This window comes from Leucoraja erinacea, chromosome 13 (assembly GCF_028641065.1).
Source record: "Leucoraja erinacea ecotype New England chromosome 13, Leri_hhj_1, whole genome shotgun sequence".
Taxonomy (NCBI): domain Eukaryota; kingdom Metazoa; phylum Chordata; class Chondrichthyes; order Rajiformes; family Rajidae; genus Leucoraja; species Leucoraja erinaceus.
The window spans coordinates 39,070,205-39,301,443 of NC_073389.1; the positions used below are offsets into that span (position 1 = coordinate 39,070,205).

The 231,239-nt window shown below is 41.3% G+C and overlaps 7 protein-coding genes across 10 annotated transcripts in view; 4 read left to right on the forward strand and 3 right to left on the reverse strand.

The window, feature by feature from the left end:
• The window catches only part of zbtb11 (zinc finger and BTB domain containing 11), a 26,206-nt gene extending 15,656 nt beyond the window's left edge, over nt 1-10,550 (forward strand). For both annotated transcript variants that reach the window (XM_055644971.1, XM_055644972.1), the window contains exons 7-11: nt 139-283; nt 2,297-2,414; nt 3,515-3,673; nt 5,294-5,469; nt 8,517-10,550. In XM_055644971.1, the coding sequence (XP_055500946.1) occupies nt 139-283; nt 2,297-2,414; nt 3,515-3,673; nt 5,294-5,469; nt 8,517-9,169 (1,251 nt within the window). In that variant the 3' untranslated portion in view covers nt 9,170-10,550. The remainder of the gene's footprint in view (nt 1-138; nt 284-2,296; nt 2,415-3,514; nt 3,674-5,293; nt 5,470-8,516) is intronic.
• A 10,322-nt stretch (nt 10,551-20,872) lies between these two features.
• LOC129702898 (PEST proteolytic signal-containing nuclear protein-like) lies at nt 20,873-37,779 on the reverse strand. Its single transcript, XM_055644977.1, has 5 exons — nt 37,627-37,779; nt 29,973-30,211; nt 26,878-26,952; nt 25,628-25,683; nt 20,873-24,994 (listed from the first exon to the last, which is right to left on the reverse strand). The coding sequence occupies exons 1-5, from the start codon at nt 37,670-37,672 to the stop codon at nt 24,871-24,873; spliced, it is 540 nt and encodes a 179-aa protein (XP_055500952.1). The 5' UTR covers nt 37,673-37,779; the 3' UTR covers nt 20,873-24,870.
• Nucleotides 37,780-41,545: 3,766 nt separating this feature from the next.
• Nucleotides 41,546-48,947, reverse strand: LOC129702897 (tRNA methyltransferase 10 homolog C-like). Of its 3 annotated transcripts, none has more exons than XM_055644974.1 (2): nt 48,792-48,947; nt 41,546-44,126 (listed from the first exon to the last, which is right to left on the reverse strand). In XM_055644974.1, exon 2 carries the CDS (start codon nt 44,044-44,046, stop codon nt 42,805-42,807), a length of 1,242 nt encoding a protein of 413 aa, XP_055500949.1. In that variant the 5' UTR covers nt 44,047-44,126; nt 48,792-48,947; the 3' UTR covers nt 41,546-42,804. The 3 variants fall into 3 exon arrangements, with proteins under 3 accessions (XP_055500949.1, XP_055500950.1, XP_055500951.1); XM_055644975.1 differs by lacking the exon at nt 48,792-48,947 and adding an exon at nt 48,305-48,549; XM_055644976.1 differs by lacking the exon at nt 48,792-48,947 and adding an exon at nt 48,119-48,282.
• Nucleotides 48,948-49,265: 318 nt separating this feature from the next.
• txnl4b (thioredoxin-like 4B) lies at nt 49,266-54,279 on the forward strand. The gene is made up of 3 exons (XM_055644978.1): nt 49,266-49,529; nt 52,408-52,559; nt 53,844-54,279. Exons 1-3 carry the CDS (start codon nt 49,398-49,400, stop codon nt 54,007-54,009), a joined length of 450 nt encoding a protein of 149 aa, XP_055500953.1. The 5' UTR covers nt 49,266-49,397; the 3' UTR covers nt 54,010-54,279.
• Nucleotides 54,280-70,872: 16,593 nt separating this feature from the next.
• On the reverse strand, nt 70,873-72,405 carry LOC129703115 (cotranscriptional regulator FAM172A-like). The gene is made up of 2 exons (XM_055645310.1): nt 71,878-72,405; nt 70,873-71,784 (listed from the first exon to the last, which is right to left on the reverse strand). The coding sequence occupies exons 1-2, from the start codon at nt 72,403-72,405 to the stop codon at nt 71,329-71,331; spliced, it is 984 nt and encodes a 327-aa protein (XP_055501285.1). The 3' UTR covers nt 70,873-71,328.
• A 5,817-nt stretch (nt 72,406-78,222) lies between these two features.
• On the forward strand, nt 78,223-159,848 carry senp7 (SUMO specific peptidase 7). The gene is given in 25 exon segments (XM_055644979.1): nt 78,223-78,674; nt 79,186-79,266; nt 95,430-95,497; nt 102,538-102,654; nt 106,136-106,251; nt 109,112-109,327; nt 113,044-113,159; nt 116,508-116,698; nt 116,987-117,139; nt 117,141-117,351; nt 123,029-123,219; nt 124,519-124,677; nt 127,546-127,579; nt 132,176-132,343; nt 132,776-133,047; nt 138,853-138,989; nt 148,327-148,443; nt 150,832-150,954; nt 151,283-151,375; nt 152,142-152,338; nt 153,441-153,502; nt 154,738-154,793; nt 156,739-156,807; nt 158,154-158,304; nt 159,538-159,848. Coding segments are annotated over 23 exon segments (3,144 nt in total). The 5' UTR covers nt 78,223-78,674; nt 79,186-79,266; nt 95,430-95,437; the 3' UTR covers nt 159,673-159,848.
• An 8,136-nt stretch (nt 159,849-167,984) lies between these two features.
• impg2a (interphotoreceptor matrix proteoglycan 2a) lies at nt 167,985-229,948 on the forward strand. The gene is made up of 16 exons (XM_055644213.1): nt 167,985-169,943; nt 171,845-172,066; nt 180,825-180,991; nt 184,932-184,963; nt 185,567-185,625; nt 186,799-186,857; nt 192,398-192,660; nt 198,949-198,969; nt 200,460-200,716; nt 200,829-200,888; nt 203,027-204,951; nt 206,241-206,460; nt 208,352-208,562; nt 223,974-224,162; nt 228,281-228,482; nt 229,501-229,948. The coding sequence occupies exons 1-16, from the start codon at nt 169,769-169,771 to the stop codon at nt 229,582-229,584; spliced, it is 4,146 nt and encodes a 1,381-aa protein (XP_055500188.1). The 5' UTR covers nt 167,985-169,768; the 3' UTR covers nt 229,585-229,948.
• Nucleotides 229,949-231,239: the final 1,291 nt, after the last annotated feature.

Sequence of the window (231,239 nt, forward strand, 5' to 3'; positions counted from 1 at the left end):
CCTACTGGTTGAACAAGGAACTGGAAGGTAAGCAGTGCCTAAGCAACCAACCTATGGAGGGAATTGATTTTGCAGACAGGAATAGGCTAGGTTGCTCAAAGAATTAAAACAATTATAATATTTTAACCTTATTTTTAGATATGTGGAAAGACTTTTGGCTACAAACATAGCCTAAGACTACACATGGCTCACCATGGAGGGAAAAGGGAATTTAGCTGTGATATATGTGAAAAACTATTTGCTACAAAGCGCAGTCTTCAGGAGCACAATAGTGTTCACACAGGTAAGGAAACAAAGAACTGATAATTCATGGTTGCTAGAAATGTATGAGATCCTAGTGTAATTTCTCCAATAACAGGAAATGTTTCAACAGTGTAATTTATTTCTTCTTGCTTCAGTTTCTGGTGGTATTTATGTTTCTACACCTAGAAAAATAAATATTGCCAACAATGTGTCTTATGCTGTGAAGAGGTGTTTAGCTGATTGACCCTGGAGGCTATTCTGTGCTAACATCCCTGCAATATTCCCGTTCTTTCACAAAGTTTGTGTCTATTATTGGCTATATGGAGTTATTAAAGTCTTAATTTACTTTGAGATAATAGTGAAGGGAAGTCAAATCCATGTTTTGGCTATCTTATCTCCAACAACTTGTTGTAATCTCTTTCATCACGTTTCTGTGCTATCCACAATAATGAAATAACCTCGATCAAAGTAACAAATGACAGCCAATATAATTATGACGAAGGTAATCTCTCCTCCATCCTTCTGAACCTGTTTATAACCTTTGATTTGGTTGATATCGTTTTCCAAAGCCACTGTCATCCAGTAGGATAGACCATACTCACCTGGTTCCTCTCTTGTCTCTCTGGTGGTAGCCTGACTATAGGCAATGTGGCTTCTCCAATCAGACCTTCTGATGTTCTCCCAATGATTTCTACATGGCCTCTTATTCCTCATCCAAATATTGCATTCTGTTGACATTATGGAGAGTCTTAGAGTCAATGATATACCCAATTCTACCTCAATTATCCCGACTCCTGCATTGTCTCTACATTGATAAATGATTGCCTGACAGCCATTATTGGATGAACATAATGTTTCCCTGGTTTGATAATGGAATCACCAATACTATCTACAATCCTCTGCAAAAAAAAATTGTTCGAAAGTCATCAAATCCAATTATCTCCTTATTTGTCTGAAATGAAACTAGGTAATTTGATCATCACACTATAGGAAGGGTATGATTGCACTTGAGAGATTGCAGGGGCAATTCACCAGAATGTTGCCTTGGATGAAGTGTTCCAGCTCATGAGGAGTACTTGTCAGCTGTGTTTGATTTCCTTGCAATGGAAGAAGCTGGAGGTGGGGTTGCTGATTAAGACATGCAAAGATGTGAACAGTGTGAAAAAGGACAGATTATCCAAAATTGGGTTTGTCAAAATTTGAAGATGTAGGTTTATGTTATTGGGAACCAGTTATAGGTTTAGGTTACAGTTTTAGATGGGATCAGAGGTATTTTTCACTCATTGTGGTTGGAAACTGAAAGCCGCTCTCAGATTGACCCAGACAATTTGCAACCTCAATGTAAACTTTTAGCCTTATTTATTTTCCATTGCTATGATCAACTGTTTGTTCATCGAACATAATTTGCCTCTCGCCTGCTTGAGGCACAGTGATGCACCTAACAGGGTTACTATCTCACAGTGCAAGAGAGCTTTAATCCTGATCTTGGGTGCTGCCGTTGTGGAGTTTGCACTTTCTTCCTTTAATTGCATACGTTTCCTCTGGGTGTTCCAGTTTCCCCCTACATCCTAAAGAATTGCAGGTTGGTGAGTTAATTGGTGGCAATTACTCCTAGTGTGTATGTGAGATTAGAATCTCGGAGAAATTGATGAATATATGGGAGATTAATATTATTGTAGGATTATTATAAATGAGTGGTTGATGGTTGGTGTGGACTCGGTTGAGGCCAAGGGAGCCTGTTTCTATCCTTTATTTTCCATTACTCTGGCCCTCTTTCCGTGGCACCTTTGTTCTATTTTCTGCTCAATCTTGTGAATAATTTGGGACTTCTTTGCAAGGTACAGATCAATTAATCAAAAAGCAGAATATTCTGAGCAAAAAGTACACAACTTTGCCTTTCCTTTACATACTTAACTACTTTTAGAAAATTGGGGGAAATTTCCCCATGGATATCTATGATTTGTATTTTCGGCTCCATTTCTAAAACAGTTTATTTGCACGTATTTAAAACATATTTTATGACATTTAGCTTGGTATTTGGTTAATATTTTAGGTGAATCCAAGTACCTCTGTCCGACTTGTGGAAAATGTTTTAAACGTGCCTCTGGCCTCAGCAAACATTTAAAGAGACATTTGCCGAAACCTGCAATCAGAAGCTTTCAATGCACCCAGTAAGTTGTGGTATTTATTTATTTTAAAATGGTCCTTTATGGTACCTATACATTTGCCATTGATAGTGAAATGGCAAACTGAGTTTAATCTGAGCAAATGTAAGCTGTTCTACTTTGTGTCAAATGCAAGATAAAAGTGTACTGTAAATTACAAGATCCATGCAAGCATTGATGTATTGAGGGATCTTGGGGTGCAAGTCCATAGTTCCTGAAAATTGAAATACAAGTAGATAGTGAGGTTAAGAAAACATATGGCATACCTGCCTTTAGGCACTGTGTGTAGAAGTTCATACGTCATGTTGCATCTTTACAGAACTTTAGTTTATCATGTGCAATTCGAGTCGCTGCATTTTTGGAAGGTTGCAGAGGCTTTGGAGTAGGTGCAAAGATGTTCCCCAGGATGTTATCTCGAGGATAGGGCTCAGTTAAAAGGAGAGGTGGTCAAATTTGGACTGTTTTCTGTGGAGGTTTGGAGGCTGAGGGGTGACCTGACAGAAGTATATAAAATTGTGAGAGGGATAGATAGTCGGTGACCTTTTTTCCTCATAGTGGAAATGTCAAATACTAGAGGAGAAAGATTTGAAGTGGGAAGGGGGAAATTTAAAGGAGATTTGCAAGGCAATTTTTTTTTTTACACAGAGAGATGAGCGGAATGCACTGCCAGGGAAGATAGTGGAATTAGATACGATAGAAATAGACTGGCACATCAATAGGCAGGGATGTAGAATGTGCAAGCAATGGGATCAGATTTAAATTGGTATCATGCTCGACACAGAATGGTGGGCCAATAAGCTCCTGTGCTGTGCTGTTCAAGGCTCCAGGTCAATTGGCACATCTAGCAAAATGAAAGTTTGACTGAATGGACACAAAGTAGAAAACTGGATAGCGATGATTGCACTTGGTTATGAGATATTTGGAGTAGGCAGTATTAGGATCCCCTATCATTGTGGATTTCTGAATTCATTTTTATTTTTACTGTTTAACTTAGTACTTCACATTAATCAATCAGATCATGGTATCGCAAATTAATTGGACGGCTAACTCATTACAGTTAAATTGAAACGAAAATTTCTTCTGAGAGGATATCTTCACTTTTGTAGGTGTGAACGAAGTTTTTATGAAGCACGTGATCTGCAGCAACACATGTACAAGCACCTTGGGGTTAAACCATTTCAGTGCCAGATCTGTGGGAAGTGTTACAGTTGGAAGAAGGACTGGTATTCTCATGTAAAAGCACATTCTGTTACAGAGCCATACAAGTGAGTTCAATTGATATTTACAAAGGGAGTATAATTTGTATGTCAGAGATGTTTAACCATTCCATTACAGGATATTTATATAAATATTAATTATATTACACTGATGTGCATAAATTATCAAATTAATACTGAAGAAGGTAGGTGTAGATTAATTTACTTGGATTATTGACTGAGGGTTGGCAAGAGTATGGGATTTATTGTTGAAATGGTCATAAGGGCATGTACTTTTTTTCCTATCATTGCTGGCATAACAGATTATCTTACCAGCATTGCAGAATGTCAGTTGAATAGTGGGTTGAAATGGCTGGGACAGTGATTCAATATAACAAACATCTCATTCAGCAGTCCCCATGTCCATACATAGCTAGCTTATCAAAAAGTGCTCTGCATCATTTGGTCTCTTTGGAGCAAAAAATGATTTCATTTTTGTTATTAGTGCATGAAAAATCGGTTGTCTTTATTAGGGAGAGATGGAGACCATCTCTCGGTAAATACAAATGAGAAATACTCCTTTAGGATCTTGCCCATCTCCTGTGGCTCTACACAGAGGTGACCAGTTTGATTCCTAAGAGGTCCCATTCTTTAGTTACCCTTTTCTCCCTTATGTATTTATAAAATCTTTTGCGATTGTCCTTAATGCTACCCACCAGATCTATCTCCTGGCCCCTTTTTGCGCTTCTGATTTCCTTTTTTAGTTTACTCCTTAGCTCCCGAAACTCATTCAGGGATGCACTTTATCCCAGCTGCCGATACCTGCCCCATGCAACCTTCTTGTTTTTGACTAATGTCTCAAATTCCCTCGTCAGACAAGCTCCCTTACGTTTGCCTGCACTCTAACGGGTACACATCCTGAGCTTTCTTCAGTACACTTTTAAAAACATCCCACTTGGCCGATGTTCCTTTCCCATTTGATGACCTGCCCCAGTCAACTTGAGCGAAACCTTCTCTTATACCCTCAAAGTTGGCCTTACCCCAGTTGAGCATTTTAACACGTGGACCTTATCTGTCCCTATCCATAATTATCTTAAACCTAATCGAACTGTGGTCACTGGTCCCAAAGGGCTCCTCCACACACACTTCATTAACTTGTCCTTCTCAATTTCCCAATACTAGATCCAGCGTTGCCCTCTCACATGTGGGGACCTCCACATACTGCTTAAGAAAACTCTCCTGAACACTTTTGAGAAATTGCACCCCATCTGAACCCTTCATGCTACGATTTTCCCAGTCTATATTGGGAAAGTTAAAATCCCCTACGACAACAACCTTATTTGACCTGCAGCTGCGTGCAATCTCTCGGCACATTTGTTCTTCTAATTCTTGTTGACCAATCTGGGGTTTGTAGTACACCCCAAACAAAGTGATCACCCAATTTGTTCCTCAGCTCTTCCTGAAAAGTAATTGTAATCTTTGTATGCTTACTAATGTATAGATATTTTAATGCCTTGTTAAATAATTAGAAACTTGAGTGATTAAAATTAATTCTGGTGAGGTTGTTACACATTTGCTGGAATTTCTGCAGTTTGAAGAAGTCTAAAATCCACATTTATCTCATGTGAAAATAATCACCTAGGACCTGTAGGAAATGATGAATCCAATCTTCATTCTTTCTATTTTCAGGTGTAATGTTTGTGGAAAAGAATTCTTTGAAAAAGCTCTTTTTAGACGACATGTCAAAAAGGCCACTCATGGCAAGAAAGGCAGAGCTAAACAGATGCTCGACCGTACCTGTGAGCACTGTGGGAAGAAGTTTTCACAACTTAGAGAATATCGGAGGCACATGAACAATCATCAAGGTAAATTATAGCAAAATTCACCAAAAGTAAAATTAATGTTGGCTTTACACCATGACTTTCTATTGTCACTTTTTTAAGAATGTGACAAAAATGAAATGCGGTGATAAATATTAAAAAAAATTGAAATTTAAAATAAATTCATTGTCAATATTCCTTTTACATCACATTCTTTAAAACATACATATGCTCCCCACCTGTTCAAAAATCCCGATGGTTTGCCATTTAGCTTGCGTGATGTCACTGGGGCCCTGTATCCCATGCTCCATTTTAACATGTTGAGGTTCTGTATCCAATGTTCCCTTTGCATTCTTTGAGGCCCTGTATCCAGTGCTCCAATTTGCAACTTGCTATGGCCCTGTTTTCCCATTAGACTTGCCTGGAGTTCTCTTTCTCATACCCCCTGTCAACCTATTGGGCCCCTGTTCCCATGTTCCCTTTAAACTTTGACGCAAGGAACTGTGGATGCTGGAATCTTGCATGGAACAGTGCTGGAGTAACACAGCGTGTCAAGCAGCATTTTTGGAGAACATGGATAAGCAATGTTTTGGGTCTGGACCCTTCCGACTGAAGAAGGGTCCTTACCGGAAACATTGCCTATCCTTGTCTTTCAGAAATGCTGCCTGCCCTGCTGAATTTTTCCAGTACTTTGTGTTCTACTCCCTTTAAACTTGCTTTGGTCCTCCTTCCTCCCCTTAGGTTATAGCCGGTGCTTACCGGTGACTTTCATCGGCTCATTGGGGGAAAAAACCGTAAGCAGTAGATTTCAGAACCAAGGATAACCGACCGGTTAAATGTCCGCCGAGCTTCACAGCCGTGGATCTCTGGCTTCGTAAAAGTTGTCTCCACTCCTTCTCTCCCCCACCATTTTAAAGGACTTACCGCACACTGTGTCTGACAGTTGCCGTTCCAGTTGTCGTTTTTTCAGGCGACTGCCGGCAACTTGACAGTCGCCGGCAATTCCCCTGAAAAATTGCCTAAGTGGGACAGGCCCATTAATCTCCCTACCCCAAAGAGACATGAAAGTGTTCAGGTAAAGTGTAATTCCAGTCAGTGTGTCAAGAAATTATCTTTGGGGGGGGGGGGGGGGGGAGTAAAGGTGGGGGAGGGTTTTGGGGAAGGGAGGGTGGGGGGGGGAGAGAGAGAGGGAGAGAGAGAGAGGGGGGAGAGTGGGGGGGCAGCGTCCCCCACTGGGCGGCAGCGTCCCGACCAGGACTATCTGGGCCGAGGACTCTCAAAAGCAGCGCGACAGGTGATCGGGCTGGGGAGACGGAGAGGAGGTCGTCCCCTGTGACGGCCGCCATGCCCACTTTTTCACTGCACTTCCCCGCTCCTGCGCTGCGATCACGACCGCCGCCGCCATGTTGTAAAACTTCAAGGAGCCCAGCGGCCGCGAGGAACAGAGCCATTGTGACGTCATCAGATCGCTTCAGCACATCTATATACTTTTAAAACTCTATGGGTGTACGGCATTTTGCATTTGATTCGTTACTCCGCGCAAACCAGACGCAAAAACTCCGACATTTTTTACCATTTCGTTAGCGATTTTACTTTTATATTCACACATCCGCTCCTTGGTCAATTATTTCCCCAGATGTTGAGTAAAATTGGTCACAAAACTCAAACAAAACTCAACTTTTAAGATCTGAACGCTCTTACCAGCTGCTGACGTCACAATGCCCACATGCCGACCAATCCAAGCTGCTTCTCTCAAGTCATTTGGCAGCCCGGCTCTCCTCCCCCCCCTCCCCTCTTCCCCCCCCCCCCCCCCTTCTCTCTCTGCCCTCACTGTCTACCCCCCCCCCCCCCCCCCCCCCCCCATCTAGAAGCGCCTGCGAGGGGCGCTATGCGTCAGTACATAGGCCGATTATGGGGTAAAAGAAGCAAATTAATAATATTAATATATTAACAAGGGGGGTTAGTTAGTGTGTGTGCGGGGGGGGTAGTTAATGTGTGTGGGGGGGTAGTTAATGTATGTGGGGGGGTGGTTAATGTGTGTGACGCCGCATGCCCCCCCCCCCCCCCCCCCCCCCCTCAAACGCACGTTGGGGGAACAGACCCAACGGGTCTGCACTTGGTCTAGTTAGATTTTAAAATTCTCAGATTGGTGAAGAATTTGAAGATATAACTTGGGAAATAATAAATAAAATTTTCAGATGAGGTGATTTTTGACATCATGAGGTAAATCTCTACCAGAATGTGTAAAAAAACCATTACCGCGTCGGGTTTTCAAGGAGATGTGAATCAAAGAAAAAGACTCAAGTAAACAGACACATTAGTAAACATCCAAGATCAGAGTTTTATAATAATACTAGACCAAGGGGAACCCGTTTGGTGCTGTCCCCTCAACGCGTGGTTGCGGGGAGGCGGCCTTTGGCGTCACGCACTAACCACCACACAAACACACCCCTTGATGTTATTAATATTATTCATTCGGTCCTTTTACCCCACCCCCCGCCCTATCCACTCACACATAACTCCCAACTGCGCAGGCATGGCTAAAGAGGGGGGTGGAGAGCGACTGGGAGAGGGGGTAGAGAGGGAGGGGGAGTAGAGATTGTGGGGTGGGGGGTGGCGCGGCATCATAGGGGAGGGCTGGTTCCCGAACGCAATACTCCACCACTCACCCATAGGTCCCAATATTCACAACTCCCTAGAGAGGTGGGGGCAGGGCAGAGAGAGAGGGAGGGGGGTAGGGGAGGGGGGGGGGGGGGGAGAGGAGGAGGGGGGGGGGGGGGGGCAGAGAGGGGGGGGGGGAGAGAGGAGGGGCTCCCTCCCCTCCCCCATCCTCTCCTCCCACCCCTCCTCTCCCTCCTTTCCTCATCCCACCCCCCTCCACCACCCCCTCTCCCCCCCTCCCTCCACAACCCCTCTCTTCCCCCCTCTCTCTCTTTCTCTGTCCCGGGGAGGGGGTATACAGGGAGGGGGAGGTGGTAGAGGCAGCAATATCCAATGGTATTGCAGCCTTCATGAAAAAGGAATAAACCTAAATAAAAATCATATTTTTAGTATAATATTATTTATTTTCTGCTTGAATTATTTTTTTTTAGGTGTGAAGCCATTTGAATGTTTGACCTGTGGAGTAGCCTGGGCTGATGCACGCTCACTTAAACGACATGTGCGGACACATACAGGAGAACGGCCTTATGTCTGCCCGATATGTAATGATGCCTACATCGATGCTCGTAGTTTACGTAAACATATGACTAAGTTTCATAAAGAACATGTTCCTGGCAAAATAATGTTAGAGAAAGACACTCTTCAGTTTCATAATCAAGGAACGCAAGTAGAACATGCCATCAGAATCTTAGCTGCAGAAATGCAAGATGAACTGGACAAATCGGATTTAGTTGGCGAGGAAATTGAGACTCTCATCGTGAGCGGAGAAGCTGTGGAGGCGGTTGAAGCGGTCGAGGCAGTGGAAGCAGTCGAGGCAGTGGAAGCGGTCGAGGCAGTGGAAGCTGCGGAGGCTGTGGAGGCAGTGGAAGCTGTGGAGGCAGTGACCGCAGTGGAATCTGTTGAAGCTGTTGGTGTGGAAAACCAGGACGAGACACTGCCCAGGCTAACGGATCATGGAATTATGCAGGTGGTTAACTATGTATTATCTCAACAACAAGGACAGAAGCTTAATGAAGTTGATGAAACTGTGGAAGTGGAGGTTGCTCAAATTGGAGAGGCTGAAGAAAATGTGCAAGAAAACTGAAAAGTTTGGGACATATCCTGAATATTGATTGTATACATTATCAAATGTGGGCACTTGTTTATGTTTAAACCATTCTTCCCTAATAACATCGTGGTCCTGCAATGGCTAGAAATAAGTAACTGGCAGACTTTTCTAAGTATTTCTTGGACTCCTCACAAAGCAGTAATTCAAAGTGGACAAGTAATAATGATAAAGGGAAGGTTTGAATATTGAAACCAAAAGATATTTCTTGCATTTGAGTGGTACTTGTAGCATTCTGCAGTAAAGCTTGAGCTACCAGCAATTTTAGCAGCAATCGCATTTTTTTTCCCATTGCTTCCTTGTTTTAAGCATTGATAAATTCAATGGAAACTATCCTTTATCAGTATTTTATGCAGGAGATCTGAATTTTGTAGATTGCAACTCATAAGCATCCATAAATTATTTAAACAGGCAAATATTTACCTGTGTAAAATTTGACTAATTTCTTGTGCACTATACCAGAAAGAATGGGTCAGATTGTAAAAACAAGGAACTGCAGATGCTGGTTAATACACCAGCAGTTCGTGTCCAATGGGTCAGATACATAACCTGAGCATGGAAGAGGGGAACTGGCCTCATTTACCATGTACCTTTTAGAAGAAATCAGTAGAATTTGAATTTAACTGGGTGAAAGATGTTTATAAGCACAATGTTTGTTCTGAATAAATAAAAAAATAAAGGTTAGATTTCTAAATTCTCAGTTCAATTTCAACATGAGGCCGGCCCTGTTGGGATTATTTAAGATTTTGACAAATGGTTCTTCATTTCCAAGTTGAGTCCTGATGATTCCATTACTGTTAACTTCCATAAAATTATTAGTATAGGAGAAACATAGGGCTGCCATCCATCCCATCATATGCTAGTCGTGCTAAATTGGCTAAGGTGAAGCTCATCTTGAATACATTTGGAAATCCCTTAAGGTTGTTACATTCTTCTGTGAAATTGCACAATTCGGTTGTAAGGAAAGTGTTGTAAATCTAGAAATACTGATCTTGGGTCACAACAAGAGCAAGTTTACCTTTTTTTTTTGTCCAATAGGAGGCCTTTGGTGGGCAAATGAGTGAAATGTGATTTATGTAAATAAATGGGGATATAATACGTTTATGCATGTCTACAAGTTTCCAAATTCAGTCACTGTTAAACTATGTATATGTGACTTTAAAAATAATTTGCAAAAAACCTCCATGTAATATAGAACACTGAGAAGTTGGCTGTTTTCCTAATGATCTTGAGGCATTCCAGAAATATATATTAGGCAAAAACAATTTAAAGGTGCAATCAGGATTTTTGTTTGGAAATTCTGTCTTGTCTGGCTATAAGCTTTCATGCACAATTATTAAAAAGAAACTATTAAGTCTCATTAGCTTAATTTTTCTTTATCAGAGAACACACCAATTTTATATTAAAATTGTTATTTTGGTTTCAGTAAAAGCTTAGTTTTCTTTAATGTTGAATTGAATTATACCTAAAGATATTCACAGGATGTTGATGTCAGTGTCTTAAATGCCCTTGTAGATGGTGCCACTTTGAATGATAGTACATTAAACCCTTGTTAATATGGACCTCTTTGTAACAGGATTTCGGTTATAGCAGATGAAGTTACTGACCATAACCGCCAGGCCAGACTGCCGACACAACCCCCAGACGCTTCCAGGCCACGCTGCCAACGCCAACCCCAGCCTGCACCATCTCCCCGACGCTGTCGGGCCAGACCTACTGTTGCCACTGCAGGTCCGCACAGTTTCCTCGGTCACTGACTTTTACTTGCACTCTGACCGCCCACGAGTCGCAACCAATCACTCCACCAATCCTTGCTTCTCCCCCCCCCCCCCCCGTCCATCAGCAGGCTACAGCCATCTATGTCACCTATCCATGTTCTCCAGAGATGCTGATTGACATGCTGAGTTACTCCAGCACTTTGTGTAATTTTGTGTGTTAACCAGCATCTGGAGTTGTTTGGTTCTACTGCGGTACTTATACTATGATAATTTCTTACTCAATTATAGCGGACAATTGGCAATAACGGATACCATTCCTCCAACTATAGTCTGTTATAATATGGGATTTCTGCATAGTCAAGAGAAATTCATAATTGTATGACATGGGATTGGGTTTCAGAATTTAAATTGGGCACCAAAAAATGAATTGCAGTATTTCTTTTCAAGGAAAATCTGACCGATCAACATTTCAGGTGCTGGCATTTCCCATTATCTTGTGGTATTGACCTACCTAATAAGAGTCAAGAGTCTCAGATAGAACAATGAAATTCGTACTTGCAGCAGCAAAACAGAATATGTAAACATACACTGTAAACAAAAAATAAACAAGGAATAAAAAGTTCACTGTGTATGTGTGTGTGTGTACACACACTAAGGGTCTTGACCCAAACCAGTTTTCAGGCTCCTGTACCTTTCTCCCGAAGGCAGGATAAAATTAGTCTGTGGCCAGGATGGGGTGGGTCTCTGATGATGTTGGCTGCCTTTTTGAGGCAGTGACTCCTGTAAATCCTTTCAATGGTGGGGAGGCCAGGACCAGTCCAGTCGACTGGGAACACAGGTTCACCACTTTTTGCAGTTGTCTTCCAGAGCATTCAAGTTGCTGAACCAGGCCGTGATGCAACCAGTCAATATGCTTTCTACTGTACACCTGTAGAGGTTCAAGAGTCCTCTGACATACAGAATCTCCTCAATCTTCTCGGGAAGTAGAGGCATTGATGGGCTTTCTTTATAATTGCATCAGTGTGCTGGGTCCAGGAAAGATCTTCAGAAATATGCGTACCCAGGAATTTGAAGCTTTTGACTATCCCCTCCTTCGTCCTGTCGATATAGACAGGTTTGTGAGTCGTCATTCTTCAGCTATGTGGTAAAGGCTTCGCGGTGCACTGACTGATATTTGCTGACCACAGCATGCAGCACCTCCAATGCTAGACGAATGTCTGCCTGGGGTGGAATATACACCGCGGTCAGGATGGAGGTGAATTCCCTCGGGAGGTAGAAAGGGCGACACTTTACCGCCAGGTGTTCCAGAGAGCAGAAGTTAAACAGGACTGCCACGCCTGAGCACCACGAAGAGTTGACCATGAGGCAGATGCCCCTGCCTCTTTCCCGATGTCTGTTCAGTCCATGCAATGAACGGAGAAACCTTCAGGCTGGATGGCTGAGTCCGGGGAGCTGGGGGATGACCCATGTCGCTGAAACAAAGCATTCCCTCAACTCCTTTTGATAAAGCAGCCTTGACCTTAAGTCCTCCAATTTATTTTCAAGTGACTGAACATTGGCTAGTAGAGTGGTAGAGAGAGAGGGGATCATAATCCTGTGCTTCAACCTGACGTAGTCCTGCCCATCAGCCACATTTCTGGACACAATGGAGGCCTCCCTGGTGTTTCCAGGTACTATACTCACTATTCCTCTGTGAGGTCGGGAATTCCCCTGCAATCGGAAATTCCCTTACAATCAGCAGCTCCGTTGCTTTTGGTCGAACGCAATAGTGATAATGCGTGTAAATGCGTTAGCTTAACATAGAAAATAGGTGTAGGAGTAGGCCATTTGACCCTTCGAGCCAGCACCGCCATTCAATATGATCATGGCTGATCATCCAAAATCAGTACTTTGTTACTTCTTTCTCCACATATCCCTTGATTCCTAACAGCTATATCTAACTTTCTCTTGAATACATCCAGTGAATTGGCCTCCACTGCCTTCTGTGGCAAAATTCCACAAGATTCACAACTCTGTGAAAAAGTCTTTCCTCATCTCAGTCCTAAATGGCCTACCCCTTATTCTTAGACTGTGACTCCTGGTTCTGGACTCCCCCAACATCGGAAACATTTTCCTGCATCTAGCCTATCCAATCCCTTAAGGATTTTATATGTTTCTATAAGATATCCTCTTGTCCTTCTAAATTGCAATTAATATAAGCCCAGTTGATCCATTCTTTCATCATGCATCTAGCTTGTTAGATACAGCACTGATTTGTGCTGTTTCCTTTATACAGGTAAGCTCAGAACTACCTGTACTATATTTGAATATTTAATGTTGTGCTTGCGTCATGTCGCTACAGACAGGCGGCAACTTCAAAGTATAAAATATCTCAAATAAAGTGGTTTGGAGAATTTGATAGATGGGTTATTCTGAAGTGATAATTTTTTGTGACTCGTAACACTGTTCAAAAGTGGTACTGGAAAAATATGAGAAAGCTGCACAAGGTCTACTTTGCAATCAAAATACTGGCTACAGAGGCCCAGAATCTGCCAATGATCATTGACCAGCATGCGGCCACTGCTCTCGACAAAAGAATGTCTTGATCCTTGTTGACTCAGTACAGTGAAAAAGCAGGATAGTGCATGAATGCTGTACTTGGGTGCAACCCATGAAACAGCTGAAAACTGCCTGAACTTTGCCCCCATGTAAAAACATTCAAATGTAAGCCATATATACAATTTAACACAAACAACCATAACTCATTAAAACATGCCTTTTATTTTAATCCCTTGCAGCACCAGTTTCAGTGGGTGGATTCCATAATTGTTATTATGGCTCTAAGAGTCCAACTTTAGACCAGTTTAGAAAAAGGATAAAAGGTCAGTAAAAGGTATTTGTCAAAGTTCAATCATCGTCGTGGCTATCCCTCGAGGTCGAGGATGATGGTCTACGTTCTGTTGAGCTGCTCACAGAACGAAGACCCCCTGTGCGTGTGTTTGTTTAACGTGTACTTGATGTTGCATTCCAAGAAGCACACGGTCCTTCACAAATCAATCAACTAGTTCCAATGGCAAGGGAACCAAAATGATTGGAGCTGATAGATCTGTTGCAGCCTTCATCCGCCTTCACAGCCATTGAGTTCAAGATAACTTCGTCCGTCTGGTCTGCCATTGAGGTTTTGTAGGTGGTATCGTTCTTAGTCTGGACCCTCATCCTCGACCTTACCACCATGGGTGTCCCAACCAGAAGCTTGTCCTTCCGACGGCATCACTCTCAGAATCATGAAGGACATGCAAGCATCTACACAACAACAAGGTAAATGATCCGAAGAGGGGTTCAATCATGCACAGCAATTGAAAGCTTAATGACATTTCCTTGCCATTTCCAGGCCTAGTCGGCAATGGCAATGATGACGTGGCCAAATCCTCATCCTGGGTGGGTGGGATACGATTGGCTGGAAGCCGTTCTAACACCATTGCTTCTATTCATCTTTGATGATGTTGGCTGCCATTTTGAGGCAGCTTAAATAAGTGGGGGTGTGAATAACTCGGGGGGGGGGGGTTGGCTGTCTTTTTGAGCTGGAGTTGTTGCTTCTTCTCCGTGCTGGCAGTGGGCCTGGGGTCACAGCCAGCGCGGAGAAGAAGAGGCAACCGCAGCTCAACTCCCGCCGGGCCAACCGGCAGGCCCGGACCCCACCACCGCCGTGAGGCCCCATCGTCACGATGCCTCACCGCTGCGGTCTCGATGTCTCCTTGATGGCTGCGGAAAACCCCAGCCGGGGCATCGCGGGTGGAAGCCCGGGTCGGGTAAAGCGGAACATTAATTTAAATGCAGCCCTCCTCCTGACCTCACTCGAAGCTCGTGGAATACTCTGTGTGTGAAACGGGCGCCAAGTCACCCGAGCCATCGTGGCCGCCCACCTCATTGTGACGTCATCAGTTGAAGCTTAAACGCCAGTTTGTTTGTTTTTTAACACAAATCACCAATGTCATGAAATACCACATCAAATCTTAAGTGAAGCTGATCTCTGCTTAGAGGGGAAAAATGTGAGTCAGAATATGTAAAAATGTTATTGTTACCGCGTAGCGTTTTGGCAAAAATATAAAGACACACACATCTACACACATACACATACAAGATGACAGTTTTAAAGTTATAGAGATATATCTCTTGAGGCAACTGTCAGATGTTTCTACGCAGCACTCCAACATATCCAAGTGCTCGGAGTGGCGCCATCCTGGAAGAATCAGCGTTAATTAATATCCGAAAGGTCAGAGCAGTGGAAGATCTACCCCTTTATTAATCTTTGGAATCCTGTGCTTGAGACCTGTTGGTCCTCAACAATTGTAATGACATATACCTGTACTGTCAAAGAATCAAGGTGCAGTTTAGAGAAGCAATACTGTGGAATGTCCATGACTTTCTTACTGAATGGCGGAGCAGAATTTGTGAGAATAACTACGGTCATGACAATCTACCTTCTCTGCTCCAGGGAAAATAAAGTCCCAGACTATCCTTATACCACCAAAGCATCCATCCTGGTAACATCTTTTTCACCTCCATCTTCACGTGTTGCCACTTTCAGAGAATGATGTGCCTGTACCAAGGTCTCTCTGTTATAAGGTCATAAGTGATAGGAGCAGAATTAGGCCATTCGGTCCATCGTCTGCCCCACCATTCAATCATGACTGATGTATCTCTCCCTCCTAACCCCATTCTCCTGCCTTTTTCCAATAACCCCCGACACCTGTTCTACAACACTCACTAAGGCCTTACTATTTACTGTCCAAGTCCTGCCAGATTCTTACAAAATACACTGGTCAAATACCATCTGCCAATCCTTGGCCCAATTTCCCAATTCATCTAGATCCTGTTGCAATCTTCAATGACCTTCTTTAATGTCGACCACACAATCAATTTTGGTGTCATCCATAACTTACTAACTATGCTAACTACATTCCCATCCAAATCAATATGAATGACAAACAGTGGACTCAGCTCTAATCTGTGTTACACTGCGGGTTACAGCCTCCTATCTTTTTTAAAACATTTTATGCACTCAAAATTTATTGACAAGACAAAATACACATACAAACAAAATATACAAGTAACCTAGCATCTATCAGCATCACATCAAATCATCTTAGCATTCTATCATAGAAGCATCCTATTCACAGGCACCAGAGCAAGCTCATCAAATCATGCCCTTAATCAAACTTGGCAATTGTAGTAATACCGGTGTCCAAATAATATTGAAAGTATCAGCCCTCAACTGGAGTTTAGCTGTTATACTTTCCATCAAATATACACTTTTCAGTCTTTCCCTCCACTGTTGAACATTTGGTGGCTTTTCATTTCTCCATGACACCGTGATCATCTTCTTTGCAATCAACAGCAACGCCCCAAGCAGGTGTTTCTGCTTTTTGGTATCTATCATTACTGGAGTATCTCCTAGTATGAAACATGCTGGCTCCAGAGGCAAGTCAATCCCCAAAATTAACAATCTCCACCTGAATGTCTCTCCAATATTGGTACAATTTGGGGCAATCCCAAAAAATATGGGTATGATCACCACTCTTCCCGCATTGTCTCCAGCATAAATCTGAGGTGTTGCTGTATCTTGCTAACATAAGAGGAGTCTTAAATACTCTCATTCTAGTTTTCCATTCAAACTCCCTCCAGGTGGGGCTATTTGTTAACTTGTGACCCAAAAGACATGTCTTTTCCCACGTTTCGTAAGTAATAATAATAATATTCATTTCCAATTCCCATTTCTGTTTCATTTCTATAGTGTTTCCTTTTACATAATCTTGAAGTCCTTTATATAAATGGGATATCAGATTCTTTTTTAAATCCCTCCATAGTCAACAGGAAGATATTTTCCAAATTAGAACATAATTTACATATCTGCTCCCAATCTACGTGTGTCTGCAAGTAATGCCGTATTTGGAGAAATCTAAAAAAGCCCGTCCCTGACAGTCCGAATTCTTTCTGAAGATGCTCATATGATTTCAAAACTCCCCCACAAAAAAGCTGATCCACAGCCCTTTGTCTGCCCAATTTCTGAAACCCTTATCAATTTTGCTGGGTAAAAAATAGCAGCTATCTTCAGTACTCTAGATATAGAATTGAAGAGATTTAGTTGCTTTCTTATCACCAGCCAAGTTTTCATTGTGAATTTAATACATTCATTATCTATTTTTAATTTCTTCCAGTTTGCTTGAATTAGAAATGGGAGCCCAGTCAGGGCAATACTGGGACATGAGTTTTGCTCTATTCTCACCCATCCCGTTTCCTTATCATTTGTTATCCATGATATCAGGGTTCTCAACTGCGCTGCCCAGTAATAATAATAATAATAAACTTTATTACGGACTCAAGGTCCAGACAAGGGGTAACATTACATTACAAATGCATTGCATATCAAATATCATAAATATATATAAAATCATGGTATATCACATAAAAACATCATTATTTATATATTTTTAAAACACACAATACTTAAGTTAAAAATCCAGATTAAAAGATGATCAATGTAGTATTTAATGTTGGGCATATTTAGGCCCCCTTTTTGTTTTGTAACAGTGTCTTAAGTCTAACTCTGGGTTTCTTATTTTGCCACACAAATCTTAATATCTTTTTGTCCAACGCTTTAAATGCCACTCCAGGGACCCCTACTGGCAAAGATTTAAATTTAAAAAAGCAGTCGGGGCAAAATATTCATTCGAACAACTTCAATTCAACCAATTAGAGATAGAGGGAGAATCTCCCATCTGAGCATATCTGCCTTTATCCCCTTTAGTAGCTTTCCATAGTTAGCTTCATACAATGTTGAAATGGAGGGGGTGATGACAATACCTAGGTATCTGAAACTTCCCTAGACCAATGGAACCTGACCTGATCATTTAGCTGCGAAGGCCATAGACCTGACAGCATCATTGCTTCCGATTTTGAATCATTTATTTTATAACCTGATATTCCTTTAAAACTCGCAATAGGCGAGGCACTGAGGAAATAGGATTGCTCACATACAGCATAACATCATCTGCAAATAATGAAATTTTATATTCCACCTCCCTATCATCTTTAATACTCTCTATATAATCCTCTTGCCTAATGGTTTCAGCGAGCGGCTCTAAACATAAATCAAAGAGCAGGGGACTCAAACTGTCCCCCTGTCTAACTCCCCGCTTCAATTAAAAAAACTCAGAGCAACATCCATTCACCGTCACTCTTGACTTTGGATTTAAATATAATGTTTTCACCCAATTTATAAATTTTATATGGAACCCCATCTTATCTAATGTACGTTCAAGATAGACCCAGTCTACTCTTGTCGAAAGCCTTTTGGGCATCTAAACTAAGTAACATTGAAGTCTGATGCTTCCTTTTTGCACATGCCATAATATTAAGGATACGCCTAATATTATTAGCTCCCTGTCTACCCGGTATGAACCCGGTTTGATCACGATGTATCAATTGTGTTATAACTTTTTGGATTCCTTAGTTAATATAGCACTAAGTATCTTTTGGTCATTGCATAAGAGACTTATCGGTCTATAGCCTTCGCATCTAGTGGGATCTTTCCCTTCCTTACGAATAACAGAAATTATAGCCTCAGCCCATGATCTAGGTGGGTTACCTTCAGACAAGGCATAATTATAGACTCTGGCCAAAATAGGAGAGAGCTCGTTCTTATAACACTTATAAAACTCTCCCGTCCCGGGGACTTGTTGTTCTTTATTTTTTTGATTACTTCTTTTATTTCCTGCTCTTCTATTTGCATTGTCATATTTATCGCTTCGTCTTGGGAAAGGGAGGGCATTTTTAATCCAGAAAAGAATGTCCTAATCTTTTCCTCCTTATATATTATTTCAGGAGAGATAAAAGGATGCAAACGCTTCTGCGATTTCTCATGGTTGTGAAACTAAATTTCTAGAAATCAGCTGTGAAACGTTTGAAACCACTCAATTAGCTTCCTCCTTATGCAGCTGAAATGCCAGAAGGCAACTAGCCCTGTTTCCCTTCTCATAGTATTTTTGGTTTAAAAATCGGAGGGCTCCTTCTGCTTTGTATGTTAGAAGCTCTTCTAATCATGTCTTTTTTGGTTTAGTTCGTTTAAAAGATTCTTATTTTTATTATTATTTTTGTGTTCTACTTCTAATACCTTTATTTTACTTTCCAGATCAGTTTGCTTCTTCACCCTGTTCTTTCTTACTCTACTCGATATTTCGATTATTTTACCCCTTATTACTGCTTTCGCACCATCCCAAAGAGTGAATGGTGTTACTTCACTATTATCATTGTTGTCAAAGTACTCTTCAATACCGTTCCAAATTTCCTGGGTCACTACAGTATCGGTCAGTAAATAAATGTTTGCTCTCCAGTATTTAAAGCACTTTTCTGTTCCTAGCTCCAGGATGAGAATTATGGGCGCATGGTCACTGATTGTTATTGAGCCTATTTTGCAATCTACCAGTTTATGTATATATTGTTTGGGGACACAAAACATATCTATACGTGAGTAGCTCCCATGCACGTTCGAAAATAAACTATAGTCCCTCCCCCTTGGGTTTTTATGTCTCCATGGGTCTACTAATCCTAACTCCCCTAGCATGTTATTTAGTGTTTTGGATTTTTTTGTTTGGTTGTACTCATCTGGTAATCTATCCAGCCTCCCATCGAGAACAGCATTAAAGTCTCCACCGAGTATTATCATACCATATAACAATAACCATATAACAATTACAGCATGGAAACAGGCCATCTCGGCCCTACAAGTCCGTGCCGAACAAATTTTTTTCCCCCTAGTCCCACCTGCCTGCACTCATACCATAACCCTCCATTCCCTTCTCATCCATATGCCTATCCAATTTATTTTTAAATGATACCAATGAACCTGCCTCCACCACTTCCACTGGAAGCTTATTCCACACCGCTACCACTCTCTGAGTAAAGAAGTTCCTTTGGCATTTTTTTGTTATTTTTAGTGTGTTTCAAAAGTATGTGTTAATGTTCTCTGGTTTGTTTTATGTGGGCTGGGGGGGGAACTTTTTATCAATCTCTTACCTTGCTGGAGATGCGATTGTTTTCCGGATCGTATCTCCGGTCGTTCTGCGGCCCAACATCATGGAGCTGGCATCCTTGCTCGAGACTGACTTTGAGCCCCATCGCGGGGACCTGGACTTACCATCAAAGCCTGTGATCCCTGCCTGGGATTGACACTCCAACCCCTGTGGATTTCACCATAGAGGAGCTTGCAGTAGAGTCTGATATCGGGAAGCTCCAATGTTGACCGGCCCCGACCCGGGATCTGAGATACCCCCGATGCGGGAGCTTGATCGCCCCGACGCGGAGGGCCTGACCGCCGGCTACGGGAGCCAAGATCGTCCCGTCAACGGAAGGCTCGAGGACAAAGAAGAAAGAGATTGAACCTTTTTTTTCGCCTTCCATCACAGTGAGGAATGTGGAGTCACTGTGGTGGATGTTTATGTTAAAATGTATTTTGTGTGTCTTGTTGCTTTTTATTGGTATGACTATGGCAAATCAAATTCCTCGTATGTTGCAAAACATGCTTGGCTAATAAAGTATGATTATGTTTTTCTACACATAAAGCCATATTTGGAAAGATAGGGCAGGATATGGATGGCACATCTCTGCCTCACAGCTCCAGGGGCCTGGGTTTGATCCTGACCTTAATTGCTGTCATTGCATCATGTTATCAATTGATTCTGCATCATGTTGGTTTGTTCATTGTCAGTTGCAAATTATCCCATGGTGCAGATATGCAGCAAAGTAAAATGATAGAGGAACAGGAAAGATGGGATTGCACTTCCCAAAGCCCTCCTTTTGTGGTGGTACAGAATTGCTTGATATTATTGAATCAATATCAGTCGCTAATGTTTCATACATGTTACGTATTTAGCATTATATCATAGAACTCATTGATAATTTTCATTTAAAAAAAATAAACAATAACTACTGATCCAGAAAGCATTTTATTTTCCCTGCCCAACCTGTAAAATTTGACGTTTTCAGTACAATAAAAATCACATTTCTTTAACAAAACAACCTCATAAGTAAACAGACAAGAAGCCATTTTTATATACACAGCAAAAGGCTTCCAGATGAAGGAAAACAATTCTAACATCTGAAAATACAGCAAGCTTTAACATTTAAATCCTGCACAGGATCTACATCTGCACCTGTGATTTACTGCTTGAAGTTCTTGAATTTATTTTGGCCATTAGGAGGGCACAGTTCGCACAGGGAGAATCTTGATAAGTCAGCAATTATTTCACCACATTTGCTGCAGCAATGACAACAAAATATATCAAAAGGCAGCTTGGATGTCCCAATAATCAAGAAATCATAAATAGTTTCTGTGATCGAAGAAATAACTGAAGGCAAATAATGGGATTAATGAACCACAGCAAGTATTCGTTTTAAATAGGCTTTGGCCATTTAAAAAGCTTTCTTCAAATAACCATTCACTTGAAATAAATTGCTAATTTTACATTGTTTCAATTCTCTAACTGCTGCAAAGTTTAAAATATTCTGCCTGCTATCTAGTAAAATGAAAATCAAAGTAAAATGTGATCAAGAATCACAATGTACAAAAATACTTCTGTATACTGTTTACTATGAATGCAAGGGTGCAAATTGTGTTTTTAACATAGCTCTTTTTAGAATGTATAGGTATATTACGAAGATGTTTTTCAACTCCCTCTCTTCAGTGAAAGGAAGTTTTTATAAACCTCCCTCCCCCACCAGATTTGCTACAATTTGTATAAAAAACTGAAAATTACATTTCCTTTTTTTGTTCCACAATGGGCAAGAGGGAGGACAGAAGAAGGAGATGAGCCTAATTTACAAACTCACCTATTCTCTCTGTCTAAATCAAAGAGCCCCATGAAAGCAATGTGATAGTTTTGAAATAATCTATGCTCAGCATAGTACCACAGATAGTGATGTGTGGTTCAACACTCAACACATAGTAAGTTGGATAAGTTACACAAAAAAATCATTTTAGTGTTTGGTTAAGATCTATAAAACTGAATTCCAACCTTCTAAGTTTAAGCATTCGGTTCATTCTGCAGTAAATGATGAAAACCAATAATGAAAATTGTAGCCAAATTGTAATGAAGCCCCTGTGCATAGCAGATGTACTGATTTGGAAAGGGTGTAACTGAAAAAGCAATGCCGCTTGACATTTTTGAACTGTTTCAAGCTTGATTGGATTAGAGAAGCTTTGATATACAGCCACTGAAAAAGCAAAATAAAATTTAAGTGTACTCTCACATTCTACCTCCTTTGATACTTCAACACCAGTCAATTTGTTAAAAAAATGAATGGAAGCAAATAAGAAATTACAGTGGCTTTGCAATCTATCTTTTTCCCCCTCCTCACCTTGTTGTAGAGCTTGGCTACCTAACCCAAGCCTTGAGGGTGTAAATAAGTGTCTATTATACTTGCCTGCATGTGTAACTTATACTCACAGCACTGCTTTGGCCAGATATGGAAAAGGCTAGGTTTTCATTGGCCATGGACAGGGCAGGTTTTAATATTATACCCTTATTTTTTCCCCTCCACAGGTTTTAAGCAACCTTACTATTGGATATTCAAGTCTCAACTGTGAGCTACTTCACAACTTCATCAGTTCCTTTCTAGGCTTGGCATTTACACATACGGGTTCATGACAATACTCATCTGAAATCCACTAAAGCAAATATCAATAATGGAGAGCTTTTGTTCAAAATTATTTCTCAATTCCAATTGAAAATATATAAATTTAAGATATTTTCCATCGTATTCAAGTTACTCAATTTAAGGAAACTTCCGCAGCATATCAAATTATTACACTAAGGAATGCATGTTTTACATCTGCCCGAGGAGAGTAGAGCACACTTGGCTGTCACGAGGGGGAAACAAAGTTAATCTCCTTTCCCGCTCCATCAGTTAATAGGAAATATTTCATGCAAAAAGATTTGGCCTTTGTAAATCTCCAACATCAATTAAAGACTCAATTCCTCACGTGCAAGCCCGATGGCAGGTTGGTCGGAGAGTATCACTCATTTGTCCGATATCTTCTTCAGAGGACACCAACAATAGATTCAGCCAACCCTAAAGCCACTGAATAACGAGGAAGAATATTTTGCTAATTTCTTAGCCTTTCTACAAATACTGAAGCAAACTATCAAAATTTTACTACCAACATCTCGTATCAGTGCCCAAATTACCCAGTGCAACAATGACTGCACAATCACTATCTCAGACTATATTAAGGTGACAAAATGACCAATTGCATGGCTAACAGCAAGAACTGTTACATTCAAAAATGTTTATAGGTCTCCAAGGTCGCAGATCATAAAAAATAAGGTAGCTGTGCTTTTGAATTAATGAGATATGAATAAACTTACAGAATATGAATATGAATAAATTTACAGAATTCTAGACATGGTGTGAAATGGAAACAATTGTCTATCGCCTCTAATATACAGGTTGTAAAGGGAAGATATCTATTTTTTTGCCAATTACAGTGTGAAACACTTAAAATCAATCAAACAAAAGTAGCAGATTAGGTGGAAAGCTTTTTTTCACTAGGCAAAAGTCTTGAAGGCCCAGTCTAATGATATTAGGATTGGAAAATTACATAACCACTATGTACAAGTACTAAATCCATTTCACAGCATTTAGATTTGAGATAATGCAGCACTTTCCCTTGATTTTTTAAATATTTCTGATAGATTTATACAACTGAAAAACTAAGCTGAGATGGAAGAAAGAAGAGTAAATCTCTGAATAAAGCATGCCAGTGATCGATTTTTGATAGGCTTTATGAAGGGCGAATCTTAAGATATAACTGGAATGCCCGATCTCAGACCATAAGATGAAATTACCAAAAAAGAGAATAGAGCAAATGCCTAAATTTGCAAATCTTAGCAAAACAGCCAGAGCTCAGAAGATGAGTGTCCAATGGCTTGAATGATTTGAATTAACAATAGTAAATGTCCTAAGTAGACTAGATCGGTAATTCTATTCTTCATTGTAATTTACTATTATCGTTGTTGTTCAACACAACCAATTCTAAACTTTTGAATGCAATGGTTAGGATAATAAAAGTTTCAGCAAAGATATGGCCAACTGATTCAATTTCATTGTTAATTTTAATTTTTAATTGTAGCAATTAATTCACAACATCACCGCCCTGCTAATTGTTTTGGTGCGATTTTGCTGCCTACATTTCTTATGGGAATAGGAATGACTATATTCACCACACTCTTAACAGGTATGTCATATGCAAAGTTATTCATTTATGTAAAATCATGACCCCCCTATTGATAATAATCTGGATTGAGATTGGAGCATCAATATGCACATTTCTCCTGTGTCATTCCAATACTCAATGATTTCATGCCTATTTATGTTTATCCACAATTTAGTAATGTATCACTAGCGCATCCTTTCTCTGGGAAGTAATGTTGCATTGTGAAATATAAATGCTTATAGTGGTCATCTTTAAATACTTGCACAATTAAAACAGCTCAAAACAAAAATGTCCCTCCCAAACATGAAGCATAAAACTGTTCTTAAGAGCTATGCAGTTAACGATCATGAACTTTTAAACGTTGTGAAAATTAAACTCTTCCTTGCTACTGTTATGTACTGATTTAAAGATATTTTAGTTTACAGCACTCCAAAACCAAATAGCACACTGTAACACTCTAAAAACAAATCAACGGTAGCTATGAAAAATGACAAAATCTAAATGTCAACTTCTGTCAGAATATTCTGCCGCTTGTATCAATGTTTACTAAACACATTGCACTCATTACAATTTATAGTGAAAACTTTTTAAGTGTACATTATACACCCATCATTGAATGGTTTCCATTTTTAAGCAATCTGAAGGGTTTTGAACATTTGTTAATCCCTAAATTTCTATTCCATCTCTCCATTTTATTTAATTCTGGTCATTTAGTCATCATCTCCAAAATTCCGTAGCTGACTCTTCATTTTCCGTTCCCATAACCTCTGGTTGTCAGAAAACCCTTGTTTTCCTTTGTTGAAAGAATTTGGTCCTGCTGATGTTGGTGTTTCCCTGTACAGAGAGGATACAAATAACCAAATGGACCAACTTAGTAGTTTATAATGGATCACTTTAAAAGAACCATGCTAAGTTTCCTACTTTAAATCATGCCAAACGAACACCAACATTATTTTAAAAAATGCAAGGATTGTAAGTTGAATACCACCCCCCACCCCACCCCCACGTTGTTGAGAGTTGAGTTCTCCACCGGCACTCCCTCTATTGAAAACAGTATAGATCTATGTAGGGCGAATCATCAAGGCAATGTGCAAGCCCCTAGGGATGGCTGTTATTGAGGACTGCAGCAAGTGGTGCAGTCACACAGTGCTGAGACACAAGGCTCAGGCAATCATTCCCAAATTCTGCTGGAAAGTAAAACCTAATTCCTTTCTAAAAAAAAACATCTGATGCTTTGATTTTTAATATTCAAGATGCTTGAACCATAATCATTTATAATCTTTCACAGTTCACCTCTTTGATTCGGTAATTTAGAGAATATCTTAATTTATCTCAATGCAAGAAAAACCCCAACAACTAAAACCCCTTAAGACAGCTTCTTAGCAATATCAAACTGATAGACAACAATGTGTAACATGATGTAACATCAAGGATTGAATTATAAAAAATGACATTTCTAAACCCTACCTTCCCATGTTCTTCATGCGCATTTTTGCTTCTGGGGGCATTTCTTCTGGTTCACTCTGGAAGCATGAAAATAAGTCCATTAAATAATCTTCTTTACAAATGTTAAGTTTCTTACCCGGATTGCCAGGAGCATCAGAGGTCAAGTGCAGACCTGATTAAGAGAGGCATAGATGAGGTAGACAGTCAGAACTTTTTCTCCCACAAGGTGAAAATGTCCATTACTAATGGGCACAGCTTAAAAGGGATGTGTGGGGCTTGTTTCTTTACAGTGGTAGGTGCCTAGAATGCTCGGCCAGGGTGATGGAAGAAGCAAATATGATAGTGACATTTAAAAGGCTTTTAGATAGGTACATGAATATGTAAAGAATGGAGAAAAATAGACAGCATGTTCGGCACAAACATCATGGGCTGAAAGGCCTGTTCCTGTGTGTTCTGCTATTAAGTCAATCTGTAAATTTTATAAAGATGCAAGAATTGAGTTTTATTGACACAAACCTTCTGATCTTATAAAATGATCCAAGTGAAATGCTGCACTCTTGCAGGATTCCTACAGCAATGATTTATTGAGGCACACTATTTAAAAACTAATCAGACCCTGTAAGAAATCGATTCTGCTTAGTATGCCAATTGACCAATTAGCTTTGACTCAATGAAAACAAAAGGTTTGAGCTGATATGAAATATTTTCATGAAAATGCTGGAAAGTGTATATATATATATAACAACAAAAAAAACAACTTTACTGGTCATTTGGGAAATCCACTTAGTAATGAATTGTGCAGCGTAGGTTCACAAGGTTAATTCCCGGGATGGCGGGACTGTCATATGTTGATAAAATGGAGTAGCTGGGCTTGTATACTCTGGCAAATGCGGCATGCAAGTGGGAAGTTAAAGAGATGCTGATCTTTATTGCAAGAGTAATTAAATAAAAGGGTATTAATGTTTTGCTCCACATATAGACCACTGTTAAGATTGTATGCACTACATTGTGTACAGGATTGATCACTCTACAAATTACATTATTTGGTAGAGGGAGGTGGAATAGTATAAAAATGTTCACATTAAAACAGACATTTTTTAAAAAGTGAGTTTACAAGCTTCCACCTTGTCAACCAAATAATGTGTTTCTTATGTTTTCATTGTCACTCTCCATGATAAAGCGTAGACCATTCTAGCCAGGAGGGCTGTGGAGATTCAGTTGTTGAGTATATTCAAAGCATACATTGGGAATTTTACATCACTTAAACTTACATCATCATCTTCATTGAAGACTGCAGCAACTGAAGGCTTCTTTGGAGCCAAGACAGGTGGATTTTCTTTTGGTTTCTGGGGACATTAATAGAATTAACATGAATTAATGCTAGCATTTAGCTTTTATAGAAGTCGGACACATAATATTGAAACTATGGTAACTTCTGGTTACTGGCTTCTTTACCATTGGAAGCCGTTTCTCCTTATTAATCAAATCTGTAAATAATTTTGAACACTTCAAGTTTTTGGACAAATGAAGTTTCCCTCTTCCAAAGAGAGTGACCTAGCTCAGTCACTCCCGATCATAATCTATCATCCAGACACCAATTGAATAAAGTCCTTTTGCATGCTCTCTAAGATCCTGGCATTATTCACAAGATATGGAATTTTTAAAAAACATAGAAAATAAGTGCAGGAGTAGGCCATTCGGCCCTTCGAACCAGCACTGACATTCAATATGATCATGGCTGATCATCCAAATCAGTACCCTGTTCCTGCTTTCTCCCCATATCTCTTGATTCCATTAGCCCTCAGTTACAGTGCCCTCCATAATGTTTGGGACAAAGACCCATCATTTATTTATTTGCCTCTGTACTCCACAATTTCAGATTTGTAATAGAAAAAAAAATCACATGTGGTTAAAGTGCACATAGTAAGATTTTATTAAAGGTATTTTTATACATTTTGGTTTCACCATGTAGAAATTAATGGGTGAGGGCAGATCCTGTGGGTTCCCCCATTTACTGAACCCCACTGACTGCCAGTGTGCAGAGTGGGGGTCATGGCCACAGTGGGACTGGGGCAGTGCCAGGCTGGGGGAAGACTAAAGCTTCTTCCACTGAGAGGAAAATGCCTAACCCTATAATAACCCTAACTCACCCCCCCTTCCAGAGCTGCCCACGGCTGGAGCTGGAGCTGCTTTGGGACCAGCTGCGGGGTCCGTACGTGTGGCCCCGCAGCTCATCCACCTCGGCCAGCATGCCCTTCTGGATCGTCGTGATTATGATGGTGGGGAGTAGCACCGCCTTGCAGACCGACCGGGATGCCTTCAGCACCCCCATAGCGCCGGCTCCGTCAGTCCGCCCGCTCGTTCGCTGCAACACCGGCCGGCCGGCACGGGATTGCTCAATTTGCGTCCGACCTCAATGTCAAACGTGCGTTGATTGGACAATTACTACCAGGAAATTGGAAGTTTTTGTCATATTTAATCAAAATGTGCAGGTTTTGTTCTTGACGAGTTTCAGGTAAGATTTATATATTTTTACACAATATGTTAAAAATGCAGGTAGTTCCATGAGTTGGGTCACGAACCTGAAGGAAAAAGCTCCTCGGCCCACAGCCTAATTTGCTTTCTTCTCTGCCAGCTGTACCTGCATGTTTACTTTCATTGACTGATGTAGAAGGACACCCAAGTCTCGTTGCACCTCCCCTTTTCCTTAACTGACACAATTCAGATAATAATCTGCCTTCTTGTTCTTGCCACCAAAGTGGATAACCTCATTTATCCACATTATACTGCATCTGCCCACTCACCCAACCTATCCAAGTCACCCTGCAGCCTGATAGCCTCCACCTTGCAGCTCACCCTGTCACCCAACATTGTGTCATCCGCAAACTTGGAGATGTAACATTTAATTCCTTTGTCTAATTCATTAATATGTATTGTAAATAACTGGGGTCCCAGCACCGAGCCTTATGACACCACATTAAACACAAAAATCAAGTTGAGACCTATCTCTGGTTAAACATAATATCCTTTGTCTATGAAGCCCTCTCTGTGGCTATGGAGCCACAGAGAGGGCTGAACAATGTACTTGCTAATGGTGAAAAGAAACATTGGAAAATAGATTTAATATCTGGTAAATCAGAATACAATGAAGTAAAAGTTATGTTACAGCTATATTAATTAAGTCCTGGTTGGACCACTTTAAAAAGAGTACAGACAATATTTTGGAAGAACATAATGGCCTTCGAGAAATGCAGAATAACTTTATGAGAATGATAATAGGAACTTCAAGAGTTAAATTATAAACAGGCATTAGGCAAACTTGTGGTGGAATTCTTTGATATTTTTAGGAACTAATAGAGTGGTAGTCCAAAGCCATAGGGTAGTCATCTAAAATCAGCCGTTTAAAAAAGAAAATTGAAAATTTCCACCCTATCCACAACAACAAATACGACACTAACAATCTAACAATGAAGAATTCTACTAATGAGGGACAAATCATACATTTATGCCGAAAGAACTTTCAAACCAGTCAGAATATTCTTATTCTGTTATTTAATTAGCAAAGTTATAATGTCAAAACTTTATACTGTTTGCAACCTTAAATCTACCAAAAATCTGATTTAAATACAAACTCATGTTTTCATACTTTGTAAGAATATCAAGTACAACATTGTGCAAATGATAACAAAATAGTCAAAAAATATTCACATATATTCAACTCCGTAATCCTGCTAAAAGTTATTAAAAAATTACAGGTTCATTTCAGCCTCAGAATCATGATCAGTTATTATTATAATGTTATTAAAACATTATAATGTTTTATCCTGATTTAACTGCTTACCCATTTTTGCCATTTCTAAACTTTACCTTCATTACTAGAATTACCTTTTAAACTATGAATTGTTTAACATCCAGGAACTGCACTGGTGAAGCTTTACTTAAAAGCATTAACAAACATTCTGGAGATGACTATATTCCAAAGCCAACGCGACTATTCTAAGAATACTTTGAACATTAACATTTTTTAATTCTGCACTGCTCACATGCCTTTGATTAATTCCATTAAATTAGAAGAATATTAGAATATCAAAATATAATAATTTTTTTGTCCTCAATACAATCTGTTAATATAATTTTAACATTATTCTAATGTTAAAGTGTTATTCTAATTCACATTCTAAAGTAGTATTCTTCTAACAGAGTTATACAGATTTCAGTTTATGTTCCATTTGCTTCTGAACTTTTGGCAAGGCATATCCCATGTTTCAAAGGTGCCACCCAATTTACTTAATTTAAATAAATTCAATGAATCCATTATCATTAGCTATCTTCCCCACACATTAAAAACAAAAATAAAATCACTTACATTTGCTCCCAATTTGATGGATATTGGGGTTGGCTTCTTTAAATTCATACTACCGATCGAAAATCCAATTTTTGACACTTTTGCAGGAGTGGGTTTGTTGTTTGCATCCCCAGCAGCTGAATCATCTTGATCTTTCTCATCAGCTGCTCTTTTCTCTGCATTTCGACTTGAACTTTCTCCTTCATTACTGGAAGAAACAGTCTTAGTTTTCACAGTTTTCTCTGCCTTCTCTTCTGGTCCTGGTGGAGTCGAAACAACTTACCAAGATGAGATACTTTTATCGAGCACTTTGACGACTGCAGCAACCTCAATAAGTATTTAAGGAGCTTCCGCGGCTGTGCCCTGACTGAACCAGTAGTCTCTTCCACTGTTTGTCAGATATAATAGATGCAGGCTCTGAGAAACCATTTCATAGATGGATAGACTATAAATTTCAGTTTCAGGGCAGGATTAATCCAGTGCTCCTGTTTCTTGGACCCCAGAAAAAATTCACAGGACCAAAACAGTACAGATTCTAGTAGACCAAAAGGTCCACAGTGAGCATACTTTCACCAAGTACTGTTCAAATTGTAGATTTTTTGTTGTTACATTTCAAACCATGGTATGGTCACAATTGCAACATCCCAAAACCACTTATGGCCACAATTGCAACATCCTAAAATAACTGGCAACCAAATGCAATGCCAGAATAGTTCCAGAGATTTAAATTTTCTACACTTTGATCCTTATTTTTCCATTGTCCAACAGAATACACGTGTTCCAGTGATATTAAATTTAAAATAAGACAATTTTTCAAATCTCCAACAATCAACTGAAATCTGATTTAGCTAATGCTAATTCTAGAGACAAAATTCAAAATAGTAAATGTCAAAAACGTAAGATTCAGTAGCTTTACATATGTCAATTTACTATAATATAATATAAAATTTTGTTTTAAAAGGCGATTACTTTCAATTTAATTTGAACTTTCTAGTTTAAAACAAATTCTTCCTTATTTTGCAGAAATATTTTTCAAATTCAAATGCTTGTAATAGATGCACCAACTAAGGGCCTTACTTTTATTTGCCCCAATGTCATATGTTTGATATTAAATACCCTGTTTCTCAACAAAACAACCAAGAGCCTAGCAAGCATCATTTTCTTTGGTGTGTTAATTAGCAGCCAGCAATGGATACAACATTGGACACATAGCATGCACAATACAAAAAAAACATTTTGACTCTAATCCCCAGCACTCTCCATTCATGCTTAATTTATTTCTGCAAGACTAATAGTATAAGACTTAAATAAAAAATTGTATGTCATTTAAGAAAATTGTGACTTCCACAACAGATTACTGACACAGTTTTAAACAGAATATAATCTATGCTTTATTTGAAAAATAACTTTAAATTTGCACAACAAAAATATACCACAGCAAATCCAAACTAACGAATGTCGGACATCTAAGAGAGCAACATTAAATGCTAAAATTATTCAGACCAGGTAGCAACTATGTGCAACTACCATTAAACAGAACTGGAAGTATGAATCAGCAGTCCTGATAAAAAAGTTACTAGTTTGCAAATATCTTAAATGCCCAACTATTTGTTTCTGTGAAGTGAACATTGCAATTTTCTCAAGCACATTGTACTAAAATTGAATATAACAAAGCAACACCAAGATTGCTTAATAATACTAGGCTATAGTTCAAACACTAGTACTGATTTGGTCCTACTGGATTTTTTGTGATGCCTAAACCTGAAATCACCTATGCATGCAGTGAATATAGATTTAAAAAATGGTACCAATTGAAAAAAACTACTGGACAAGTTAATAAGCCAAATCCAAAGGAACTAATGATCTGCATCTCAGTATTGAAAGAACTGACTATAGAAATGAAAGTTGCTCTGGTTATTATCTTGAAAATTTTAATTGAATTTGACTCCTGCAGATAGGAGGGTGGCAAATGTGACTATCATTTAAAAAAAGGAGAGTGGAAACAAATTATAAGCGTGATTTCAGTGGTTGGAAATTGTTGGAATATACAATAAAGGACATTATGGGAAGGCACTTAGAAAATATCAACACAAATAAGCAAAGTCAACATGGAGAAATTAGAAAGTGAAATTATATCTGACTAATTTACTGGAGTTCATTGAGATGTACAGTGCATACAGAAAGTATTCAGACCATGTCACTTTTTCCACATTTTGTTACAGCCTTATTTTATAATTGATTAAATTCATTTTTTTTATCATCAATCTACACACAATACCACAGAATGAAGAGGAAATAGGCGTTTAGAATTTTTTGCAAAATATCTAAAAATAACTGAAATATCACATTTACAAGTATTCAGACCCTTTGCTATGACACTCAAAATTGAGCTTAGGTTCATCCTGTTTCCATTGATTATCCTTAAGATGTTTCTACAACTTGATTGGAGTCCACGAGTGGTAAATTAAATTGATTGGACATGATTTGGAAAGGCACATAACTCTCTATATAAGGTCCCACAGTTGACAGTGCATGTCAGAGCAAAAAACAAGCCATGAAGACGAAGGAATTGTCCGTAGACCTCCGAGACAGGATTGGGTCAAGAAACAGATCTAGGGAAGGGTATAAAACAATTTCTGCAGCATTGCAGGTCCTGAAGAGCACAGTGGCCTCTGTCATTCTTAAATGGAAGAACTTTGGAACCACCAGGACTCTTCATAGAGCTGGCCGTCTGAGCAATCAGGGGAGAAGGACCTTGGTCAGGGAGGTGGCCAAGAATCAGATGGTCACTCTGACAGAGTTCCTCTGGGGAGATGGGAGAACGTTCCAGAAGGAGAACTATATCTGCAGCACTCCACCAATCAGGCCTTTATGGTAAGAGTGGCCAGATGGAAGCCACTCCTCAGTAAAAGGCACATGAGAGCCCGCTTGGAGTTTGGCAACAAGCACCTAAAGGACTCTCAGACCATGAGAAACAAGATTCTCTGGTCTGATGAAACTAAGATTCAACTCTCTGGCCTGAATGCCAAGTGTCACGTCTGGAGGAAACCACGCACCATTCATCACCTGGCCAATACCATACCTACGGTGAAGCATGGTGGTGGCAGCATCATATGGTGGGGATATTTTTCAGCAGCAGGAACCGGGAGACTAGTCAGGAACGAGGGAAAGATGAACGGAGCAAAGTACAGAGAGATCCTTGATGAATACCTGCTCCAGAGCGTTCTGGACCTCCGACTGGGATGGAGGTACACCTTCCAACAGGATAAGGACCCCAAGCACACAGCCAAGACAACGCAGGAGTGGCTTTGTAACAAGTCTGTGAATGTCCTTGAGTGGCCCAGCCAGAGCCCGGACTTGAACCCGATCGAACATCTCTGGCGTGAGCTGAAAATAGCTGTGCAACGACGCTCCCCATCCAACCTGACAGAGCTTGAGAGGATCTGCAGAGAAGAATGGGAGAAATTACCCAAATACAGGTTTGCCAAGCTTGTAGTGTCATACCTAAGAAGACCCGAGGCTGTAATCGCTGCCAAAGGTGCCTCAACAAAGTACTGAGTAAAGGGTCTGAATACTTATGTAAACGTAAGATTTCAGTTATTTCTTTTTAATTACTTAAATTTTCTAAACACCTGTTTTTGCTGTTTTATTATGGCGTATTGCGTGTAGATAGTTGATAAATAAAATAATTTAATTAATTTTAAAATAAGGCTGTAACATAACATAATGTGGAAAAAGTGAAGGGGTCTGAATGCTTTCTGAATGCACTGTATTGATAAAGTATATGAGAGTGTACCAGAGGATAAGATATTTAGATTTTCAGGAGCTTAAAGTTACACACAGAAGATTGGTAAACTAGTGCATGGAAATTTGGTTCATTGTGGTAGAGGCAAAAAATGGGATATGAATGGTGAGAGTGCAAACAGACTTCATGGAATTATAGACAAGCTGAGCAGGCAAAGCATAGCAGGTTAAGTCCTGTGGAAAAATATAAGATTACACTTTGATAGAAAATAGCAGAAATGTGGAGTCTTTTTTTAAATTGAGAGATTGGGAAAATTTATTTCAAAGGGACTCGGGTGGCCTTGTACATAAGAAATTGTGAGCAAACGTGTAGCTGGAGCAGGCAATTAGGAAGGCAAATTCTATATTGACCTTTACTGCAAGATGTTTTCAGTACAACAATAAAGGCAACATTCTTGTACTGAAATCCTAGTTATACAAGGCCTGATGAAACTAGACCTGGAATACCGATACAATTTTGGTCTCCTCGCCTTAAAAAAAAAGTAATGTATTTGCTTTAGGGAAAGTGCAGCAAAGGTTCAGCCGACTGGTTCTTGGCATGCCAGGTCTGTCATAAGGTCACAAAAAAAGCAGTAGAATTAGTCTATTTGGCCCATCGAGTCTACTCTGCCATTCAATCCTGGCTCATCAATCTCTCCCTCCTAACCGTTCTCCCCATATCCTCTGATACCTGTACTAATCAAGAATCTATCTCTGCCTTAAAAATATCCACTGAATTGGCCTCCATTGCCATCTGTGGCAAAGAACCCCAGATTCACCACCCTTTGACAAAATAAATTTCTAATTTCCTCCCTAAATGAATATCCTTTAATTCTGAGGCTATGACCTCTAGTCCTAGACTCTCCCACAAATGGAAACATCCTCTCCACATCCATGCCTTTCACTATTCAGTATGTTTCAACTAGGTTCCTCCTCATTGTTCTAAACTCCAGCGAGTACAGGCCCAATGCTGACAAAAACACATCATAGGTTAACCTACTAAGCCCTCTTGAAATAAATGCTAGCATTGAGTATGCTTTCCTTACTACAGATTTGACTTGCAGATTAACGTTTGGGGAATCCTGCACCATCACTACCAAGTCCATTTGCACTTCTGATTTCTGGATTCTCACCCCATTTAGAAAATAGTATATTGTCTTTATTCCTACGACCAAAACAGATTGCTCCACAATTTGCTACACTATATCCCATCTGCCACTTCTCTGACAAGTCCAAGTCCTTCTGCAGAGTCCCTGCTTTCTCTACACTACCTGCCCCTCCACCTATTTTCATATCATCTGCAAACTTTGCCACAAAGCCTTCAATCCCCTTATCCAAATCATGTGAATGTCATGAGAAGTGGGATTGAGTCCGATAGATCTCCAGTAGACAGTCACAGAGTGATACAGTGTAGAAACAGGCCCTTCGGCCCAACTCGCCCACACCGGCCAACAATGTTCCAGCTACACTAGTCCCACTTGCCTCCGCTTGGTCCATATCCCTCCAAACCTGTCCAATCTATGTACCTGTCTAACTGCTTCTTGACGATGGGATAGTCCCAGCCTCAACTACCTCCTCTGGCAGCTTGTTCCATACACCCACCACCCTTTGTGTGGAAAAAGTCACCCCTCATATTCCTACTAAATTTTTTTCCCTTCACTGTGAACCTATGTCCTCTGGTTCCCGATTCCTACTCTGGGCAAAAGACTCTGTACATCTACCCGATCTATTCCTCTCATGATTTTATATACCTCTACAAAATCTCCCCTCATCCTCCTGTGCTCCATGGAATAGAGACCCAGCCTAATCAACCTCTCCCTATAGCTCACACACTCTAGTCCTGGCAACATCCTCATAAATCTTTTCTGAACCCTTTCAAGGACAATATCTTTCCTATAACATGGTGCCCAGAACTGAACACAATATTCTAAATGCGGTCTCACCAACGTCTTATACAACTGCAACATGACCTCCCAACTTCTATACTCAATACTCGGACTGATGGCCAAAGTGCCAATAGCCTTTTTGACCACCTTATCTACCTGCGACTCGACCTTCGAGGAACCATGCATCTGTACTCCTAGATCCCTCCACTCTACACTACCCAGAGGCCTACCATTTACTATGTAGGTCCTGCCCTTGTTCGATGTCCCAAAATGCATAACTTCTTTGTATTAAATTCCATCAACCATTCCTCCGCCCACTTGGCCAATCGATCCAGATCCTGCTGCAATTGTTCATAACCATCTTCACTATCTGCAAAACCACTAACTTTTCATTCATCAGCAAACTTGCTAATTTTTCCCTGTATGTTCTCATCCAAATCATTGATGTAGATGACAAACAGTAACGGGCCCAGCACAGAACCCTGAGGCATACCACTAGTCACAGGCATCCAGTCTGGGAAGCAACCTTCCACCATTACCCTCTGCTTCCTTCCATGGAGCCAATTTGCTTTCCATTCATCTTTAGAGATTAGAAGAATGAGAAGTAACCTCATTGAAACATACCAAATTCTTAAGGGAGTCCTTAAGCGGGTAGATGCACGGAGAACATTTTCCACGACTGAGGTCACTAGAATTAGGGATTCAGTACTGTATTAGGGAGTACATGTGGCCATTTTGGATTTAACTGAGAAATGTCTTCACCAGACAGTGACAAATCTTTGGAATTTTCTCTCTGTGAAATGAGTTTATTACATTCAAAAGTCAGAATATCTGTATATTAAAGGATTCAAGAGATGGTGGGGGATAGAACTTAAAAATACCCATGAGAAAAAAACTAGCTGAAATCTTGTTGAATGGCCGTGCAAAATCAAGAGGCCAAATGGCATCTTCCTATTCCTATTTCTTATCTCACAATGTTTAGAGCAAGATTTAAAAAAATTAAATGTTTTATTTGGTGAGAAGTTAATTTGTTCATTAACAATTTTAGAATGACCAGGATTATGCTATCTACAAAATTACTATAATAAGAAAACTAGGATATACTTTCATAACGATTAAATAATTAAGATGTTTCTATTCAACAAAGCAGTTTAATACGAATCAGAACCAAATCAAATAAAATAAAAAAAGGAAAAAAACAATTTCAAATCGAGACATTAAGTAGGAAAATCAGATTAGAACGTGTTATGGCTCTTTGAGCGTTGCCTGATTAAGATCATGGCTGAAATTATTGAATATTTTTAAATTAATAACTTGAATTACAATTAAACATTCGTTAGCATATAGTCAGAGGGTTGCACTTTACATCACACTAAAAGTAATGGTAGTTGTCAGTTGCTGCATTTCTTTTGCAAAAAAATCTAGAATAGACATCAGGCCTGCCATTGGGTGTGCAGCAGAAATGATATCAAGCACCAAATATTTAAATAAAATCTAAATGCTGGTCTTTAATTAAATTTCTTGGGCTCGATAAATTTTCACTCGAACCCCAACATCTTGGTTTGATGGATTTAATTTAATAATAGATCTGGATATTATTGACAAGGCATGAATCGGTCCCTGAATTCGGTCATTTCGGGGTAGTTTGATTCAAAGCCCAATCATTGAGGATCTAAAGTTCGCAGATAGCAGAGGCCTGCTAACGTTAACAGAATTGCTCTCCTAAACATAACCCCATTAAATGATTCATTAAATTGAAAGATGAGGTTTTTTTTAAGCCAACATTACAAATAAGACGAGTTTGTTCTTGCGTGAAACAGTTTTAGCCCCTGAGCCCGCTCGAGGCCCGTCTGCTCGCCCTCCCGCACCGGCTGCAGAGCGCCTCCATCGAACGTTAAGGGCTTTGTAAACGATTTTCTTTCCTTCGCTAACGCGGTAGTGTATGTATATGTGTAGTATAGTACATCCTGCCGCGCTCTGTGTGGTAAAAGATTAGGAACCGGCACCTTCATCTTGTAGCTTCTCCTGCTCCAAACTCGTTTGCTCCGCCATTTTCAATCAACTTAAAACCGCCTGCAGCGCATTGGGGAGCGGGTGCAGATGTCACTTCCTGGCGCCATGTCATTGTAGGTGTGCTGCTGACGGCGGGCCATTGAAAGCAAAGATACTCTATCATATTTGATTGAAATACCCTCCATTTCTAATTCCTTGCGCAAATGTTGCTGGTCGAATTCAGCAATTCCAGCACAATCTACTATATTGCATGTGTGATGCTTGGGTTAGAGGGTACTAGCTACAGGGAGAGAAGATAGACACAAAAAGTAGGAGGCTTTTTTTAAATCTGGAACCGAAACGTCACCTATTCCTTTTCTCCAGAAATGCTGCCCGACTGGGCTGGACGGGATAGCATCTCTGGAGAAAAGGAATAGGTGACGTTTCGGGTCGAGACCCTTCTTTAGACTTTTTTTCCGCTGAGCTACCCCAGCTTTTTGTGTCTACGGTTTAAACCAGCATAGGCATTTTCTTCTTACACACGGCTACAGGGAGAGGATGGACAGACTTGGATGGTTTTCTTTGGAACGCTGGACGTTGAGGGGGAACCGGTAAGCATTCAGAATGGAAACACAAGGAACTGAGGATGCTGGTTTACAAAGTAAGACAATAAAGTGCTAAGAGTAACTCAGCAGGTCAGGCAGCATCTCTGTAGAATTTCTCCTCCCTCGTGGCCCCATGGTCCCCTTTATTCAACTGCAACACTGACACCTCCGATCTACTCTTCTCCCTCTCCAATTGTAGATTAAACCTAACCATGTTATGGTCACTGCCTCCTAATGGCTCATTAACCTCGAGGTCCTTTATCAAATCCGGTTCATTACATAACACTAAATCCAGAATTGCCTTCTCCCTGGTAGGCTCCAATACAAGCTGTTCAAAGAATCCATCACAAAGGCACTCTACAAAGTCCCTTTCTTGGGGTGCAGTACCAACCTGATTTTCCCAGTCTGCCTGCATGTTGAAATCTCCCATAACAACCACAGCATTACTTTTGCTACATGCCAATTTTAACTCCTGATTCAACTTGCGCCCTATGTCCAGGCTACTGTTTGGGGGCCTATAGATTAGTCCCATTAGGGTATTTTTACCCTTACAATTCCTTAGTTCTATCCATACTGACTCCACATCTCCTGTTTCAATGTCACCCCTTGCAAGGGACTGAATTTCATTCCTCACCAACAGGGCAACCCCACCCCCTCTTCCCACCTGTCTGTCTTTTCGATAGGAGGTATACCCTTGAATATTTCGTTCCCAGTCCTGGCCCTCTTGCAGCCATGTCTCAGTAATTCCCACAACATCATACTTGCCAGTTTCTAACTGAGCTTCAAGCTCGTTCACTTTATTCCTTATACTTTGAGCATTCATATACAGTACTTTGACCTCCGTATTCACTTCCCCCTCGCAATTGGCCCTGTCCTTACTCTGTAGGTGTGTCTCCTACTCTATAGGAGACAACAGGACCATTCAGGGTAGGCCCATTATTGTCTAGAAAAAGTGTGTTCTCAAGACAGAAACAATGTGGAGAACTGTGAAACAAGTAAAATGACTAGGGGAGGGAGAGTATATTTATTTTAAATGAGAAAATTCAATGCTCATACTGCTGGGTTGGATGCTAACCAAGCTAAATATGAGGTGCTATTCCTCCAATTTGCACGTGGCTTTACTCTGGCAATGGAGGCCCAGGACAGAAAGGTCAGTATGGGAAGGCGATTTGAAATGGTTGGCAACTGGAAGATCTCGTACGCTTGGTCCGCCTAGGCCAATGTGCTCAGCAAAAGTCGGCAAGTGTCCAGTTGGTCTTGCCAATGTACTGGACCCACATCAGGAACACAGGATGCAGTAAATGTGGTTAGAAGAGGTACATGTGAATGTATGTCTAACCTGAAAGAACTGTTTGGTCCCTGGAGTTGAGGGAGGAGGTTTAAGGCCAGGTGCATCGGCAAGACCAAACGTAAATCTCAATTGTCAACCATTTCATCCCCTTTCTGGTCCCATCTGTATTCTGTACCTTTCTGTACTGGGCCTCCTCCATTGCCAGAGTGAAGGATGGGGTCAGCATGACTTTGTGCGTGGGAGATCATGCGTGTGAGATCAAGTGGCGTGTCAGGTGGACAGTGCGGGGAGGATAGATAATGACGTTGTTGCTTTCATTGCGAGTACATAAGCCAGAACATCATGATGCACCTTCACAAGACGTTGGTGAGGATATACTTGGGAGTACCGTGTGCAGTTCTTGACACCCGTCTACGAACAATGTCATTGTTGGAAATGGTGCATAAGAGATTTGTCAGGATGTTACCTGGGCTGGCAGGCCCAAGTTATAGGGAGAGGTAGGACAAGCTGGGAATTTTTCTTTGGCGTATACGAGGCTGAGGTGACTTTACTGAGGTATACATGGTCATGAGGAGATTGGATTAAGTGAATGCTCAGTCTTTATTCAAGGTAGAGGGTTGTAAAACTTGTCAAAATTACATCATCAACAGATAGATTGGCGAGTACTGGGCATTCATCATGTTGGATCACTCACAACCGGCCACATACCCCATTTGACAGCTTTTCCTTCGACAGCCAGATCAGTCGTAGGTTCTGCTTCTAAGCCACTTGCTAATGCACATTGTGGTATGATGCACTTATCCTTTGCATCATTTTCTTTCATCAACAACTCCAGTCAACAAGTGTCTATACATGCCACAGTATGGTCTCCCTAAAGGCTATGTTCCATGTTCACGAGGATATACTCCCATTAATTAAACTTTTTATTTCTGATTCTAAAGCAAAATGTCTGTAAGAAATTATAGTTTGCATATCTTATACAACCTTGTCTCAGTCTGCCAAAGCCTACTCGATCTCCTGGTTGCCAACCATTTTGACTTATCTTCCCTTTACAATATTGACCCTTTTGTCCTCTGCTTTCTCCATTGCCAAAGTGAGACCACATGCAAACTGAGAAACAGCGCCTCATGTTCCACTTGGGTAGCCTACAAACCCTTCCCCACCTACCCTGTGCCCCACCTAGACTCGCACTAATTCTACCCTCCCCCTCTCCTACCTACATTCTTTCCTTTAACTTCAATTCCCAACACTTCAATCCGTTTGTCTCACATCTTCTGCCTTTTCATCTCTGGCCTTCATCCAACCACCTGCCAACCAACATCAACCTATTACCTGCTATGCTTTGTCCTGCTCCTCCTCTTTTCCAGCTTTCTTCCCCTCCTACTATTAGTCTGAAGAAGCGTCCCAACTCAAAACATTACCAATCTATATTCTCTTGAGATGGTGCCTAATCTGATGTTATTTTGGAACTGTATTTTTTTTGTCTATTGTCCAATGTTTTACAACTTTTGAAGCAGATGTTGCAAAACATTGCACAAATTGGATTTTTTTTGTTTGCATGGACATATGTTGTGCACTTTATTTATGCGTTCAACAGCAAAATCTCCTTCGAAAATAATTTATTAGATTAGACTATTGCATGTTCAGTAACTATTAGCTTGAATCTCATGAGCGAGACACTTGAGCCTAATTACAATATGTTAGTGTAAGAAGGAACTGCAGATGCTGGAAGATACACAAAAATGCTGGAGAAACTCAGGGGGGTGCAGCAGCATCTATGGAGCGAAGGAAATAGGCAACGTTTCGGGCCGAAACCCTTCTTCAGACGTTAGTGTGTCCCTTTTATTTTATTTTTTGTTTATCTTCAGTTTTCTTTAGTTATTCATTTTTTAAACAATGCAACTTACACTGATAACATTGTACACAGATACCAATGATCCTCTGATAGCTCATTTGAATGTATTCATTCTCCTGAAATACTTAGTGAATATCAGCAATTGTATTTACCATTATGTAAAAGCCAAATCACAATATTGTCTGATGATCACACTGAAGCAATTTTAATAGTGATCATTGAGCAGCAATCAACAATGAAAAGCCTTATGTTAGTGTTCTTCATTTAGAAGGACGTTAAGGACGTTTCTTCCCTGCTCCTTCCTTAACTATTTTGGAGAATATTTACTCACTGCAATTTAAAAAAGCCGTGTTATTTTATCCACCAATAACTTTTCTGGAATCGTTTTTTCTCCTCTGAAACATTTGACACTATGGTCACGTTTCAAATTATTCCCACACCAAACAAATACTACCCTTACTGGGATGCCAACTGGAATAATTGGCAATTGTAGCTAGCCTGATCCTATCTTCATTAACAGCAAGAGTTGCAAGGTAAAAAACATGATACTGATTGATTGTTGAAGAAAGAACTGCAGATGCTGGAAAAATCAAAGGTAGACAAAAATGCTGAAGAAACTCAGCGGGTGAGGCAGCATCTTTGAAGCGAAATAGGTGACAGTTCGGTTCGAGACCCTTGTTCAGACTGATGTGGGGGGGGGAAGAAAAAGGAAGAGGCGGATACAGTGGGCTGTGGGAGAGCTGGGAAGGGGAGGGGAAGGAGGGAGAAATCAAGGACTACCTGAAATTGGAGAAGGCAATGTTCATACTTCTGGGGGGTAAATTACCCAAGTGAAATATGAGGTGCTGCTCCTCCAATTTCCGGTGGGACTCACTCTGGCCATGGAGGAGCTCCAGCACAGAAAGGTCAGATACGGAATGGGCGGGGGAGTTGAAGTGCTGAGCTACCGGGAGATCGGGTTCGTTAATGCGAACTGTGCGGAGATGTTGGGTGAAGCAATCGTCAAGCCTGCGCTTGGTCTCACCGATGCAGAGCAGTTGACAATTAGAGCAGCGGATGCAATAGATGAGGTTGGAGGAGGTGCAGGTGAACCTCTGTCGCACCATCAGTTAATGCTCACTGATCAAAAGATAAAACTGAAATTTTCAATTATTTACTAATTAACTCATTGATCCATCAAGAAGAGGGGTGTGTAATATGAATTGTTTTGTTTTCCATTACAATTAAGATTTATAATCAGAACACTGAAGGGGCTAATGTGCTAATTGTTATATTTATATCATTTAATATAGCAATTCAACATAAAAATCAAAGTAACAACAAATATTTATTGTTACTGAATCAGTACTTAAAATATTTTCTGAATCTTTCATCTGCATCTATCCACCATTGTTTTATTTTATGACTACTTGAAACGATTTCTGCACTTTAATTTGAATTTTTAAGTGGACTTTTGCCACCTGGCTCTCTTTTCTGCTTCAAAGTTATTCCTCTGTTTTCTCATTCTGCTCCAGTATCTCTGTTCTGGTGGAACTGATAATAATCCGTCATGTTTCCTTGTTGGAACATATTTGAGGGCCTCTTGCCAGCTCCCTGTTTCTTTCACAGTCAACAAAATGTTGATCATTTGGTTCAGTGTAAGATTCTTTGCACCACAGTTCCACTTCAAATACTCATCCAAAGGAAGACGTGCAGTTGCCAACTTCAAACGCTTTGCATTTGCATGAGACAGTCCTGTCTGAAGAGACTTATCAACGAGGGATCCAATGATGTAGACTTTATCATGCTGAAATGTGTTCAATACAAAAGGTGAATCTGCAGTTAAATACACAAGCTTGTCTTTGGGAAAAATGTCAATATACGACTTATCCGTTGCTGTTATTAAGAGGTTATCCCAAGCATCTCCGTAACGTTTCAAAAGCTCCTTATAATAGCCTCCATGTAAGTCAAGGTTACAGAAATGCAAGTGAAATGGGTCCAAGGATCTCCTGTTGCACCCTTCACATTCCAATAATTGCGAGACAGTATTTTCCATTTCTCGACGGTTCATGTAGTTTTCATAACTCATATCAAATACCAGTGACTGGCCAAACACCATCGACTGAGCTGTCCGCCAACTGTACATTACATCAAAAGTCCTTTGCCAGATTTGTAAAAGAAAAGTGTTCTTTAACTCGACTCTTTCCTCATTTTTAACTTCTTTCTGCAAAATATTTGCTGTTTCTTGCTTTAATTTTTGTTTTTCTTTTCTGGCTTTCTTTTTACCCTCTTTGATTGCCAAGTATTTAAGAAACTTTTTCTTTGCAGATTTAGTAGCCAGTTCTTGAACTGTTCTTAGCTGTTCGTCAGTTATGTTCTCTGGTACTGTCTTTCCAGCTAGTTGCCACATTTGAACTAGCTCTCTTGTGGCAGCAAGGAATGAGTCTCCAGAGTCTTCAGAGGAGAGTGGGTCAGGAGTTTCAGTTGCATTTTCTTTCATGATCGTCTTCCAAATATCTAAATCTATTTTATCAGGGCTAACATTTTTTTCTTCAATTCTTGCACATGGCGTCAGAACCAGGCTTCTGCTGTGGAACATAAAGTGGTACCTGGCAAAACCCATTTTAGTTTTCACCCAATTATTTATTTGTAGAGTGCAATTCCTCCCAATGTTTTGGAAGAGATGAGTAACATGCAGCCACATATTACTGAAAACTGCAATAGCAGATTCCTGAAATCCAGTAATTGATAATGTTCAAAGAAATCAAAAGATAATATTTAATCCTGTAATGAGATAAAAGAATTGAGAATTACTAAAGATGTTTCAAAATTAAATCATAACAACCTCTTGCTGAATCTGTTACATCTGAAACCACCGTGCTCTCCATTTCCTTAAATCATAGATTTATAAAATAGTGCATGACTCAAAATGCTGGAGTAACTCTGCGGGTCAGGCAACAACTCTGGAGAAAAGGAATAGGTGATATTTCAGGTCAGGCCCCGGCTCCGTGTCCTTTAAACCCCGCGGATCAAGCAGGCCAACCAGCGGTCCAGCAATCCAACTGCAGCGTCTAGGCGAACTGGGGCTCCGATGTTAGAGCCCCCGGTGACGATGGTAAGTCCCCGTGGCCACTAACCCGCACTGGGCGATGTTAGGCCACGCTCCGTGTCCTTTCAACCCCGCTATTCCAGCGGGAGAAGCTGCCGTTGCGGGAGCTCCGAAAAGCCGTCTCCCACCAGGGGACCTGCGAGCTCCTGATGTTCCTGTCCACCAGGCCTGCAGCTGGAGCTTCCGAAGCTCCAAAGTCGGGTCGCAGCCGAGCGCCACCACAGCTCTTCCCGCTCCGAAGTCGGCCAGCTCCATGATGTCAGGTCCGCAGGCTCCGCGACTGGAGCCCTCAGGTTAGTCCCGGACGGAGGCCGCCGCCGGCTCCTCGATGTTAGGCCCACCGACACCGGAGACCCGACATGGAAAATGTCGGGTCCCCGTACAGAGAAGAGATTAAATGGTTTCCCCCACATCCCCCCCTCCACTCCACCTCCCACATATACACAGCTAAAAAATAATAAAAACTAAGCTCAAAACATACATTTAACAAGACAAAAATAAAAAAAAGACGAACGACTGTAGTCGAGCCGCTGCCGTTAGGCGCCGCCACAATGTGTATATGCTTCTAATAAAAATATATATTCTTGGATAGCTTACCTTCGTACCTCATCTTTTCTCCCCGTACTGTCTTTTTAGTTATCTTCTGTTGTTCTTTAAATATTACCCAATCCTCTTGCTCCCCGCTCATCTTTGCTACGTTGTACTTCTTCGCTTTAATTTTTTCACTGTCCCTGACGTCCCTTGTCAGCCATGGTCGCCCCTTACTCCCCTTGGAATCTTTCTTCCTCCTAGGAATGAACTGATCCTGCACCTTCTGTATTATTCCTAGAAATACCTGCCATTTTTGTTCCACTGTTATTCCTTGCTAGTGTATCTTTCCAGTCAACTTTGGCCAGTTCCTCCCTCATGGCCCAATAGTCCCCATTATTCAACTGTAACACTGACACCTCCGATCTAGCCTTCTCCCTCTCCAATTGTAGATTAAACCTGACCATGTTATGGTCACTACCCCCTAATGGCTCATTAACCTCGAGGTCCTTTATCAAATCCAGTTCATTACATAACACTAAATCAAGAATTGCCTTCTCCCTGGTAGGCTCCAATACAAGCTGTTCTAAGAATCCATCACAAAGGCACTCTACAAAGTCCCTTTCTTGGGGTCTAGTACCAACCTGATTTTCCCAATCTACCTGCATGTTGAAATCACCCATAACAACCACAGCATTACTTTTGCTACATGCCAATTTTACCTCCCGATTCAACTTGTGTCCAGTCTACTGTTTGGGGGCCTATAGATTAGTCCCATTAGGGTATTTTTACCCTTACAATTCCTTAGTTCTATCCATACTGACTCCACATCTTCTGTTTCAATGTCACCCCTTGCAAGGGACTGAATTTCATTCCTCACCAACAGAGCAACCCCACCCCCTCTGCCCACCTGTCTGTCTTTTCGATAGGAGGTATACCCTCAAATATTCAGTTCCCAGCCCTGGCCCTCTTACAGCCATGTCTCAGTAATTCCCACAACATCATACTTGCCAGTTTCTAACTGGGCCTCAAGCTCGTCCACTTTATTCCTTATACTTCGCGCATTCATATACAGCACTTTGACCTCCGTATTCACTTCCCCCCTCGCAGTGCTCCAATTGGCCCTGACCTTACTCTGTTGTCCCTACTCGAGCTTTCCTTCTCATTAATTCGAGAATCTTTTGTAATTTTTCCTGTAGCCACTTCCCCTTCAACTCCACTATACTCCCATTTTGTCAATCCATCCCCCCCACTATTTAGTTTAAACCCACACGTGTAGGCCTAGCAAACTTGCCTGCCAGAATGTCGGTCCCTCTCCAGTTAAGGTGTAACCCATCCCTTTTGTACAGGTCACCCCTACCCCAGAAGAAATCCCAGTGGTCTATAAATCTAAATCCTTGCTCCCTGCTCCAGCCCCTCAGCCACACATTCAGATTTCCTATCTCCCTGTTCCTGTCTTCACTAGCACAAAGTACTGGTAGCAATCCAGAGATAACCACCTTAGAAGTCCGGCATTTCAGTCTTCTTTCCAACTCTCTTAACTCATGTTGGAGAACCTCATTTCTCTTCTTCCCGATGTCGTTTGTGCCTACGTGCACAACTAATGCCTTCACCTTCTCCCTCGAGGATTTTCTGAATTCAGCTCGGACATCCTGAACCCTGGTGCCAGACCATCCTTGCATCTCGTCTGCCGCCACAGAATCTCCTGTCCGCTCCTCGGACAATGCAATCACCCACCACTAAGGCTCTGCCCGATGTCGATCTCGCCGGTCGAGTCCCATCTCTAGGATTGGAGCCACCGACGTGTCCGCCGCTCGGACTGGAAATATCATCTCCCCGGACAGTTCCCAAGAGGCGACCAGTTTTCATTAGGCACAACCACCTGGGTCTTCTACACTCCACAATTTCCACCCTTTCTCTCCGTCACACAGCTTGGTTCTTCCCGTATCCTCCGCGTGACTACCTCACTGAAGGTCCTGTCCAGGAAACTCTTGTTTTCCCGGATGGCCCTGAGGTCATCCAGCTGCTTCTCCAGTGCCCCAACACGGTTCTTCAGGAGCTGAAGCTGGATGCACTTGCCACAGTTGTAGCCAGAGGCTCCATCTGTGTTCCTGGGTTCCCACATTCTGCAAGCCTCACACTGTCTCATCTGCCCCATCATGTGTTCACCGCGTTCCGTCCTCTCGAGCTTTATGCGTAGCCTTCTCTCCGAAGACTCTCGAACCAAACACTCACACTTTACTCACAAGGCCGCTCCCTAAGAGCCGTCTTGCTTATATTGACTGATAAATTGCCTAATTTACCAATTTACAAACCAAATTCCTCAGTTTTAAACTGCCTGTCCCACTGAGTTACTCCAGCATTTTGTATCTACCTTTGCTTCCAACTATTCCTGAAATGTTAGGACATTAACCTGAAGATTTAATTACTTTTCTATTTCCAAGCTGTGGTTTGATCTATTCCCGTTCTATTTCCTGTTTCCTTTCCAATTTCTAATATCCAATGTATTTTTATTCCAACATCAATGCTTTTGTTTTGTTTCTAAAAAAACAAACACTTAAAAATAATGTCAATCATTATTTCTTGCTAATTTTGCTTCTTGTTCCTTATGTTCTGAAACTGTTAATTTATTACTGAAGTTTGGTTTCATTTAGTACTAATGTTCTTTGAGATCTTTTATTAGTTACAAGTGGGCCATGTTATCAGCATTATTAATTGAAAACTTCTAGGCTTTAACCATCCAGTCACAAACAGAAATCATTAATGATCAGGAGCATTAAATGTTGCTTATTTTCCTTTCTCTGTTTTTCAGACAACATAGTTTGTTATTTAATCTATTTATTTAAAAAGGAACTGCAGATGCTGGAAAATCGAAGGTAGACAAAAATGCTGGAGAAACTCAGTGGGTGAGGCAGCATCTATGGAGCGAAGGAAATAGGCAACGTTTCAGGCCGAAACCCTTCTTCAGACTACAAATTATAATCAAACTGCACAAGAATTATTTCTACCAAATACACGTATTACTCCCTTCCAATCTTCCCTTTGGGAGACCAAATAATGTTGTTGATTTTGGTCTAATGCAAATGTTGGCAGGGTATTATTTTTCCGGAAGCATATTACCGCCGCTGATTCTACTCACACGTTCGGATAAAACACAAAGTGCTGGAGCAACTCAATGGATCAGGGGGCGTCTCTGATGCATCCTGGACGATGTGTTACTCCAGCAGTTCGTGTCTCTTTTTTGTAAACGAGCATCTGCAGTTGCTTGTTTCTACGAGTTACTCCAACATACTGTGTTCTGCGCAATATTCCAGCATTTACATACTTGGATGTTCAGTAATGGCCGACGACTTGCCCTTGCCTTCTTTCCTTGGCCTTCAGTGTGTGTTTTGTTTCCACACAATCTAACGTTTTCGGCTTTGAATGTAACCAACGATGGCAAATGCAAGTATCGGAAGTTGCTGTATTGATGTCAGCTTCAAGAAAGCTGACTGATTTATTTCCGCTTCCTCCTCCTTTCCAGCAAAGATCTTAGAGCAAAGATCTTTGCTTTCCAGCGTAAAACACCAAATGCAACAGCAGCACCCAGCTGCTGCTCAGACAGACCAACCTGTCCAGCTGGGGATTCAGTAGGGAGTGGACTACAAAAGGTGATATCACGTCAAAAAGAAAAGCCTATAGAAGATAGTGTAGACTCACCAAATGAACATTTATGTACCTTGGTTTGCCTAGTTATATTAGCATATGCATTTTAATTACATAAATACAAGAACATATGGAGATAGTTTTTACAAAGACAAAATAATCCGAACCTGTTAGAAGATTAAATGAAGCCCTGCTGAGATGCGACTGATATGGAGCCCAGATCCTCTCCCGAGTCTCACTCCATCCGTCCTCACGTGGAGCTGAGAGTAGGCTGTCCGTCCGCTTCAGCTTCCCTTCTTTCCGCACGTCCTCTCCACAATCAAAATCAACACATAACGCATATTATCTTGCATCTTCTTTTCTTCTTTAAATTCCAAAAGCACAATTTCCTAAAATAACCAGTTACACAGTTATGGTAAACTTGCACTCCACGTGCCGGATAGTTTTTTTTACTAAGATTCCCAATGTGCTGTCATTATTTCAATATCAATCCGTGAGTGTTTATTTAATATGTGCATGCCGCATATTTTTCTTACATTTATATGAATTGACAGTATGTGTGCTAACTGGGTAATTTTTATGGAATCATTTGAGTGAACCATTTATTTTGTCCGAGTTGCCTTGCAATGTGTTTCTGGGGAATTATTTTCAAGCTGTCACGGGAGCGGAAGTACTTAATCCGGTTCAACCTTGCGTTTTCTCCGCCCAATTTATTGGAATAACTTTGTTTTAACTCCTCGTTTTACTTAGCGTCATCTCTTAAAACTGAGACAATGAGCTTCTTCTTGCCAAAGTTACAAACTAAGAAAGATATTGATCACATTATAAAGACTGTGGCGGAGAGGGTGTTAGTGCTGCGATTTGGCCGCGATCAGGACCCGGTCTGTCTGCAACTCGATGAAATTGTCAGTAAATTAAAAACATAATGTTTTTAATTGTTCTATTGTTTGCATTACCACTTCAATAATAGCACGTGAAAGTATTGAATATACGGTCTTTTAAAGAAAGAGGTACTCTAAAAGCCAGACCACCGGAAAATAATTACCCGGCATTTTAGTATCGTGCCCTGCTGTATGCAGATGTTTGTCTATAACAGTGAATATATTTCAAAAGTGAATTGTTGTGTGTGAATATTCGAAGGTTATTGGTAAAATGTAGCACGTTCATCCGTTGCAAACTTTCAGGCAGTTAGGCCGGTTTATCAATCTACATTGGTTCCTGAAAATGGCAACGCCTAAGTTTTAAACTTATAGTTGTTGTTTTCAAACTCCTTGGCGGTGTTACCCTTCACTATTTCTATCACCTTTCTCAGTGTCCAGCCCTCTGATCCTGGATATGTAAAACAGTACAGATGCTGGAATCATGAGTTGTGCTGGGGAGGGGGGAGAGAAGAAACAAGATGCTGGAAGAACTCAACAGCCCAAGCACCATCTTTGGAGGGAAATGACAGATGGGGTGGGAGATTACAACCTTCACGTGGTCAACCCTGTTTCGACGATGCAATCAACCTGGCGTGCACAGACGATCAAACAGAACAAGTTATCTTAATGGCGATCTCACTGGCTCTCTACTCCGCTCTGGACCACTTGAACAACAAAAACCAGTTTGTCAGGCTGTTGTTCATAGACTACAGCTTGGCATTTAATACCATCATCCCCTCCAAGCTGGTTACCAAGCTCACGGATCTGGGTCTCTGCGCATCCCTTTGCAATTGGATCCTCGACTTCTACATCCACTGACCACAGTCTGTCCGTATTGGTGGAAATATGTCATCCTCGATAACAATCAGCACGGGAGGACCTCAAGGCTGCGTGCTCAGCCCCCTGCTGTACTCACTCTACACTCATGACTGTGTAGCCGGACATAGTGCGAACTCCATCATCAAGTTCGCCAAAAACACCACGAATCACAGATGATGATGAGTCAGCATAGAAGTGAGATCGATCGATTGACCAAATGATGCCAGTAATAACATGGCTCTCAACACCAGCAAAACCAAGGAACTGATTGTGGACTTTGGAAGGGGTAGGATAGGGACCCACAATCCAGTTTATATCAACGGGACAATGGTGGAAAGGGTCAAAAACTTCAAATTACTAGGCATTCATATTTCCGAAGATCTTTCCTGGTCCCAGCATATTGATGCAATTATAAAGAAGGCACATTAATGCCTCTACTTCCTGAGAAGATTACGGAGAGTCGGTATGTCAAGGAGGACTCTCCCAAACTTCTACAGGTGCACAGTAGAGAGCATACTGACTGGCTGCATTGTGGCCTGGTATGGCAACTTGAACGTCCAGGAGCGGAAAAGAATGCAGAAAGTTGTGACCACTGCCCAGTCCATCACCGGCTCTGACCTCCCCACCATTGAAGGGATCTATCGCAGTCGCTGCCTGAAAAAGGCTGCAAACATCATCAAAGACCCATCCTGGTCACACACTCATCTCTCCGTTGCCATCCGGAAGAAGGTACAGGAGCCTAAAATCTGTAACATCCAGGTTCAGAAACAGCTTCTTCCTCACAGCCATCAGACTATTAAACACAACATCAAATAAGTTTCGAACAATAACAGTCTATTATTACTATTGCACTTTATCTGTTATTTATTGTGTATATGGTCTATGGTTTATAAACACATTGGACTTTTATCTCCCATTCTGTATTATGTTTACATTTTCTGTTGTGCTGCAGCGAGTAAGAATTTCATTGTTCTATCTGGGACACATGACAGTAAAACTCTCTTGACTCTTGACTTTAGGCTGTGCACGCCCTACGCAAGAAGAAGAAAGAACAGACATTTTGGGTTGAGACCTGACTTAAGACTGATGGAGTAGAGAGAAGAAAACTGATAAAGAGAGATTGGAGTGGGGCAAAAACTGGCAAGAAATATGTTTTTGCTCCACCACTACCTCTGGGATCCTTGTAATTCTCCAGTCCATATCCAGATTTCAATCATTCGATCATTTTTTATTTAGTATTAATCTTGGTAAACCGCTGGAATATTTTACTTTGTTTACAATATAGTAACATTAGATGTTAATAATAATACAAATGCAGGGGTATAATTTACCAAGCAAACTGCCATTATTTGAACTTGCTCTTGTGTGTTTAGGTTTGCGTAAACACTTGCAAATGAATGCTACTTGGGGCAAGGGTGTTGATGGAGCTTTACATTAGCAAACAGTCACTACTTTTCTGGGTGGAAGAAAATGAGTGGTTTAAAAATATCCCTTTTTTTTTTAATCAGTTTGTATCATTGTTACCCACAATACCTTTCATACATTAACAAATTCCTTACTCCTTCAGGGTCAGAGAAGATGTTTTTTAAATGCATTTTCTATTCTTAGGCCAGTTCTCTTTCATGTTCTGTGAAGTGATAAAGGTTTTACAATGTCTGAAACTACATTGTGCTTAACATGCACTTTTTGCAATACTTGACGTCCACAACATGCAATATATTATTTAAGTACAACTCAAGATTTATCAACTTTTTTGCACTCTTTAAAAAGTCAGAAGGCCTTAGCTCATTGGAGCAGGCAGCTTAGTTGGGTTTATTAAATCTAAATTGGAAAGGATAAATTGTAAAAAGTTGTCTGCAATTAGGATATTAGCCTGCATTTGTTTTATTTTTCAGACCATTCTACCAAAATGATTAAATATCAATTTTTTTTACAAAATGCCAATGTTTTTCTAATAGATCATGCTAGGTTTACCCTTCTGTGGTGAATATATTATTTCTTATAAATTCGTAATATCAAATTTATTTTCTCGTTGTTTCACCAGCTTTCAAAGACTGCTCACGATCTGAGTAAAATGGCAGCCATTTACCTGGTGGATGTTGACAGTGTACCTATATATACTCGCTACTTTGACATCAGTTACATTCCTTCTACAGTGTTCTTCTTCAATGGCCAGCATATGAAAGTGGATTATGGGTAAGATATTTTTGATACAATTAAAAAATGCAGGTGTAGGAGCAATAAGTAAGATTTCAGCAAACCAAGTTATAATATTGAATAGGACAAATAGATTATTTTAGATATTCCTGCTTTGTTTAGAATAACAATCTTGTTAACTACAGCATTTTTTTGTAACTGAAAACAATTGCTTAAATTCTCTACTTTTTAATATCCAGCTATTCAAAATCCATGATTGTAATGAAGCTCACATTTTGCCATTCAATTATGTCATAAATCAGCACACAAATATTTCTCTCCTCATTACTCATTCATTGCTCCCACTGTCATACCCTTCCACCTACATCCCTCATTCTGGCTTTTCTCTCCTTATCTGACACCACTGTATCCCCTTCTATCACTAACCTTTGTCACTTGCTCTATCCATCTGCGGGGCGGAAGATTGCAACCTTCACGTGGTCCGCCCCGTTTCAACAAATGCAATCAACATGGCTTGCACAATCAAATAAGATCAAATAGAACAAGTTGTCCTACAACTTTAGGCTGTGCACGCCATACGCAAGAAGAAGTACCCATCTACCAAGCTAACCCCTCTTACCTGTATCCTCCTACATGATTGACAGATGGGTTAGGACAGGTGACAAAGCCTGGAAGTGAAAAGGTGATAAAAGGATGTCAGATAAGGAGAGAAGGGGAGGAATAAAATGTAAAGTCAGAGGGTCAGAAATAGATGACAGGAGAGGGGAAAATGGGAGAAATCAAACCACCATACCTCTTATCTACCTCTTATCAGGCTATGTCCTGCACCCACCTCCCTTCCCGTTTTCGCTTCCCTATTACTAACCGTGTGAAACACAGAAACATAGAAAATAGGTGCGAAGATGGGTCTCAACCCAAAACATTATTTGTTCATTCCATTCACAGATGCTGCTTGACCCACTGAGCCCCTCCAGCACTTTGTGTTTTCCTCAAGATTACAGCATTTGCAGTTCCTTATATTTAATTCCTCTATCCCATGCCTCTTTCAACTTCTCATCCAAAATTCCCCTATTCGACCACGAACAACCACCATATCCCCAACCATTTTATATATAAATCCCACATTTACTGACTCTTTAATGCACTCAGCCTAATCATTCTCTCCTTTAGCTCCTTCGCTGTCTGCTTATTCATCACTGAAGTGCTTTGGATCTTTTTTTCTGATTCAATTTACAATAATAAATGCAAATTCTCAAGTTCTATTGGACTTCTTGGAAGAAATTGTGAATGCAATAGTGAAATCAAGTATTTACTTTTTTTTAGGTCTCCAGACCATACAAAGTTTGTTGGGTGTTTCAAAACAAAGCAAGACTTCATAGATTTAATTGAAGTAATATTCCGTGGAGCGATGCGTGGAAAACTAATAGTACACAGTCCTATTGATCCGAGGAACATCCCAAAGTATGAGCTCCTTTATCATGGCATCTGAATACATCGGCTGTTGGCTTATATCACAGCAAAAACTTTCAATTTCTCGTTGTTTTGAATCAAATGTTCCCCAGATATTGAGGAGCTTTGAAATGTTGGTTAAGTACTTATCTAGTTCATACAATTAATCAACACAAAATTCCTTCGAAGAGATTTGCAGGAACTATTTTGCAGAACTCCTGGTCCACCATTGTTTAGAATTTCACAATCCTGGAACTGCAAATTTCAGCTCATTATTAAAGCTGCTGCCTCGGGCTTGATTCAAAGACGACCTTTGGAGAAATGATTTGTGAAATGAGATGCTGAGAATCTGAAACTGAAAATAGTATGTCAGGCAACACCTGTGGAAAAAGAAAAAATGAATGGTTGAGGTGGATGACTGACTGTTCGGAATGACTGACGGAAGCTAGGAAGGCTAAAAAAAGAAAAGAGGTCCGGAAAGAAGAATTTAGGGAGTTAGGTAGAGAGTTAAGGAGAAGGACTGCAAAGGTAACAATCTCAGGATTACTGCCTGTGCCACGCGACAGTGAGAGTAGGAATGGAGCGAGGTGGAAGATAAATAAGTGGATGAGGGACTGGTGCAGTGGGTATGGATTCAAGTTTCTGGATCATTGGGACCTCTTTTGGGGAGGGTGCGACCTGTACAGAAAGGACGGGTTGCACTTGAACTCGAGGGGGACCAATATCCTGGCGGGGAGATTTGCAAAGGCTACTGGGGGGACTTTAAACTAGTATGGTTGGGGGGAGGGACTCAAATTGGGAAAGCTAGCAGTCAGTGTGTGAGGCAGGAGGCAGAGAATGGTAGCACTCTGACACAAAATGTAGGGGAGAGAGAAGAAAAAGAGAATAAACAGAGAATAATAGAGGGTGGGTTTCTTAAATGTGTATATTTTAATGTTAGGAGCATTGTAAGAAAGGTGGATGAACTTAGAGCCTGGATTGACACCTGGAAGTATGATGTTGTGGTGATCAGTGAAACATGGTTGCAGGAGGGCTGAGATTGGAAACTAAATATTCCAGGATTTCGTTGCTTCAGGTGTGATAGAATTGGAGGGGCAAGAGGTGGAGGTGTTGCATTGCTTGTCAGGGAAGATATTACAGCAGTGCTTTGGCAGGATAGATTAGAGGGCTCGTCTAGGGAGGCTATTTGGGTGGAACTGAGAAATGGGAAAGGGGTAGCAACACTTATAGGGGTGTATTATAGACCGCCAAATGGGGAGCGAGAATTGGAAGAGCAAATATGTAAGGAGATTGCAGATATTAGTAGTAAGCACAAGGTAGTGATTGTGGGAGATTTCAATTTTCCACACATAGACTGGGAAACACATTCTCTAAATGGGCTGGATGGGTTGGAGTTTGTAATATGTGTGCAGGATAGTTGTTTTGCAGCAATACATAGAAGTACCTACTAGAGAAGGGGCGGCGCTGGACCTCCTGTTAGGAAATGAGACGGGTCAGGTGGCAGAGGTATGCGTTGGGGAACAGTTCGGGACCAGTGATCACAATACCATTAGTTTCAATATAATTATGGAGAGGGTCAGAACTGGACCTAGGGTTGAGATTTTTGATTGGAGAAAGGCTAACTTTGAGGAGATGCGAAAGGATTTAAAAGGAGTAAATTGGGGACTGTTTGTTTTATGGGAAAGATGTGGAAGAGAAATGGAGTACATTTAAAGGTGAAATTTTAAGAGTACAGAATCTTTATGTCCCTGTTCGGTTGAAAGGAAATAGTAAAAATTGGAAAGAGCCATGGTTTTCAAGGGAAATTGGATACTTGGTTCGGAAAAAGAGAGAGATCTACAATAATTATAGGCAGCATGGAGTAAATGAGGTGCCTGAGGAGTATAAAGAATGTAAAACGAATCTTAAGAAAGAAATTAGAAAAGCTAAAAGAAGATATGAGGTTGCTTTGGCAAGTAAGGTGAAAGTCAATCCAAAGGGTTTCTACAGCTATATTAATAGCAAAAGGCTAACGAGGGATAAAATTGGTCCATTAGAGAGTCAGAGTGGACAGCTATCTGCAGAGCCAAAAGAGATGGGGGAGATATTGAACAATTTCTTTTCTTCGGTATTCACCAAGGAGAAGGATATTGAATTATGTGAGGTAAGGGAAACAAGTAGAGTAGCTATGGAAACTATGAGATTCAAAGAAGAGGAAGTACTGACACTTTTGAGAAATATAAAAGTGGATATGTCTCCAGGTCTGGACAGGATATTCCCTAGGACATTGAGGGAAGTTAGTGTAGAAATAGCAGGGGCTATGACAATAATATTTCAAATGTCATTAGAAACGGGAATAGTACCAGAGGATTGGCGTACTGCGCATGTTGTTCCATTGTTTAAAAAGGGTTCTAAGAGTAAACCTAGCAATCATAGACCTGTTAGTTTGACGTCAGTGGTGGGCAAATTAATGGAAAGGATACTTAGAGATAATATATATAAGCATCTGGATAAACAGGGTCTGATTAGGAACAGTCAACATGGATTTGTGCCTGGAAGGTCATGTTTGACTAATCTTCTTGAATTTTTTGAAGAGGTTATTCGGGAAATTGATGAGGGTAAAGCAGTGGATGTTGTATATATGGACTTCAGTAAGGCCTTTGACAAGGTTCCTCATGGAAGGTTGGTTAAGAAGGTTCAATGGTTGGGTATTAATGGTGAAGTAACAAGATGGATTCAACAGTGGCTGAATGGGAGATGCCAGAGAGTAATGGTGGATGGTTGTTTGTCAGGTTGGAGGCCAGTGACTAGTGGGGTGCCACAGGGATCTGTGTTGGGTCCACTGTTGTTTGTCATGTACATCAATGATCTGGATGATGGTGTGGTAAATTGGATTAGTAAGTATGCAGATGATACTAAGATAGGTGGGGTTGTGGATAATGAAGTAGATTTTCAAAGTCTACAGAGAGATTTGTGCCAGTTGGAAGAGTGGGCTGAAAGATGACAGATGGAGTTTAATGCTGATAAATGTGAGGTGCTACATCTTGGCAGGACAAATCAAAATAGGACGTACATGGTAAATGGTAGGGAATTGAAGAATGCAGGTGAACAGAGGGATCTGGGAATAACTGTGCACAGTTCCCTGAAAGTAGAATCTCATATAGATAGGATGGTAAAGAAAGCTTTTGGTGTGCTGGCCTTTATAAATCAGAGCATTGAATATAGAAGTTGGGATGTAAAGTTAAAATTGTACAAGGCATTGGCGAGGCCAATTCTGGAGTATGGTGTACACTTTTGGTTGCCTAATTATAGGAAGGATGTCAACAAAATAGAGAGAGTACAGAGGAGATTTACTAGAATGTTGCCTGGGTTTCAGCAACTAAGTTACAGAGAAAGGTTGAACAAGTTAGGGCTTTATTCTTTGGAGCGCAGAAGGTTAAGGGGGGACTTGATAGAGGTCTTTAAAATGATGAGAGGGATAGACAGAGTTGACATGGATAAGCTTTCCCCACTGAGAGTAGGGAAGATTCAAACAAGGGGACATGACGAGAATTAAGGGACTGAAGTTTAGGGGTAACATGAGGGGGAACTTCTTTACTCAGAGAGTGGTGGCTGTGTGGAATGAACTTCCAGTGAAGGTGGTGGAGGCAGGTTCGTTTTTATCATTTAAAAATAAATTGGATAGTTATATGGACAGGAAAGGAATGGAGGGTTATGGTCTGAGCGCAGGTATATGGGACTAGGGGAGAATACGTGTTCGGCACGGACTAGAAGGGTCGAGATGGCCTGTTTCCGTGCTGTAATTGTTATATGGTTATATGGCTGGATTATTAGAATTGTTCAATTAATGTTTAGTCCCAAAATGATAATGTGCCAGGTTGGGGGATAGGATTTTGTTTTTTTGTGTTTCAGACCCAAAGACCGAGATCGGAGTTTAGAGAGGACCACATTTTGACCACTAAGTGCAAACTGGAAAAAGTAGTAAAGAATCACGGTTACTCTTTGAAGTAGCATTTGAGTCCTTTTGTTGGGGAAGATGAGAAGAGATAAACAAGCCGGTACTGCATAACCTGCAATGAACTTCCGCCTCCTCTGTTGCTGTGTGAAAGGGAAGTTAGGAGGGGAAGAGTGAACCAGGAAATCACCAAGGGGGATCAATCCTTTTGGGAGATTAAAAGTGGGGAGAGAGGAAGATCAATGCAGTAAATGTGGAGGCTGAGAGGGTGGAAAGAGAGGATAAGGAAAACAATCCTTGTTCCAGGTGGGTTGAAAGGAAGTTGGAGCAAAAGTGAATGAAATGAAACAAGTACATTTGGAAAATGAACTTCCGCCTCCTCTGTTTGAATTCATCTCTTTATATTTATATGACATGCAGACTGATCAACTGCATTTAACATGGCATCACCACCCTATCAACCAGCAGCATCATATCTTTTGTCATTCAATCTCTCTTGGTTCCTACTCTATTGTAGACATTCCCTTTGTTCTCTACACAACCCCCCTCTGCAGCTCACAAAATACTGATTTCTAACTTCTCAGTTCCAACAAATAGTGATTGACCAAGAATTAGAATTAGAATTAAATCCTTTATTTGTCATTCAGACCTTTCGGTCTGAACGAAATGTCGTTGCCTGCAGCCATACATGTAATAATAAACAACAAAATACACAATAAACATCCACCACAGTGAGTTCACCAGGCACCTCCTCACTGTGATTGAGGCAAAAATCTTAGGGTTACTGTCTCTCTCTCTAGAGAAATTTTCTCTATCCAGCTGCAGCTTGACCTTTGAGTAATTCCAACATTCCTACACTTAGTTTTTACTGGTTCCGTGTCCCTATTTTTACATTACTCTGACAATCTAAAACAAACATTGTGCATAAAAAATGATATGAGAAAGAGAAACAAATGCTTTTCTATACATGTATAATTTCCTAATTAAGCAGTTAAGTAGCTAACTTAAGTCTCTGGTCCCCGCATTTTTAAGCTGGCAGGCAAATGATCTGTTAAAAAAAAAAATGTTCTCCTTTGAGTTGGAAACATCACTTTCTTGCCTGGGAATCTCCTACCCAGTTGAAATATAGATCAAATATAAGGATGCATCATGCCATCATGTGCCTTTGTTGAATCCACATTTCGTCGTTCGGCCCAATATTCTGTAAAAGGTCGCTCGAACTGTGATGTACTGCTCATGTGATGGCAGTATAATTGTGATACGTTGGGAACATGGTAATTCTTCAAGTGTGAATCCCCTGGTTCAGGAATATTTAATCACAGGAGCCATTACTTTCTGTCTGCCAACAAAAAGTCAGTGCTTTTTTTTCACGCTGGATCCCCAAGTAAAACCAATCTGGCAACACGTGACTTAATGTTCACACGATAGCAAGCACCGCTCCTTTTAACTTTGCATTTGAAAAATAAAACTGTTCTTCATTACAATTATTGTGTCCCCCTGGATATATTGCATTGAAGGAACAATAAATTCTGAAGTTACAAGAAATCAAACAAAAGCAGAAAATGTGAAGATGTTGCATCAGGCAAGGCAAAATATTTGGCATTTCAGTAAACAAGCCATTCCATGTGCTGAAAGTTATTGCAGATATATAGAGTTTAAGGAGTGACAGAAATGAGGGAATTGAGAATGGAGAAGACATTCCTCTCAATCGCAACCCAAGCAAAGAAGTGCTATGGTGTTGATCAGGAGTTAGTACAGTGTAGAACTGAAATAAACTGGTATAATGAGAGAAATAATTAAAAGACTTACTGTCACCAGTGTGAAGAGCTTAAAAGGACAAGTAAGTGAGTAGGGAAGAATAATTCTCAAAGTGGAGTGTGCATCAGGCGTCTGAGAAGAAAGAAATTAGAAAATAAAACAGTGGTGCCGCTAACAGAGCTGCTGTCTGAGTTTCAGTGACACACATTCAATCTTGATTTTGTCTGTGTAGAGTTTGCATTCTCTCCCTGTCACTACATGGTTTCCACAGGTTCTCTAGCTTCCAAACATCCCAAAGGCACGCTGGTTGGTATGTTAATAGACACTGTAATTACCCCTGGTATATATGCAAGAGGTAGACTTTGAGGGGAATTGAAGGGAATGTGAAAATAAAATATGACTAAATGAATGCTTAATAGTCAGTATGGAGCTGGAGGGCCAAAAACTGCTACTCTGATTCTAACATCATGAGTGCAGACTACCTGATCAAATACTAGTGGACTTGTTACTCCCCAACCACCAATGTAACCATCCAGCATTGCCATGGAATCTGTAATTATAAACATTTAAATCAGGCTAGAGTTTCAGTAGGAAGTGCTGTTCAAGGTTGCATGAGATTCATGGAACAACACGTGGTTAAAGTGAAATATAGAGAACCTCAATGGCCTGTTAGTGGCACTCAGGGTTATAATTAACAATAGGTTCAACATTTGTATTCTGTATATGATCAATGTATTTATGTTGACAGACCTCTAATCTGGAATTATCAGTGTAAAATATTCATTAATAAAGAGTGTGCCCAAGTAAACTGCATGCCAAATTATTCAAATTGGTATGCGTGTCTAGAAGTTTGTATAAAGATAAACATTGGGTGCTGCAAACCAAAATTATGCATTAATTATTAATTCATGAAATAAATGTAGTAAATATATATGGCTGTTTGAACATTTGGAGCAGCATTTAACAATTAATTATTCAGTGATGTTTTGAATTGGATCGCAATTGATCAGTCAATACAATTTCCATTTTACCCAGGTCCCATTACCTTTGGTATTTGTAGTGTTTGATAAATCACTGGATTCAGACAAGAGTTTGATTCACTAGGCATTTTATTACACTACCAAATAAGGCACATACACTAACATATCCCTGTATATCCCCAGTTCCTGTACTTGATCACTTGCCACCATTCGCGACACGGTCCAAGGATGATTGGTGCTCGCTCCTCGAAATGGTGCCAGCCATCATCCTTTATGGCATTTTTTAAATCAGTGCAGACCCTGCCACTGCCCCCTCCCGGAGCCAATCATAAGCACCCCATGCCTACAACGTTTCTGCACTATAAGCAGCAAGGAGCGCAGGTGGTCTATCCAACTATTGCTGTTGCGTTTTGCGCACCAACGCTACACTTTCCCATGGAATGGTGTGAGAAAATCTATGCTCCCAGGCATTGTGAACAGGTGCAAGGACATCTCTAGGAGACGTCCATTCGAGAGATGATAACAGCAGGATGCTTTCAAAGGGTATGGAATTCTGTGCTGCTAACCTAGCTGATTACTCAATTTTAACTGAAATTGTGTTTAACCCTTACACTACAGTATTGATTTATTGTCACACGTACCAAAATAGAGCCAAAACTGTTTCCATGCTTCCAGGCGTATCATACCATACATACATCAATATAACAGGTAGCCCGAAAAGAGAAAAGAAACAGTGTGAATAAGAGTTATAGTAACAATGAAAATGCAGAGAAAAAATGCTACAGGCTCAACGAGGTAAAGTGTAAGAGCAGTAATACATCATTAGCAACATGAGGCGTACATTCAAGAGATGATAACCGCAGGAAGAAGCTGTTTTTGTACCTAGTGATATGTAATTAAGAGAGCCAGGGTGTTTAGGCACTAAAAGACTGAAATAGGCAGGCAAAAAGACATAATAAAAATTACAAAAAAGTCATTTATTGACAAAAAAGGCATGTATTTCCACCACCAAACTATGGTAAAAAATGATAATATAAAGGTATACCTGTACTACATTAAATGACCAAAGTTGCCTGGCTGCACATAATTACTAGCATTTTTTTTCAAATTATCTGGTGTTAAACAATGCCGTCCATCACACAGAATATGCTTGTTGTGAAAAACATTTTTCTACCTCAGCTGAGGTCACTGGTGCATACCCGAAACAGTCTCTATATTCATGTCGATATCTTGTGCATTAGCACTTTAGCTATTTGTATTTCTTCAAGATCTTTGTTAGCTAAAATCACTCTCTCACATTTTCCTTGTATATCTTTACCTACATTGCCAGGAACTTTACGAATATCGTCTGTTGAAAACCTGCAAGTTATTCACTAATATTTCGCCACGTTTTTCAAGGCAAGTGATAGCTTGTGGGAACTTTGCAAAATTGGAAGCAATAAAAACAAGATCGCAGTGGAGGGATTTTTCTGCACGATTTCATTGATGATCCTGACTGCAGCAGATTCTTCTTCTTCGAAACAGTTGACGGTTTCTTTTATCTTTTCAAAGTTTGCAGCACGGTAGAGTACAGCAGAGAGCCATGTACCCCACCTGGTCAAAATGGGCTGAGGAGGTAGCGGAATCTCGGGTGCCATTTCCTTAAACAACTGCACATGTGACGGTGCTTTGAGGAAGATTCTCTTGACATTGGAGCCAGGATTTCTTAAAGGTTTCTTAAAGGTTGTGCTATTTTCTCTAGAACATATCTCCCCACAGCATCGGTTGTCTCGTCTATTGAGATCCATATTTTGTTGCATGCAACTTAATCGGCACAACAATGTTGAAGTAGCTGTCAACATAATTTTTCTTAAATGGCTGGAGGGAGTAATCTCTTGAACGATATAATAATTTGCCGCTACAGTTATGATGACTCACTCAGTATATGTTCCTCTGTGTATTTCTCTAAAAAACCTCTGAGAGATTTATTTTCTAATTTCCAGAGTGGAATTTCAGCATCAATGAATGCCTTGCACAGATCACTTGAAAACTCAGATTTGCGACTGGAGCCAGCAGTAGTGAGGAGACAAGCTTGGGTATTTTGCTTGGGTAGTCTACACCCCAGCAGTATCAACATGGACTTCTCTAATTTTAGATAGCCCTTGTCTTCTCACTTCTCCTTCTCCCCAGCCCTCCTTCTGGTCCTACTGTCTCCTTTCTTTTTCCCACCCCCACCATCAGTCTGAAGAAGGGTCTCGACCCGAAACATTGCCTATTCCTTCTCTCCATAGATGCTGCCTCACCCACTGAGTTTCTCCAGCATTTTTTGTCTACCTTTGATTTTTTCAGCATCTGCAGTTCTTTCTTAAATAGATCCTGGAGAAGATTGAACCAGCATGAACGAATGAATGACCGATGGTGGCGCCTCCGGTTTCGCCTGGGTGGTGGAAATTTTCTTGCAAGTTATACTATGTTAGCACATTAATAATAACATTAATATTAACATGTTAACGTAGAAAACATCATTGTAATCACGGTACAACTAGAGAAAATAGCACAACCGTTAAGAAAAATTCTCTGGAAGCTTTTAAGAGAGTGTTAGATACAACTCTTAAAGATAGTGGAGTCAAGTGATATGGTGAGAAGGCAGGAACGGGGTACTGATTGTGGATGATCAGCCATGGTCACTGTGAATGGCGGTGCTAGCTCAAAGAGCCGAATGACCTACTCCTGCACCTATTGGTCCCTGATTATGTTGGCAGCTTTCCAAGGCAGCATGGAGTGTGGGTGAAGCCGATTGGAATGGGGTGTGAGGAAGAGGGGGAGGCTGGTATGTATGATGGACTGGCCAGTGTCCCCAACTCTAATTTCTTATGGTCTTGTGCAAAGCTGTTGCAATGCCATCCCAATGCATCTGTAGAAATTAGATACTTATTGGAGATCTGCCAAATATCCTCAGGCTTCTGAGGAAGTAGAGGCATTGGTGTGCTCTCTTAGACATAGTTTCAATGTGGTTGGACTAGTTCAAAGTGTTGGTGGTATTTATAACAGGAATTTGAAGTTCTCAACCATCTCAATTTCAGCACCATTGATGCAGACTGGGGTGTTCACTCCACCTTGCTTCCTGAAGTCAGTGACAAATAGAAACATAGAAACATAGAAAGTAGGTGCGAGAGCAGACCACCAGGTCCATCGAGCCCGCACCGCCATTCGCTCATGGCTGAACACTAAACAGACACACTTACCCACAAACAGTAGGCACAAGACACAGAACACAAGACACTACCCTCCCCTTTATACCGCTATCACCCCTCTCCACCCCAAGAACCTCGTGATCTCCTGGGGGAGGCAAAAAAACGGATAAAAACCCAGGTCTAATTCGGGAAAAAAATCCGGGAAATTCCTCTCCGACCCCAATCTAGGCGATCGACACTTGTCCAGGAGATCACTCAGGTCTTACTATACTAACCATACCTAGGTCCATATCCCTGCCCTCTCCCCGTAGCCCCTTATCCCCTTGGCAGCTAAAAAACCATCTATTTTAGTCTTAAATATATTTAAAGTTTCTGCTTCCACTGCTCCCTGGGGCAGTGAATTCCATAAATTAACCACCCTCTGGGTGAAGAAGTTCTTCCTCATCTCAGTTTTAAAAGAGCCCCCCCTTATTCTGCAACTCTGTCCCCTAGTTCTAGTTTCCCCGATCATTGGGAACATCCTCGGTGCATCCACCCGATCAAGGCCCCTCACGATCTTATATGTTTCAATGAGATCGCCTCTCATTCTTCTAAACTCCAAAGAGTAGAGTTCCAGCCTACTTAACCTTTCCTCATATGTCAATCCCCTCATTGCAGGAATTAATCTTGTAAACCTTCGCTGCACTGCCTCCAGGGCTAGTACATCCTTTCTTAAGTATGGACCCCAGAACTGTACACAGTATTCCAAATGTGGTCTCACTAATACTGTGTACAGCTGCAGCAAGACCTCCGTGTTTTTATACTCAATCCCCCTAGCAATAAAGGCCAAAACTCCATTGGCCTTCCTGATTGCTTGCTGCACCTGCATACTAACTTTCAGTGATTCATGTACTAATACCCCTAGATCCCTTTGCGTTGCATTACAACGCAGCTCCTCCTCATTTAGAAAATAACTTGCCCTATCATTTTTTTTCCCAAAGTGAATGACTTCACATTTATTAGTATTAAATTTCATCTGCCAAGTTGTTGCCCACTCACCTAGCTTATCTATATCCTTTTGCAGACTCTTCCTATCCTCCTCATCCCCTACTTTTCCTCCCATTTTTGTATCGTCCGCAAATTTTGATATATTACACTTGGTTCCCTCCTCCAAATCATTTATATAAATTGTGAACAACTGGGGTCCCAGCACCGACCCTTGCGGAACCCCGCTAGTTACCGGTTGCCATCCCGAGTATGAACCATTTATCCCCTACTCTCTGCTTCCTATTTGTTAGCCAATCCTCTACCCATGCTAATATATTACCCCCAATCCCATAATTTTTTATTTTTAGCAATAGTCTCTTATGTGGCACCTTGTCAAAAGCCTTTTGGAAGTCCAAGTATACCACATCCACCGGTTCCCCTTTATCCACCCGGGTTGTTACTTCCTCAAAGAATTCGAGCAGATTCGTTAAACAGGACTTCCCCTTCACAAAACCATGCTGGTTCTGTCCGATGAAGTCATGTTTATCCAAGTGCCCCGTTAGTGTTTCTTTAATAATTGTCTCTAACATTTTACCCACCACCGATGTTAGACTAACCGGTCTATAGTTACCCGCCTTCTGTTTACTTCCTTTTTTAAATATAGGTGTTACATTGGCCATTTTCCAATCCACTGGGACCGTTCCTGCCTCCAGGGAGTTTTGGAAAATTATCACCAATGCATCCACAATCCCCACCGCTATCTCCCTCAAGACCCTTGGATGTAATCCAACAGGCCCAGGGGATTTATCCTCCTTCAGTCTCATTAATTTCCCTAATACCACCTCCTTGGTGATCTTAATAGTATTTAGCTCCTCCATTCCTACCGCCCCCTGTTTATCCAGCGTTGGAATATTTTTTGTGTCTTCTATGGTGAAGACTGATACAAAATACTCGTTTAATGCCTTTGCCATTTCCATGTTCCCCACCAACAACTCTCCAGTCTCACCCTCCAATGGACCAACGTTCACCTTAGCCACCCTTTTTCTTTTTATATAGCTATAAAAACTCTTACTATTAGTTTTTATGTTGTTCGCTAAATTCCTTTCATAGTCTATTTTCCCCGTCTTAATTAATCTCTTAGTTATTTTTTGCTGACCTTTAAATGCTTCCCAATCCTCTACCCTCCCACTATCTCTGGCTACCTTATATGCCCTTGCCTTTAGCCGAATACTATCCTTTATAGTTTTACTGAGCCATGGCTGACTGTTCTTACCCTTACCCCTTTTTTTCTTCATAGGAATAAATTTTTCTTGAAGGTTATACAGTATACCCTTAAACGTACACCACTGCTCATGTACCGTCTTATTCTTGAGTCTGCTATCCCAGTCAACTTTGATCAGCTCAGTCCTCATACCTTCATAATCCCCCTTATTTAGACTAAGCACCCTAGCCTGAGTTTCAAGCTGCTCCCCTTCTATTTGAATATGGAATTCGACCATATTGTGGTCACTTGTTCCCAACGAGTCCCTAACTATGACATTTTTAATTAATCCTGCTTCATTACATAGGACCAGATCCAAGATTGCCTCCCCCCTTGTCGGTTCTGTGACATACTGTTCTAGGAACCCGTCTCTAATACATTCTATAAACTCTTCCTCTAGTCTACCCTGCCCAGTTTGGTTTGCCCAATTAATATGAAAATTGAAGTCCCCCAAGATTACAGCAGTTCCCTTTTTACATGCGTCAACTATTTGCAGATTTATGTTCTGACTAACAGCGTCACAGCTATTTGGAGGTCTATAAATTACACCCACTAGTGTTTTTTTCCCCTTATTATTCTCTATCTGTACCCAAGCTGTTTCACTATCCTGATCCTTCAACGCAATATCCTTCCTCTCTATTGCCGTTATTCCCTCCCTTATTAAAAGGGCCACCCCTCCTCCCTTTCTTTCCTGTCTATCTTTCCTAATTGTCGAGTACCCCTCTATATTTAACTCCCAGTCCTGATCCCCTTGCAGCCATGTCTCCGTAATGGCCACGATATCATAACTATATATACTTAATTGCACCGTTAATTCATTTATCTTATTACGAATACTCCGTGCATTTAGATAAAGCACTTTCAGATGATTTTTACTACCCTTCCTTTCCGTTTTTGCCCCTTTTACATCTAAAGCTTTATCTTCACACATTCTGTCTCCTGTCACATTTTGACTTTCCGCTTCCCCACTGATACCCTGCTCTATTTCCTCTACCCCTGCCGTTATTACCCCCCTTGATACCTCCCCCCCTCTACTTAGTTTAAAGACCTCTCTACTGCCCTAGTTATATGATTTGCCAGGACCCCAGTCCCAGCACCGTTCAGGTGAAGTCCGTCCTTACAGAACAGATCCCCCCTGTCCCAGTACTGGTGCCAGTGGCCCAAGAAACCAAACCCATTATTCCCACACCAGTCTTTGAGCCACGCATTTAGCTTTTTAATTTTACGTACCCTCGCCGATTTGGCCCGTGGCTCAGGTAGCAATCCGGAGATCAGCACCCTCGAGGTTCTGCTTTTTAATTTATTCCCTAACTGCTCCTTCATCCTAAGCTATCTCCATCCTGTACTCGTTGTTCAAATTCCAGCACACTGCGGTGGTTAAGAAGGAACAGCAGATGCTGGAAAATCGAAGGTAGACAAAAATGCTGGAGAAACTCAGCAGGTGAGGCAGCATCTATGGACCGAAGGAAATAGGCAACGTTTCTGGTCTGAAGAAGGATTTCGACCCGAAACATTGTCTATTTCCTTCGCTCCATAGATGCTGCCTCACCCGCTGAGTTTCTCCAGCATTTTTGTCTACACTGCGGTGGTGTTGCCTGCAAACTTGTGAATGGAGTTAAAGCAGAATTTGACCACAGTTGTGAGTGTAGTAATGTGATGCAGCAACAAACTTGCAAAACATGGGTGTTGAGAATTATCGTGGAAAATGTTGTGTCGCCTATCTTACCGATTGTGGTCTATGGGTCAGGAAGTCAAGGATCCAGTTGCAGAGGACGGTGCTGAGTCTTATGTTCAGTAATTAGAAGATAAGAGTGATTGGAGTTATGGTGTTGAAAGCAGCGCTACAGTCAATAAATAGGAATCTGATGGTGTCTTTGTTATCCAGATGGTCCAGGGATGAGTTGAGGGCCTGGAAGGTGGCATCAAATGTGGACCTTGCAGTGGTAGGCAAATTGAAGTTGATCTTGGCGATCTGGGAGTTGTGCGCCATGACAAGCCTCTCAAAGCACTTCATGATGGCGGGTGTTAGAGCACTGGACGGCCCTCAAGCGGCAGGCTACTTTATTTTCCTTTGGCACCTGGATGATAGTGGTATTCTTAAACCAGGTGGAGACCACAGATTTGCGAGGTCAAAGTTGTCTGCAAATACTCGTAGCTGGTTCACACAGGTTCCAAGGACACAGCTAGGGACTCCAACCGGGCTAATGGCTTTCCATGGGTTAACTTTCAGGAGCATCAATCTGTCATCCATGATGATAACAGAGACACCTTCCAGAGAAGCCGAGGCCGCAGCCTTGCGGGTCGGAGCCCAGGCCTCGTGGGTTGGAAGTGGAGTGTAGTGGTTCATAGAATTGTAGACCAGAGCCTCGAGGGCCAGAGGTGGAGCCTCGCGAGTTGACAAAGCCCGTGGCCAACAGCCCCTCCGTCTGCGGAACCCGCAGCTGTGGCCTGGGTCGGCGCACAGAGGCGTCCAGAGAGGACCCGGCAGTGATAGTGGAGAGGTCAGTGTGACGGTCAATAATGGTGCCGACCAACAGACGTCCTCGTGGGGAAGTGACATGGGGAAGTGAGGACAAAGGAGGACCCGACATGGGGGAGCTGCTGTGAGGGAGGGGGAAGAACAATGGGGACCCGGTGTGGGGGGGGACCATCATGAGGAGGGAGAACAAAGGGGGACATGGCGCAAAGGTACTGTAACTTTGTGAGCATCCTTTATGAGCGACTATTTGCATTCCTTGGGTGTGTAAGCAAAGAATTTCACTGTGACTTGTCACATGTAACAATAAAGTATTCAATTCAATCATTGGTACCAGTACACATGAAGCTGTTGGGGTGGTTGATGTAAATTCAGTACCTTTTGTTCAAAACAAACCTAGAATATTTTGAGCTTCATCATGACTGGCATGAACTACAGGAGAGAATGTTCCAGAGTGTTCTTTTTAAAACTTATTTTGTAAAATTAAATTCAGTTTTTCTTTTGCTTAAAGACTTAAACTTAAATACACTATTTTCAGTCAGAGCTAAGTGGCTAATTAATTGTACTGTCCATCCCATCAACCCGATTTACCTGCTTTTAATAAGAAACAAAGCAGATGTTAATATCCCACACATTTTAATGCATACACCATTGGCAAAGGACCTAGGGACCGAGGAACTTACATTATTTTGTGCAGTTTCCATTAATAAGTGGCATACGTCAAGCACGAAAAAATTGTAAAAGAAAATTAGATTATAACAGTTCAAATGTACATCTATCAATTGATTTTCTGTAAATCGTTTGGCTGTGCACGAGTTCGGATTAAAGCAAAATGTCCTCCTAAATATTAGTGTAATGATCTATATGTGGAACCATGGGAAATGGGAGAGATCCTAAATCAATACATCTGTATTTACCATGGAGAAGGAAGCTAGTAAATTCAGGGGAGGAGAGAGTGATATTGTGGAGCATATCAACATTAGAAAAGGGAGTAGGTGTAACAGATCTTGAAATGTTTAGAGGCAGATAGTTTTCCAGGGCCTGACGAGGTGTATCCTAGGATGTTATTGGTTAAGTGAAAGGAAGGCGATTGCTGATATGTTGCAGAGATTATTATATCTTTGCTCGCCACTGGTAAGGTACCAGAGGACCTTATTGAGCCTTTATTTAAGAAGGGCAGCAAGGATAAGTCTGGACACTACAGGACGATGAGCTTCCAGTAACTTTCTAATCACATCAGTGGTTGGAAGAGATTATGAGGGACATGCCTTACTTGCATTTGGAAAGCCAGTTGATTAAGGATAGTCCATGTACATGAGAAATCATGACTCAGATACAATTGTGTTTTTTTGAAGAGGTCACCGACAGAATTGATGAGGGCAGGATGGTAGATATCATCTACATGGACTTTACCAAGGCCAGTGACAAGGTCTCACACAGTAGGCTAGCCTAGGTGGTTACAATGCATGGGATCCAAGATGAGCTAGCCAATTGGATACAAAATTGGTTTGGTTGTAGGAGGCAGAGGATGGTGAGGAAGGTGTATGGTATGCATGCTTTCATTGACCAAGGCATTGAGAATAAGAAAAGGGGCATTGTTTCACTTCTAGAAAACATTGGTAAGGTCACAGATGGAATTTTATTTGAAGTTTCTAGCTTTCTGTTCTTCCACAATTTAGTTAAGTGAAACAATTAATTGCAGCATTGATAACTCCACGCCTAAGTGGCCTCCTGATACGACTTTTTTTTGGCACACTTTAACATTTTCTTCAGTTTTACATTTAGGTATGTATGATACTACACTGGCCAGGTATCAACCAAATCAGCACAGGCCCAAGATAAAATTTAGCAGTTCCAGTCTGGTGCACGTTTTGTCACTAGTAGTGAGAAAATGTTAATGTTACAGACCGTTGTAAAGAATGGGTTTAATTATCCGGTTCATTGCATAAAATTTGCGATAAACTTGATATCTACAGAACAAAATTCTCAAACTGAAATGTGAAAAGAGACTGAAACGCGATTTACTAATTACATTCGTTTAAAATTAATGTCACTAGCTCCTTGGGGTTTACGAGTTGTACCATTGACGCGTTTCTATTTGAATGCGAGGAAAGCATGTGACACATTTATTTCACCTTTCATTTCCATCGAGTTTTGAAGGGAACGAAAGGAGTTTTCAGAAATATTTAATCTCTTCAGTAAAGTTTCCTAAGCAAAATCTCTTTCTCAGAACAATATCACCATAAAAATTATACGTGGGGAGCTTTACATTATTAGATAGTAGCGAATGCTTCCAGAAAACCTGATTTGTTTTCATTTAGTGCTTAGTACGACCCAACTCACCATAGTAATAGCATTGTTTTAATCATTGGGCATAGGAGCCAGAGGTATAATTTTATACCGAAACGTTGCCTATTTCCTTCGCTCCATAGATGCTGCCGCACCCGCTGAGTTTCTCCAGCACTGTTGTCTACCTATAATTTTTTATAAAGGTCAATAGATCACAGATATCACCAAATCTACCAACAAATCTCCCTAAACAACCAAACCAATCTACCTTCCATTACAAGATAACATTCTAACAGTTAGAAATCCGAACAGTGTGGCGAAGTATTTAGACTGGGCTCAAGCGTTCGCGACAGTTGCCTGATCATCGTGGAGTACAATGAATAACTTCACAGCAGCAACTAGAAAAAAAACGGGTAGTATCTGTGGCGAGAACGTCGTCGATATTTCAGGCGTGGCATCCTTGGTTTTGATTTTACTGTGTTTGTGAAATTACTCCATACTACCGCCATTCCGTGGCTGTTTTTAGTTGTTCTTGCTTGAACTTCTTGTAACAATTGGCGACCGAGTTAATCGTTTAGTTTTCTGTGCATTTGACGCTTTCTTCAAAAACTTGAAAATGGAGTGAAAGCAAGATGCTGGTGCTAAATCGTGGTTTTCGGTGCCTGCGGAAACTTGCACACAATCCATCTTCATGGAAGCCACAGGTTTGTCCAGAGGCTTGGCGCTCAGTGACCAGGTACGACAATTCTTTGCAATCCAGTTCCGCTCTGTTAGGTTAACGTTTTGATGATCTACATCATGATTGGAATTAATGAAGGCAACAGCATATACTTTGCTCATTACATCTGAATATTCGGTTAATAGGTTGACAACAGCCAAGCCGCCATATCCGTGAGCAATGAAGGCCACACTCATAGGGGCGCACTTGGATATAAAGTGGTCCCAAACGTAGAACGTATGCTGTTCCACACTTTCAAGCTCCCTTTTTGGTATTTCTATTTTATTTTCAACTTTTAAGGTGAATCCAGTTTGAGCCCATTCCGGGTCCATAGAATCGTTTGTTTTAATTGCCATAAAGTTGTCGTTTGGATTTAATACCATGACTTCATAGTTCTCCCGTAGAGCCTGCTTAATGTAGGGCATTTGTGTGCCTGTGTCCAGGCAGTCATGTACAATCAATTGCTGGGACCATGTACCCGCTCGCGAAACGCCGCGATCTTGTAGTAGAACAATTAACTTTGAAGGATTATCCAGCGCACCCTCGCTCACGAAGCAAAAGCTTCTAGGTTCATCCATTGTGGCATTTACTGGAATATAGAGTCGTTTCAGTCGATATTCTTTCTCTAGCAGTTCGTATACGTACTCGGCCAAAACCGTTCCAAAGGCCGTGTACCACTGGTGGTTCAAGTTCATTGCATTGTTGTATTGGTTGAAAACAAATGGTTGGTTCGTTTCGGTGTGTCTCAATTGTCCATTTTCATTGAAAAAGTATTTGAATTCTTCCAGCCGTTTTGTATTTTCCAGCTGTTTAAGAATCATTCGTTCTTCCATCTTCGGAAATAGTACCGGATCACCAATATTCAGCACTGGCTCTGTCATCAGAGGTAATGTAAATATGGTCAATTGTACTGGTCCGTTCTTCTATGCAGTCCTAAATTAACCGTTCACGATGTTTTTGTTTCCAGTCCTCTGCATACTCGTGCATTTATTGATTCGCACGGACACGATTTGTTCAAACAACATCTTACGAAGTATTAAGTAATTTCAATTAAGCAATCGCCAGGTGAAATAGAGATAATTAGGCAATCAAGGCATTGTATTGTGTGCAAAGGAGATAGATTAAAAAAAAGATAGAGCGTGATTGGAAGGCCTGTTTTTCGTAAGGAAAGTATGTAGAGATGCAAATAATTAAGAACGCTAACAGATTGTTATTATGTAAGTGGGAAGAAATGAATATAAATGTCCAGTTATATTTAGCATTAGGGAGCTGGTTTAGTGGGATCACTTTGGGAAAGGTGTGCATACACAGTATGTGCAAGGTCTCCTTACTTAAGGATGTTAATGCATTAGAAGCAGTTCAAGTAAGGTTTACTAGACTGATACCTAAAATTGCAAGTGTCTTATGAGGAAAGGATGGACGGGTTAACTTCTATCACTGGAGTTTAGAAAAATGACAGGGGACTTGATTGTAATATTTACAAACCTATGATGTACGTCCGGATGCTCTTTGTGGATTTTAGTTCAGCCTTTAATACAATCATTCCGGACATTCTCATAGGTAAACTGGTCACTCTCGGCCTCCCCACTGTCACATGTGCCTGGATAAAGGATTTCCTCACCAACCGGCCCCAGACTGTGAGACTCGGCCCCCACCTCTCCTCCACTCGCAGGTTGAGTACCGGTTCCCCACAGGGCTGTGTGCTAAGCCCCCTCTTGTACTGTCTCTACACCTACGACTGTAGTCCGGCCCACAACAACAACCGCATCGTCAAATTTGCTGACGACACTACTGTGGTCGGACTTATTTCGAAGGGAGACGAGGCAGCCTACAGAGAGGAAGTCCTGAAGTTGACAACCTGGTGCTCAGAAAACAATCTGGCTCTGAACACCAGGAAAACAAAAGAGCTCATTGTCGACTTCAGGAGGCACAGCACCGACTTAGCCCCCCTACACATCAACGGCGAGTGTGTGGAGAGGGTCAACACCTTCCGGTTTCTCGGTGTCCATATCGCTGCTGACATCTCCTGGACGGACAACACGACAGCGGTCATCAAGAAGGCTCAGCAGCGGCTGCACTTCCTGAGGGTCCTCAGGAAGCACAACCTGGACTCTAACCTGCTGCTGACCTTCTACCGCTCGTCCATCGAGAGCCTGCTGACATACTGCATTACAGCATGGTATGGCAGCTGCACCATGGCAGACAGGGAGAGGCTTCAGAGGGTAACCAGGACAGCGCAGAGGATCATTGGCTGCCCTCTCCCCTCCCTGATGGACATCTACACCTCCCGCTGCCTTAGCAGGGCAAAGAAGATCATCAAAGACAGCTCCCATCCTGCGTTTGGACTGTTCGACCTGCTGCCCTCTGGAAGGCGCTATAGGTGCATCAAATCCAGGACAAACAGACTCAGGAATAGTTGCTTTCCGAGAATTATATCTACCATAAATTCAAATTCACACATGCACTGACTACACCGCCCAACACGGACTTCCATCTGTATATATGTATATATGATATATGTATATATGTCCCCCCCCCCCCCCCCATCTCCCTTCTGTTTTTTGTTTTTTTTCTGTTTCTTGTTTTTTGTGCTAAATTGTATGTATGCACTGAGTACGAGCAGCATTCAGTTTCACTGTACATGTATAGTGACAATAAATGGCATATCTATATCTACTTGACAGGTGGATATGGGGAGAATATTGCATTTTGTGGGAGCATTGCGAACATGTGATCACTGTTTAAACATAATCAGTAAGATTTCATTTCTCAGTGTTCTAAGTCATTGGAACTTCTTTCCTAGAAAGATGATGGAAGTGAGAATCTTTCAATATTTTAAGTCACAGGGAATGTGATATGCAGATAGATGAAAATAAGGAGTCGAGGTTACCAGATCAGTCATATCTAATGAAATTGTTTAGGAGAATTGATAAGCTGAGTTCTAATTTGTATGTTCATAAGTTAAACAATACATTTAATTACAAAATATTGTTACATTTCCATCAGAAAAAGATAAAAAGCATTTCAGTAGACAATAGGTGCAGTAGAAGGCCATTCGGCCCTTCGAGCGAGCACCGCCATTCAATGTGATCATGGCTGATCATCCCCAATCAGTACCCTGTTCCTGTCTTCTCTCCATATCCCCTGACTCCGCTATTTTAAGAGCCCTATCTAGCTCTCTCTTGAAAGAATCCAGAGAACCCGCCTCCACCACCCTCTGAGGCAGAGAATTCCACAGATTCACCACTCTCTGTGAGAAAAAGTGTTTCCTCGTCCCCGTTCTAAATGGCTTACTCCTTATTCTTAAACTGTGGTCCCTGGTTCTGGACTCCCCCAACATTGGGAACATGTTTCCTGCCTCTAGCATGTCCAAGCCCTTAACAATCTTATATGTTTCAATGAGACACCTTCTCATCCTTCTAAACTCCAGAGTGTACAAGCCCAGCTGCTCCATTCCCTCAGCATATGGCATAGGAGCAGACGTAGGCCATTCAGCCAATCAAGTCTACTCTGCCATTCAGCCATGGCTGATCTATTTTTCCCCCTCAACCTCATTCTCCTGCGTTCTCCCCATAATGCTTGACATCTTTACCAATCATGTATATGTCAATCTCCACTTTAAAATACCTAATGAGATGCTTTCCACAGTCATCTGTGGCAATGAATTAGACAGATTCACTACCCTTTGACTAAAGAAATTCCTCATCATCTCCTTTCAAAAGGTGTTGTCCTTTTATTCTGAGGCTAGGCCCTCTGGTTCTGGATTCTCCCACTAGTGGAAACATTCTCTCCACATCCACTCTATCCAGGCCTTTCACTATTTGTTATGTTTCAATGAGGTTCCCCCTCACCCTTCTAAACTAATTTGACATTTTTAAGAAAGGCGGGAGAGAGAAAAATAGGGAATTATAGACCAGTTAGCCTATCGGTGGTGGGGAAGATGCTGGAGTCAATCATAAAAGATGAAATAGTGTCACATTTGGATAGCAGTAACGGGATTGGTCCAAGTCAGCATATATTTATGAAGGGGAAATCATGCTTGACTAATCTTCTGGAAATATTTGAGGATTTAACTAGGAAAATGGACAGCGAGCCTGTGGATTTAGTGTACCTGGACTTTCAGAAAGCATTTGATAAGGTCCCACATAGGCGATTAGTAGGCAAAATTAGGGCACATGTTATTGGGGGTAGAGTGCTGACATGGATAGAAAATTGATTGGCAGACAGGAAACGAAGATTAGGGATTAACGGGTCCCTTTCAGAATGGCAGGCAGTGAGTGACTAGTGGGGTACCGCAAGGCTTGGCGCTGGGACTGCAGCTATTTACAATATATATCAATGATTTAGATGAAAGGATTCAAAGTAACATTAGCAAATTTGCAGATGACACAAAACTGGGTGGCAGGATTAACCATTAAGCAAAATAAGCACGTGCTTAGGGCATCAAGGGAAGAGGGGCACCACAGAAATGCTAAATGGTTTACGGCACAAAATAAATCACTTTAAACTTGCTAAAATAATATTCGAAGTGGTTTATATGATCGGAAATATAATACTTTTCAAATATAAATAAAGTGGAAGCATACACAAAGAAACATTATTTTCCATCTTACTGTTAGTTTTGTTTCATTTTTGAAAAATAAAAATTTATTTTATGGTTTATTATTGTTTATATTTTGAATTACATATATATGGGGGCACCAAAATCTTTTAAGTGCTTAGGGTCTCTACGGGTCTTAATCCGGCCCTGGTGGCAGTGTGAACTTTAAGAAGGATGCCATGAGAATGCTGGGTGACTTGGACAGGTTGGGTGAGTGGGCAGATGCATGGCACATGCAATTTAATTTACTTTGGTAGCAAAAACAAGAAGGCAGATTATTATCTAAATGGTGTCAAGTTGGGAAAAGGGGAAGTACAACAGGATCTGGGTGTCCTTATTCATCGGTCAATTAAAGTAAGCATGCAGGTACAGCAGGCAGTGAAGAAAGCGAATGGCATGTTGGTCTTCATAACAAGAGGAGTTGAGTATAGGAGCAAAGAGGTCCTTCTGCAATTGCACAGGGCCCTAGTGAGATCACACCTGGAATATTGTGTGCAGATTTGGTTCCCTAATTTGAGGAAGGACATTCTTGCTATTGAGGGAGTGCAGCAGAGATTTACAAGGTTAATTCCCAGGATGGCAGGACTGTCATGTGCTGAGAGAATGGAGTGGCTGGGCTTATATACACTTGAATTTAGAAGGATGAGAGGGTGTTATTGAAACATATAAGATTATAAAGGGTTTGGATACGCTGGAGGCAGGAAACATGTTCCCGGTGTTGGAGGGGTCCAGAACCAGGGACCACAGTTTAAGAATAAGAGGCACGCCATTTAGAACGGAAATGAGGAAACACTTTTTCACGCAGAGAGTTGTGAGTTTATGGAATTCTCTACCTCGGAGTGCGGTGGAGGCCGGTTCTCTGGATACTTTCAAGAGAGAGCTAGATAAGGCTCTTAAAGATAGAGAACTTTTGGGATATGGGGAGAAGGCAGGAACGGGGTACTGATTGGGAATGATCAGCCATGATCACATTGAATGGCAGTGCTGGCTCGATGGGCCGAATGCACCTATTGTCTATTGTTACAAAACTACAAGATGATTTACAAAAATGGCATTATTCAGTGGAAAAATACAATTTTGGGGAATGATTTGTTAGAGGTATTGAGAAATGCAAAAGAGTTGATAATGGCAGGTGTGGTAAACATATATCTACTGTTGGGAGAATCCAGAACCAAAACCAGTGACACCTACAAATAAGTCTGGACAAATTTCTTTACCAAAAAGTGGTTAGAATGGCATTATGTATTTAAGATGACATGAAATATCATAGAATTGAGAATTTGAAATCATAAAATATTAAAGGGACGGGGGAACTCAACAGGTCAGGCACCATTTTTGAGAAAATTCGTATTTCAAAACGATATTTTATTCAGAATAAATATAGACAAAACAGAAACTGTGCAAAAACCCATTATACATTCAATAGTGTTATACTGAGCAGTTTTTACACCTGTCTTTAAACAACTCGAGGCCACCTGGGGTGATATCCTATGTTTGAGTCGTGTCCCCACCGGATTCTGCCCCTCAATGTCCAGCCGTAGAAGGACCCTCGACGGCTGCATCAAGTTTTAGTATATCTGCTACAATCTAGAATGGGCCAGTCGGCAACATTCCCTGATGGACATCTTCCCGCGCTGGGAGACCACACCGTAAATCAGAGAATCCTGTGTTTCGGAATTGGTTGGAATGAACCATGATAAGGACCATTGCATCCTTCTCCAGAGTCTCTGCACATCCTCACTCCGTGAAGAGGTGGGAAACCGTCTCCACTTCATAGCATCCGTTCTGAGAGCAGCTCGCAATGGAGGGATTTAAAAAAACCCCGAAAAAAAACTTTATTTATAAACAAAAATATATACAAAAAAAACTGTGCAAAAACTCTTTCACTCGGAGTTTGCAGTTAGCTTTAAACAAAACATCCATGGCACTGTGGAGTTAGCACCCTTGCCTTGTTTGAGGATTGTCCCCACCGGACTCTTCCCCTCAATGTTCAGCAGGAAGTACCCTAGACCAAATATCCTAGATCCTCTAGGATCTTTGCCCTAGACTGTGGGCAGGTGGAGGGAATGGACAGACGGTGTTTCGGGCTTGGATCCTCTACATTTCCTTGGTCATCGTTTTCAACAGTACCCTTCTAAATCTCTAGTTTCCCTCTCCCATGACTGTCTCCCCTCGACAGGAAACATCATGGGCATCTGCGGCTCCTTCTTACACATATTTCCTCTCTGTTGGATCGAGGCAAAGCTCTAGGATCTTTGGTTCGATGCAGAGTTTAGCAAAGATCTTATAGCGAAGCTTCGCTATAAGATCTTTGGAGTTTAGTTCGATGTCTTGCTCCTTTCGCGTTGCGGGTTTTACTCCTCCCTTTCCGGCGTGTCGAGGCTTCCTTCCTCCATAGACGTAGAGAGAGAGACGCGCACTCACACAGACAGAGGTGCGGCGGTTCTCCAGCAATCCCTATCCCTATCCCTGTGGAGGTGGTGGTGGAGGTGGTCCGGAGACCGGGAACCGGGCCTGGATTAGGCCCAAGGAGAGTGGAGCTCAGGCCAGGTTAGTGTCTCCGGAGATTCATAACAGCGGCCTAGTAGCCCGGCCCGGTCGCTGCCCATCCGCAGCGGGCAACAGGCCGTTATCCGGGCCGGAGTTTAACTTCCCCAAATTATCAGGCGGAGGCCGCTAGCTCCAGGTGCCGGGTCTCGGCGGTGACCACTTGCTTTGACCGTCGGTTCGGGCTGTTGCAAGCCCAGATGTAGCTGAACAACAAGGTGTTGTCTTGTTTGTTTTTTTACCGCATCTGTTTTATTTGCTGCTCTGATCGCATGAAGATGAACGTGTTATTGGTTCTGATACAACAAACATTTTGTGTAAAATTTCACTTTATCGGAAAACGAATCTAATATGCTCTTGATTAGTTTTGAATCCCGTTGGAAATTCAGTCGGTCAGTGGTGTTTACTTCGTGATAAAATGTGAATAAGCTGAAATGCATAATACGATTACCATTTAAAAACCCTTGAAATGGCAGTCCTTTTAGATCGATGTTTTTATTTCTAAATCTTGTAGATCAACGACAGATGAAGATGACTAGTGTCTGATCTGAAAATTCACTTGCTGCAACATCAGATCTCCTGCGGCATCGTTTCGGTGAGTCAGAAGATATTGTTTACATCTAGCGCTGTCTTGTACAAAGTGGGATGAGTGAGGTACTGCAGAAATATGAAGGTACCTGTACATGGAATGTACTGCTATATGCCAGCATTTAAATTGGGATTCAGATTGGGATGAACTCCTTTGAAACAAGGAGAAATAAATAGTTTTTCCATTTATTTCCATTGATACAGTAATGGAAAATGCAAGTTATTACTATTATAAACATTGGTATTCAAACTATCAGAATGTGCAGTATTAAAGTCAAACTGCTATGCCAGATTTGAAAGAATTACATTTGAGAGGTGTTTGTGGGTGTTTCATTGAAGATAGCCTGTGATGATATTAGTTAGTATAGTATGTGCAAACTTCAGCCGTCTTGATTTTTAAGCAGACTGGGACGATGGTAGGTGGACACGGCATACGTAACCGTCATCTTTGCAGATAGGTCAAAGTGATTGAATGATTATTTTAACACACAGACACAAACAACTGCAGATGCTCGAACCTTAATACAAGTGCTGGGGGAACTCAGCGAGTCAGGCCGCATCTGTGAAAGGACAAATGATGTTTCAGGTGAGACCCTTCTTCAGACTGATCGTAATGGGGGGAGAAAGGTGGGGTGGGACAAACCCTGGCACGTGATAGCTGGATACAGGTGGAGGATGGGGCTGATTGACAGACCAATGGAGTAAGTGACAAAGAAGACAAATGCGTGTCAGAGGAGTGAAATATAAAGCCAGAGGGAGGAATATAGTGGAAGGAGACAGTTTGTGTGTGACCTCACTCTGGCAATGGAAGATGTCATAGACACAAAGGTTAATATGGGAAGAGTTAAAATGGTTACCAACTAGGAGATCCAGCAGGCCTTGGCAGACAGAAGTAGTTGAATAATCTACACTTGATTTCGCTGATGAAAAGGTGACTATTCAGGAGCACTGAATGTAATAGACAAGGTTTGAAGAGGTGCATGTCACCACTGTCTCATGAGAGGTGGTGCTGGGGTCCCTGAATGGTGGTGAGACAGGTGGTGTTGGAGCAGGTTTAGGTTTATTATTGTCACATTGTGGTAGAGTAAAAAGCTTTCCATACTATTTGCTTTTGCATACTGAAGTGTGCGCATGTGCGGGGCCTCGGGCTGGCGGGGCCTGCGGAATCAGTGATAATTTCCAGGCGCTTTGAAGATGTGTGTTACATAAATGAATTGCTTAAATTTTAAATAAAGTTTAAGTAAATTAGAATTTTTCATTTGCCTCACGACAATTTAAGCAACTCAATCTCAGAAGTTAAGCAGTGCGACATCGAGATGGAGAAACTATGTAAACCACTTGCGCTTGGATCTGGATCCCAACTCACCTACTGCTGCAAAGGATTGGAAGCACTGGCTTCGTACACTAAATAACTTCCTTGTTGAGTGTGGCGACAATGCACCAGACAAATTCAGGATATTAATAAGCTCTGTCTCTTATGATGTATCTGATTACATAGAGGAATGAGCAACTTATGATTCTGCTATTGCTGTACTAAGCGGACTTCTTCGTTAAGACACCCAATGTAATATTTGCTCGACACCTCCTTGCTATTCGTAAACAAAAACCTGGTGAGTCACTTGATGAATTTTTACAAGAACTTCAAAGACTTAGTAAAGACTGTGCCTTCAAAGCAGTTAGCTGATCAATATCGACGGGAACCTATTCAAGACTCTTATCAATGCTTTGGCAATGCCTTTAATACGACAGAGACAATTAGAAAACAAAACCTTGGATTTACAGTCAGCTTACAATCAAGCTTACTCGGCTCATGACTTGGCTCAGAAAAATTCAGATGCTTATGGCTCATCTCATGTGTATTCTGCTGCAACTACTACAAAATAATCTCACCCAAGTATTAATATGGAGCAAGCTGAAACAATTTTTACTGATAAATGTGCCTTTGCTGCAGCATATACCTACTCAAAAAGGAAGTGTTACTTTTGCAAGTTATAATAGAGAGATATGTCCTGCTTGAGAGGCAACTTGTAATAGTTGTGGCAAGAAGGGACATTATTCTAGAGTATGCAAGTCCAAAGCAACTTCTAAAAGTGTGATTGCTGCCATGTATATGCCTTCTTCATGTGCAATTATAGCTGCGTTTCTTCAGAGCTTGTCTCATGTAGCTACAACGGTATCCATCAATGGCCAAACCTAATGTACTACTTGATTCTGGCAGTTCAGAAAGTTTTATAACCCTCTCACCCCTCTCACCCTGGCCACAAACTCTTTGAATCACTTCCCCCTGGAAGGCGACTCTGGACTGTCAACGCTGTCAACACAGCCGGACATAAAAGCAGTTTTTATCCACGAGTAGTTGCTCTACTCAACAGCCAAAAATCTGTAGCCTCCCTTTGATCTGGTATTTTGTGGTTCACATGCTTGATCAATGGTGTTTTATCATTAATGTTTTATTATTATTAATGTTTAGTGTTTTCTGAGTCATTCGTAACTGACACTATGTCATGTTACTTGTGGGCGGAGGACCAAGGCAAATTCCTTGTATGTGAATACTTGCCCATTAAACTTAATTGGTTGGTTAGTTAGTTAGCTGGTTAGTTAGCTGGTTAGTTAGTTACTTTGGTCTTGACTAAATCTAACTATAATTCCTTCAAATAGAAAAACCTTGATTTCTCTGGCAACTCTCAATACTCAAATGATTGGATCTTGTATTGTAGACTTTATTCTGAACAAAACTAGGTATAAATCTGTATGTCTTGGTATTTTGAAAAAATTGTGTAGTAATCCTAGGTCAGGATTTTCAGAAACGGCACAGATCACTTCAAATAATGTATGAAGGAACTATGCCTGATCTTGTATTGTCAAAGCCACCAGTATAGTGTGTTTTTTCTGCTGCATCTGTTGAATGTCCTTCATTATTCACTAATTATCCTCCAAGTGCAAGCCAATTGCTACAAAATCAAGACATTTTAGTAAAGATGACAAAAACTTTATCAACACAGAAGTAACTAATCTTTTACGAGAAGGTATCATAGAACCCAGCTCTTCCCCTTGGAGGTCACAAGTTGTCATGGTTAAGGACCCCTTGGAGAGACATAGAAAGAAACTCTGCATTGATTACTCTCAAACTATAAACCAGTTCACGGAGCTTGATGCGTATCCATTACCTCGTACAGAAGAGATTATTAATACATTAGCTAAGTATAAGATATTTTCTACTTTTGACCTAAAAAAGTGCTTGCTACCAAATTCCTTTGAAAGAATCAGAAAAGAAATGCGCTGCATTTGAAGCAAATGGAAAATTATACCACTACTGCAGAGTTCCTTTTGGTGTAACTAATGGTGTGGCTGTTTTTCAGGGAGAGATGGACAAACTTGTTGAACAGGAAAACCTTAAAGATACTTTCTCTTATCTTGATAATATAACTATTGCAGGAAAAGACCAAGCTGAACATGACGAAAATGTACAATGGTTTTTAGAAGTTGTACATTCTAAAAATCTAACATTAAATGAGGCTGTCAGTAACATCAGCGTCATCAATTAATATTCTTGGTTATTGGGTTTGAAGACTGATCCAGAAAGAATCTGCCCACTCCAAGAGATACCTGTTCCAGCTACATTAAACTCTCTACGAAGGGTTCTTGGAATGTTTGCATATTATACCAAATGGACACCAAATTTTTCTGACAAAATTCAACCTTGATTAGAGCAAAATCTTTCTCCCTTGACTCTACAGCAATTGGTGCCTTTACTTCTTTAAAGAAACAATTAGAACCTGCGACATTACACGCCATCAATGAGGATCTCCCCTTTGTTGTTGAATGTGATGCCTCTGATTTAGCAGTACAGGTGCACAACCTTTTATCCGAAAGCCTTGGGACCAGACACTTGTCGGATTTCGGACATTTTCGGATTTCAGAATGGAAGATTTTTAGCGTAGATTAGGTAGGTAGCGCGGGCGGCTTGAAAAGTCTGGAGCAGCTGCCTCCTCCCCGGAGACCGGGAGAATCATTGCATAAATGTTAGTTTGGAGGGATTTTATGTGGTGGTGGTGGTGTAGGGGTGAAGGGGGAAACTTTAATTCTTAGTCCGCTACCTACCTGGTCGGCGACTCCCAACCTCGCGGAGCTGGGGGCTCCGTCCGGCCGCGGGCGGCGCCGGTTGTAGCTCCGACCCCGGCAACTCTACCCCTGGCTGCGAGGCGCTCCAAATCCAGCGCGGCCCGCGGCCGGACGTCCCAGCTCCGAGAATGTCGGGAGTCGGCGGCATCGCAGCGCTGGGAGCGAGCAATGCCTTACCGGGTCGCCGTGCGGCAAGCTCCGGAGCGCTGTGGCCACCTTCTTCCAACATTCGCGGAGCGTCGCTGGATTTGGAGCCGCGGAGCTGGGGGCTCCGTCCGGCCGCGGGCGGCGCCGGTTGCAGCTCCGACCCCGGCAACTCTACCCATGGCTGCGCGGCTCCAAATCCAGCGACGCTCCGCGATGTTGTGTGTCGGCGGCCACAGCGCTCCGGAGCTTGCCGCACGGCGACCCGGTAAGGCATTGCCCGCACCCCGCTGGTATCCCAGCGCTGCGACGACGCCGACTCCCAACATTCGCGGAGCTGGGGCGTCCGGCTGCGGGCCGCGCTGGATTTGGAGCGCCTCGCAGCCAGGGGTAGAGTTGCCGGGGTCGGAGCTACAACCGGCGCGGCCCCACCGGCCACAGCGTTGCGGAGCTTACTGCACAGCGACCCGGTAAGGCATTGACCGCTCCCCGCCTCTCCGACCAGGTAGGGGACTAAGAATTAAAGTTTACCCCTTCACCCCCCTTCACATAAAAGCCCTCCAAACTAACTGACTAACATTTAAGCAATGATTTACAGATGTTTAAGCGTCTCCCGGTCTCCAGGGAGGAGGCAGCCGCTACAGTAGTACAGACCTGGGTTGACCGTGGGTCGTTTTGGGTCAGGTTTGGCGCCAAACGCGAGCTTTGGTGCGCAGACGACATCTGGAAAAAATGGCCGGTTTTCGGAGCTTTTCGGTTTCTGGAACACCGGATAAAAGGTTGTGCACCTGTATTAGCAACATTAAATCAAGGAGGACGACCAGTGGCTTTCATGTCTCATACTCTCCAACGTAGTGAATTGCACTACCCATCCGTCGAAAGGGAAGCTACAGAAATTTTTAAAGCAGTGAGAAAATTGAGTAATTTCCTTGCTCGCCAGCACTTCACTTTGATAACAGATCAGCGCTCAGTAACTTTTATGCTAGATAATTGGAAATGAACGAAGTTTAAAAACAGTAAAATTCATGAATGGAGGATTGAATTATCTGCATATAGTTATTCAATTGAGTACCGCCCTGGTAAGGATGATGTTGCTCCGGATACGTTAACTCGAGCATTTTGTGCCTCTGTTCATTCTTCTGCATTCACTGATCTTCACAATGGGCTGTGTCATCCTGGAGTCACTTGTATGTTACACTGTTCGTTCCAAAAACTTGCCTTTCTCTACAGAAGATGTGAAGATGATGTGTGCTTCATGGAGAATCTGAGCTGAATTAAAACCTTTCTTCCATCCTGAAGAAGGAAGATTGATCAAAGCTACTCAACCTATGGAATGTTTGAGTATTGGCTTCAAAGGGCCTTTACCATCCTCCTCTCAAAATGTTTATATACTTACCATAGTTGATGAATATTCAACGTTTCCATTTGCCTTTCCTGTCCAAATATGTCAGCTGCTACGGTTATCAAATGTTTAGATCAACTGTTTTAATTCTGTGGATTTCCAAGTTATATACATTGTGCTAGGGGCACCTCATTCATGTCAAAAGATTTAAAAGACTACCTTTCTAATAGAGGAATTGCAACAACACCATATCATCCTATTGGAAATGGTCAGGTTGAGAGGAATAACGGAATCATTTGGAAAGCAGTGAAACTGGCTTTAAAGTCAAATGACATACCAGATCAGCAGAGGGAATGTGTTCTACCAGATGCATTACACTCCATCAGATCTCTACTGTCAACAGCAACCAATACTACTCCACATGAGTGGTTCTTTAACTTTAAACGGCGTTCTTCTAGTGGTAGTTCTCTGCCTGGGTTGACTAGCCCTGGGCCTGTGTTGCTTCGTTGGTATGTCCGATCATATAAGAATGAGCCCTTTGTTGATGAAGTTGAACTGACTGATGTCAACCCTTCTTATGCAACTATCAAGTATCAGGATGTAAATCAGTCAACTGTCTCACTTCGTGACCTTGCACCACGTCCGTCTTCTCCATCAACTCCATCACTCCTTGATAATATTAATCGAGAACTTCCTTCAACACTTATGAAACACTTCCATCATCCCTTATGAAAATTTCTAGAAGTAATTCTAAAATTGAAAATATAAATAATAAGAGTGAAGTTGATGACCAAGCAATACATGTACCACCAGCTATTGAAACACCATTATCTCCTGATGCTGAAGTGCTGCGACAGTCATCAAGACATACTGACCGTCTCAACTTATAAATAGGAAGGGAGAATGAAGTGTGAGCATGTGCGGGGCCTCAGGCCGGTGAGGCCTGCGGAATCAGCAATAATTTCCAGGCGCTTTAAAGATGTGCTTTACAGAAATGAGTTGCTTAAAACTTAAATAAAGTTTAGGTAAATTAGAATTTTTCATTTGCCTCACTACACATACTAGTCTAACAGATCGAATATACCTACATCAATACAATCAGTTGAAACTCAAGTATAATAGATTGAGCAAAGGGGCTGATAGAGAGTGCTGAATATAGTTCTAAGTATTAAGGTGTATCAGTTCCTTAACCTGTTCACTAAGTTTTTTTTCACAATTGGCCATGACCAGGGTAAACTCAGGGGTGGCACTGAACAGGTTAAACAGAGTCCAATATCCTCATTGGGGAAGAGATTGATTGATCAGAACCCAGATTACAGAAGGGAAGAAGCAATTCCTGAGAATGGCAGTGTGTGCTTTCAAGCGGACAGATGAGACGAAGATTAACTTACCGCAGAGTGATGACAAGAGCAAAGTATGAAGGAGAGAAGGAACTGCCCAAGATCCAAAGCATACCACATCATCTGTGAAACATGGTGGTGGGGATGTTATGGTCTGGGCATGTATGGCTGCTGAAGGTTCTGGCTCGCTTATCTTCATTGATGATACAACTGCTGAAGGTAGCAGCATAATTAATTCTGAAGTGTATAGACACATCCTATCTGCTAAAGTTCAAACAAATGCCTCTAAAGTAATTGGCCGGCGGTTCATTCTACAGCAAGACTACAATCTCAAACATACTGCTGAAGCAATTGTAATGAGTCGACTCGAACACACATCAAGATACAACACATATTTATTAAATCTACATACAGCAAGGATCTGCAGTCATCACATCTCCGAGCTGCTATTCATTCTAACTAGCGTAAGCAAGCTCTTGATAATATGTACATTACTATTAACAAACCCTAGTATGAAAAAGCCAATCTACAGCAACAAAGGAGTTTTTCAAAGCTAAAAAATGGTCAATTCTTGAGTGGCCAAGTCAATCACCCAATCTGAACCCAATTGAGCATCCCGTTTGTATGCTGAAGAGAAAACTGAAGGGGACTAGCCCCCAAAACAAGCAAACGCTAAAAATGGCTGTAATACTGGCCTGGCAGAGTATCACCAGAGAAGACATCCAGCAACTGGTGATGTTCATGAATCGCAGATTTCAAGCAGTCATTGCATGCAAAGGATATGTAACAAAATACTAAACATGACTATAGCGGCAGATTTTTACATCGTTTAAGAGATTACTCCCTCTAGCTACTAAATTGAACTACATGGTTAAGGAGAATGTCGTAATACGCATGTGAGCTCTCCGCGAGACCTTCAGAGTTTCTTCACAGATAAATCTTCATAACACAGTCTTATGATTAATAGGTTCTTTATTGTTGAAGAAACACAATAAGATACATTCGACCTTGTATTCAGACTCGCACACTTTAATCTTCGTCAAACACCAGCATATCGCTTAAACATTAGAAAACTCCTCGTGTCTTGGTTAAACGTCACATGGTCGAAGAGTTAACCTTCCCCATGTCAGTGCAAAACTAAACTTAAAAACTGAGCTTCTGCGCAAGAAATCTAGCACCAAACACGCCCTAGAATACATAATAAATCCCACCCACATAATAACGGGCAGTCTAAAATTTAAAGACACGTGCTATAATTAATGACACATAAAATAAGCCAAATGGCCACTACAGTAACTACTTTCATTTACATGATATTGCCGTGTCCCAAACATTATGGTGCCCTGAAATTTGACTATGTATAAACTGCTGTAATTTCCACATGGTGAAACCAAAATGTATAAAAATGGCCTTTATTAAAATGTGCACTTTAACCACATGTTAGGTTTCCGCGGAAAATTTCTTATCATATTCTAATTACAGTTTGAGCACACCGGACCTCAAAGTCACCTTTCAATTTCTACAGCGCGCTTTACGGCACCTGTTTCAATTTATCTTCTACATCCAGCGTGAGTAAATTTATCTTCTCTGCTATTTCGCCTCACCGCACAGGCCTCTTGGCTCAGCGCGAGTCACCAGCCAGATAAGCTAGGTTGCTCGGGTGCTCATCCTTCTCTCTGGGAAGCCCTCTTGTCCCCCTTTCGGTTAGGACATTTTATCATTTCCTTTTATTTCCCACTTGTATTTGTTCGAATCCCGTAACAATTGGGATCCTGCCGACCGCCAAATTCTGTGGAAGAAATTAATTTAGATGGAAATTAAAGGAAAATGAAAAGTGGAGACCGCAGGTTTGCTTCAAGAGACTTTATTGCATGATATCATGGAGAGATGGCGTCAGATAACTGCTCACCAGTTGTCTGACTTCACTGCACAATTAGTCGACAGTTATACTGTGCAGTAAACAACTTTTGTTTTTTGTTAGTATATTTTTGAATAGTTGTATCTATCTACTACATGGGTACCAATTATTTCATTAGTCATAACATACTCTTTTGCTTATGTCAATCTTATTCAACAACAAAAAAAGTTAATATGTCAAACATAATACAAGAGCATCTTGACATTATAGTATCTCACCTTTTGGGCGGACAGTGCCACTCTGAGCCAATCATAAACCGCAACGTATCTACGCTACTAGCGGCAGGGGCACGGGTGGTATACTGTAAAACACTGCTGAGAGAAACATGGTTCCTTGTCAGAATAGGATCAGAATCAGAATAGTACTTTATTTGCCAAGTATGTTTTGCAACATATGAGGAATTTCATTTGCCAAGTCAGTCATACAAATAAAAAAACAACAGATCACCCAAAACACATTTTAACATGAACATCCACCGCACTACACGTTCCTCACTGTGATGGAAGGCAAAATAAAATTCAAGTCCCTTTCCCTTGTTCTCCCGTGTTTGGGGGCCTCGAGCCCTCCGTTGACGGAACGATCTTGACTCCCATAGTCAGTGGAGATTGGGCCCTCCGCGTCGAGGCGATCAAGCTCCTGCATCGGGGGGATTGAACCTCGCGTCGGGGCTGGTTGAGCCTTCTACGTCGTCGGAGCTCCCGAGACCACGAGCTCTTGATTGTAAAGTCTGCAGGCCGTGGTTGGAGTGATCTCAGGCAAGGGATCAGCTCCGATGTTATGTCCGGGCCCCGCAGTGGGGCTCAAAGTCAGTCCAAAGAGGCCTCCAGCTCCATCGATGGAAGGCCGCAGAGCGCCCGGGGAATGCGATGCGAAAATCAAACGCATCTCCGGCAAGGTACGAACCAGAAAAAATGTTTTCCCCCGATCCCCTCCCCCCCCCACATAAAACGAACCGGAGAATTAAAAAAAAAAATGAACAGACTGCCGGCAGAGCTGCCATCGTACGTCGCCCCTGATGATATGTGGTATTAATCGATGATGGTATGTGGTATTATCTCCGTCTACTATTTCATGTTTACATTTACCATCCACCCTTCAACACATTCCTAGACAAAAAGTAACAGTCTAATCTTACTTTGCCGACTCCCTCAAACCTCTTCTACACCTGGTCAACGAGAGATGCTAATTGCCACATCCAAACACCCTTTTGTTACCTTGTTCAATTCCAATCAAAATTAAGAAAGGAAGGATATTAATATTTTCTTCCACACAGTGTAAGATTGGAGATAACTATAAAAAGGGAGGCTGTGGAGGAGATATTACTGGAGGCATTGAGATTGGTAACAGTCTGTGGGGATATCTTATGGGTAGATATGTGGAGGTGTCCGAGAGCTGATCCCCAGAGTCAGTATGGTAAAAGTCAGCCTGCAAGACTACAACGGCACCTCTTTTGTCAGCAGGTTTGATGACAGTATTGGGATTCTTACTGAGTAAACAAGATTGGATTGGGTAAGGAGAGTGGAGAAGTCAAGACAGTTGATGTCGTGCCAATAGTTGGAAATAAAAAGGTCCAGAGAGAGTTGAAGACTGGCGGAGGAACAATGTTGGGGACAGAGAAGAGATTGTCACAGTGAAGGAGGGTGGGCAGGAGGACAGGAGAATGTACAGGAGGATGCAGAGGTTTGATGTCTTGCTGCCAGGGAAAGAAAGTAATCATGTTGAAAGAAAACAGATTGGGAATGTCCCACATTTGTTCTTTAAAATGTGATATGGTCTCTCCCATTGCCCATACAGCTCATAATGCTCTTTGTGCAACTTTAAACAAATGAAGAATTACAACAGTTCTTAACACATTGCAGTTTTAGGTAGGTATTAATTCAGAACCTGCAAGCATGGGGTTGGAGAAACTTCATGGTATTGTAGTTTGACAAAAAATTGCCAAACTTTGTAATTTTGAGAATTTTTTGGTTGGGGCCACTGGGATTATAAAGTTGATGGTGTCCACAAAAGGAAGATTCATTCATGTAGTTTGACATGAGGGAGCTTACCTTTTGACATAAACTGTTCTCTTCATGTAAATGATTACTGGATGTTTCATCAAACGTCAGTACCTTGAGTGGTGGCATATAATAACACACTGCAATTCAAGGAGGTTCCAGGGGCCATATTATTGTTGCGATGGAGCCCATCTTAGCAATATCTGTTCCTTCCAGAAGCCTCTGACCACCCTGTGATCTCAGTTTCTGAGGCTGACGTCAGAATATACTTCAAGAGGGTAAATCTATGCTGGAGTTATCTGACCTAATACTAAAGATTCGTGCAGGCCAACATTCTGGAGGTCTCAAGGATATCTATGATCTCTCGCTCTGCGTTCCAAGGTTCCCAGCTGTGTCAAAAAAGGCATCTTGTACAGGTTCCCAAGAAGAGCAACATGACCTGCCTCAATGACGACTGTCCAGTAGCACTTGCATCCACCGTAACGATCTTCTCTGAGAGATTGGTAATGGCACAAAACAGCTCTTGCTTCAGATTTAATGTGGATCCGCTTTGCTTTCCTTGTCACCACAGCATGTCAATAGCAGATACTATCTCACTGGCTTGCCACTCTGCCCTGGACCATCTGGATAACAAGATGATGTACGTCAGGTTGCTATTTATCAACTACAGCTTGGCATTCAACACTATCATCCTCTCCAAACTCCTTGTTTGAATGTTGCAACACACTTGGTTGAGGTGTGAATAATAAGTCTCTGCAAGACTACAACGGCACCTCCTTTGTCAACAGGAAAAAAGGACTATGTTGTTATCCAGATGGTCCAGAGCAGAGTGGCAAGCCAGTGAGATAGCATCTGCTATTGACATGTTGCGGTGACAGGGAAAGCGAAGTGGATCCAGTTTACTTCTGAGACAAGAACAATAACCCCTCGATCAACATCAACAAAACCAAGGAACTAATCCTGAGAGGGAAGTCACGAGACCCTGTGCCAATTTTCATTGATGGATTTGGTGGATCAATTCTGGACCTTATCATCCCGGATGACATATCCTGAACCCAGCAGATCGATGCAATAACGAAGACGATGTGCCACTGCCTTTGCTTTCGTAGAAGAGATTCGACACATTACTGGAAGACTGACAAATCTCTACAGGCGCACATCCTCGTTGCGTCATGGCCTTGTACAGCAATTCCAATGTACAGAATGCAAGAGGCTGCAGAGAGTGGTGGACTTGGCCCAGTCCATGATGGGTACCGCACTTCCCACCACTGAAAGCATCTACATGAGGTGCTGCTTCCAGAAGGTGGCATCAATCATCAAGGATCTTCACTGTCCGGGTAAGCCCTCTTCTCAATGCGATAATTGGGAAGGAGGTACAGAAGCCTGAAGTTTCTCACCACCAGGTTCTGGGTAGCTACTTTTCTACAGTTATCAGTTTCTTGAACCAACCCACGCAACCCCAATCTTGCTTGCCAACTATTGCATTGCTGTGGACTTCTAAGTGCATTTTGCACTGGTGTCTTGTTTCTTTTTATTGTCTTGCAGAATTTAAGTGTAATTTATGCATGGCTTATGCAAAGCTGTCAAGTAGTACGGATTTTCAGTATTTTGTACGGAAATGCGATTAGAATTCGGATGTAGGAATTGTGTTGTTAAATACGGATTTTAAATACGGAGTTCAGTTCAGTGTGAAGAAGAGTCTCGACCAGAAATGTCACCCATTCCTTCGCTCCAGAGTCGCTGCCTGTCCCGTTCCAGGTTTAAACCGAGAGCTGTCAGTTTAATGCATAGGAATTTAAACAAAGCACTGTGGTTTCGAAGTATAGCGCTACCGGCTGGAGCACTATGGGTTTAAACATAACGCTATAAGCTTTACACATAGCGCTATGGCCACAGCAGTATGGGTCACAGACTGTTTAGGACAATTGTCGTATAACCATGAGTCTTTGGAATTCTCAGTGAAAGTTGAGCCATTGATTATTTTTCAGGCAGTGGTAGAATTCTGGATAAGCCTAGTGGTGAAAGGTTACCAGTGGGATTGCAGTTACATTGGGATTGGCCTTGATTTTACAGAACGGTGGGTGGGCTAGAGGGAGAGAGGGAGAAGGAGGGACGGAGAGAGGGAGGTAGGGAATAAGAGAGGGAGGGAGAAAAAAGGAAGGAAGAGAGGGAGGATGGGAGGGAGGGAGAGAGAGAGGAAGGGAGGAGAAGAGGGAAGGAGTGAAGGGGTGAGGAAGGAGAGAGAGAGGGAGAGGCTTCTAGAACATCATCTGGTGCTAAAAGCAGGAAGCAGCCGTTCAAACAGCAGTATACAAAGATATGGCAATGAATGCACTGTCCAGTAAGGTGCGTAGAAAACATGTCAATTGGTAGCAAAGTTAGGCTTTTTGTACTCTTACATGGGTCTACAGCACATAAAAAAACATTTTTTTTCAGCAAAATGGCACAGCATAAAAATACTGACTTCCTCAGCAAAATACTGATTTTCAGGAAGTAGAATACTGAATGCTCTGACAAAACCTGGCAGCTCTGCTTATGTATTGTGTGCTGTTTGAGAATATGTGCTAGAGGTACTGCTGCAAACACACTTTTCATTGTAGTTATACCTTACAGTGAAAGAATGTCTATTAACTGCATGATGGGACACTTGAGCATTTTCTGCAAACCTACTTGTATGCTTATATAGCTCCTTTATTGTTGAGAGTGGAAAAAGACTGCTTGTATGCTGATAACACATGTGGGTGTAACTGAAACCTGCAAGGACAACGGCAGTTGCTTCTTGGGAAAAATGACTTAGGCTAATATGCGACTTGAAACGTATATAGGAAACTGTAAAATGCTGTATCTTTGAGTGGAAGCACGGGGAGCAATGAGTATGGTTGTATGCTCTTTGCACTAGTCCCCTCCACTCCTGTCTGACGATCAATTAAAGCTTGGTTTAATCAATCGTAATGGTAATGGTTAAAGATAATAATAATAATAATAATAAATAAATTTTATTTATGGGCGCCTTTCAAGAGTCTCAAGGACACCTTACAAAAATTTAGCAGGTAGAGGAAAAACATGTAAGGGGAATTAAATAAATAGTAGAGACATGACTAGTACACGAAGTAAATACAGAATTCAATACAAAACACAGTATGAGGCAATTAATGCACAGATGAAAAGGGACGGCACGTGGGGCTAAGGATAGGCAGAGGTGAAGAGATGGGTCTTGAGGCGGGACTGGAAGATGGTGAGGGACACGGAATTGCGGATCAGTTGGGGGAGCGAGTTCCAGAGCCTGGGAGCTGCCTTGGAGAAGGCTCTGTCCCCAAAACTGCGGAGGTTGGACTTGTGGATGGAGAGGAGACCAGCTGATGTGGATCTGAGGGACCGTGAGGGTTGGTAGCGGGAGAGGAGGTCAGTGAGATATGGGGGGGGGGGGGGGGGGGGGGGGGGGGGTCAGATGGTGGAGGGGCTTTGTAGGTGAGGATCAGGAACGGTGGGAGATGGGAAGCCAGTGAAGTTGTTTGAGGACTGGAGTGATGTGATGCCAGGATTTGGTATGGGTGATGAGTTGGGCGGCTGCGTTCTGGACCAGTTGGAGTCGGTTGATGTAGGTGGAGCTGATGCCAAGGAGAAGTGAGTTGCAATAGTCCAGTCGGGAGGAGATGAAGGCATGGATGAGTCTTTCAGCAGCGGGCGGTGTGAGAGAGTGTCTTGAGTTTGGCGATGTTGCGGAGATGAAAGAAGGAGGTTTTAATGACATGGCGGATGTGAGGCTCAAGGGAGAGGGTGGAATCAAAGATCACACCAAGGTTGCGGGCCTGGGGAGATGGGGAGACAGTGGTGCCGTCGATGGTGAGAGTGGGGTTATTGATTTTTTTTGATGGTGGCTCTGGAGCTTATGAGATAAAGTGGTAGCTGTGTGGAATGAGCTTCCAGTGGAAGTGGTGGAGGCAGGTTCGATTTTATCATTTAAAAATAAATTGGATAGGTATATGGACGGGAAAGGAATGGAAGGTTATGGTCTGAGTGCAGGTAAATGGGACTAGGTGAGAGTAAGTGTTCGGCATGGACTGGAAGGGCCGAGATGGCCTGTTTCCGTGCTGTAATTGTTATATGGTTATATGGTTATTTGTGTTGTCTGTTTTAAGTAACGAACTTTATCAACAGTACTTGTGCAAATGACAATAATTTAGACTGAAGACTTGACAGTACTTTGTGCCTGAAAATAGTGCACCTGAATGATTAGTCTTCAGGCCAAATGTCTCGCTAGTGAACCTAGCTAGAAGTATTTACCCAGAAGTAGCCATGTCAACGTGGGTTGGAGGTAAAGCTTAAAGTCAGTAGAAAGTTCTGACGCATTCAAATGAACACTGGAGTAGAATGCTGCCTACTTAATATATGTTATATGACATTTTTTCAGACATGCACTTTTGCAGAAATACTTTAAATCTTAAAACACAGTCAATTGTGCCATGGAATATCAGATACAAGAACTATTAATTATTGCAACCAATGCATTTTGGTCTGTTGGTTAAGGACTGGCCAAGGTCCTGAAATTCAATTGCATGATTGCTTGCAAAGAGCAGAAGTGACACCAAAGGGGCGATTTGACAAAAACCCAGGAAATTGAGATCCAGAAGATGGATTGACTGTCCCAAAAAAGTAGTTTGCTCATATTTTCTCCCCGTTTAATATATCTCTAGTCTTTCTTGACTTTTTAAAAAAAAAAAAAAATTTCAGTTCTTGATTATCATAAGACAATTAATTACATTTCTAGAAGACATCTCTCTCTTTGCAGCCGTTTTTCTTTGGTATTATGAACCTTAATAGTGTATCTTGTCCCCATTGTCAGCATACTTGGTAATGCTGTCAATGAACTTGATTAAGCTAATGTGATGATTTCATTTTTTAATGCTCACTGATATGATACAATGCTAAATAACCACTATTAAGCACTCTAAACTCTTGTTACCAAGGACATTTTCTAGCACTAACACTTTCAAATTGTTTCTTTTCTGGTTTATAAAAATGGTTAGAAACCTGGAGTAGCCCCTCAATTTTTTTTAATAGATTAAACTGAATGTGAGCAGCATTACTAATTTACTAAATATTACTAAATATTCAGTGTCAAACAATAATTCCCCTTTTTGTCTACGTTAGTTTTCCTGTGGGAATTCATTTTGTGATATTTAAGGTTTCATTGTAACAATAACTTGAGACTTAATTCCCATTGTGATCTTTACTTCAATAAACACTGACAGCTGAGCTTGCAGGCTGTTGTTTAACATTCACACGTTTTTCTGTTTGTGCACACAGTGATCTGAATGGACAGGAGAAGGGTCTCAACTCAATCCACTGATCTGGATCATCCAGGGCCATTGAAGGTAGTTTTATTTATTCTTATTCTGCAATTTGAACTGTTATTTGTTTTTATTATGATTGTACTGACTTTTACATTTTACTAATGAAGGTAATGAATGTTTACACAATTTATTTCCTTTATATGGCGGTGGTCAACCATAATTTCAAGGCATAACAAAATATTTTTGACGGTGACAAGAATTAAATTATAGCTGATAATTGTTATGAACAGGATTTAATTTTTTCCACAACATTTTTTTGTTTTTGGCAATACCCGATTGGAACACGTTGATCTGGAGTTTCTGCTAGATTATGCTTGGGTAGTTTTTACATCACTGATGATGTGTTCAGAAGCAGCAATAGATGGTTTTTTTTAATCAATTAGTGCAATCAGCCCAACATACAAGATTAAGGAATTATAAGAGCAGGATGCAGCCAGTGTAAATTAAAAATCTACCGTATTTTACAGTAGTTCCAAAAATATTATATTTAGAAATTAGCTTCACCCACACATTTACAACTCGCTGTTTTACTTTTGTACACTCTGATGTAATTCAAACCAGCTTTTTGGAGAGGGGGCACACAGATTTAAGGGGGACTTCTTTAATTTGTCATTCATTGAAACCATGGTTCTGCATGGCAGTTTGAAGTCAATTAAGATTAGGTTATTCCTGGTAGACTGATCATACTGATTAAATGTCTACTTTTGTGATAAATATATTTCCACATGTTAAAGAAAATTGTATCATTTTTTTCCATATAATAACTTAGGATTCATTGCAATTTCTGACGAGCGTTGCTCTTAAAAAAAATAAGTGTTAGGAATTTTGTTGAACATGCATTCTCATTGTGTATTAAATTGTTTTAATGCCTTTCACAGTATATTGGCTATCAGCTGCATTATGAGAACGAAAGAGTTCTGCTCTGCTTGCAACCACATTGAATGGGCAAGTGCCGAGTACATACCAGTGTTTATTGAGAAGTAATAGGAAAAGCTGGTGGAGATCAAATCTACCTGTTGTTTCTTTATGTATTGGGCAGCCAGCTGCATTAAAGAATGAGACTGGGTACAAAGAATGAAAAGTATCTTAAGGATAAAGGATGTCGGATATATGAATGGCGGGAAGGGGAAATCGTTTTATTTTATTGGATTCAATATGAATTAGTTGGAGTGACATCTTGGTTACCACACGAGATAAGAGAATGGAACATTTCTGTAACGTATGTATTGCATTGTACAGCATGTTTGCTGATGATATCCTGTAAAGTTCTTCATAAGAGTTGTTTCCACAAGAAAACTGGTCTTCATCACTTCATACACTTATTTTTACGGAACAAAGATTTTTTTGAATTAATGCTGTGTTCAATGTCTCAAGGCACTAATAGATAAACATGGAATATTTTCATTGAACCACACCCATAAAGCTACAATAAATATCAGGAGTAGGCTACCAATACCTTCTAGCCTGTTCTACATCAAGATTGAGGCAGATCGTATACTTATTGCTGTGTCACTTGCTTCCTTTAATATCCAGAAATCTATGATTTACTGGGGGTTTTTTTTTTTCAGTCAAGGTATAATTGTGCAACAGTATGTAAGCGACCCTCAAAGCCCTTACTCTTACCCACCTTCAACCCACCCGAATCAGGTCGGAACCAAACGGGGACAAACAACACTCACATACACACACATCCACACAAATATGGTAAGATAAACAAAACAAAAAGTACTTTAAAAAAAAAAAGAAAAAAAGAAAAAAAAAAAAAGAAAAAAAAAAGGGGGTCACTAATAACAGTAAATAAGTATGTAATTAAATAAATAAGTGGGGGGGGGGTTAAGGGGAGAGCAGCTGCAGTAGAGCAGAACAGTGGTGGAGAGCACTCAGTCCTCTTCCGAGTCCGGGGACAAGTTGAGAGAGTTAACAAGTTCGAAGAAAGGGTTCCATGTAACTAGGAATGTCTTGGTAGAGCCTTTGAGAGAGAACCTAAGTTTTTCAAGCTTTAAATAGTAATGATGACTGAACTCGATAATTAAGTCTCAAAAGCCCTTAGTAGTGGAGAAATCTAAAGTTCGCTATGTTCTCATGGAAAAAAATCTCGCTTAATTCGTGTAAGGCTTTTCAAGCATTTAGGGACTGACTTCTGATTCTAAATTCTTCAGCCAAGGGAATTCTTCAGCCTGTCAAGGCCTGTAAGAATTTGGTAATTTTTATTTAAAGAGCATGCTATTCAAATTGCTAATTTGTCTATTGTGGGTTGAACTCTATTTCTGTGTGTGATAGACTCCAGAGACAATTATTAGTTGTGGTGCTTGTCTTTTCTTCCTTGAGGTGCTGATGCCATAAATCCTTTTAAAACTGTCCAAGCGCGATGCATGCAGGTACCTATAATAATTGCTGCTTTGAGGTGAAGAAAAATATACAATTTTTCTCTTTTTTTCTTCTGAAATATTTTCCATCCTTTCAAAAGCATTTTTCAATTTTTATTTTATGGCACAATGTTTTCTATGGAAGTTCTTGCCATAGAGAATATGGCCAATGTGTTTGCAATTAAAATGTAAAATCTTTCAAATGTCACCATTTGCCTATTTGCAAAAGATTCAATTCATAGATTTTTCTTGGCAAAAAATACCTTGATTAGGACAGCAATATCATAATGTTATTGTACTTGGCTAGAGAGTTTGATAATCCTTTGAGAAATCTTTTAATGACAGCTGGGATCTGTTAAGTAAATAATATGGAATAAAAATACCAAATATCAGTAACAGTAACTTTTAAGTTATTAAGTTGGCATAAATCCCATATTGTGGTCTCAAATTGTTTACAGGAAAGCTGTGGTTGATGCCTGATTAGGTTATGATGCGACACCAGACCCAAATCAATGTATCTGCATCCTAATTGCCCTCTGATATGGCTTTTTATCAAAACACTATGACAAATAATAAAAATCAAACAAGGCTGCCCATCCTTCAACCAAGACATTACTTTTGGACACAACAAAGGAGCAACCAGTCCACTTCAGAAATATTGGAAGTAGCATTAGATAGCAAAAGACCGTTAGACTTCCTATAAGCAGCAAATACAAATCAGTACATTTCACTCAATCTTGAATATTCCATAATGCTCTTTCCCACTGGCTGCACAGAATCACTAGAGGGGTAGCACAGTGATGCACATAGGAAGAAAAGCCTTGCGAATTCACAGCATTGATTTTGGATCCTGTGTGGTCAGAGTTGCCCTGCTGAGTAACTGCAGTGTATTTTCTGGATGCCACACATCAAAGCCACTGAGCTGGTGATGGAAGGAATTAATATTTCAAGTAGTTCGTGAGGTGTCATTCAAGTGGGCTGCATTGTAGTAATGTTACAAAATTTTGAGATTTTATAAATCAAGTCTGCAATTTATCTCATCAGATAAAGCATAAAAAGAAGTTTAATTTGACACCTAATTCACTTTCATATCTTCAGTATTAAAAAAGTTATGGCCATTTTCATACTCGGAAATTAGCATCTTGTTCTCTATTGCTTTTCCATTAAATTAACACAAAAGTTGTGATTGAGGACAGTTAAAAGCCCATAACTTTCTTAAAAATTAAGAGAACTGAATTAAATTTTCACTTATTATAGATTGAAGCATTCTGAAACAAATATAAAACATCTTACTTGGATGACCTGAAATGAAAGCATATAATTAATGAATTACCTAATTGTAGCTAAATACAAAATTGATCGTTGTGATGGAAATAGTAATAAACACCCAGACTGCCTTGAAAATTCAAAAATGTTATATTCTCAAGATCAGAACTTTAATATTATTGTATAATATGCTGTAAGTCTGTAACAGATAGGTAAATAAATTACAATTTCTAGCAATAGACCTTTATGGAGAAGATCAGATGCTAGCTGGTACATTGGCTTATCATAATCAGTAGCATCATCATACTCCTCAGATTGTAACCAATAAGCAACTCTGTACACCTTGTTTTTTCTCAACTTTTCAATTTTGGCATTGTAAACTACAAGTTTTTGGTCTTCAAACCACACATGACATGCCTTTCTGCACACTACTTTCCCATTACCAATGTCCTGTAGATTCCATTTCTTAAGAAAAGGATAATTTTTTTTAATAGCCTAAGTATCCAAATAACAAACTAATCCCATTCACACAAGAATTCACAATATAACATGATTTTTAAATCTCACTGTCATTAATTTATATCCCAGATGGAAGGAATTTTAATGTTTAATTCCCATAAATTAATCTAGAAACATCCACCCAAAATATAATCAAATTGTTGTTTTTTGCACAATACATGTGATTCAAACTGTTGTGAATATTTAGTTTAAAAATAATGATTATGGAGAGAGAATAACACAAAATATAGACAATTTAGACGGCATCTCCAAAAAAAATGGGCATTTTAATCATCTTACTTCTGGAACGCGATCGATTGGAACGTTGCATTTGCGGTGAATTTGAACCCCATATCGGCAGGAAAAACACTGCCGGCACATTTTCGTAACGTCAAATTAGATTAAAGCCATCCCAAGAAGCAAGATTATATGTAAAATAGACGACTTGCACTTTGTTTCGTCCTGTTCTTGCGATCCGTCACGTTGTAGGCGTTGAGGGCGTTCGAAGGTAGGCAAAAGTGCTGGAGAAACTCAGCGGGTGCAGCAGCATTTATGGAGCGAAGGAAATAGATGACCTTTCGGGCGGAAACCCTTCTTCAGACTGATGTAGGGCGGGGGGGGGGAGAGATATGGAGGAGAGAGAGAGAGAGAGAGAGAGAGAGAGAGGGGAGAGAGAGAGAGAGAGAGGGGGGAGAGAGAGAGAGAGAGAGAGGTAGTAGAGAGGGTGAGAGAGAGAGATGGGGAGAGAGAGAGATGGAATGAGAGAGAGAGACGGAGAGATGGAACGAGAGAGAGAAAGAAAGAAAGAGAGATAGAGAGAGAAAGAAATAGAGGGAGAGAGAGAGAGAGATGGGGGGAGAGAGAGAGAGAGATGGGGAGAGAGAGAGAGAGATGGATAGAGTGAAATGCAACTGTGTGTCACGCGTTCAGAATGTTCTGGAAATGAAGCGTCCGTGTCTCATACACGAAAGCTGTCGGCAGCTCTATGGAATTCAGGGGAGGACCCACCCCAGTGATGTTTAATTAGTGATGTTAGGTGGGAAATAATTCAATTCAATTCAATGAAAAACAATGGAATCACCAACCTGGCAGGCTGAGAGGCCAGGAAACAGTTGGGCCAGGTGCAAAAGCATTGTGAGGTCAGCGGGCGGGGCCACCAGGCAGGCTGGGGTTCAGGGCTGGACGGGATCATGAGGCAGTTGGGCCAGGTGCAAAGGCATTGTGAGGTCAGTGGGCGAAGCCACCAGGCCGGCTAGGGGGGCAGGGCCATGAGGCAGTTTTCTCCCAGAAATTTTGGATTGAGGAAATTTTCTACCAGAAGATGTAAAAATGTCTCTGTTATTGTAACATCAGCAGCTGGGCAGCGGTCGTGTGAGATGGCACTGTGACTCGTGCAGCAGTTTGATTTTAATAATATTTGATGTTCTGTGAACAATTTTATTCAAAATCTGGGGAAATAATCGACTGAATTTAGGGAGGAGTGGATTTATGAAATCATAAGTTAAATCCCTACCGAGATTGTAAAAATCTCCATGTTTTTGCGTCTGGTTTTCGAGGAGATACCTTTCAAAGGCAAAATGACACGTGCGCACGCACACACACCACCACCCCCCCCCCCCCCCCCGAACCGGTCGGATCGATTTCTCTTTAGCAGCCCCAGAAAGTGCGCCTTCGATAGGCAGTACAAAGGACCATTGCAATCCTGCCCCCCACACAAAGGCCCCAGAATCGCGCACACGGTCAGTCCCACAACTGTCGTGCCACTCAAGGTTAGTTTTGTCACATCGCTCTGCATTCTCCTGCAGTCTGAATTTACTTGGGAGTTATTGGAGCTGTGGTTAATCAGACCAGTGGAGAGTATTCCATCACACTTTTAAGTCTTGGCAATTTAAGCGCTTGTCTAGAAACTTGGGTCCCTTCTGAACATTTAATATGTTATCCTAAACCAAGACCCTATAGTTTCAGGCATTTCTGCAAAGATGAAACGTTTCCCATCCTTTCCTCTACTCCTCTTAATTTTGTATCTCAGCCAGGAGCTCTTCAGCCTCTACTGTGCACGTAAAATCAAATCCATTTTAAGGGGCTGTCCCACTGCGGCGACCTAATCTGCGAGTTTAAATGAGTTTGCTCTCGACGTAAACTCGCAGCATGGTCGACACGTGGTCCTAGGAGTTCCTATGAGGTCACTGGAACTCTCCTTCATGCTCGAGGGAAGTTCCCGCACACTCGTGGCCTCAGTTTGGTAACGGAAAAAATTTCAGCATGTTGTACCTGCATGCCTAGTCTCAACGACTGGTGTACCATGACACCCAGGTCTTGTTGCATCTCCCCTTTTCCTAATTTCACCATTCAGATAATAGTCTACTTTCCTGTTTTTATCACCAAAGTGGATAACCTCACATTTATCCACATTATACTGCATCTGCCATGCATTTGCCCACTATTTTTGCCGCCCTATCCAAGACACCTTGCAGCCTCCTAGCATCCTCCTCAGAGCTAACACTGCCCCCCAGCTTCATGTCATCTGCAAACTTGGAGATGTTGCATTCAATTCCCTCATCCAGATCATTGATATATATTGTAAATAGCTGGGGTCCCAGCACTGAGCCTTGCGGTACCCCACTAGTCACTGCCTGCCATTCTGAAAAGGACGGTTTACTCCTACTTTTTGCTTCCTGTCTGCCAGCCAGTTCTCTATCCACATCAATACTGAACCCCCAATACCGTGTGCTTTAAGTTTGCATACTAATCTCTTATGTGGGACCTTGTCGAAAGCCTTCTTTAGACATTAAAAATATTTCAAAATGTGTGTCTACTTCAAATTCAACATTCACATAGTACATGAATTAATTTACAGAATTTTTTAAATAGTGTTTATTTTGTGAACTTTTATCTTTTGTGTTTTATTGTATTTTTTTTTCTCACTTCTAGTCTGGGGGAAAATTTAAAATTCCAAAGAAAAAGATCTCTGAAGTGGACAAGGTAGAGACACATTCTCCTCTATCCAGACTCAGTGAAACACGAATTGAAAATTTAAAAGCATCAAATGTGAGTTAAAGAGAAATTTGTTAACCAGTTAAAGTTCTTTGCCTTCCTTATAACTCTTGCCATACGTCCTAAAAGAGGTTAATCAAGTGACTTAGTTTGTTGTTTGCTCATAGATACTGGAGATTGCTATCAATATCAGTATTAATTTCACAATCATAATCATACTGCAACATACGAGAAATTTTATTTGCCATACAGGCATACCAATAAAAAGCACCAAGACACACAAAATACATTTAATTTCTCAGCTCCCCCATTCCGCCAATCGGATCCCGGGTCGGGGCTAGTCGAACCTCTTGCGACTTTGGATCATCCCGACATCGGCCTCTACCCGAGACTGCAAGTTCCTCAATGTCGAAGTCTGCAGGCCACGGTTGGAGTGTCGATCCCAGGCAAGGGATTGCAGGCTCCAATGGTAAGTCCACGGCCCCGCGGTGGGGCTCAAAGTCAGTCTCGAGCAAGGCCTCCAGCTCCACGATGTTAGGCCGCAGAGCGACCGGAGGTAAGATCCGGAAAACAATCGATTCTCCGGCAAGGTAAGAGATTGAAAAAGTTTCCCCCGAACCCCCCTCCCCCACCCCCCACTTTAAAAACAAACCAGAGAACAGTAACACAAACTTTTTAAATCACACTAAAAATAACAAAAAAGACAGACAGACCGTCGGCGAGGCTGCCCTCGCTGACGGCGCCACCTTGATGATTCAAGCAGTGTTGGGAAACATTTAAGCATATTACCTTGGCTCTGGAATTGCTAGTTGCTATGGAGCACAGGATTTCTCTTTAAAGGACATTCATGGCACTATTAAATTTTTGCAGCAATCTGAGTTTTTGATTGACAGTAATTACAATGCCTAATCTGTTGTTTACTACCCAGTACCTATCATGTCCTCAACTGGAAATTTAAGCTTCAAAATAAATTTAAAAGACTTCTTGTTGCCTTTCCTTACTAGTGGCTCTTCCACAACTCGGCCACATTAAGGGGAAAAAAGGTTTCTGAGTCATAGAACTGTAGAGTGTGGAAATAGTCTACATTGACTTCAGTTTGTCCATGTCAAACATGTTTGCACACAGGATAGACACAAAAAGCTGGAGTAACTCAGCTGGACAGGCAGCATCTATGGAGAGAAGGAATGGATGACTTTTTGGGTCAAGACCCTTCTTCAGCCTGTCCCGCTGAGCTACCCCAGCTTTTTGAGTCTTATCTACAGTTTAAAGAGCATCTGCAGTTCCTTCCTATACATGTTTGCATACAGGATTAGTCCTGTTTGACTTCATTTGTCCCATTGCCCTCTAAACCCTTATTAAGATGCAATTTCAGCAGCCATTAATGCTGCCATCTTACCAACTGAACAATATTATCCTGTGTCGAAGACTCCTTATCTTCAGCTGCACCACCAATTTCCACATCACTTATAAATCATGCTTCCTACAACATGCCTGAATTTTAATGTATGTATTTAACAAGGGTCTGTGAGGGTCCCAGAAAAGAACCCCGTGGCACAACGCTGGTCTTAGGCTTCCAATAACAAAAGCAACCCTCCACCATCACCCTCTCTCTATTGCCAAGCCATTTGTGTTTTCAATTTGTTTCCTTGCCCTGAATTCCATGTGCTCGATCCTTTTGGATCAATCTCCGATAAAGGACCTTGTTGAAGGCTTTTCATGGTGACTGCATCATGTACATAGCCTTCATTAATGCATTTAGTTATCTCTTTGGAAAAAAAGTTGTACCGTGATAAAGGAATTAAAACTACTAGTAACTACTTTTTCGTGAGAGGAAAATGTCAAAAATTGTGTTCCATTTCACGAGAAGTTCAGTACTAAAACAGAAAGCTGGATGTTGGAAATCTCAAATCAGACAATGTTGGAAGTGCTCAGCATTGTGAAGAGTTGGAAATGAGAATTTGTGTTCTCTCTCCATGTGTTTGTTAGTTGTTACTCAATGAGCTTAAAGAATGCCCTTTCGAACAACTTGGGTATGGTATATTTTGTTGTGTTCGAAAAATATTTTTATATTTGTGCTTCAAGCAATCTACATTTTTAAATCTATGTCAAGTTGAACTGTTTAATTTAAAAGTATAGAACTCCTCCCCTACTCTACCAGAGAATACATCAGGCAGGTATATACAAGTATATAGAAGTGGAGACCTCTACTGGAAGTTATATTGTAAAACTTCATGCACAAATGTTAACATTTAAGTTTACAATAAAGATATTGGTACTAATCTCGTTTTTTTAAATTTATTTGTTACTTTTGTGCAGATGTAAAATATTTATAATCATTATCTTGGGAATGGCTTTTACTTAAGACTCTTGATTGGTGTCGTAGAAAATCCATCTCAATTTCTCTCAATAGATTAGAAATGCACTTGACTGAATTTTCTCCAGATTTTGTTTTACTATGTTAATTTTGTTTGAAAATACTCTTGCAGCAAAGCACCAAATTCACTGCTAACTCTATTCTGATCTCATTGGAATAGATCAGCCATGATCATATTGACAATAAACAATAGACACTAGGTGCAGGAGTAGGCCATTTGGCCCTTCGAGCCAACACTGCCATTCAATGTGATCATGGCTGATCATCCCATTTCAGTACCCCGTTCCTGCCTTCTCCCCATATCCCCTGACTCCGCTATCCCCCTGAGAGCCCTATCTAGCTCTCTCTTGAAAGCATCCAGAGAACCTGCCTCCACTGCCCTCTGAGTCAGAGAATTCCACACTCACCACTCTCTGTGAGAAAAAGTGTTTCCTCGTCTCCATTCTAAATGGCTTACTCCTTATTCTTAAACTGTGGCCCCTGGTTCTGGACTCCCCCAACATTGGGAACATGTTTCCTGCCTCTAGTGTGTACAAGCCCTTAACGATCTTATATGTTTCAATGAGATCCCCTCTTCCTTCTAAACTGTACAAGCCCAGCTGCTCCATTCTCTCAGCATACGACAGTCCCGCCATCCCAGGAATTAACCTTGTAAACCTACGCTGCACTCCCTCAATAGCAAGAATGTCCTTCCTCAAATTAGGGGACCAAAACTGCACACAATACTCCAGGTGCAGTCTCGCTCGGGCTCTGTCCAACTGCAGAAGGACCTCTTTGCCCCTATATTCGATTCCTCTTCACTGCCTGCTGTACCTGCATGCTTACTTTCATAGACTGATGTACAAGGACCCCCAGATCCCGTTGTACTTCCCCTTTTCCCAACTTGACGCCATTTAGATTGAATGGCGGTGATGGCCTGAAGGGCCGAATGACCTAATTCTGCATTTATTTTCTATGTTTCTACGGGAGAGAATTGAATGATGATATAACACTGAGGGTCTGCTTTATACTTTCGGCCGACCAGCCATCACCATTTGCGAAGTATTGTTGGAACCATTGGAAAGGCATCAGTTATAATGGAGATTATTCCAGTGACATTTCAGTTGAATATGTTTCCACAGCAAAAAGTGTTCAAATCTTAAATCTTCCATCTGTTTCCAGAAACATTGGCCCTTGAATTATGTTTTCAATAAAACAAGAAATCGTCATTTGACTGTTTATAGTCAAAGGAGGAATTGCCCATCAAGTCGTAACGTCCCTGCAGCTGGACAACTGAAGTAAGAATATAACTAACTGTCATTTTGTAAGTCTGCTTGTGGGGGCGATTTTTGAAATCATTTGTAAATAATGTTTGAAGTGGCATGGTTCAAATAACAATAGACAATTTTAATCAGAAATGTGCTGTTTATCTTATCTAAGTTATCTGGTTAAGCTATTTAATACAAAATATATGTTAAATTATAATGTCATCCAATATGCCATATGCTCACTCCAGGGGGAAAGTCTCTATTGACCTTTCATTGACCACCTTGAGTGGCAAATGTTGTGCCTCTATTCAAGAAGGGCTGCATGGAAAAAGCTGGGAACTATAGGCCATTGAGCATGACATCTGTTGTCGGAAAGTTACTAGAGAGTATTCTGAGGGATAGGATAGACAGGCATTTGGATGGACATGGGCTGATTAGGGATAGTCAGCATGGTTTTGTACGTGGGAGGTCATGTCTCACAAATCTGAGTTTTTTGAAGACGTGACCAAAAAGGTCGATTAGGGCAGAGCTGTAGATGTTGTATACGTGGACCTGAGTAAGTTTAGACAAGGTTCCGCATGTTAGGCTGCTCTGCAAGTTTAGATTGCATGGGATCCAAGGAGAGATAGCTGAACATGCGTGGCAAAATTAGCAAGTTTGCTGATGATACAAATGTGGGTGGTTTTGCAGATAGTGAAGATGGTTGTGAGGTTGATTGGCCAGGTGGGCTGAGGAATGTTTGATGGAATTTATTATAGAGAAATGTGAGGCGTTGCATTTTGGAAAGTCTAACATGGGCAGGACGTACACAGTGAATGGTAGGGCTCTAGGGAGTGTTGTAGAGCAGAGCGATCTAGGAGTGCAGGTGCATGTTTCCTTGAAGGTCAAGTCGCTGGTAGATAATGTGGTCAAATAGGCTTTTGGCACATTGGCCTCCATCAGTCAGAGTATTGAGTATAGAAGTTGAGATGTTATGTTGCAGCTATATAAGCCGTTGATGAGACAGCATTTAGTGTATTATGTTCAGTTCTGGGCACCATGTTATAGGAAAGATGTTGTCAAGCTGGAAAGGGTACTGAGAAGATTTACGAGGATGTTGCCAGGACTAGAGAGTCTGTGCTACAGGGAGAGTTTGAGCAGGCTGGGACTCTATTCCTTGGAACACAAGAGGATGAGGGGTGATCTTGTAGAAGTGTATAAAATCGTGAGAGGAATAGATTGGTTAGATGCACAGTCTCTTGCCAGAGTAGGGGAATCAAGGATCAGATGACATCAGTTTAAGGTGAAAGAGAAAAGATTTAATAGGAATCTGAGTGGTAACCTTTTCACACAAAGGGTGGTAGGTGTATGGATCAAGCTGCCAGAGAATGTAGTTGTGGCTGGGACTATCCCAACATTGAAGAAAGTTAGACGGGTACATGGATAGGACAGGTTTGGACGGATACATACCAAAAGCAGGCAGGTGGGACTAGTGTAGCTGGAACATGTTGGCCGGTGTGGGCAAGGTGGGTCGAAGGGCCTGTTTCCATGCTGTATCACTCTATGGCTCTATTTTATGTTTGTATTGGCAAGTAATGACTCTTGACCACTTAGTTAATCTTTTAATTACAGTTTACCAACTGTATAATGTTATGGTAATTTGTTTTATTTTACATCTTTATATATGGTATGTTTGCTTAAGGTTATTTAGCTTAATGTCGTTTTTATCCTTTATTTATGCTCTTATAGCCCTTCCATACAGTAAACCCTCGTTATTCTGTTTCTTGTTAAAGCCCTTCTACGAGAAGGATGACAAAGTCTCGTATTTATAAAACGTTTGAAAATAATATGATTTGAATAAAGCCTGCATTTGATTCTGGCATCGTGAGGTTTTAGTAAAAATTGAAGGGTATAGGGAATCAGAAGTTGTAGCGAGTAGAATGGGGGAGGGCATCACTGGCTGGAACCCACAAAATAAATGAAGATGCTTATGGTTCTTGGAGGTCAATCATCTTGAACATAAGGCATCAATGCCTAGGTCCATGAAACTTCATCATTAACTTACCGTTCATTATAAGATTGTTCCTGGGGGTTTATGATTACTATTTGGAACCCTATACTGCATATTTGCATATCTCCATGGACTGGATTCGGGCATGGACTGGATTTGTGGAAAGAGACATTTATGCCACACAAGTGTCGACTATTCACCATCTGTACCACGTAAATCCGATCATCTTCCCAAAATGTTCAATGGTCGTACTGGCCATGTAATCCAAAGTTAACATCTTTGAATCATTATTAACCAGAAATTTAATCTGACCAGACTATTGTGGCTCAAAAAACAGATCTGATATCAGATGCTCTGCTTCGCTGGATTCAGCAATGTCTTTTCACCATCTACAAGGAGTAAATAAAGGAAAACTGCATTGAGTATTCTCTTCTGGCCTTGATGAATGTCACAACAACAGTTGTCTAAAAAATGTGCATCATCCAGGACAAACATCTGACATCCTAACCTCCACCTTAAATGGTCACCTTCTCCACCACTGCAGTTCCAGTGGCCAATTCTCCACATGTAATGCAACTGACCAAAAAACGCATCAGTTACACCTTTTATAGTGCAATTAGAGCTGACCACAAATGCTGGCCTTCCTTGTGATACTCATTCTGTATGCAAGCTAAAATAAAATGGATAGATAGTCCATAACCGCAGAAAGCATTAAGCCCAATCAGAAAGAAGCGAATTGAACCGAACTGTACAAAATCTAATAATTGCATCTCGATGAAAAGTCCTAACCTTTTAGTGTATTCAAACTTTTGATTTCCCCACCTATCTTCATTTTACTTTGGCAGTGCTTTCACTAATACATTTTCTGAAAGAAATGTGTTTGTTACACTTTGCTTACAGCAGGGAACCCAGAATTATACTCAGAGATGTGCTGACGACAGATTCAGGACGACAACATTTGATGCATCTAAAAAAAGGAGACTGTAGCAATGCCGAAAATACTGACACTGCACATGCAAAGTATCACACATCAGCAACCAGTGAGCAAACAGATACCTGTCATGAGGAAATCAAAACATCTCACCATGATAGTCAATCCAACATTTTATTCAGCAGGTGGGTTCACGAGGTTTGCATCTACCAGCTGCAGAGTGCACAAATGCTGTGGCATCTGTTTGGTTTCTTCCTGAAGTCATCAAAAACTTATTTATGCACTGGGGTTGTGCAAGTTGCCTCAGGAACATGATGATTGTAGGAAAGTAGCTGTTCCTGAACCTGGTGGTGTGACCTCAAGCTCCTATAATGAAAGCAATGAGAAGAGGACATGGCCCGGATGGTGGGGATCCTTGCTGATAGATGCCATTTTCGTGGGGCAATGACTTATGTAGATGAGTTCAGTAACTTTTGTCGATACATTCAGCATTAGGGAGGACTGCCCATAATGGACCAGGCTGAGTCCACCATTCTGCAGCCCATTACCTTTCTGTGTGTTGGAATAGCCGTACCAAGCTGGATAAATGGCAGGACACATTTTCATTGTAATCAATGATACTTTCTACAGTGTATCCGTAGAAGTTTACTAAAGTACTCAGTGATATGTCAAATTTCTTTAAACATCAAGGGAAGTAGAGCCGCTGGCCTGTCTTTTTCATGTATGTGCTGGGCCCAGGACAGGTATCTGAGATGTTAATACCCGTGATTTTGGAGCTGCTAACTCACCAACCCACCGATGAAAACTATTATATAATAGAATAAATATATATATGAAACAATCATTTTCCATTTATTTTTGGTTGTTTTCCATATCATTTAACATTGGGAGTGTGGGTGAGGGGGGAAATCAATGTTATAATCCAGATGAATGCATTGATGCTGTAGACACAGACTGTGGCCACTAGATGGGGAGGCTGCACTCTGTCTTGACTCCTTTGAAACTGGGAAATGCTGCTCAAAATGTTATGCTGTTTACACCAGCATTCCTGGTGAAAACAAATTCCTCTACCAAAAGAGACATCATAGGATTGACCAGTTTGGTTTAGTTTAGTTTATTGTCACGTGCACCGAGGTGCAGTGAAAAGCTTTTGATGCGTGCTAACCAGTCAGTGGAAAGACAAGGCATGATTACAATTAAGCCATTCACAGTGTACAAATACATGATGAAAGGAATAACGTTTAGTGCAAGATAATGCCAGTAAAGTCTGTAAAGTTAAAGACTTTGGTTCTACTCTTTACCACCAAGAATATTTTTGTCTTAAAATCGCACAAGGTCCAAGGTAACAGGTCCCTGAGAGGTGGGCACATCTATTTGAAAATCCCGCAGTGCTGCACGTACTTCACTTCCTCTGGGGATGTTCTCAGTAGCACCTTGTGTAAACTGTCTGCAGACAGATGATCCTAATAGTTTGCTGCTCTGATTAATGGCTCCAAATGTGTCCTTGGAGTTATATCATTGACCTGCTCTGCAGCAGCCACATGTAGCATCCTCTCGAGAGGTCTTGACTCAAAAATGCAATTGCCCATTTCCCTCCACTGGTATTACCTGGCCCGCTGAATTTCTGCAGCACTTTGCTTTTTCCTCAAGATTCCAGCATCTGCAATCTCTTCTGTCTCTATCAGTAATAATATCAAATTGGCTCCAGGGTTGTCAACTGTTCCATGTTACATGGATGGAAATGAAAAATAGGGTATAGAAACAAATTATAGAAACAAATTCCATTGAAAGATCCGTACATAATTCATCCAAACATATTTACATATTTGCAGTTATTACATTCATACCTTGGTCAATTTGGTTATACATAAAACAGGTCACCTAAGAACTTTGCCACTTGTGGAAGTGTCTTAGTATGCTTACCAGGGTTAACCACAGTGCTATGCCTTCCAAGGACTGTTTCTGACTGAAGCCTTATTATGTCTTGTTACCCTTCCGATTATCAGGTGCAGAGGCTCGGATCCCTGTAATGAGGCCAAATCCAGATGGGAAGGAATCCCGAGTGCCGCACATGTTACTAATTTCTGTGATCCCTTCCTACCTGTTTTCCAAAAAAAAACATTTTTTTTGAGTCTAGAATCTCACAATCACTAACTCCTTTCCCCTTCTAAAATCTACTCTATATGAAAATTATGACCTAATTTCCCCATTAATCTTTTTCGCTTTCTCTATGAGAGCTAATATAAAGATGCTGATCAATATGTAGTCATTTTAGCTGCTGTATCTTTTTAATTGAAGAACAATTTTCTTATTAATATTCAGATTTTCCTAAAGATTTCCTATCAAAGTAGTTGTCTAGTCAGATCAGTTTCTTTTGTTTTGGAGAATATATTTAATTCAGCCTTGTATTTTTTTGCTGATAATGCTCCTTTTGGGCACCCTTGCCTTGCTAAAATATTATACAGATGACCCCATATTACGGTAAGTCGGATAATGGAAATTCGCCCTCACAATATTTTCAGAGCACCAGCCAAAAATTTTATATACTAAATAGAATTCACTCTGATGGAATTCATTGCCAGAAATGTCTTTTCCTACTGCCGTTTCTTGACGCACTTGCAGATGATGCGGCTATGCATGAAAGAAAATTCTGATATGGACGATTATCCAATCCTCCTTTACATGGGGATCACTTGTACAGTTTTCCCCAGTCACAAAGTAGTCGGGTTCTTAAAGAATCGTGCATCATATGCAAATTCATTAAATGGGAGATACAGCAACATTCTTAACAGTGTGGTCAATAATAATTTAAAAAAATCAGATGTCAATCCCAGTAGGGATGCAGTAAATCAAAAAAACATATTTGTTATGACAAGCTGAAACACCCAAGTTGAAACTTGCACGTCTTTCATGCTGTGGCCAAGTTGCCAAATAAGGAGGGCAGGTGTTCAAGAATTTTTTTGGGTCCTACTTTAAGTGACGTGCTTATTTCACAGGCCTCTTCCCATTAGTATGTAAAAAAGACTGTTAAACGTTACTGTCAGTTTAACCATAGACCTTCCAAGTTTGCAACCAAGTTTTTTTTACTATATTAAATGTAAACGTTTAAAGTATTTTCATTTTATTTCCCACAGTCTATATGCCAGGTGCATAGTCAGCAGAGGTTTATTGTTCTTATAATTAATGCAATTCTTTTTCCCTTGATTATTATTTTCATCCCCAGCCAAACCCTTTTTGTTATTTTAATCTGCTGTGTAACTATGTAAACCTTTATGCAAATTTAACAAATATTATAAAGACATGATACAATATGGTTCACACTGTATATCAAGCACATTTCATAAGCCAGCTAATATCTCACATTATTTATCTAAAGTAGAAACAAATTGTTATTTTGATATTTTTTCATTGTTACATGATTTAAAAATATATATATTCAAGATAGTGTAATTACACGGGGCGTACAGTGGCACAGTTGGTAATGCTGCAGCCTCACAATGCCAGAGACCCAGGTTCAATTCCGACCTCCAGCACTGTCTATGGAGATTGCACCTTCTCCCTGTGACCCCATGGATTTCCTCTGGGATCCCCTCTCATCCCAAAGATGTGGGGCTTGCAGGTAAATTGACCTCTAAATTGCCTGTAGTGTATATGGAGTGGACGAGAAAGTGGAATAATATAGAAGTAGTGTGAATGGGTAGTCGATGGTCGGTGTGGACTCAGTGGGTCGTAGGGCCTGTTTCCATACTGTATCTCTAAACCAAAGTACCGGAACCTAAGTTCTGCAGTTAGATGATACTTAGGGGAAAAAAGGTCATCACTTTTATTGGAGGGTTTCCATTACGTAGCACTCAGGATTTTGCTCAAATTTACTTATTGCATGGAGTTTGATCATTTTCAGTGGGGGGCAAACCGAGAGGAAATTAGAATGTCGCATCCGGATGCAGAATGAAAATTCAGTCAGACCAAAGGAAGATGATAGTTCATCACTGAGAATTTCAGAGAAAGAAATCAAAGGTGCGTGGAATTGTATTGTCTATTATGTTAATGTGCTATTATATTCATATTAAATTCCATTAGAAACATTTACAACCACCACAGATATAATCTATTTCATCCACCATGAGAAAAGTCTGAACATCAAACATTAATTTGTCTCAACCTCAAATTCAACTTTTTGATTTGCCAGTTATCTGACAATTTTGATCACATAATTTACTAGTTTCTGAAATGATGATTGGTTAGAACGAAGGTATTGCAAATATTTGTCACTGGAGTTGAACATCTTTATTTACAGATCAACCATGATTGAATGGCAGTGTAGACTCGATGGGCTGAATGAGCCTTCTGCTCCTATAACTAATGAACACAGTTGCAATCTGTGCCACCTCATCATCTGCAAGGAAATGTCTGTTATTCCAATTGTGATTGAAAGGCATGAGTTTGATTGACCTGTCCGACCACTTTTCCCTTGTTTTTCTGCTCCCTGAGCTCAATAATTGCATGGTTGTATATGCCTCAGCCAATTTTCTTTCCCAATCAATTGTTAATTTTGTTAATTTAGCTCTGGTGTCAGAAGGCTATTCTAAGTGACTCTGTGCCCTAATCCAACCATTGGCCCATTTCAGAAACACATCAGACTGCAGATGCAAAAATCTGAAGATTCCTGACCCAAAATACCTTCTGTCAATTTCCCTCCACAGATGCTACAGGGCATGCTGATTGCCTTATTATTGCAACCAAGTAGTTTGCAGACCTATAATAGTGATCAATTTTGCCTCTTCCCTGTATGCTCTCATAAATTTAATTGAAATAAGTTACAATAGCCAGGTTAACATAAATGATAAAGAGCAAGAATGGACTTTGGACGATTGCTGTTTTTTATGACATGTGCTGAAACAGCTTATTATGTGATGTTCCCAATTGAGCTTATCCTGTCATGCACATCCTGTTATGGTTCCAGTTAAATCTCGGGCACATTCGCAATTTTTACTGAGGTGAATGTGCAAGAAGAAATCTTTTAACATGAAAATTATTTTTGCAAAATAATTACCCTGCAGAATATGTAGGAAGGAACTGCAGATGCTGGTTTACACCGAAGATGGACACAAAATGCTGGAGTAACTCAGGGGGTCAGGCGGTATCTCTGGAGAAAAGGAATAGGTGATCTTTCGGTTCGAGACCACCTTCAGACTATTATTTTTAAGATACAAGATACATTTAATTGTCATTTGGACCCCTTGAGGTCCAAACGAAATGCCGTTTCTGCAGCCATACATTACAAACAAATAGACCCAAGACACAACATAATTAACATAAACATCCATCACATCGTTGTGATGGAAGGCCAAATAAACATATCTCTCCACTGCACTCTCCCCCCCCATGTCAGAGTCAAAGTCAAAGCCCCCGGCTGGCGATGGCGATTGTCCCGCGGCCATTAAAGCCACGCCGGGGTGTGAGGTCACACACCGGGTCTTGGTGTTAGAGCCGCCGGTGTGTGCGCTCGCAGAGTCCCGCGGCCATGCCAAGCCGCGCGGGGCGGTGATGTCAGGCCCCGCTCCAGGAGCTCTTCGACCCCGCAACTCGGGCGGGAGAAGTCGCCGTTGCGAGAGCCCTGAAACGTGGTCTCCCTCCAGGGACCCGCGGGCTCCCGGTGCCACCGTCCACAGACCTGCCGTTGAAGCCTCCGACTCTCCGGTCGGGCTGCAGCAGCAGCAGCGCTCCTCCACCGCTCCACCCGCTCCGGACTCGGCCAGCTCCGCGACGGCGACGGTGAGTCGTCGGCACCAGAGTCCCCGGTCTCTTCCTGTTGGAGGCCGCTCCTCGTTGCAGCCCCAATGATAATGGAAACCCGACGGGAAAAAAGGTCGGGTCTCCCGTGCAGGAGAGATTTTAAAAAGTCCACCACCCCCCCCCCCCCCCCCCCCCACACACACCCCAACAAAAAATAACAAAAAACTACATAAAAACAGACAAAAAATAATAAAAAATAATAATTAAAATTGACATTATGATAAAGCACAATCATTCACACTCCTGTGTACGTTTGGGAAAATAGTACATTTAAGCTATTTTCACATGACTTCATACATAATGCACAAAACCTCTTTTTGGCACCAACAGATTTGGAATTTTATTTCTCAACACAGTACAGGTAAGCTTCAGATCCAACATTATCTGTAATATTAGGGTGCCCCGACTTGTAAATAGCTTTTAACTACCTATTATCCCAGGATTATGCTACAATACTAATGGAAGATCTAACTGCCTTTGTGACTTATTTTAAGAGAGCAATCTTGATGATTGATTTTTGGCAAACCTTCACCACGTTCTCAAGAGCATGGTATAGTCTGGTACAATCTGCTACTTTTAAATGCTTAAAACCATGAGAAAGATGACAATACACTGTCATTTTCTAAATTAATTCCAAACACAAATCCCAGTAGTGAAGATGGAATAACTTGCAATACTTTGATGCCATCTGGCACTATGTTTTATATAACGTTACTCAACTTCCAGAAAGTTGGTTGCTGTCAGTGTCAATGTTTTCACCAGCAATACTTTTTATCATCATTTGCAGAGATGTCTAATTCCTTATCAATCCTCCGAGAGGTGTTCTGATAAGGAATTGACCTTGCTGTTCAGACCCTACTCCAGATCCAAAGCAACTGAAAGGACTGGGAGGGAACTTGCCTTTGTGGTGTCACAGTGGCGCTGCAGTAGAGTTGCTGCTTTACAGCACCAGAGACCCAGGTTCGAGTACGGTGCTGTCTGTAAGGAGTCGGTATGCATCGGCCTGCGCGGGCTTGGTGGACCGAAGGACCTGTTTCCACGCTGTATCTCGAAAGCTGACCCTGCTCTGCAATGTTTGTGGAAAAATACCTCAACTAAAACATTTTGTCCACTAACTCCCATGTGTTGTCCTTTCCACTACCAATCCAGCAACCCTTCTAATGCTTTCTTCTTTACAGTCATTCTTTTGGCAAACATATGTTAGGAAATAATGGAGATCCAATGAACAGAGTTGGTAAGATGCTGAGAACAGTTTATACACTTGTTTATACATATTGCATTTCACCATCCCAGGATGCCCAGAAGCGGTGCAGCTGTTGATGGATTTTTGAAGTGTAAAATAGGAAGCTTAGCAACATATTTGTCACAAGATCCCACAAGCAGCAATGTGATATTGACCAGATTTTTAATTTTATTTGTAATTTTAAAGTTGAGAAAACCATGATGATATCTATAGGACTAATGCAGTTTACTGATTTCAGAATTTGAATTATACGGCTGAAATTTAGCACAGTGAAGTTATGTGAAAATGGCACATGAAATAAAATGATTTTTTGTTTCTTGCCCCAGGCATATGCAGGATAAAGCTTACAGAAAAAGGAGACCAGCTGTATGAAGATATAAAAATAAATGAAAGCCAGTGCAAAGTAAATGTTCAGAAAGACCCTGTGACGGATTCACCTCTTCCAAGCCCCAAGAAAAAAAGATTATGCACTGATCTTCAGGATCATCCTCTCAGAGGAGAGGTTGCATGTTCTCAGGTTGGTCACACATTTCAGCAGTCATTTACAAGACTTTTAAAAAATGATATGGAACCATGCAGTTCTCATTGAATAACTTGTTTAATTAACTTGGAATTAAGGAAATTTAACTCCATTTGGAGTATTAGTTTTAGTAAACTGGCAGCACTGGGTATTGTTGGATAAACTTTTCTCATGGTTTCATAGATTAATTAAATGTTTAGTGTATGATGGATGCACAGTTTAGATAGGCAAAATGTTAATGGATATTTCTCGTTTAAGCTAAAAATATCTTTATTTTTCTGGAAGGATGGTGAGGATTCGCTGAAGAAGATGCTTAAATGTCTAAGATGCGAAGAGCAGACTCAAAATTGTCATTGCTTTAGCAATAATACAGAAGACAAGGATCCACTTATGGAGATCACCCAAACTGAATCTGGTCTGCAGCAAGAGACTTTTTCCCCCATTGAATACAAAGCAACAAAGCCCCAATCACAGGAACCAAGAATCTGTTAATAATAACCCTTCATCCCCTGATGGTGATATTAATTGGAAAGTATCCCAGTGTCCTCCAGTACCAAATGGACAGAAATCTGAAACATTATGTCTGAATTTGCCTTTATTGAAGCCTCAGATGAAGCCCTTAAAACCAGTGGTTGTTGCAAGCGAACCAAGTGAGTATTATATTGTGGTGGGTGATGTTTCAGAAGGTATAACAAAGGTAACCTTGTTGAGTCCTCACTGATTGATTGATGCAAGACTGACAAAGATGGTAAAACAAGACTTTATGGAAATGTTTAAAATTTGTCAAGTCTTTGGCCTACTGAGATTTTGAAAGGTACTTCTTGTGCAGCAAACAATATGCACTGCAATTGGCTGGATTTGGCTTGTAAATGGCTGTGGTTCTGAACAGAGCTGCCATGATTTACATGTTTAAATCCCAGCAAGTCCTGGACTTCTGCGTTTGTAATAGTTAATGCTGTATCTATTGATAGAGTCCAGAGGTGGATCTCAAACTTGCTGAGGTTCCCCAAATGGTGAACCTGAGTTTGGATCCCACTCCAGTTAGACCTGGCTCAGGATCCACAGCCCTTTGGATTTCAATGGGAAATGTAGGGCTATAAAGAAAAATGCAAAAGGGAAGGTAAGCTCTTTAATTATCCCAGTCTTGTGTCATATTGTTAGTTTTAAAAAAAAGTACTTGGATCACATGTTTCATTTTAATAGGTTTTAAATGTATCTGAATGTTGGAGACTCTTGGAGATATTTAAAACCATCACTCATTTTGTTGTGTGGAATTTGCATTTGTATTGTAGTCACGTTGCTGAAAGGTGTATCTAGTTTTATTTAAATACTTACAGTGCCCTCCATAATGTTTGGGACAAGACCCATCATTTATTTATTTGCCTCTGTACTCCACAATTTGAGATTTGTAATAGAAAAAAAATCACATGTGGTTAAAGTGCACATTGTCAGATTTAAATAAAGGGTATTTTTAAACATTTTGGTTTCACCATGTAAAAATTACAACAGTGTTTATACATAGCCCTCCGCCATTCCAGGACACCATAATGATTGTGACACAGCAATGTCATGTAAATGAAAGTAGTCATGTTTAGTATATGGTTGCATATCCATTGCATGCGATGACTGCTTGAAGTCTGCGATTCATGAACATCACCAGTTGCTGGGTGTCTTCTCTGGTGATGCTCTGCCAGACCTGTATTGCAGCCATTTTTAGCTTATGCTTGTTTTGGGGACTAGTCCCCGTCATTTTTCTCTTCAGCATATAAAAGGCATGCTCAATTAGGTTCAGATTGGCTGATTGACTTGGTCACTCAAGATTTGACCATTTTTTAGCTTTGAAAAACTCCTTTGTTGCTTTAGCAGTGTTTGTGATCATTGTCTAGCTGTAGAATGAACTGCCGACCAATGAGTTTTGAGGCATTTATTTGAACTTGAGCAGATAAGATGTGTCTATCCACTTCAGAATTTATTATGCTACTACCATCAGCAGTTGTATCATCAATGGAGATAAGTGAGCCAGTACGTTTAGCCCATGCCCAGGCCATAACACCCCCACGGAGATGAGGTGGTATGCTTTGGATCTTGGGCAGTTCCTTCTCTCCTCCATACTTTGTTCTTGCCATCACTCTGATATAAGTTAATCTTCATCTCATCTGTCCACAAGACCTATTTCCAGAACTGTGGTTGCTCTTTTAAGTACTTCTTGGCAAACTAACCCGGCCGTCCTGTTTTTGCGGCGAACCAGTGGTTTGCATCTTGCAGTGTAGCCTCTGTATTTCTCTTCATGAAGTCTTCTGCACAGTGGTCATTGACAAATCCACACCTGACTCCTGAAGAGTGTTTCTGATCTGTCAAACAGGTGTTTGGGGACTTATCTTTATTATAGAGTGTAGGAGTCATTAAGCTTGTCAATATATTATAGTCATGTCTAACATTTTTAATATTTTAGTCTTTCTCTGTCTGTATTTTTGTAGGTTGAGCTGTATTTTAGAAGTTTTAGTTTTGTGTCGGGGTATGAGGGGAAATAGTTTTCTACTATGATCACGACACGCATGTTACGAGACTTGGAAGATGTAGATTTTATGTGACTTGGATTATATGAAGTGAATAGAGCAGCGATTAAGAACGGAAAGTTATGAGTTATTTCTTTGTTTTGTATTATTTCAATAAATGACTAATTAATCAAGAAACGACATCTGGAAGATTCATCTTTGCTGTCTTATGTATGTTGTGAGTGCATTAGGCTATATCTTCAAATCATCTCCGATAATTAATAGCTATCGAAATTGGATTTTGAGAACTTTGTAAAAACTGCCATTATATAGAGAGATATAATCAGCTGTCGTCAGCTGTGGGGATCTTCCTTGGCCTGCCAGCCCCTTTGTGATTCGTAAGCTCACCAGTGCTCTCTTTCTTCTTAATGATGTTCCAAACAGTTGATTTTGGTAAGCCTAAGGTTTGGCTGATGTCTCTAACAGTTTTATTATTGTTTCTCAGTCTCATAATGGCTTCTTTGACTTTCATTGGCACAACTTTGGTCCTCATGTTGATAAACAGCAATAAAAGTTTCCAAATGTGATGGAAAGACTGGAGGAAAGACTAGGTGCTGAGAGCTCTCTTGTACCTGCATTAAGGAGGCAATTAAACACACCTGAGCAAGTACAAATGCCTGCGAAGCCATGCGTCTCAAACATTATGGTGCCCTGAAATGGGGGGGGGGGGGGGGGGGGGGGGGGGGGGAAGGAACAATGTATAACACAGCTGTAATTTCTACATGGTGAAACCTGGATCTACTGGTCTTGGGAGCTGTGAGGCGACAACTCTACCAGCTGCGCCATTGTGCCGTTCTAATTTGCCCTCTTTCCAAGATAGTTAATGGGACTTTGGAGAGGGAATGATATTCAGCGGAAAGACAATACACGATTACAATCGAGCCGTCCACGGCCGCTGCACCAGCCCCTCCAACTGCTCCTGGGCCTCAGTGGAACAAAGCCCCGCGCTCTGTTTTTAAACTTACCGCCCGGACGCTGCACCAGCGCTCCAACCGCTCCTGGGCCAGTCGGAGGAAAGGCCCCAACCTCAAACATTACATGTCCATTCCCTCCACAGATGCTGCCTGCCCTGCTGATTTCTTCCAGCACTTTGTATTTTGTTCTGGGGTTCGGCATCTGCAGTTCCTTTTGCATTCCCTGCACTCCCCCCTTAATTGAGGTAAGGGGGGGGAGTATGAGTGCTTCGAGCCTGGATTGACACCTGGAAGTATGATGTTGTGGCGATTAGTGAAACATGGTTGCAGGATGGCTGTGATTGGAAACTAAATATTCCAGGATTTCTTTGCTTCAGGTGTTATAAAATTGGAGGGGCAACGGGTGGAGGTGTTGCATCAGGGAAGATATTACAGCAATCCAGGAGTTTAATGCTGATAAGTGTGAGGTGCTACATCTTGGTAGGACAAATCAAAATAGGCCATACATGGTAAATGGTAGCGAATTGAGGAATGCAGTAGAACAGAAGGATCTAGGAATGACTGTGCATAGTTCCCTGAAGTGGAATCTCATGTGATTGGAAGGGCTGAGATGGCCTGTTTCCGTGCTGAAATTCCTATATGGTTATATGGAAACCAAAATGTATAAAATGGCCTTTAATAAAATCTGATAATGTGCACTTTAACCACGATAGTCCAGTCCATGTCTGACCCATTTTGTCCATGTTCACCCTGTTGCATCTGAATTGTTGGTCACCATGGCAATGCCTCAATTTTTCACTTCACCAATTATGTAATATCTTGGTACTAACATATTGGTACAGAGCTAATCAGATGTAGAGATGCACTGACAGTTCCTGACAGTTCATACAAAGACCTCATTCCCTGAGCGAGTCTCATAACCAGGGCTATTTTAACAAGAGTAAAAAAGAATGAGAATATATGAATATTAAATTTAACCCCAACAAATTTTTTTGCAGAAACAAGGAACTGCGGATGCTGGTTTACACAACAGGACACAAAGTGCTGGAGTACCTCAGAAGGTCACACGGATAGGTGACATTTCGGGTCGTGATCTTTCTTCAGACTGATGTGTGAATAAGGGTCCCAACCTGAAATGTCACCCATCCACATTCTCCAGAGATGCTGCCTTACCCGCTTAGTTACTCCAGCACTTTGTGGCATTTGAAGATTAGTTAATTATGGACAGCACTGCGGCTGCTACCTCACAGCGTCAGGGACCAGGGTTTGACACTGACTTTGAGTGCTGTGTGTGTGGAGATTGCACGTTCTCCCTCTAACCGCATGAGTTTCATCTGGGTGTTCTAGTTTCCACCCACATCTCAAGGACGTGCAGGTTTTTAGGTTAATTGTCTTTTGTAAATTGCCCTTAGTGTGCAGGGTGTGGATGAGAAAGTGGCATAACATAGAACAAGTGTGTGACTGGGGCTGAAGGCTCTGTTCCCATACTGTATCTTTCAATAAATCAATCAATCAATATAATTTGTTGCTGAAGCATGTGAAGCACATATTTAAATTTGTCCATGGTCTCCCATATGGTTAATTATCAGTATCTAGTAGATATGAATTAGCTGTATGCTTTGTACAATATTTTAGGTATCTTGCAATAGCGATTTGGTATTGAATATTGTGTGGGCTTTTCTTCTCTAAAGATAAGGTCAAATGCAGATATGTTAATGTAGTGTTGATTTTGAAGTCTGGGTTTAGGATTATAATGAGATCTGTCAACACATTCCCAAAAAATACTTAAAATATTGAGGTGTATTCTGCTTGCACTGATAACACTATGTATCTTGCCAACTAATCGCCAATCCACTTGTCAATGAAACAAACAGGTTTCAAGGATTTAGCCAATGAAGAAAGAACACTTCAACAATATAAAACTGGGATACATTTAAAAAAAAATTAAAACAACAATAAATCAATGGTAAAACCACAATAAACCAGTGAGCCTCATGCCTTTATTTCTACACAGCGGGCATTCCTTAACAGTGGCCCGTCTAGTGAACTCAAGGGTCCTGGGTTCCCAGCCGAAGGAGAAATCCAGTGCGCTCTCTTGCAGCTTGCACTTATATAATTAATAACATAGAAACATAGAAATTAGGTGCAGGAGTAGGCCATTTGGCCCTTCGAGCCTGCACCGCCATTCAATATGATCATGGCTGATCATCCAACTCAGTATCCTGTACCTGCCTTCTCTCCATACCCTCTGATCCTTTTAGCTACAAGGGCCACATCTAACTCCCTCTTAAATATAGCCAATGAACTGGCCTCAACTACCTTCTGTGGCAGAGAATTCCAGAGATTCGCCACTCTCTGTGTGAAAAATGTTTTTCTCATCTTGGTCCTAAAAGATTTCCCCCTTATCCTTAAACTGTGACCCCTTGAACTGGACTTCCCCAAAATCGGGAACAATCTTCCTGCATCTAGCCTGTCCAACCCCTTAAGAATTTTGTAATTTTCTATAAGAACCCCCCTCATATAAACCTGCACTTGTTTCCTTATTTACTAACCACAAATGCCAACTACATTTGGAAAACAAAAGCTAGCCTCTCTCACACAGGAGTAAAGGTATTTACTGCACTGGGCCCCATGCTAGTCCAAATCACATTTTCATAAACTAGTTGCTCTCATCCCACAATGTTACTACAGGTTTTGCAGCTACAGGCTCCCTTGCCTGGGAGCTTTTGGCTAACAACTCCCAATTCAGTTACAGATATGTTTTAACTATTGCATTACACCACATTGGAGAAAGGCATTAGTCCTCTCAAATATTAGAATGGATCCATCTGATTGTGTTTTCTCACATTGTATCTCAGTTGTGCTTTCCAGTGATGATGAAGATGGAGAAAAGGTGCAACCTGGTGTCCAGTGCACCACATTAACTCCAGAGACTAAACGTTTACATCTGGGGAGTAAGCTGCTGCCAACTGACAACTGCAAAAGAGAAGCTGAGACTCAGTCGGCAAAGCGGGTGACAGAGAATGTAAAACCATATGTAATCGGGCAGGTAAGCATTATCAGATTATCTAGAAATCCTTTGATTTCCTTTTAAAAATGTTTTGATTGTTCCAATATTACTGCAGAAAATGACTTTGGTTTATTGACGTCATAAGTGTGAAACTTAAGGAATAATATATTTAATCTCATTTTCACCACTCATTTATTATAGTTCTACTGTGGATCTTTTTTTCATCAATGGTTTAATTGGTGCTGTAAAACCTGCACAGGAGCTTACCCTCTTGTATACAATTCATTGCTTCTAAGTATTGTTTTCAGTTATAAATCTGTGTTATGTAAATGTAAACAACATAACTATTGCGCCTCGGGCAAAATACAAAGGGATGGGGTAATTTGGTGGGTCAGACAGCATCTGTGGAGGGAATGGACAGATAACGTTTCCAGTTGGGACTCCTTCAAACTGAGTTACTACAGCAATGTGTTTTGCTCAAGGTCCCGATGTTCCTTGCTTCTTATAAGCATTATATTGTGAATTTAAAAAGAGATTTTGTGTACCATGGGAGTGGATTAATTAAAGGTTCATGTTTGCTGTCAATTTCCTTCACCAGCAGTAAATTTCAGAATAAGAAATTCTACACAGTTGAGGTCTCCTCTGTGAGAAGCAAAACACACTATACAGTTTTAGGTCAAAGACCTTTTGTCAATCATGGGGAGGAGATAAAATAAACTAGTTAAGCTTCAGAGCAGATTGGGGCAGGGTTACATCTCTGTTAGGGTATAATTGTTTCACTGTGGAGATAAGCTGTGAACAAGGTTTAAAAGGTAGAGACACAATGTTGCAGATGTTGGAATCTTGAGCAAATCACAAAGTGCCAGCAGAACTCAGTGAGTCAGGTAGCACCTTGGGAGAGAATGGGCTGGCAACGTTTCAAGTCAGGACCACTCTTTGGAATCTGTCTCTCCATCTCCATCACAATGAAGAGATTGTGTACAAGTCTTAAGGTAATTTTGTTCTTACATTTGGAGACTGGTCTGTACATATATCAATGCATGCATCTAAGCATATTTGGCCAGAGTAATGTGACGTTTTATTGATGTAATCTATATTTTTGTTTAATTAAAGAGTGTTTATCACCCCTAATAGGCAAATGGTTTGGACATTGTCTTTCAGCAGATGCTTTCATAACTGGGCTGTAGCACACTCCTTTTGGAAATTATTGCCAATCACTGAATTGCAGGCAAAGCCAGCAGAAATCAGCAACTTTAGTAATATAAAAATAAATTATGTTGATTTCTTAACTGAAATACTTATTCTTACATATCTCTGAAGTTGATTACTTCTGTTCAGGATGCAGGTGAAACAAATGAGAAGAATAAGTTAGCCGACGCAATGCAAAGTACAGAAGATTCTTTGGAAACTAGCACGATGACAAAAGCAACATTGGATCTTGCTTTGACGGCCATACACATGGGAGAAATTGAAGGAAATGATCGTGGTTCTGTAATGGTATGTTGTTTTATGTGGGATTGGATTGTCCAAAGTTGGAGAGGGTGAAATAAGCATATTTGCCAAAGTTTTGTATTGTCAGTTGCATTTCTCATGGCAAAGCAATGGTATTTATTTATTATTGTCATGTGCACTGAGATACAGTGGAAAAAACTTTGTTTGCATGCTATCCAGTCAAATCATATTCTATAAGTGAATACAATCAAGCCATTTACAAGTACAACAGATAGTGCAAAGACAAAAATAACCTGCAGGATATAATGCAAATGTTATTGTTTAAAGATTGTATTGTATTGTATTGTATTCAATTTATTGTCATTGTCTCAATTTGAGACAACGAAATGAATTTTCCTTACAGGCAGTATCATTAAAAAAAATCACAAAGAAATTATAAAAATAAAAAATAAATAAATAATAAAACATATTAAAAATAAAATTGAAATTGAATTAAAATTTAAAAAAAAGCACAAATACAGAAGTCCACGACACAACATAACATAAATGGCACCCAGGTGAGGACGGCACCATAGTCCAGCCAGCCTCCCCTCCGTGTTCATCCGTGGACGGGGCCTTCCAAGCACCCGCAGTCGCCGCCCCGGGTGGCCCGATGTTCAGGCCCTCACGCCGGGCTGGTGGAACGCCGACGCCGAACCCCGACGGTGAGCAGCCTCCTCCTCAGCGGCCCGGACCTCCTGATCAGCCGCCTCCCGCTGCCGGAGTCTGCAGCTCCCGAGTCCGCAGGTCGAGCCGGGCAGAGTCACAGGACCCCGCGTTGATTAGTCAGCGCCGCCCGCGTTGGGAGCTCTGCAAACCGCAGCTCCGTGATGTTGGTGCAGCAGGTCCAGCACTCCGGGCTCCAAACGGCGACCCCCGGTAAGGCATCACCAGCCCCGCGATGTTCCAGCGCTGTCCCGCCGCTGCTGGAGCTCCGGTCGATCCCAGCAGGAAAGGCCGCGCCAATCCAGGTAGGTAGGCTGCTGTGGGGGGGGCGAGGACGCGACTCGAATAATAGTCGCGTCCTCACCAGGAAGCGGCTGAAGGACGGTATCCCCCGCACCGTGCCCTCTTCCCCCACATAAAAACACCAAAAAAACACAAAAAAACACACTTTTACATAACTAAATAAACAAAAAAACAAAAAGATACCGGGCTGTAGGTGGAGGCTGCTGGCACCAGCGCCACCGGAAGTACAATATGCGGATACAGCGAAGGTGCAGGTTAAAAAAGAAATGCACTGTAACAATGACATAGGTTGGAAGATCAGGGCTACACCTTAGCTTATAAGAGGACTGTTCAGTAGTCTGATAATAGCGGGGAAGAAGTTGTTCCTGAATCATGTGATTCGTGCTTTCGAGTTTTGTATCGTTTACCTGATGGAAAAGAGGGAATGACTGCACGGAAAATGGTCTATGATTATGTTGGCTGCTTTTCCGTGGCAACATGATGCGTCGAAAGGAGTCAGTTGGAGGTGCTGGATCTGATTTGTGTGATCGACTGGGCTACATCCACAGCTCTCTACAGTTTCTTGTGGTCTTTGGCAGAGCTATTGCCAGACCAAGTTGTGTTACATTTAATAGGATGTTTTCAGTGGTGCATGTGTAGAAATTAATAAGAGTTGTTGGAGACAATGCCAAACTTCCTTCATCTTCTGTTGGTGAGCTTTCTTGACCATTGCTTCAATGTGGTGGGTATATATAAATTGTTGGTGATATTTTTACCTGGGAACATAAGGAAAGTCTGGGGAAGGGTCTGTAGGAAAGCTTGGGTCAAGGGCTAGCCAAGAGGAGGTGTTGTGTGATCTTTGGAGAAAGGAGATTATTAGTTAATGTTAAATGTTTGTGGGTTGCAGTTCCTTATTCATTGATGGTGAGTGAGATTTGTTAATATTAGGGTTATGGTGGATTTGGTCGGTGTCTGAAATCATTTGTTAGTGGGTGTGAGCAAGGTTGTTGGGGGATCTGATAGTCAGATGGGGTAAGCCTGAGGATGCTTTGAAAGGGACCTACACGAATGGGATCTGGTCATGGATGCACCTTTTATAATATGGGATCTGGTCATGGAGGCACCTTTTTAAGTTGCTTGGACACAGACAAAATGAAGGACACAGGTAAATGAGTTGTCTGTTGGTCATTTGTGCCTGATTAACGACTGTGACAATGATGTACAAATGTAGGATAATAGTAATTTGAAATGACTATGCATCTCCTGGTTCCAATGCACATTCGTGTTTCGAATGCATATAGGACATGGAAGAAAAATCACAGAATACATGTATCAAGTCCCCAATTTTTCTGTATTTTGTATTTTATTTTTAGACATGCTGTTTTAAAATAGAAAATAAACACTATTACATAAAATATTGATCCAGGATTCAGGATTTAAATATTTATCACGTAGCTGGTTTTTATAAACAAGCATTAAATTAATTTCACTGTCATGCTTTATTGATTTTTGAGCCACTAATTACTATTCTAAATCAATTTACCCAATTTAATAGCAACTATTGCACACTGCGCCTACAAATATTAGACTGGAAATCTCACTGGTTGACTTAATAGATTAGGGACATTTGGATTAAATTGTAAAATGTATATTCCAAAAAAAAACTAGCTGAAACCCATTTTGAAATTTAAAAATCCACATTTTGCTGCAGAGCAGTGGCTCTTTACATAAGATAGTTTTCAGGGGTGGGCTTGTTTTTTAAGTTTTTTAAACTGTCAATCATGTTTTGTGCCAAGTTTGAATATCTGCAATTAGGTGCAAATATTTTAGGTAAAAACAAGCTTTAGCATTTAGGAATTGGTTCTAAATGTTATTTTTAAAAATATTTTCACAATTTTTAATAGGTTTTTGTTCTTTTTCTTGCAGTTTGGACCTGACAAAATTGTAATAACTTTAACAGGTAAAATAATTTGAATAAAATACATTGCACTTTTCTTGCCAAGTTTTCTGTTTGGTTCCTTTTTCTAAAAATCTAATTATTTGGATGCATTATTTCCTTAACAAGTCTGAATTAATAATTCTTGATTAATTTGTACTCCTCTAGATACAGATTTATGTTGGCAGTAAGATTTTTTTCATATGCTTTGCTCACCACTGAAGTTGTACAGACATGGCAACAATTATTTACAGTCTTCCAGTTCTTCAGCACTGTGCTTGTAACCAGAGAGGACCAGCAAAATGATAGGCAAAATTTCCAAAATGTCATGCCTTGCTATTTTCTTAGGACAATTTATTTGCACCTGGCACTTTATCCACTTTTACTGGTTAGATTCCTTTATTTTCTTTGTTAATGTCCATTTCAATGAAAGTGCTCTCAAAAGTATTTACTTAGAACTGTAAATGTCTTCTGACATTTTTAAAACAAGGTTGAAATTCCCTTTATTACTATCTCGTTACTTTAAATCTCATAAACATGCTGACCTTTTTTCTTCCATCTCTCATATAGTATCTTTGGGAGGGGGAGGGTCTGTAGTGAACATCTAATATTATGAGTGCACCTTTTTTTATCTATGTCTCCACCCCCCCACTCGCTCGCTCGCTCATTATGTTCCTTTTCTCCTCCCCACAGGTTAGCTATTTTAGTAATGGTCCCAACATCTTCAATATGTTTCTCAGTTCATTATCTTACTTTTACGAGACTCGTTGGATTATAAACATTGTCACCTTTGGTTTCCTTTCTTCAGACTTTCATTTAATCATGTTATTTTTGCATTATATAACCATGCTTTCATATTTTCTTTCATCTTTCCTCTGTTTGGGGTTCCATAGAGAACCACTTTTTATTTGTGTTATTTATTTAATTTCCATTCCACCCCTCCTTCCCTCACAGCTGCTTTCTATTTTTTATCAGTTTTTTTGGCCTTTTCATTGTTTTGAAATTGCATGTCCTTTGCATCACAAACATTATTTTGCCGTCCAGTCTTGTGTACTAAACCCTTTTGAATCTATTTTTCCTGTTTCCCTTGTCGACCTACTGTCAGGTTCCATCTACAATGCCCTCCATAATGTTGGGACAAACACCTATCATTTATTTATCTGCCTCTGTACTCCACAATTTGAGATTTGTAATTTAAAAAATCACAAGTGGTTAAAGTGCACATTGTCAGATTTTAACAAAGGCCATTTATTAAGAAATAAAAATACCCTTTAATAAAATCTGTCAATGTGCACTTTAACCACATGTGACTTTTTTCTATTACAAATCTCAAATTGTGGAGTACAGAGGCAAAACATTAATGATGGGTCTTTGTCCCAAACATTATGGAAGAAACTGTATATGCCAAGCTGCTTTAAACTCTACGCTGTGGCATAGCACTATTCTCTACAAGTGTATTGATCCTGGTCCTGTTTGAAATGCAACCCTCCTGGCTTGTATTGATCTTGTCCCCTGGTGTCTCAGGAATCTAAAATTCTTCCTTCGTAATCTAATTTGCCATAAATTCATAAGCCCTTTCTTCAGCTAGATAGAATCGTACAGCATGGAAACAAGCCCTTCGGCACAACTTACACACACCAATCACCATGTCCCATCTACACTACTCCCAGCTGCCGAATTTGGCCAACATCCCTCTAAACCCATCCTATCCATATGCATGTCTAAATGTTTCGTAAACGTTGCGATAGTACCTGCCTCAACTACTTACCCCTACAGCTCGTTGCGTGAAAACATTTTGTGTGAAAAGGTTACTCCTCAGGTTCATATTAAATCTTTTTCCCTCATCTTAAACCTCTGTACTCTGGTTCTTGATTCCTCTACACTGGGCAAGAGAGTCTGTGCGTTTATCCAATCTATTCCTCTCTTGATTTTGTGCGATAAGATCTCGATGAGATCATCTCTCATCCTGCGCTGCAAGGAATAGAGTCCTAGGCTTCTCAACCTCTCTCTGTAGATCAATCCCTAGATTCCTGGCAACAACTTTGTGAATCTTCTATGCACCCTTTCCAGCTTGACGACATCTTTCCTATAACATGGTGCCCAGAACTGAACACAGTTGTCTAAATGCGGCCTCACCAACGTCTTATATTACTGCAATATGACCTCCCAATTTCTATACTAAATACTGATGGCCAGTACATCCTTTTTGACCACCCTATGTACCAGTGATGCCACTTTCAAGGAACTATGTACCTGCACTCTTGGATCCCTCTCCTATACAACATTCCCCAGAGCCGTATCATTCACTGTGTAGGTCCTGCCCATGTTAGACTTCCCAAAATGTAACACCTCACATTTCTCTATTAAATTTCATCAACCATATCTTGAGTGGGGACATCGTCGAGTATGTCTGCCATGACTGCAGCTGTTTGTCCTTTCACCCTTTTTTTAATTTTTAGTGTGTTAAAAGTTTTTGTTTTGGAAGTCTAGTCTTTTTATGTGGGGGGTGGGGGGGGGAAGGAGGAAACTGTATTTCTCAGTCCCTGCCTGGTCGGAGATGCGGCTTTTCTCCGGGGGGGAATGAAGAGAGAGAGCAAGGGCTACCTGAAGTTAGAGAAGTCAACGTTCATACAGCTGGGGTGTAAACTACTCAAGCAAAATATGAGATGCTGTTCCTCTAATTTGTGCTGGGCGTCGCTCTGGCAATGGAGGAGGCCCAGGACAGAAAGATCAGATTGGGAATGGGAGGGGGAGTTGAAGTGCTGGGCCACCGTGAGATCAGCTTGGTTAAGTCAGACAGAGCGGAGGTGTTCAGCGAAACGATCGCCGAGCCTGCGCTTGGTCTTGCCGATGTAGAGAAGTTGACACCTGGAACAGCGGATGCAGTAGATGAGGTTGGAGGAGGTGCAAGTGAACCTCTGTCTCACCTGGAAAGACTGTTTGGGTCCTTGGATGGAGTCGAGGGGGAAGGTAAAGAGACAGGTGCTGCATCTCCTACGGTTGCTGGGGAAAGTACCTGGGGAGGGGGTGGTTTGGGTGGGAAGGGACGAGTTGACCAGGGAGGGAACGGTCTCTGCGGAAAGCAGAAAGGGGTGGAGATGGGAAGATATTGCCCGTAGTGGGATCCCTTTGGAGGTGGTCGAAATGTTGGAGGATTTTATGTTGCATGCGATGGCTGATGGGGTGGAAGATGTGGACAAGGAGGTCTCTGTCCTTGTTACGAGAGGGGGGAGGGGGAGTGAAAGTGGAGCTGGGGGATATCAAGGAGACCCTAGTGAGAGCCTCATCTATAATGGACGAGGGTAAAGAATTAGGACATTTCCAAGGCCCTGGTATGAAAAACCTTGTCCTGGGCGCAGATGCGGTGTAGATGGAGGAATTGGGAGTAGGACAGGGGTTGGCAACCTATGGCCCCCAGCCCGAATCCGGCCTGTAACCCGAAATCATCCGGCCCGCAGGCGTTTTTTTTTTTCCCCTCAATCATCCGGTCCGCAGACTTCCGTCATCTCCAGTACCTGGAATGTTTAAGAAAGAACTGCAGTTGCTGGAAAAATTGAAGTTAGAACAAAATGCTGGAATGAGTTTCTCCAGCACTTTTTTTCTACTTCCGGTACCTGGAAGGTGATTTGGCTGTACCTCGTCTTGTGCAAAGCCGCTGGCATGGCTGTGCACCTTCTGTGTCTGGGCTTCACTGTCGGGATCGGGGTTGTCAGTAGGCCGGGGACGAGTGAGTATGATATTTGAGCTCAGTGCTCTGGGTGGCATCCTCGAATGGGCAGGATCTATGTGAACACATAATTTGATGCCTGCCATCTGGGGCGGGATCCCATGTGTACACATGATGGATGTGGCCCGCCATCTGCTCACAGACATTTGTCCTGGCCCCTTGGCAGAAAAGGTTGCCGACCCTTGGAGTATGGGATAATCTTTACAAGAAGAAGGGTGGGAAGAACTGTAGTCAAGATAGCTATGGGAGTCAGTAGGTTTGTAGTAGATGTTGGTCAATAGTCTGTTTCCTGTGATGGAGACGGTGAGATCTAGAAATGATATGGAGATGTCGGGGATGGTCCATGTGAATTTGAATGCAGGATGGGAATTAGTGGTGAAGTTGATGAAGTCAGTGAGTTCTGCATGGGTGCAAGAGGTAGTGCCAATCAGTCGTCAACGCGACGGGTAGAGTTCGGGGATAGGGCCAGTGTACGCCTGGAACAGGGATTGTTCGACTCACCTGACAAAGAGGCAGGCATATCTAAGGCCCATGCGTGTGCCCATAGCTACGCCTTGGTAGTGGGAGGAGGTGATGTTGTTGAGGGGCTTTGGTGTGATGCTTTGCAGACCAGATGCTACCACCACTGTGCCCGCACCCTTCCTGTACTACGTCCTCGAGCGATCAATGTTGTTTACATTTTGTAACTAAGTGACAAGGTACAGATGGGAAGCAAGCAGCATAGTCCAATCAAAAACTCTTCCTTGGGAGCATATTACCAGGCAGCAATCTACTTGAAATGTTTAACGTAAATTGTTTAACTTTTGGAGCATTGGAATTCTATATTGTCAGCCAAGTTTCCAATGGTCATTTAATTTATTACAAAGTATTAAGCATTGTTTGTTTTCAAACAGATTTCCATACATTACAGCTGGATATCTCGCACTTGAAGAAATATAGTTTGTGGGAGAGACTGTCTGACTCGATCTTTGAGAATCACTCGGTTATTTTCCTTTGGTTTGCTGCAGATTACATAGATGAAATCAACAAACAGTTGAAAGTAGTTCCCCCAAAACAGGAATGTAAGTGCAATTTAACCATTCTTTTAGGATTTGTTTTTTTAATGTTATACTTTATTCTTGGTTTTAAATCTATGGCCGTTGAGCTTTTTGGAAATGAGAAAATATACTGGTCTGCTGTTGTGCCACCAAAATCAGGTTGGAAGCTTGGCCAGTGAACGAGAATTCCCCAAGTTTGTTTCTGAGGCAGTCAATGTGTTTGGAACTTATTCCAGTACCCATCTGTCCAAGCCCATCAGAAATTAATATTATGCCTTTACCCCCCACACCCAAAAATGATTCTGGCAAATTGTAGGAAAATCAGAACTATTTACACCCATTTGTATCTCTCTTAAAATTGCACTTAATGCTTATTTGTAAAGAAGTCAACTAACGAGGAATGTGATTTTAATGAGGAATATTTTCTGCACTTCACAACAGTTGTTTTCTTTGCAGATAAATGCAGTGAATATATCTTCATTCAGCTTTCCAAACCTTTACAAGCTACAGAAACGGCAATATTGAAGAACATTATGACTCTTATTGGTGCAAGGAATGAAGTTGCAGACTTGTGTGAAATTATGTCATTGGAAGAGACTTATCAGTTATTGGTTAAGCTTGATTCAGAGCGGAGCTCCTTCATATCGTCCTGCTGCAAAACTCTACCGCAACAAATGGACACTATCGCAGGATCACCTACATTATCGCAGGATCACCAGATTTCACAGGTGACTTTGTAGATTAAGATGGATCCAATGCAACTATTGTAAGTGCATAAAACAAAAGATTCCTCTGAAATCCTAGAGAGTATCCCAGATTGCTGAGGCTTTAAATCTAGTAAATCCACAAATTTTAATTTGTAAGTTTAAGGATTAAAAAAAAAGCTTTATAGTTTTGAAAATGCTAATGCAGTTACTGTTTAATCGAGACTGGCTATGTATATTAAGTTTATTCTTTTGGTTGTACATTATGCACCAAGTGCCAACATTAATTGTGCCGAGATTTAGAATCAATATACAAACACAAGCCCACTTTGATGACTTGTGGGTTCCTGATTCTCCTGTGGCACTGGACTCCTCATGAAATCTAGCCGCATACTACGTATTTCTAAAGATTTCCTTGCATTTGCTGTGGGAACTGTGAGTCCACTAATTTGACAAGGGGAGGAAATGCTAAGAAAGATCATTGAAAATTGACTCTGATATTCACAAACATTTAAACTTAAATATTAATTTACCACAATAAAAAAAACAAACAAATTATAACTTGGGGGTAAAAGAAAAATTCAAGAAACCACTTAAAATAATTAGATTTATTACTCCCCCCCCCCCCCCTAAAAATCAGGTTTTTTTTCGCTGTTGCGCTACTTCCTCTCCATTCAAATTAACAAGACCTCAGAGAAAATCTGCAGAAGTTAGTGCTTTTCTACTAGATTCGATGAGGAATCTAACATGTGCACCTAGTCAGAAAATTGCAGGTCTTTGCCAAGCACAAAGTTGGGGCCTCTGCAAATGCACATGAATTTCAAATTTATGGGCTATTACTTAGGCAAAAGGCCGGCATTTCATTGTTGAATCCAAAAAAGATTTTTGATCAGGCAGAGGGGAAAGTTTAATGGAGAAGTGCTGGGCAAGTTTTTTACATCAAGTGTTGGAGACCAGGAACCCACTTCCAGGGGTGGAGGTGGAGGCAGATACGATAGTGGTGTGTAAGAGGCTTTTAGTTAAGCACATGGAAGAATAGAGGGATTATGGATTATATACAGGCAAATGAGATCAGTTTAACTAGGCATCATGTTCGGCACAAACATTGTGGGCCAAAGGGCTCGTTCCTGTGCTGCACTGTTCTATGTTCATCCACAGCTAATAAATGAAATGGAGTCCAAATGGTCCAGTAAATAGCTTCCCAAAATTGGTTGTATATAGCTCAAGAATGACATAAGAGTTCTTGTTGGAAGGATGCGGGTCCTATAAAATTGTGCTGTCTTACTTGTATGCAGCATGCAGGGAGAATCTTGTTAGAGGCTTCAATGGAGGATTGTTGCATGGCTTAAGCAGGGTGAGGATGTATGTATGTGGATGAGAAGGTAATAATAGTTCTTTCAACCATGCTATTTGAGGTACTGAGGTAGTAAACCTGGGTGCAGGAATGCACTAATGAAACATTTAGGAGCCTATGGTGCAGTAAAATTGATTGTTCTTTATTGGCGTGCGTTTGAAGTGAATTTGATATTTTATCAACTATTATTCAAGAGTGAAATAGTTAAGAGCAGGAAGAAACTTAAGAAGGTATTTAAAAGGATACAAAATTGTGCAGCTGCAGTGTAAATAGATGGATGATGTGATGTTGGCAGACATTGCGAGTTTCACTCAACCCCAATATCAAAAACTGCTCATAAAAGAGTTATTGCTGGATTTAATTCGTAACAATTGAGAATAAAAGGATGGTCAATTTGGAAAGTGCAACCCTGGTGCAGCAGAGAATCAAATTAATATTATGCTAAGGATCAGTGGGTTGCAGCTATGGAATTCAGCTCTGCTTTATGCTGCTTTGTACTTTGAAAGGTCTATTGGCACTGAACAATAACATTCCTCCCTTCCTGCAGATTTCAAGTGCTGATTCTACAGGTATATTAAGAATAAAAGGGTGGCTGGGGAATGATAGGACCCTAGACCAGCATGGGTGTCTTTGTGTGGAGTATAAGAGGTGGGGAGACATTAATTGAATACTTCTCAGTGTTTTTTCTGACAGAATGATAATGGAAGCTAACGAACTGAGGCATAGGAGTTGTAATGTTTTGTATTAGATATTAATTACCAAAGAGAAGGTATTGAGTTTGAGTTTAGTTTATTGTCACATGTACTGAGGTACAATGAAAAGCTTTTGTTGCATGGTAGCCAGTCAGCAGAAAGACAATACATGATTACAATCAAGCCATCCACAGTGTACAGATACATGATGAAGGCAATAACATGAATGACGTTTAGTGCAAGATAAAGTCCTGGAAATTCCGATCAAAGATGGTTTGAGAATCTTCAATGAGGTACAGTGGCTTGCAAAAGTATTCATACCCCTTGAACTTTTCCACATTTTGTCATGTTACAACCACAAACATAAATGTATTTTATTGGGATTTTATGTGATAGACCCACACAAAGTGGCGCATAATTGTGAAGTGGAAGGAAAATGATACATGGTTTTCAAAATTTTTTACAAATAAAAAACTGAAAAGTGTGGCGTGCAAAAGTATTCAGCCCCCTTTACTCTGATACCCCTAAATAAAATCCAGTACAACCAATTGCCTTCAGAAGTCACCTAATTAGTAAATAGAGTCCACGTGTGTAATCTTAATCTCAGTATAAATACAGCTGTTCTGTGAAGGCCTCAGAGGTTTGTTAGAGAACTTTAGTGAACAAACGACACCATGAAGCCCAAGGAACACACCAGACAGGTCAGGGATAAAGTTGTGGAGAAGTTTAAAGCAGGGTTAGGTTATAAAAAAATATCCCAAGCTTTGAACATCTCACAGAGCACTGTTGAATCCATCATCCGAAAATGGAAAGAGTATGGCACAACTGCAAACCTACCAAGACATGGCCGTCCACCTAAACTGGCAAGCCGGGCAAGGAGAGCATTGATCAGAGAAGCAGCCAAGAGGCCCATGGTAACACTGGAGGAGCTGCAGAGATCCACAGCTCAGGTGGGAGAATCTGCCCACAGGACAACTATTAGTCGTGCACTCCACAAATCGGGCCTTTATGGAAGAGTGGCAAGAATAAAGCCATTGTTGAAAAAAAGCCATAAGAAGTCCCGTTTGCAGTTTGCCACAAGCCATGTGGGGGAGACAGCAAACATGTGGAGGAAGGTGCTCTGATCAGATGAGACCAAAATTGAAATTTTTGGCCTAAATGCAAAACGCTATGTGTGTCGGAAAACTAACACTGCACATCACCCTGAACACACCATCCCCACTGTGAAACATGGTGATGGCAGCATCATGCTGTGGGGATGCTTTTCTTCAGCAGGGACAGGGAAGCTGGTCAGAGTTGATGGGAAGATGGATGGAGCCAAATACAGGGCAATCTTGGAAGAAAACCTGTTAGAGTCTGCAAAAGACTTGAGACTGGGGCAGAGGTTCACCTTCCAGCAGGACAACGACCCTAAACATACAGCCAGAGCTACAATGGAATGGTTTAGATCAAAGCATATTCATGTGTTAGAATGGCCCAGTCAAAGTCCAGACCTAAATCCAATTGAGAATCTCTGGCAAGACTTGAAAATTGCTGTTCACAGACGCTCTCCATCCAATCTGACTGAGCTTGAGCTATTTTGCAAAGAAGAATGGGCAAAAATTTCAGTCTCTAGATGTGCAAAGCTGGTAGAGACATACCCCAAAAGACTTGCAGCTGTAATTGCAGCAAAAGGTGGTTCTACAAAGTATTGACTCAGGGGGGCTGAATACTTTTGCACGCCACACTTTTCAGTTTTTTATTTGTAAAAAAAATTGAAAACCATGTATCATTTTCCTTCCACTTCACAATTATGCACCACTTTGTGTTGGTCTATCACATAAAATCCCAATAAAATACATTTACGTTTGTGGTTGTAACGTGACAAAATATGGAAAAGTTCAAGGGGTATGAAAACTTTTGCAAGCCACTGTAGATCATAGTGCAGGACTGCTCTCAAGTTGTTGGTAGGATGGCTCGATTGCCTGATAATAGCTGGTAAGAAACTGTCCCTGAATCTGGAGGTGTGCATTTTCACACTTCTATACCTTTTGTCCGATGGGGGAGGGGAAAAGAGGCCGGGGTGCGACTCGTCCTTGATTATGCCAGAGCACTTGGCAAAGCAGCATGAAGTGTAAATGGAGTCAATGGTGGGGAAGTTGGTTTGTGTGATAGTCTGGGCTGCATTCACAATTCATTGCAATTTCTTATGGTTTTTGGATGGAGCTGTGTTGGTGGGCTTAAGGTGCATTAAGGTGGATAAATCCCCAGGGCCTGACCAGGTGCATCTTTGGACCTTTGTCAGAAGCTGGAGAGGAAATTGCAAAGGCCTTTGTAGAAATAATTGCATCATATTTGGGTTTGTTTTTCTAATCGGAGGACTTTGCCCAGTGGAGTGTCACAGGATCCAGTGCTAGGTTCACTGTTGTTTGTTATCTACATTTATGATTTGCATGACAATGTCGTTTTGGATGACCGAGCGATGGCTAACGTTGTACCGCTATTTAAGAAGGGAAGCAAGGACAAGCCAGGGAACTAAAAGATTGTGAGCTTGACATCAGTTGTGGGAACATTGCTGGGGGCGACTCTTAGGGACAGTATCCAGCGGCAACTAGAAAGGCAAGGACTGATTAGGGATAGTCAGCTTGTCTTTGTGCATGAGAAATAGTGTCTCACAAATCGGAAGAAGTCACTAAGAGGATTGATGAGGGCAGAGCAGTGGATATTGGCTGGCCAGCGAGTGTAGGCTCACAGTTTTAGTTTAGTTTAGAGATGCAGTGTGGAAACAGGCCCTTTGGCCCACTGAGTCCCCGCCCACCAGTGCACTAGTTCCATGCTACACACTAGGGACAATTTACTGATGCCAATTAACCTTTTACAAACCTGCACGTCTTTAGAATGTGAGAGGAAACTGGAGCACCCGGAGAAAGTACATGCAATCACAGGGAGAATGTCCAAACTTTGTACAGACAGGGCCTGTAGTCAGAATCGAACCCCGGTCTCTGACGCTATAAAGCAGCAACTCTACCGCTGCGCCACTGTGCCACCCTCATCGTGAGAGACAAGAGATTTAAGAGGGACCTCTTTGGGAACTTTTTTACCCAAAGGGTAGTCCATATCTGGTGTGAGGTGTCAGAGGAAGCTATAAAAACAGATATAATTACAGCTTTTAAAAGACATTTGACCAGATATGTAGATAGGAAGGGTTTAGAGGGCTACGGGCCAACTGTGGACAAATGGGACTAGCGGTGTATGCCAACTTGGTTGGTATGGGCAAGGTGGGCCAAAGGGCCTGTTTCCGTGCTGTGTAGTTCTGATTATTTAAGAAAGAACACGAGCGAAAAATCGGAAATCTACATATTACTAACTTTCAGAGCAACTAGAATATTGCACTGTTAAGCATAGCCTTGGTTTGAATGTATTTATTATCTACTGATATTGCAATTAAGTTGGAATTGTCACGTGCTATAAACAATTTTCTGCTATATAAAGATCCCAATTTTGAAAATACATTCAAGGGCATTTTGCTATCAGCTCCATTAAAAAGGAATATGCAAGCGGGAAGGTACACAAAATTGCTGGAGAAACTCAGCGGGTGCAGCAGCATCTATGGAGCGAAGAAAATAGGCGATGTTTCGGGCCGAAACCCTTCTTCAGACTGATGGGGGGTGGGGGGGAGAAGGAAGGAAAAAGGGAGGAGGAGGAGCCCGAGGGCGGGGGGATGGGAGGAGGATATGCAATGCGGGATCTATTTTGGTGAATGTAGAATGTTATGTTTTTGCACATTTCTACTTTTTTCCATAGGACGAAAATGCAAATTCAACAAGAGTAAATAATTATACATTGTGTCATATGTGGAAAAAGGATCATTATGTAGTTTCGTTTGTTTCAAAGCAAGAGAAGCAGAGGCACATATTTAGACAAAGTGGACCCAGTCAGAAGTAAGTTTGTTTTATGTCAGCTGGTAATAATTATGAACCAAGATGTTGTGTATGTGTGTATGCAAGAATCAAACAAAGCTAGTATGTAAATCTCTGGTATTCACATCCCTGCTCCATAGTTTTGAAACCTTGATTACCTATAAGTACTAACTGAAGCACCTGAACTGCCACCTATGAAGATCCTCAAAATGGTGCTAATCTCTACACAGATTACTTGTATATCACTGCTGGTGCTGTTTACTACGAAAGTCAGTTGTGAAAGACAGGTCATTGTGTACAGAAGCCTTAAGGGGCTGTCCCACTTTGCGATTTTTTTCGGTGACTGCAGAGCGTCAGTGACTGACGCCCGTAAAACCGTCAAGTTGCACGACATACACGCTAACATATGCTGCCCTGCGGGTGACGCCCGATTAGGGGTTTGTTAGGTTTAGGGTTAGGGCTAGGGCTTGGGTTGGGGTCAGTTTTATTTACAGATGTATTGGTCCCCTTCCAGATCCAACCACCGTCTCTAACTTTTCACAGGGATGGTTTCAGTGAATGTAGACTGAACTCCCCTCTCCCCCCCCCCCCCCCCCCCCCCCCCCCTCCCCCCCCCCCCCCCCCTCCCACCCCCATCCCTCCTTCTCCATCCACCCCCCCCTCCTCCCTCCTCCCCTCCCCCCTTCTTCCTTCTCCCCTCTTCCTCCCTTCTTCCCCCTCTGCTCCCATTTTCCAACCCCCCCCCCCCCCCCCCACTTTCCCTGACGCCCCCCATTTGTGGACCCAGCCTGTGACCAGCGATCCCCTGCACACTATCCCACTATTTACACAAACCTGTGCGCCTTTGGAGTGTGGGAGGAAACCCTAACCCTAACTGTAACCCTCACCCTAGGTTGATAGGCTTGGTATAAGTATAAATTGTCCCTAGCGTGTGTGAGATGGTGTACAGGGGATCGCTAGTCAGTGCGGACTTGGTGGGCCGAAGGGCACTGTATCTCTGAACTAAATGTGACACAGGGGCCCCAGGGGTTGGACTCAAACCCCCATTATTCTGCATGGGAACTAAACTGTTGGCCACGAGTTGTCCCAGAGGCAGATCTCTCTTCCAATGGTCTCCAAACCCCCACAGGCAGCGGGATTTTCAACTGGGTACAGGCTATGTTGTCAATGTACCAGTGCCACCCACCTGCTCCGCCACTGAGTCTAAATGCCCACGTGTTGCCGGGACTCCAGGAGTCCAGTCAAGAATGAGGCAAAAACGAATTGTGTGAACGAAATGGTGTTTATTACTGCACTGTGCTGCTTCCAACTCCAACCCCGTGACCGGGCGTGAACCGACCTTATATACCCCGGGTCGGACCCCATGACCCAACGCCTCCCGACTCAGAGACACTCAACTCCTCCCTCCTGAGCCACGGGTTTGCTACCTGTGGCTAGCCACCAGGTACTGCCTCATGAGCACACCACCCCCCCCCCCCCAGAACGGGAGGCACTGAAATGGACAGCACGCCGAACAAGGCGGCCTGACCGCGTAAACATGTCCACTCGAACAGAGTCCTTGACCCGCCCGGAAGAACGTACAGGAACCTGCGACAGTGAACGTCCGCGACGAGGAGGCTGGGCCACCCGAACCGGCTCACTCAAGTTCAAATGGGCCGACATAAGGAGCGCCACGGACACAGTCTCTTACAGGCCCCCCATGTCGTGTCCAGATGTTGCTGTCCCATGCCGCAGCACCCGAAAGGGACCTTCGTAGGACCGTTGCAAGGGCGACCGGTGGGCGTCGCGGCGCAAAAAAAAAGCAAAGGCAGTCTGTCAGCGCCGGTGGCACATGGAAAGGGACCGTGCCATGCTGAGAAGTCGGGACGGGAGACAGGGCGCTGACTCTCACCTGCAAGTGCAGCTGCACAGAGGACGGAGGATCCCGGGACACATCAACGGCCGGATGAACACTCCCGGGACGGTGAGCGCCATACACCAACTGTGCCAAAGACGATGCCAAATCCTCCTTCGGGGCAGTCCGAATCCCCCAAAACACCCATGGCAGCTCATCCACCCACTCCGAGCCCGTAAGGCGAGCTTTCAGGGTGTCCTTGAGACGTCAGTGGAACCGCTCCGCCAACCCATTCGACTGAGGGCAATCCAGTTTGCCACAAGGGAGGCCATCCCGCCACCACATAAACCGATCTACCACTGTTAGTAGATGCAACACACCCCGGGTTGGCGGAAGCGGCCCCACAATGTCCATGTGCACGTGGTCGAACCGCCGGTGTGGCACCGAGAAATCCTGTATCGGTGCACGGATGTGCCAATGTATCTTGGACGACTGGCACAGGATGCACGTCTGTGTCCAGCGACCGACCTGTGCAGACCGTGACAGATGAATCTTGCTTCCACCATGGCAACCGTAACCCGAATCGACGGGTGGGCCAGGCGGTGGATCATCTCGAAAAGACGACTGCGCCAAGCTGCCGGGAAAACGGCCGCTGCTGTCCCGTGGACACGTCGCATAAAATGGAACCACCCGAGTGACCCAACCACACATCTTCCAGCACCAATCCGGAGATCGCGGTGCGGTAAGCTGGCATTTCCTAGTCCGTCAGCTGCGCGGCTGCCAAGGCGGAGTAGTCTATCCCGGCGGCCCTGGTTGAGCACGGCTGCGATCTCCGAGCGGGACAAGGCATCCGCCACCAGGTTGCATTTACTGGCGTTTGCAGGACATCAGTGATGTATTCCGATATGGCTGTCAGCTGGCGCTGCTGGCGGGCGACCACGGATCCGAGACCTTGGCAAAGCGAAAGTGAGGGGCTTATGGTCCGTGAAGGCCACAAATTGCCGGCCCTCCAAGAAGTACCGGAAATGCCGCACCGCGAGATGTAACGCGAGCAACTCCCGGTCAAAGGCAGTGTAGCAACACTCCGCTGGGTTCAGCTGTCAGCTGAAGAATGCGAGAGGCCGCCATTGACCGTCGAAGCAATGCTCCAGGACCCCGTGACTGCGGAGTCCGAGGCATCCACGGTAAGAGCTGTAGGGGCGTCTTCACGGGTGCACCAGCATGACTACCCGAGCCACTGCATCCTTTGCCCCTTCGAACGCTGCCACAGCGATCGCATCCCAATGGACGTCCCGCCGCTTGCCAGACAGCAGTTGGAACAGCGACTGCGTGATCTTAGCCGCAACCCGAACAAACCGGTGATAGAATGTCACCATGCCTATGATCACCTGAAGTCCTCGCACCCTGGAAGGCAGCGGGAACCGGCTATGGCCTCAACCCTGTCGGGCAGAAGCACTGCTCCGTACAGGGTCACCCAGTGCCCTAGAAAGGCAATGGCCCGGAGGCCAAACTAGCACTTACTGAGGTTGACCACCAGGCCATGCTAAGGCACTGGCACAAACGAAGATGGGCGCAGTGCTCCTGCTGCGTGCGACAAGCCACCAGGATGTCGTCCAAGTAGATAAAGGTGAAATCGGTCCCACGGTGTCCATGAGGCGCTGGAAAGCCTGCGCGGCGTTCTTGAGGTCAAATGGCACCCGCAGGAATTCAAACAATCCAAAAGTGGTGATAATTGCAGTTTTGGGGACATCCTCTGATTGCACGGGGATTTTGTGGTACCCATGGAGTAAGTCGATCTTTGAAAAATACTTCACCCCGGTCAGATGTGCTGTGAAGTCCTGAATGTGGGTGAAATCTGCTACCAGTCGGCAATCGTAGCCTCATTAAGGCGGCGATAGTCCCCACAAGGCCGCCAGCCCCCAGAAGCCTTCGGCACCATGTGGAGCGGGGAGGCCCATGGGCTGTTGGAGCGCCGGACGATCGCCTCCAAGTGGCGAAATTCTTCCTTCGCAATTTGAAGCTTGTCGGGGGGCAAGCCTGCGAACGCGGGCATGGAACAGTGTCCTGTGGTGAGAATGTGGTGCTCGACCCCGTGTATCGGGCTGGCCGAGTCGAACTTTGGTGTAACAATGTCCGGAAATGCGGCCAGAACCTGGGCGTAGACGTTGTCCACCGTTGCCACCGGATTGCTGTTCGATGGGGCGGGCGCAGTAGGGCACAAGGAAATCGCCTTCAACGATCTCGCATGGACGAGGCGCTGGCCCTTCACATCCATTAGGAGCTCTTGTGCCCACAAAAAATCTGCGCCCAGCAGCGGCTGGGACACGTCTGCCATGACAAAAGGCCAGGTGAAATGGCACGCGCTCAATGTAATGGGGATAGTATGGACACCGTAGGTGCGGAATTGGAACTGGGATTCTACCTGACGAAACCAAACCCCCTGGTGCGAGGTCCAAAAGGTAGGCAGCTTCAGGGCTACCGCGATGTGCTCGGCCTTGTAGGCGGCCGCAGAGGGTTGGGCGCTGTACATTTTTTGCGTGAACCTTGTCTAGGATTCCACTCCTGGTCAGTCACCAGTGTAGCGGGGACTCCAGGAGTCCAGCCAAGAATGAGGCAAAAACGAGATGTATGAACAAAATGGTGTTTATTACTGCACTGTGCTGCTTCCAACTGCAACCCCGTGACCTGGCGTGACCCGACCTTATACACCCCGGGGGTTGTTCCCAAAGTCTGCATTTATCCCATAGTCAATATTACTAAAACAGATGATGTCGCCTTTGTGCAGCACTATTAGTGGGATCTAGCTGTCACAGACTGGGTCCACAAAGGGGGGGGCGTCGGGAAAGTGAGGCGGGGAGGGGGGGGGGGGGGGGGGGGGTTGGAGAAGGGAAGGAGAAGGAGAAGGGGAGGGGGGGGAGAAGAGTGGAGCGGGGACAAGGGGGGAAGCGGGGGAGTGGAGAGGAGTGCAGAAGGAGGGATGGAGGCGGGTGAAGGAAGAGGGAGGTGGAGGGGGAGAGGAGAGTTCAGTCAACACTCACTGAATCCATCCCTGTGAAAAGTTGGAGACGGTAATTGGATCTGGAAGCTGACCAACACATCTGTAAATAAAACTGAACAACTCAGAGATATTTTCATTTACACAATTGATTTTATTGTATTCATTAAATATATTAATGTTTAAAAACCATGGATTGAAGGAAGAATATTTTACAGCCAATCTGTGGACCCTAACCCTCACCTGCAGAACAGCATACGTCAGCGTGTGACAAGGGCGCACGACATGATGAGACGCCCAGATGTCGCCCCAGGATTTTGAACATTCCAAAATCCAGGGGCGGCAGGGAGACACCGCGCATCACCCGCTCGTCACTACATGCATCACCTCGCGCCATGACCCGACGACGACGCGACAACCTCTTCAGGCTGTTGCCTAAAATGTTGTCCAAGTGGGACAGGTCCTTTAGTGCTGCAACTCAGTTGAGCAGCTTAGTGGCAGCAGCCTGTCAGCAGCGCGTTAGTTTTTTCAACTTTTTAAAAAAAATTTTGTATGTTTTAAAGTATGTTTTTTAATGTTTCTTTGTGTGTTTTGTGTGGGGGGGGGGTGAGGGGGAAACCGCTTTGGTCGCCTCCTCCACGGAGAGGCGACTTTTTCCAGGTCGCCTCCCCCGTGGCCTAACAGCAAGGATCGGCGCGGCCTTTCCCGGAGACGCGCCCGGGGCTTCAGCGGCGGGCGCAGCGGGGACTCTCGGCGTGGAGCGGGAGAGCCCTCGCTGGGGCTCGCTGGAGGGGAGCGCTCCGTTTCGCTGGCCCGGGGCAGCCGGCAGCCTGAAGCCGCGGTCTGCACAGCTCCAGCTGGCGCGGCGTCTACAGCCCGGGATCCCTCGTGGGGGACCCGGGGGAAGAAGAAGCCATCACTGCCGGCCCGCGACCAACTTCTACCGCGGGGCCGGCATGGACTTACCATCACCCCTGGAGAGGAGCTTCGACCATTGGCCCTGCGGTCTGCGGTGCTTCTTGCTGTGGCATGGTGGGAACCTTAAATCTTCGACCGCCGGCCTGCGGCCTACACCAACCTGAAGCCGCGGTGTCCGGGGGGAAGAGCCGATCCTGGACTTACCTTGACTTTGACTTTGTCCCTTACCATCTGGACGCCCGCAGCAACGGCTGCGGAGGTGGAGGTCCCGTGGGAAAATGGAGGAGGTCTGGCCAAGCTCTGTGCCTTCCACCACAGTGATGAATGCTGTGGTGGATGTTTGTGTTACCTTTTTATTGTGGTTGTGTGTTCTTTATTATTGTACCGCTGCTGACAACCCAATTACCACCGACCCTGGTTGTGTGGCAAATAAAATTCTTTCTATCTATCTGTCTATCCTAAAGACCTTTGAACCAAAGTTTGGCATAAACACATCTGTTGGATATCAGTCCAGAACAAGAGAGAGGCTATACTTCAATTTGAAGATAACCTGTCTGAAGAATTTCTGAAAATTTACAAAGGCCAATTAACCTACAAGCCTCCACGTCTTTGGATGTTGGAGGAATCGGGAGCATCCGGAGGAAACATATGTAGCCACAGAGAACATGCAAACTCCACACAGACAGCATCCGAGATCCGGTTTGAATACAGATCTCTGGCGCTGTGAGGCAGCAGCTCCACCAGCTGTCCTACTGTGCTGCTCATTGATGGTGGTTTTATTTGCAGATGGGTGAACAAAGGCTTGAGGAAAAAAAGTGATAGAAAGTGTGAGATAATGTCAAATAACATTTATGATTGTCCCACCCATTCTCAGTTATATGATCAGCTTACTATGCTTCTTACTCAGCCATTCAGAAAGTATGAGGTAATAACTTTAGCACAGAAACTGTGAATTGTAATTTTAACAATTACATGATTTTTTAAAAACAATTTCTATATACAGGTGCACAACCTTTTATCCGAAAGCCTTGGGACCAGACACTTGTCGGATTTCGGACATTTTCGGATTTCCGAATGGAAGATTTTTAGCGTAGATTAGGTAGGTAGCGCGGGCGGCTTGAAAAGTCTGGAGCAGCTGCCTCCTCCCCGGAGACCAGGAGAATCATTGCATAAATGTTAGTCAGTTAGTTTGGAGGGATTTTATGTGGTGGTGGTGGAGTAGGGGTGAAGGGGGAAACTTTAATCCTTAGTCCCCTACCTGGTCAGCGACTCCCAACCTCGCAGAGCTGGGGGCTTCGTCCGGCCGCGGGCGGCGCCGGTTGGAGCTCCGACCCCGGCAACTCTACCCCTGGCTGCGCGGCTCCAAATCCAGCGACGCTCCGCGAACGTTGGGTCGGCGGCCACAGCGCTCCGGAGCTTGCCGCACGGCGACCCGGTAAGGCATTGCCCGCTCCCCGCTGGTATCCCAGCGCTGCGACGCCGCCGACTCCCGACATTCGCGGAGCTGGGGCGTCCGGCCACGGGCCGCGCTGGATTTGGAGCGCCTCGCAGCCAGGGGTAGAGTTGCCGGGGTCGGAGCTACAACCGGCGCCGCCCGCTGCCCCACCGACCACAGCGCTGCGGAGCTTACTGCACGGCGACCCGGTAAGGCATTGACCGCTCCCCGCCTCTCCGACCAGGTAGGGGACTAAGAATTAAAGTTTACCCCTTCACCCCCCCTTCACATAAAAGCCCTCCAAACTAACTGACTAACATTTAAGCAATGATTTACAGATGTTTAAGCGTCTCCCGGTCTCCGGGGAGAATGCAGCCGCTACAATAGTACAGACCTGGGTTGACCGTGGGTCGTTTCGGGTCAAGTTTGGCGCCAAACGCGAGCTTTGGTGCGCAGACGACATCTGGAAAAAATGGCCGGTTTTCGGAGTTTTTCGGTTTCTGTAACACCGGATAAAAGGTTGTGCACCTGTATATACAAAAATTAATCTTATCTTTTCGGAAAATGTTTTTATTAGCAGATCTCTCCTTCATTCATGCATGTTTTACACAAAGAATCAAGGAACAATTTTATGATAAACTGGTACTTATGTCCCTGATTTGTGTTTATCTTTTAATAAAGTGTAATTTGTGCATCATATATTGTGTATAAATGCCCTCTGTTTTAAGCAGCCATCATTCACTTGTTTTATAATCTCTTCAAACGTGTATGCACAATGTAAAGAGGAAGTCCATTCAATTCACCAGACAAAAGTCTCTGCTGTGCAGATGAGCGATTTGTAACAGGGTAAAGTTTCCGAACTTCACCTCTCAAAGCTTTAGGAGGTCACTGTTTGCCGCTTTATGGTTAGTGACACTCTAGATCAAAAGGAGAAATGGCTGTTAGTTACAAAGGACTGTGTCAGTGTAGTTCTCTTGTCTAATGCTAAGCATTCAATCCTGACATTAAGCCAGTTACCTCCAAGATCATAAAATCCTATAACGTGACATTCAGTACTCTGATATATACAAGGTGTAATGGATTGTGTTGGATTAATGAGCATTGACAATAATTTACATTTTTACTCAATGGCTAATGATTTAACATTTTTCAACATGTTCTTGTGATTTCATTTTTAAATGTATATTTTAAGAGTTTTTAAAAATATGCATATTTCTCACTGAGACATGCAAACGTGAATATTTGAGATATGGCTAACCCAAATGTCATTTATTTACTGTTGCTTGGCACTGGTGATCATTCAGTCTTCCTTGCCCTCCCACCATGTAATGAGACAATGCTGTTACCAGTGGGGCTGATCTGGAGGAACAAATTGACCAGAAGTGATTAGTGAAAGATAAATTTGTACTTGGGGCAACAGCATGTTCAGTGAATGTGTTGATTGATTTAAAGAAGCAAAATTTGAAATATTAGCAGATGCCTTGTGATGTATCTGTGTTACCATTATCACAGATTTTTTTTTTCTTCCACGATCTTTACAAATTATGTAATTTAGTTATTTTTAATTTTGGGAGATTTCTTATCAATGCAGGCTAGCTGATGATTGTCAAGTACAAGGAAATGTTAGGGGTCACATGGATTAGAAATATATAATTATATATATATATATTATCAAATTTAATATGCAACATTTTGTCCCTTTCACTAGCCTTTAACCAATTAATAAATTAATGAGCAAATCCTGCCATTTAGCAATTTCGCTAGTACCAGGCTCCTCGGGTTGTGAATTAACCGATTTATAGAGGTCCAAGTTTACGTAAATCCTTCCACGGATTTTAAGATAGTAACAAGAATAATAAAATATTTAATCATATTAATAATTATTTGATCTAGCATATATTCCAATAGTTTAATTATGGGTAGTGTTAGGGTGATTGTTCAATGAATTGAAAAAAATTATACCAGTTGTATGCATGGTGATACGATTAAAAAAAACTTGGATTTAGGGAAAAATAAGCTTATGGACAGTTCACAGGAACAGAATCATTGCATAACCTAAGAAATTCATGTATAGGTATTTGTTTATGTTGCAAAACTAAAAATGATTTTATCCAGATAATTGGAACTGAATGCAGGCAAAGGAAATGTTCTAAAACATGTTTTTCACTCTTCCTAGAATAATAGTTTTCCCTCCTCCACCAACTAAAGGAGGACTTGCAGTTACAACTGAAGATTTAGAATGCTTGGAAGAGGGAGAATTTCTCAATGATGTCATCATTGACTTTTATTTAAAGTAAGCCTTGTCTTTATATTTTACATTCTCCAGATAGTTTGTAAGTGCACCTACTCTATTAGAGATAAAATTGCCAGTGTTAAGAAAAAATCAGCAATTCATAATAATTATTCCTGCGTAGCATCATTAAACAGAATTACTAGTGTAGTCACAAATTTTAGCATGTGTGTTCTTTTCTGCTCAAAGACATATTTTTTTACCTTTCTCAAAAGTAATTTAAGTACACAAATCAGAAGTTAACTCTACCAAATTTTACAACTGAAAATTTCTAAATCATTTGTGTTAGGCTGATTTGATTAAATCAGTGTGTTGTTCCTTCAAAAATCATTTGTACTCAACTGGGTTTTATTAACAGCCACATTTCTTCCAGTGACTAGATATATTTCTCGGGTTATCACGTCCTCATACTCCTGTAGAAGATAATTACTTTAGGAATAAGCTTGCAGCCCCCTTTGTCATAGAACATCTTTATTCATCCCAAGTGTCCTAAGAAACGTAACTGCATACTATTGATATGATACTATTGGTAGTTGACATTAGTGTGTCACTAAATGCAAGCCAGATTTCAGTCAAATGGAAACAGTAGATCAGGCAGCATCTGTGGAAAGAGTATCCGTCAACATTTCAGAACTGGGAAAAGAAAAACAAAAACCAAAACCAGTTTCAAGGATGAGCACAGTTAGGACAGAGATGTGTAGAACAAAAGCAATGTCTTTCACAACTATTGCCTGTTTCCTCCGGTGGGATGGGTGCTGCTAACTGAACCAGGTCTGCCATTGTATTTTTAACATGGAAATTGGATCACATTAACAATGTGTGAACCTTGTATGTAAATGGACCTGATTACTAATATTGTAAAGTGTGTTACATTGCAGGGGTGTTTTTATCCTTGACGATTGAATCCAGTGTCTCAATCTTTTTGGTTTCCACCCTCTTTTTCACCTTCATGTTACCATTTAGTGACAAAATATTCATTAATATAAAATTGCATTCCAAATTATTCATTTCTGTACCGTATAATTATTTTTATAAATCTGTGTAGCTAATATGCTTGCAACATCTGGATTACTGTCATTAGTATTGCAGGAAATCCACTATAGTTACAAGGGAACTGGGAATATAAAGTGGTCTCCATAATGTTTGGGACAAATAAATTTAATTTATTTGCCTCTGTACTCCACAATTTGAGATTTGTAATAGAAAAAAACACATGTGGTTAAAGTGCACATTGTCAGATTTTAATACAGGGTATTTTTTATACATTTTGGTTTCACTTGTACCTCCTCCAACCTCATCTACTGTATCCGCTGTTCCAGGTGTCCAATTCTGCACATCGGCGAGACCAAGCACAGGCTCGGCGATCGTTTCGCTGAACACCTCCGCTCAGTCCGCCTCAACCTACCTGATCTCCCAGTTGCTCCCCCTCCCTTTCTGTCCTGGGCCTCCTCCATGTAGCTTACACCCGAGCGGTATGAACATTGACTTCTCTAACTTCAAATAGCCCTTGCTTCCCCTCTGTTTCGAACCCCATCCCCTTCCTAAATCCACCAGTCTTACTGTCTCCGACTACATTTTATCTCTGTCCCGCCCATTCCCCTAACATCAATCTGAAGAAGGGTCTCGACCCGAAACGCCACCCATTCCTTCTCTCCAGAGTTGCTGCCCGACCTGCTGAGTTACTCCAGCATTTTGTGTCTACCAGTTAGACAGGTACATGGATTGTGCAGGTTTGAAGGGATCTGGACCAAGCGCAGCAAGTGGGACTAGTGTAGCTGGGACATTGTTGGCCGGTGTGGGCAAGTTGGGCCGAAGGGCCTGTTTCCACACTGTATCACTCTATGACTCCATGAACAGTACTTGCATCAGATTAAACCTAGTGGGTAGATTTCTCACTGTGCAGGCTAGGAAAACTGCTGGCCTGCTGGGCTGCATGAGGAGTTGGTTACTGATTATGTGCAAGAGCTGCTGGCAGCAATGGAACATAAAACCAATGCTGAAATTTGGATCATCTGTGAAAAAATGTGGTTAATTCCAATAGTCCTGGCATGGACAGAAAAAGTTGACCTTTTTGCAGTGCTATTATGAGAGTTAAGTTTGTAAAGATTTATTTGCACATCGTTAATTTTGATCAATGTGTAATAATTCCATTTTACACAGGTTAACTACCTGCAAATAATGTAGACCGTGCTTAATAATTCATAGTTGATTAATAGAGCAGCTTTTCCTTTTATGTAATACGTCTGGCATTAATGTTTTTAAGTGAATTATTGATTCTGAGACGAGCTACCAAAACATGTTGAGTTCATTTTTCATTGTAAAAAGCTCAATGCAAAATGTAGCCACATTATCACAAATGCATTTACATAAATCATTTCTATATTCTAAAAGGTACCTGTTGCTCAAGAAAGCACCCAAAGAGCTTGCTGAGCGTACTCACATTTTTAGTAGCTTTTTTTATCGACGCCTGACCCGAAAGGGTAATGCTGAATCAGAGGAGGCGAATAATCTCTCGTAAGTAAATCTACCACGATTTCTACATACTTTTGTAAGTTTTGATGTTGTTTTAATGAAACTGCTCAAGGAACACGGGCAGAATCTGTGGAGGGAAATGAACAGACAAATTTTCAGGTTGGGACTCTTCACCTTGGTCTTGAGCTGAAACGGTGACTGTCCCATTTTCCTCCACAGATGCTGCCTGACCCGCTGAGTTGAGCTACTCCATCAGTTTTGTTTTCATTCAACAATTCCATTGTAGTGTTTTGTTTATTTGCAAATAACACTCGGTAGCAAATGTGTAATTTATTCCTTGACCGAGTTGCACGTTGTGTTGCCTTTGTAGAATACAGCACAAGAGGCATCAACGTGTGAAAACGTGGACTCGTCATGTGGATATCTTTACAAAGGATTTCATATTTGTACCTGTTAATGAAGAGTGAGTATGCTTTTTGTTGAAAAGCAGATGTTTCTGAAATACTTATATAATCTGGTGAAGTGGTGTGACTTAACTGAAATATTATTATTTAGCAGTATCTGCAATCTTTTTGATTTTGTGCACAAGAACTATAATAATAATAATAATAAGTTTATTTATATAGCACATTTATAGTTAATTTTCATTGACCCCAAAGTGCTTTACATAATTTAAAAATCAGTTCCATACAAAGCATAAAGATGGGTTAACAAAATAATAAAATGCATAAACGGGACACAACATGTAACATAAACATCCACCACAGCATTCATCACTGTGGTGGAAGGCACAAAAAATTTTGGCCGTCCTCCTCCATTTCCCCCCCCCCCCCCCCCCCCCCCCCCCCCCAGAGTCCAGAGTCCAGTCCAGGATCGGTCTTTCCAACCAATTGTTCAAGCGCTTTTGATTGCAACATGCGCCAAATTTAGTTCAACAAGAACTAACATTGATGTGTTAACACTAGAAATAGTTTATTATTAAGATAAGCTATACTTTTAGTTACCTGTTTTGTATCTTACACTTGGCAAATCGAATATAGCGACAAGAAATGTTGAATGCTGTGTTTTAGCTGTACAGGTGACAGATTTCTCCATTTGACCAGATCATCAGTTGAAGGCTGAAGGGACATTTGGATATTAATTATTAGTAACTGTGAACGAGGGTTAAATTGGTAAATTGGTTAAATGCATTTAAATAAACAACTTATTTCTGTCATATTACCTTCCAGGTCTCATTGGTACCTAGCTGTTATTTGTTTTCCTGGGTTAGACAAAATAGTTTATGAATCTGATCTAGCCAATGAACCAAAGACCAGTCCATCTTCCACACATTCAAATAGTGAAAACGTGAGCAAAGACCACATATTATCACCAGATGAAACTGATAGGAATACCTCTCAGAGTATGCCATCAGAGGATTCAGAAGGTAAGAGACCCATGCCTTTGAATTGCATATTTGTTGTTTTATTATTCTTTAATATATTTTAATTTATAGTTTGTATAAACAAGCCTACTATAATTTTAATATTTATCTCAGTATAAATACGCCAATGGTCCTAATTGGATTCTGCAGTGAATTAGAAGAATAGAACAGCCCAGCACTGGAACAAGCATCACAGCCCACAATGTATGTGCTGAACATGACGTCAAGATAAATTAATCCTATCTGCCTGCACACCATTTCATTCTCTATGTATCAATGTGCCTATCTAAAAAGCCTCTTAAACCCCACTCAAATTAAAAATAGACACTGGCTGAAACCAAAACACGTTGAACATATTTTTTTCCAAAGCCATGTAATTAATCACTTTAGTGAAGAAATCAAACGTGAAAAAATAGGTCAAACAAAATTGTATAAAAGCTGTTTAAGAAGGAACTGCAGATGCTGGAAAATCGAAGGTACACAAAAATGTTGGAGAAACTCAGCAGGTGCTGCAGCATCTATGGAGCGAAGGAAATAGGCAACGTTTCGGGCCGAAACCCTTCTTCAGTCTGAAGAAGGGTTTTGGCCCGAAACGTTGCCTATTTCAGACTGAAGAAGGGTTTCGGCCCGAAACGTTGCCTATTTCCTTCGCTCCATAGATGCTGCAGCACCTGCTGAGTTTCGCCAACATTTTTGTGTACCATTGTATAAAAGCTCATCCTTTCAACATTTGTTTAACCCTAAAATGCTATATTCATGGTTATTTATGCATTTTTTATGCTTGCTTCTTACTTTATGGTCATCCCCTGCCAGTTTTCTCAATGATGCTGAAGCCCCAAGAAGCCTTTTTCTTTCAAAATATTTATTTGCAACTCCTTTTATGTTGATCTTTCCATATAATTTAATTTATGTGCGGCAGCTCCTTTCATTAGGAAAATGGGCAGTCATGAGCAACTTGTAATTATTCACTGTAATAAGACATATTATACATGGTATTATGGATTAATTCAGTATGGTGATGATTAGCATAAAATGCCATCCAGGTCGGTGTTGATTTGCTTATGGTAATTACTTTAATATTTCAACCAAATTTTGTTTATTTCAGATAAAGATTCCAGCACTGTTCCCTGTGCAACTCCTTTAGTTTCACCCGGTCCCAGCATACAGGTAAAAATAATGGTGATTTAGTCTCATTTCTAAATAGTTTTTCTCTTGGAAATGGACTGTTTGCTTCAAAATTAATTTAAAAGTAATTACATAGAAAATGTAGCCACCGTTTGAAAAGCTGGAAAAGATCTGGAGTTATTGTCAGACTTTACTTTGTATTTTTGTTTCAGCGGAGCAGTGTGCAAGGCAAATAAAATTGAATTTCATTACTGGGTCATTAAGACACAAGATTTTGGAAATCATGATGTCTGAGAATGCCACAGGAGTAAAAGAAATACCACAGGAGTAACTCCTGTATGTCAGGCAGGATCTCTGGAGGACATGCATACGTGACATTTCATTTCGGGACTTCTTCAGAGTGATTGGAGTAGGGGAGGAGAAAGCTTGAAAAGAGGTGGGGCAGGACAAAGCCTATGTAGATTTAGGAGAGGGAGGGTTTCATTGACAGGTAGGTGGAAAAAGGTTTGCGATGAAAAGGAGACATAAGGGTGCCGGATAAGAATAGAAGAGGAGTGAAATATGAAACTGCGGGAAAGAACGAGCCGGGGACAGGGGTCCAGGACAGTGGGAGGATTGGATACGCACCTGAGTGGGGCACAGGGAAGAGAAGGGAGAAAGGGGGGGGGGGGGGGGGGGGGGGGGGGGGGGGGGGGGGGGGGGGGGGGGGGGGGGGGTGGGGGGGGGGGGGGGGGGGGAATAAGTGGTGTTAACTAAAGTTGGAGAGTTCAATTTTAATATCGAAGATAGACACAAAAATATGGATTAATATAGCGGGATAGGCAGCATCTCTGGAGAGAAGGAATTTGTTTGTGCACGTCGGGTTGATTGCATTAGTCGAAACAGGGTGGACCATGTGAAGGTTGCAATCTCCCACCCCAGTGCTGGAGTAACTAATCTCCCACCCCAGTGCTGGAGCTGGTCAGGCAGCATCTTGGGAGAAAAAGAATGGGTGATGTTTCGGGTCAGGACCCTTCTTCAGACTGAATAAGTTTGAAGAAGGATCCCGACCCGAAACGTCATTTGTCCATTTTCTCCAGTGATGCTGCCTGAAGTATACAGTGAGGTATACTTCAGATGGGGCCTATGGGTTGCATGATGGACTGGGCTACATCCACAATTCTTTGTAATTTTTGCAGCCTTGTGCAGAGCGGTTGCCAAACTATGTGTCATGTTGTATGCTACATTTACCAATTAACAGAATAGAACTACCTTTTTAGAATTTTTTTTTTTTACAGGAATGTATAAAAGTACCAAAGAACTTACACCAACAAAAAATTAAGATACTCAAACAGTAAGTTGCATTGGTTATTATTTCCTAATTGATTTTGATTCCATGCAATGGATTGTTGGAAATAGATTTCTATTCTTTTTGAAGATAGCAATGTTTTGATGAATGCCACGATATAATGAGCAGTCCCTTTGATATTTAGTTTAAATCTAGCTGTAATATTTTGGCATTAGCAAGTTTTACATTTTACAACTAATCTTCTCACACAGTCCTGAAGTTAAGAAGTTAAGAACTAAACTCCAAATTTGTTGTTCTAATGTGGGATGAATAAGACTTTCTTTGGAGAATTGTTCATGCCATCCAATTCTGGCATGTTTCAGAACTGATTCTTTCAGGACATTACTGAAGATAGCTGTGGATTTTCATGTCAATCAGAATATAGTGAACTACCGAGAGGATTCAAGATGTTTAAGCATTCAGAAGAGCTTTCTGTGCTAAAATGTAGATGAGAAGGGATGAAAGCATATCTATTTCCCTCCTGGGATAATGTTCTATGGAATCGTAATCTTTCAGAATGTAGTGAGGCAAGTGGAGGCACGGTGGCAAACATTTTGTAAAAAATGACTAAGGTTTGATTGAATCATTGATTGAAAGATACAGCATGGAAAAAAACCCTTCGATCCACCAAGTCCACACCAGCCAGAGATCATCCATTCACACTAGTTTTATGTTGTCGCACTTTCGCATCTACTCCCTGCACACTAGGGGCAATTTACCGAGGCCAAATAACCGCCCAACTTGCATGTTTTGGAATGTGGGAGGAAACCGGGGCACCCGGAGGACATCCACACAGTCACAGGGAGAACATGCCAATCCGGGCAAACAGCACCCAAGGAGAGGATCAAACTTGGCTCTCTGACGCTTTGAGGCAGCAGCTCTACCAACTTCGCCAATATGCTGCCAAGTCTGTAAGGCTCTATGAAGAAGGGCAAGGATACACAACAAATTACGGTCGTGAATTGGGAGGTCTGATTTTGACATGATAAGATCGGACTTGGCAAAAGATATTTGCAGACAAATGTGAAATAATAAGACTTCAGGCCCAGTGTATTTCTATAATGGTAAAAGTTAAATTGAACAATTAAAAAGGAACCCATATGTCAAAGGCATAGAGGTTGGATTAACCCCCCTCCCCCCCCATCATATCTCGGGTTTAAAGAACTGAACACAAGCGAGGCCCTACCGGAATATAGAATGTACATGGGGAGATACTTAAACAATAGTGCTAAGCTTTGTCACAGAATGACGCTGGTAGACAAGATTATGCGTAATCTCTTTTTTTATGCATAATAGGACAAGCCAGTTACCAGGGAAAAATAGGACCCAGTAATGACCATAGTGGCCTTCAATGCATGCAGTTGTGAGCTCAGAAACACATACTTGCCATTTGTATTCAGTATGGAGCAGAACGTTGCAGTTGAAGAATTCAGGGACGGGTTCATATCTTTGTCCATACAATGCATTATGTTTAATGTCTAATATTAAGGAGCTCTTTAATAATTGATAAGAAAAAAATCCCCTCTCTCTTCCCAAGTTTGTATGGTTGGTTTACAAAGTATAGATGTACGATTGCACATGGCTTTTTTAAATAAAATTGCGGATGAGAAAGTGTTTCAGTTTACCCATTGGCCTTCAATAATTTTGTGTTTTCTTACTATCTACACAATCTGTCTCTTTGTTGCAAGCTCTCTAAAGAAACTTTCAGATTTGCTACAAAGAAAAATAATCCTAATTTCTGTGGCTTTGCAAATTGAAACTAAACCTTTCCAATCTAAACATTTCCAAAATCAAGGAATATTTGTTATCCAATAGGCGCAAATGGTAATTAGTATTTTTCATTGGGAAATGGTGCAGTTGATTCATTTGTACAAAACTATTTCAGTCTCTGCTTTTAAAAAAAAAAATGAAATGAGTTTTGATAACTGATATTTTCAATTTTTTTCCTCAGGCCATGTATTCTTATAATGGACTCTTTAAGAGCAGCTTCACAATTGCACACAGTGAAGATTTTGCGAGAGTGAGTATCTGTAAAATATGGCTATCTGTTAGAGTATGGCAGAAACATAATATCTGTTTGTTTTCATGGAACATTAATCAGACTTTAATTTTTTTTGTCTTTCAATTATAACAAACATCATATTCACAAATGTGGTATCGACCCTGTTAAATGTACAAAATAACTTTTAACACAATTATACTCATCTTGTTTCATCTGAGACATTATATTGAGACAGCTTGTATCAGCTTCTGCTTTATAGTGGAAAATTCAGGCATTGGTCCCAATCCTAGTTAACATTCGTATACCTCAATTGTAGGTACATTGTTGACTGAAGAGTACAGAAACCAGTATGGCATGTGGCTTGTATGAATGTCCATTTGCTGACCCTATCCCTATCACTTAGCCATTTAAGGGAGCACAGATGAAACAAACAGAGGAGGTTATTTTTTACAACTGCAATTCTGTTTTTAATGTGAAAAAGTCTTGGAAGAAAATTGCATCAACTTGATCAAATAGGTTGGAACATAACTTGTTTAAAAATTGTATCAATGATGCATTAAAGGAAATAACTTGAATTGGGTGATATATTCTTTTGGGCAAGCAAACAATTTTATTATGTCATGCTCTAATTTTGGAGTTAATAATTTCCAGCGGTATTTCATTTGATTAAAATTCATACGCTCGCCTTAACCATGTTGGAGATGAAGATGTGGGTGCTTAAGATTGTCTCTTAATTTTCAAAACGATAAAGCAGTGAAAGATTTTAAAATATGAAGGGAACATTTTGGTATGGTTAATACATTAACAATATTTGAACATTGGCAGTGTTTATATTTTTAAAAAAAGCTTTAAAAAAAAATCATTTTCAAAATTGTTCATAATTGAGCAATGATGTTGCAGGAGTAATGATATTGGTGGAGTTGTGGATAGTGAGGAAGGATGTCCAAGGATTTAGTAAGCTATAGATCAGTTGGAAATGTGGGCAGAGAAATGGTAGGTACAGAGATGAAATGTAGGTGGAAAGTACACAAGAAACTGCAGGTGTAAGTGTGAAATGTTAGGCCGCTGACGAAATGGATGCTGCGGAGGTTGAAGCTATTGACCATCTCTACAGCAGTTCCATTAATGAGGACAGGTTTGTGTTCACCACCTTGCTTCCCCATGTCAACCACCAGCTCTTGCGTTTTGCTGACGTCAAGGAATTGGTTGTTGTTCTGACCCCATGATGCACGCTCAGCCTCTTTCCTGTTGATAACAGTGGTATAATTGGCAAAGTCAAAGTTGGCATTGTTCCAGGCCTCTTGTTTGCAGAAATGCACCAGGAAAATGTGATGACTTTTACCCCCACTCTTTTTTTTAAACAGGTATCTACAGGTAGAGTGGGAAGTGAAAAAAGGAGGACAGCGCAATTTCACAGTTGACACAATGAAAGGCTCAGTCCCCAGAGTCCCTAAGCAAGATAACAGCAGTGACTGCGGCATTTACTTACTGCAGTATGTGGAGAGTTTTTTCCAGGTAACTTTTAAAAAGTTCAAATTAAGTTTCATTGAGATGCTTGTTATTTTCCAACAAAGACTGTTTTGTCCATAAACCACCTGGTTGTAGGATCAAATATTGCTGAATAGGAATAGATCTTTCTCTTAATCATATGCCTCCAGGTTCAGTAACATTGGGCAGAGTCCTGGTAAGATGAGGGATCTGGGTGCTCTAATGTATAATTCATTAAAGACGTATGGCAATACTGCCCGACCCCGGCTGCGAGGGACTTCGAGCTTCACGCTCGTGATGTGCGCTGCGTGCACATTATTTCACATTACATTTTTGTAATCCTGTCATGCCACCCCCATTTTTGAAAAGCTTCTTACAGGCCTGATCTTATTAAATGGTTTGATGGGATGTGTAGTCACCTCCAGCTCCTATTTTGTATGTAAATCTAATGAACTACCCTAAGAGTCTGTAGATTTGTTTGGCTCGTATATAAAGTTTACAATCATTAGTGCATTGACTTTCTAAACTCAATTGCCAAGTGAACCCTCTTTCCATTCTTCTTGAAGAGGTTAATCGCTGCGCAGTTGTTACCACCAAATGTAGGTTTTGCTTTGTTATTTATATTGCTTAATTCAATACTGGCAACACTTACGAAATGTGAAAAACGTGCAAGGTGACAGCGCAAGGATAAAAGTGAAGCTATCAAACAGGGCCCTGTGAAGAGTTGGATTTGTAAGAGTGGGACCAAATTACATTATTATGAATAATTAGAATCTACCATGGAAAGTAAGAGCCCTTGTAACTTGGGAATACTCCCGGTGCCTGCCATGCTTACTGTTCTATTTTTGGAATCATTTTCATTAATAATTATGAGCAATATAAGACTTGAAACATTTGTGGTCGTTCAAGTGGATTCATATAATTCAAAAACAAAATACTGCAGATGTTGGACATCTAAAATTAGAACAGTATTAGGCAGCATCTTTGTGGATAAGAACAGAATGTTTCAGGACATCAATTTAAATAGAGCTACATGATTTCGGATGATGAAATTTTGCAACACAACAGAAGGCACAAAGTGCTAGAGTAAATCAGCAGATCAGGCAGCCGGAGCGTCCCTGGAGAAAAAGGATGGGTGATGTTTCAGGTCGGAACCCTTCAGACTGATTTGTTTATATACTTTGCAACACAATCTGTTCTTGTCTTGGATATTGCCATTTTTATTCCCTCCTTGCAAACTTATATATTCTCTTTCCACAGAATCCCATCACGAATTTTGAATTGCCATTGCAGTTAGATAAATGGTTCCTGAGACAGGAAGTAAAGAAAAAACGGGAAGAAATACAAGATTTGATTCTGCATTTACACAATCAGCAGAGAACTGATGTCGAATAATTCCATGCACATGGCACTGATGTATACTAGGTCATTTCAAAGCTGCTCATCATCTTGAAAATATGAAGATTTAAATTCAACTGTAAATGTTTAAACTAGATGACTAATGTGTAGCACTCAGTTTAAAACATTTTTGTTTATAGCAATGTACAGTTTAATAAATTATACTGATTTGTGACTTCTTGCTACAAGCTGTTTATTTCCTGCATTTTTGTGCCGTCAAAATGGATAAATGTTGGCCTTTTCGGGCATTTAATTCCCCTGCCAGAAGACACCGTACAAATTTTAATTGAAGTATAACGTTTACGTGGTTCTGCTGTTTCTAAAATGCTTGTTCATCAATTGAAACATTAGCAGGAGGATGTGTTCAGAACTATAGATATTCTGTAGCACACTGCTTTCAAGTAATTGAAGAATTGGAGATGTGAGTATTATGAAACAATTAAGTTAGAACAAAAGTGCATAATGCCATAGCATACCTGCAGATTTTCTTTCATTCATTCTCAGAGTTTTTCAGCTTTGACTGTTGTGATGGGGTGAATTGGAGGGAAAGCAGGTCAGTGCAGTAATGACGGAATTGAGTAAGGTACCAACTATTGGTTTTAAAAGAGGAGGCATTGTCAAATGTTAAAATATTCAATGACTGCTTGTATATTTTAAGTTTGTCATTACGGAAACAGGGTGAATCTTAGCAGGAAAATAAATCTCAAAATGGAGAAAATGAAAAACTAAATACATTATGTGAAAGGACTGTCTTGTTCTCTACCATTGTGTAGTTTTTCACCCATATTGAACAGATTCAAGCAATTTTGCTTTATATTAAAAAAAAAGTGTGTGAATGTAGAAATGGTGGAACTAATTTTGGAATACTGGAGAGATGTAAATAAGCTATATTACAACAATTGGTTTCAAAATGCAGAAGAATGTGATTTTTGTAAATGGAGCAGATAAGGATAATAGAACAATGGTAAAATGGGAATAAATTATTCAATGTGCAACTGTTTTAATGTTGAGATGCATATGTATTTTAATTAAAAGAAGAAATGTGAAGGATATTGCATGGCTCAACACCAACGTTTATTAATCAGCAAAGTATTAACTACTCTGGATATGAGAACCAGAATAAAATATGTAATAGATGCTGGTGCATGTAGAGCAAGGAACTACGGATGCTGCTTTACGAAAAAAAGACTGGAGTAACTCAGCGGGTCAGGGAGCATCTCTGGAGAACATGGATAAGTGACGTTTCGGATTGAGACCTTTCTTCAGGCTTCTTCAACAGGAGCAGGCAACTTGGTCTTTGTAATTGCTCTGCCATTCATCTACCTTGCATCACTTTGCTACATTGACCCTATTCCCTTCAGGTTCACAAATTGATTGATTTCTGAGCTTTTGTGTTCTGCATGCTTTTTGGTCTCCATATTTGATGAGGAGTGGAATCATTGGAGTCATTGCAGTGAAGGTTCAGTTGATTAATCTTTGGAATAATAGGACCAACACCATAAGAAAGGTTGGGTGTTTCCCCTTTGGAGTGTAGAAGAATGAGTGATGATGATATCGAAACTGTCTATGTTTATGGGGATTGATGAAAGGTTATTTTCCCATGTGTGCAGTCTAGACAGAGGGAGGCTCCTTTAAAGGATAATTTAAAACAAAGATGAGGAGGATTAATTTGTTTTCTAAACCTACCCATTTTGTAGCGTTCTACCTACATAGGCTATAATTCATGAATTGAATAATTATCCTAACAGTTCCCATAATTAAACGTATGGATTGTGTACTGTATCCATGTATTAATGAGTACAATTAAACATCATTATAGCTAGCTTGAAAAATGTTTATTAAATAACTGGAAGAATTTGTGCAAATTCAAACTTGCATCCAACAGGTTATTTGTAATATTTTTGGGTGGAGAACTCTAGAGATTCAATACACACTGGTTGAAAAAAAAATCATCACATCTCAGTCTGGAATGGGTGGCCTCCATGCATCAAACGCTTTACGGCCTGTCTAGATTTTGTATATTTCAGTAATATTCTTTCCATCTGCCATACGTGAGTCCCACCCTGCTTAACCTTTCCACGTAGAATTAACCCAATCCCAGCAAGAATTTGATGAACCTGTGTTGCCCTTTCAATTACAAATATATCCTCCTTTATGTAGGGAGAACAATGTGCACACTTTCCTACATTATACCCAATCTGGTAATTTATTTGCTACTCACTTAATCTATCAATTTCCCTTTGTGTATTGACTGCTTGCTCATGCATGTTTTTGCATTGTCAGTAAATTTACTTACTCGACCTTCTCAAAGTAATTACTATGGATTATAAGTAGTTGATGCCCCAGTATAAAGTATATTCAGGACATAGATCAATCTATCCCAGGTTCAATCTCCCCAAAATTGCAGCGTCATATTAAGTTTTTAGACACAATTTTCCTTTTGTAAATCCATGCTGATTTTGCCTAGTTTTTATATATTTTTTTAAAGTTCTCAGCTACCACTTGTTAATAGGTTCTAGTAATTCCCAATTAATTTTGGACTAATTTGTCTATGGTTCTCCATTTCTCTCTACCACCTTTCTCAAATTGCAGTGATATTTTTTACCTTCCATTCTGGGATCTGGAACAATTCATTTAACAATAGGTAAGTGTATATTTAAACTACCTGATTTCTTCCCTGGATTTAAAAGTTAGCTATTAGATGTTTATTGAATAATGAAGTATGATGACAGTTAAGCAGTTTTAAAATAAAGTTTTAAAAAATCATGCATGTACCATGATTCTATTGTTGCCGTCTACTTGCTCGTATGTGGTTACAGATTTTTTACACTTTAGCTCATGCATTATTTTCAATGTAGTGCTGTAAATAATGCAAATTAATCATGGCATTGTTAAGACATTAGATACTATTGTATTTTTCATGGATGCTGTTGGGGATGGAACACAATCGCAGTGAGTGAAATATGGGGAATGGTATTCCACTACCTCCACTGAAACCAGCAAATGAGAATTTTTAATGCTAAAATTCTCCTTGCAATTATAGAATACTAAACCAAGTGGGACCTGTTGGGTTCCGTCCCCTCAACGCGCGGTTGCGTGGGGAGGGGGCTGCCTGCGGCGTCACACACACTAACCAACCTCTCTCTCGCTCTCTCTCACGCGCCCCACACACACCCCACACTAACCCCCCCCCTCTCACACACACACTAACCACACACACACACTAACCACACACACAACACACACACTAACCACCCCATTGATATTATATTAATATTATTAATTCACTCCTTTTACCCCATGCCCCGCCCTATCCACTCATGCATAGCCCCCAACTCGCAGGTGCGGCTAGAGAGGGAGGGGGATAGAGAGAGAGAGAGGGACACTGAGGCACAGAGAGGGACACAGAGGTACAGAGAGGGATATGGGCACAGAGAGGGACACAGCGGCACAGAGAGGGACACAGCGGCACAGAGAGGGACACAGCGGCACACAGACACAGAGAGGGAGACGGAGGCACAGAGAGGGACACGGAGGGACACACGGAGGCACAGAGAGGGGTGCAGAGAATGGCACAGAGAGGGATGCAGAGGCACAGAGAGGGACGCAGAGGCAGGGGAGTTTGTTGCCTTTTTGAGCTGGGGTTTCCGATTTGCGGCGTCTTTTGAGCGGGCGGCCCTGCTGCTGCGAGCGGGCGGACGGTCAAAAACAGCGAAGGGCCAGCCGATCATGGCTCCCGCGAGGGGAACCTCACCCACCCGTGTGACAGACGATCGGGCAGGGGAAACGGAGAGGAGGTCGTTCCCCGTGATGGCCAGAGATCGCCAGGTGGGATCGGGATCAGCAGCGAGGAAAAGACGTCACGATTCCCCGAGTCCCTGCGATCGACGGAGGAATTGCAGGTCTACATAGACGGCCTCCACAAGAGGGATTAAATGGCTGCCACGGCCACCTTCCCACCGCGCTGCCCCGCAGCCGCGTGGTGATAATGACCGCCGCCGCCATGTTCTAGAGCCCAGTGGAGCGCGCAGCATGACCTGAGCAGCAGTTTAAAAACACTAAGTGACAAATTTAAAGAAGTGAAAGTTAAGAAGCGAAGAAATACAGAAGACAACAGGGGCGCCATCACTTGCAGCGCAAGCGGATGGCACGCAGGTAGATCCATTGTGACGTCATCAGTGAGACCATCTCGTTTATTTTCTACGTTTGAGATTTGTAAACATTTTCATAAATAACTCGAGAAATAATGCATTAAATTTTCAGATAAGGCTATTTTTGACATCAAGAAAATCTTTATCGGAATATGTAAAAATGTCACCGTTAGTGCGTCGTGTTTTTGAGGAGATGTGAAACGCACATGAACATTGCACAATACACACACATCCAAGATCAGAGTTTTATAAGTTTAGAGATAAGAGGAAGGTTCTTTCATAAGGTTCGTACATAAAGTGCATTCTCTCTGGGACGTCTAATTGGCCATGTGAAAGGAAAACATAGGTTTAATTATTAAAGTAGCTCACATAAAAGTACCATCTATCAGTTTTGTTGTGAAGGACTGATTCCAAGCCAAAGCTTGTTAATAATGAGCTATTTTCAGTAATAAATATTTTAATATAATATTGAAAATCTTGTAACTGATGGTTATTAATTACACTTGAGACAGGTAGAAAGGAAATTTGGTTCATAAGTTCACAGGTTATAAGAGCAGAATTAGGCCATTCGGCCCATCGTCTACTCATCCATTCAATCATGGCTGATCTATCTTTCTCTCTCAACTGCATTCTCCTGCCTTCTCCCCATAACCACTGACATTAGTACTAATCAAGAATCTATCCATTTATGCCGTAAAAATATCCATGATGGCCTCCACAGCCTTTTGTGGCAATGAATTCCACAGCTTCCCAATCCTCTGGCTTCCCGCTCATCTATGCTATATTACATTTCTCTTTTATTTAATATACTGTCCTTGACTTCCCTTGCCAGCCATGGTCGCCCCTTACACCCCTTAGAATCTTCCTCTTTGGAATGAACTGATCCTGCACCTTCTGTATAATTCCCAGACATGCCTGCCATTGTTGCTCCACTGCCATCCCTGCTAGGGTATCTTTCCAGTCAACTTTGGCCAACTCCTCCCTCATGGCTCCATAGTCCCCTTTGTTCAATGTAATACTGACACTTCTGATTTTCCCTTCTCCCTCTCAAATTGTAGATTAAAAGTTATCATATTATGGTCACTACCTCCTAATGGCTCCTTTACCTCAAGTTCCCTTTATCAAATCTGGTTCATTACACAACACTAAATCCAGAATTGCCTTCTCCCTGGTTGGCTCCAGTACAAGCTGCTCTAAGAATTCATCTCAGAGGCAATCCACAAACTCCCTTTCTTGGGGTCCAGTACCAACCTGATTTTCCCAGTCTACCTGCATGTTGAAATCTCCCATAACAACTGTAGCATTACCTTTGCGATATGCCAATTTTAACTCTTGATTCAACTTGCACCCTATATCCAGGCTTCTGTTTGGGGGCCTGTAGATAAACTCCCATTAAGGTTTTTTCATCCTTACAAATCCTCAGTTCTATCCATACTGATTCTATGTCACCCCTCTCAAGAGACTTAATTTCATTCCTCACCAACAGAGCTACCCCACCCCCTCTGCCCACCTGTCTGTCTTTTCGATAGGACGTCTACCCTTGAATATTCAGTTCCTAGTCCTGGTCCTCTTGCAGCCATGTCTGTAATTCCCACAACATCATACTTGCCAATTTCTAACAGCCTCAAGCTCATCCACTTTATTCCTTACACTTCATGCATTCATATATAACACTTTTAATCCATTACTCCCCTCGCCTTTCACATGATTCCTATTTTACTTGCCCATACTCTCCTATCACTGAGCTTTCTGCCTCGTTAATTCTGGTGTATTTCTTAAATGTTCTTATACTCTCCCTTTAACTCCATCCTTATATTTCCAGTTTTTCTCCTATAGATTAATAATGTGTAACATTGCTAAACAGAGGGATCTAGGAATAACTGTGCATAGTTCCCTGAAGGTGGAATCTCATGTAGATAGGGTGGTAAAGAAAGCTTTTGGTATGCTAGCCTTTATAAATCAGAGCATTGAGTATAGAAGTTGGGATGTAATGTTAAAATTGTACAAGGCATTGGTGAGACCAATTCTGGAGTATGGTGTACAATTTTAGGTCGCCCAATTATAGGAAGGATGTCAACAAAATAGAGAGAGTACAGAGGAGATTTACTAGAATGTTGCCTGGGTTTCAGCAACTAAGTTACAGAGAAAGGTTGAATAAGTTAGGTCTTTATTCTTTGGAGCGCAGAAGGTTAAGGGGGGACTTGATAGAGGTCTTTAAAATGATGAGAGGGATAGACAGAGTTGACGTGGATAAGCTTTTCCCATTGAGAGTAGGGAAGATTCAAACAAGAAGACATGACTTCAGAATTAAGGGACAGAAGTTTAGGGGTAACACGAGGGGGAACTTCTTTACTCAGAGAGTGGTAGCTGTGTGGAATGAGCTTCCTGTGGAAGTGGTGGAGGCAGGTTCGATGTTATCATTTAAAAATAAATTGGATAGGTATATGGATGGGAAAGGAATGGAGGGTTATGGTCTGAGTGCAGGTAGATGGGACTAGGGGACATTATGTGTTCGGCACGGACTTGTAGGGCCGAGATGGCCTGTTACCGTGCTGTAATTGTCATATGGTTATGTGGATTAGGTAAAACCTGAAGATCTAACTAAGAAAAATGCATCAGTCCTTGAGGATGATTAGATTTTATTTTACATTAGTCTGTAGAATCTTAATCTTCATTTGGATACTCACTCGTTACTTCCCAAATGGTTTTTAATATTTATGATCAAATTACGCTATTTTTTACACAGTACTTAGGAGTTTCTGCAGGCAAAGTATACTTTCTCCAGAGCAACATTCTATTTGTATCACATCGGAAGATGTGGAACCTGTCTTGTTTTTCATAATATGTTCCATATTGCAAATAAGCACTTGGATCCAGAATAGAATTAAACAATGGTCTATCTAACATGTTTTTGGAAAAAGGTATTTGAAGATCAAGACCTCAGACTTGGCGCAAAACTCATTGGTTACCAGGAAGCAATGATCCCTGCCCTACTACAGGCTTCTGAGACCTGGACTACTGACAGCTGGCATCTCAAGGCTCTGGAAAAATATCACTAATGCTGTCTCCATAAAATCCTACCCATTTCCAGGAAGGTTAAGTGAACCATTGTTCACCTCTCGTCCGAGGCCCGCATCCCCAGCATTGAGGTGCTGGTTACCGAGAGCCAGCTATGTTGGGCCGGCCATGTCGTTCTCATGCTCGACACCAGACACTTGAAAGTGATACTTCATCTGAGCTCTGTTGCAGGAGGTGGCCAAATGTCAGCAGAAAACATTCAAGGGTATGTTCAAAGCCACCTTGAAGCATCCCCACTGATTCTTGGGAGCCTTTGACCCAGGAATGCTCAAAGAGGAGAAAAAAAATTCAGGATAATATTGAAAACTTGGGAAGTTTACTTCCCACTCTCTTTAAACTACTGAGTTGAATATTTATAGTACACTTGTGTGATATGTAAAACAAAGAAATAAATGAGAAATAACATCCGATAAATCATCTAGTCCAGCACCACCAAAGTTCAGAGAGTGACAGATTATCCGAGTTTTGCTATATTTCTGAAAGAAAAACCTGCCTGACTGGAATCTGTTTAGTAAAACATTCCAAAGACATGATCTCTGCTCAAGTAAGGTCTTGGAAACAAACATAGCAGTCCATGTGAGGTGTGATCACTGGTTCAGCAAGGTATAGAGGAGGCAAGTAAAATGGCAAGACTAGGACATTGAGAAGGAAATTTAGCAAGTTATTAACATGGAGGTAAATAAAGTTGAAGAAGTAAGACATGACAGTGGTCAATTGGGAGAATAATAATAAATCCACGGGAAAGGCAGCACTTCTTCCACTAAAGGAAACAACTGGGATGAGGGAAGGAGAGTTGGAATGTCAAGTAATAGCAAAAGACGTTGGCAGGGAAATTAGCTTTTTCTCCATCCATGAGAACTACAAATGTATTGATTTTTATATTATTAGTATCAATTGATTGGATTGGTCAGTTTTCTATAGATGATACAAAGATGATTGAGATATAAACTATAATCTTTGCGTTCACTACTGACTATTGTCACCTGGTTGACATTAGATCAACTGCAGAGGTTTTAGAATTTTACACTTGGTATTGCAAGTTCTGATTGAGGCCTTACGGTTTCCATCTCAATTGGAAAACATTTTTCCAATGTCTTTTGGAATCTGATCCTCAAGTCTCTTTTAAGTCCTTTCCCCTCACCTCAAACCTATGCTCTCTAGTTTTAGACTCCCCTACCTTGGGGAAAAGATTGTGACCATTTACCTTTGCCGTGTCTGTCATGATTTTATAAACCTCTATAATGTCATCCCTCGGCCTCCTATGCACCAACAAAAAAAGATCCAGCTTCTTAAAACTCAAACCTTCCAGACCTGAAAACATCCTCGAAATCTGTTCTGCACCCCTTCCAAAAGCAGGGTAATCAGAATTGTACATAGTACTCCATATGTGGAATTACCAGTCTAGTCATGAGAAAATGAAGCTGGTATTTATATCAATGTAGAATCTCCTCAGTATTCATTATCCACCTTGGTATGTCTTGTAGAGCATTTTGTTTTGAAAGATTGGTGCTATGGCGAATATTCCTCAATTATTGTGCACTGCTCTACTTTTTGGGCTATAGTAATGGAAGAGGAGAGGGGCAGGGGATGAACACAGTCTGGGGATTCCACCTTGATATCTACTTTACCATTCATTTTCTCCTTGCACTGACGACTGGACCGAAAACATTCTTTCCAGCTGGGTCTTTGCAGCATTTTTTTTGTTTTTATTCCGCATTTTGTTTTTATTCCGCATCAGTCCCTTTAATTTTCACCTTTCAATTGGTCTACTTAACTATTATATTACGTGCCACCACCTCGCCTTAGTTCTCCCTTCGTCTCATTCAACCTGGTTGCAAGGACGGAGCTGCGGCGTCTAATTTAGACCCTTGTTTGTTCGTCGAGGATTTACCTCGAGCGTCTGAAATCCTTCCAGCGACACGTGGGAGGAAATAGTCTCTACATGTGCGCTGCAGAATCCGAGACAGAATACTGGTTACGTGCTTCTTGAAGCTTCTTAGCATTAAAGCCACAATGAGTGGTTGTACAGCAAACAGCTCCGTGAAATCCAGCCTATTTACCTGAAAGGAGAGTTTGGGACACTTCAAAGTCATACACCAGCCAGCACCCCAGAGTTTTGGGCACCGATTTTTTTCCTTGGTAGGAAAATAATGCAATGCAAGACCGAGGAAGGCAGCCCGTTTTTCTAACATTTCACACAAAAGAACAAAGCTTTGAAATCTGTGCCAACAAAACGTCAACAAGTACAGCGTTGCATCTAAATACCTGTAAACTCTGCAGTCGACACAATGTAAATACAGTTCATGGAAATAACATTATAACAAATAAACGAGAGCTTGGCCTTATAATTGGATTTTGTTTAAAAAAAATAGGACATCTAAATTATTGCTTTGAACTTCCAAGTTTAGTTTTATTAATTATATTTTGGAAATATACTTTAGAAACCTTACGGTAGCGCTCTTTACGGTTATTAGTTAATATACTGAATACCTGCATCAAGATATTATTAACCCGTTTATTGAATGAGGTTGTGTGGTGTCGCCTGTTTGACAATGAGGGTGTTTTTTTTATAAACTGCATTAGAATAAATTAGACATATAATCCACTATTGGGTCAAACTACTGCGTGACCCTGTCCCTATAACGGGAACAGACTCGGAAAGCCGATTAAAGGGACAAGAGTGTCATTCAAGGCTAATCTAACAGAAGGGACTTCTGTCTTCAGAACCGTCTCCTCGGCGCCTGCTTACACGTTCATTAAGTCCAAAGGAAAGGTAAGTTGCATGTTTTATTTAAAATGTTTACAAAGGCTGTCTTCACCATTGCCAAAAACCCTCATAACAAACTATTGAGATATTTATCAATATGACAAGTAATGTTCATAGAAATCTTAGATCCTCCCCAAACATACCAAATGTTTCTGTTGATTCTCTATTTTGTAGGTTGTATCGAAGAAAGAGAATGTTTGGTTATTGGTGGAAAGTCTCTTCTGTGTTTCCATATGTCCTTCTACTCAATTCCATTTTAGTGACAAATACAGGTACATTTTTTCAAATCAGTTAGCATGTCAAAATAATACGTAAAAAACACCATGTTTAACATAAGTTGTGTATTGAAGTTGCAGTGCAAAAGTAAATATTTGTGATGATTGTACTGTTCTTTCAAAAATGCATACAGGAGTGTAAATTGTGTTGAGCCAAGCGCATTTATTTTTGTTTAAACTTTACCTTTTTGGGTTTCTCTTCCTTTTGCTTTCTTGTACAAGGCATAACTGGCTGTGAATGATTCATGTCTGAGCACTGACAGTGAGTGTTAACAGGCCATTCAGCCATGGGTGATATCACAACCAAGCCTGGTGTTGTCCTGGCCCACCGTCCACATACCTGTGTGTTTGGCAAGCCATTCTGGACAGTGATCAGGAGTGGAAACTCTGGCAACATTCCCTTCCTTCGAGACTGGAACAAAATTGGAGACTAACTGTGGCATCATTGTTGCCATCCTGTCTGAGTCCAGGCAGCTCAGTACAAACAAGGGACCGAATTTGGAACTTGTATATTCTCCTATTCACTATTTAAACTTCCTGAAAAATATAATTTCAATCAGTCAAAACAAGAAAACCAAAATAATAGATTATTTTAATGTGATGAGGATTTGAGGGCAGATTATCTGACTTTAGCCATAGTTGGAAAGAGCATTTTGAAAATTATTTGAAATTAATACTATTTACAGTGGCCAGTTGCTATCTGGAATTATGAATAATTCAGAATTTAGAATAATTCAGACTTTCACAGAACTACAATTACAATCATTACTTGCCTTGATTCTTTACGAAGTAATAATAATGCTGCATCAGCTGTGGTTTATTTGTTAGCAATCTTGCCTCTGACTCAGATGTTTGTTGGTTTGGGATGTGCAAACAAACCGCAATTGGGAAAACCCCCAGAAAACACTGGAAATATTCAGCAAGGATGGTCGTGTTTGTAAAGAGTGAAACAGAGACAAACTTTAATTGGAATTCTGATAATCCCAGGCATTAACGGAGAGAGTTCTGCACAGTTGAAGGCTATAATTTTGAGTGTGACATTTTGAATGAGCATGAAAACAGGCCCTTCGGCCCACCGAGTCTAAACTGGCCATCAATCACCCTTTCATACTAGTTCCATGTTATCCCACTATCTCATCCGCTATCTCATCCACACTAGGGATAATTTACAGAGGCCAATTATCCTACAAACCTTGTGGCAGTTGTTCATGAGGAGCAAATACTTGAAAAATTGAAACCTATGAATAAAATTGAAAGTACCAGCTAAATTTTTGCTTGATTTCTGTCTTGATGTAAATCATTAATTTGTATTTTTTTTATACCATTATGAATTATGTTGTGGATTTTACTTAAATGTGTGCTTAGGTTTTTTTGAGTAAAGTTTAAATATGTTTCTCCAAGCATGCTAACTGTTTTAAATACTAAATACATTGTGCAGATGTTTTCAACTTATAAACCATTAAATATAAACTTGAAATGTTGTTGTATTTGGATTATTTGTAGCAAACAGAGGCCAGTTCTGAAGATATGAGGTATTTGTGATGAAATGCTCAAATCTTCAAACTTAATGTCTACAGTGATGAATTAAATATCATTCTATCTTAGCAACACGAGCTTTCTATAAATGTTGACAGATATTTATAGGGGTTCAAATTTTCAAATTATGGAATTTAAAAGGTTTATTGTGAAGAAAAAGTAAAAATCTATTTTCATTTTCTTCACTTAGCATACTTTTTAAAATCATTTTCAGGATAAATCTGTTTATTTAATTATTTTTTGATTACTGTAATTCATAAGTGATAGGAGCAGAATTAGGCCTGTCGGCCCATTAAGTCTACTCCGCAAAATGCTGACAAGTTGGGTCATCAGTAGTGCACATTTCGATTTGTCTTTATCAGATGTATTGAAGAGGACTTCAGGTGAGAGGAGACTGCGTCAAAATTCACCGGGCCTGCTTCATGGCAACATTAAGTCTCATGAAACGGGAAGCAATGTACAGATAAAAGATATGATTCGCCGACATAAACGAGCCCTTTTGTTTCCAAATGATATTAAACTTTGCCCAGAGGAAACTGTGTCACACGCCATCGACAGCTACCTCAAGTATTACAAGTTGAGAGGTAAGAAAGCTCCTGTTCATTATTTAACTTTCTCAACGATCTCCGGTAAAGACTTTATTTTTGTGGAACAATCATGCCTATCGCTGTGGATCGTTTGCACCCTCTGTTTTTGAAATATATTATTTACTGAAAGGAATTAGGAATGAATTATCATGAGATCTTGCATTTTATAGCAAAATAAATCTGCACGTTTTTGTAAAATCTGAAGTCTCTGATGATGCGTATTAAAGCCAGATGAACTGTTCTGTGGAATGCTGCAGCTCCTAGACCATTTCAGATGGATTTGATTAAGGCCAAAAACCTATTTCAAAGCCACTAATCCTGGATATCACTTATTCCTTCTGATAATAGCTAAACATAAGGAAAGAGAGCAGAGCTGGACAATAATCCAGCTGTGGCTGAACCAATATTTTATAAGGTTGTGCCATGACTTCCTAGTACTTGCATCCTATGTCTAGCAAATGAAGGCAAGTATTACACATTATTTTCTCATGCCTGATCTTCCACATCAACTCTGCTTACCCAAGCTCCCTATAACTATTGATTCCATTCATGCCCAAAAATTTCTCAATCTCAGCCATGACTGTACTCATTGAATCTAATGGGCTTAAAAGCAGAGGATTCAAATCTTTTCAGTGAAGAAATGTCTCCTCACCAAGTCATGGAGTAATTAAATCACAGAACATGGAAAAGGTCTCCCTGCCAATTAAATGTGCGGGGAGATCCCCCTGTCTTTAATGCCTTGTTTGTTGAGATGCTTATTAAATATGATGCCTGAAATGCATTGCCTCGCACTTATCAGGATTAAATTCCATCTATTATTTCTCTGTCCATCTTACCAACTCACTAATATCGTTTCCTAGCCTAAAATCACCTCCTCACTAGCAATAACACTACCAATAGTCATCGCATTGATAAATGTACTAATTGTACCTCTTACCTTCATATCCAAATTTAATGTGTATAACGAACAGTAATAGGCCTGTCCCACTTAGGCGATTTTGTGGGCAACTACAGGCGACTGCCACAAAATTTTCAACATGTTGAAAATTTTTCAGCGACAGTGGCAGCAACTTAGAAACATAGAAAATAGGTGCAGGAGTAGGCCATTCGGCCTTTCGAGCCTGCACCGCCATTCGATATGATCATGGCTGATCATCCAACTCGGTATCCCATCCCAACCTTCTCTCCATCCCTTTAGCCACAAGGGCCACATCTAACTCCCTCTTAAATATAGCCAATGAACTGGCTTCAACTACCTTCTGTGGCAGAGAATTCCACAGATTCAAATGATTTTCTCATCTCGGTCCTAAAAGACTTCCCTCTTATCCTTAAACTGTGACCCCTAGTTCTGGACTTCCCCAACATCGGGAATAATCTTCCTGCATCTAGCCTGTCCAACCCCTTAAGAATTTTGTAAGTTTCTATAAGATCCCCCCTCAATCTTCTAAATTCTAGCGTGTACAAGCAGAGTCTATCCAGTCTTTCTTCATATGAAAGTCCTGCCATCCCAGGAATCAGTCTGGTGAACCTTCTCTGTACTCCCTCTATGGCAAGAATGTCTTTCCTCAGATTAGGAGACCAAAACTGTACGCAATACTCCAGGTGTGGTCTCACCAAGACCCTGTACAACTGCAGTACAACCTCCCTGCTCTTATACTCAAATCCTTTTGCTATGAATGCTAACATACCATTTGCTTTCTTCACTGCCTGCTGCACCTGCATTCCTACTTTCAATGACTGGTGTACCATGCATTTCAATGACTGGCGTACCATGACACCCAGGTCTCGTTGCATCTCCCCATTTCCTAATCGGCCACCATTCAGATAACTACCTTTGAAATGGCCCAACAAGGTACTCCATTCACTGGGCATTAGGGATGGACAATAAATGCTGGCCCAGTTCAGATAACCTATGACTTTTGCTGTCATAGGTTGTCGTAGGTGGATTCCATTAAAATTAGTCCTTGGCAGTCGCCTAAAGAGTCGCCTAAGTAGGACAGGCCCATAAGGGTTCCAGTCCTACAGCACATTACTGATTACAGGCTTTAAATCACAAAGCAACTTTTGTTTATCACCTTCCTATTACAAAGCCAGTTTTAGATCCAGTTTGTCAACTTGTCCTGAATCCCAAGGATCTTACATGATGAACTAGTCTATCATGTGGGACCCTGTTAAAAGCTTTTTTTGAAGTTGTTTATATCGATGACATGTAGTTGCCTCTGCAAGAAAATTCAGTCAAATTGGTCAAGCACCATTTTAGTGCAGAACCAAGTTTAGAAACCTGATTGAAGGGGTTTAAACAAGGACTTCAGGAAAATTGGGTATGGATTTGCAAGATGACAGTACATTTAAAGACATCAGGGAGGAAAGAAATACAATAGATTATTGGTAGTTTGCAATGGCAGGGGAACTTGAGGGGTTTTCTCGGCTGATTTGGAGAACAGGAGGGTTGTTAACCATATAATTAATATGATCAACAAATGTGGAAGGCAGGAGAAAGGAATGAGTGGCCAGTTTACTGAGTATATGTTTGAAAGATCAGAAGATTTTCAAATGAGAGTTTGAAAAGGGCAGGAGGGAAGCTAAGAGAGGAAATTAGAGGATGTTGCAAGTTAAGGGTGTAAAATGGGTTACCCAAGAGAAAATCCAGTTTAATGAAAATTCTGGATGAAATTCTGATTTTATCTTTTGCTTGCTGCTGGTCACAGGCAACTACAGTGCATGCTTTTGGGACATAAATCCACTATCTTCTTACTACTATTGAAAATTGCCTGCAGCCCATGTAAACCATTGCCATACAATACCATAGCAATTAAGTTACTAAACTTGATCCAGAGCTCCAGGTTATTGACTGGGAGATCGGAATCCATTCTCTTGGGGGCTATGAATTCAAGTGATGAAATCAGGAATTAGAAAATGACTGAGAGCAATGATGACCATGAAACCATGCACAATTGTTGTAAAAAAAAAAACGATCTCTTGTATTAACTGTCCTTTGAAATGGCCCCACAAGGTACTCAATTCACTGGGCATTAGGGATGGACAATAAATGCTGGTCCAGTCAGTAAAACTCTTGAATGATTTTTATCTTTAAAGAAAGTAATGTTAGAACCTATTAAAGATGGCTGCATATATTTGTTATCACAGCCTTCTTGTAAACCCCCTATCTGTTATTTGCGTTAACTACCCTTCTAAACTCGGATGTGTTTCAAGCCACAGCTGTGCTTGGAAGTACATGTGTTCATATTAAATTTTTGCTATAAGTAGCTGTTGATTTCATTGCAGATTAGGAAATGAAATGCGTCCTGATTAGTAATCTGCTTTCCCCTGGACCTTTGTGAACTGCTTTGTTTACTGGTGCTAATTCAACACTGACAAATTGCTGCTATTACCTATAAAACAACAGTGGGATTTCACAGCTCCCTCAGTCTTCCATGCAGTTATTTGCAGAAGATTCACTTACTCTATTGCCAAAGAACTTATTCAAGACTTATGTAACTGCCAAGGCAACCACAAGCAAGTTGCGGCTGAACGGAAATACTGAATTTTGCTGGTTTTAGCTTGAAGTTTAACCTGTTTTGAATATTGGTGTGCTCTGCTGAGAATATAGGTATGTTTTGGTGATATGCCAATTAACCATTTGAACACAGTTAATGTGAGCCAGGATCCTCCAAACAGCAAATGATTTCATTTGAAATCCCAATAATCTTTCATTGTTCTCTTTTTGTTTTGCTTTGGTCAGTTGCAGCCAGTGGAATTTTACCTTATCATTATTTGTTTAACTGGTGGGGGTATAGTTGTGGGCTCTTAAGAACTGAGGTAGTTCCTTATTTCCAGAGTATATTTGAGATTGGGAATGCATTGCAGTGCAATCAGTATCCGTGGAGGGAAGGAGGAAGTTCAGGATCAGAATCTAGTGGGGTAGACGAGGATCAGAGGCCGCAGCCTTAGAATAAAGGAAGTACCTTCAGGAAAGAGATGAGGATAAATTTCTTTAGTCAGAGGGTGGTGAATCTGTGGAATTAATTGCCAAAGACGGCTGCGGAGGACAAGTCAATAGATATTTTTAAGGTGGAGATTGACAGAATATTGGTTGGTATGGGTGTCAGGGGTTATAGGGAGAAGGCAGGAGAATGGGTTTGAGAGTGAAAGATAGATCAGCCATGAATGATTGCTGGAGTAGACTTGATGGGCCAGATCGTCTAATCCTGCTCTTGGAACTAATGAACATTAAGCTTCAGGACTGAACAGAGGATTTTCAGAGTATTCACCTGATTGTATTTTTCCACCACAAAGCAAAGGAAACTACACTGTGAGCAGAAACTATAAGTTTATTAAATTGCTTATATATCCCTGCAGGCTGTGGATGTGAAAAGAGACAAAAGGTAGATGTTGCATCTCTTGTGGTTGAACCAGGGATGCCAGGTGAAGGGGCATGAGTGTTGGTGTAGATGGAGAAGTAAATCAATGGGAATGGTCCCCACAAAATGCTGAAAGGGGATGGGAAGATATCTTAACTTCTCATTGTACCCACCATCTTGTGTTTTTATTTTAAATTTAGTTCATGCAACGTATTTTGCTTAGATCTCATCAAAACCACTGGTACTAATGAATGAAAATAGATTCAAAAGGGGAAAGGTTTGCAGGCAGAGGTCCTTTGACAAGTTGTAGCCTGCTGATCAGTATGTAATAGAGATTGGACACACAATGCTGGAGTAATTCAGCGGGACGGGCAGCATCTGTGGAGGGGAATGGGTGACGTTTCGGGTCGTGACACTTCTTCAAACGTGGAGGATGTGCTCTCGGCGGATATGGAACTTGTCGTGGGTTACCTTAAGACCTGGAGACTAAAACTGAGTGTGGCAAGAACCACTACAACGGCCTTTCACCTGAACAACAAGGAAGCTCAACGCCAGCTAACTGTCACCCTCAATGAGTCACCCCGACCCTATAACCTAGATCGGCAGCTAACCTACAAGCAACACCTTGAAGCTACCCGTGATAAAGTCTTGGCGCAGACGAACCACCTGCGTTGCTTGGCTGGATGGTCATGGGGTGGTGCCAGGACATCTCTCCGAACCAGTGTTCTTGCACTCGTGTACAGCGCCGCTAAGTACGCCACCCCAGCAGCGCTCATACTAGCAAGCTAGACGCCATCCTCAACGACACCATGTGGATCATCACCGGCTGCCTATGCCCTACTCCGACGGATCTTCTGCTGGTGCTCACACCCGCCAAGATTTGCAGAGAGTACTTCACTCATAGGCTGGTGTGCAAGGCCCCATCGGACGCCAAACATCCTTTGCACTACCTCGCCCAGGACTCGCAGCAACTGGGACCTCAACGCCTGTCATCTTGTCGCCTCTTCTCCCACTATGCAACGACCCTGAGGTGTAAATTACCCAAGCCAAATATGAGGTGCTGTTCCTCCAATTTGCACTGGGCATCACTCTAACAATGGAGGAGGCCCAGGACAGGAAAGTCAGATTTGGAATGGGAGGGGGAGTTGAAGTGCTAAGCAAAGTTAAGACGGACTGAGCGGAGGTGTTCAGTGAAACGATCGCCGAGCCTGCACTTGGTCTCGATGTAGAGAAGTTGACACCTGGAATAGCGGATACAGTAGATGAGGTTGGAGGAGGTGCAAGTGAATCTCTGCCTCACCTGGAAAGACTGTTTGGGTCATTGGATGGAGTCGAGGAGGGGACGTATAGAGACAGGTGTTGCATCTCCTGCATCTGCAGGGGAAAATACCTGGGGAGGGGGGTGGTTTGGGTGAGAAGGGACAAGTTGACCACTGACCTCTAACTTCAAATAGCCCTTGCTTTCCTTCTCTATTCCCTCCCCCTTCCCCATTCTCCGACCAGTCTTACTGTCTCCGACTACATTCTATCTTTGTCCCGCCCACTCCCCTGACATCAGTCTGAAGAAGTGTCTCGACCCGAAACGTCAGTCATTCCTTCTCTCCAGAGATGCTGCCTGTCCTGCTGTTACTCTCGAAATTTTGTGTCCACCTTCGATTTAAACCAGCATCTGCAGTTCTTTCTTACGCATGTAATAGAGATTGTCAGCTTTAAGGTGCACATACAGTGGCTTGCAAAAGTATTCATACCCCTTGAACTTTTCCACATTTTGTCACGTTACAACCACAAACATAAATGTATTTTATTGGGATTTTATGTGATAGACCAACACAAAGTGGCGCATAATTGTGAAGTGGAAGGAAAATGATACATGGTTTTCAAATTTTTTTACAAATAAAAAACTGAAAAGTGTGGCGTGCAAAAGTATTCAGCCCCCTTTACTCTGATACCCCTAAATAAAATCCAGAGCAACCAATTGCCTTCAGAAGTCACCTAATTAGTAAATAGAGTCCACTTGTGTGTAATCTAATCTCAGTATAAATATAGCTGTTCTGTGACGGCCTCAGAGGTTTGTTAGAGAACTTTAGTGAACAAACGACACCATGAAGCCCAAGGAACACACCAGACAGGTCAGGGATAAAGTTGTGGAGAAGTTTAAAACAGGGTTAGGTTATAAAAAAATATCCCAAGCTTTGAACATCTCACGGAGCACTGTTCAATCCATCATCCGAAAATGGAAAGAGAATGGCACAACTGCAAACCTACCAAGACATGGCCGTCCACCTAAACTGACAGGCCGGGCAAGGAGAGCATTGATCAGAGAAGCAGCCAAGAGGCCCATGGTAACTCTGGAGGAGCTGCAGAGATCCACAGCTCAGGTGGGAGAGTCTGTCCACAGGACAACTATTAGTCGTGCACTCCACAAATCGGGCCTTTATGGAAGAGTGGCAAGAAGAAAGCCATTGTTGAAAAAAAGCTATAAGAAGTCCCGTTTGCAGTTTGTCACAAGCCATGTGGGGGAGACAGCAAACATGTGGAGGAAGGTGCTCTGATCAGATGAGACCAAAATTGAAGTTTTTGGCCTAAATGCAAAACGCTATGTGTGGCGGAAAACTGACACTGCACATCACCCTGAACACACCATCCCCACTGTGAAACATGGTGGTGGCAGCATCATGCTGTTGGGATGCTTTTCTTCAGCAGGGACAGGAAAACTGGTCAGAGTTGATGGGAAGATGGATGGAGCCAAATACAGGGCAATCTTGGAAGAAAACCTGTTAGAGTCTGCAAAAGACTTGAGACTGGGGCGGAGGTTCACCTTCCAGCAGGACAACAAACCTAAATATACAGCCAGAGCTACAATGGAATGGTTTAGATCAAAGCATATTCATGTGTTAGAATGGCCCAGTCAAAGTCCAGACCTAAATCCAATTGATAATCTCTGGCAAGACTTGAAAATTGCTGTTTACAGATGCTCTCCATCCAATCTGACTGAGCTTGAGCTATTTTGCAAAGAAGAATGGGCAAAAATTTCAGTCTCTAGATGTGCAAAGCTGGTAGAGACATACCCCAAAAGACTTGCAGTTGTAATTGCAGCGAAAGGTGGTTCTACAAAGTATTGATTCGGGGGGCTGAATACTTTTGCACGCCACACTTTTCAGTTATATATTTGTAAAAAAATTTGAAAACCATGTATCATTTTCCTTCCACTTCACAATTATGCACCACTTTGTGTTGGTCTATCACATAAAATCCCAATTAAATACATTTACGTTTGTGGTTGTAACGTGACAAAAAGTTCAAGGGGTATGAAAACTTTTGCAAGCCACTATCTCTTCACCAATGACCATGAGATAGAGATTAATCAGTTCCTGTCATAAATACATGGTACAGCAGTCTACAATGCAGATTCTGCCATTTAGCAGTATTCTGTACACAGCTGAGATTGCAGTCATATTATTGATAAGGAAACAGTCTTAGCTATGGAACCGCTGAAGACATGGTTTGACGGTAAGGATAATTAATTTAGCATCTACATCATTACTGACTTGAATAGCTGTTCAATAGTCCACATGCAGGGCCAACTTACAGCCAGGAGGATGATGGTAAAACACTGATGCATTTTTATAACTCACCATTGTGGCACGGTGGCGCAGTGGTAGAGTTGCTGCCTTACAGCGCCAGAGACATGGGTTCGAACCTGACTACGGGTGCTGTCTGTATGGAGTTTGTACATTCTCCCTGTGATCTGTGTGGGTTTTCTCCGGGAGCTCCGGTTTTCTCCCACACTCCAAAGACGTACAGGTTTGTAGGTTAATCGGCTTGGTAAGATTGTAAATTGTCCTGAGTGTGTATAGGATAGTATGGAATCGCTGCGCCGAAGGGCCTGTTCCGCGCTGTATCTCTAAACTAAAATCAGACACTTACTGATGTTTCAAACTTACAAACTTACATGGTAATTAGTCTATCGGACAATGAGAAGGTGAGTGGAATAGCTTTTTGATCACACGAGTCTCAAGGTAACACAGTTGCCATTGGGTGAATATGATAAGGGTAATCCTTCAGGGCAGAAGTAACAATTTAATAACAGTCGTATATGGGTGATCCCAGCAGTAGGACAATAATATGTTAGTTGGCCAAACAGGTTTAGTTGGCATATGCTTTGGTGCTCCTTAGTGTTTATCATTATTTTTCAAATCCTTTAGAATGGTGAGGCTTCCACAAGTGTTTGCCACCTAGTGAATTATTAAAAATAACTGTAGTTCAATCACTAATGTGCCTCTTGAAATTGAGTTTGTTCTTCAGATGGCAACGAGATATAGAGATAAATTACAATGAATCATAGAAAAGTTGATAAAAATAAGAAGATCTTCTAATATAACCATATTTCTCAGTTTGTCAAGAAGCAATATGGGAAGCATTCAAAATCTTCTGGGACAGGTTACCCGAGCGGCATGAACATCAGACTTGGATAGATGCTTGCAATCAAGGGCTCCTAAATATTTTTGACATTGGAATGAGTTTCAGCAAAACAGAAGAACACCAACACTTGATTATGGAGGTAATTTTTGGATTGTATCGTGGTTAATCGTGTTTAATTGGGGTGTATTTGTCATTATATGTTTTGCTCTCATTTATAATTTCTACTTCAATTGTCCCTTTTTTCATATGTTCTTACTTATGGTGATATGTTAAACTATGGTTCTGTTGGCAGCATTCAACGACTCGTCCACTTGGTCATTCTTTATGTATGAGCGAGGCCAGTGATCAAGGGGTTCAGGATTGTATTAGTTGACACAGCTCCTGTTTGCATTCACATTAGTATACTTCCAGCAGGGGACAGTGGAAGACAATCAACGGTGAATAGCTTGGCTAGCCTTTCTCTTCCCTTGCTGATGTAAAAATTGAAATAGCCTTGCCAGTACCCAGCAGGATTAAGGAACTCAAAGCAGACAAGAATCCAATTATGTTTTTGTCTGGGCTTTGAAATAAAAATGTTGTGATTATCTGGTGAGCACTTTAAAGCTATAAACTGCATTTTAAGTGTGAAAAGGGATATGTTTATAGACAGCTGAGTGTTCTATTTATACATAAATATAAATTACATTTCTGAAAGACTGAGATTCATGTGAATGTTGAACTCATTCGCTGATGGCGTCTAGTTGGCAAAATGGCTGCTTTTGGCTCTGCCCTGGGAATGTCTGCCTTCTTCATGAAGGTGTACAAAGGACATGTAGAAAACTGCAAAAAAAGACAATATAACATGATGTGACTGACATAAAGAGAATTATTATTGATTCCTGCTTGCCTAAAATGGACTTGACATAACTTGTACTTGTTTGACTTTATTACATTCTCTCTGCACCTGCTTTGATTTGAGATTAAAACCAAAGCTTTTCTGGAATATAGCTGGAAAGCTTGGTAAATAAATTCTGTCTAAATCAACAGAGAAGGGTAAATGAAGGTGAATAAGCAGCTTCTCCTGTCCTGTGTTTAATCTCTATTAGACATCAACAAAAGGAGCTATTTTGCTGCTAATACTCCTAAGTAGGTTTTGTGTGACAGATGTTTTTATGATTCTGCTAAAAAGATGTTACACCATCATTGTGGTATGCTTTATAAAGTTTGGATGTCAAGAGCATTCTATTTCTAAAGGGGCATGCAGTGAATTTGGCAACATAGTGAAGTATTTGCCTTGTATGGAGCCATTGAGCTGCTCATTCATAGTAACCTTGTGACTCATAAAAATAGATTTTTTTTTTGGCCCTAACTAACCCCCTGAATTTAATGTTTCTTTCACAGCAATAGTCATTTAAAAGGTGGAAGAAAGTCCAAAGTTTCATAATTGCTGATAGGGCATTTACAATGTTCTCTATTCTTGCACTAATGCCTTGCACTTTATTTTAGCCTGAGATCGATGTGCCTCCATTTTAACACATGCTTTTAATCCCAACTGCCTTCTTCAAAGGCAGTCATTCAGAATCGAGGATGACTTACTGCCACCTTAGTTCTATGTTGACTGGGGAGGTCAATGTGGGAAGTGTGGACTCTTCCACAGATGTTGCAGAGGGGGGTAGGCGTGACTGAATAGTTTGTGAGTCAACCCCGTTCTTTCTGTCATTCTGCCGCAGGCTTTCTAAATGCTTCTGATTCGTGGCTGCCCTGAGCATGACCTCTGCACTTTGAGCATTAGTAGGCCAAAGGTTCCCAGGAATTAGTGGGGATGCACCATCTTCTCAAGGAGGCTTTGAGAGTATCATTGAATCTTTTCCTCTGTCTACCTGGTAATCTCTTCCTGTCATTGAGCCCAGAATAGCAAGCAAGCCATAATCCTACCCAACAGAGCTAAAATAAGTAAAGACCAGTGACAAACCAGGCACTGTCATTGCTTGGGTCCTGTTAACTATACTCTGTTACAGCAACTGATGATTAGTCTTCAACGTTGAAGACCGCTGAGCTGCAAAATACTTTTATAACATTTGCAATATCCTGGGAGTGGCCACAGAAACTATCCCAAGGGATGCTTCATTAACTCCTTGGCTCCTGGAGCAGATTAAGCAGGGATCTTTCCAACCATCCAATTCTATTTACGTTGCTTTGTTACTTGCATGTGTTGTTGTGAGCATTGGTCAGGTCGGGGCGAGTTCCTCCTGGCCATGGGGACTATGTAATTCCATGCTACCTGCTCCATGGTCAGATAGTCGGTGACTAAACCATCTCCCCCACCTGGTTTGCCAGGTGAGGAGGGGGCTGTGGACTCCCAGCAGGACCAAAAACAAGACCTGTCAAAGGGCGGATGAGCATCTAGCGAGCCAACAGCCATCCACACTTCAGTAGAAGTTGCGCTCACTGTCGTACATAGCATTGCAAGAGATGATGATAAAGCACACGCCAAAATCCTACACTTCCAGCTGCAGAGGTACGCAGGAACTGGGGGACAGAGATGTGTGGTGCGTCCGTTCCCGTTGGAAACCAGCACCACTGCATCGCTAATGTTTTCAACAATGATGAATGAATGAATGTATCTCACCTACTTCATTTGAGGATTATCTTTAGGTTTCTATAGAAATGGTTTTGCTGGCTTGTTTTTGTACAGTGATCTCACTCACTTTGACTTTATGTTCAATGTATTCTGGTTTCAAATCTCCATGCAGAAGATTGTTTCTCTTTACAATAAGATAGACTTAAATTAATTCTGTTTCCACCCTGTCTTGGTAATTATACTACCAAGTAAATTTATCCCCTTTAACACAGACCAGCTGCTCAATCATGGTTAATCTCTTCGCTTGAAACATGAAAATAGTATTACATTTCAGCAAAACATGTGATTCAAGTGTAGTGATCACTGTTGTGCTGATGTTCCGCTTGGTGGATCTCTGAAACTGCATCAGGGACACTTTATAAAAACAATTTCAATGCCTTGATCACTGCTGGTGTTCTCAATAGAGAAGGAAACCAGAGTGAAAATGGTCGCCAGCTTGGTGAATAGAAAATTAGATTGATTAAATGAAGATTTGTTCATTGTTGAGATATTTTACTCGTGTCCTGAGGTTTAATATTATGGGTTGGCCTTGACTTGGGTTATCTTCCAATGGTCCAAGTGTGGTAAGGAAATTTGCAAAGTTCACCACTTCATGCTGCCTCGGCAAGGCCACCAGCGTAATCAAGGATGAGTCTCGCCTTCACTCCCTCTTCTCCCCTCTCTCATCAGGCAAAAGGTACAGTAGCATGAAAGTGCATACCTCCAGACTCGGGGACAGTTTCTTCCGAGCTGTTATCAGACTTCCTATCACGAACTAAGTCCTGACCTACAATCAATCTCATGGAAGACCCTTGGACTATCTTTAATTGGACTTTCCAGGACTTTCTTGCACTAACTTACTTGCTATTCCCTTTATCTTGTATCTGTACATTGTAGACGGCTTGATTGTAATCTTCAATAGTCTTTCTGCTGACTCGATAAAACGCAACAAAAAGGCGCAGTAGACGGGACAATAAACAAAACTAAGCTAATCACTGCAAAGTGATTTCCACAAGCAAGTATAAGTGGGAGGGTCAGAAAGGCATGTGACATCTCCTGTAGTGAAATAGTGTGTTACCAGTGCATCAATGGTGATGAAGGGAGCAATATCACAGCATGAATTAAACCTGAAGTATGAACATACAAGAGTGTTTGTAGCCAATGGAATTGTATAATCTAGAGACCACAGCTGGAAGCTGAACTTTAAACCCCATATCCTGCATATCGCTACAACATTACTTACCCTAGCGTTTCTCACTATTAATCTTTGTTCTTTCTGAGGAGCACAAATTGAAGATTATGGATTACGTCCATGTGCTGCACTACAATTATTGATTTGAATTTTCTAATTGCAAAATTATTTTAAATTGAAATTATTTTTTACTCGTTGAAAAGCAATGCCATTTATTGAATGGTTCAGTGATTTATGATTTGTATTGTTTTTCCTCATATTCCACTGAGAATGTTATTTCCTCCCTAGAAAGTATCTCTACAGATGGAAAATGTAAGTAGGTAAGTTGATTTCTATAGAATACATTTTCCATTGTTGGCAGTATATTAAATTCTTATATTCAAATTAAGGATCAGTCATTACAGAAAAATTAACCACATATTCTCTGATTCTTTTTTGTAAGTTCAACCCATGAAGACTTGTGCTTGTAAGTCCACATTTCATTCTGTTCCTTAGATCATGCAAATATGCTTTGTCGAAATTAGGCGCTTTCCTTTGCGGGGGAAAAAACGATATTCAGTACAAATTGTCTTGTATTGCTAACCTTAAATAGTGCCTGCAGAATTAGCTACCCCATGGTACTTTCCAATATTGGTACCAATTAAGTCAAACGTCAGGAAGGGTGTCCAGTGGGTCCCCAGCAATCTTTGGCAAATATTTACTCTTAAAATCTAAAGCTTTTATTCCACCACAGGTTTGCAATTGTACTTCGTGACTTCTAGTAATAAACACGCTTGTAGGAAGTTCTTCACCATATTACTTTAACAAAGGAATTAACTTCATGTGGAATGAAACGGTCATTGACTTTGTCAAAATACATCGTACAGCTTGATGTATCCTTATACATATGTGATAAGTGTTAAATATCCATTTCCTTTTTCCAGTCTAGAATCAATCACAACCACAAATGCAACATCATCAGAAAACAACTTTACGCTAGAAGGTTTGTAAATTTATTGGTCAACGTATTGTTTTAAATTGCTTTAGCAGTGAGACCTGGATAATCAAATTGATTTTCATGAAAGCGATGACAGCTGAGCTACCTCTCCAGAGAAAGAGTTTATTTTTGTAAAGAGACATATAAGACTTTTGTTCTCTCTAGTTTGATGCTTTGGTTCTGAACGTCTAGTACGCTTCACTTCTGTAAACTTCATTATGGTTTCCTGGTCTCTCAAAGGGATGAAGATGCAATAACAACTACCTTGTTAAATACTGTCCCTGAATTTTATAAATTCACAAGTCTAAATAATGTAAAATATAATGTAAAGATAAGATTGACTAAAATGTTACCAGGGATCAGGAACAAAGGGACTGGAGTTATTCTCCTTAAAGCAGAGAAGCTTAAAATACAGTTTGACACTGGTTTTTGGCAGCACAGTGGCACAGCTGGTAGAGCTACTGCCTCGCCATACCAGAGTCCCTGGTTCGATCCTGCCCAAAGGTGCTGTCTGTGTGGACTATGCACATCCACCTGGTGATTGCATGAATTTCCTCCAGGTGCTTCAGTTTCCTCCCACAATCCAGACATGCAGGTTTACAGGTTAATTGGCCCCTATAAAATTACCCCTAATGTGCAGGGAGTGGATGAAAAAATGGGAATATGTAAACCGTGTGTGAACAGGTGATTGATGGTCGGCATGGACTTGGTGGGCCAAAGGACCTGTTTCCATAAACCTTTCAGAATCTTAAACAGTTCTATCTTTGAACTTTTCATAATCATAAACCGTTTTGATGAAATAAATGAGGAGAAAGTTTCTGGTGGAAGTGGCTAGATTAAAGATGATTGTCAAAAGAATCGGAATCAGAATGAGGATTTTCAGTGAATTAGGTTAATATTTGAAGGAAAACATACATACGTTGAATGTATGTGGCATGTGGAAAGAACAGGGGACTGAATCTAATTAGTACAGTCACAAATGGACCAAATTGCCACCACCTATGTATGTAGCATGTCATTCTATGAATCTCTGATCAACTGACATATTCATCATAGAAAAATCTTAATTGTTTGCTTTTGATGTATATTTATTTCCTGAACCTTTTCTAGAGTTATGTAATAATACTCATGGGTTAATGACTTCAAACGCTCTAAATATTGAAAAATATTTTATTCTAGCTGCTGAAAGAATTTCCATTGATGGTATTAACATCTCAGTAGAAGGAAATGAGAACACTGTAAGTCTTGTTTTACCAGATTGTTTTAATGTTATAATTTGGAATTTAGAGAGATGAAGGGTAAAAAACATTTCAATGTTCTGTTTATCAGTCTTTAATTATAGCCAAAGACTAGGGATTTTTTAAAAGCTAGAATATATAACAACCCATCAAGTTGCTTCAAACACTACCCTTTCATTAGCATTGATATTACAAGGAATTACATCTGCACTGCTAAGCAACTAATCTACAGAAAGTGTGAAATGTGCTCTTTCTCAAGATTTTTTTCACCCAGTGCTTTGAAAGGAACCTTGGCTAAACATTGGCAAGACTGTCGCAGCCACCACAAACAAGGTGGGCTGAATGGCCTGTTTGTGTACACTCTGTATTTGAGATGTTCAATAGCTTGCAATACTTGAAAACAATACTTTCAAGGCATTCACTAAAGATTAATTTGTAATATTATGGAAGATTATTATAAAACAGAATGAAATATATAAATTCAGTTTTGTTATTATGTTAGGTGTTTTTATTTACTTTAAATAAGCACTCAACAAATATTCACAGACTTTTTTTTATCATTAATATGAATGAAAATAAATATATTTAGGGTTTTGTGGACAGGGACTTTGCACTTCACTACTTTTGATTTTGAAGGACCTATTTTCACCTGTAATTCATTTTAAAAAGAGGATTAGGTAAAATGGCAATAGCCAAAATGCCATATACCACCGGTTATGTTGTCCTTGCTTTTTGCCTTTCTCCAAGTCGGTAGCAGTGAGGATGATAGACAAGTCAGTGCCTTCACAATCTTTAACGGCCATCTCTTTTATCTGCAGCGTGCCTGGGCTTGAATGGAAAAGCTTATTCAGTGTCTGTAATCATGATATGGCAAATGCTCTATTATCATCCATCCCTGACTTTGAAAAGTGTTAGAATAAGCATCAGAATGCCTTATTGGGAAGTGAATATACACTGCAGAGGTAATGAAAGACAGTCTGACAAAATTGAACATGGGACTGCAAGCACAAAAGCCAGAATTGCATTTTTGGCCGCAATATTGAGGTCTATAGAATTGTGCGGCAGAGAACAGGTAATCAAAGGAATGTTAACCGCTTTGGATCCTTGCCCAGGTCTGATCTCGCTAGCATTGCATTTTCAAAACCATTAAAGATTAACAATATCTCAACAGAAGATAAACAGAATAAATAAATTGCAAATTCAAAAGCTAAAGGTCCCATTCATCTATATAATTAAAAGTCTCATCTTGACCACTTCCAGTCTGCACTGTATATTAATTTTAGATAAAACCCTACCATATGTTGCTATGATTTTGGCCATCTTACTCACAGTCCTCCTCCACTGAGCAGGCCCCGAGGATTTTTCCCATCGATGAAAAATAAAAAAGATATGAGTGTTTTAAAAAAAAAAAAAAAACCTTGAGATACTCTCGCCTGTATATCTGCAGAAAAAGATGAAAAATGTCTAAAATTGATTCTCCACCCTCTCCCCCTTCTCTCTCAGTCACACAGTCTCTCACCTGTTTTGGGCAGAATTTCTGGCAGTTTCTGAGCTGCCAGCCCACCAGGCCTGGGTGACTGAGCTGCCAGTCCACCAGGCCTGAGTGACTGAACTGCCAGCCCACCAGGCCTGAGTGACTGAGCTGCCAGCCCACCAGGCCTGAGTGACTGAGCTGCCAGCCCAAGAATCCATTTGGCCCACAATGTCCATGCTAGCCCTCTGGAAACCAGTCCTTTCGGCCCACAATACCCATACTAGCATTTCAGAAAGCCCCCCCCCCAACTGGCCAGCAATATTGGAATTGGTGGAGAGGTGGAATATTGCGTTGGGGGACCAGCCCTCCCAACGGGTCCTACTTAGTCTAGTATCATTTGTAAATGGTGGTCCATTGCCAACATTACTTGAAGCCATTGTGCTCTTCGTAATAAATTCAGACATATTGGCATGAAAAATTGACTTCAATATCATGGCCAAAAATGCAATTCTGGCTTTTGTACATTCTGCCCCATATTCAATTTTATCCGTCCATATCTTTTGTGTGTGTCTGCAGTGTATATTTCTTTCCCATTACAGTGTTTTGATATCCTATGGGGCTTTGGGTCTAAGGGGCTAGCACCACAATGAAAGGACTAGCATCAAAACACTGGAGGTCAGATACCAGCACACCTAATCTCTCACTCCACTAGTAACGCACTGCTGAATTTACAGATGATTCCAGATCTTAGCAGGGTCTTTAAATCTATGCCTGCTGTGGTTGATGTATCTAGTTTCTAAAGTTTCATAAATCCATTTCCTCTCAGTATCTACCCTTTCAACCCCTTTCAAAAACAATACGCTGTAGACTTGTAGCAAGTCCTCATCTAATTTTAAATTTCATCCCTTTGAAATAGAGGTTAATATTTTATTTGTCTTCTAATTGTTAGCTGTATCTGCATGTTACCTTCCTATGTTTCATACACCCCAAGACCCCTCTATGAATCAACCGACCATAGTGTCCCCATTTGAACAATAATCCTTAGTCTGTACTGAAGACTTTACGTCCATTGAGTTAATTTATTGAAATCCTTCTGTGGACTCTTTGTCTTCCTCACAACGTTTTCCCACTTGCCTTTCTATCATCAACCAATTTGGTTATGTGCATCCAGTCCCATCACCTAAGCCATTAATACGAATTGTAAATAATCAAACCCTGGGAGATAGCCCGGTAGTTACCTCACTAGTTCCATTTTACCAATTTGAAGTAGACCCATTAACCAATCTCTCTTTCTGTTCATCAGCCAAACTATATATGTCAATATATTTCTTCCACACAGTGAGCTCATAACGTGCACAGTAATGCTATCAAATACCTCTGAAAAACCAAATACACTCCATTTATTAGTTTCCCCAATCCTTCCTTGCTCCATCCCCAATAAATTGGCATGAACACAATATCCCTTTCATGAAATCATTTAGCGCCTCTTTGTGTGTTTTTTATAATTAAATAAATGTTCCTTAAGAATTCGTTAAGATTTTGAACTTTTTCCCAATGACAGATAACTGGTCTAAAGTTTCTCGCTTTCTACCTCCCTCCTCCTTTGATTTGTGGTATCTGTGGTTTTCTAATCTGTGTCTTTTCAGGATTTGTGGACAAACAATCATTATCTATCAACTTTGCTCAGAATTCGTTTTTTACTTTTTGTTCCTCCCTCCGTATTGCCTCCGGACCTCCGCCTATAATTGCAATGGTTTGTGTGCCCTCTACCAGGTCATTTCTTTCTACAAATGTGTCTGCAAATGCTATCGACCTGCCAACTTATACAAAAGCTGCTTCAAGACTTCATTAGATTTTCATTTTTTCCTTGAGTGGCTCATTTTGCCACCTTCAGTTTGTTAAAACTTGTTTCATGGTATTTTGACCATAGGCCTTTTAATTAATTAAAATAATTTAAACTTTATTAATTCTCTCAGGTTTATCATACGTTCTGACAAGTGAGGGATGTAAAATACACACATTTGGTCAGCCCTTGAAAGCTTCTCAGCTTTTTTTTGTTGTTTGTTGCTTTAATATTTGTGGTAACTGTAAAGTTTATCTGGTTTGGCTGAACAACGCTACAGTGGTTAGAAGACTCTGTAGTCAGAGGGACAGACAGGAGATGTTGTGGCCACAAATGGGTCTCTAGGATGGTGTATGGCTTCCCTGGCTCCAGGATCCAGGATGTCTCAGATTGGCTGCAGAATATTCTCATGCGGGAGGGTGAGCAGTCAGAGGTCGTTGTTGACATCAGTGGGTAGGAAAAGCAGTGAGGTCCTGAAGAGTGAATATAGGAAGGCAGGAAAGAGGTTAAAAAGCAGGACCTCGAGGGTGGAAGTTTCTGGATTACTTCCAGTGTCATGTGATAGTGAACGCAGGAATAGCAGGATAGACCAGATGAATACGTGACTCAGGAGCTGGTGTAGGGGGCAGGGTCTTGGGTTTTTGGATCATTGGGATCTATTCTGGGCGAGAGGTGACCTGTACAACATGGACAGTTTATACTTGAACTGGAGGGTGACAAATATCCTAGGAGGGAGGCTTGCTAGTACTACTCGGGAGGGTTTAAACTCGATAGGAGGCAGATGAGAGATTGGGAGAAAATTCTGTAGTCAAAGAAAGCAAGATTAGCACTACCGGTGGGTACATGGTAAAGACAGGTGAAAAATCAGTGATTTAAACTGCATTGACTTCAATGCTAATGGTTTAACAGGTATGGAAGATGAACTTGGCATGGATTGGCTTGGGGGACTAGGATATTGAGCGAAAAATGGCAGAGCGGAGGGTGACACTGGCAGCTCAATATTCCTGGGTATATATGCTGCAGATGTGGTGGAGGTGCAGGTAATAGAGGAGAGGGGATTTTGGCAACGCTTTTGACAAGGGCCCGCATGGTAGGCTGATTAGGTTAGAGCAGAAGTTTAGAGCGCATTGGATCTAAGGTGATCTAGCCAATTGAATTTAAAATTGGCTCAGAGGAAGGAGTCAAAAGGTAGTTGTGGAGGATTGTTTTTCTGATTGGAGGCCTGTGACCAGTGGAAGTACGCATACAAGATCACAGGAACTAGTGGTAGTTAAGTTCATTAGGTAGATGAAGGTTATCAGATGATCACCAGCTTATCTGTTTTATATCCCCATTTTAGATTCAAATTTGTTTGATGTAGTTGGAAATACGTTATTATTGCCACACATTATATCAAATAATATGATTATTTTATTCATATATTATTGAACAAAATAATCATATTATTCTTTTGATAATATATACATTATATTTTATATTATCCTATGCATTATTATATCTCTTTTTGATTTGTGTAAGGACATGGAAACCAACATCAATAAACTGAGAGTTTTGCTGCATAATAGGAATGGGACCTTTCATTGGACTTCTATGAACAGCCAAATTTCAATTAAATGGATGCTGAATGATTATGTTCCATAGGATGCTAATCTGTAGGAAAAATGGCATATTTTATCCAAAAATCAGCAAGATGATAATCAAATGACCTTCGGTTAAAAACAATATACATTTTAATATTCCATTAGCAGCATAATTAGTACTTTGGGGTGGCAACATTGTTCTACATTGGCAATAGCAAAAATAATTTAAGTTCCAATGACCTTGACACTGTTGTCCACATTAATTCCAGACCAAAGAGCCAATTTGTGCTGAGGAGCCTACCCCCATTAAGAATGCCTTAGAATTTCTCCAAAGGTTTTTTCAGATTGGTACTTGGAGACATCGGAAAAAGCCGACTTTCATTCTTTAATTTTGCCTTGGACTAAATCCAGGTTCCAGATAATAAAGCACAGTGTACTAATGTTCTCTATTAATCTGCTCCCCGAGGGTCCTGCATGTCATCAGACTAGCCTTACTGTTCAAGTATCTCTATTCTATTTTACTCTGTTATAATATCTCCTCTGTATTCATGTTGGAAATATATGGGGTAGTTTGATTTATGTTGGGTCAGATAGTAATGAATAATTTTCTACATTTTGGTAATTTATTCCTACACCCTCACAGACCCCTGGAGAAACTGAACAAGTTACAAAGAAGTCATCAAATCAAATTGTGGAATTCTTTATCCAGCTTGCTGGGGAGAATTATACCGGAGAGGAACTCTCTGATCCAGCTATGTGGGATTATCAGAAACTGACTGATCATGTCCATGCCAAGGTAAACTTAATGAAAGCCTGGAATGAAAGCCTGGAAAAGTGGTTGTCTGTGCCAATCAATGTTAGCATTAAACTTAGTCAATTTATAAGCAACAACAACCACAATATATTGTACATAATGAGATCTTAGAATGAGTTGACATCCAACGGCACTGCTCATGCTGGGTAGGAAGGTAAGTGCTTGAAATAATAATACACCATATCTTTATAGCACATGAGTGCAGTTGGGTGCAACCTTAGAAACTTTCTGTACTAAGTTTAATTAGAGTAAAATAAACTTGTTTTTTGGGGGTGTTTTACCTATTGTTGGGTACAAATCTTAAAATAAATTAGAATTCTTACATTGGTGAGGAGAATTTCTTGTTGAATCGAAAATGATGTGTTTCTTCTTGTGGGAAAATCTAGCCCACCAGCCACTGGGTCACCAACTTAATTCAGAGATGAGGTGAAATGCTTTTACCACATAAAGTTGAGAATCTTTGAAACACTTCCTCCACAAAGTGGGTGGTGGGAGCAGAGTCCATGAATACTTTTAGGGCAGATGTCCAATAGACACCAGAAAAGGAAGTAGGTGAAAGATTAAGAGTTGAGAGTGTTTGATTGTCAAATGTACCGACAACAGAACAGTGAAATTCTTACTTGCAGCAGCAAAACAGGCCTGTAAACACAATACGCATAGATAACATATTATAATAATAATAATAATAATAATAATAATATAATAATCTTTATTTATATAGCACTTTTCAACAAAACCAGTATTTGAACCAAAGTGCTTTACAGAGTTTGATTAAATTAATAGAACAGACCAAATGTCAATATATCCATACAAAAACAAAAAAGAGAAAAAAGAAAAAAAAGACACAGAACAGTACACTATAGAAATCAACATGAAACGTCCCCCCACAGCAGAATTCACTGTGAGGGAAGGCACTAAAAATATCCAGTCCTCCCCCTCATAGTCCACCCGAGGTCGGGGTCTATATGTGGCCTCCTTAGCCAACTCGATTTTCTCAGGCCCTCTGCCGCGAAGCTGGATCATCGGCGTCGGGTGAACATTCTTCAGCGGCCTGGACTGAAGCGGCCACTTCCTCCCTGAAGACTGCAATGTCCAAAGTTCTCAGGCCGCGCTGGCCGGACCGCTGACACTGGCGAACTCGGACATCAGGCCCCGTGGTGTTAAAATCCTGGGCCGCCCGCCCGCGGCTGGACGCTCTGCAGCCGCAGCTCAGCGATGTTGCAGTCGGCGTTCCCAGTGCCCCGGAGCTTACCCGAAGGCGACCCGGTAAGCATCGCCCGCTCCGTGCTGATGTTGGTGTCCCAGCATCTGCACCGCCGGCGAAGCTGTAGTCCCGGCAGGAAATCGTCGCTCCAGCGCTGCTCCAGCTCGATGGTAGGCCGCACAGAGAGGACGAAGAAGCGGTTCGGAAGAAAACCGCATCTCCGACCAGGTAGGACTGGGATAAAAACAGTTTCCCCCTTCCCCCCCCCCCCACCCACCACAGAAAAGAAGACTTCCAATTAAAAGTTCCCACAGACAGGACTAAAAATAAAAATAAAAAAGGGAGAAAGGACGGACTGCAGGAGGAGCAGCCATACACAACAGCGCATCACCCCCGCAGTCCGCCATCTTATTATAAAATTATAAATTATAATATTATAAACAAAAGCTCTGTGAATTAATAATCAAATTTCTGCAAGTAGATGGGAATCAGGTTGCGATAAGATCACACATAAATGACAGAACAGTTCAAAGGGCTAAATGGCCTTATTCCTGCTTCTCTGTTTGTTATTACTAACTTTATAGCCCAACACTTATGTCAATGTTTCTTGCTGTAATGCTTCACCCTAGAGTGAAGATCACACTCCCAAGTCAAATGATAAACGGTTCAACATATATCGCCTCCTCTCCAGACCCAGATTACCCCAACAATAATTGCGGAGCTGCAGTAGGCAGATAACACGTGTGCAGACTTACAGTTTTGAGTAATCATCAACAAATTCACAGAAAATTGAGCCTTAAGGGCCTGTCCCACTTACGTGTCCTTGGCATGCAAATTACATGACCTCGTGATCACGTTGAGCCGAGACGGTCGAGCGAAGGTCGGGCGCGATTACATGCGTACGCACAGCCGTCTGGACCGCGTGATGTTATTTGAAGATGGCCACAAAGCTGGAGTAACTCAGTGGGACCGGCAGCATTTCTGGAGAGAAGCAATGGGTGACGTTTTGTGTCGAGACTCTTCAGTCTGAAAAGAAGAGGTCTTGACCTGAAACGTCACCCATTACTTCTCTCCAGAGATGCTGCCGGTGCCGCTGAGTTACTCCAGCATTTTGTGGCCATCTTCAATTTTTTAGCCCTGCTCTGAGAGTAGAAGTGGGAGCGGATCCAGACTCCAACGGCCGTGAGCCCCGGGCCGAGCTCGGCGATCATTTGCCTGCTTCTGCTGCTGTTGAAGGCGAGACGTTGCGTCGCGCCAGGGTCTTGGACCTGTCCCATTTTGGCCGTCAGTTCCGCGACAGGCTGTTGGTGCGCGAAGATTTCGATCACTACAAAAATTTCGGAGCCCCACGCGATGTCGCGCACAACTACATACCCCTCCGTGCTTCTAAGTGGGACCGGCCCTTCGCGGCCATACGATGCCCGTGCGCCTCAACACGACCACGAGGTTGCGTAATTTGCGTGCCAAGGACACGTAAGTGGAACAGGCCCTTTACTCTCAACATCTGCAAGGCAAAGGTCTTCTCCCAACTTGACCCTTGTATAGCACCACCCGCCAGCAATGAAGGTCTATGATGAGAAATGATGACCACTTCCCATATTTCATGAGTCACCTCCCAGTGAAGGCAGATATTGATGATCAAATTCGGCATCATGTCCAATGCATTCATGCAGCATTTGGCAACTGAGGGGAAAAGTGTTTGGAGATCAAGGCCTCAAACATTGGTCAACTGGACAGCAGCTATCTCTACCTTCCAGTATGTTTGCGAATTTTGAACTACCTAGACCAGGCACTGGATAGATATCACCAATATTCTCTTGTAAAATTCTCTGCATCCACAGGCATAATTACGAAGGTAATTCTCTCCCAGGCTATCATTCCCATCACTGAGGCTCTCATTGCATTCAGTCAGCCCCTTAGGCAGGCCATGGGATTTCTATGCATCACATCAGATTCTCAAAGCAGACACTGTTTTCCAAGCATACCAAATGAATGGAGGATTCAAGGAATCATCAAAGCCTCTTGGAGTTTGTATGTTTTCCGCGTGACCTGCGTGGGTTTCGTCCGGGAACTCTGGTTTCCTCCCAAACTGTACAAAAGTACAAGGTTGTAGGCTAATTGGTTTGATATAATTATAAATTGTCCCTAGTGTGTCCAGGGAAGTGTTGCTAGTACTGGGATCGCTGGTCGGCGTGGACTCGATGGGCCTGTTTCTTCACTGCATCTCTAAACTAAATTAAAGAATTAGTTCTGCAAGACAATGAATGATAGAAGTGACATTTATTGTAATCAACTTATTTTGACAAACATTACAACAACATTGAAAAACAACACAAAGTATTTCATCTTAAATAAAATATCAAGCCGAAGACCACCATTCTGTTAATCAGGTGCTCTCCAAGAGGATTTTCAATGATTCCAGGTTGTGTCATATGTCTTCTTTCATATAAGCTAGAAGAAAATAATAGTCAAACTATGTTGTATTTTTTTCATTTGAGGAAAGTTTTTATCAATTAGTAGTTTATTTTTGTAGTTTAGATCATTGTTTTTGGTGCAAACTGGGCCTAGTGATCCAGATTTAAAATGTATTGAGAGATGCAAACAAGCTATCAAATTAGTTTGCCTTCACTGAACAATAAAAGTGGGTGAATTCCTTCCATATTCCCTACCTTATTTCCTACCACTATTTTGGAGTCATTTTATTTTCTAACTTTAGATGGGTGGGTTAAGAACAATGTGAATAGGCTTATCTTTTAACTATAGCAGCAAAAGGCAGTTCAACCTCAGCAGGATTCATAGAATAAAAGTCTGTAAACAAACACACACGTTGTTGACTGACATGGCTGCCCTATTTACTTTTTTCCTTCAGTGCTCTAAAGCTCAGGGCAACATAAATCATCACTACTTTGGAGGAAGAAAAGTTTCCTCAAGTTTGTTGTTACTTTTGAATAAATGCACACATGCGTGCAACATATTACCTTTATTTTCCTAAGCTATACTGGCATAAGCGTAACAGTGGATGTTGAAATAAGTCATACAATGGAGAAGTGAAGTGAATGCTTTAAGTCTGACGCAGAGTCTGGATGGTATACATAGGTCACCAGAAAATCTGTTCATTTGCACATGTACATTTACGAGGTTGGCAATATAGCCTAATACTTGTATTAAATCTGGCTGGTGGCATTGTATGTAACAAAAATAATGATTTGAATTTGCTCCAATCATCCAGATGCAGACTTAAAGTTTAATTACAATGCTTATGAATCATGAACCTAAAGTACTTCTGTCACAGGGTAGTGCGTGATTCCTGACCTTTACGTCTGTTGTTCTGCTTGATTTTCATGTTAGTCCAATGTTGTCACATTGTTCCAGGAAATCTGAATATCTGCCTGAATGAAACAATTAGAAAGATTCTTCTTGATGCATTGGTACTTCAAGTAAGAAGTGAAGACCTTTGCCTGTACGGATAATATTGAGTGACTTGAATTTGTGTCGCATGTTTCACTAACTCAGCTGGATCCAAACCAACAAAGAGTTGCTCTCCTGTGGGAAGTACTCCAGGTCATTTTGTGATCCACACGCTCCCACAGACAGCGGTGTGATAGAGACCAAATGGTTTGTTTTACTAAGGTGATTGAGGGATAGGTAGGTTCAGTGATACCAGTGATAGTTACCACTCTCTTCTTCAAAGTAATGCCATGTGATCTTTAACATTCACCTCAGGGTATGGAATTTAACATTCTATTTAATGCATTAGAAACATAGGAAATAGATGCAGGAGTAAGCCATTCAGTCCTTTGAGCCAGTACCGCCATTCAATATGATCATGGCTGATCATCCAAAATCAGTACCCCGTTCCTGCTTTCTCCCCTTATCCCTTCATTCCGTTAGCCCGAAGAGCTATATCTAACTCTCACTTGAATATATCCAGTGAATTGGCCTTCACTGCCTTCTGTGGTCGAGAATTCCACAGATTCACAACTCTCTGGGTGAAAATGTTTTTCCTCATCTCAGTCCTAAATGGCCTACCCCTTATTCTTAAAATGTGACCCCTGGTTCTGGACTTCCCCAACTTCGGGAACATTTTTTCTGCATTTAGCCTGTCCAATCCCTTAAGAATTGTATATGTTTCTATAAGATCTCCTCTCATCCTTCTAAATTCCAATGAATATAAGCCCAGTCGATCCATTCTTTCATCATATTTCAGTCTCGCCATCCGGTGAATTGGTGACCTACGCTGCACTCCCTCAATAGCAAGAATGTCCTTCTTCAAATTAAAGACCAAAACTGCACACATTTGTCTAAAGATCCCACCTTTGATAATGCAGCGCCAGCACCGGATTATTAATCGAGATGTTCAGATTGGAACATGGGCCTACAATTGAAAACCAAAATATTGTTTATGCTGGAATTCAGAAATTAAAAGATGTAGCCCTAAAAAGGTCAAGCAATGTCCATGGTCAAGAGAAGCTTAGTCAATATTTCATCTGACGATAGGCAGATCCCCTAAAGCATTGATTCTGTATTTCACTCAACACTAGTGCCCAACCAGCTGAGAATTTCCAGTGTTTTCTGTTTCTGTTTGAGTGAAGCTGCAGTTGTGGGTGAAATACTACCAATGGAGCCTTATTTATAGTAATTTATCACTGATTAGGCCCATTGGGCAGTCTCATCTGTAACACTGTTTCAAATTAATTCCTGTTTCTATATTCCAAATGGTTCTTTTCAAAATCTAAAGCTTTCATTGTACATATTTTTTTTAATTTCAGATGGAAAATATCTTTGGAAAATTCCCAGGATATCAAACAATTAATATCTTGGAGTTCAGGTTTGGGAACAATTGTAAAACGTATGCATTGGGTATCGTTTAATGTATAGCTTATAAATTCGAAGAGTGATCCTGACATGAAGTGGGTGTTTACTTGGTATTTTTTGTGACATCGAGCCAAGCAACTAAATGTATTATACCATAACATAGAGTATTTCATAGTCTCATTATTGTTTAAATTTTTATATGTTATCTGCTAAATGTATTAAGTAATTTTCTTATCCCACCTGCACTTAAAAAAAATGATTTTTCAACTTTAAAAATAATATGGGTAAATTATTGCAATTTTAATATTTTACATTTTAATACTTTGAAATCTAATATTAATGTTTTCAATTTCTATTTTAGGAAAAGCCAGAATCCAGACAGGTAAAATAATCTAAAATATCGCTGTAAATATATATACACACATTATCCATTGCAAATCTTGGAGTAAGTTCAGTTAATAGATTTATGCACTTTTTAAATGATTATCTTCTGTGTTTATAAAGCAGTTGTCCATATATTATATCCTCATGAAAGTTCTCCAACTGAAATGTGCCTGTCGGGTATCTGAATGCTGGGATTTGCTGTCTAATATACTTGACTTTGTTGTGTTTAAGGCAAAAGCCAGATCAAGGCATGCTCTATCGTCTAACCAAATTTTTGGCCGAGAATTCTTTGCAATAGAAAGATTTTAAAGTGTAGTATTACTTTGCAAAAAGATAACAAAAGTTGGAGCCCCTCAAAGATTCAAAAGAGCAATTTTCAGACAGCTTTTGAAATAAAAGGATAGATAGATTGGAGAAATCTTGTCAAATCGGATAAGCATCTGGAAATTAGTTAGATTTGTTATTTTTTAACCTAATTACAAATCTTCATTTTTTTGCAACTGAATCAATGAGACATTGCAATTCAATCAACCGTTTCTTTTAGCTTAGAGTTGAGTGAAGAATGGTTTTCTTCACGGCTGCAATGTGAATGGTCTATTGTGTCCTCAGGGTAGTTGCATTATTTATGCCCATATCTTGTCTCCACCCCACTCTGTAAAACTGCTAAATATAACGTGTAGGAAGGAACTGCAGATGTGACTCTGTCCAGGGACCCCGACAGTCCTTTCAGGTGAAGCAGAGGCCACTTGCACCCCATCCAATCTCATCTACTTTATCCCCTATTCTAGGTGTGGAATCCTATATATCTGCGAGACCAAATGCAGACTGTGTGAGCGTTTTGCTGAACACCTTAGCCCAGTGCGCCTTGACCTACGTGATATCCCAGTTGCCAAACACTTTAACTCCGCTTTCTATCCTGAGCCTCCTCCATTGTCAGAGTGAGGCCAAATGTAAATTGGCAGAACAGCTCCTCATATTTTGCTTGGGCCTCTTAGCCCACAGCCAACAATGGATCATTGTGGGCTCCACCTTTCCTTGATCATCGTTACTTTATGCATATCTTTCATTAATTTGTTCTATATCTCTCTATATCGGCGTCTATATATCTCGTTTCCCTTTCACCTGACTATCAGTCTGACGAATGGTCTCGACCTGAAACGTCACCTATTCCTTTTCTCTAGAGATGCTGCCTGACCCGCTGAGTTACTGTGTTGACCCGAAATAATGTGTTGACTTGAATGTCAGCAAACTGAAAATCATGTTAATCTCAGATCACCGACTGTCAAATTCCCCAACTATATAAATTAGCAATTTCCAAATTACGTTCTAAAGCTCACAAACTCTATTTACATGCTCTGAGCTCATTGGTAATATCTTCTCTATGTAAATAGAAATTGTTTGCGCCCACCATATCCTGATTATTAATCCATATTTGCAGTAATTTTGTGCTCCGTTAATCTCTATTTATTTTTATTTCATCCTGAGTAGCAGTAGTAATGTGACAGTTCACTGCACTGTTACATTTGATGTGAACACTGGCGTTTTACCAAACGAAACACTTCAATTCATCAACCTAAACTCCGAAAACATGGAAGATGACCTTCCCCTGGAAACTGAAAATCAACCTACAGCTGCGTACACAATTACTGACTTTAGGAATTACATAGTTGAGGCCTTGCATAAGGAAAATCTAATCGGAAATGGATCACCAACTTTTAATCCAGAGACCCTTCATTTTATTAATGGTAAAAGCTGTTACTTATGATCATTAAACTTGGAATTGGAAAATATGCTGACGCTCAAATTCTGCAGAAACAAAATTTCAAACCTTGTTCCATTGGATTTTTTCCTTTACAGAGCATTCAATGAATGAAGCATTAAACAGCATTAAAATTGAACTGGAAGATCAGACAATAGGTATTTACATTTTAGTGTCTTTGTGTGCTTTCTTTCTAGCTAAGCAACCACCTAGATGTACTGGGCAACATAGAAAGCTCTACGCTATTGCTGGGCCAGTTTGTGTTTAATCAGGTTAAGTTCATTGTCATGTACACAAGTACAGTGAGGTACAGGTACAATGAAAATCTTGCTTGCAGCAGCATTACATGCACATAGACATAGACAAACACACAAAAACATGCATAAATTATACATTAATTACACATAAGATTCTGCAAGGCAATAATTAGAACGAAAACTCTGCAAAAATCAATACATTGGTGCAAAGCACAATAAAAAAACAAAAACAAGTCCATGTTATTGCAAGAGGTGGACCATAGTATTCTCTGGTCGAAATAGGATTAGGGTTGTGCAGGAAAACCCATGTGATCAGAAGGGACAGCGTTCAAATTCTCCATTGGCAGCACCCATAGTCAAGATCGAACTTGGGTCCCTTGCGCTGTGATGTAGCAATTCTACCGCTGCTTTACTCATGACATTGGGCACCTGTCTGTATGTAGTTTGCACGTACTCCCTCTGACCATATGGGTTTTCCATGCGTGCTCCAGTTTCCTCCCAAATCCCAAAGATGTGTGGGGGGAGGGTTAATTGCCCACTGTAAATTACTCCTCATGCATTTAGTGATGGGAGATGGACACAAAGTACTGGAGTAACTCAGCAGGTCAGGCAGCACGTCTGGAGAAAAAGGGTGGGTGACGTTTCGGGTCCGAACCCTCCTTCGGAGAAACTAAGGTGAATTGGTGGGAATGTGGGGAGAATGAAATGGAATTGATTAAGAATTGGTATAAGTAGGTAGATGATTATTGACCAGTATTCAACAGGTCCATGGGCCTGTTTCCATGCTAGATGACTATAGACTCAGTGGTGAGTGCAAGAATTGTCACCCAACCTCCAGCATGTTGTATACTTTGGCACAGCTGTGTGCTGATATGGGCCTTGCAGCCAGCTGTACGTCTGTATGGAGCCAGTGGCTGGCTGTAAGCATGATCTGACCCATGAAGTATTCCTGACAATGACCAGGGCAGAATGGATGGAACTCTGAAAACCTTCTCTGCTAATCTGTTGTGGTGCCCCATGCTGACAATAACACTAGGTAATGTTGCATGGCAACTTGTATTTCTGCCAGAATACCCCCTGAGGGATCACGTGAATGAAATTGTCATATGTTGTTGTTGGCGGCTGTGAGTACAAAACTTTGGAAACTCTATCTACATAAAATATAGATTTTACACATTTGTGTGATAAAATTTTCTTAGTGCATTAACATATGACATATATATGTTTTTAAGACATCTATTGTTTGAGAAAGTTAAGTGAACAATATCTAACATTATCATTACCTTGCTAGGACATACCTTTAGAAAGGATACAAGGAGGAATTTCTTTAGTCAGAGGGTGGTGAATCTGGAATTCATTGCCATGGATGGCTGTGGAGGCCATTGGGTATTTTTTGAAGCGGAGATTGACAGGTTTTTGATTAGTAGGGATGTCAAAGGTTATGGGGAAAAGGCAGGAGAATGGGGTTGAGGAAGAAAGATAGATCAGCCATGATTGAATGGCGGAGTAGACTATGGGCCGAATGGCCTAATTCTGTTCCTATGACTAATTAATTTATCAATTTTACTGTTTGGTTTAAATCCCATGAAATCTAACCTTTCCCATCAAATCAAGCTGTTTGCCCAACTTCATTCAACCTTGATACGCACAGCTGTGATATTCATGCCAATTTTCATTCACCGTCAAAACTCACAGAGAATTAAAGACAGCGTGGCCAAGCTGTTTGCGCAAGGGTATGTAGACCCAGGGATCACAATCTCAACATAAGGCTCAGCCTTTCAGGTTGGGGATGAAAATAAATGTCCTTGTGGCACATTCCACTTGTGAGTTTCCCCAATAAAGTGCCTCATCCAGTATCTGACAATTGTTTCTCTCATCAATTTAAACAATTCTTCCAACATATTAAGTACCCATGTTATTTTTGGGGGATCAGCAGATTTAAGACAAAGCTGCCAGCTGCAAGATCACTTATGGTCCACAGCCTATCACTGAAGTGTAGAATAATATGGTTTATCAGAACTAACCTAACTACATTCTTAAATCCTGTGAATTTATGCTTTTGGCTATAGAACTTTCAAACAAAGAGGATGAAGACGGACAATACCTGGAGAGTAATGAAGCATCAGGACAATTCCATTCAACAATTATTGATCTGCCGTCTGTCCAAACAATTGAGGAAAGATGGCGGAACGCAGAAGCCTCCCCTGTCACTTTAACTTCTTTGGAGCCGCAAAGTATATCTGAGGAGCCAATGCCACTGCCAAGCAGCAGAGAGTTCCCAGTATTCGCACCATCTGGAACAGATGTGACCACAACAATTAATGTTGGTGAAAAAACAGAAGAGACCTCGGATCCCCTCACATCACAGATCCTTGTATCTGACGGTATAATAAAGCAGCCCATTTTTGACAAAGGTACCATTTTTGACTCCGAATCTGGTTCTGGGATTGAAGAAGAATATTTGTGGTCCTGGTCTACGATAGCTTCTCAAACAGTTTCTTCCAACAAGCCACTAAGTGGGACACAGGATAGCACTTCTAATCAGTCGGGAGGTGTGAAGACTCAGGATGATTTGTCTATGGATTATGATGCCAATCAATCCGACGTTAATATCAAGGGATTGATTACTAATCCAACTGCAGTAGGCATGGCCACAATCATCTCAAATGAAGCAGATGCACTTTGGTCAACTGAAGCAGCTTCAGGTTTTGGTGCTGGAATCATATCTCATGTTGCAGAGGCAATAACAAAAGAAGCCCCAGTTGAATGGATGCCAGAAAATGTGCTAGAATTAACAATGCAAACATCTGAACCAGCTGAAAATGACTTGGTTGCAGTGTTGCCAGTCACTGAATTATCCACAAAAGGTCAAGCTATAACAGAAACCTTTGTCGTGCAACCGTCTGGAGCACAGACATCTGCCAGAGGAAACCAAGCCACTGATTCATTCATCTTGGAACAGTTTGCCGCAGGATCTTATGCCAAAGGGCACATGTTAACTGAGTTGGCCACCATACAGCAAGAAATATTGGCATCAGCTGCCACAGGTCACACAATGATAAAGTCTTTGCCTGCGGAAAATGAGGCAGCAGAGACAACCACCACAGGCTCCATTAAGCAATTCCTTACAACAGTTTCCAACCTGGAGCAACTGACCACTGAGCAGTTATCCACTAGCAGTGGTCTCTCTGCATCACCATGGGCGCCCACGGAACTGGGCATTGATTCCTCCTCCACGGCTCAATCAATACTGGATTCTTCAAATATGATCCAGAAACACACAGAATTACCAAATGACGTGCAACTTTTTAGCAAAATACCTGCTGCAGTAGACACTGTGTCATCCAACATTAATGATACTGGATTGAACAATCCTGTCTTTCAGAACACAGATAGTTCTACAGTCGTTGAACGTGGTACTCGATCAACTACAGGGGTGCCCTATTCTGAGTACATTGCCAACACGTCTCTTGCATACAGCGGACCTGATAATGGTGCTAATTCTGCTAATGAAACCATTTGGGTTTTAAACCCCAGGACAACATCTGCAGCGGTGCAACCCACTGCCATACCGTCTGTCACATGGGATGTGGTGGGAGAGTATGTTACTTTGGAGCCCCGTGACGCTACTGTTATAGAGCACAATGAGGTCAAATCATCTCAAAGTGCATCGCAGGATAATGAAGAGTGGTCTGAGGTTCAAGATATCTCAGTTGAACTGGATCATTCAGACATAATCTATCCTCACGAAGAATCTAACAATGATGAAGAAATGGCAACTGGCTACAGAGAATATGGTGCTACCGCACCAACAGATCAACCTGTAGCAAGTGATAGTCGTACATCTTCACAGGCACTGATAGTCTTCTTCAGCCTGCGTGTTACAAATATGATTTTTTCAGATGACCTGTTCAACAAAAGTTCACATGAGTACATAACTTTAGAGCAGCGATTCCTGGAACTTGTAAGTTTACCATTTCAAATCTGCAAATTATGGTCCAGAATTTGTAGTCAGTGCTAAGATGACTGCTTTTCAGGGACCCTAAAATGCTTGTCACAAAGTTCTAGCAATCTCTGAGGCAAGAGCTAACACGTTTCTGATGTACACTGTAATAAGGCTTTAGGAAAACCAGTAGCTGTAATGTCACCAAGCTGGCTGAGGATTAATACTTAATACCTAAATCAGCAATATATTTTGTAGTAGATCAAGGTGATGCAGAGCTAGAATAGCTACCTTACGGCGCCAGAGACCTGGGTTTGATCCTGACCAGCCATGGCCACCCTGCTATAGAAAAGATGCCATTAAACTGGAAAGAGTGCAGAGAAAATCTACCAGGATGTTGCCAGGAACCAAGGCCCTGAGTCACAGCGAGAAGTTGAGCACATGTGGACTTTATTCCTTGGAATTCGGGAGGCTGAGAGATGATCTTTAGAGGTGCACATAATCATGAGGGGAATAGATAGGGTCTTTTTTTCCCGTGATTGGGGAATCAAGAATGAGGGGGGATAGGTTTAAGGTGAGGGGGGAAATGCTTAATACAAATCTTTGGGGCAGCTTTCGAGGAAGTAGTTGAGGTAGGTTTTAATAACAACATTTAAAAGATTTTGGAAAGGTATACGGTTCAGAAAGGTTTAGAAGGATATGGGCCAAATGTGGGCAAATGGGACTAGCTTATATGGGACAACTTGGTCAGGATGGATGGGTTGAGCTGAAGGACCCGTTTCCCTGCTGCTTGATTGTATGAGTCTACATCTAGCAATAGTTGTCCAATCCCTAATTGATCCATATTACTTTACAGTTATTTTGGTCTTTGAAATAATAAAATATATTGCTGATTTAGGTATAATTCGAAAAGGCTGACTGCAACCAAATTAAAACTTTATTTGGGCTATATCATCTGGGCTTCTACTTCCTTTCTCCATTCATTCTCAAATTCTACCCCTAATTTTTAATTTCAACTCCCTTTCTTCCAACCAATTATTAATCCAATTTACTCTCCATGGCTTCCCTGCCCTATACTATTTATAATATTACCCTAATTTAGTACTTTACTGAAGTTGGCTTTCCTGAATTCCACATACACTGCATCTAATATATTTCACTCTGCTACCACATTCATTTTCATCACAAGGAATTTGATGGTTTGTCGAGTTTAATAATCTCTTTGGAATTTGGGGAAAAAGTAGCAATAGAAAGCATAAAATGTGGAGATTAATATAGCTTTACGGCTGAATTTTTGTGCTTCTTTCCAGCTTGTTCCTTATTTGCAGTCCAATCTATCTGATTTTAAGCACCTTGAAATCCTGAACTTCAGAAATGGAAGCATCATTGTGAACAGCCGTATGAAGTTTGCAAAGCCTGTACCACAAGATGTCACCAATGCTGTTTATCTAATCTTAGATGACTTTTGCAACACAGCATACCAAAGAATGAACCTTGCCATTGATAGATTTTCTCTGGATGTTGAATCAGGTAGGCCATTCCTACTGTACTATGTTTGTTCATTCAATGTATATTTTTGAGAGTCCATTTGTCTACATAAAACATGGATGAGCTATGATAGGCCCTGATAATGATCTCAGAATCCCGGAGCAACAAGCATTCTGCTGGAGGAACTCAGTGGTTCAGGCAGCATATATGAAGGGAAATTGACAGTCAACATTAAAGGTCAGGGCCCTTCATCTGGACTGAATCTTGATCTAAAACGTTGACTGCCCCATTTTCTTCCTCGATGTTGCCTGACGTGCTCAGTTCTTCCAGCTGATTGTTGCTCCAAATTTCAGCATCTGCAATCACTTGCATCCATTAGATTCCTAGAGATTGGTCTAAACTCATGATCACCAAGGCATTTCCAAAATGTACTTGCCTAACCGAGCCAGCATTGTATCAACTTATGCACAACCATCTTCACATTCAGCATTAAGATAATAAAGAATGGTTTCAGATTAGGTTCCAAACACACTTAAAGTTGATGATGTCTGCTCGATACACGCTCAATGTAGCTGCTGGGAGTTGGGCCGGATAATAATATTTACATTGAATGCAAGTCCAAATAGCATTCATCTACATTTGTTTGTGTGGTCCCCCCATAAAACGCTGGAGTAACTCATCAACTCATCTGGATAGGCAGCATTTCTGGAGAGAAGGAATGGGTGACGTTTTAGGTCGAGACCCTTCTTCAGATTGGGAATGGGGGATTGTTTGTGGAATCACCAACTTCTCCTCCCCAAGGAGTTAAACCTGCCATTTTATCTTTGCCAACTCCTTGCCTGAAAGTAATTGAGGTAAACAAATGTATGTCCAAAACCCATGCCTTATTTCAATGCCTCTTTTCCAAATAGCGCTCATATTAGATCATAATGCTCTAAACGCTTTATCATGATATCATAAATCAGTTTTATTGTCTTCAGATAAAGTTTAATTGGTGCCAGCTCAAAACTCTGGTAAAAGCAGAATGTACACCACAAAACAGCTGGAAATTGTGTTTATTCACAATCAAAATCACAATAATACTTTATTAGCCAAGTATGTTTTGCAACATATGAGGAATTTTATTTGAAAGTCCGTCATAATAATAAAAAGAAACAGAACACACAAACACATTTTAACATAAACATCCACCACAGTGACCCTCCACAGTCCTCACTGTGATGGAAGGCGAAAAAAAGTTTAATCTCTTCCCTTTGCTCTCCCGCGGTCGGGGGCCTCGAGCCCTCTGTTGACGGGACGATCTTGACTCCCGCAGCCGGCGGCGTTTTGGGCCCTCCTCTTCGGGGCGATCCAGCTCCTGCATCGGGGGGGATGTCAGCTCCCTGCACCGGGCGATCGATCATTAGCCTCTCCCGACTGGGTGCTCTTGATGGTACGTCCGCAGCCTGCGGTTGGAGCGATCCCAGGCAAGGGATCGGCTCCGATATTAAGTCCACGCCCCGCGGTGGGGCCCAAAGTCAGTCCGAGGAGGCCTCCAGCTCCATCGACGATAGGCCGCAGAGCAACTGGAGACGCGACCTGGAAACATCGCGTCTCCGGCATGGTAAGAAACTGAAAAAAAAGTTTCCCCCGACCCATTCCCCCCACATAAAACAAACCGGAGAACACTTGCACAAACTTATAGAATGCACCAAAATAAAAAAAGACGAAAAAACAAACAGACTTCTGGCAGGGCTGCCAATCGTTCTGCGCCCCTGGTACATGTCTTTCATGCACCTTTTTCCAATTAGTTCCTTGCAGAATGATTATGTATCCCACTGTTATCCATTGTGTCTGCTGCATATTGAGTTGATCCCATGTGTATGTTCAAATGGTTCCATTGTTCACTATGAACAAATTGTGGCTAATGCACTCCTATGCCATGTAATTTCAGGTAATGGTGCAGACCCGTGCAAGTTTCAAGCATGTAATGAATATTCTGAATGCCTGGTAAACCACCAATCAGGCGAGGCTGAATGTGTCTGTGATACTGGGTATTTAAGCGTAGATGACCTGCCCTGTCAAAGTATTTGTGATATAGACACAGACTTCTGTCTCAATGATGGCAAATGTGATACAATTCCAGGCCAAGGAGCAATCTGCAGGTAAGTTGTGGTTGACTTTCTTCAGACACTAAACTGCCATTTCTTATCTTATTTATAGTGGCTGATGTAGTTATTTACAATTTCCCTGACACCCTATCTCTTACTTATTTCCCGTCCCACTTTTCCGAGTTACTCACGAACTCTCCCTAGTTTTCCCCTTGATTTGAGCTCGGAGAATTACGGTAATAGCCAGTCGTAGGTACTCAGGGCTATTTTTTGAAAAAATGTCCCGACTTACCTGATGCCCCGAGTTCCTACGGCTGGCATTACGAGCCGCTACGAAACATCTACGGACTCATACGAGCTCGCTACCGACATTCTCTGACATTCCCCGAGGTCGAATCAAGGGGAAAACTCGGGAGAGTTCGTGAGTAACTCGGGAAAGTGGGGCAGGTGCTTTACCTGAGATCATTAGCAGTTTTCAGCAGATCAAATCTTCTATTGTTGTTATTCTGTTAGTAACATCAAAAACATGAATTGTTTCCCCATTAAATTTGAGACAATCAAAATGATAATAAGTTTATCTATCCTTTTATTTTTTCATTTTGATTTGAGATAAGGTGAACTCTGGAAAATAATGACAGAAAGATACAAAATGCTCTAATGACTCAGTGGGTCAGGCAGCATCTCTGGAGAACATGGATAGGTGACATTTCGGGATGGCACCCTTTTGATGCTACCTGACCCACTGAGTTACTCCAGGATTTTGTGTCTATCTTTGGTAAACCAACATCTGTAGTTCCTTGTTATTACATCTGGAAAGTAACCATTATTCTGCCAAACTGGAGTGAAGCTAGTGTTTATGTCCAAACTTAGCAAACTGCAACTGAAACTGTACTTCAATATGCAATTTACAAGAATTTATCTTGTTGCCGACAGTGTGAAAGTGATGAAAAGTAATGATACGCTGCTATTAATGAGGACAGTTTCAAATGTTATAAGTAGTTAACACGACGTTTAAACAGTGTGAGTATTTGAAATGTTAATAATCGTGCTGGGGACAGTGCGGTGCTTCAAATGAATGTCTAACCACAGTTTAAGAATAAGAGGTAGGCCAGTTAGAACGGAGATGAGGAAAAACCTTTTCGCCCAGAGAGTTTGGAATCTGTGGAATTCTCTGCCTCAGAAGGCAGTGGAGGCCAATTCTCTGGATGATTTCAAGAGAGAGTTAGATAGAGCTCTTAAAGATAGCGGAGTCGGGGAATATGGCGAGAAGGCAGGAATGGGGGTACTGATTGTGGATGATCAGCCATGATCGTATTGAATGGCGGTGCTGGCTCGAAGGGCTGGTCCTGCACCTATTGTCTATTGCCTATTGTCTAAATGTCAATAGCGGAAGAATGATAGATTAACAAGATCTGCGATTACTAATAAGCTCAAAAATGTCTTCAACCTGGAAAGATTTGCAATGATCTTGCTGGTACTAAATGGTTTGATTTATAAGGAGAGTTTGCAAAGGCTGGGTGTGTTTTCCCTGGAGGGTGGTTGGCTGAGGTGTGGCCCTGTCGATATTTATAAAATCACGAGGGGCATTAATAAGCTGAATGGTCACAGCCTTTTCCCAGGGTACGTTTCCTAAGACCACAAAGTGTGGTGGATATATGGAATGAGTTGGCAGAGGCAGTACTAGAGATGGGTACATATACAACGTTTAAAAGTCATCATTTAGACAGCTACGTGGTTAGGAAAGGTTTAAAAGGATGTAAGCAAATGGGACCAGCTCAGCATCTTGGTCGGCATGGATTTGAGCCAGAGGGCCTGTCTCCTTGCTTTATGACTCCATGACTCTACACCAAAGAAACATATTTTCGATGAGGCTGGGTATCAAAAATCATGAAAGATACATTCATTCATAGATAGAAGCATTAGATTTGGTACTTCATACTGATAAGGATAAAGTGGTTTTCATAGATTGTATGAGAACCCAGAGCTAAGTGGAGCAACATTATGCATTGCCTTGCCGCATGTGATACTGCGAGGCAGTTTAGGTAATGTGAAGTGAGTTTTAACAGCTGTATGCGCATCTGGTTTCCATATAAATTGTGTGTCACTGATTACCAAATGAGTCTGTACCGGTGGAGGCCCCAAGCATAATAGCAGAGTTTTGCCTGAATGCTTCCACTGTTACTTTAACTGGCTTCAAGGAATCATAATGGAGGGATTCTGACCTCCCATAGAAGCCCAGCACTGCATTCCAACAGATCAGTGGCTTCTGTCGCAGCTTTCAGCTGGCAATGTGCCACGGGGCAATGCTGCAAGTGAGAGAGGACACTGTATTTGAAAGTGAAATAGCCAGCAATTATAGCTACAAATGCCCATCATGACTAGTTGCAGCCATCCACCAGGACTTCATTAATTTGGGAAGTTTTTGATCACACAGAACTTCCACCAAGAACATAAAAAGACCCATAGCACAAAAAGTGATAAGAATGTACCTTGATATGTATACAAACTGGCTGGCTGGTTGGCTCCATCCTGGAGGTGGAGTTGGATTCACTGGAGATGGTCTTGGAGGGGAGGATGCTCCTCAAACTGCGGAGTTTGACAATACAGCTCACCCCCTCCATGACACCCTGGTCAACCTGAGGAGCACCTTCAGCAACAGACTGGTTTCAACTAAGATGCAGCTTAGAACGCCACAGGAGATCCCTTTTCTCTGTGGCTATCAAACCGTACATCTAAGGTGGTCAAAAAGGCTTTTGGCACTTTGACCTTCAGAGCATTGAGTATAGAATTTGGGAGGTCATGATGCAGTTGTATAAGACGTTGGTGAGACCGCATTTAGAATATTGTGTTCAGTTCTGGCCACCATGTTATAGGAAAGATATTGTCAAGCTTGAAAGGGTTCAGAAAAGATTTACGGGGATGTTGCCAGGACTAGAGGGTGTGAGCTATAGGGAGAGGTTGAATTGGCTGGGTCTCTATTCCATGAAGCGTAGGAGGTTGAAGAGCAATCTTATAGGTGTGTACAAAATCATGAGAGGAATAGATTGGGTAGATGTACAGAGTCTTTTGCCCAGAGTAGGGGAATTGAGGACCAGAGGACATAGGTTCAAGGTGAAGGGGAAAATATTTAATAGGAATCCGAGGGGTAACCTTTTCACACAAAGGGTGGTGGGTGCATGGAACAAGCTGCCAGAGGAAGTAGTTGAGGCTGGGACGATCCCATCATTTAAGAAATGGTTAGACAGGTACATGGATAGGACAGGTTTGGAGGGATATGAACCAAGCACAGGCAAGTGGAGCTAGTGTAGCTGGGACATTGTTAGCCAGCGTGGGCAAGTTGGGCCGAAGGGCCTGTATCCGCACTGTATCACTATGACTCTGACTCCTCCCCCTTCTGTTGTGGGGTTTACTGGCTCCCATTCCCCCCCCCCCCCCCCCCCGGGATAAAGCCTGGCAAGTGATAGGTGGCTACATTTGAGTGGGTTTTGATTGGTAGACGGGTGGAGTAAGTGACAATGCTTAGAGGTGAAAAGGAGATAAAAGGGTGTCCTATATGGTAAGGTGAGGAGCAGTGAAATGTAACTCCAGAGGGAGGAATGTGGGTGGAAGGGGACAGGCGAGAGGGGTACGAGGGAGGATAAAAGAGAAGTAGGGGACCTGGGGACGGGAGATGAGTGTATGAAGAAGGAGAAAGGAACAAAATGACATGGGTGGAAGATGGCGGGAGAAATGGATGCACATCAGTGGAGGTTACTGGAAAGATAGAGTAGGTCAGTTATTATTTGAAGCTGGAGAATTCATTGTTCATAATGCTGGGTTGTAATCTACCCAGGCAGAATATGAGGTGCTATTTCTCGTGTGTGCATGTACAACAGTGTCATTCCGACAATGGAGGAGGCCATGGACAGAAAGGTTGGTATGGGAAGTTAAATGGTAAGCAATTGGTAGATCCAGTAGGCCTTGCCTCTATGGAAAGGTGGGGACGGGAAGATGTAACTGGTGGTGGTATCACATTGAAGGTGGCAGAAATGTCGGTAGATGATGTGTTGGATGGGGCGACTGTTGGGGTGAAAGGTGAGGACCAAGTGAACTCTACCATTGTTCCGCCTGGGGAAGGCAGAACAAGCAGAACTACAGGATACAGGGGAGAGACAGGGATGAGGACTCCATCCACAAAAACAAGGCGCAAACCATGTTTAATACGGAAAGAACTGAAGAAACAAGTTGATGTTGTTTTATTTCTACCGTATCATACAGGGCTTTTTCTTTAGGTCATTTGCCATTCAGAAAGTTACATACAAATAAAGCAGATGTTGCTTTGTGTGATAACCTTGCACATATCATGGTCCTTACAAAATAAAAGTTCAGGGGTGTGTGGAGATGGTGCATTGGTCAGTTATAGACTTGTCATCTCCTGTTATTCTGCATCAGCCATTCAGTGAGGACTTGTGTCCCTTGACTACCACAATGTATTTAAGTCCTTCTAATAGTCCATGTATAAACTTGTCTAAAGCATTCAGGTTTCTGGTTCCACAGGTTTGAATTGTTGTTTAAGTGAAGTAATACAGGTACTATCTTTTAACGCGGCATTTAACATTGAAAAGGATTATGTTTTCACAGTTTTACATCATTTTCGCTAAGTGTTGAATAGTGAGGCATTTTTAAATGGTTTTCATCTAAAATTCTGTCTTTCTTTAATTGTGTACAAGAATTTTATGCCACTGGATTCTGAATATGCAACCTGTGAGTTCCCAAGGCTGATTGTGCTTGAAGTATTCCTGCACCTCGTTGTGGGTAGGCATTGAAGTTTGTGGTCTGTTTCTATCAGCTTCCTCTGTGTGGGGTTGAACACAGCTGTGTAATTGTTTCACACAGTCATTTAATGTGGAACTAGGTACATGGATCCAACTAACATCCCCCCCCCCCCCCCCCCCCCCCCCCCCCCCCCCCCCCCCTACACTAGTCCCACCTGCCCCCCGATTGCCCCATATCTCTCCAAAGCCATCCTATCCATGTATCTGTCCAAATATATTTTAAACAATGTGATAATACCTGCCTCAACTGCCTCCTCCGGCAGCTCGTTCCATATACCTGCCTCAACTGCCTCCTCCGGCAGCCCGTTCCATATACCTGCCACCATTTGTGTAAAAAAGTTTACCTTTCAGGTTCCTATTAAATCTTTCCCTTCCCTCACCTTAATCCTGAATCCTCTGGTTCTTGATTCCCTACTCTGGGTAAAAGACTGTGCATTTACCCTGTCTATTCCTCTCATGATCTTATACACCTCTATAAGACCACCCCTCATCCTCCTGTCCTCTGAGGATTAAGGTCCTCGCTTGCTCAATCTCTTCCTTAACTCCGGCTCTTGAGTCTTGGCAACCTCCAGTTTAAATTCCATTTGGAATATTTTGGAGGACCAAGAACCAGAACCAAGAACATTATTGCAAAGGTGGTTTGGGCTGGGTAAGTAGAATAGTGTGAAAAGAGCCTCTCAAACGTCATTCTAATCAATAATGTAGTTCTCACTGATTGTAATGTAACAGAAGCAGCATCTAGAGAAAAGGACCCAGTATTTAGTAAAGATATAGAAACAATAACTGTAGTTGCTGGTTTACACAAAAGGACACAAAGAGCTGAAGTAACTCAGTGGGTCAGGCAGCAACTCTGGAAAATATGGATAGGTGAAGTCTGAAAAGAGGTCCCGACCCGAAACATCACCTATGCATGTTCTCCAGAGATGCTGCTAGAACTGCTGAGCACTCTGTGTCCTCCAATATTTAGTACATTGGCTTCTTAACTGAAGAAAGAAACATGATGCAATAAAAGTTTGATGATCCTATATATAATTAATTGGAAATTGTGATGGTCCGGCTGTTGTCAAGTCAAGTCAAGTCAAGTTTATTTGTCACATACACATACGAGATGTGCAGTGAAATGAAAGTGTTGTCTATCTTCAAGTGTTGCACATGAAAAAAAGTGATTGTAAAAGAGTTTTGAGATATCAGTAGAAATAACAACCACTGAAATCTTGAGGGTCGTGAAGTATTGGTATTTTCAAAGGGAAATGTTTGATCTAAAATGTATAACAGTTATAGTCAATATGTAGCTGCACTTGTTTAAATGCATTAGTCAATTTTCTTCCCTTTTTCAAAGGTAGGACTTACCTATATGAGATTTGCATCAGGCATTGATTTCAGTGACATTAAATTTGTTTACAATAGGCAAAACATGAAATTTTAAGTAATATGATACTTAGGCAGATAAAATTCTGCAAGAATTCCAGCATCTTTTGCATGCAATAATGGGAATTTCATGCTTCCTTTGTAGCATGGTTGTCATTAATATTGACAGAATTGGTGCAAGTGACTTTTTTGTAATGTCTACAATGAGTTCCATTCCATCTGCCTGCTTCCCTCAACAGCAGTTAGTAACAATTTCAATAATGGAAAAATCTGTACCATAAATACTTCTGATAAGGTCTAAATTTGACAACAGTCCCATTGATTTGTTTTCACTGCATTCCCTTTAAAGTCACTCTATGACTCAAAAAGCCATCAATGCATTCCACTGGATGAGGTCACTGAATGCCAACGCAAAGCCACTTTCAGAATGATGAAAAGTAACTTGTTGGTTACAAAAATAACGCATTTAATCAACACTCAGTAGATGCTGTCTATTTGGTGATGCACAACATTTCACAAAGAAATCATTGACATCTTGCGAGTGTTGCTGGCAAGGGGTGTATTCACTGTCCATTCATGGGTGCCCAGAGAAGGTAGTGGTGTGTTCGCTTCTTGCTGGTTTGCTGCTGCTAAAGAGTTTGCCAAGTTACTTTGCAGTAGAGTCAGCACAGTTAGGGCGGCACAGTGACGCAGCTGTAGAGCTGCTGCCTTACAGCACCAGAGACCTGGGTTCGATCCTGACTATGGGTGTTGTCCGTAAGGCGTTTGCATGTTCTCCATGTGACCTTGTGGGTTTTTCCCAGGTGCTCCAGTTTCCTCCCACATTCCAAAGATGTTTTGTAGGTTAATTGGCTTTGTTAATAATTGTAAATTGTTACTAGTGTGTAGGATAGTACTAATGTGATATGATATATGATATGATATGCCATTTATTGTCACTATACATGTACAATGAAATTAAAAGCTGCTCGTACTCAGTGCATACATATCGTACTCAGTGCATACATATCGTACTCAGTGCAAACATATCGTACTCAGTGCATGTACGGGGTTCATTGGTCGGCGCGCACTCGGTTGGCTGAAGGGCCTGTTTCCGCGCTGTATTTCTAAACTAAACTAAGTTGATGTGAAACTAGAATCATGATTAAGGTCAGGCAGGATGCATACTTCTCTTTTGGAAATTCACATAGAACTTCACAGTGGTCTGCAGCACTAAACACACTATATAGTACCTGCTGTGCTCTATACTCCTGAAATACAGTTCTGTTGACATAAATGGAATTGAAATTTGGAAGTGGAGCAAAATGTGCAGCTGCTTCTGTTTAGTTGGGGATGAAGTTACAAACTGGGATGAATTTCTGGGCATTTTTTCTGTTTCTCTGGTCTCGGAACAAAGCTCTTCACTGCTGCTGAAGTTCAGCATTTAACTAATTGTGTTTAGGCCTGCATCGAGTTCCCAAGGTAGCAATTAAGGTTGCAGACTTTACCTACAGACCTGACTATGCACCATTCTTTCCCCCTACCATGACCAGCATTGTGTATGACTTTCTGACTGAAGGAAAAGTTGTCTTCTCCACGTGAGATTGATACAGAACACCAGTTTTATTATTGGCCACCGAGGCTGTTGAAAGTTGGGGATGTGGGGTGTGTACCAGAGAGAATGTTGGGCATGTGAATGTACAGGGATGCTGGTGACTTCCAGGGCAGCCAGAACATCCAATGATGTTGTCACCCAGTCTGGTATTGATTCATCATTGTTGCATGTACCGAGATGCATAGAAAAGCTTTGTTTGCATGCTATCCTGTCAAAACACATTATACATGAGGTCATGTACAAGTACAAGTAGTGCAAAGAGAAAATTAACAGTGTTACAATACAATAGTGTTTGTTGCAGACAAAAAGTCCAAGGTCTGCATTGAGGTAGGTTGGAAGATTTTGGGAGGACCATTCAGTAGTCTGATAAGAGCGGGGCCATAGCTGTTCCTGCATCTGGTGATACATGCTTTCAAACTTTTGTATTTTCTGTGTGATTGGAGAGGGGAGAAGAGGGAATGACTGGGGTGATAAGTGTCCTTGCTTATGTTGGCTGCTTTCCCGAGGCAAAGTGAAGTACAGATGGAGTTAGTAGTGGGGAGGCTGGTCTGTGTTATGGCTACATCCACAACTCTCTGATTTATTTTTTTTACCATTTGGGGCAGAGCTGTTGCCAAACCGAGCTGTGATTCATCCTGAAAGCATGCTTTCTGAGGTAAGAAGTTGGTAAGAGTCATTGGAGTCATGATAAACTTCCTTAGTCTTCTGAGGTTGTAGAGGCTCTGGGAGAGTTTCTTGGCCCTAGTTTAACTTGAAACACCAAGTCTTCATAGTCACATCATGTGAAGCTGCAGGCCTCAGAGTCTTCCTGATATTGGGCTTGATTCTCGGAGAACATTTGATGTCGAGCTTAAATCCTCAGGATTCATCCTGTCGAGTTCAAATCATCGAGGTCGACCAGGTCAGGCTTAGGTCTTTGGAGCCCATTCAATGTCAGGGTCAGGTCCTTAAAGGCCATCTGCTATCAAGTAATCCTAAAAGATCTTAAATTCAAGACCTACCCAATGACCGACTGGAACCATAACAGCCAATTCCATGGTTGGCACTGACTACAATTTCTAAGACTGGTTCTGTGGCACAGAGGAGTAGTGTGAAGCCAGACAGGGCTTTAGTGAAAGGAGGCTCAATAGTTAAGGGGACTATTTTTCTATCCAGGATGGTATGTGGCATCCGTGGTGTGGGGTCGAGGATGCCTTCACGGAAAGTTCTCAAGAGGGAGAGGGAGCAGTCAGAAGTCGTGCACTTTGAAACACATGACTTAGGTGGGAAGAGGTTCTGAAGAGTGAATATAGGAAGCTAGGCAAAATATTAAAAAGGTGGACCTTAGGTTAATAATCTCTGAATTACACCCGGTGCCACATGCTAGTATGAGTAGGAGGATAGGACAGATGAATGCTTGGCTGAAAATTTGGTGAGGGGAGCAGGGATTCAGGTTTTTGAACCTTTGGGATCTCTAAGTGGGACTGAAGTGACCTGTAGAGAGGGACGGGTTGCACCGGAACTGGAGGGAGACCAATATGCTGGTGGGCTGATTTGCTAGTCCTACCAGGGAGTGGAGATGTTGATCAGCATTTATAGGAGGACCTTGATCAGCAGGGTGAGTGGGCCGAGGAATGGCAAATACCGTTTAATAGATTTTGTGCCTTTTTCTCAAGATTGGGGAATCATGAACCAGAAGGCACAGGTTTCAGATGAGAGGGGAAAAAATTATTGGGAAACTGGCAGGCAACTATTTCCCACAGAAGGTGGTACTTTGATGGAATGAGTTGCACGAGGAAGTGGTTGAGGCAAATACAATGAAACCATTTAAAAGACATTTGAACATTTACATGGATAGGAAATCATTAGAGGGAATTACTGTTGGTGAAATGCAGACAAATGGGATCAGCTCAGATGGGCAACTGGGTCAGCACGGAGGGGTTGTGCTGAAGGGCCTGTTTCCATCCTGTATGACTATGATAACTTTAGCCTGAGGGATTCCCAGACAAAGCAGATGTTATTACGGTCACTTGTTTTTAAGGGTGGACTGGGAGGAAATGCAACCAACCTTAGGGCAGTGTGAAATGTTGGCTGTCTGGGTTTATAATGTGAGCAGATTTTTTTGGAAACAAAAACCCACTGCTCTAATGTATTTTTTTTAATAGCTTGGAGCATTGCCTGTAGAATTTAGTGGTCAGATCTCAGAAATAAATAGGCCCTGTATGATATTTTATTTTTCCTCTTTTGCTTAGTTAATATCATTTCATGAAATGTTGACAATTATAAAGACAGTTTGGCCCTTTGGGCCGTTACTGCTCTTGAGATCATCTGTTAAACTGCAGCACTTGTTGGAATAGAATTTTGGCATCCTTAACCACGATCCCATTATCCTCTTTTGTGTAGTTAATATTGAATGATCTATATGCAAATATTTTCCATAGGTCCCAATGCATATTGTTCTTACTACCTGAATCATTGCTCTTGACAATTGGACTCATTGCTCCATCTACTTAGCTCATTCTTTCAAAGCAGATCAACACACTTCAATAACCTTGCCCCTTGTCTCCTCTTGTAATCCACAGCTGTTTCCACAGCCAACATTCTTTTCCTGACCCATCTCTCCCCTCCCAATTACAACTTTGTTCTACACGATGAAATCATCGAATTGAAATCAATTTAAAATATAAACTTGTCCAACATTGTATTTCAGTTTTAAAACATAGAATATAGAACAGTACATCACTGTGGGCAGTGGGCAGGTGCTTTAGACCTGTACGGGAAGGTAGACGCTCCCGCCCCCACGAGTATTGGGCAGATGGGGGCTCATCAGCCTGGGAAGGCAGTCCATCTAGGAGAGGGAAAACTCTGATTTAAAACCTCCACTGCCTTGTGGCCATATCCAGTCATGGAAAAGGCCCCAGGAGTAAACCTCAAAAAATCCCAGTTGGAGCCCCTAAGGCAGTTCGCTGTTGTCTACAACCTCGCTTTGGCAGCTTCTGCGACGGCACTTGTGCCAAACTGTAACAGCCCTGCGGTTCCTTTGGATTGATCAGCTACGTGGCGAGGGGGACGTGCTGCATGGGCAACAGCCTGTCCTCCATATGACATTACCCAGGCTTGCATCCGACCAGGATGCATCACCCAGGGTCAGACATGACTGAGGGGGGGCCTACTACAGCACTGAAACAGGCCCTTCAGCTCACAATGCCTGTGTCAAACATGATGACGTTAATCTAATCTCATCTGCTTGCTTGTGATCCATAACCTTCCACCCCTGCATATGCATGTGATTATCCAAAAGCACCTTAAATGCCACAATCATTTGTGCCGCCACCACCACCACTGCATTGCATTTGAGGTGCCCACTGCCCTCGTTGTGTGAAAAAAACTTGCCCTGCATATCTCCTTTAACATTTTGTCTTTTCACCTTAACATGATATTCACTAGTCTTTGACTTTTCCACCCTGTCAAAACTTCTGACTGTCTACCCTATCTATGCCTCCCATAATTTTATATACTTCTATCAGATCTCCCCTCAATCTCCGACACTCCAGTGAAAACAATCTAAAGGCTGTATTTTTTTTAACTACTCTAGCTACTTTTGTTTCCATTTTCAGGGAGCGATGGATTTGGACCTTAAGACCCACCTGCACTTCAATTTTAAAGAGCTTTTGATTCAATCTTGGGGTATATCCAAGTCAAAACCTTAAGCGGAACTTTGTCTGTAACTAGGAGATACAAAAGAGTGTAGATGCTGGAGTCTGCAGCAGAAACCAGACTGCTGGAAAAACTCAGCAAGACAAACATGGGGGGTGCCTCCACAAATGCTGCTCGTCCCGCTGAGTTCCTCCAGCAGTTTTATTTTCTCTATAACTCCAATGAAGCATCCAATCACTGTTTGATAGTTTTGATAAATTGTCATTTGACAAATCGATCACAACAAGGATTGAGGGGGGTATTTCAAACATTAAATTCTAATTTAATTACTTGAGGTGTATGCAACATTGGAAAATAGGAACGTTAACTTTTTTGGAAATGTCAATTTATTTAATGAATGCTTGATTGTCATCTGATCTTAATTGTCACATGCAATAATAATAATAATAATAATTTTTATTTGCGGGCGCCTTTCAAAGTCTCAAGGACACCTTACAGAGATTAACAAGACAGAGAAAACATATAGTCGGAGTAAAATAAATAATAAGGACATCACCAGTACACAAATTAAAGACAGAAATCGTTCCAAAGACAAAAAATCAAAAAACACAATGTGAAGAGAGAGCAGCGGCAGCTAAACCGTGCCAGCGTCCACTCTCCTTTCCGCCAACCATCTTGGACACGGACCAACATCGCCAGTTTGGAGCTCCCAGGCTCCCAATGTTGATATCGGCTCCGCTCCGCCGACCCGCAGCCCGGAAGTGATGCAAGGTAGCAACCTGTTCCACAGACCAAAAATGGACACAATAAAATTAGACAATGCTATCAGAACTGTGTACAAATCAATAAAATTGCTCTGCTGATATGTTTGGCAAACTAATGTGAAGACTGTAACGGATTGAGTAAATTCTGCCCATTTATTCAATTACTGCAGTGTCATGTAAATTCATTTATGTGTAATACAGAGAAACCTTAAAAATTACACATTGGAGTATTTAACAGCACACATTATATGGTAATTTGCTTTCATTAAATAACAAATTTCTCTAACACAGAGAAAACTTAAAATGTTCATGTTGGAGTATTTAGCAGCACATAAAATAAGGTGATTCGCTCTTATAACAAATTTCTCCCTCGTGTGAAAATGACAAACCACATTACATACCAGTAGTTTGGAATCCCAGTTGGTTTCTCTAGCTGCAATGCACCTGTGCCCCACATCAGCCCTCTCTGCTCCCCCCCCATCTCCCAGGCAATGAATACTCCACCTCACGCATTCACCAGCTCATCCCCTGTCCCTCTCTCAATGAAAGATACCGCATGCACTTTAGCTGCTGTGAGCTGGAGGACTCTCATCCAGCAACCTAATATATTTGCATTCATACAGAAAGATATAATGAAGTGCAATTGTGTGCTTTTCACTGAGAATGTGATATTTGTGCCATCTGGAAACTCAAAAAATGGCAGACGGATTGCAACCCCAATTATGCAACATGATCTGTCCCAGTTCATGCTTGCTACCATAGCAGAGGAGTGAGAGCTATAGCTCCCTGAGGTGCCTCTTTCTCATGCACAGAATTTTTCTGCAAGACCTGGGACTCCCCAGTGCAGGTGAAGGATCCTTTACTGGCTCGCTGTCATGGAATGAGTTATAGTAGAGCTCTCTGAGTATTGGAGTTTCACCGGAAAGGGATGAAAGCCCCAAGCCCCATATCTCACACTGCAAGAATTTGTCAGCAGGGGTAATATCTTTCAATTTACTTGAAGAATCAGGACTGTGGAAAAGAGCAGATATCAAATCGCATCCCTCAGAGAATAGGGATCAGACTGTGCAATGAAACTCCCTGTATGCATTGCTGGCTTTATGGATATGTGTTTTTTTCATTCATTCACCGGATGTGGGGAGTTGCTGGCTGGGCCAACATTCATGACCCATCCCTCATTACTCCATAACTGAGTGACATTCCAGGGAGCTGTTGGGTGTCAATCATGCTATGGAGAGTCTGGGGTCACACACAGGCCAGACCAGATATGGGCTGCAGATTTTTTTTTTACAGTAATCCATTTCACAGCAACCATTATCGTGAATAACCTTATAGTTTAGTAAGTATTTTTCTTAAGAACTGTGTAATTATTAATAATTTTAATTGTAGGTATTTTTTGGGGGAATGGGGTCAGAGAAGAAATAGCAGCCATTATCTCCCCATGGTTGGAAAGGTTTTTCATTAAGTTCATGTGCATAAGTGATAGGAGCAGAATTAAGCCATTCAGCCCATCAAGTCTATGCCATTTAATCATGGCTGATCTATCTCTCCCTCTCTCCCATTCTCCTGCCTTCTCCCATAACCCCATATACCAGTACGAATCAAGAATCTATCTCTCTGCCTTTAAAATATCTATTGACTTGGCCTCCACAGCCTTCTGTGGCAATGAATTGCATAGATTCACCACCCTATGATTAATAACATTGTCAAGCCATTTATGAATCATTTATATAGGTAGTCAACAACTAAGTCAATAATAACTTTTGCCTGATCTTAATGTGTGCCACATAAAACCTGGAATAAAGTTAACCTTATTTTTTAATTTTAATATTTATATTTCTATTTTTGGTCAGGAGGAGTGAGATCTTCCTAGGTCCCATATGCAAGAACCAGGCTTGACCTGTCCCACGTTCACACTAGTGTAAGGTTGATTCTGACCTCTGGTGCTGTCTGTGTGAAGTCTTTGTGACCAAAGATGCTATAGCAAAGCTTTGCTATAGGATCTTTGTTTGTGACTGTGTGTTTCATCTCAATCTCAATTACCTCTGACAGACCAAAGAGGCGTAAATTACTCTTCCATGTAGATTAATGGCAAAAAGAATCAGAGGGATTGATGACCACAGGTGAGAAAAAAGTAAGTTGCAGGGCATTAGGAATAAGGAGAAGTGTTGGGCTTCATGTGATGGTTCCCCTGAGAGCCAGCATAGATATGAGGGCCAAATAACTCCCTTCTGCATCATTATAATTATAGGATCACTTCCTTCCTGGATATGGGGCTATCTGGAAAAAACCCTCTGCAATATATTTGTATTAGGGAAGCCTTTCCTGCCATTAATCTCCTTCTGCAAAATGATCTGCTGCAAATACTGCTGGTGAACAATTCTCGTGTTCCAAGACTGGAGAATCATCACTTTGGCATTGGTCAGATGTTGAATGACGTACTTGCTTTAATTCATGTTATCACCTTGAACAAAATATCACACACATGCACCACACTTAGGCACACATAAAGATGTAAAGAAGTACCTAATTAATATTTTCCATATCATGGCTATTATAAAGAGTTGCAATGAAGCTTGTTATATTTTCCTTTTATGCGCACACAGTACTCATTTCCAGTAAATCATAGTGAAACAAACATTCGCAGATGTAACAACAAAATAGTAGCCATGAATCCAGTAAATTGCATTGTCCTTCTGGTTTCTATTAATAATTGGAGGCTTATTACCATCTGAATTAGAAACATAAAAAAAAATAGGTGCAGGAGTAGGCCATTCAGCCCTTTGAGCCAGCCCTTCCATTCAATATGATCATGGCAGAACATCTAAAATCAGTACCCCATTCCTGCTTTCTCCACATATCTCTTGTTTCATTTAGCCCTCAGAGCTAAATCTAACTCCCACTTGAAAACATCCAATTAATGGCCTACACTGCCTTCTGTGGCAATTCATCTGATTATTTTATTATTTTGATTATTTTAACATAATCTCTTACAAGTGTTTTATAGTTTCATGCTCTTCTGAACGCTGGTTTGCATACAGGTAGTAGATTGAGGCGTCTGAATTGGGCAGAATATCATTCCGACCACTGAAGTCTTTAATATATAACCAGCAGTTAACCAGTTAAACTCGTCTGCATCACCTTCCATTCTCGTTTCCTTCTTAAAATCAAGGCAACTGACTTGAACTAAGTCACCAGATGGTCTGAGGTCCTGTAGACTGTGCCTGCATGACACAATGAAGTGTCAGATTTAAAATCTCATGGTAAAACTATTTTTTTTCCTTGGCAGGTGCCGTGTGGGTGAGAACTGGTGGTACAGAGGAGAGCACTGTGAAGAGTATGTTTCTGAAACACTCGTTGTGGGCATTGCTATCACCTCAGTCGCTGGTTTCCTTTTGGTAGCTTCCGTTGTGATTTTCTTTATAGCCAATATGCTCCGTGCTCAATATGCCAAAAGTGAAACTCGCGCATCGAGAGAGTAAGTACGTAGATACTTAAATAGTGGTGGGGAGGGGGAGGAGACAAATTGGAAATACAAGGATGGAGTTAAAGGGAAAGACACCAGAATTAACGGGACCGAAAGCTCTTGAAGGGATAGGAGAGTATGGCCAAGTGAAATAAGAATATAAGAAGTAAAGTGGGTGACCTTGAAGCTCAGATAGAGATTGGTAGATATGACATTGTGGGGATTACATTGTGGAGACATGGCTGCAGGAGGATCGGGACTAGGAACTGAATATTCAGGGTTATTTGTCCTATAGAAAGGACAGGCAGGTGGGCAGAGGACGTGGGGTAGCTCTGTTGGTGAGGGATGAAATTCGGTCCCTTGCGAGGGGTGACATAGGGACTGACGATGTAGAGTCGCTATGGATAGAATTGAGGAATTGTAAAGTTAAGAAGACAATAATGGGAGTTTATCTACAGGCCCCCAAATAGTAGCCCGGATATAGGATGCAAGTTGCCGCTGGAGTTAATTGGCATGGAACAAAGGTAATGTCACTGTGGTTATGGGAGATTTCAATATGCAGGTAGACTGGGAAAATCAGGTTGGTTCAGGACCCCAAGAAAGGGAGTTTGTAGAGTGCCTCCGAATTAAAATTAAAATACAGATGGATTCTTAGAGCAGCTCGAACTGGAGCCTACCAGAGAGCAGGCAATTCTGGATTTAGTGTTGTCTAATGAACCACATTTAATAAGGGAACTCAAGGTAAAGGAACTGCTTGGAGGTAGTGACCATAATGTGATAAGTCTGCAATTTGAGAGGGAAATGGTTAAATCAGAAGTGTTAGTGTTGCAGTTGAACAAAGGGGACTATGAAGGCATGAGAGAGGAGCTAAGGTTGACTGGAAAAGGATCCAAGCAGGAATGACAGTGGATCAGCAATGGCAGGAATTTCTGGGCATAATCCAGAAGATGCAGGATCATATTCCAAAGAGGAAGAAAGATTCTAAGGGGAGTAAGAGGCAACCTTGGCTGTCAGGGAAGTTAAGGATGGAATAAAACTAAAAGAAAAGTTGTATAACATAGCAAAGTGTAGTGGGAAGCCAGAGGATTGGGAAACTTTCAAAGGACAACAGAAGGTAACCAAAAGGGCAATAGTGGGTGAAAAGATGAAGCACGAGGGTAAGCTGGCCAAGAATATAAAGAAGGATAGTAAAAACTTATTTAGGTATGTTAAGAGAAAAATATTAATGAAGACAAATGTGGGTCCCTTGAAGGCAGAAACATGTGAAATTATTATGAGGAACAAGGAAATGGCAGAAGAGTTGAACAGGTACTATGTTTCTATCTTCACTAAGGAAGACACAAACAATCTCCCAGATGTACTAGAGGATAGAAGGTCTGGGGAGACAGGAACTGAAAAAAATTTGCATTAATCGAGAAATAGTATTGGGTAGTCTGATGGGACTGGAGGTTGATAAATCCCCAGGGCCTAATGGTCTGCATCCCAGGGTATTCAAGGTGGCTCTAGAAATTGTGGACGCATTGGTGATTATTTTCCAATGTTCTATAGATTCAGGATCAGTTACTGTGGTTTGGAGGGTAGCTAATGTTATTCCACTTTTCAAGAAAGGAGCGAGAGAGAAAACGGGGAATTATAGACCAGTTAGCCTGATATCGGTGGTGGGGAAGATGCTGGAGTCAATTATTAAAGAAGTATTAATGGCGCATTTAAATAGCGGTAAAAGGATTGATCCAAGTCAGCATGGATTTATGAAGGGGAAATCCTGCTTGACTAATCTTCTGGAATTTTTTGAGGATGTGACAAGTATAATGGATGAAGGAGAGCCAGTGGATGTAGTGTATCTGGACTTTCAGAAAGCCTTTGATAAGGTCCCACACAGGAGATCAGTGGGCAAAATTAGAGCACATGGTATTGGGGCTGGGGTATTGACATGGATAGAGAATTGGTTGGCTGGCAGGAAACAAAGAGTAGGAATAAACGGGTCCCTGTCAGAATGGCAGGCAGTGGCAAGTGGAGCGCCGCAAGGTTCAGTGCTGGGGCCGCAACTATTTACAATATATATTAATGATTTACATAATGGGATTTAAAGTAACACTAGCAAATTTGCAGATGACCCAAAGCTGGGTTGCAGTGTGAACTGTGAAGAGGATGCTAGGAGGTTGCAGGGTGACTTGGACAGGTTTAGCGAGTGGGCATGGCAGATGAAGTATAATGTAGATAAATCTGATGTTATCCACTCTGGCGACAAGAACAAGGGGGCAGAGTATTATCTCAATGGTGCTAGATTAGGAAAAAGGGAAGTGCAACAAGACCTGGGTGTCCTTGTCCACTAGTCACTGAAAGTAAACATGCAGGTACAGCTGGCAGTGAAGAACGTTAATGGCATGTTGGCCTTCATAACGAGAGGATTTGAGTATAGGAGTAAAGAGATCCTTCTGCAGTTGTGCAGGGCCCTGGTGAGACCACATCTGGAGTATTGTGTGCAGTTTTGATCTCCTAATTTGAGGAAGGACATCCTTGCAATTGAGGCAGTGCAGCGTAGGTTCACGAGATTAATCCCCGAGATGGCGGGATTGTCATATGAGGAAAGATTGGAAAGACTGGGCTTGTATTCACTGGAGTTTAGAAGGATGAAAGGCTATCTCATAGAACAGTATAAAATTATAAAAGGACTGGACAAGCTAAATGCAGGAAAAATGTTCCCAATGACAGGGGGAGTCCAGAACCAGGGGTCAAAGTCTAAGAATAAAGGGGCGGCCATTTAAAACTGAGATGTGAAAACACTTTTTCACCCAGAGAGTTGTGAATTTGTGGAATTCTCTGCCACAGAAGGCAGTAGAGGCTAATTCACTGGATGAATTTAAAAGGGAGTTAGATAGAGCTCTAGGAGCTAACAGAATCAAGGGATATGGGGAGAAGGCAGGCACGGGTTACTGATTGTGGATGAGCAGCCATGATCACAATGAATGGCGGTGCATTTTCTATGGTTCTATGTCTCTATAAATGGATAGATTAAAAATAGCATTAAATAGCATTAAAATTTTAATGCTATTTAATGCTCCCTTTGTTAGAACAATATGAAGCAGGCTGTTAAGGTAGAGATTGACAGGTTCTTAATTAGTCAGGGTTTATGGGGAGAAGGCAGGAGAATGGTGTTGAGAGGGAAAGATAGATCAGCCATGATTGAATGGAGGAGTAGACTAGATTGACTGAATGGCCGAATTCTGCTCCTATAATTTATGAATTTATGACCTCATGACTCGTGTTTGATGCCTTGAGCAACCCCAACGTGCCAGTAGACTAGTGAAAGACTAGACGATTCCCCATGATAGGTGAGTTGCCTGCAGAGCACCCAAGGACTCAACTGAGATACACTGGAATTCCACACCGTTGGTACCTTGCGTACCTTTCATCCCTTATTCTAGAAACCCCCAAATTCTGGCTAATTAAGTTTCTGTGGGGAACCCATAGCAGGCATCAATGGATATGACATCAATTCTTCTACATAAAAACAGTATTTTGTCCAACTGGTCTGCATTCCCTACAAGCCTCCTCCAGTTTACACCAGCTAATCCCAACAATATGTCTTTTCTTCCTTTCTCCTTTGCATGTTTATTTAACTTTCTCTTAAAAACAACACGATAACAAGATCCATATTCTAAACATTCTTTGGTGAAATATTTGTTTTTGAATTCCTAACTGGATTCTTTCCTTAAAATATTTATACTGTTGACTTGCTCTGATTAGACCAGAACTCGAAGGTGGAACCAGCCTTTCTCATCACTGATTTAACAAACTTTTCACAAATTTCCCTTCCTTTTTACAATGAAAATGAATCTCAGCTTGTGCAATCTTTGACAGCTCTGGCTTCTTCATTTTCAATCTAAAATGCAAAAAGTGAATTCAGTTATCATCAGAAGATTGAACATTGTGCTATATTTCTTCCAATAATAATCGAAGATTATGGTTTCCTATCAAATCTTGGTGGATGTGACAATTTTTTTTTAAATTATCAAATTTTGTCCTTGCCTGTTAATAAAACTCATATTTAGTTACTCGAATGTAGAAAAAGATTTTGTATTGTTTGTCGTTACAGTTTTAACGTAAAAAATGTGCCATTTCTCCATTAGAGATGACGATAGCCTGGCCTCAGCGGAAAATGGGACAAAATATAACCCTATGTATGAGAGTGATGCCACGACTGCATATAGCCACTACAAGAGACGCTACCCACATTTATCCCCAAACAGTTCAAGCAGTGGAGAGACATCTGCCAACTTCAGCAGCGATGAGATTCGACATGTCTATGAGTCCACTGAACTTAGCAAAGAGGTAGAGTTCAGAAAGTTTACGGTTTTGTAATTTAAATTTATTTGAGCTGCATTAGATTAAGCATTGAAGTTAGGTCCAATGCAGCTTCAATAATGATTACGCCTGATGAGGATCTGGTTTCAATCGATTGTGTAAAAATAATCGATGTTAACACTGCTTTCGTAAAATAAAATTTCCAATGAACCATGGAACACTATAAATTTGCATTTTAACATTGAAGTACATATGGGGTTAATGGATGCCTTTTAACGTAGGTCTATGTCACTTAGATGTAATGTTAATTTATGGTGCAAAATAAAGTATAGCCGTACAGAAGTCATACTTCTACAACAGTAAGCTTGTAAGCCTCATGAGAGTTATGTTCTTCACTTAAGATAACAAGAGACTGCCTGACAAATCTGATGAACTTTCATTTTCTGCAATGGAATTGCAATTTTGATGACTGCCCTTTGGACAATTTTCTTCATCAATCAATCACAGCCATTTGGCTACCAGGCAAAACATATCTTAGTTGCATATCTTTCCCCTGAAGTCAAGTTTAAAGTGATTATTTTAACCACTACTGATGTCAGCTGACTCATTTGGCAGCATCCTAACCTCTAAATGAGAAGGTTTTGGGTTCGATTCCTGCTCCAGGGACTCCATTAGAAAAATGTAGGCTGTCACCCCTGTGCCTCATTACCAGAGTTTCTTCCTTTTGGATAAGATAATAAGCCAATAAAAACTATCAAGTCAATGTGGAAGGTCACCTTTTTTTAAAAAGAGCATGAGAATTATCATTCTAAGTCGCCAGGATCAGCATATATGTTCACAATAACTTGCCCTGCTGTAGAACATATTGAGATGACTTGAAACAATGGAAGGCATGATATGAATTCAAGTTTATTATTTTCTGTTTTCATTAATGACATTATGGCAAAAGCAAATCTAGCTTAACTCACAAAATTATTTTGTGTGTTAGAAAATGAGACAGACTTAATTATCAAGCTACTGACTGTGCTTATTATTGCTATTCTAGGAAATTCAAGACAGACTTCGGATAATAGATCTGTATACTAAGGATAAGCAGTTTGCAGAGTTTGTGCGACAACATCAGACGTAAGTTGTGTATATTGTGCTCACAAAATCGTGGCACGGCAGAAGGGACTGTTATGAAACTTAATATTGTCATAGTAAAATGTGGACATCTTCAAAGTCATGGTACAAATCACTTGGCGCGTTTCAGGATTAAGGGATCCCCTTACATTTACGTTGCGTCATATAACGTTACCAAATTCCTCATATTAGAGAAATAAAAAATGAGATATAATCTTAAAATTCAATCTTGTTACGACAGGAAGAAATTTTCACACTATCTAAAATCTATTCCCCATAATATTGTGGATGTGACACACATGGATCATTTCAGAATAACGTTGATAGATAAAAACATTAGAAGTAGAAGCAGAAAGAGGCCATTTTGGCCCATGTACCTGCTCCACCATTCATTAATGTCATGGTTGAACTTCTTCCTCAGTGGTGCTGTCTTGCATTAATTAATCCCACATTCATTTATTCTCTAATATTCAACTATCTTTAAACTCTGTCTTGAATGTCGTCGGCAACCAAGCTCATGGAAAGAGACTACAAAAGAATCACAGCCTTCTGGGTGAGGACATTTTTCTCACATCAAACCTTAGTGACTAACTGCGACTGTGACCTTTGGTTCCCAGGGGAAATGTTATCACCTTGTTAATCCCTGTAAGAATCTTTTTCAATGAGAATGTCTCTCGTTCTCCTCAACTCAATCTGAAGGCCCGTTCTGGGTTAAAGTCTCCTCAAAGGACACCGTCCTGTTTCCAGGAATGAATTGACAAATCTTTGTCACATCGCCTCAGTTTAAAATGTATCCTTCCTTGAGATGCAAGATCAGTCATGTACATGGTATTTCACATAAAATATCACCAGGGCACTATACAAATTTTGTTGGGAATTTTTCATCTTACAAATACTTCAATATACCATTTTCCTAATTATTTGCTGAATCAGCATGTCATCCGTCATAATTTACCAGGGTGCTTGTGTTCTACTGAACACCAATTCCTTTCAATTTCTAATCATTTGAAAAATGTGCTGAGTTTATTTTCTACCAAAGTGGATGACCTGACATTTTCCCCACATTATATTGCACCTGTTACATCTTCACTGATATACTCAACGTCCATATACTTCTAAAGCCTCTATACATCCTCCTTACAACCCCATATAATCACTTAGTTTTGTACTATCAGTAAATTTGGACATATTACACTTAGTCCCATCAATGAAATCATTCATGGTTACACAGAAAAGCTGGAGAAACATTCATATTGATTCAGATTCAGAAAAACGAGGCTAGCACAGATCACTGCAGTGTTGTACTCATTACGGGACCCAACCCACAATTGACTATTTTATTCCTACTCTCTATTTTCTGTCTTTCAACCAATTGAGAAAATGTGGCAAGTCTCAAAAAGCTCATGCAGGTAGACTATGTCTGAAGACCTGACATAGATCTCGACCTGAAACATCACCCATTCCTTCTCTCCAGGGATGCTGCCTGTCCCGCTGAGTTACTCCAGCTTTTTGTGTCTATCTTCAGACTATAACCTACTTTGTGTAACGATTGTAATGCTAACTGTAGATGTAACTGCTGGACCCACCAACAGAACAACTAAAGCCAAATTAGTTGCACGTCACTGATGACCAGAACACACTCGTTCAAACCAAACCAATCTA

Bases quoted from the DNA above. Each gene is read 5' to 3' on its own strand.
- LOC129702898 (XM_055644977.1), bottom strand. From the start codon at position 37,672: ATGGCGGAGCAAACGAGTTTGGAGCAGGAGAAGCTACAAGATGAAG. The intron at 26,953-29,972 runs GTAAGTGATTTT...TAATGTCCCCAG, and splicing joins CCATCAAATTGGGAGCAAAT to AAACCAAAAGAAAATCCACC. The intron at 24,995-25,627 runs GTAGGGTTTAGA...CTCTCTGTACAG, and splicing joins CGCATGAAGAACATGGGAAG to GGAAACACCAACATCAGCAG.
- LOC129702897 (XM_055644974.1), bottom strand. From the start codon at position 44,046: ATGTGGCTGCATGTTACTCATCTCTTCCAAAACATTGGGAGGAATTGC.
- txnl4b (XM_055644978.1), top strand. From the start codon at position 49,398: ATGAGCTTCTTCTTGCCAAAGTTACAAACTAAGAAAGATATTGATCAC. The intron at 49,530-52,407 runs GTCAGTAAATTA...TTGTTTCACCAG, and splicing joins GTCTGCAACTCGATGAAATT to CTTTCAAAGACTGCTCACGA. The intron at 52,560-53,843 runs GTAAGATATTTT...ACTTTTTTTTAG, and splicing joins CATATGAAAGTGGATTATGG to GTCTCCAGACCATACAAAGT.
- LOC129703115 (XM_055645310.1), bottom strand. From the start codon at position 72,405: ATGACAGAGCCAGTGCTGAATATTGGTGATCCGGTACTATTTCCGAAG. The intron at 71,785-71,877 runs GCAATTAAAACA...CCAAAAAGGGAG, and splicing joins ATCCAAACGACAACTTTATG to CTTGAAAGTGTGGAACAGCA.
- impg2a (XM_055644213.1), top strand. From the start codon at position 169,769: ATGACAAGTAATGTTCATAGAAATCTTAGATCCTCCCCAAACATACCA. The intron at 185,626-186,798 runs GTTTGTAAATTT...ATTTTATTCTAG, and splicing joins AAACAACTTTACGCTAGAAG to CTGCTGAAAGAATTTCCATT. The intron at 228,483-229,500 runs GTAGAGTTCAGA...TTGCTATTCTAG, and splicing joins CCACTGAACTTAGCAAAGAG to GAAATTCAAGACAGACTTCG.